Raw genomic sequence first — 288358 nt, 5'->3', positions numbered from 1 at the left:
CACAATAGTTATGTACTGCGCTTGCAAGTTGCTAGTTCTACTGTGACACAACTTTCTGCTGAATCATTTTGTGTTCATCTTAAAGAGCATTGGTTACAGATTATGTCATTCTTTCTTCATATAGATGCTCCTTCCTAACCAACACGGAAGGAGCTGGCTAAAAGGCCCGGCAACGGAGGCTGGAGGTAACTGTCGTCGAAAATCGGCGGCTGATGGCCCAGGAGGAGGGGGACACGCAGTCTACCACAACATCTACTGGGACAGCTGCATCCTCCTCCACGCTCCCTGGGTCAGCCAGTCAGCGCAGCAGGTCTCCAGCGGTACGGAGCCAGGGTACCGCAGCCACCCGCCACCGCCGAGCAGCAAACAAATCAGCTGCCCCCCACCAGCAGTACCAAAAAAAGGTTGCACCGCCTTTCACTTAGGGTTTCCTACCTCGAGCAGGAGCTGTTAAACACCAAAACCCTGCTCGAGACCCTCCGCAAGGAGCATGCCGACCTGGCCCGAAAAGTGAACAGGAGCCAGCAGTAGGAGGAGACTGTCCCTTGCCCCTTTTTTAAAGACTTCTGGGGGTGGGAATTTGGACTTTTCACGGACATTCGTTGGGGTTAGGGATGGGGGGTGGGTTGGGTCTTGCAGGAGATTATTTATGTTAGGGATATAAATATACTTTAAACTTTATCTTAGCATACGTGTTTTTTACTGCTTTTGAGGCTAGTGGGTGGGGGTTGAACAGTAAGTTTGTTTTCCTGAAACGTAAGTGGCATCTTGATTCAAGTTGTGTAAGTAATTACTAATTGCCCAAATGTTTTCAAAACAAAGTACCTCTCACAGAGTAAGTGAATTCAATAGTCCTAGGACTTTACTAGTACTACCGTCAGTCTCTCGTCTCTCCTAATACTCCATTATACTACCTCCCCCCAAACGCTTATCTTATCTGTAATTTGTGTTTGGAAATAGGGCTAGGCACAGGGCTGGCTGCACGGGAAATGGCGATTAAGGTTGGCAATCCTGGGCGGATGAAATGTCATCATTGCGGTGGTACTAGTGGTGTTACACAGTGGCAGTTGCAGCATATGAAAAAAAAGAAAATGAAACCTTGTTTGTCCTTACCGTAGCATTAGAACGGTATGATAGAGAATATAGCAGGTGGCAGTATACTAGAACAGTGCCACAATGTAGCCTAACAAATGGTAAAGTATTGAAAGTACTTCCGTTGAATTTCTTTGACATTGGCTACTACTACAAGAAATAGTACTGAAGGTGAAGGACACAGCAGCGTAATAATTTGCCACGTCTAGGAGGAGGATGTTCTTGATGACCAATGAAGTTGATGGCGCACATGAAAATCTGCTTTCATTTGCCAATAGTGACTCTGTGTCAAGCTGAGTAAGAATATATCCTCGGATTCCTTCACCAGCCTGTTGCTATGACCTTACCCTCCCCAGCAAGTGTGTGGAATTATTGCTGTCATTTAGTCACACTTCAATCAAAACCACACAGCCCTGGCGAAGAGGGTTAGGGTTTGGAAAATGGATGGGAATGGGGGTTTTTGGGAAACTTTTGTTGAGAGAAGACAAAAAAAACACAGCATGGACAAACAATGATTGAAGATAAACAAATCTTTGGGTACAAAGCTATCCATAAATCTTTTAAGTGACATAAAGGAAGTGCATGCACTACTGCATGCATGATTACTGAAAAGTAGTACTTTCGACACCCGTGAATGAAAGAATGCGACAGTACAGGGCTGCAGTAATAATTATGCGTTTTCACTTGCCTATCTCTGCACTCAGAGAAACACTTCGTACATTAAATTAGGTTTGAAAAATAGCAGAAGTAAACCTATACAATGGCTGTAGGGATGAATTTAGAAGCAGAGATCAAAGAAATGCAGAGTGACACTCATAGAAGTTCACAGCAATAACATTACTTAAAAGATAATTAGAAAGAACGGATACTGTATCTGTATGTTGTTGTAGTTGTCCTGTTGAATTTGGTAAGTTGCATGCATCCAACCATTCCTCTTATTAGCGGGACTCCTCCATTCCATCTGACGCTCCGTCCATCAATGTTGGTGACCAGAAGTCACCCTGTCTGCTGCCTGCCTGGCGGATGTTGAATTGCGGCTCGCTAATGTGAAGCCTGACTTCATCCTTTTTTTCCCATTGCACAGGCTGAAACCCGGCCTGTAATTATTGATGGAAAAACAGGAAGTGATATTAGAACACCACTGACAAATAAATATAAGGTATGTACGCTGTGTAGTGCAAAAAGTCACACTTTGAGTTTCCTAATAGACAGTACAATATTTTTGAAAGTGCGTACTCTGTCTGAGTCTCCTTTTGAAGGATAAATAAGTATGGGCGAATTAATTTAGCGGATCTTTCCCCTCAAGTTAGGTGTACTGTAAACTGTGTTTTAGAACAAAATTAGACCTTCCCAGCAGTGCTCCCAGACCCTTCCTAAACCCAGACACAAAAATGTAGAAGACCCCCAATCAGATCTCCAAAAACGAGGCCTAGTAGAAAATGGTGACAAAACGTACTTTGAAAGTAAAGTAGGCCCAAATTCCCCCTTACCCACCATGGATTGTATTCAAACCACTTGCAAGCAAGCAAAAGTATCCATACCCAGCATTGCTCCAAGACTCGCAAACCCCCCCACAAACACTAGGAACCCCCACAAACAGCCCCCCGAAAACGGTAGAGTGAGCGAAATCTCACAAAATGCAAAAACTTTTTCCCCCAGGGATTGTCTCCAAAACACTTTCTTTCGGGTATTAGACCTTCCCAGCAATGGCCCCAGAACTGTCAACCCGGGCGAAAACAAGTTTAACACCCCCAACAAGCCAAAAGGCAAAACCCCGGAAAAGCCACACTTAGAAAACTATGGGCCTACCTGGAATTCAGTCCAAATGCGCTCTGCTGCTAGGCCCCAACTCCCGTTTTCCACCATGGATTTCCTGTAAAACAAATGCAATCAACATTAGACTGTGCCAGCAGTGCTCCCAGACCCCAAAACCCACCCACAGAAACCTGGAAGCCCCCGAAACAGCACCCCAAAGACAGGCAAGTGAGCAAAAACGCAAAAACTTTTTCACCATGGATTTGGTCCAAAACACTTGATTCCGATATTAGATCTTCTGAGCTATGCCCCCAGACCCCTGCCGCCACCCGCAAAAAAGCAGAACAACCCCAAACAGGCAAAAAGCAAAAATGGGCCAACCTTCAATTCAGTCCAAATACGCTGTGCAGCTAGGCCCTAACTCCCCTTTTCCACCATGGATTTCCTGAAAAACAAATGCAATCAACATTAGACTGTGCCAGCAGTGCTCCCAGACCCCAAAACCCACCCCCAACAACCTAAAAGCCCCCCAAACAGCACCCCAAAGACAGGCAAGTGATCAAAAGCGCAAAAACTTTTTCTGCTCCGTTTTTCTCTAAACCACTTTTATCCGGTATTAGACCTTTACAGCAATGCCCCAGACCCATCAACTCACCCGCAAAGAAGTAGAACACCCCCACAAGTGCAGAGTCTTTCTTCATTGGGCGTAATCCAGCCATCTGTTTTGAGGGAAATAGGAGTCTGGAGGAGGAGGATAGAGGAGCACGTTCTTGTGAACTTGTGAACCTGAGGAATGCAGACTGCAGCACCTTCAAATCAATAAGCAAATAAGTGAAGACAGTTCTTCTGATGGGCTTCTTTTTGTGATTAGGTGATTAAAGTTTTTTTTATATAGATTTTGCAAAACAAAGAAAGACAGACACACAGGAATAAAAGTGAATAAGGACGAAAAAGAAAGTTAGTGATTCATTCACTCATTTTCAGGGCTCGGTGTCAGGGAAGAAGAGCTCGTCCTCAAACTCTGTGAATTCAGACGGGAGTAGGTCAGTTAACAGAGAAGAACTTCCCTCATCTAAGTTGGTGTCCTCGTCTTCTTCCTGCGTGCATTCTCGTATTTTGTAATCTGGTGGTATGAGGTGATGATTCATCTTGATCATTGTTAACCTCTCCACATTTTTGGGCGAGAGGCGTGTCCTTTTGGGAATTACAATGCCACCAGCAGCACTGAAAACACGTTCAGAAGACACGCTTGCGAGTGTGCAAGACAAGGAATTTATAGCCAGGTTGGTGATCTCTGGCCACACATCTATTTTCCCATGCCAATACGCCAATGGGTCATCATGAACATAGACCCCTGTTGAGTCATTCAGATAGTCCAACACCATCGACTCAAGGTTCTCCAACGTTCCTCCACTTTGCTTACTTTTTTCTGGGACCTTTTGAGAAGCAAACCCAAGCTGAGTTAGCCGATCCTCTTCTTCACACAATGTTACTGTTGTGTTTGGTGCAGATGATACGGTTGCTGGTGTCGTTAACGGCTGAGAGGGAAAATCACTCACTTCTGCCACAGATGCAGGAGTGGATTTTTTTGACGGATGGCCTGCTGATGCTGATGTACTGCCTTTTCCTTCAATTTCCTGCCATTCTCTTTCAAACCGACTGGCTGACATAGCTAGCCAATGTTTGTACTTTGTAACATCTGCGTCATCAATAGGAAAGAAGACTCTGCCTGCCACTGCCTTTTTGTACCGTGGAACCAGAATAGTAGCAGAAATGTAATACTGTTCTGTGTGGATCTTTTGAAGACGTTCATCGCAAAGTAGGCGCTGTAATAACTTCTCCGCAGCTTTGTTGGAAGACGAAGAAATTATTAAGGAGCTAGAAACTGAAACAAATATCTTCTTCGAGTTAAACGCGTCAGGCACCTCAGAACAAACAACGTGGGATACCTATAAAGCTGTCATAAGGGGTAAACTCTTGAGTTTAGGGGCATATAAAAACAAACAAGTAAAACAAGAGATCTCAAACTTGGAATCAGAGATCAGTTCCTTGGATATCGCTATATCCACAGAACAAGAGGAAGAAAAGAAACGAGATCTTCTAAATAAAAGACAGACACAAAAAGATAAAATTGATCAAATTTTGGAAGAAAGGTTACAGAAAAAATGGGATTCTAGCAAGCTGGCGAAACATGAGTTTGGTGAGGGTTGCAGAAAATGGCTGGCATGGAAGCTTAAATCAGATCTAGCGAAAAACAAAGTGGAAAGCATTATTCCTGAGGATCAAACAATTCCTACTTCTGATGAAAATACTATTAAGCATGAATTCTGGAAATTGTATAAAGATCTATATACGGAAGATATAATTCCTTCGGATCAAATGATAAATTCTTACCTTAAAGAAGCAGCACTTCTCAAACTTACAGAGAATGAAAGAGAAGATCTAGAAAAAGAAGTTCAAGAAGAAGAAGTGGCAGTAGCTATTAAAAGTTTAAAAAAGGGAAAAGCAGCAGGGCCAGACGCCTTACCAAACGAATTATACAAGAAACTGAAAACCTTTGTACTCCCTCATTTAACTAAACTAATTAACCTAATTTTAATACAACAGAAAAATATACCAGACTCCTGGAATGATGCCATAATTACAATTATTCTAAAACCCGGCAAGAACCCTCTTAAATGCGAGTCATATCGCCCAATATCATTATTAAACGCGGACTATAAAATATTTACTAAAATAATGGCAGCTCGACTTGGGAAAATACTATCAAAAATATTACATCAAGATCAAAAAGGTTTCATTAAAGGAAGATATTTACATGAAGTAACACAAGAACTCCTAGTTGCAATAGATATCGCAACAACAGAGAAAATCCCACTTACCATACTTACGGTAGACGGCGAAAAGGCTTTAGATAGAGTCAACTGGGCCTTTCTTGAGAAGGTTATGGTCAATAATAACTTTGGACCCCACTTTATCGGTATGGTAAACCAGATTTATAGAGATCCAAGATCTAAGGTCCTAATCAACGGTAGCTTAACAGAAAATATAAGGATAACCAGAGGAACGAGACAGGGATGTCCGCTTTCTCCTTTATTATTCAACTTATATATTGAACCATTGGCAAATAAGCTAAGAAACAACAACAAAATCACTCCATTTAAATATGGCACATGGGAGAAACAAATCGCTCTTTATGCGGATGACTTAATGATCTTCACGGATGACTATCCAAAAACTAAAGCAAGAATCGAGATAACTTTAAAGACATTCGGGAAAATCTCAGGTTACCTGGTGAATCAAACAAAGACAGAGGTCATGACATGGAATACAACTTTTCAAAGCAATTTTATAAAAAACGAAATAAGGTACTTAGGAATTCTAATCAATCATGATATAAGGAAGATTGCAAACAAAAATCTAAATAAAGTTGTTGGAGATGTAAGAAAACTGCTTGAGACATGGACCTCTCTACCGTTGAGTTTGATTGGGAGATCAAATATAATCAAGATGACCATCTTGCCAAAGTTTACCTTCTTATTTAATACGATACCAATGGAATTTGGAAAGTCGGAATTAGCTCAAGCACAGAGAAACATAACAAGCTTCATATGGGCAGCAAAAGGATCGAGGATTGCATGGAAAAAGATTAGGAGGAGCAAGAAAGATGGTGGGTTGGCAAGCCCAGATTTGGTGGAGTACTGCAGAGCTTTCCAATTCAAAAATATCAAAGTATTACTAAAAAACCACGAATATTACCCCGCCTACTTCAAGGTAACTACAAAATCTGAGGATTATGCGTTGTTTAAGTTTGGACACCCCAAATACTTCAAAAAAATAAAGCTCAGGATATTAAGGGATGCAGCAAAGATGTGGACACAAGTAAGAGGTATCCTAAATATATCGTACTACAGTAAGTGGGCTCCTATCTGGGAATCTCCTGGAACCCCAGAATGTTTAAAAGATACGCTTGCACTGGCATTAAAAAAAGCTGACATCAAATATTGGGGACAAATTTTAAACGGTCCAAACTTAAAAACATGGTCAGAACTACAAGAAATCTCAAACAATACTCTATCTAAATTTAAATATTACCAAATGTTAAGTTGGTCTAGAACTTTGCCCAGTATAAATGGTAATGACAAACTGGAAGATGACATGATTAAAACAGCGCGATTACCTAAGGAAGTAGCAAAGTGGTACTGGGCTCTGATAATGGCCAATGATATTAATGTCAATATGGAAGCTCAAATATGGGGGAAAGACATTGAAACAACTGATTTGGACTTAATTTGCGAAAAATCTGTAGATAAATGCTGGTCCAACTTGAAATCTGCTGCTCTGAAGAGAAATCATCTGTATAGAATCCATAGGGCTTACTGGACACCAAAAAAACTCTCCAAATTTAAAAATGCTGGAATAAAGAAATGTCCCAAATGTGGAGAGGAAAAATCAGACGATATCCACATGTTTAAAAACTGCCCCCAACTGAAAGAGTTTTGGGATCAAGTCGGTAAGACCCTGAGCACTATCCTGTCCAAACATCTAACTGTGAGTACTACACTTATTCTTTTTGGGATATTAGACTCGAGTAATGAAGGGGGGCTCACTAGAGAGCAGGAAAACCTCCTCTTTGTGTTAATAGTTCTTGCAAGGAGAGAAATTTGTATTAAATGGATAGGAGCCTCTAGCCCAACTCATACAGAATGGCTGAACTCGGCAATAAGAATCAACAAACTTGATAAGCTAAGAAATGTAAGCAAAATATTTAAGTTTTGGGATAGTTTTGAAACTTTTGTAAATTCCAAATAAGATTCAAACTTAAGTCCAATGATTAAAGCGATACATTTTCTGGTGGACAAGTATGGTACTTGCCGAGTAGCCAAGTTGGCTAGCTCCCCTCGATCCAAGCCAGAAGCAGTGATATGTAATGAGTAAAGGAAACTCCTCATACCAAATAGAGGTCAAAACTCCCCAGTCAAGAGAGAACGAGGGGCAGTGTCGGAAAAGAATAAAGAGGTAGACACCTTATACTCCACAAACATACAGTAATCGCAAGATGAGGACAAAAAAAAAAAATAACTTCTCCGCCAACTCAAATACTTCTTGCTTTCCATCTTTTTGAAACGTAGAAGACACGCCTTCAGTTGGTGCTCTAGCATGCGCAACAATGGGATAGCTTTTCCCAAATTACAGTCCTCCCTGCTGACTGCACGCGTGAAGACCTCAAAAGGACGAAGCATGTCTGTCAGGCTTTTAACTAGCTGCCATTGCTCCACTTGTATCCTCAGGTCAATCATAGGTATACCCAGTGTAAAGAAATACTGATCGACTACCGCATACTGCTCATACAGACGCTCAAGCATGTAGAAGGTTGAGTTCCAACGTGTTACCACCTCCTGGATGAGTGCTTTCACTGGCACTTTACGTTCATATTGCAGGCATCTCAGCTGCTTCCGGGCCTTACAAGAATGGTTGAAATGTGTGCACATTCTTCGGCAGGTGGTCAGTAACTCGCACACTGGACTTTCTTCACTCAAGAATTTTTTAACAACCAGGTTTATACAGTGCAACAAACACGGCACTCTGAAATAGTTACCCTTATCCATGGCCTTAACTACATTGACGCCATTATCCGTGGAAACATAACCAATCATGCGTTTTCTTGGGGACAGCCATTGAAAGACCTTTGTGTTCAACTCATGCAAAATGTTTTCTCCTGTATGATTTTTCTCCATGGCAAACATGGCTAGTGTTGCATGTTTCCTAGCAGCTTTATAAACTTTGTCCGTGTCAACACCTGTGTTTACCTTTGCTTTAACCCCTGAGAGAGACCCAGTGTGCAGTGATGCACATGTAATCAACGGCTTGGCAACTGGTCCACATGTCTGTTGTCAGATGTATAGTGTGAACAGCACTCTTCTGCAAAGCTGCCCCAATCACCTCCAGCACATCTTCATGTAGTGCTGGAACAGCAACTCTGGCAAAATAGATCCGGCTAGGAACCTTCCATTTAGGGCAGAGCGTTGCCACTAATTCAAGAAAACCCACCCCTTCCACAAAAGAAAAAAGGAGAAGGTCCAGCGCTAGCATTTTAGCCAGCTTAGTGTTATACAGACGCGCCGTTGGGTGGTTGCGTTCAAATGGCGCATCTGAAAACAACATGCTTCTAATGGTGGGCTGGACCATTTTACGGGATGATGATGACTTCTTCGACCCAGTTACACTTGGTGATGATGAACTTTTTCGCATTGGTGTCTCACTCTCTCCCACACTCTTAGTGTGGCTCATATATCTTGCATGGGGTGTGCTGCTGACAGGGGTACTGGGTGTAAGTGAAGAAATGTTTGACGCTTCTTCCTCCTCGTCATCATCAGATGAAGCATCAACGGATACAATTTGTTGACTTGCAATTCAGGCTGCCTTGATCTCCTTTAGGTGCGCATGCCATTTGACAGTGTGCTGTCTCTCAAGATGACCTCTCTGGCCTCCGGTACCATAGTTGGTACCAAGCTTACCACGACTAACTCGAACCTTACAAATGGTACAAATGGCTATGTTTTCCCTTGTTGAGCTAACACTAAAGAAGTCCCAAACTGCGGACTTCAAATGTCTGTGGGGGGCGGAGGAGGCGATACTGGGAATGCTAATGCCAGATGAAGTGGAGGAAGTGTGTTGCCGAAATTTACTACGTTGTGCACTTACAGCACCACTAATTGAGGAAATGGAGGTCGAGGTGGATGGAGGTCCCTTCTGGCGAGAAAATATGGAAGCAGTAGGTGGTGGTGTACTAGTTAACTGCATTGGTGGTGGTCCCATGTCCACGTCGCCAACATCACGCTAAGCAGCATTTCGGGATAGGGTAAAAATGTCTGTTTGCTGCATGCCCGCTGAGCCTGGAGTGACGTTTATGATGACTGCGTCGTCGTCGTGAGAGTCTTCATCAGCGGGAGTATACGCCACTTCTTGTTCAGCGTCATCATCACACTCCATAACTATGAGACTTTCGGGGACCTTCCTTTCACGCTTAGCTACCTTTGTCAGATCATGGTGTGCCTCACTCTCAGACAGCAGTGGTGGTTCCCAATTTTGATCCATATCATCAGAAGGAAGGGGGCTTGAAGAAGATGTAGACACCATCCTTGATCTTTTCCTTGCTGGGGGTCTGGAAGACAATGAATCATCAGGAGGAGTGGCTCCTTCAGATGATACCTCGGCTTGAATTTCTATTTCCTGATGTGCCCCTACTTCGGGAGGAACAACTATTGTGGGCACTTGTGTCGCTACATGCACCTCTGCTTGCGCCTCTCCTTGCGCTGCCTCTCCTTCCACATATACTTGGGCTTGTACTTGCAGCACTTGTGGTTGTTGTTGCGGCTGTGGTTGTTGAACACTCGTCAGATGAGTTACAACAACCTGTGTTGATTGAGGGATGCTGCTACTTTCTTGCGATGAGCCAACATCACTGGTCGATGGTGACTGAACAACTATACTGGCTGCCTCTGCAGCACTCAAGGGCTTGGACCTAAGTTGGCATGGTGGTGGTGGTACTGAGCCCAATGGAGCGGAGGTGCTGCTCCCAGCTTGTTCCCAGCAGACCCCGCTGCTGCTGCAGGCATACTTTTTTTTCCCCAAAAAATGCGGCAGTCAGCACACCAGTCTCCTTGGTAAGTGACGCCACTTGCTTCTTCTGCTCCTTACTGGCAACTTTCTTGCTAGAGGAGCTACGGGCAACTTTTTTTGGGGCCATCTTCTTCAGATGTCAGAACAGCAGGCCGCAGTTGCACAAGTTGCAGAGTTGTCGGTGGCCACACGTGACGTTGTGCTGCACACACCGCAGCAGGACGTGTTCCTGGCACTGATGAGGAACGATGAGGCTGATGATTCGTCTTTCTGCACCTAAAAGCAAATGAAGCCAGAGGAACATCAGTTAAATAAATGTTGCATATGTAGCTCTTCAATTAATAGTGTACAAGTAAGCATTTTTATTATACCCCCCCCCCCCCCCAAAATGGAAAGACCAATAAAATGCACCACTGACAGAGTACACCAGGGCATAATGGATGAAAGCATGGCAAACTGGGTGCAGGCCTATGGCACAACAAAGCACACTGCCTGGCTTCAAAATGGCCCCTAGACCCCCACCCACATGGCCAGGCCCTGCCTGGACCACGCCTCAAAATGGCCCCCACCCACATGGACAAGCCCCAACAACAGCCAAAAAAACGAAAAACACACAAAAATCACCAGAATCCAATGCCATCCATGCCCTCCATGATGTTTACATTCAAGAGAACCCACAGAAAGACTCAGTCCATGCACCACTGAGTACCCCTGGGCAAAAGGCCCCAACAACAGCCAAATAATCGAAAAACACACAAAAATCACCACAATCCAATGCCATCCATGCCCTCCATGATGTTTACATTCAAGAGACCCCACAGAAAGACTCAGTCCATGCACCACTGAGTACCCCTGAGCAAAAGGCCCCAACAACAGCCAAAAAATCGGAAAACACACAATAATCACCACAATCCAATGCCATCCATGCCCTCAATCAACTTACTTGTGAAATTTCTAATCCAAAAGTGATCCAAAGAAAGTCAAAAAGGCCTCAAATCCAAATATCCAGCAGCATCCACAAAAAGTATTCCTTCCAGGTCAAGATCCAAATCAAAGTGACCAGGACATGAACAAAACAATGGGAGGAGCCTGCTGGACAGGAACAGGAAGTTGGAGAGTGTGGGGCACTTCCTTCCTCCCACCCCCCCCCCCCAAATGGACTCCTTGCAAAAAAAAGTGCAGGCAAATGTCAACCTGAGGAGTTATTCTGATAAAAGTTAAAAATCATCATTTTCAGAAGGTTTATGCTGCCTGCTGGTGGATTTCTTGTGCAGAATTTCAAATTATGCAATTTCGCGAGTGCGAGATTGTTGCTGCCCGCCGCATCTACGAGTTCGCAATTGTTTACTCCCGCGATACGTGATGACGAGCCTTTATGACGTACTCGCAATGACAAACTCTCACTGTGCAAGGTGGCGAGCCGCGATAACATAATCGCGGTCGAGAAACTCCGGCGGGATCACGCAGCAAGATCCAAAATGGCGCAGCACACGCAAACATGGAGAAAAACAACTCTTCAAACGCTGAATGACGGTAAGTGAACACCGCACGCCGCAATATTTTATTTCTCAAGCGCGACAAAAGCAAAAAAATCCGCTGCGCGTAAATTTGAGAATTGTCAGCAAATTCACGAGAATTCGCAGATTGCGAATTTGCCGAAAATCCGCAAATTCTGCGAGCGGAACGGATTTTACGCCCATGCTTAGAACAAATTACTATTCCCACTCCATTGAGTGCAATAGTAGGGAAAGAGCTGGATAGCAGAGGGGTCAAAATTACTATTCCCACTCCAGTGAGTGCAACAGTAGGGAAAGCGTTAGATAGCAAAGGGGTACAAATTACTATTCCCACTTCAGTGAGTGCAACAGTAGGGAAAGCGCTGGATCCCAAAACAATAAAGTACAAATCCATCAACATTTTTATTAAATTTAATTTAGAATATTAACATGATTAATATATAAATGTAGATATATTATTAACAAAGATAATAATTTATAAAACACATTATTTAACACTATAACATCCACAACACACACCTATGATTAATTACACAATTAAATTTATTAATTCTAACTAATTAATCAAAATTAATTTATTGTTATTTATTAATTAATCAATAAAATATTAATTACTGAAAACCTTTCACACCTTTTACACATATAAACACCAAAATACACACCTAAAATTAATTACAAAATTACAATTAATAATTTCAAATTAATTAATGGTAATTAATTTAAAAGTATTTAATAATTAATCAATAAAAAAATGTAATTACTTACCACCCTTCACACAATTTACACATATAAACACCACACCTAAAATTAATTAAACAATTAACCTAATCATTTATTAATTGACTAATTGAAATTAATTAACAGCTAATTATTAAACTATTAATAATTAATCAATTAACACATTAATTATTCAATACATTTTATAAAATTAAATTACTTCCCAGCATACTCCCCTATAAACCCACAACCCGCTAAGGAACTAAAAACGCTGATTTAAACTTTCAAAAAAATTGATAACTAGTAAAACTCTAAAACATATAATAAAATGACAAACAATTCTCACTAAAACACAAAAATACATAAAATTATTAATAAATCGATATTTTTATAAACTATTGTTAGACCTGGCATCATTGGCGTGAGTTTCCCTTCCATTTTGACGGATTGCCTCCTTTGTTTTGATATGTTTTTGCTGGTTTTATGCTTTGGGCACCGTGCCACTGCTATTCAGTGCCACAGTGCAAGTGCTCCCTATGTTAAATTAATGTACTGATTGGTTATTCCATGATTGGGTTATTTCCTTTATCTGTCAGCCCCTAGTACAGTGCACCATGTGTGCCCAGGGCTTGTAAATGAAATGCTGCTGGTGGGCTTGCAGGACAGTGTGTCTCAGGCCTGCCATTGTAAGGCCTATGTGCAGTCTAGCCCTGCCATGTCGACTTGGCCAGGTGCACCCACTTGCCAGTCGCTAAATCTTCCCTTTGCCTCATATTAGACACCCCTATGGTAGGCCCAAGGGCAGGGTGCATTGTACGTATAAGGTGGGACATGCTCTGATGTGTGTAGCATGTTCTAATAGTGAATTACAGCCTTTATCGTTTTTCACTTTTGAAGGCTACCTGTTCTCCATAGGCTAGAATGGGCAGTTAGATTATTACCTTTTTATAATCCTAACTGACTCAGGGAACATGGTAGAAATTACTTGAACTCAGAATAATAATATACATCTTTTAGTAAAGTTGGTTTTAATATTCTGTGTTTGAAAATACCACTTTTAGAAAGTAGGTATTTTCTTGCCTAACTGTCCAGGCCTGCCTCTGCTAGGTTGTGTATTCCTTGTATTCCTTGTCTGAGTTTGTGAGTGACAGGGCCGCCGGGTAGTGAATAGAGAGATCTGCATCTAGATGGGAGGGAGGAGTTGCACCTGGGATCTGAAAAGGGCTGGGCCTTCCCTCTACAATGCTGGCTCAACCTCCTGTGGCTTGTCTTATGTCTCTGCCCTGCACTGTGAAAGGAGAGGATGAATCTTGTCAACAAAGTGCTCCAGAGCTGTATCTTTCCTCCCCTGTGCTGTCTCCACCTCCTGTGGGGCGGCTGATGTCTCTGCCCTGCACAGTGTAAGGAAGAAGAGAGTCATGTAAACAAAGTGCTCAGGAACTGTTTGGACTAGGCAGAGGCCTGTCTACTTTCAGGGATTAAAGGATTTTGGGGTCTAAATATTGGGACCCTGATCCCAAGAGATGAGATCACTACTGGAACAAGAAACCTTTTGCCAAGGAGAAGAACGAGTGTGCTGTTTGCTGGGTTGGCCTGCAGTAGTTGCTTCATTGCCAAGGACAGGAGAAGGAACTTTTTAAGGACTTTCATCATCTTCAGAATATTCTCCCAAGGGCTTGAACTGTGCTTGCCTCCTGCTGAAGTCTCAGGGACAAAAGACTTCATCTCCAGCTCCCCTCTGATTTTCCTTGCTGGGAATTCTCAATGTCAGACATTTGCGTGTCGCTGGGAGATGGAAGGGCGACGCACCGAGAAGAAGCGTGTCGCCGCCGCAGCTGAAATCATCGCATCGCCGGAGAAGTGAGCCTTTGCCGCATCTCCCTGGAAGCGTGTGTTCATCGAAGCTGCCTGCTGTCGCATCACCGGATAAGCGTGACGCCATCGTGAGAGTCGCCATCGCATCACTGGAGAAGCATGTCGCAGGGCCTGTCGCGGCTCCAAAGTATAGAGTTGTTGCAAGGCTGCCAGGGCGTCATTGCATCGTCATTGCATCGCCGCATCAAGGGCGGCATCTTCTCGCATCGCAACCGGATCATAACATCGCATCAAGGTGCCATCTTGCGCATTGCAACGGGCCCGCAGGCCGAGAATCTAGGCATCACCTCTGCGCCGGTAAGGATCACGACGCATCCCTTACTCTGCGCAAGCATCGAGGCATGACACATCATCTCCCCTGGATCACAGAACCGACGCAGCTCTCCTTTTGCAATCCTTTTCTTTACTTTGCGATACTCATCCAGGTACTTTGTTGAGAACTTTGTCGCATTTATCAGCAATTTGAAGTACGCAACTTTAATCATCTTTTAAGCAATCTTAAGTGTAGTATTGTGGATTTTTTGTCATTTGTGGCCTTGTGTTAAGTCTATATAAAGAATACTTATTTTTATAAAAAAAACCTGTGTTGTGTCCATCTGTAGTGTTTTCACTGACTTACTGTGTACATTCACAAATGCCTAACACACTGCCTCTAAGATAAGCCTCGGGCCAAGCTACTAAGGGGGTGAGCAGGGGTTATTAAGGAGTGTAATCCCCTTATCATGACTTAGAAGTAAGGGTCCCTATTTGGACAAAGGTGAATACCATTGCCAACTAGAGACCCCCAGATCTATCAACTATATTTTTGTAGACGATCTTTATTACAAAGATATTTATGTAATCGATATTAGCTGTCAGTCAGTCGATATTCTTGTCAACTATATTTTTGTTGTCGATACTTCCTGACGATATTTCTGCGGCAATATTTCTGTCCCATGATATTTGTGTGCCGATCATTCTACTCTGCACCCTAGGATGTTAGTACATTTAAGTTTGTGGGAAAAGATGTGCATTTTAGACACCTATAAATGTAATATTGTATATTCGTTCATAAGAGATCACAGAAGGTGATTTAACTAGCTGATTTCTTGTTAATGAGTTCTTGAAATGCTGCAGTAACTTTACAATATTCATTTGGTAAGTTAGTTAAAGCAGATCTAGATGCTCCTGCCTGCAATGGGCCCTATTCACAAAGGTAAACTTACACTATTGTGCAAGTTTATAATTTTTTGCTATTTACATAGGTAGACTTAGATCAAAATTGTGGCCAATGTGTCTCAAGTAATTTATGTGGGACTCAAGTAATAACGTGTATTGTATCAGACTACTAATAGGTACAGAATTCAGACCCCAAAAATATTATCTATTTAGCTGAAACGAAATGCAGGTATTACTGTTGGAATCATTGCATGCACAATCCCACATAAAAGCTGAGTAACAGAAATCCATATGAACAAGTTTACTTCGAAGGGATTAACATGCTCTGTCACAGGGCCAGAAACATCTTGAATTCTTTTAGAAACTTACAGAAGCTTCATCCTGCTGTTTTGTATGTTATTGACAAGTAAAACAGACTTATGATCCTTTTGAAAACCTATGGAATTACCAGATCTCCAAGTGCTGGTATTTCAATATCTTTCTCATTCCATACTAAAGGCCTCAGTACAAGTGGTAACGATTTGCTAGAAGCAACTGGATAACATATGGTGCAAGAACAGTGTCGGATTGGAGAGTTTCGCACACACTACTCCTGCAGAAAATAAGTTAATATTCTGGTGAGAGACCGGTGAAATACCTGAGAAAAATAAAAGCAGGAATCAGGTGCTGTATTCGTCATTGCCCTGGTAATTTTCAATTTCATAGGGGTCCCTCAAGTATCAAGGTGTGATCCTGAGGTATTCATTCTCCTGGATCTAGTATCCATGGCATTGGTAAATCTGAGGTGGTTGCTAAAACCATACCATTTCACTCTTTGGTGAAGTTGAAATGGGCTTATTCTTTGGAACGGCCGCTTATCTCCAGAGGCTGTCTCCATGCCAGATTGTAACTGAGTGTCTAGTAGTGCTCCAATAAATGGTATCCAGCAGGAAGGGAAAAACTGGAGATCAGAAAAAAAACCTTCCAGCTGGCCAAGAAAAGCAGCAAGGTGAGGACAAGAGAGAAAATTGTAAGTTCATATTTCCACAAGCCATACATTATTTAAAATCAAAAACAACACATTAAATAGGTAAGTATGTTCCTTTCAGAGCAATGTGAGTCCAGTAAATTCTCCTTAACATGGCATCCATGTACATGAAGTACTCACCCCACAGTCCCATCAGAGCTGAGCACATGAGGAGAGAAGAGAGAAGAGATGGCCGTCAAATGCCAGACCTCCCGTTGGGCTGGGGACACTTGGGCGAAGATGGTTGTATGACGTTATAACGCATTCCGTTGCAACACATGCCTTTACCATGCATGCATTACAACGCGAATGCCATTGCCACGCATAACCTTTACCACGAAAATGCCTTTACCATGCATACCTTTACAACGATTTTCGTTGTAAAACCATGCATGATATTGGCATATTCATGGTAAAGGCTCCGATCCCCTACCCCACTTCAGCGCTTGGATTCCGCTGTGTTTCAATAATCTATTTTCTCCACTAGATGGCACATGCTGCATTTATATGCAGTTTACTTTCATGAATGTACTTTTTTACTTCATTTTTCAACATCGCATTGAAAAACCCCACCTTTTTTAATCAGATGTTTTTTGTGGTTGGGGGGAGACCCACCAACCCCCCTTTTTTTCCTTTTTCCTTTAGCACACATGCCTTTAATACGTATCTCGTAGTAAAGGCACGCGTGTTAAAGGCTGTTCGTGGTAACCATGCATGCGTTGTAATGCATGCATGGTTGTGGTAATGCATGGAAACGGCCGTGTTGTAGTGGCCGATTCCTGCACAATACATCCGGAGCAGGTAAGGATACATTCTTAGAATTACTCTTCATTATACAAAGGACCAATTAAAAATCCTAATAGCCTGTCGTCACTGTCTGAAGTTTCTTTCATCAGGAAAACAATAGAACTATACAGAGGCTTTGAATATAAGTGAGGTTATTTACCCTTTACTCAAAGTTTTTTATTAAAGGCTTTAACAATCAGTTTGTGGGGCTAAGTTGTTCAAGGATTGAAGCAATGATAGCTTTCTCACACATGCAAATGCATAAGTTCATCCAACAGGATTGTAAGACTAAGGTCATTTTTGTTACTTCCGATAATCCTAACTAATGTGCCGAAATGCTAAAAATAGTTAAGCATTATCCAAGGAAATCTTTATAATTATGACAAAACAGGTTAATCTCAGTCACGAAAGGCTTATCCTGTGCCATTTAGAAATTTGAAGCTATCACGGATAATATTGTTGAGATAAAAATGGAAATGGACCAGTCAAGAGACTAGAACTGATGTATTCATTTGGTAGTTGTTCACTTTTTTGGAGAGATAGTCCCGAAAAAGCCAGGCCCACAAGTTCTGGACTTACTCTAGAATTACTGTCTGGTGGTTCTTTTTAGAAGCAAGTAAAGGTAGAGGGGAGAAAGTCATTATTAATGCCTCTCAATTCAGCAGTAGTTTCTCTAGACACATAGTTACCACAGACAACTACAGAAGGTTGGTTACTCAGTGTATTACAAAGCCAAAAATAACTTGACATAGAGACACCTCAAAACTAGAGTGTTTAAATTTCCTGGGAATCAGCATAAAGCCAAATCTGCAAATAAAGTTGAGGCGATGCAACATGCACAAAACAATTAACTCAAGAAATAAGATGCAGAGGATCAGAAGGCATGAGTCCAAATTTCCCTGCATGGAGGGTTGATGAAAATAAAGCATCAATAAATCCCTACACTAGCACTAACATGACATCCCTACTTAAGCATCCTCTGGGCTAGGAATATTAGTTGTCAGCACATGGTATCTTCCTAATAAGTCTCTCCACTATCGATGGGTCCAATAGCATAAAGCTCTAGAGAAAGAGCTCATTCTAAGATGCTCTCTCTCCATAGTCAGAGAAGAAAGTGGGCACTTTCCCTACTCTAACATCACATTATTACAGGTATTTTTCCCAAGAGTCCTTGCAGTTCACGCCATCCGTTATGAACATGTTGTCATAGGCAATTTTCCAAGGGATAGCTTTATTCTTAAACTGCAACATGCTGACCTTAATTCTCAGGCCTTCTCTTGTGTGAAAACACAACACATTCCCTTAATGGCTTGAGCTTAAGATGTATCCCATTCTCTCCTCACCCGCCTAATAAAACAAATACATTATTCTAGCTAACAAGGGCGCTTCTTCCACATGCATCACAAAACGTGAGGAAGAACGAAATCCACAGCACACATGAAAATCAAACTGTTAGTTTTAAAGCAAGAGCTTCCAGGGATATTGCATTTCAGGCTGACAAGTTGAGCTAACATAAGAAAATTGCATATGAGCTTAACGAATTGCAAAAGAAATTAAGGCATGTTCAGTTAATATTCCTACCTACATGGAAAATGACACATTAATAAGCACTTTTAATAAATGAATGATTGTCAGTTGCACATCACAATTTCTTCACGTTAATATTTTCTGCTAGTTACATTTACTTTCTACATTAATTCTTCAAGTTACTATTCAATGGACTAAATACATCACGTCTCACGTTGTTACATTTCAAGATCCTAAAACTCCATATCAACATAACAAAGGATTAGATGCAGGTGTGCTCTAGATGTGTGATTATAATGCACCCCTACAAATAAAATGCAGTTTCAACTACATCAGTCTTATGGATATAAGGTCAATGTTTCTCTAGTGTAGCTACTAAGAACTGATAAAGTGAGGCACCCCTCTTTCTTAAAATGTATATTACAGGTTACAGTCTCTCTAGAAGCACTTAAGGGGCCTTGAACCCGGTCAGTTCGACTCTCCAAAGAGAAGTCTGTATGTTTTTGACTCTGCAAGTTTTCAAGACGGTCTTCCCTTCTCTTTTTTTTCAAAGCAGATTATAGGTCATTTAACCCCTCCCCTGCTGATGACGGAACCGCTCCGTCATCAGCTACGGTTGGGCTGTGCTGATGACGGAGCGGTTCCGTCATGGCCCGGCCGCCGCGCCTGCGCGGCGCTGATTTCGCACCTGCGCGGCAGTTGGATTGAGCGGGCGGGTCTTGACGGAACCGCTCCGTCACCAGCACAGCTCAACCGCGGCTGGTGACGGAGCGGTTCTGTCACCAGCCTGCGGCCGCCGAGCGGCTGCCCCGCCCACTTAGCGCTGCGGCAGAATAGCCGCCGCAGCGAAAGGGTTAATTGTCTTCAACCACTCAGAACCATCAATTAAATGTGTGAAGAAAGATGAGAATGGTGCACAAAGAACTCTTGTAAAAAAACTCCGCTCTTTAGCCAAGAGCAACAACAGATTTTCAGGCAACCAGAACAGCATGCATAAAACAACCACATGGGCAAAAATCTTTCTACAAAAATGCATAAAACAGAATTGACAAAGAGGCAGATGATAAATGACAGCCATGATGAGTTTGAACCGTGGTAAAAATGAGGAAAGGGATTATATGAAAACACCGTAGTCGAAAGGAACTAGTATATTTTGTCTCAGAGTTCCCGCTAGGCACCAGATTAATATGAGTGAAACAGAAAATAAATTGAGAAACAATAAAGTCAGCAATATTAAAAAAGCAGACAAAGGGGGAATGTCATTGTTATGACTTACCATAAATGAAGAGATAATGAAGGCCAGAGATGACTCCCAGAGACCATTTATGGTGGTTGATATAAAAATTGTATAACACATGTTTTGAGGAGATAATAAATACACAATAACTGATAAGCAATGAATGTATAGGCAAGAACGAAAGATAGACCAGGGAAAGCAACAGTAGCAGTGGTGGTCCAAGTTGCTGTATTTCAGCACGATATAGTTGGAATTCTGGATCAATATCTCTAAAAAACGAAACTAAAGAAGCAAGCACTGTTATTGCAGAGCCTGCCCCAGAAGGGGTTCTCGAGGGCCGGAGACACCGGAGCCCAGGGGCGTAACACAGGCCCCCGCAGCCCCGGCATTGCGGTGGGGCCCCCACGCTCCAGGGGCCCCTCAGCCGAGCCAGCAAGGACTACACATCTGTCAGGTATATTTGGTGATTATTTTTTTTTTCATTGTTTTTATTGGTGCAGTAATACATCATCTGAAGTCAGCCAGCAATATATTATTGTTATACATCATAACATAGCTTTCACATACATTTTTGCCAAATACTGCGTTTTTCGGTTTTATCTATTAAACTTCACAATATAGAACTTAATACAACCCTTTAACCCCCCCCCCCTCCTCTGCACTCACATAGTATACACATCTCAATATTTTCAGGCAATGTCTGTGTAGGTAAAGACTCATTTCTGCGTGATAACAAGGGTGTCGTGATTGTCAGTCTCCTTTCTATCATAGTGTGTGTGTGTAGCGTATTATATTTTAATTTTTTCTGCATCCTGCTGTGTATGTGGATCAGGGGTGCAATCTGCGTTGTTTATATAACTTTGTTATGGAGGCGGCAGACTCGTGCATATATAGTCAGACACCGTGAAGCATCGCTATGCCTCACTCAGCGTAGGATGTGGCGTGGGTTTCGAACTCCAATAGTAGTGCGTTCCACTCCATGGAGATGTGTGTTTTTCTAAGACCTCTGCGTTCCTCCCTTTGCAGTTCCAGACCTTCTGCCTTCCCCCATCTCAGTACCTCTCCATGCCAGGTCTCGATGTCAGGTGGCCTAGCTGATTTCCATTTCATCGCTATTGTTCTTTTCGCCAGTAGCATAGCTAAATCCGCAAATCTGGTGGCTACGCTCCTTTTCTGTTCTGTGTGGCCCAGCCCTAGTACTCCATACATCAAGGACGTATATGGCCTGCCCGGTGCTACCACCTCCAGAGTCTCCTGGATTAACCCCCAGTAGCGTCCCAGTTTGGGGCAGTCCCAGAACATATGCAAAAGGCCTGCATCATCCAGTCCACATCTAGGGCAGTTATGCGCCGATTCTGGGAACATTGCATGTATTCTGTGTGGAGCCAAGAATGCTCTGTGTACTATCATCAGCTGGATATACTTAAACTTAGGGTTCCGTGCCACTTTCTTGGGGTACTTTAACACTTTTCCCACTCTTTGTCCCTTAGTGCTCTGCCTGTGTCCGTTTCCCACCGGCCCGGAGAGGCTGCAACGAAATCGCTCTACCCACATGTATCCCATTTGTTATCCATTTCGTCAGATGACTTCCCTCTCCCATTAGATATTGCATTGTGAGCAGCGTGTTTGTGGCTGGTTCCGTTCCGTCTCTAGCCCAGTGTGTAGTGATATAGTGTGCTATTTGTGCATGTGTGAGGAACAGTTCTCTCGGGGTATGATGTAAACTGGTGAAATACGGATATGTCAGTAGACTCCCTTCCGAGAAAAAATCTCTTACCTGCAGCACTCCTGCATCGTGCCATTTTTACAGCCTACGTTCCGTGAGTGTACCTGTCCCCAGGGGTATTCCCAATAGTGGAATCGTGGGTGCATATGTGGAAGTTTTGTTTGTATATTTTACAGCTGCCTTCCAGTATTTGAGTGCTAGTCTGAGTAGAGGTGGGGCCGTGTCCGGTATCTTTGCTCTTGGGAGAAGTAATCGGTGTATGCTACCTTTAGCTCTATCAGAATCAGACATGTTAATTTCACGTAGGTTGCGGCCCGCTAGCCAGTAGGCTAGCCATTGTAATTGGCATGCGTACTATATGCAATCAGGTCTGGGATGCCATGCCAACCCCGTCTGTCGGCAGTTGAAGTTTCACTAGACTTATACGACGCCTGCTTGTGCCCCACACTAGTTCCGTCAAGACCGTATTTAAAGCCTTAAAGAAAGAGGCGGGAATCAAAATTGGTATGTTCGTGAAATAATATATTAGTCTGGGCAGCACAACCATTTTTGAGATCGTAACTCTACCAGCCACTGAGAGCGGCAATGTGGTCCAGAAGCAAACTTGTGTCCTTAGGGCATTAATGGCCTTCCCCAGATTACCCTTCAGTATGTCTTGCGGTTGCCTGTAAATCTGAATACCCAGATATTTGAATGTCTCGGGTGCAATCTCGAAGCTGTGTGGCAAAAATTGCAATTGGGCGTCCATAATGGGCTTATGGAAATAGTATCCATAGGATTTATTTTCATTTATCGTGAGGCCTGAGATTCTCCGAAAATCTCTAAATATTTCTGGCAGTGGCGTTAAGGGGTCCGACATATCCATGAGAAACAATAATATGTCGTCCGCATGGGCCGAGATGATATGTTGGGTGTGTAGACTAGTTATTCCTCTATGTATCGCAAAAGTTTCTTTATTAGTAAGGGTTCTAAGGCGATGACAAAGAGTAAGGGCGATAGTGGGCAGCCCTGTCTGGTACCTTTCGCTATTGCAATTTGATCAGAAATACATGGTTCTGACTCGCGCAGTGGGGCCGTTATAGAGTAACCTCACCCATGCTATATATTCCTCAGGAATGCTGAATTTGGTCAGCGTTGCAAACATGTAGTCCCAACGCAGGGAGTCGAAGGCCTGCCTAAGATCCAGGGAGATACACCCCTTGTTTTCTCCACCTCCACCACTCTGTATCATCAGCTGACTCAGGTGATTCTCCCCGGCACAAAACCGTTCTGGTCCGGATGAATTATATCCGCGACGCAGTCGGATAGTCTTGTTGCCAGCACTTTACTGAGGATTTTGTAATCCGTATTCAGTAAGGATAATGGTCTATAATTCTCCAATTGTAGGGTGTCCCTACCTGGCTTCGGCAGGGATGCTATTATTGCCTGTAGCGTCGATCCTGGCAACGCGCCACCCGACAGGGCTTCCTGATACAGCATGTGCAGTCTTGGGGCTAGGGTGTCTATATATGTCAGATAAAATTCAGCTGGCAGACCGTCTGATCCAGGGGCTTTATTTCATGGCAGTGCCTTTATTGCCTGTCTAATTTCCTGTAGTGATATGGGCTTCGAGAGGTCATTTAGTTGTGTCGATGTTATCTGTGGCATTTGGATATCTGAGAAAAAGCTGTCCAGGTTCTGGACATCAAGTGTAATGTAATGTATGTATACTTGTAAAGCGCACTGTTACCTCGTTACGTAGCGTCCTGGCGCTGTATACCGCTGAGGAACCCGTCCTGGCTTTCCCTGTGAGAGGGCACCCCCAGGTGGGGTGTGTGAGCCGTATAGCTCAGTGTAGTAAATTTGGAACGTATTACTTATATCTATTTGGGGTCGTATGGTCCTCCCGCTCTGATCTTTCTCTTCCATGATGGGTCTGCTCTCTGGAGCATTTCATGTTAATCTCGCTAGTAGAGGGCCCGCCCTATCCGCCTGTGTGTGCTGCCTATACGTGTATTCTTTATGATCTCTTACCCTCAGCTCCTCTAACAGCTCCGCATGTTGGATATGCGCCTCTTGTAGTTGAGTGAGGTTACCATCCGTACCCACCGCTTCGTTTTCTAGCAATGCCAGCCCGCACTCTACCTTCTTAAGTTTGTCTATCAGCTCTCGTTTGACACCTACTCTCGTGCCCATCGCTACCCCGCGTATCGTTACTTTGAATGCGTCCCATTCAATCTGTCTGGAACTGACAGTGTTTTCATTATTGGTGAAGTATTGACTGGTGGCGTCTAGTAAAGTGGAGCGGAAGACCGAGTCTTCCAAGAGGCCTGGTGGTAAACGCCATGTTGGTATTGGGGTAGGAAGCCTCCCCCACTGTAATGTTAGCTCCACAGGGTTGTGATCTGACAACGTCTTTCCCATATGTAGCACTGATGTTATGGACCCGGTCAGTGTTCGTGTACAGAAAATACGGTCAATCCTAGTGTGCAGTTTGTGAGGCGGGAAATAAAATGTGTACTCTCTATTTGCCATGTTTAGTATCCTCCAAGAGTCTACCAGGTCCCATCCATCTGCCCAGGACGCTAGTGCCTCCGCTTGTCTCCTACTGTCCGTGGCATGTAGTGGGGGGTGCGACCTATCTAGTGTGATATCCAATACCGCATTGCAGTCTCCTCCTATCACCCAATCTTGGTCCACCTAATCTGATAGTACCCCACTAAGATCCTGAAAAAACCTAGATTGCTCCGAGTTGGGTGCGTAAATACATCCCAATACTATGCATATTCCATCCAGTATCCCTCTCAACATCACAAATCTCCCTTCCTTGTCTATCTTTTGCTCTAGGACCCTGAAAGGGGTACTATTCCTTATCCAGATGGCTGCGCCACGGGAGAATGCCGAGTATTCTGTGGCGATAATTGGCCTTTCCACTTCTGCCGTAGTTTTGTTAAAAAGGGTTCCAAAGACAACCGGTAACCAAAGACCCTTTTATGTTGCCCGGCGGTATCGCCTCTATGACCCACCAATATTAATCAATGAAGAAGCAGGCGCTGGAGACTGGAAGGCAGGAAACGAGGATTTTATTCTCTCCGGAGGAGAACACATCAATTCAGACAGCAAGTATCGTCACGAGGTGCTCTAACCACATCTCTGAGGCCTGGCCTCTTATACTAGGGTTTATGACCTTTATTGCACATAACACATTCTCGCAATACTTTTAGTACTTAATAGAACATCCTCGGAATCTCCCCTTCAGACCCGTTCCCACATACATTTACAGTTGGATTCCCCACCCCGGTCACAACAGGTGATGGTTGTCGCACAGCAGGGCATTCCGCCGATTCACGGAATGCATGGGGTTGATCGGATCTCATGGGGTGGGGGCTTTGATCGGTTCGGGGGTCTTTTGATGGGGAGGGGAAACTTCCTACTGTACGGGGTAATAAACAGTATCCGCAGGGCCAGGTGGCGGCCTGGGAACAAGGAAGACAAACGGGGACACAGGAAAAGGGGGTTTGCATCAAAAGGGTTTGAGGCCATGAAAGGAATGAGGGGAGGTGTCGCGCTGGGAACAGGATGGGATTCCGTGGTGAAGCTGCGCTGAAGAGGGGTTTATGACCCAAGGCATGAGAGAGCGGGGGTTGTCAGCGTGCGGGGGAATGCTTGCGAGGTTAAGAGAGAGAGAGAGACGCGCTGGCTATCAGCGAGGGGCAGGGAGGCCATGGTGCTCAAAATGGCTGCCGCTTACGCGCACGAATGGGCTTGGAAAGGAGCAAGATGGCGCCGATAATGTTGACGTTTTGCAGTCTAATCTTTAACAGTCCTCCCTTTTCAACATATCTTAGCCAACTTGCTTACTCAATGTCAATCTTCATCAAATTCCTAACCTCGGCATCATATATTGCTCTCATACGTTCGTTTTCAAAGTCCACAGTCTTAGGGCAAATACAATTTACACATAATGTACACAGGGGTGGTAGACATTGAATTCCTAAACATAAACCGCATAGTACAACCACAGGAATCAGGATAATGGTGAATAGTCTCCAGCCCCAGTTTTTAACGGTGCTCCAGAACCACCCACCCAGCGACCATTCTTCTTGTTCTTGGTGGACTTCTGAAGAGAGTCTATGAAGATGTTCGATGGCCTTGTACACTGAGGGTGAGTTGTCCGGTATGTACGTACAGCAGCTGGACCCAATAATGCGGCATGCCCCACCACGATCCGCAAGAACCACATCCAGGACAAGGCGGTTCTGAAGGGCCACCAAGCGGACCGCTTGAAGTTCAGCGGTGTTGTTAGCAAGGATACCCGCCGTGATGTTCATTGTTGTCTCAACTGCTTGAGTCAGATGTCGGATGGCACGGCTGTTTGCCATCGGGCCCCAGAGGGGGACAAGTCCTTTCATAGCATCGATGAATTGCGCTCCTGTTGAATCGGCTTGTTCGATGTCCTTGGCTCGTTTTTGTCTGTGATGATTTGCTGGTGCCACATAAGTCGGAGGAAGGATGAAGGAAATGAAACAAGTGCCCCCCCAGCCTTTGGGGAGCCAGGTGTAAGCCTTCGTGCCGCAGACGAAATACGTGTTTGGAGATGCCACAAAGGAAGGTGGGTCGATGGAGTCCAGAGTTCTGGAAAACCGGCAGGCACTGTGGCCTACCAGCTGAGTCCCAAGCCCTTCCATGCACATGTGGCCGGTGACGTTGATGACTGACAGGGCCACAGTCAGAGTGGCAGCCGTTCGTTTTCGCAGGTAGGAGAAGGTGGTTCTGGTTGGATTATTGAACACTTGCATTTCAACTTGTTCTTTAGCAGGGATGTCCAAGTGGACTGTGTTGTTGTTGGTCTGCGGGCAGAAGTGTGTCTTTGTTCTGTTCCGCCAGACCCCGTGGTAGAAATGCGTTACGGTTTTGCTGGAGGTGGCATTGTCTTTAAAGCTTTCTTGCAGAAGCATCAGCCAGGCAAGACAGGAGCCGTGAACTGAGAAAGGTGAAGGGATGAATGGTATCGAGTGTCCAGTGGCGTGGGGTAGCAACCCACAGATCCAACAGTTGGTGGCATTGGTAGCAAGGTTGTGCTGGTGAAGTAGTTGCACGAAGGAGTTATTCCAAAATTCCTTCCGCCTCTCTCTGAGTTGGGGAGAGAGCGAAATCAGATAATGTTCCTTCATGGTGGTAGGCTGGACAGTGGTCAAGAAGGTTTCGTGAGCAGGTGCATTTTCTTCCACAATCCAGAGTGTGGTCATGAGGAGAAAGCAGAAGAGGATTGTGATGAAGAGCGCAATAGTCTTTGGGCTATGGAGTCTGTCTGCTTTTGGGTTTCTGCGGTGGGTATTTCCTGTTACCTTCATCATCTTCTTATTTGGCGCTTCCATCATCTTCTTATCTGGCGCTTCCATCATCTTCAAGGGGCTCGGTAGCGGGCAGAACCACAGACTTTGTTTTGCTTCTCTCCAGGTAACCCTTGGTAGTGTTTAGGTCACCGTTCTGAGATTTAACTCGGTCCGTAGTCTACTTAGCCGAGACTCCCCCCTTTCGACGCAGGAAATACCCTTCTTTTGATGGCACTGTGGGATCAGAGAATTTTGAAAGTTCAAGTGTGTCGGTATCAGGATAGCAGGTTAGTGACGGTCGGTCCTTGTTCAGGAGCTCTTCTTGGCTGTCGATGTTTTCAGTCGAGGTCAGGGTCGAGGAGATCTTCTTACAGTGGTGTGCATGCAGCCAGTTGCGTTTTCCCTCCACCCGTAGTGCTGTTCGGGTGGTGATGAGGACTTGCCAGGGGCCCGTCCACCGGGGTTCCAGACTCTTGGCACGCTGGAAATTCCGGATCAGGACAAAATCCCCAGGCTGAATGGTGTGTCCGGGACCCCTGGAAGTGTCAGGGATGGCATGCAGCACCTGTTGATGGATAACAGACAGCGTTTTAGTCAACTGACATAAGTAATCAGACATTAGGACGTCCGGGACGTCATGAATGGAAGTTGGTTTCGGTGCAGACCAGACATTCATAGGCCGGCCGAAAACAACCTCGTATGGCGTCAAGTGGTGTTTGGTGGGGGTGGAACGCATTGAAAGCAACGCCAGGGGGAGTGCGTCTGGCCATTTCAGTCCTGTGGTAGCTACTATTTTGGCCAATTTTAGTTTCAGTGTGGCGTTATGTCGTTCAACTAGTCCAGCAGATTGGGGGTGGAAGACTGCGTGGAACTTTTGTTTTACACCCAACCCCTTCAAAATGAGTTGGATAACTTCGGCTACGAAGTGGGGGCCATTGTCGCTCCACAAAATTCGACAAAGGCCGTAACGGGGGAAAAACTCCTTTAACAGTACTTTTGCTGTGGCCATAGCAGTGTTGTCACGGGTTGGATATGCTTCCACCCATTTGCTAAATGCGCATACCACCACAAGTACATATTTCAGGCCTTGACATCTGTCTAGTTGGATGTAGTCCATCTGTAGGACTTCAAATGGGTGATTCGGGACCCCGAACCCTCCCCGGGGTACTACAGTTCCTTTCCCGGGATTGTGTTGCAGGCATATCAAACATTGTTGGACCAGGCGTTTGGCGGACTCTGTGATTTTATCATTGTGCCAAACTCTGGAGACAAGTTCAATCATGGGGGCTGATCCTATGTGGGCAGGGGAATGTGCCATAGTCAGTATGGGAATCAGATATGAGTCAGGTAACAACCATTTGTTTGTGTCTTTTGTCCGCCAGCAGCCTTCGTCATCTTTCAATCCCACCCGTGTCCATTCAGTCAGTTCGTGTTGTGTGCTAGCCATTTGAATGTCTCTGATAGTGTCCCTAGCGTCAGACCATTGTTCTGCTTGTGACCTGGTCACGTACATGCGTGTTGTCGTCCTATTTTCAGCTGTCGTTCGGGCAGTGATGTCGGCTAGTGCATTCCCCTGTCCAATAATGTCTGTCACCTTTTTGTGTGCCTGACATTTGATGACTGCAAGCTTTTTGGGGAGAAGGACGGCTTCGATCAAGGCGGAGACTAGATCCCCGTGCAAAATGGGGGTGCCGTGTGAGGTCAAGAATCCCCTCTCCCTCCAAAGGAGCCCAAAATGGTGAACCACCCCAAAGGCATACTGGCTGTCGGTGTAAATGTTTGCTGTGGTTCCTGCTGCTAGAATACAGGCTCGTGTCAGGGCAATCAGTTCCGCTGCCTGGGCAGATCGTTGCGTTATGCGGGCTGTCTCGACTACAGTTCGAGCCGTGGTGACTGCATAGGCAGCTGAAGTGGTGCCATCGGGGAGTTTGATGCAAGAACCGTCCACCCACAGCTCTCCGTCGGGGTCGGGGAAAGCCGTGTCTCTGAGGTCAACCCTACTTCTGGTCTGTTCGTCTGTGAGGGTCACACAGTTGTGTACAGGGTGCGCATTGAGATCGTTTTCTGGTAAGGGCAGCAGGGTTGCTGGGTTCAGTGTGGTGCATCTCTTCAGAGTGATGTGGGGTGCGAGCAGAGTCAGTTCGTATCCTGTCAGTCGTGCACTCGTCAGGTGTTGCGTTTTGGTTTGGTTTAGGAGGGTGTCAACTGCATGGGGTACCAGTACTGTGAGGGAATTCGAGAGCACGATCCCCTCACTCTGTCGGATAGAGATCGCAGCAGCAGCTACGGCTCGAAGGCAAGCAGGCAGGGCTCTGGCTACGGGGTCAAGAGTGGCTGAGAAGTAAGCGCATGGTCGTTGCTTTGAGCCGATGGACTGGGTCAGGACAGATAAAGCGCACCCCTCCCTTTCATGGGTGTAAAGGGAGAAGGGCTTTGTGTAATCGGGGGTACCCAACACAGGGGCCGAGCAGAGGGCATCTCGTAGTTGCATGAAAGAAGCCTGACACTCAGGGGTCCAAGGGAGTGGGAGAGGGATGTCCTTTGCTAACAATGAAAGCAGTGGTTTTACTACAAGGCTAAAGTTGGGCAACCACTGTCGGCAGAAGGAGGTGAGGCCTAGTAGGGAGCGGACCTGTTTCTGGGTCTTAGGGACGGGGGTGTCGAGAATGGTTTGGATCCGGTCAGGAGTCAGTTTCCTTCCGTCTTTGGACAAAAGGTGGCCTAGGTAAGTGACCTGGGGTTGGCAGAATTGCAACTTCTTCTTAGAGACCTTGTGGCCATTTTCTGCAAGGAAATGCAGGAGTTGAATGGTGGCTGTGACAGCTAGTGGAGTGGTGTCGGCTGCCAAGAGGATGTCATCGACATATTGTACTAATACCACTCCATCGGGTAACTGGACTTGATCCAGTTGTCTCTTGAGGGCCTGGCTGTAGATGCTAGGGCTTTCTGTGTAGCCCTGGGGTGCTCGGCAGAACCTATATGAGCGGGCTTTTAGGGTGAAACCGAAGAGATATCGGCTGTCTGGGTGGATGGGGATGGAAAAGAATGCGTTTTTGAGGTCAATGACAGTGAAGGTGGTGGCAGTGGAGGGAATCAAAGTCAGGATGGTGGTAATGTCCGAGACCACAGGGTACTGGGGTACCACCACTTTGTTGATCTCTCGAAGGTCAATGATGAAGCGGTATGCTTTCTCATCTCCTTCTCCCTGTTTCTTAATGATGGGCAAGATTGGGCTGTTGCAAACGTTGCTAACTACTTCCTCTACCACTCCTGCGTCTATCAGTGATTGGATGATTTCTACCAATGCCTTCTCGCCCTCGGGCGATATCCGATATTGTGGAAGTTTTGGGAGTGTTGCATCTGGTCGAACAGTGATGTGCACTGGGTCAATCATCATGCGCCCTACATCCGAATCCGTTTTGGCCCACAGATACGGAGGCAGAGTGTCAAGCAGGGAAGTGTCAGTGTCGGTGATGGAAAACATGTGTCTGGGGGGGCAATGTCTAAGCAGAACAGGATTGTCGTAAAGGAAAACTCGGACTCCATCTTGAGAACATCTAATCGTTGCTCGGAAGTGTTTCAATAAGTCGAGTCCCATAATTGCGTCAGGGCTATTGGAGGAGAGCAAAAACGTGGTGTCAGTGGTGTTGTTTTCTAAGTCAAAGAGGATTGGGGCGGACAAAGGGTTAGTGGAGGGCGTCCCATCGAAACCTGTCGATGTTATTTGTAAGCCAGACAAGGGTGCCCTTGGAATCAGTCGTTTAGATAATGCACTACGTGTTGCGCCAGTGTCTACCAGGAATGGTGACTTTGTACCCAAGACCTTAGCAGTGACATAAGGGCCTTGCTGGTCAACATGGAGCTCGACTGGATCCCTCCCTTGCCCTAGGCAGTCCTATGCAAAGTCATGAACGTCATCGTAGTCAGATTGCTGGCATTGGTTCTGTCGGGGTCGATCAAATGTGTTTGGTCTACTGGATCTATCATTAGTTGCGTTGTTTGGGGGCCCTCGCTGTGGTCCCCTATTTCTTGGTTCGTTTGCTGAATCTCTAGGATCTCTATTTCTGGTGAGTTCCAAAAGAACCGGGCACTGAGATTTCCAGTGGCCCGATCCTTTACAGAAGGCACACTGGTCCTCCCTAATGTCTGTACGTCCAATGTGGGGGGTTGAAGCACGGTCTTTGGGAGGTGCCGTTTTAGGGACGTTCATCTGATGGTTTCCCCGGTATTGGTCTCGTCCCAGAGTCACCCCTTGCAGTTGTGCTATCATCACCCTCTCCTTTAATTCTTTCTTCTTCCTCTCTGTTGTTCTATCGTTTTCGTTTTTCTGATGTTCATAATATTGGGCCATCTGGAGGATAGCCGTAGGTTTGGAGGCTGCCCAACTACTTTCACTGGCCTGCAGTTTCTGCGAGACCTCCGGTGATAAGCCCTTAACGTAATTCTGGACAAACAGATGGTGTCCGGTTGCAGTGGTCAGGTCCTGGCCGCTGTAATCGGAGAACACCGTTTCAAACCGGGAGAAGTATTCCGATACATCCTCCTGAGGTTTCTGGCGACAAGCCGTTACTATCGACCAGTCCACTTTCTTTTCTGGGATCAGGGTTTTTAATTTCTGCACAATTTTATCCGGGAGGTCTAAAATGGCTTTTAAAGGCTTTTGTCCGGGTTCTCGTTGTCTGTCTATGCCATCAAGTTGTGACCAGTTATGTCCAAACAGCTCAGAGTGGTCGACTTTCCGGATTTGCTTCCACACATCAGCTGGTAGACATAACCCGAAAAACAAGTCGATGTCAGCTAGAGTCATAATCGTCGAACCTAGGGCCGTACCCAACTCAGTATAGAAGGCAGTGGGGTTTTTACGTAGGTCAGGCAGAGATTTCCGGAAGGTCAGAATCTCTTGCCGGTCCCATGGTTGGTAGACCCAATTGTATACTACCCTTCCCTTTGCATCTTTGTTGTTTGCGTCATCGTGAGTCCCTTCACCTCGTGGAGGAACCCAGTAAGGGGCAGCCTCTCGTATCGGCATCATAGTGTTAGGTCGTTCAGTTTGTGGGTCGGTTGCTACGGAGGTAGTGGATTCGGTTTTCGGCTTTTGTTCAGTGAGGTGGCGGAAAACCTCAAGCGTACGCGTAAGGAGGTCCGTCACATCACTCTCACTCTCATCCCCGATATCAACCTTCCGGTACAGAGTCGTTAGGCTCTGTGGACCTTTTTCTTGATATCGGTCCTCGTATGCATTTAAGACGTGGTAACACAGTTGTACAGTAAAGTGTCGTCTGTGACTCCCAGTATAAGAATTAAACACATCCATGACGGACTCTTCATCCTCTCTCTTCTCTACCAGTATCTTTGCTATCTTGTCGACCCCTGCTCGTTCATGTTTGCTTAGTCTATATGCTCTAACAGGACCAACCCTTCGGGCTTCTGGGTCGCCCAGCGTTGTTGTTTGCGTAACATCTAATACGAGGAGTTCAGCCGGCACGGAGGCCATGGGGGCTGAAGCCGTGGTGCTACTCCCGCTGGTACCTGGGGATAGTGGGTGCTGGGCTAAGGGTTTGGAAGGGGCATATGGAGGGGGCATGTGGATGATCGGAGGACCTAGCAGCAGATCATCGTTGGTTCGCTGTTTTGGGTGTAAATCAGGGTAGAGCGTGGAGGGAGTTCTAACCAGGCACTGGCTTGATGTTTCTATTTCTAGCTTCTGTTTGGTATCCTCTCTTTCTTTTATCTCTTTCTCTAGTTTCTGGGCTGCTAGGTGGGCTGCTTTCCGCAGCTCTTTTCCCAACCTACTCTCAGTTCTCTTTTTGCGTTGTTCGGCTTCTTTTCGCCACATGCCGAAGCTGTCAAGCATAGTGGACGTCGTCTTGTTTTTACCAAGGGCTGTTTCTAGTGCGATTATTCTATCATTTTCGAAGGATCCTATCAGTGGCCACTGACTTTCTCGATCCTTTTTCGTATATTTATGCCACAGCTGGCTATAGGCTATAGCGACTAATCCATGCTTTGTGAACATGTCCTTATTAGGGGTGCCTTCCAGCGGAGCCGGATGGTTCATCTCTAATAAGCGGTCCGGGCTAAACAGGCTACTGACCAGTGGGGAGAAGACAGGCATGACGGATCACAATGGGATAATAGTCAGCACTACCTATCTTATCACTGCGCGCAAAGACTAGACAGAATATTTCTATTCTACGTTGTTTGCACGTAGTGAATACCTCATGAATCAATTCTGAGCAATCAATGTTAGGTCAAAAAATAAAAAATCAATATGGTCAATGGGGAGAATAAGTAGGCTCGCAAAGGTTCGCGTCACCTACCCTTTCACTATCTGTAAAGAGGGGACCTATTTTTCCCTGTTTGCAGACAGAGAATCTCCAGAAAACAATCGATAACAGTTAATCAATGTTTAGGTCGAAAATAAAAAATCAATATGGTCAATGGGGAGAATAAGTAGGCTCGCAAAGGTTCGCGTCACCTACCCTTTCACTATCTGCAAAGAGGGGACCTATTCTTCCCTGTTTGCAGACAGAGAATCTCCAGAAAACAATCTATAACAGTTAATCAATGGGGGAGAAAGATAGGTCCGACGGGTGTGTACCTATCCTTCGCTGTTTATAAAGGGAGAGCCTGTTGTTTCTCCGTTTGCAGACAGTGAATCTCCAAATAAATTAACAAAAAGTAATACTAGTATTTTCTCAACAATTATCAATCACTTTCAATTATCTATCACTTTCGCAATTCGTCGTGTTTACACGACCTTACCCGGACCGCATGGACAGTTTCTCGTCTTCCGAATCCAGCGCCCGATCGTCCTCTTCTCTTCGTACTTCTCGTGGCACTCCTGATGGTTCCCAGTCAGGACCGTAGATCACTCGAGAGAGGTCTGTTCGGAACCAGTGAAGTTCGGATGATCGGCTGTCAGACGAGGGTCTATCGGACAGGGTACCTTCCGATCGTTGCAGTCGTTCACTCTGTCGTCGGGACCTCTCCCACTGGATCCACGAGTCGCTGATGGGCCCCACGTTTGGGACGCCAATTGTTAAAAAGGGTTCCAAAGACAACCGGTAACCAAAGACCCTTTTATGTTGCCCGGCGGTATCGCCTCTATGACCCACCAATATTAATCAATGAAGAAGCAGGCGCTGGAGACTGGAAGGCAGGAAACGAGGATTTTATTCTCTCCGGAGGAGAACACATCAATTCAGACAGCAAGTATCGTCACGAGGTGCTCTAACCACATCTCTGAGGCCTGGCCTCTTATACTAGGGTTTATGACCTTTATTGCACATAACACATTCTCGCAATACTTTTAGTACTTAATAGAACATCCTCGGAATCTCCCCTTCAGACCCGTTCCCACATACATTTACAGTTGGATTCCCCACCCCGGTCACAACAGGTGATGGTTGTCGCACAGCAGGGCATTCCGCCGATTCACGGAATGCATGGGGTTGATCGGATCTCATGGGGTGGGGGCTTTGATCGGTTCGGGGGTCTTTTGATGGGGAGGGGAAACTTCCTACTGTACGGGGTAATAAACAGTATCCGCAGGGCCAGGTGGCGGCCTGGGAACAAGGAAGACAAACGGGGACACAGGAAAAGGGGGTTTGCATCAAAAGGGTTTGAGGCCATGAAAGGAATGAGGGGAGGTGTCGCGCTGGGAACAGGATGGGATTCCGTGGTGAAGCTGCGCTGAAGAGGGGTTTATGACCCAAGGCATGAGAGAGCGGGGGTTGTCAGCGTGCGGGGGAATGCTTGCGAGGTTAAGAGAGAGAGAGAGACGCGCTGGCTATCAGCGAGGGGCAGGGAGGCCATGGTGCTCAAAATGGCTGCCGCTTACGCGCACGAATGGGCTTGGAAAGGAGCAAGATGGCGCCGATAATGTTGACGTTTTGCAGTCTAATCTTTAACAGTTTAGCTCCCTCGTCCCTGTTCAAGTGGGTTTCTTGTAAGTATGCTATGGACAATTGACGCCTATTCAGTTGTGCCAGAACCCTATGTCTTTTTTGTATAGAGCCCAATCCTCTCACATTCCAGGTGCAGATTTTATAAATATTAGGAGCCGACATGGTACTGAGCTTTCCCCATCCTGTACATCACCCTGGTTCTTAAGATTGTTAACATTGCGATTCTATTACCACTACGACTCTCCAGACACCCACGTGGCCCTCGTGACATCAAGCAACCCATCCTTCGTCATTCCATCACGCTTTTCCCTAGTAACCGTCACATCAGTTCCCCACACTGCACACTCGATAACTGCCACCATGCCGAGGTCTTTCTGGAAGGAGCCCCAAGAAAAGCGTACGGGCGGCGCTGAATATTTATTGAGCGTCGAACTGAGGCCGCCAATACTTTCCACTACTTGCATTTCTTTTGAGCGCTGCAGTTTCAATCATGATCTGAAGTTAGCAGCCCTCCTAATCGAATCCTGACGTTACACATATGTGAAATATTTACCAATTCATCAAAACCCTGCTGTCTTGCAATATATTACAGCTATGCAAGGTAATCAGTCGGTAGTTCATTGCCTTCCCTTCTTAAGTTCTTTTTTTCCTTGTTTCTTCCTGTTTTAATCCATTCCATGAGGCTTTGTTTGGTATTTGTTGAGTCGTGTCCTGCTGCAAGAGAGCTAGCCAGGGAGAGACACGTGGTTGTCTGTGAACGTGTACGTGTGTGACTTGTTTTTTTTAAAAACTTGTTAGTCACTAATGTTGTGGTTGCTCAGGTTCTGCGGCAATAAGCATAGCAGGCCACTCCTAATGACTGTCATATTTGTGGAGAGCACTCCGAAGTGACTCTTGGCGCTATTGACAGTTAACAGATGTTTATTGTTACCCAGCCCAATGATACTCAGTTTATCATTCTCGAAAAGATGACAGCCTGTGTGGACCCAGCATGGATTGAACCTATAAACAAGGGTTCAACTGTAGTTCTTTTTAGCAGATGAAATTATCCACTGAACAACCACAGTCTTTAAGCACAAATTCTTAAATAAATAAATATTTTAAGCAACACATTGAGCGCTGGTATGTAGGCCCTATGATGCAGTGAAAAGAGGTAAATTGTGAAAACATTTAGGGCAATCTGACAGCATAGTTATGCACAGCACAAGCCAGAGGCCCGAACATTTAATATCAGGTGAAATTTCTAGAAAACGATTAATTGACTTAATATGAACGTTAATTAAACCTCTCCAAATCCAAGATCAGTTTTGAAAGCCCAGCGTTCTGAGTTAATACTTTTGACGGTGCAATATCTCATCATGTGTATATTTTCCTAACCAGTTAAGCCGGCATGGGCCTCAATGATCAGGAAGGTTCACTGCTTAGTGACCTGAATGTCTGAAGTTCGGATTCTGGTAAGGGAGTCTCAGAGTTCCATGCCCCGAGGTTTGTAAAATGAGAGCCATAAACTGGGAAAAAATAATATCTATTAGTTACAGCATGCACAAATGGCAGTAGTACACTATGACTATGTACATGCAACCTATTATTATTGTATTTCATTGTAGCAATTATAGATCTCTTTAGACTTGTTAAGGAGCGCTGGACTCTTTTTGAGCTGGGTGTTGGTTTTAGTTTGTCTAAACCGGGCTGTTTTCCACTTATTTGCTTTTTCTTTTGTTGGCACTGGTGTTTTGCCAGACCTAGGACCGACACATTGGGTATTTTTTGGTGACGCTCGTGTTTGGCAAGACCTAGCACCGACACTTTGGGTATTTTTTGTTGATGCTGGTGTTTGGCCAGACCTAGGACCGACACTTTACGTATTTTTTGTTGATACTGGTGTTTGGGCAGACCTATGACCGACACTTTGTTTTGGTATTAGTGCACTTTATGAAACTTATATACAGGTTATTATTATAAATGTATAAGAGCCTTCAAGGACATTAAAAATAGATTAGCAACATGAGAAATAAAGATTGTTATACAATACATTAATATATATTTAAGAAGCGTTATAAAAATGTAAATATAGAGTAACAGATATATTGATTGAGAGGAGACAATATTTCTGTGTAGACATCACTTGATGATTTTACCGCACATTTCATAAACTGTGGATATAAAAACCTACATGGCGGTGTTTTTAATATCAGGTAAATAATACACGATGAAGGGTATACACACCTGCCTTGCAGCAATGACAAATCAGCCAGGCTTGGGTTTGGGTTTGGGCCACCAGACCCCTATTGAAGCTTGTAATGATAATCTATCTGTTCTCAACAAAATTTCATTCTACACTTGTGTTCAAGAGAAATTGACATAGGATTGTTGCATATTGACCGAGGCTCAGTAAGCTAAGATCTTTTTTCACCTAAATTTCATGCAGTGTTCACTATCTAATATGTAAATGGCCTTTGGAATGGCCCTTTTCAAGGGCAATTTTAATTGGCTGGTGAATTATCTGTTACATTCTTCTAAGGCAATTAAAAACTCGGTAGTGCTTCATTAAAATGCCTAGAAAAAGCACGTTACAAATGATTTTAAGTTAAGTCTTGTTTTAAAACCAGCTTCAGCGAGCCCTCCTTTGAGTGCTCTGTAGGTGTCTGCAGTGGATAACCGCAGCCAGGGCTAGGTGTAGATGCCTGATTAACCAAAATCAAGCTGCAGAGATTGCACTGGGACAGAGATCCCCACCGACCAAAGTGAGTACAGGATTGTTGGACAAACACCTTTGTGTAGGGTCACCCCCAATATTTTTGCCTTCACCCCATCTGTTATCTGAACCTGTTTTTGTTGCCTTTTAGGACGCTGTTTACCACTGCCATGCTGTGATAAAGTGTTTGTGCTCTCTCCTCTAAGAAAAGTTAAATTGGCTTACACCCAATTACAACATTTAATTTACTTGTAAGTCCTAGTAAATTGGTACTACATGTAACCAGGGCCTGTATATTAAATTATTTCTAGTGGGCCTGCTGCACTTATTGTGCAACCCACTCAAGTAGCCTGTTTAAACCCCATCTCAGGTCTGCCATTGCAGCCAGTTTGTGCAGTTTTAAACTGCCATTTCAGCCTTACAAAAGAAAGCTTTTTGCCAAAACCTCCCTTTTTATTACATATAAGTAACCCATAGGGTAAGCCCTAAAAACCCATAGGGCTGGGTGCGTTGTATTTAAAAAGTTGGATATGCACTTTGAACTTTTACATGTCTCTCAAGTTTGTTTTTTTCTATTGCAAGGCCTACCCTTCCCATAGGATTACATTGGGACACCTTATTACATTTAATAAGTGATAACGTTTGTTTGAGAGCAGGTAAGAATGTTATGTTTGGAGACTGAGGAATTGTAATTTAAAACTCTCTTTAATGGTAAAGTCAGATTTCAGTCACAATTCTGAAAATGTAACTTTTGGAAAGTTGTCATTTTCTAATCCTAACCATTTGGTGCCTGTTTCCTTGGTCTCATGGCTAATGTAGTTGGCAGTTGGCTTTTGTGTATTCCTCCCAGACAGCCACAGAATAGAGGGTCTGGTTAGGATGGGCCATCCTGACTTGATGAGAGGTGCAGAGCAGTCACCTGTCACACTTGCACTTCACAGACTGGCTTAGCTTGCACACAAAGGAGGACTCTTCACTAGCCAATTGTGCCTGCAGACAGCCTGGAACCAAGGCAGGGAGGCAGGAAATTCCAAGTGCATACAGGTATAAAAAGGGACCACTCCTGGTTCTGTGTATACTACAGAAGAAGGACTGCCTTCTGCTAGGGGACTGCCCTGCTGCTTGAGGGCTGGCCTGCTTCCCGAGAAAGAAGAATTGGGCCTGTACCCTTCATCCCAGGCTGAAGTGACACCAAGGGTCAGCTGACTGCCCTCCTGTTTTGAGCTACCAGGATATAACAAGCTCCAAAGGCTTCACTGCAACGGACTAGCTGACCTGCTACACTGGACCTGCAAGTGGACCTGCCTGGTCTCTGCTGGAGTGAGGTCCTGCCTCCTAGTTACTGGACCCTTGGTGTGGCATCAGTTTAGCTATTCCTAGAAGAAAAGGAGAAATCTTGAAGTTTTGGGCTCTTTGTGACTGTTAATGGGTCAGTTTGTGCCAAGATCTTGACGCCCTTGCCAGCTGCCAAAGTGAAGCTCTGGTGAACCAGACTCTTCGCTCTACAGCGACCGCTGCCTATGCGCGATCTGCACTTAGCGATACAGCATCGACAACCCGCAGTGGCAGCCAAAACAAAGGGAGAGTGACGACCGTCCATAACTCCCAACAGGACCTTCGCACCATAGTGATGACCGACTACGACGCCTGACCTGCTCTTCGCACTCCAGCGACGACCATCCCCGACACTGCCCTTACTCCTCACTGCCTCTTCCACCGCAAACTGGACTCTTTATGCTAGACTTTAGAAGGTAACTTTTTAGCGGGGCTAACGTGGTCCCAGTATCTGGCATGCGCTCTAGCAGGGTCAGCCTGAACTTGGGACTTTCACCCGGTCTTGCACGACCAGATAACCGCAAAAGGCGCTTTTTGCTTTTTGTTTTCAAGCTCAATGCTTAATCTTAAATCTTTAAAATTGCATGTCAGTTCTATTGATTGGGTTTTAGTAATTTTGGTGTCAAATAATATTACATTTTACTCAATTTTCTAAATCGGTGTGGTATTTTTCTTGTGTTCTGTCCACAGTTTACTGTTTTAGCGCTGCATAAATACTTTACACATTTCCTCTACATTAAGCCTGGCTGCTTTTGTGCCAAGCTACCAGAGGGTTAAGCATGGGTTAATTGATTGACTTTTGTGGTTCAACTGGACAAGGATTGAGGCTGTTGCTTTTGTTCTCATCTTTCACCCAATTATGAGAGCTATTTTACTTTCTGCCATTAACTGTCACAACCTTACTTTTTTGCTTATTGATCTTAATGCTTAGTTGCTATATGTGCATTTTATCAAGTGATGTCTCAGACCAAGAGGAATAAGGCCTAACAAAATCAACTCGCCAGCATGCATCAAGGTGAATGGAATGAGATCCCATTAGATCAGTAAATATTCCAGGTAAATCATGTAGGTATAGTGAAAATAGAAGGGGAGCTAATAGATATCTCTATCTTATACAATTCAGAGTGTCTATGTATACAGAGATTCCACTATCTCCGTCCATAACTACTGTACACCACATGGAAGAGTCTACAGCCGTTATTAATTTTAGAAGGGTATCTCGAGGGCGTTGATTTGTCCACATGACCACAAGCTGTTGAGAAGTTGATAAAAGCAGTAAAAACAGGCTTACCCTAGTGGCGTAACACAGGCTCCCGCAGTCCCCTCAGTGCGGGCCCCGAGCTGCAGGAGACCCCCGGGCTGCAGGGGGCCCGGGGGTCTCCTGCAGCTCGAGGCCCGCACTGAGGGGGCTGCGGGAGCCTGTGTTACGCCACTAGGGTAAGCCTGTTTTTACTGCTTTTATCAGGTACTCAGGCCTGAGAGCTCCGGATTAAATCTGGAGAGGGGGCCCCTCCATTGTAACTTGCAGGTGGGCCCCCTCATCTTTCGTTACGCCACTGCCGGAGCCCTGCAAGGAGACAGTTTTAGCCACCTGGAAGCGCCCGAAGCAGAAGGGGCGCTTTCCTCGCGGCAAACTCGCACCAGAGAGGCACCTAGTCACCTGGCCCATGGGGGGGCCAAGTGATGTTTCAAACCACCCAATCATTGTCCAACCCCAGTATCTGCTGGAAAATCGTGTGGGGGATATAAGGTGCTGCTCCTCACACTACAGCTCACTACTACATCATGGAGCTGGGGAGTGGCGCCAAAGGTTTTTAGAGAAGCTGGACAGAAGCTGCAGCTGTTATAGAGGGAGATTGCACCTTCTGTGCTATCTCCGGAGAAACCGTTCCAAATTAATAATTTAGAGCTGTTCCACTTACTGGATCGTCGTGTCTCCCGAGCTCCAGAGTTCCTGTTCCAAATCGGGGGTATCACCGCGTTGTGCTTTGTAAGACTCTCCGAGCTCCATGAGGGATCATTTCGGAGCAGAATGCCTGCGGCAAGGACCTGTAGGGTTGGAATTGCAGCGTCCCAGAGAAGCAGCAAGACTCGCTGGCACCCGTACCATCTGCGCCCTTGGAGCAGTAGCGTGTTCTTGCCACCGGGTCGTGGGGCAACGAGGTAATGCTCATCCTTTGAGTTGGCGGTGTCTGCTGAGCCTGCGGAGTCGGCCGATTGCAAGCCTGCATCAACGACGTGGCTCGCTGGTCTGCAAAGGGAAGTGTCCCCTCCGATGGCAGAAATGAAGTAGGAGGCCTGGCCCGCCTGAGCACCGCTGCCGCCTCCAGCCCCCAACAAGCAGCAGTCGTATCCTAAGCGCTACGTTATTACTGGCAGCCAGGTCATCCCCCTTTTTCTCCTGGTGTGTGGGCAACTTTGGGGGCATAAGGTTTGTAACAAATATTTTGGCGGGATGCGATACAGGAACTTTGATCACATTGCAAATTCTCATGTGCAGCTTGTGAGGGTGACAGTGCAGTCATGAAGTAACACTAAGGGTTAATGCATGTCTAGCCCCTATGTACAGCTAAATGAGAAGGTCACAAGCTCGAATCCCAGCAACGGATATTCAGCGTTACAATTTTTCAAGCTCAAATAATATTCTTTCAGCACTCTGGTGTTTAAAACTCACTTGACTGGCCATTAAAGAGGTCGCTTGACTTTATCATCACAAGTTCCGTTCCTGGCATTGCCTTGGTTGTACTGCAAATCAACTAAGCTCCCTGGTCACTGTGGACATGAGTGTGAACTTTTAGGGAGCGCTATCAAGGCGGTAACACCCCACCATCCAGTTTTTAAGGAGTAAAACAACAAGAATAAGAAAACCACACAGAATGGCGGACCACAACAAGTGGGACCAGCCAGCAGAGCTAGGCAATCTGTTGCGGCAGATCAGGGCAGCATCAGAGGCATATGGTACCAGCTGGCTGCAGGAGTACTTTGAAGAGGAAGCAGAGAGAGGCACCGGGAAGCAACCAGCGGAAGTCCATGGCTCAGCAGTACCCAGGAAGAGACAGAGGGCACCAGCGAAAGCACCAAAGAAGCCGGCAGCCAAGAGAGGGTCCAAGAGGTACGACCTGCCGCCAGTAGCCATACCGGCAGCGGAAGGACCAAGCGGGAACACCAGCACTATGAGTGGTGAGCCTATTGGTGTGATAGTTCAGGAATGCATGAAATCGTTTGCACCTTTACTATTCAATGGCTTTGTTGCACAGGGGATGGGGCGGCAGGCACTCCACCTCAAGGAGGGTGTATCAGGGCTAACATGGCACCTAATAGAACCAGGCTGTTCATGGCAGGAATAACTTCGAGGCCAGCTGGCGGGCCAACTGATCCCAGTACCCCGACACAGGAGACAGAAGGGGGTATGGTGTCCCCCATAGAAGCATGGGGTAGTGCAAACAGAGCGAACGACCAAGGCAATGCGGATCAACCACCTGATGAATACACTAGACCATCACCAGGCCCCCAGCATTGCTGATCACGAGGGCCACCAGGTTAGCGAGCCTTATCCCGTTAGCAGTTAAAGAGAGGATATGGAGAAAAGAGTTCATGGACAATTTCTCCTTGTTAGAGATACAATTGGATGGGCTGGATCTAATGGTGTGTGATTAAAAGGATGAGGATATTAGAGATAGGAGAAAGGAGAGGAAAGAAAGGAATTTCGATATTTGGCTGGATGTCTTCCGTATCATGGCCTGCATTATTGTTGATAAATTCCCTCAGAAGGCAGCAGATCTCTGGCTGTACGAGGCCAATATTCACTGGGCACACAGGCAGTTCCCGGGTATGCATGGTTAGAATATGATAAAGGCTTTAGGTTACAAATGCTGACCCAACCTGAGATGGAATGGAATGAAGAGGACGTGTCCGGTTTTATACATAAAATGATGGTGGCAAAAGAGGTCAAAACATGGGCAGGGAAGGGCGAGCAGTCCTTTCAGGGTTCTTTTTACAAAGGCAAGGGCAGATCATTTCATAGGCCCAAATCATACAACAATTGGAAACCCCCGCCCACCAGCGCGCTAGCTGCCATCTGCTGGAAATTGGAGGCCAATGAGTGCACATGGTGGGCCTCTTGTAAGTTTCAACACATATGCTCCATCTGTGGGGGTTACCCAGCAACGGGGTGCACAGGGAAGAAGGAACAGCGAGGGTACAAAAAAGAGAAGAAGAAGAAGCACTAGTACAGACACAGGTGGTGCGGGTGACTAGGGGACTTGAGCAATTACCGGCTAGCCGCATCCCCAATTAACACACACTAGCTCAGGTGGCTAGCTAACAAATACCATACCAAAGAGTGCGCTAGGATGCTAGTGAAAGGTTTTGAGGAAGGTTTTGTCATACCATGTGAGAGCCCCTTACCCACGGGAAACACCAACAGTTTAAAATCAGTGCTGCAGCACCCAGAGATAGTGAGTCAAAAAATAGACAGATTAATCCCTAGACAGGCAGGGTGAGTAGGCCTGACAAAAGGAGGTAGCAAATGGAAACGGTGCTCACAGCCCAGACTCCGCCGGACAGCAGGGCACAAAAAGCAAGGTAGCGAGTTGGGGCCTAAGTCCGGTGTGATGCTGCTCCCCCACACGCAAATGGGCGTAGAAACCAACAGAACAATGTTTGACCCCAAAAGTGTCAAGAAAGGAGATATGCCTGGAAAACAGCAGTATAACAAACGGCCAGGATGATTTCGGACTCTATGATATGCAAATGAGTTATGACAAGCAAGAGATTTATGACCAACGAATGATGTATGACCAGTAATGCAGAATGATTTATGACCCCAATTTATGACTGTTCATGACACAAATGATTAACAATACACAAATGATTTATGCCACGTTATTCATGATGAGCAGCAAAATGATTTATGACACCCGATTTTATGATGGTTCATGATAATCATTTGTGACCCTGGCCACAAAAGTATGTCTAGGGGGTTGCAAAATGAGTATGTATATAAGCATAATAAAATTGCGGCCAAGAACTGCCAGCTGACTAAATTTGAGGTGAACATTTCAGGTTTGGGCTACTTATGGGTGATAGGGCCGGCTATTCCACAGAGTCCATGGTGAGGTCTGGTCTGGGTATATCTTAATTTATAGCCATCAGCTGCTCCCTCGTGGGCCATTGTATATTGGTATGAAGAAATGTTTACATAGCAGGGTGGATTGGGATTAAAAATCGGCCCCGGCACGATAAAAAAAAGTGGCCCAAATGTTCATATTGCCTTTGCAAAACACTGCTTTGGCGAAGTTTTATTAAAAAAAAAAAACGGGGGGGGGGGGGGATTATAAAAATGCACGGATTTGCTTGCACTGGTGAAACACACCTGAATACAAGTGAGGCCACTTTTGCTCCAGCTCCCTGCCCCCACTCAATAAGCATATGTTAATGGGCCAGCCCCATCGAGAGAAGGAGAGTGACACCTCTACCCTTTGATGAAAGGGAAGCAATTGAGGCCTAACTGCCTCCAGAAAGGCCACTCAGGCACCCACTGGGCCGGCATCCGAACAATGCAGAAACCACCAAATCGCCCTCTAGACTGGTAAAATAAGCAGCCCACAGCTGGAACTGGACACCGGCCCCTCTGGCATTGCCCAAGTGCCCGCATTACCAATCCGACGCTGTTACATAACATTCCTCTCACATTAAAAGTCACTTGCGGAGGAGAGAGTGATATCCGATCTCATGACCATAAAATCATTGGACAGTGTGGATGATGTTAACTTATTTTCCTGTTTAATTAAAGACTATGTGAGGCAAATTATATTAAGTATCTCTAAATAAAGAATTATAACTTCCTTTGTTTCCTGATTGTCTGATGCTTAATGTCACCTCTAACACGGTGACTAAAGAACTTTCCACTATGGAGACCCCAAAAAATATAATAATAAATGAGTTGCTGACCTTTTCACAAGTATCTAGTGAGCTGTTGAAAAAGCTTGTTCAAGATACTAAATCTGGATCACCTTCTGATCCATGTCCCCCTGCAGTTCTCAAGGACATAGCAGGGGAGGTAAGCCCTATTTTAACCAATATTTTTAACAATATGTTTTTGACAGGGACATTTCCAACAACTTGGAAAGATGCAATTATCCTCCCTTTGTTAAAAAAAGCTAATTTGGATAATTCCATTACTAGCAACTATCGCCCTATCGCTAGGCTCCCTTTTCCTGCCAAAGTAGTAGAGAAAATAATGAACAACCAACTTACCCAGTTCATTCAGGATAATGAGTTACTTGATCCCAGCCAATTAGGACTCCGTGCAGGGTACAGTGCCGAGACAGCCCTTATCAAGGCCACCGAGGAGATCAGAGCATTGATGGATAAGGGTGGCGCTGCTGTTCTGATTCTCCTCGATCTATCAGCGTCCTTTGATTCTGTGCACCATGGCACCTTGCTTACGTGCCTTGAATACATAGGGATCAAGGACCAGGCCCTTGCTTTACTATCATCTTTCCTGATGAACAGGAAACAGACAGTGTCCCTTTACCATTATCAGGCTACTCCCTAAGTATTGCCATGTGGGGTTCCTCAGGGCTCGTTGCTCAGTCCCTCGTTGTTCAACGTTTATGTCTCTGACCTTGCTCTATTAATACAGCAGTTTGGTTTTAATTTGATATCTTATGCCGACGATACGCAGATTGTTGTTGTGGCATATAAAAAAACCGTTGTCCCTGGCACTGCAGTTTCAGCATTGCATGAGGGAAATTAGTCTTTGGATGGGAAGACATCGTTTAAAACTTAACTCAGATAAAACCGAACTGGTAATCTTTGGTAATCTCCAACCTAACTCGGATGGACTGTGGTGGCCAGCCGAATTAGGACAGACCCTTGGACCAGTAAAAAAGGCCAAAAACGTTGGAGTGCTGATAGATAAGAATCTCACCTATGCACAACAAACTAATGCAACAGTCTCAGCCTCTTTTTACTTATTGAAGAAACTCAAGAAGGTCTTGCCATACATTCCCGATGACCTTAGGAAAACAATTGAGAATACCTTGGTGCTGTCCAAGTTAGACTACTGTAACAGTTTATACATTGGATTACAGGAGCAATACCTAAGGAAACTTCAGATGGTGCAGAATGCTGCGGCAAGGCTCTTATTGAATATACCAAGGCATCAATCTGTTAAAGAAGAGATCCGGAAGCTCCATTGGCTGCCTGTGGTGCAACGTGTCAAATTCAAGGTACTCTGTCTCACCTATAAAACTCTGCTTGGGAAAGGACAGGTACCTTTGAAACAGCTCTTTTCGTGGTATCACCCAGGCAGACAACTAAGGTCCACAAATGCCAGAATTATGTCGATACATAGAATTCAAACTGCAAGTTGGGGAGGTCGGAGCACTGACTATTGTGCTGCTAAACTATGGAATATACTTCCTGCTGACATAAGAGATGCTAACTCTCTCCTCTCCTTTAGGAAAAAGCTAAAAACTTTGCTGTTTTCAAGATAATCTCCCCCTCGTCTATGTATAAAGGTCTTACTCTCGTTCAGCGCCAAGACACCCAAGGGTATTATATTGGTCCGTTATGCTAATTAACACGTGGACACGTTTTAAGGATTGAAGTTTTAATGTTTCCGAGCGCTAGGATCGCGACTTGCCGCCAGCTAGAATCGCGGCATCTCAAGATGGCCACCGACATTCCCAGCCTGCACCGGGCGCACGCTCTAAACAACTAGACCGCGTCACCACATAGCTCCTCCCTTTGGCATTACACAAACAAAATAGTAAAGTCATACTGTATGGGGATGAAATCGGCATGGACTGCTGTGGCAGTCCAAGGGAATGGGTGCATAACAGTCTTACTTGGTCTCTATGTCGTAGTCCTCAAATCTCTTGGGCGCCTTGATCAGTCTGCCCACCCTGGTACGCATTTTCATCGGGCTTCCTCCTTTCCACATGTCACTGGCTGGTGGGCATGCACTCACCTTCGCCTTTGCTCGCTGCCCACTTTCCCTTCCATATATACCTGGGCACCGAGGTGTGACTTGACAGGCTGATGCCTCACCCTCACACTCTACAGAACGTATGGTTCTTCGTCATTCCGCTTAGTAATGATGGTTTCTTGCATGGTTCCTTCCAAGGGTTGCACCCTTTCAGGTTCATTGCTTCCCTCAGGGGGGTTTGAACCCCAAACTTCCGGGTCTTCCCATTTCATGACTCTGTTGCATCTTGCCATTCTATCCTGCGACCATACTTTACCATTGCTTAGTAAGGCCGACATGGCATACAGCTCCACTACTTGCAATGGAGGGCTGAATTTGCTGTTTCCTTTCTTCTTCATCTCCGCTTGTTTCACTTTCACCCACTCGCCCTCCTCTAGGGTCACTTCCTTGACGTTTCAACGTTTGTTATAATACTCGGTGTACAAGGCCTGTGCACGGTCCATGTCACAGTCGGGGACCATTTGCTTTGGACAACCAGTTGATTCCACGCTAGATTGTCTTCTGTGAAAGGGTCTCTTCCCCTGAGTACTTTGAATGGACCATATCCCGTGTTGGCTGGGGTGATGCGATATGCCCAAGCATCCGCTGAAGTTCCTTCTCCCAGTCTTGTCCCACGCTTATGGCCGCTTGTACAGAGCCCATTATCACCCTCTTGACCCTCTCTGCTAATCCGTTCCCCGCCGGGTGGTAATTTGGGGTGTGTCGACCTCTATTCCATTGCGGTCCATGAATGCGTTCCACTTTGCTGAAATGAACTGAGGCCCATTGTCGCAGGTAATTACCTTGGGAATACCTTCTCTCAAGAACGTGGCAGTGAGGAAGGAAAGCACTGCATCCGAGTCCGCTACTTCACGAATGTCCACTTCCGGCCACTTCGTGTACCTGTCTACCAAGACAATTGCATATTTGGGTACACCGTTGGTGTCTAATATGGGGCCCATGATGTCCACCGAAAGCATTTCCCACGGACTTGAGGGGCAAGCGAACCTTCCCAGAGGTGGACGCAATAGGACTTGTGCTTTGTCTGCCCGGCTGCAACTTTCGCATGTCCTAAAATGTCTTTCTATTTGATTGTCCATTGCTGGCCACCTGCATCGCCCAGGCTTTCGTCTTCATTATTCCGAGGTGTCCTTCGTGGAGGATGGCCAAGAGGTGCGCTACCAGCGGTTGTGGGGGCACCACTTTGTCGCAAATGGACAATTCTTCCCTGACTTCCCAGAATTTCCTCAACTGACTGTAAAGATGCTTCTTGTCTGGCCACCCTTGTGTCACATAGCTCTTCACTGCCTTCAACGTTTCGTCATTGGAGTACACTTCCTCCCATTCTTGGCTGCTGATCACACTTTCATTGTCTTGCGTGAGTGCCACTATGTAATCCTCCCATTCTGAAGGTTCCTGTTCCGCTGCGGGTTCCATTGCAGCTGCTCGGCTCAAAAAATCAGCTACTTTGTTTTTTGCCCCGGGATGTACTCCACTTTGTTGACATAGTCAAGCAGTCTCAGGGTCATCTTTGCTATTCGGGGTGTTGCATGTGCATGCCCGCTCGAGGTCAGGACCCTCACCAGCGGCTTGTGGTCTGTGCGGAGTAGGAACGTCGAACCCCACAAGAATTGCCTGAACCGTTCTATGGCTGAAACTGCTGCCAGCATTTCCTTTTCTATAACGCTAAACTTTTCTTCGTTGGGAGCTAAGGAACTGGAGGCAAAGCTGACGGTGGTGACTTCTCCTTCCTGGGATCTCTACATTAACACCGCTCCCAGCCCCTTGTCGCTGGCATCGGTGGTCAGTACGGATAGGGCTGCTTGGTCAAATCCTTTGAGAGGAATGGCCGCACAGATGTTTTGCTTCAGCCGATCAAATTCTGTTTGCTCCTCATTAGCCCATTTGAAGATGTTCTTTTCTTTCAGGAGTTGCCTCAAATGGTGCGTTTTAGATGCGGAGTGAGGGACAAATTTGCTATAAAACTCTAGGAATGAGTGGACGTCTTCCTTCCTTTTTGGTGTAGGTGCTTCCTTAATGGCTCAATGTATTAGCACTCCTAGGCAATCTTCAATATATAAGTAAAGGTGTATAGACAACTAAACAATTGGTCAGGCAACATTAAAATATTATCTAAATCAATTGACAACTAATAAAAAGTGGAGTAAAAAATCAGAGTAAATTATTTTATTCTTATAAAAAGTTAATTAAAAAATCCTTACTCAAGGATTAGAAACAAGACATACATTAATTAAGTATATATATCACAGAAAAACATTACAATAATAAACATCTATGAAACTATGAATCATAAAATCAAAATGTGGCAGGAAAATTATTCTTTTCGACGTGCGTTTCGGCGTAGTGGAGACGCCTTCTTCAGGAAGCCACGTATATAAAATCTATTTGAACAAAGTTATACAAAAAAAAACCATATTAACAAATTGAATAAAAAACATATCAAATTTCATTTACATTTTTTAAATAAACAATAAATACTTTCTATTCGTATTCTACCTAAATAAATCTATAGACACAACTGGAATAATAGTCTGACCTGTCTAGATTGAACTATACTTGATAAACAGATATTTGTCCGCACTGGTGGGCAGCTAGATATTAAGACACTCAGAAATACTCCAAAATAATCACTGTATGGAAGATTAGACTAGGATAGAAAGAGAGTGTTTAACTATTTATTGACATACGTCTTTAGTTAATTTATATTCAGACAATTCCATTTTAATAAACAGAAAAATCAAGTTTATGTCAAGAGGATCTTATATTTTGAACCGCTAGTTTTCAATTAATATTTTTAAACAACATTCGATGGAAAGAGAAAAACATAAATGATTAAAGCAAATGTTTTGTTATTCGGTTGACAACAGAACGAATTATTTAAGTTCTATGTCTTCCTATTTTTCTCTTAAGCTTTGAATAAAATTTAAGGAGGTAGTGCAGATGTCATAATATATTTACCTTTTATTTTGAATACTGGTGATCGATTTTTTAAGTAACAATCTGTTCTTGATATCAATTTACAAAACAGTCTTGATAGAAGAGTGTTTAAAACTTATCACGGTTCACCTGTAGATTAATATGGGTATGTAAGTCACATTATATAAATCTTTTTCTATGTTTAAACAAGACTCTAAACTCCTAGTATTACCTTTTTTTAGGGTTTTTAGATCATCATCCTAGTCTGTCTCTATATAATTATGACGGGTTAGTTTTGAAGCTAGGATAGTTCTTGAGTTGCAATGATGGCCCAAGGATAAGAACGTATTCTAAATAAGAAAACACATAAAATCTAGCAATATAATGATTGCTTACGCCACCAGACATATCTATATATATTACAATTTTAAGAAGGCTATTTTTAAAACAGGTAGCAAAGGTGTGAGTATACCTGCATAAGCCGCCGTGGGTAGCTCTCTATATTATGCCTAATTTCGAGTTACCATCTTCATTAGTCAAGGAGGGCTTTTAATTTGCGTGAGAAGTTTAAGGAAAACCGATGACGGAAAGTCAGATCTGCATCTGCAGAGGAAGAAATAAGATAGACTATTGGCAAGGGCAGAGTCTGCCTGATATTGTTTCTACAGGGGATATTTAGCTGGATAAATATCCATGCTTGATTTTAAGAAAACGACAAAATTTGTTACCTGTATGGGTCGGTAATGTTCTATTCCGCCGTGAACATGTGCCGTTTGGCGTATTCGGAGGTAATAAACGTTTCAGGAAGATAACGTGCAGACGAAAGTAAATACTTTTTTGTCTGCAAGGTCGAAACAGAAACAGAGCTTGTATAACTATGATATAGAGTTACATACTAGCTATATTCTAGATTCTTTATGCGCATTTGCTTACCTATTTTAATAATGTTTTTCTTCGCGTCCGTTATCGCGTTATGCATATGTGCTGGTAAAAACCGCGAAAGTGACGGCCGTTTAAATTGCACCCTACATTTGACACGTGTGCTACATTATCCATTGGCATGTCTCTTTAAAAATCACCTGATTATTGTGGCCAATAAGAGTGGCCATCCATGCTATCGTCACCGCAAGTGGACACTTTTTTAAGGGGAGGTAATCTGAAAAGTGTTCACGATTATTTAGGGACTGTCTATAAAGTTCAGCTTTTTGTAAAAAAAGGTCGGTTTGTTTAGAAAGAAAAGGGACCAAATAAGAATGACAACTTCATTCTCATAGATAGAAATCGATCTCGGACTATCAAGGAATAGTAGGTTATTTCGAAAACGGAATTATTATAAATCTTAACAATATTATCAAATATCAACAAACTGAACCGAGTTGATATGATGACAATTGGTATTAGTACATTCTGAAGGAGACTGTATGTTTGTATTACTGAATGGCACTATTAATTGAAAAAACATTATTATTTGTTTTACAGTTTTCTTTTATAGGTAGTATGCTGATGGGGTGGATAGATGACATAAAACAGTATTATACAATAGCATTTTCCCAAGGTATATCTGAGTTAAGACCCCTTTTAAAGGTGTCCAAATAAAAAATCCAAAATACCTCTCTTTTCTTTCTAATTTATTGACCTCCATTGATTTCTGCAGTATGTATTTTCTCTAAGACTCTCCACTTCAAATCATCTGGAGAGTGATCTTTCTCTATGAAGTGCTTGACAAGAGGTGCCATCACTTTTTTTGTTCTAATTGCGGATATATGCTCACCTAGTCTAGTTTGGATGGCTCTACCGGTTTCACCCACGTATCCTAAATTGCATGGGCACAATATGAAATATATTAGATTCTGTGTCTTGCAGTTCCACATCCCTGGGCTTGGATCTTTTCACCATTGTGACTCCAACATTCACCTTACAACTAAAGAACATGATTTTCTAAATTCTAATTCAGGAAAGACAGCATGCATTTATGGCCTGCCCAAGGTTCATAAAAGCACTATTGACCCCTCATATAGACCCATCGTATCCACAATAGGAAGTGTAACAGAGCCTCTATCAAAATATGTGGACTCTTATCTACGTCCACATATTCATAAGATACAGTCTTACATCAAGGACACAAGTGAAATGATAAATTTAGTTGAAGATCTTCCTTTCAACCCGTATACAGATATTATGGTCACTTTAGATGTGGAATCTCTCTACAGCAATATTCCATAGAGAGAAGCAATGCAAGCAGTTGAATGGTTCATTGCTGCGTTTGAGATCCCCTGCCCCAAAGATTTTCTTTTAAAGAGCCTACAGATTGTACTGTCAGAAAATATCTTTGAATTTGACGATACATTATATCGTCAGATCAAAGGTGTCAGTATGGGGGCATCTGTTGCCCCTTCAGTGGCCAATATATACATGGCAGCATTCGAGCAGAAATGTATTTACAATGATATGGCTCCATTCTATGAGTCTATTTTCCACTGGTCCAGATATATAGATGACATCTTTTTTATCTGGACCAGTGGGAATGATGACCTCAATGAATTTTTAAAATGGATTAACGCAGCCGATGAGAACCTCAAATTTACAGAACACATCAGTAATGTCCAGATAGAATTTCTGGATATTATCATTAGAAATAACATATGTAAACTAGAGGTTGATTTATTCACAAAAAGTACAGCAAGAAATACCTTATTGCACTTTAGTAGCTTTCATCCACGGAATCAAAAAGAATGTATCCCTTTTTCCCAATTTTTAAGAGTATGTAGGAATTGTACCAACTTAAAAGACTATGATGCCCAAGCTACAATTATGAGAATTTTTTTTTTAGATAAAGGCTACCCCCATCGATTGATACGGGACTCTTATAAGCAAGCCCGTTTTTACGACAGAGACTCCTTACTTAGAAGAACAGCCTGTTCCACAGATGCAAAAAAAGAGAAACAAATTGTCTGTGTTACCAGACATTCAACCGTAGATAAAAAAATCAGACATATAGTAAATACAAATTGGCATATTTTGAACAGCAATCCAAGCGATGATAAAAAACTACAAAAACCAATGTTCGCCCATCGGCGAAATAAAAATTTGAAAGATCGGATCGTTCGATCTAGGTTTTCTAATGCAATTATAGAAAAGATACAAAAATCTATAGACAACACTAAACCTGTTAGAGGCACATATAGATGTTCATCTTGTAAATCATGCAATTCCATACTCGAAGGTGAATGTTGGAGTCACAATGGTGAAAAGATCCAAGCGTTAGGGATGTGGAACTGCAAGACACAGAATCTAATATATTTCATATTGTGCCCTTGCAATTTAGGATACGTGGGTCAAACCGGTAGAGCCATCCAAACTAGACTAGGTGAGCATAGATCCGCAATTAGAACAAAAAAAGTGATGGCACCTCTTGTCAAGCACTTCATAGAGAAAGATCACTCTCCAGATGATTTGAGGTGGAGAGTCTTAGAGAAAATGCATACTGCAGAAATCAATGGAGGTCAAAAAATTAGAAAGAAAAGAGAGGTATTTTGGATTTTTCATTTGGACACCTTTAAAAGGGGTCTTAACTCAGATATACCTTGGGAAAATGCTATTGTATAATACTGTTTTATGTCATCTATTCACCCCATCAGCATACTACCTATAAAAGAAAACTGTAAAACAAACAATAATATTTTTTCAATTAATAGTGCCATTCAGAAATACAAACATACAGTCTTCTTCAGAATGTACTAATACCAATTGTCATCATATGAACTCGGTTCAGTTTGTTGATATTTGATAATATTGTTAAGATTTATAATAATTCCGTTTTCGAAATAACCTACTATTCCTTGATAGTCCGAGATCGATTTCTATCTATGAGAATGAAGTTGTCATTCTTATTTGGTCCCTTTTCTTTCTAAACAAACCGACCTTTTTTTACAAAAAGCTGAACTTTATAGACAGTCCCTAAATAATCGTGAACACTTTTCAGATTACCTCCCCTTAAAAAAGTGTCCACTTGCGGTGACTATAGCATGGATGGCCACTCTTATTGGCCACAATAATCAGGTGATTTTTAAAGAGACACGCCAATGGATAATGTAGCACACGTGTCAAATGTAGGGTGCAATTTAAACGGTCGTCACTTTCGCGGTTTTTACCAGCACATACGCATAACGGGATAACGGACGTGAAGAAAAACATCATTAAAATAGGTAACCAAATGCGCATAATGAATCTAGAATATAGCTAGTATGTAACTCTATATCATAGTTATACGAGCTCTGTTTCTGTTTCGACCTTGCAGACAAAAAAGTATTTACTTTCGTCTGCACGTTATCTTCCTGAAACGCTTATTACCTCCGAATACGCCAAACGGCACATGTTCACGGCGGAATAGAACATTACCGACCCATACAGGTAACGAATTTTGTCATTTTCTTAAAATCGAGCATGGATATTTATCCAGCTAAATATCCCCTGTAGAAACAATATCAGGCAGACTCTGCCCTTGCCAATAGTCTATCTTATTTCTTCCTCTGCAGATGCAGGTCTGACTTTCCGTCATCGGTTTTCCTTAACCTTCTCACGCAAATTAAAAGCCCTCCTTGACTAATGAAGATGGTAACTCGAAATTAGGCATAATATAGAGAGCTACCCATGGCGGCTTATGCAGGTATACTCACACCTTTGCTACCTGTTTTAAAAATAGCCTTCTTAAAATTGTATTATATAGATATGTCTGGTGGCGTAAGCAATCATTACATTGCTAGATTTTATGTGTTTTCTTATTTAGAATACGTTCTTATCCTTGCGCCATCATTGCAACTCAAGAACTATCCTAGCTTCAAAACTTCCCCGTCCTAATTATATAGAGACAGACGAGGATGATGATCTAAAAACCCTAACAAAAGGTAATACTAGGAATTTAGAGTCTTGTTGAAACATAGAAAAAGATTTATATAATGTGACTTACATACCCATATTAATCTTCAGGTGAACCGTGATAAGTTTTAAACACTCTTCTATCAAGACTGTTTTGTAAATTGATATCAAGAACAGATTGTTACTTAAAAAATCGATCACCAGTATTCAGAATAAAAGGTAAATATATTATGATATCTGCACTACCTCCTTACATTTTATTCAAAGCTCAAGAGAAAAATAGTAAGACATAGAACTTAAATAATTCGTTCTGTTGTCAACCGAATAACAAAACATTCTCTTTAATCATTTATGTTTTTCTCTTTCCATCGAATGTTGTTTAAAAATATTAATTGAAAAATAGCGGTTCAAAATATAAGATCTTCTTGACATAAACTTGATTTTTCTGTTTATGTCAATAAATAGTTAAACACTCTCTTTCTATCCTAGTCTAATCTTCCATACAGTGATTATTTCGGAGTATTTCTGAGTGTCTTAATATCTAGCTGCCCACCAGTGTGGACAGATATCTGTTTATCAAGTATAGTTCAATCTAGACAGGTCAGACTATTATTCCAGTTGTGTATATAGATTTATTTAGGTAGAATACGAATAGAAAGTATTTATTTTTTATTTAAAAAAATGTAAATGAAATTTGATATGTTTTTTATTCAATTTGTTAATATGTTTTTTTTTTGTATAACTTTGTTCAAATAGATTTTATATACGTGGCTTCCTGAAGAAGGCGTCTCCACTACGCCAAAACGCGCGTCGAAAAGAATAATTTTCCTGCCACATTTTGATTTTATGATTCATAGTTTCATAGATGTTTATTATTGTAATGTTTTTCTGTGATATATATATATTTAATTAATGTATGTCTCGTTTCTAATCCTTGAGTAAGGATTTTTTAATTAACTTTTTATAAGAATAAAATAATTTTCTCTGATTTTTTACTCCACTTTTTATTAGTTGTCAATTGATTTAGATAATATTTTACTGCTGTCTGACCAATTGTTTAGTTGTCTATACACCTTTACTTATATATTGAAGATTGCCTAGGAGTGCTAATACATTGATTAAATTTTCCCTGTCCTAGGAATCAACCTATAAGTGGTTCAGGGGGTCCTTGTTATTTCTACAATGCTTCCATAATGGCTGTCACATTGGCCTGTTTCGGCTCTATCCCCCTTTCGCTGATCTCGTGGACTAAGTATGCCACTGAACCTACTCCTAACTTGCATTTGTCTCATTCCACAGTGAGACCATTCTGCGCGAGTATGGTCAAAACCGCGTGTAGTCTGGTGTTGTGATCACTTTTTGATTTGCCCATGATGAGGATGTCGTCCTGGAAGTATTGCACACCTTCTACATTTTGGAATAATCCGTGTATGAGCTTTTGGAACACCGCAGCAGCAGATGCTAATCCAAACGGCATCCTTAGGAATTTATAGCATCCGAAAGGTGTGATGAACAATGTCAGATGATTGCACGAGGGGTGCAGGGCGATTTGGTGATATGCTGATGTGAGGTCCACCGTGGAGAACCACTTTACCCCTTTAGTTTTTGCTAGCATCTTGTTTATCCGGGGTAGCGGGAACTTGTCAACTATATTGTTCTGTTGAGTTCCCTCAAATCCATGCAGAAGCGTACCTTCCCATTACGTTTCTGTGCGACTACCAATGGTGCAAGCCATTCAGCGCTTTCGATGGCCTCTATGATTCCATTTTTTTCCAGCCGCTGGAGTTCCTCTTGCACTGCCTCCCTGCTCCTGAATGGAATGTTTCGAACCTTGTGGCTCACTGGTTTCGCTCCCTCCTTTGGACATATCTTGGGTGTGAATTTCGTCATCCGCCCGATAGTTCCTTTGAAGACTTCAGGGTACTCCTTGTTCCACGCCTTTTCTTCATATGCCTGTACCGTGTCCGTCATCAGTACTTGGGTGGTTCCTCCTGGGTTAAGTTGGATGCCCAGGGCTCCTTGGTCCATCCATCCTAGGACTGAAGGTCCTTTCTCCACGACATACAGTTTCCCTTCAGTAGTTCTTCCTCTGAACTCGAACTTGAGGGTGCAATAACCCACCATGGGAATGGGTTCGCCGGTGTATGTGACTGGGTGTATGTCTGTTGGGAGTAGGTCTGTGCTCAACCTGGGTTCAAAGTCTCTCTCCCACACTGTCCGCTGGATGATGGTATACGGGGAGCCCCAATCTGCCACCATGTTGACCTGTACTCCTTCAATTTCCATTTGTAAAGCTGGTTTCCTGGATCCTATGCAGTTTATTCCAAGAACCTGGTTGTCTACGCACAAAACTCCATCCTCTTCATCATCTCCTTCAGTTCCCTCTTCTTCTCTCTCCATCTCCTGAGTGATGTACTTCACTTCCATTCTCCTGAGTTTTTGCCTGCACACTTTTTCGTAGTGCCCCATTATTCCACAGTAGGAGCATTTAGCCCTTAACGCCGGGCGCCCTTTGTCGTTGCTTGCATTTGTTTGGCTACCGCATCTGTAGCAGTTGGTTCTGCCTTCTTGCTGCGCCCTTTGGGTTCTCGTAGGTCTCTGGGGATATTTCTTCTGAAACCTTGTGGTCGGCTGCATGGGCTGCTGGACTACTTCTTGCTTTCTTCTATCTATTAGTCTGCACACTGGAGTTTTGTTGACGCTCTCCCTTTTTGCTGCTTCTGCACACCTCTTTGATAGTTCTGCCTTCTTCACAAGTGCCACGACCTCCTTGAGAGGGGTGTCTCCATTTACCCACAACTTCTCTTGGATCGCTGTATTGGCGGTGTGCATTATGATCTGGTCTCTGATGAGCTCATCTTGCAGTGTATCAAATTTGCATGTCACCGCCAACTTCTGTAGCGCCGGCACGTACCCATCTAACGATTCTTCACTGCTTTGTTTTCCCTGGAAAAAGTTGCATCTGTCTATCACTATGCACACTACTGGGCGGTAGTAAGCGTCTAATTCCTCCAGCGCATGTTGGAACTCATCTGTGTCATTCGGGAGTCTGGTTTTCTTTACTAAGTTGTCGTACACTCTAATGCCTTCCGGGCCTAGGTTGTGTAGAAGTATTCTCTTCCTCCTTGCACTGGAGAATTTGCCTTCTCTCTCATCCTCTAGCACGGATAGGTAGTTCATAAAGTATCGCTTCCAGTCCTCCCATTGCATTGCCGGCTCTCCCCTTTTGGGTAAGAACGGGACTAGGTTGGTGAAGGAGGACGCCTGTGCACACATTCTCCCCTCTTCGAGTTGGGCTGTGACTTGCTGTGGGGCAACTCCTGGGGGACTCCGTGGGGCTTGTCTCTCTTCTGTCCTGCTTGCCTGCGTTTTTACAGGACTCCCTTCCCTATCACGGGATGATCCTTGGAGCTCCAGCGCTGTGCCCTGCCAGGGGTGGGGCTTGGGTGCAGTGACTTCAGCCAGGGCGCCTATGTGTGCTTCTATGTCAGTATACGCTTATCAGCGTCTTGTACTCGCTGTGCGAGGAAGTTTGTGCCTTGGCTGTGGGCTGACACTGTGTGTGCCCTTTGTGGCTTGGTTTCTCTGCTGCAGCCGGGTCTGGCTTGTGGCCGGTGTCTGAACCGGTTGTTCTATCTCTGGGCTTCTGGGCGTCCACGTGGTGCCTCTGGTCCTTTCACTTTCCTTGGCTCTCCTTCGCAGCCCCTGTGTTGCCTATGCTCCCTTTTTGGGTAAAGCCACCGTCGTTGCGCTGTGCTCTGGGGCGCTTTGAGGTGCCCCCCCCAGTCTCGTGTTGAAGCTTGCTCCTCTGCCAAGCTAGGTTCTGTCCTGCTGTGCGGTGGGTACTGGTCGGTTTCCTCCCGTAGAGTGTTTGTGAGATCCCGCACCTCGTCGCCAGTTTATAATGGTTATGTTATGTTATGTTATGTTAGTATGAATTTGTAGAGCGCACGTTATGTTATGTTATGTTATTTAATTTTTATATAGCGCACGGACGCCACAGCGAAGTGGCGTCCCGGCGCTTAGGAAAGTTGATAACACAACACATCAGAGGAGATAAAAAGACTAGGCCTAAATTGTGGAGAAAAGATAAGTTTTAAGTGCCTTCCTGAAAGGGAGCAAGTCAGGGATGGTGCGAAGAGAAGCTGGCAGAGAGTTCCAAAGGGCTGCCGCCAACACTGAGAAAGAACGTCCGCCCATCCTGGATTTTTTGAAACGTGGCACAATGGCAAGATTGGATCCGGCGGAGCGAAGAGCTCTGGCAGGGACATAGTGCTGAATAGTCTGTGCAAGAATAGGAGGGAAGGCTAATTTGAGAATTTTAAAAGTTAAGCAAAGAGCTTTAAACTTAATTCTCTGCCCCACCGGCAACCAATGGAGATCTTGAATAGTCCGACGAGCCGAAACAAACTTCGGGAGGCCAACAAGCATCCTCGCTGCCGCGTTCTGGACTCTCTGAAGGCGAGATAGCTCGGCCTGGTTCAGGCCCAGAAACAGGGAGCTGGCATAGTCCAGCCTGGTAAGAACCAGAGCTTGGACAATAATCTGTCTGGTCTCCGCATCGAAGAACTTAAAAATTGGTCGAAGACCTTGCAGAGTACCGAAGCAGGTGCCAGCCACACGTTTTGTGTGTGAGGTGAAAGAGAGCTTGTTGTCAAACCATACCCCGAGGTTTCTAACCTCAGTCACGGGGGACGGAACGGGGCCAAGATCAGACGGCCACCACTGGTCACCCCATAATCCACTTTCCCTACCAAAGATAATGACCTCAGTCTTAGAGGCATTCAGTTGGAGCCGATTGTTCGCCATCCAGCCTGCCACAGCTTTTAAAGCTGACTGGAAAGTGGGGGCATCCATGTTGGAGTCGCCATTAAGTGCCACCGCCAGCTGCGTGTCATCGGCGTATGACACCAAGGAGAGACCAAAACTATGGGCTACCTCCGCTAATGGCTGAACATATAAGTTAAACAAGGTAGGGCTGAGGGCCGACCCCTGAGGGACACCCTGAAGTATGGGACGAGAAGCAGAAATGAAGGGAGGTGTGGAGACCTTGAAGGCTCGATCCTTAAGAAAGGAACAAAACCACTCGAGTGCCACCTCTCCGACTCCTGCCTCCATCAGACGGTGTAAAAGAATCTGGTGGGACACCGTATCGAAGGCGGCACTGAGATCCAAAAGGATCAGTGCCGCCGTCTGACCCAAGTCCAACAGGTTCCTGATATGCTCCACCACAGCCAGAAGAGCAGTTTCAGTGCTATGACCTGCACGAAACCCATTTTGGGAATTGTCCAATATATTCGCTTCCTGCAGGTGAGATGATAAAATAGCGTTAGCATGTGCTTCTGCTAGTTTGGCTGGCCAGGGGAGAAGGGAGATGGGTCGATAGTGTTCAGGCTTGGTAGGGTCGAGGGCGGGTTTTTTAAGAATTGGAATAACCGTCGCCTGTTTCCAAGCCTTAGGAACACTGCCCGTACTGAAGGACAAATTAATAAGGTCATGCAGAACAGGGTAGCAGCATTCAGCAGATTCCCTGAATTGAAAGGGTCTCATGGGGTCGTCCGGGGAGCCAGATTTGACTTTTGTCGTTAAGGCCGGGGTTTCTTGGCGCTGTGTACCGCTGGGGAACCCGTCCTGGCTTTCCCTGTGAGATGGTCCCTATTGGGCATCCCTAAGGTGAAGCCAGGCATCCCCAGCAGCGAGGGGGCCGTTGTGGAGATTGAGCAAGCTATTGCCCAGAGTTGCAGCGTGGGACCCATGGTTAGAGAGGCACCAAGGCGAGATTTATCAAGCCTGCTGACATTGGTTCCGTACCCTGCCGTGTCGGGAATTGAACCCTGGTCCCGGGCCGATCTCTGCTTCTGGGTCTGTCGCCTCTAACCGGTGAGCCACACTTCTCCAATGGTCCGTTATGCTAATAAACACGCAGACACGTTTTAACCGCTTTAGCGCTGCGCGAATTTTCGCGCTGTGCTGAAGATTTGAAAACGGGCGTGGTCGTGACGGAAAGGTTCCGTCATCAGCACAGCTCAACCGACGCTGATGACGGAACCGTTCCATCATGAGCGTCGAAGGGGCTAAGGATTGAAGTTTTAATGTTTCCGAGCACCGGGAGGGCGACTTGCCGCCTGCTAGAATCGCGGCATCTCAAAATGACCGCCGACGTTCCCAGCCTGCACCGGGCGCACGCTATAAACAGCTAGAGCGCGTCACCACAGGTATTCGTGCGCTTTAAAAGTCTCTTTAACATTAACATTAACCCATTCAATTATCACTCTCACAGTCATTACTTTAAGCTTATGTACCTCAACTGTATGCTTCTCTCTTTTATGTTTTAAATGTCTGTAATGTTTTATATTTCTTGCTTATTTGGAAACCACCAATAAAAACTTTTGAACATGAAAACCGTTTGTCTTCTCAGATTTGCCAAAATATATACAGGTCATTTGACAGTATCATATTTCATCACTTTAGACATTCTGCATCCGTCCGTTGTAAAGTGGAGAAAGAATCAGAAAAACACTACATGAGTTGGCTCGCAATTCTTAAAAGCAAAATCTAGTGCCACATTAGAGCAGAAAACGGACTCATGTTTACGTGTGAGTATGTTTACAAAAAATCATATTCTTTTACGTTTTTGGCGAATATTACAATGTTATATTTTTAAACCGCACAACAGAAAATAAAAGCAAACAATAATAGCGTCATAAAACTGGGTTTCCAAACCTGCTACTTTAAAGGTGGAAATTAATTAATAGAAAATTAATCTATCCAATCGAAAAAGCTTTTGTATTGTAAACATACATTTTTGCCAATCAGAAACGAGCACATATTTTAACCCCGAGAGCTCAAAATTTACCTGTTTCCTGAAGCGGACGTCACACGCTGAATAAGGAAGCCCTGGTGAAATCTCATTGGACTACTGTACCGTGAACTCCTTCTGCGAGTCAGGAAGGAAACTTACTTATTCAACATGCTGTAGCTTGTAACACTGGCTAATATTCGCCAGTATCTATTCTTTTTCGCTCGCATGTTGCCTTTCTTTACGATGCTGGGTGGTTTGGCCACATTCCTCGGCGAAGAACGGTGAAATGCAGTTAAGTCGTTCGTGTGTTTAAACTTCTTAGTATTTGTTGCTTAAAAAGTAACACGGAAGAAAACGCGGAAGATTGTTCTACAATGGATGCTTCACAGCTTACCGAGGATGAAATGGCAGAAGTAAAAAAAGACGTAAGTTTGAACATTTTAATTTAGTCCTGCTTACCAGCGCGTATCAATAAGTTTTGTTTATTCGACAAAATTAAATGTTCCATCACAATACAAAAATCACAAATGTATCATTGCGTTCTTTACATTGTATAATATTTATAAAACAATAATCTGTGTATCCTTACTGATGTCATGATATTTGTAAAAGGGGTGCAACAATTTAAGCACAGTTTATGGGAGAATTTGAAAATAATTAAACCGTATAATGTGAGTAAAGGAAAGATGGTTTGTACCATGAATACTCTGTATTCTCACGAGTAATTGTAAACACAAAAAACCGAGGGGCACTTTCTTCTTGGTCACTTGACAGCCAGGGAAAATGTCACGTACGGGATACCCCTCGTAATACACCCGAAATCTGTCAGTGGCCTGATCAATGTTACTTACTGGTTGCCCTAGTGAGTCTTGTATTTCTAATACCACTTCGGACTCCCGTTTAGATCTCATCAATGTTGCTAGTGTGGCTCCTGGGCGTTCCCCTTCTCCATATGTATGTGCTGTAGCATATTTGCCTAGATGTTTGACCTGTTGGCGATGTCTTGGAATTCCTCTATCTTTACTTTTATTTCGTCAAGCATTCATCAGCTGTGATCTGGTGATTTCTCTCCAGGTCACTTATCTCCCTTTCTAGGCGCAATAAACAATCCCTGAGTGATCTAAAAACGCCATCATGTTTGGATATTATGATGCCTCTAATAAAAGCCTTGAAGGCCTACCACAGTTCTGATATTATTATGGAAGTATTCCTCAATAGTTTGGGCTACTCCGAATGGGAGTGAAGCACCAAGTGAAGGCAGTACGCCTCCGGGTTTGGAGTTCATGATCCAGAATTACTGCTGAGTGATCCAAATAGGTTTGTGGGAGCGGCTCACATCTGTGAACCAGGGAGGCCAAACACCTTGATACCAACCAAAAATCTATACGTGTATAAATGTCATGGAATATGGACCAGCTGCAGACCAATATCTCCGTATGTCCAGAAGACACACTCTATACGCGATCTCTAGGAGCGGCCGCTCCACTGCAGAGGGGCAGCGGGGGGCCACCTCGAATGTTCCGGGTTCAATGCACAATTAAAATCACCCTTCCAAATTTGTGAATTGTCCCTCCACTGAACTAAAAGGGCCCTTAGGGAATTGTAAAACTGCGGATCATCATAGTTTGGGCCATATTCCCCGACCAGTAATACAGCCAAGTCCTTATTTATAACAACGGGCCACCACAAACATACCCCCAGGCTCCACACGCACCTCCTGTAATGACACCAGAGCCACAGGCCATCCAATGCGAGCATGAGAGGTGAAACCTGCATCATGGCAAACGCCCTGCATCCTTCATTGTCAAGACACCATACCCGGGGCTAGATGGGCTTCTTCCATTAAGGCTACATCTGTCTTGTGTCTCTTGAGGTACGCCACCACCCTCCATATTATACTACTATCATTTACGCCTCTGACGTTCCATGTGATACAGCTAATCAATGAGGGGGCAGGTTAGCCAGCCTCTGCTTGGTCTGTCTCCGCAACTGCGCAGCGCCCATTAGAAAACATTGATCATGCCCAGCCATACAGCACATTTCACATTTTCTTATAAGCAACCAAAGATAAACAGGTGGAACAAAAACTCCACCCACACTATGGAATCCCACAACCTGCATAGCATTTATATATCCCTCCCCAACCCTCCTCATCAGCCCACACAAAAAGCACATCTGACTTGCCGGCCAAACCACATTATACCTCGCATGGAATATAGGGTGTGCCCAAGTTATGAACTAATAGCACATTGGTCAATACAAAAGGACAAAATATCTCCTGAAAGCAATAGTGTGGTGCTAGAGAAAGGGGTCTAGGATAGTGACACTCCCTGATAATATAAAAGCACTCTGTGTCACTAGGAGAACCACACTGTATTGGAAATACTGCCACAATATCATTGGAGCGATGTTACCAGTGTCCTGAAAAGGCATCACCAGGAGAGGAATAAGCCCCAAACCTTCCAGCAAAACCAGGCTGCACTGCGCCACTGCTCAATGACTGAACCAAGTCTCTATAACCGACCTCGCGTGGCAAGGGGCAGTCCCTGCACAGTTCTGCTGATCGAGTTCCTAATAATATCGGACATCATGAAAGGTCCATCCATCATGTATTCTAGCATAATGGCCAAAGGCCTCAGTTGGATCTTTGACTGGTCTTTCATGTAATCTAACACGCCTGCTCTGTGAGCCTTGTGGGCTGTGAATGCCAGGTGTGATAGTCTACTGGGTTGCTATATTCATTTAGTACTTATGATTCCGTATTGTCTTCTCTACCAGCAGCCATCTTTGTAGAGCCACGTCCACTACCAGCACCATCCTTCCTCTTGATGAACTGCAGCAGCTATTTAGGATCAGTTAAGTTGAGTGCTTTCCCCTCCAACATCAATCGCAATTTTGCAGGCTAGAGCATACTATATTCCATTTGTAGTTCTCGTAGCTTCCTTCTGGAAGGTATGAATAGACATTTAGCCTCCTGCACATGCGGTGTGAAATGAGGATAGAGGAATAACTCAGTGCACTCATAGCGTAGTGTCTTCAATTCGCTAGCCTTTTGTAGAGCAGTATTGTGATCTCCATAGTTCAATAATCTCACAATTATAGGGCGGGGGGCAGCTCCCGGCACCTACGTTTGTGGATGTGGGGGTCATATGATAGTATAAGTACGACTTAGCAGAGGTACTGGATGGGGGAAATTAGGGTTGGTAGAAATGTATGCAGTTGTTCAGGTAGGTTTGGCCTGTGGTGTGCAGTGCTTTGTACGTATGGGTGAGGAGCGTGACCTTTACATGCTTGTGTATGGGGAGTCAAAGGAGGTCCCTCAGGTGAAGTGTGACGTGGGACCATTGTGAGAAGTTGAGGACAAGTCTGGCCATAGCTTTCTGAACAGTCTGTAGTCTTTTTGTGAGTTGCTTGTTGATCCCTGCATAAAGCGAGTTCTCATAGCCCAGACGCTTGGAAATGAGGACCTGGGTGATAGTTTTTCTGGTGTTGTTTGGAAGCCACTGGTATAGTTTTCTCAGCATTCACAGTGCAATGAACCAGGCTGTAGCGATGAAATTGACATTGGCCTATGTATCCGGTCTGTCATCGATGATGATCCAGAGAGTTCCTGCTTGTCGTCTGGGGATGGTAATGTATCCTAGTGTCATGTGCCACCAGGCTGAGTCCCCTGGCAAGGCATCTTTTCCAAAAATCAACCCTTTGGTCTTGTCGTGCTCAGCTGGAGGAAGCTGGACTTTATCCAGGCGGCCACTTTGGTCTTGCAGGTGCTGGAGTTGTTTCTTTTGCTGGATATTTTGTTGGCATATGTGAGCATGTCGATGTGTGCTCTGATGACGTCGGCCAGTGGGGTCATGTAAATGTTGAAGAGGATCGGGCTGAGCGTAGACCCCTGTCGGACTGCGCAGATGAGTTCTGGGCTTTCGGCGAGTAGGGCGTCATGTTGGCTGTCTGGGTTGTTTTGGTCTGTACTGCAAATCCATTGGATACTGTTCTTGTGTAATCGTCTTATCAGGATGGGGTGGGTGTCTGTGTCGAAGGCCACTGAGAGGTCAGGCAGAGTGAGGGCCGTTATTTCTCGTCTATCCAGAATCATTTAGATGTCATCCGTTGTTGCTGGTGTTGGGTCTCAATCCTAACTGTGTGTCATCAAGGAGCTGGTGATTGGCAATTTAATCAGCAAGGCATCTATTGAGAGAACATGACTAGGTGCAGTTGTTCTTTGTGCATTGCTCCCAGACTGTAAGACTAAGGAAAGCTTGTAGTTGGCAGGATGGGTCACTCCGAGTTAACTGGGGAAGCCCTGCTACCCTCTTGCATAGTTGAGAAGGACTGTACCTGCAACTCTTAACTCAGTTACTCCAGTGTGACTCCAAGGGTTAGTTGGCTGGCTTCCTGATCAGGAGCCCCAGGGATAGGCTTCCCACACCTTGATCCTAGCACCTGGATCCTGCCATATGTGAGTTTTACCCTGCCAAGTGGTGCCACTCCAGTTCTAGACCCTTGGAAGTGGGCCTGAAGGTGCTCTGCCAGCCCATCTGTGAACCCAGCAGAAACAACACTTCTCTTCTTCTACACGGTGCAGCCTGCATTGGAGGTGAACCAATGCATCACCTCTGCTGTGTTGACCTTGTAAAGACTTGGCATTGCAGCCTCATTGGAAACACTGCTTCGCGATGCATCCTAGACGCAGGACATTGCATCAGGAGCCTCCCATTGGTAGCAGCCTCGACAACAATACAGGACTCCACATTGCAAGCTCCGCAACTTCTTTGGATACAGGCAGTGAGCAAAGCAACTTCGACACATGATTTTGCATCACAAGCCACCTCGTCAATGGTCTCCTCTACTACGATACCAGGTCTTGCAGCTCCTCGGAAATGATACTGCGTGCTGCATCTTCTGCCAAGACTTCGGCTCGGCTGTTCATTTCTTCCTCGATGCGGGACCCAGCAACTCTTCGCAACCAGGGTTTAATATTCTCTTGTTCACTGGACCTCACAGGGTCCCTGTAGCCGGCTCCACTCCATCGTGTTTAGCCCACAATTGTGACGTTGTCCTGGTCTAACAAAATGATTCACAAATACACCAGCTGTGGGTGTAGACGATGTGTCAATAAATAGAAATCAAGTCAATGTACTGGATTCTTGTGTTCTAAATCAGCATTTGCACGCAATCTGTGTGTCGTCATGTTGAAAATTTCCGATCGATGAAGAGACCCCAATCTCGTGCATCCGCTACACGTAGGAATGAGGAACCTCATTAGTCCGTCTCGTCTTGTAGAATTACATTATTTTTTAATCTTCGTGCTTAGCTCAGCGTTCTTGCATACTGAGACCCACACCATCACAAACATTGCCGTATTACTTCCACTCGCTGTCCATGATTCCCTGAAACCCTAATTGTAGTGGTTCCACAGTCCCATTGTATATAACTTGGCTGTCAGCCTTCCCCCTCACAGGGTGCCCGGCTGGGTCCCATGTGAGTACCCTTCCTACATTTTCACTTCCTTGTGGTGCACGAATGTCACTCTGACAGCAATTCCTTTTTCTCAGATGTCCCTACATCACTAGGTCCTGAAAAGACCCTTTATTTCTAAGGGGGTCAAAACGCCGCTGACCACCTAAAGCGAACCATTCACCCTTCCCTACTATTAATTTGAGTGGCTGTCTTTATTGTACACTAGCTTACCAGTCGCGCTTTGCTGCGATCTCAGAAGAAAGGAAATTTAAGGAAACTTGTTATGATGACATTCAATTTACATTGTGTCATTTTTATTGAAACATTCATTTTAATATGGAAAACATTTTAAAGTGTTGTTTTAATTCGGTTTATTTTTTCGAGTGCTTGTGGATACACTGTATTTTTTATTGCAAAAGCGAGTCGCACCGGAAACTGTAAACGTTCAGTATTAGAAAGATTATGCGGGCCCTGGGGGTCCGGGGGCCGATATTTAACAATTTTGTGTTTTTTTTGCCAGAAACCTTCGCGGGAGTGTACTTAACTTCCCAAAGTTTTATATGTCGATCGGATGAATGGTGTAGTAATGCATAAAGGACAGACAGACATACTTTTGTTTTTACATATATAGACTAGCTTACCCGTCACACGTTGCTGCGATCTCAGAAGAAAGGAAATTTAAGGAAACTTGTTATGATAACATTTAATTTACATTGTGTCATTTTTATTGAAACTTATTTATTTTAATATGGAAAACATTTTAAAGTGTTTTAATTCTGTTTATTTGAGTGCTTGTGGAGACACAGTATTTTTTGTTTTTCCATCTGGTGCGTACACAAATAAATCAGAAGGTTTTCTGACGCATGAGCTGGCCACATACAGTTGTCCATGTGAGAAGCACGGATTCTCCAAATCTAGTCCACACACTTGCAGCGATTGTCCTTGTGCTTTGTTGATGATCATTGCAAAAGCGAGTCACACCGGAAACTGTAAACGTTCAGTATTGGAAAGATTACGAGGGCCCTGGGGGGCCGGAGGTCGATATTTAACCCCTTCGATGCTGATGATGGCCCCCAGCCGTCATGCATTACGGTGGGCATGTGCTGATGACGGCTGGGGGCCGTCATGAACCCGCCCACTACGGAAAACGCCGCAAAGGCGCAGAATCGCGTCCGCACCCAAGGGGTTAACACTTTTTTTTTGTGCCAGAAACCTTCGCGGGAGTGTACTCAACTTCCCAAAGTTTCATGCCGATCAGATGAATGGTGTAGTAATGCAAAAAGGACAAACAGACATACTTTTGTTTTTATATATATATACTAGCAGCCCGTCCCGACCTTGTCCGGGTGCAACAGGCTTCCCCGACCCCCTCCCGGACATTGTGCAGCAGTTCGGGCCCCCGCCCGTCCCCTTACCTGAGCCGCCGCTCCTCCCGCCTGTCCGCTGCTCGCACCGCCGCTGGCCTGTCCGCTGCTCCTCATGTCACCGCTCCTCCCCCGTGCCATGCCCGTCGCTCCCTTACCTCAGCCGCTGCTCCTCCAGCCTGTCCGCTGCTCGCACCGCCTCTGGACTGTCCGCTGCTCCTCACGTCACCGCTCCTCCCCCGCGCCATGTCCGCCGCTCCTTGTCGCACTCCTGGACGCTGCTCCTCCCTGCGCTCCTGACGTGAGCACGTACGTCGCGGCCAGCGCTACTTCGGAGGGACTACTTTTTTTTTTTTTTTACTGTAAATTTTTTAAATAATGTTTTAAAAAAAAATTATATAGCCTATAACCATCTACACACCCTGAGGATTCCAACGGTGTATCGGGTGTGTGGATTGGCGCTGTGGTTCCCGAGTTTACCCGCCTCAAAGGCTGAAAGTTCTTCCTTTATTATAGTAGTATAGATAGATTACTTTTTGATGGTCGACTTTTTTATTTTTGGAAACCACTTGCCTATGTCACAATTATTGTAGGTTCCATGTTCACTGTGTATACTTTGCACCACTTTTTGAATACAAATTTTATGTTTCATATATAAAAAAAACTGTTGAGACTAAAATCAATTGTGTGGTATATGGTTTTTTCTTCTCCCTCCGACACTTCCATAACCCTTTTTATTGCCATTTGACTGAAGTGTTATTATTATTAATTACATTGTCCACAAAAGCACTCTAGGTGGGCATGAAATTTAGGTTTGTCCTGCTTGGAGTGTTTGGTTCCAAATCCACTGATTGCATTGGAAGCCACATAAAATGTACCCAAATTTGTGGGAGCCTAGCTGACTATAAAATTAGACACTGGCTGCTGGAAAATTGCAGCATAAAATGAGATTAAGTCAAAGTAAGCATCCAAGCTCTGCTTATTGTATCAGACTGAAATTGCACCTAGGTCCCCGGTCGAAGGGGAACAATGACTTCTGATTGGCGCTTTACTTTTTCTCTGAACATTTGCCCTTCAATGAGTGTGGGCCTGATTTATAGCCAGCAGGCTCTCATGGTCTTGTCATGTATTCTAGCATAATGGGACAAAGACCTCAGTTGGATCTTTCACTGGTCTTTCCTGTAATCTAACACTCCTGCTCTGTGAGCCTAGTGGGCTGTGAATTTCAGGTGTGATAGTCTACTGGGTTGCTATATACATTTAGTAAGTATGATTCCGTATTGTGCTGCGAATTGGCATCTCTAAGATGCTGAATCAATGTTTCAATGCGCTGATTGGTGTGGGGATCAGGCAGGTGGACAATGGCACAGTTGGTTTGTGGGCATAAAGGTATACATGAAAAAGGTGGCAGTCACAGCAATTCTTTTCCCTCTCTTACAGTGGAGTCTTATTCACTTGGTGTCAAAACCATATTTGTGTCAGCCACAAGCATCTACCTGCAGCAGGACATTATCCATTTAAAAAATGAGCTGATGCCTACCTGCAGCCAATTTAGTCTTTTTGCTGATATTGACTTGGAGCAATTTCTGACTGCACAGTGTATTTGATATCCTGAAGAACATGCCACCTTTGTGCTATTCAGTCCTTTGCTTTTCCAGTACATGCAGTATCTCTATTTTAGTGGCCGGGTGAACCACAAAGCACTAACGGGTCTGTGCAGGGTGTGCTCCACCTGGCCCCATTATTGACTTCCATTGACTCTGACTCCGACATCTTAGATTATCTTATAAATGTCAAATCTTTGCCAAAGCATGTATTGACTTGTATAACATGACACCATTGCTCTTGTGGAATCCTCTTTAGGGGAGTCCTTACAAATTGATATCAAAGCACTGTTGTACAAAGGAATGGTTAGGATAAAATAACCTCTGTTTGGTCTTTCATTGTGGTGGGCTGAAGTTTTTAGTGTCCCATCTCATCCCACAATAGATATTGTAAGGGATTTAGGGGTTCTGTTTAACAGCAACCTATTGTTTGTTACTCGTGTAAATTGGGTAACAACTACATGCTATCTTAGTCTCTGCACTTTGTATTGGGTATTTCCCTTCTCCCAGTAAATTCATACAAAGCAATACCTCATGCCCTCATTGAATCTAGATTGGATTCTTGTAATTCCATTTACTTGGGTGCCAACAGTATATTGAGCACGATCTCCAAGAAGTGCAAAACACTGAGGCAGACCTTATTCTCATGGTACCCAAAACTGAATCTGTGAAATCTCACCTGATCTCTTTACATTGACTTCCACTGTGAAGCGGAATATCTTTAAAGTGCTATGAAGTTTTTTTTTAATGCCAGTCCTCTATATCTCAAAACAAAGTTTGTTCTCCAGGAGCCCAAAAGATTTTTTAGATCAGCCACGTTTCCTCTCAGTAGTGCCTAAAATTGAACGTTTTACCCAGATTTAATTAAAAAAACGGATGTTTCAATTCCCCTAATCCCAGGTGTTTCCATTACTGGCTAAATCTCTTAGTGCTAGGATACCCTTTGGATGTCAGTTACACTTTTTAAAAATGTATTTTCCTTTATTTTATTCATTCACAGTGGTTGAACATCCCAAGAAAGCTCTGGAGTCCTGACACATTCTGGGTTGCCTGGGCTCTTAAAATCTTGTGTGTTTCTAAGGTTGCCACCGCTACAGGACAGAAAGCACTTAGACAAATATTCCAATTTTAGCTTAATATAATTCTCACTTGCCTCAGTGACCAGCCCCGGATGCACGCTGGTTACATCCTTAGTTTGTGCCAATTGCACTCTGGATTTAGAGTATAACATTTAACCATGCCAGGTGTATCTTATCCCTGGATATATCTTTTAAAAATGTTGTGCCTTTTCTCCTGGTCCTCCGTAAATGATTATTCTACACTAAAAAGTGTTTGAAAATAGACATTTTTCCCAAGAAAAGAGACTTCATCGATCAAGGTTATGCACTGTTGTTCCCTGTTTGGGTTGTGTGCACCTTGTACCCACCTAGCCTACAGTTTTTTGTCAGACTCAGTTTAGTCAAATTGGGGACGTGAGTTTTGAAGTTTATACTGGCCGCCAAAGCTTGAAAGATCAGCTTTTCATTTCAACTCGATTAAGCAACCAAGGTGACTAGGCCAATCACATTTGACTTTCAGTTCCAATGTCAGTTTGTGAAAAAGTTAAAATCTAAACCAACAAGATAGCTGTAATCTTGATTTAATTTTTATTTAGTGTTTTATAGAGCGCAAATGTGACCCGTTAGGGTATTGGAGAGCTTTACAGGGATAACACATTGTATGCAAGTATGAAATAGTCAAAGGAAAAAAAACATGAGTAGGAGTAGAAGGAGGTGAAACGTTTGGGGAATAACGGGATGTATACAATGTTCAAATCATATTGCAGAGAAATCCAGCAAATGCATTTGTGGGAGTACAAGGTCAGTACAAGATGGCTAGCAGCCGTTCAGTCCAAACTCTAGCGGCAACAAAAATAAGCAAAGCCACAGAGCGGGGTGTGCAATGCATGATTTATGGGAGAAACTTGCCCCTTAGGAAGGTTTTGGCTTCCTTTTTAAATATTGACAGAGAGGGAATTTTTCTAATGAAAGGCAGCAACGAGTTCCAGATTCTTGATGTGCCCCAGAGAAAGCACGATTGCAAGTTTTTTCCTTCGGAAGCGGGGTGGCTGGAGCACAAATTCTCTGGCGGACTTGGAGTTTCTGGCTCCTCCAGAAACCATGATTTTCTGAGCTAGATATGCTGGGAATTTTGTGTGGTGCTTTGTGGGTGATACATGCCAGTTTGTATTGGATTCTGGCTTCAAGAGGAAGCCAGTTCAGCTCCATCCGATGCAGTGAGATTTGATCGTATTATTTTGAGCCTTTTAAGCGTCTGGCGGTGGCGTTGAGGCAAGCTCTTAGGGGGGCTGTGTAGATCTTGGGCAGGCATCCGTATTGGATTCTGGAGATAACTAATGGCTGGATTGCCATTTTTAGGTCGAGGCATCAAGGAAAGGTTTTAGTTTTCAGGTAGCTCAGGTGAGAAACCTGGCAGATTTAGTCATTGAGTTGATGTGGTCTTGATTATTCAGGTTGAGGTCCAGGGTTGTTCAGAGAGATTTGGCAGATTCCAATATGGTCGAGGTGCAGTTCTTTGCTGTGATCGACTTGGTCTATTCCCGGATGTCAGTGTTACTTTTAGCGGGGGAAGATTAGAAGGAACTCCGTTTTTGTGCATTTAGTTTGAGCTGGTTGCAGGCGAGCCATTGAACAGTCAGCTTTAGGGCTTCATTCAAAGAGTAGATCTCCTCTAGAGATGAGATTTTGATGCAGATCTGGGTATCATTGGCATACTTGTGGAAGGAGATGTTGGCAGTACATAGTAATTCAGGTAACAGTTCAAGGTAGAGATTGAAGAGGGTTGGGGAAAGAGTTGATCCTTGGGGGACTCCGATTGTTATTGGGGAAGTATAGATAGATTACTGTTGACTAAGAATATCTGGATGCAGTTTTGGAGGAAGGATCTAAACCATTCGAGAACGGTTCCCCTTACTCCCATCCTGAATTTGAGGCGTCCAAGTAGTTTCTCGTGGTTGACTATGTTCAATGCCGAAAATAAATCCATTAGAATTAGGAGACCTGTTTTGCCTTGGCCAAGGGCTTGGAGAGCATCGTCCACAATATGGAGAACAGTAGTTTCCGTGCTGTGCCCAGGCCTGAACCCGATTGGAATTCGTCTACCGTATTAAAGTTGGTGATAATTTGGCTCAGTTGAAGTTGCAGACATTTCTCCAGAGCTTTCGCTAGAAGTGGGATATTGGATATTAGTCTGAAATTGTCTGGAGTAGCAGGATCCAGGGTGGGTTTTTTAAGATGGGGATGACTTGACTGGCTTTTAGAGAGTCAGGTATGGACTCTTGTAGTAGGGAAGCGTTGTTTATTGTTGTCCAAATGGGAATGATAAATTGGGAGGTCGCGGCCACTCAGCTGGAGGGGAGTGGGTCATTGAACTATTTTTTCGGATTTAAGGAGCATAGAATTTTCGAGATGGAATTGTCGTCATATAACTTGAAGTTGGGCCAGTGCGTTTTGGTTCTTGGGTGTTGTCTGGGGAGGGAAGAGAGGAGTGATGGGAACCGGCAGGAAGAGGTCTGATGTTGGTGGCAGAATGAAGTTCTTTTCCTAGGGAGGTTATTTTGGCTGTAAAGGAGGAGGAAAACTCCTCGCAGGTTATTAGGGATTTTGAGGTTTCTTGAGGAAGTTTTAGCCAGTTTGTTAGTGTTAGAACTGGGGGTCTCTAGTTGGCAGAGGTAGGTACCACTTTCCAAATAGGGACCCTTGCTTCAAGTCAGGGTAAGGAGTAGACACTCTTTAGATAACCTCTGCTCACCCCCTTAGTAGCTTGGCACAAGCAGTCAGGCTTATCTAAAAGCAATGTATAAAGTATTTGTACCAACACTCACAGTAACACAGTGAAAACACCACAAACTGACTCCACAACAGTTTAGAAAAATAAAGGTATTTAATCTAAACTACACAAGACCAAAACGACACAAATCCAACATACACAGTTCAAGAATATGGTTGCAAAAGAGTTCTTAAGGTTGTGATAAAATAATCCACAGTTGCGTGAAATGTTCGCAGTTGCGTCCCGTTGCCAACAGTACCTTTTAAAAGCTACAAAGTTCCAAAGAAGAAGCTGGTGCGGTAGAAAACAAGCGATGTGTTGCTCCTGAGACCTTGGGGAGGCGATGCGACAGCCCTGCTGCAGCAGCGGGCGTGTTGCAACGAATCCGGTCTGTATGGGGAGGAAGGCAGACTTGTATGGATTCCGGTGCGTAGGTTCCGTAGGAAGTTTTCTCTCGCAAAGGCACGATGCGATGATCTTTGGAGTTGGGACGATCTCCGGGGCAACGATGCGCAGACCAGCGGTGATCTCTCTCTCGCAGCTCCTCGATGCGATGGCTTCTGCGACGACACTCGCAGCGACGTGATGTGGTCCGCAAGAAAGCGGTGCGGCAATCTCACCCAGCGACGACAGGCTCTGTGACGACACTCGCAGCGATGGTAATCTTCCTGCGCCGGTCTGGTGCGTCCCGCAAACGAAGGATGCGACTGCTCTGGCAGCGGCAACAGGCGCTGCGACTATCTCGGCCTTTGTAGCGGCGGCAATTTCCTCGCACTGTCAGGGATGCGCTCCGCAAGCGAGCAATGTGACAAAACTTGCAGAAAGTCTTTAACAGCTTGCTTTCCAGCTCCCCAACACAGGTACAACGTCTAGAGGCACCACACATGGGCCACACACTCCAGGAAGGACAGAACTCTCTCAGTAGAGTAGAGGGAAGCTGGGGGGGGAAGTCCTTTTGTTCCTGGGATTTCCGAACAGGGAGCCAGCTCTTCTCAGGCCCTTGGAGATTCCTTCAAGGCAGGGGACACAGCACAAAGCAAAGTCCTTCCCCTCTCCTTGGCAGCAAAGCAACAGCAGGTCAGTCCAGCAGAGCAACAGCAGGACAATCTTCCTTCTTCAGTTTCAGCTTTCTCCTTGGCAGAGGCTCCTTCTTGATTCCAGGATGATCTAATTTTCTGTAGTCAGGGGTCCTGTACTTATACCCCTAAAAGTCTTTGTTCCCTTTGTGCAGGAGGGCTCTGAGCCCGGTCTGAACCAGATCTGGGTGTTCCTTGAGCACTTTGTTTTTCCTGGCTTCTCTTTTCCTTTCAGAGTGATGGACAGAGTCGTCAGCCGCCCAGCAGGAGGTGGAGCCAGCATTGTGGAAGGCAGGCACAGCCCTATTCAGGCCCAGGTGCTATTTTCTCCCACCACTCAAGTTGCAAATGCAGTCATTCAGCCTAGGGCTGACTTAGCCAGCCTCCTGGGGAATCCCCAGCCCTCAAACCAGACAGTCAATTCACAAACAGGCCAAGGCACACAGAAGGCTCAGACAAGAGAACAGCAACTTTCTAAAAGTGCTATTCTCAAACACAGGAGTTAAAAAAACTTTTCCTAAAAGATGTGTTATTAAATTCTGAGTTCAGGGATACCAGACTTTTATGTCCTATCCTGCTCTTATGGGAAGATATGCTGGCAGCAACTGTAGCCAGCATGTAATGTAATGTAATGTAAAACTTACTTTTAAAGCGCAGCTAACACCTGGCGGTTTCTTGGCGCTCGAGCGAACAGGGGGGAGACAGTTCACAACACATAGGCATTAGCAGAAGGCATTACGGAACAAATAGGTTTTAAGAAGAGATCTATAACGTACATAGGGAGAAACGAGTCTAATGTTCAGAGGAAGTGAGTTCCAAAAGAAAGGGGCAAGAAAAGAGAATCTTGAACCTCCATGTTTCTTACGTTTAAAAACAGGGACCTTGAGTAGGGCAAGGTGGCAGGAACATAGGGGTGCGGGCAGGAACATAGGGGTGCAATAGTGAAGAAATGAAAGAAGGGCTCAAACCAGCAAGGGACTTAAAAATGATGCAGCCTAGCTTAAATTTGCACCGCTCAGACACGGGAAGCCAGTGAAGGGACTTTAACAAGGGGCTGACATGATGGTGTCTGGGCTGATGGTAAATGAGGCGTGCAGCTTGGTTCTGAATAAGCTGCAGCCTCTTCATCAAATAGGACGGAATGCCTACATAAAGTGAATTGGCATAGTCAATTCTTGAAATGACTAACGCCAGCAGAACTAAAGTAAGTGCTTCAGTGGTCAAAAAACGGGCTATCTTCCGGATCTTCCGGAGCTGAAAAAAAACTAGAAGAGACTACAGCATTAATCTGGGGCTTCATCGTGAGATCGTTACTGATGATAACGCCCAGACTTTTTGCTCAGTCGACTGGATTAGGGGGAGGGCCCAGGCTCGCCGGCCAGAAGGTGGATTTCCATGGGTTGGCGGCACCCCTGACAAGGACCAATTTAGTCTTGTCGGGGTTGAGCTTCAGATAGTTAACCCCCATCCAATCGCTGATGTGGCAGAGGGTGGACTGGAAGGTGTGAATAGACTCCGCCGAACCATCGATGTTAAAAATCAGCTGAATGTCATCCGCGTAATTAAACGCGGTGACATGATTGCCTCGTAGGGACCGGATAAGAGGGGTCAGATATAAATTAAAGAGAAGGGGGGATAAAGAGGAACCCTGCGGGACTCCACAAGTTAGACCTACCCTGTCAGCGGTAAACTGGGAGAGTCGAACCGCCTGCTGTGGATTGGACAAGAAGGAGCAAACCCAGTCCAGAGCGGTGCCCCCGGATGCCAGCCTCCTCGACACGGTCGACCAAAATATTATGGTCGACCGCGTCAAAGGCGGCCGACAGGTCCAGGAGCACCAAAACCTGGCTGATGTTAGAATCCGCTCCTCTCCGCAGTACTTCCATAACTGCGAGTATAACTGACTCCGTAGAATGGGCGGGTCTAAAACCGGCCTGGTGGGGGTCGAGATATTGGGAGTGCTCAAAGAAGGAGCTCAAGGTGTTGGTAACATGAGACTCCAGCACTTTACTAAGGTAGGGGAGGAGGGAGATGGGGCGAAAATTACTCATAATTGTCGGGTCTGCCGTGGTTTTTTTTTTATAATGGGCACAACCTCGACCACCTTAAAGGATCTGGGAACCGAGCCAGAAGACTGTGACAAATTTTTAAGTCTCAAGGGGGGAAGCGGGCAGGCTGTAAAAGCCTCACGCAGAATCAGGAGGACAGCAGTCAGTCGGGGACCCAGAGGAGACCTTACTTAACAAGATTGAAAACTCATCCTCTGAGATAGGGGGAATCTGAGTAAGTTGAGAAAGAGAGAACGAACCCAACGGAAAGAGGGGGGCCGGTGAGAGAGATGCTCTTTTTGATGTAAGCAATCTTATCCACAAAATACTGATTAAGGGAGTCGCAGAGCGCTTGGGAGGGGAGAGGTTTGATGGTAATCCTGTCCGGGTGTGATAACTCCTCCACTATGGAGAAGATGTCTTTCGTTTTAGTCGCGGAGTTAACAATTTTTTGTGAAAAGTAGGAGGACTTAGCAGATAGAATCGCAATTTTGTATTCTTTGAGCAGGGACCTATACCGCAACTTCGTGTCAGCAGCATAACTTCGCCGCCATTGACGCTCAGTCTGCCTAAGCTCAAACTTTAGAGCTTTAAGGTCTTCAGTAAACCACTTTTGTGCGTCATGTGGACGTTTAAGCTTAATGTTTTTGAGCGGGGCTACAACATTACTGGCTGTTACAAGCCAGTTTGTAAGAGCTGAAGCTTGGGTGTCGATAAAATTACAAAAAACAATCTGATGGACAGAATGTAGATCAATGTCTTACATTCACCCCAGTACAAGGATCTGGGCCTAAATCCATCGTTTTTTTGCACTCCACACCACCCTGGGTCTGATAATGGCTTTATGCAAATCAGCTCTGACCCTGTGCCCCATGGGAACAGTCCAGTCCGAACTACAACAGCCATATCTTTCCCAGACCGGAATCAAGCATCCGAGGACCGGACCGGTTTCGAGGTAACACCTCATCAGCCCGGCTAGCTTGACTCCAGTGGTGTGGAGGCTCTGGGACCCACGTCTGAGCTACCCCAGTACACTCGGGGAGAAAATTACAAATGGTTGTCGATAAAGTCAATAGAGTTGGCTACGGGGGGGGGGAGAAATTTTAAGTAGATCAACAAATTCGTCAAAATCCGCCCTATTCCAATTCTGGGCTTGAAAGTTGCTCTGCAGAATTCTGCTGGGACGGGGGGGTAACTGTAAGAGAAAAAGAAATTATAAAATGATCTGACCATAAGCAGGGGGAAATAAGGGGAGCCGAGATCTCCACATTAGATGTCCAGACCTGGTCCAGGACATGACCTTTAATGTGGGTCGGAGTATTTATATGTAGGCAGCAGTTCATACCAGATAAAAGATCCGAAAACATAATGGAGCAAGCACTCTCCTTTTCATCGAAAGGCCAATAATTAAAATCTCCTAAAATTAGTATATTAGAGTTATTAATGATAAGTTCGGAGAGCATCTCACCAAACAGCGTTAAAAAATTAGGCATAGGTTGAGGGGGGCGGTATGCTAACACACAAATCGGGGGTGTGGCTGAGGATTCCAGTCTCGGCACAAGATAATCAACCAAAGGAATACAGACCGTAGTTAGTGAGGAGAATCTGATAGAGGATGTAATAATCGCTGCTACTCCACCACCGGGCCTATCAGAGGCTCGGTCTGCTTGCAAAATATAGTAGCCAGGAGGAATAGCCACAAGAATGTCTGGGGTGTAATCAGCATTGAGCCAGGTCTCAGTCAACAACAATATATCGGGTTTCACGGAGTCTAGGTAATTAAAAATTTCCAACTGGTGTCTAACCAGTGAGCGAGTGTTGAGATAGCTCACTGAGAGTTTTGATAACAGAGGCCCTTTGGTAGGGGAGGGATCTATGCCAGCGAGGGGGGACAGAGGGGAAAAAGCAGCAGGAACTCGCAATGGGGGCGACGAAATCTCAGGGAACGAATCCCTGATGCATAGCAACCCCGATGATTCGAGTTTCAACCGAGTAATGGCTGTAAGAGGCCAGTTAGCATATAGATGAAAAAGATCAGAAGATGAATATCCGAGTGAAGGGACAGGGGGACTAGCCCCTAGCCCCGGTCGGCTGCGGACGGGCGCAGACGGGCTTACCTTGAGCGCACCTTCGGCGCACCATCGTCGCGCTCGTCCGCTGCGCTTCCGGGTAGCCATTGCAATTTGAATCCAAACCCCACCCCCAGCTAGAGCGCAGCGCGCGTCACCGCCGGGAACCAGGTCCTCACCTAAGATGGCGCCTGCCCTCCACAGCAATCGGCACGCCAGCCGTGATGGACCAGGGCAGGGAGGCACACCCTATGCAGGAAAACGAGTCTCAAGTCACCCGCTGTCTGGCCCAAATATAGCATGGTAAGAAAAACAAAGATTTCAGCAATTTTAAAAAGTTGCGCTGCCAGGCGCTATCAGGCTGTTAAAAGAGTAAAAATACGGCGGGAATGGAGAGGGGTAACAGAAGAGCTCCACACAATGCTGATAGCTCGCAGTCTGCCCCCAGCGCTCAGCGGACCTTCAGTAGTGCTGCCACCACTCTTACTAGCACCGCGAAGCATCCCCCATGATAGCCTATAGAGCAAGATAGCCTTGCAGCAGTGAAAAACGAAAATGGCTGTAATTCACTACCAGACCATGTCACCTGCACAAGTACTTGCTCTACCTTTCACATATACTGCACCCTGCCCAGGGGGGTACCTTGGGCCTTCCATAGGGGTGACCAATGTGCACAGAAAGGAAAGGGTTAGGCCTGGTAGTGCGGACACTGACCAGGAGGACATGGCAGTTCACAGACTGCACACAGGCACTGCGGTGGCAGGCCTGAGACACCATTTTTGGGCTACTCATGTGGGTGGCGCAGTCAGTGCTGCAGGCCCACTAGTAGCATTTGACATCACCAGCCCTGGCACACTCAGTGCACTTTACTAGGGACTTCTTGGTGATACAAATATTCCAATCATGTATATCCAATCACAATAACAATTTACACAGGGAGCACTTACACTCTGACACTGATCAGCAGTGGCAGAATGTTCAAAGCATCTAAATCAGCAAAAATGAAGTCCAGCACAGCATCAAAAATACAGGAGGTAGAGGCAAAAAGATAGGAGGAAACCACGCCAAGGATGCCAGGTCTAACAGTTAGATTGGTATTTGACCATTTCAAAGAGCTTGCAAAGTCTGTTCTTAGAATTTTCCAGTTGCGATCTAAAGAACTCTTTTTTTTTATTTTATTTGAGGATGTTCCTGTTGTAAGCATTGTCTGTCGGAGAAGTTTTAGTTGGGAGGCTGAGGGGTGCTGTCTCCAGGTTCTTTCTGTTAGCCGGAGGGTTCTCCTTTCATTGTTGAGGGATCTGTTAAACTAAGGGTTTTGTCCTTAACTCTGGATCTTTTTAGCTTTAGTGGGGCAAGATCATCAATTATTTCAGACATAGGCGAGTTGTAGTGTTCTGTAAGGTCATTGACCTTTGAGAGATTTGGGGCAGAGGAGGTCATTCTCGCAACATGCAGCCAGCTTCTCAAGATCTAGGCTCATTGTGTCCCTGACCCAGAGTTTCGGTTTCACAGGTTGCACTGGCATTGTTTTGTGGGTGCCCGGTAATAAAAAGGTAATAGCATGGTGGTCAGACCAGTTGCATGGATCTATTGAGTTAAGCCTGACAGCCGCTGCCTTAGAAATGATCCAATCCAGTGTGGTGCCTTTCGTGTGAGTTGGTAATGTGCAGGCCCAGGCTTGAGTAAGTGATTGCTAAAGGAAGTGGAGGGTGCACAGCGATAGTTCAATGGAAAATTTAAAGAATAAGTTATTTGGGTTGGGTGCACTCCTTGGACGCGTTTCCGACCAAACGCTGCAGTAATTTCAGGGACTGCTTTCAGAATCCTCCCCTATTTGCTTACACCCGCAGCAACAACCTGAAAGAAATTCTTTCTGAAACATCCAACATTCATACTGAATACAAAGGAACCATACCATGTAAAAACTGCAACAACTGCAATTGTATTATCAAAGGGAACACTATACCACACCCCATGAAAGGCTACCCTATTAAACTTCAAGTCAATGCTACTTGCGACTCAATGAACTTAATTTATGCCATAAAATGTCCGTGTGGCCAACTATACGTAGGCAAAACTGAGAGAAAAGTGAAAACCTGCATGAACGAACACAAATCAAACATTCGCACAAAAAATGAAAAATCTAATGTTGCCACACATTTCAATGAATCACATCACACCATCGCTCAATTACAATTCATTGTGCTGGAAACAATCACCAAAAAAGAGGGAATAGACAATCACAAACTCCTTTTGAAAAGAGAACTCGAATGGATCTATCGTCTTCAGTCTCTTAAACCTTATGGTCTCAACGATCGAATTGAATATAGTTGTTATTTATAAATGTACTATTTTTTGATATACTGTATCTTTGGATTAACTGTATTGGTTGACATCTCGCATTGTTCCACACACCCCTCTTTTTAACCACTCTATGTTACTGTTTGTTCCCTTCTTAAGATGGCCGCCACTGTTATTCACTGGCCCACCCGATTTCCGATCCCTCTTTTATGTTCATGCCCCTCCTTCTTTCATTTGTAACCTCCGGTCCAACCCACTAATCACTCACCTGTTGAGCCACCGTACCTGAGACGTACACCGTTTCTCGTTTGAAGTAAGTACTAACCGCCACCTCGACAAACCCGTTTTATTCACCTTGATTTTTATAACTTGGCATGCCACCACCGCCGCACGTTTGAATTATTCAATCTTTTTACGTTCTTAACTCACGTTTTATTTCTTCCCATATACACGCTAGTACCCGACACCACCATATCATTTCCCTCACCCTTCTATCTCTCACCCCCTTTTCACCCCTGTCAACGCCAACTTCACGTAGACCCTGTTATTCACCCTTATAACGCACAAACCTCAGCTTATTACGTCTTTTCCATTCACATCCCTCTATTATTTTCTCCCTCACACCCTTGCTACATGCTCTCTCATACCCATCTCTTCTTCTTTCAGCACTCCTTGACAAAGGGCGGCTTGCCCGAAATGCATCGGAGCAGTTCGTTAATATGATCGACTTTTGGATTGTACATCTTTGAGACTTTACTTGATATGAAAACAATATCATGAATGAGATATAAAGAAAAACCTTAAGTGGAAATAAATAAACCATTCTCAAATAGTGGAATCATCATTTTTTGAACCACCCCGGAGTGCCTCCCTGGCATGTACCCGCATTTCATGCGAACACCACTTTCCTTGAGTAAGTGATTGGTCAGCAAGGAAGTCTTTGAGGGTGTTAACCTGAGGGTCATTCAGGTCATTCCAGTGCAGATTAAAGTCTCTGAGGAAAATGTAATTGGAGTGTGGGGAAACCTTAGCTGTAATGATTTCCATGAGGTGGTCGATGAAGGTGTAATTCTTACCTGGAAGGTGGTAGAAGATGTGCAGTTTGAACAACTGGGTAGCGTTGTTACATATGGAGAGTGCAAGAAATTCGCAGGAGTCGGTAGGGTCAGCTTGAAGTTCAGTGAAGAGAAGTTCTGAGCAGTAAATGCAAGCAATGCATCTCCCTTTTTCTAATTGCCTGTCAAGCCTTATGATATGATATGAAGGGACCAATAAATCAAGGTAAGGTAACGATGATTAATTGAGCCATGATTCGGTAAGGATTGATACATCCGATTTTTGGCTTGGGATGAGAGCGGCGATGTCGGAGGCATGATTTGCTGCTGATCCGCAGTTAATTAGGAGGCCCGAGAGAGAAGGATCGGTGCATGTTGTGTGAGTTAGGGAGGATAAGGGTACTTGCGCTAAGTTGCTGCTGTTTACTCCTCTGTTATTGAGAGTTGATGGTCTATTAGAGTTGATTGCAATCGTGTGAATTAAGCATTCATCTTTCTTGTCTGGAGGACTGGGGGCGTCCGGATCCTTTAAGTACCTCAGAAGCCACAGAATGTTTGTGATTTCAGATGACCAGCCCTTTTAATAATGTAGCCTTGGTAATGTTGGAAAGGGATAGTGGCTCCAGTAGGTAGGATAGAATGAATGGGAGGAGGAGTGCTGTAAGGAAATTATCTCTATAAAGGGAACATCTGTGTAAAGAAAAAAACTGTTCTCTTAACCCACTCCTGCATTGCTAACAATCGCTGCCAGTAGACCTTGCAGAATGTTCATTGATGATGTCTGCTTGGATTTCGAGACCTCATGTGGCAGTATTCAACAGATAGCCTCTTCAATACCGCAGAAATAGTGTAGTTCTGAGAACTACAGTATAACAGGTGGATGTACCCTCATAGAATAACTAATATTCTTGATCAATGCTTTCATTGCCATGGGAGGTTATGTCAGACCACCTTTTCTACAGCATACCAGGTAATTTATGAACTCAGTTATTTGTGGAATGGGCAAGGTACCCATAGCACCTATTAATAGGCAGGAATTTTTTAGAACTGTTTTAAAAATTAATCCAATAGGAGCGTGACCAGGTGTACGTGAGGAAGACATGAGATAACAGACTTCCTCTAATGCCCCTGTGAAATTAGGCATTATTCTGCTACTGACAATGTATTTTAAGATTTGTGGAGATCTCAATGGGTCTTGGTGTGATGATGGATTTAATGTAAGATATCCTGATACAAGGACAGTCCCCTGTAACGCTCTGTGCATGCAATTTTGGATCCTGGGGTGCCAGGACTGACTTTGTCATCCCCCTAGTGTAGACCTTCTAAACAACGGGGTCGTGTAGCTACTGTGTGCTGCCCCCCTTTCATTTTCTTAAATATACACACTACATTGCATTTGCAGGAGAAATGGAGATCCGGCCTCACATACTGATCTGCCAGTAGCTGAAGCAGCGAGTATCCTGAAATGCAGGGGTCTGTGCGGCCACTCTCTGTGCTGAAAGTGATCAGACTAGTAGCAAAGGATCTGTGCAGAGTTGGGTGCAGGAGGACCACCCAAGCGACACACCCACAGCCCAAGTTGTAGTCACAATCGCATCTCTCCCACTGCAGCCAAGTAAGGGTACTTAAGTAGAATCGCCACTGTGAACATGTCTCTGCTGACTCTTTGGGGGTCCTAAAGCTGAGTCGCTCCACAGGAACAGAAGTGGCATGGTCCGTGAAATAGACACATAGTACACACAGTAGTAGGTCTGGGCGGTGTTCTGTGCTCCATTTGCGGAGTTTTCTGCACTTCACACTCCACGGTGATCGTTTTTTCACTGCTCGCTCTCGCTAATGGTAAGTTGGAAAGCGCAAGCAGCTACACGTGTAAAATTTCTACCCGAGCGGCATTAAGATGAACAGCAGTTTGTGCCGCAATACGCTATTTGCGGAGCTCCGCATAGTTATTGTCACTTCGTGGAGTTTGCAAACTCACCCCAGGCCTACACAGTAGAACTATTTCACATCTTTACACCAATATGATGTAATGAACATGCTGGTCGATACATTGAATTAATTGCATGAGGAGAAAGGAGCTTTTGCTTTTGTTTCTCTCTTTTTTTTTTTTTTTTTTTTTTTTTTTTACTTGGTCCCCCTTTATTTTAATCCTATTTTCCCATAGCGTGCACATCGCCTATCTTCATTGATATTTTCCCGTTTTCAATACGATTAAATGATTTTAGATACACAACATCAGTGTTTCACTAAAGATTCCTGGGTGGATAGGTAGGTTTAAGTTTGTTAGTTAGCACATATGGTAAATGTGGTTGGTAGCTAGGATATTTTACGTATGACAAGGATATAAAGCCTGATATTTAAATTCTTGCACTATTAAAACATTTCTAAACTTCTTCCTTTCAAACTATAATATTGTGAATAACAAGAACAAGTACAAACAGGTAATTGCAGTAAAAGTCCACAGTTTTATGGTTATAGATGAGAGGATTATCTATTTGATGTGGTCTATTGCTTCTTTGTTGTTTACAGTTCACAACATGATTCATAAAAAAAAATCAGTTTTGTAAGGAATAAGGGAAATAATTGTTTAATTATACTCTGGCATATAGGTGCTTAATATGATTAGTTATTACATTATTAATTGTTAATAATTTTAAGAGTCCCCCCTATTAAAAAGATAGAGTTTGTAAAGCTACTGTGTAGCTCTAAAGAATGTTATCAAATCAAGATAGGAGATTGTGACGAAAGTGGTGAATTTGAAAGACACACACAATAAAGTATTGCATAGTAGATGTTGTTAAGAAAGGGCCAGTGTTCTCATTGCTCTTTAATAAAGTTAATGTTCACACACATCTTTACTTTGTGAATGAATACAACTGTAGCACCAACAGCATTTTATCATGCCAGAAAATTAAACAAATGAACGTGCAAGAGTAATTAGTGAACATCACTGTACCTTTATTTTACTTAGCTGTCCAAATAGCAAGAAACAACCCAAAAAAACAATTAAAGTGCCATTGTGGCAGAACGGTAAATACGTAAAAGAACACAAACTGGGTCTTAGTTTCAAGCTACATTTTATCTTGCATTTGCCGGCTAACAAATGGACTACTTCATTCCATCAACAAAATCTCATGGGAAACCCAACCGGGACAACTTACGGATCCTCAAATTTCCTTGGTGGACAACTTATCCAAGCAATAACAAAGCATGTGAAAGTACGAAAGCCAATAGCTGAAGCAGGCTGACCCAAAGCCCACTTTCACGTTATACTTATTTTTGATGTATTGATGAAAAGATAACACAAGACTGCTGGTTTGTCTCCTGTATGACTCAAATAATAATCATAGTTTCTGTTGTTTTCATCCTCTAGGCTTTAGATGTTTTTTACATTGCCAAATGAGTCCACATTACAATGTAGTAAATCTTTATAAATGAGTCGGTGATGTCTCCTTCTTAACAGTTATCAGTATCTTCTGTGTCAGCAGAGGCATAACACAGGCCACTGCACCCTTCAGAGGGCCCCATTCAGTTCAAGGACAGTGACCATATGTGAGATATGGTCATTCTGCAGGGGGGCCCATTGTTTCGAGATGCACAACTATGTGGCAATGCTGTCATGTTTAGCAGCACCAAGTCAATTGATTTGTGGAATGGTTGCAAATGAGCATTTAAGCCTGTTCTTACCGAGTACTCCTAATTGAGCCTTCCATTTCTTTTTGGTTTTGACTGATTACTGCACAGAAATAGAAATTTTGTTTACGGGGGCGTGGCCAGCCACTGGTAATGGCGAAGAAACGTGTGCTCCGCTAAGCCAGACAAAATCTGTTAGCATGCAGCCAATCCAGCGCCGCTGCTGCACCCAAAAGTCAGCAATGGACTCACTGCTTACCCGTGACACAGAGCGACAGGCTAGGGCTATATGAGCTTCCTGCCGGGGCCGAGCCGCAAGCTGTGGCATAAGGGGTGCAGCGGAGCCGGGCCTTTGTGGCCAAATGTCTGAGAGGGGCCAGATACTGCTCCCCTGCCTGGCAACCATTGAGGAGGTGAGCCCAGGAGGGTGTCCCTGAAGAATATAGGGCTGGCCTGAAGACCTGTTTACCCGTTGAAAAGGCCACACGGCTGTGCTTGGGGTGGCAGACTGTGCCTTGAACTTCCTGCGTGCTGCATGGTCGCCTGACATCCAGCAGAAGGCAAGGCCAACCCCACAGCAGCAGTCTGGGTAATTGGGTGGCCTGGACTCTCCAGCTAAGTTGACTAGACTCCTAGGGACTTTGCTGCTGAGAGTCTAGCTGCATATCCGTCATGGTGGCCTCCGCTATTTTGGGTTCTCTGTGCACCCACAGGCTTCTGCTGTTTCAGTACTACCCCCACATTAGCCTTGCGGCAATGGGTGGATGGGAGTCAGGGGAGGAATGACGGGCGAGGGGCCTATGCCTACGTGACTCTGCGATGCTCTTGTGTAAATTGACTGGCCTCACCCTCCCGTCCAAAAATGGGAAAAATACACACATCTACTGCTCAACAGACCAAAATTGATAAATATGCCATCACTGCCAAACCACTGCCAAAGTGGCTACCCTGGCAGAGAGATTACAGTGGTGTCAGTCACACCCTGGAATTAATTTTCCAGGCTATATGTGATCTCCACACCAATAAGGAAAAGAAGATTGCAGGAGTCTGGTGGAAAATCGCAGACTTTCACAGAAGCAAACAAGCATTTACAATGCAACGGTTTCGCCTTTGGAGAAGTTAGAGCTATTGGCATTGTAAATGATAAAATTTGTATTTATGTGTTGGTTTTGAAAACAGATAAATAAATGGCATTGTCATTTACATTGCCAATAGCTTAATCTCTCGCAAATGTGAGAACTATTGTACCCTACGGAGGAGCCCAGCAGACGGCAATTACTACCACCCACACACACACCCAGAGACACCCACACACACACACCCAGAGCCACACACACACACACACCCAGAGCCACACACACACACACCCAGAGCCACACACACACACCCAGAGCCACACACACACACCCAGAGCCACACACACACACACCCAGAGCCAGCCACACACACCCAGAGCCAGCCACACACACCCAGAGCCAGCCACACACACCCAGAGCACGCCACACACACCCAGAGCACCCCACACACACACAACCAGAGCAGTCACATACACACACCCACTGGAGTAGTCACACACACACACACACACACTGGAGCAGTCACACACACACACACACTCTGGAGCAGTCACATAGACACACACACACTCTGGAGCAGTCACATACACACACACCCTGGAGCAGTCACACACACACACACACCCAGGAGCAGTCACACACACACATACTACACACTCTCTGGAGCAGTCACATGCACGCACACACTGGAGCAGTCACACACGCACACACTCGGGATCCCTCATGTGTAGACAGCGGGTGAGATCGTTGGTGTTTTCAAATGTAGAAGAACGGGCAAAATGGAAGACTTTATTAAATGTGAATCTTTCCTAGTACTGATAAGATCTGTGAAATGTGTTTCCCTTTACTTATAATTTCCTGCTAATTTCTTTTGCGATACATAATATCCTCAAACAACGGAGCCTTCAAGGAAGCCTTAATTAATTTCATTCCCAGAACCAACAATAAGCAACATCTGTCTCTGTCTTAGGCAACGAACATTTGGTATGACCATACTGACGTGGCAAGAACATTTCTATGTGGCTTGACCCACACGTAATCTTTGGCATGCCGGGATTAATCACAACAAGAAGAAACATGAACTTAATCTGGTGTGACCGTCGCATCTTCTCTTTACATAACAACTTTGCAACTTGAAAAGCCCCAGCAGAAGTGACACGAAACTATGTCACCTACAGGCACCTTAAGAAATTAAACCTTTCAGCCCTTGAACATATCTCACTGAGTAGGACCCGTTCATGCAGGGCCGTGTCCTCTGACCTACAAACACGAGTGGCACGTGAGCACGAGTTTGCAGAGCGGCGCGCCCGCGTGAGCAGCCATTGGGTCTAATTCTGTCAGTGGCATTCCCAGAAGGAGCGGAACATCAGCATGCGGTGCCGAGAGGCTGAAAATAAACATTACAAACTAAAGCGAGCAGACAGCTTTACCCAAAGCATCAGCTCGCCAGCCCCTCTGGTTATTTATGGCGCAACTGTGTCACCACCACAGAAGAGCACATGTCAGGCCGGAAAGACAGCTCAGGAGATTCATGGCCGGCTGCAGAGAAGTGTGCGAAACTCGCATGTCGAGAGGTTTGAACTGCTGCAACAGACCCTCAGTCGGCCAGCCCCTGAAGTGAATTAAACGAACCTCCGTGAAATATGCGGTTAGTTTTAAAGACACCATCATTGATACCCCATGACTAGTTATAGAAAGTGGGCTGCACTCAAGCACGTTACGAGTAAAGGGACGCTCCAGTGAGACGTGTTCGATTCAAGTGGCTGAACCCTGAATAAAAGGCGCACATCTATGATACAACTTCAAGGGGCTCCATAAACCCCCCAGAACCCAACAGCACGACATGAGATAGCCCAGCCTGACATTAAAAAAGCATAGTATGTCGGAGCATGACCTAACACTACAACATGAAACATAGAGCACGGTATTATAGCACAGCATAGTGTAAATGTACAGGAATGTATTAGCATAGCAGAGTTTAATAACATGTCATAAAAGGATAACTGGACACAGTATAACACAGTAGATAGAGCCCAAACACACATGGAGCACATTACAGAAAAACAGCAGAGTATCAATCCAAGAGCACCCTTCGGGAGGCACACGGATAAATGAAATGATAAAGAAGCAAAATAAAAAAGGTTCAACCTAGCGGGAGGCACACGGACAGCGGGAGGCACACGGACAGCGGGAGGGGGGCGGGCAGGCACACGGACAGCTGGAGGGGGGCGGGAAGGTACACGGACAGCGGGAGGGGGGCGGGAACGGGGACACAAACGATAAATGAAATGATAAAGAAGCAAAATAAAAAAGGTACAACCTAGCGGGAGGCACACGGACAGCGGGAGGGGGGCGGGCAGGCACACGGACAGCGGGAGGGGGGCGAGCAGGCACACGGCCAGCGGGGGGGGGCAGGAACGGGAAGAAAGGCACTCACCATGACTTCCGGCGGCGGAGTGACCAAATAAAACCTCGACGTCGGAAAAAATAAACCCCGCCCACCGCCCGATGACGATGCAAAAAGGGTGGAGAGGGAAAAAATCGCGGGAACGCCCCTGAATCTGGTCCGGCCTTGACGGACAGATCCGGCTTCCAATGGCTAGTCTCCATTTATGGAGCTAGCCAATGGAAGCAGAGGCGGGACTAAGCCCCACACTGTAGGAACATAAGATTTCTCCTGGGCGAAGCTAGTGCTCCGGCCCAGGCGAAACCTAAAAAGTGACTGTCGGCAGACATTGAAGGACTCTGCAGCCCTCTCTCGATTGACATCAAAATATAGGGTATACAAAATGGGTGACAAGGCAAGGAAACTAATGTATTAGCTAGCGCATAGAGAACTAGAGTCTCATATTGTCCCAAATATAATCTCTCTGACAGCACCACACTCATGGATTCAGTCCAGATGTCACGAGAATTTTCTAGGTACTAAAAACATCTTTATGTGGAACCTCCACCACCGCGGCCAAATGCACCCATCGTATTGTGTGAATTATCTCATAACATGATGGCTTTACAATATAGATAGACAGCGACTGGAGGACCCACTGACGGAAGATCAGCTCAGTCTGAAGATCAATACTTCTCAGCAGGGAAAACCCTTGGCCCTAACTGGTATCCACTTGAATTCTTTAAGAAATATGCTTCGCTTTTGGTACCACAGCTGATGGGAATGTACATCAAAGTCTTTGCTTCGGGCGAACTACCATACGATCTGAGGGCGCTATTATCTCGGTGATCCTGAAACCTGGCAAACCACCGGACTAATTTGTATATTACAGGCCCATTGCACTAATTAATTTAGGGACTAAGCTGCTTGCCAAAATCATAGCGGACAGGTTGTTGTCAGTCATATGGATGGTGGTGCACCAAGATAAAACAGGTCCCTGCCACAATGCAGCATTCACCACTGCCTGAGACACCTCCACACTGCAATGGCCATCTCCAAGGGAATGCAGGATTGCAGGGCCCTTGTATCCCTATATTTCAAGAAAGCCTTCGACTTTGTTTGATGTGACCTCATGTTTCGAGTGCTGCAGCGACTGAACTTTGGTCATCGCTCCAGACAATATGTAGTGATACTCTATTCTAAACCATAGGCAAGAGTCAGGGTCCAGAGAGAATTTCCTCTGCATTTGCCATCTCCCAGGGAACTCTGCAGGGATGCCCCCTATCCCCATTGCTGTTTGCTATGGTCATGGAGCCGTTGGCAGAATGGATAAGACTCGAGGCGCAGTTCAGTGGTTTCCAGTTGCCCAGGGTAGTGGAAGATAGGAAAACGCTCTATGCAGATGATGCCCTAGTATATATTCACGTAACCCTGAAACTTCTCTACCCTGCATGATGCAGATGCTCCAAATATAGGCAGACGCCTCTGGCCTTGGTGTAGGGCCAGACTGAACACAAAGCAGCCCTGGAAAATCGATTGGACCGGCACTAGGGGTGGAAGTGGGGGTGAAAGTGCTAGTGTGAAGCTGCTTAACTAAACCAACCCCCAGCACTGCTTCTTTTATTACTGGGGGGGGGGGGGTCAATATTGCAGCACCTCTGCAAAACCAGCCCCCACCCTTCCACCCCCAGGGAAACGCCTGGTGCCAGCTACGGCCAGTCTGCGGCCAGCCCTGCCTCATGATGAATTGGTCAAAATCCACATACCCATAATTGGAGGGCAAGATGACTATGCCTGACCACTACTCTCCACTGGGCGGACCCTTTAAATATTGAGTCATGTATATAACCCTCTCTACACAGGACATGAACATTGCGCCCCTGGACACATGGGAATGCCAGCCTCTAAACATGGCGGTTAGGGGAGTCCTGTTCAAGATGATCTCCCTCTCCTGGTTGTTCTACACAATCACGCCTCAGGGCATTTATGCGCTCTATACATTTTTAAATCAAATCAAAAACTATTTATACGCCCAACCACCCACATTCTTCTCCACCCTACTGCAGTAGCGAAAGTTCTATGGAAAGGGAGCCCACCACGGGTTGCGTTTAGTAGATGCATGCTAGGGCCATGCAATGGGGAGGCTGGTCATCGCTGATGTTCAAATATAGTACTGGGCCAGCCACATCATCGCGATTTAGCGACTGGCATTAGCTGTTGAAATTACCTCAAAACACAATTTGCAAAGTCTTCTGTACTGTACGGGACTGCTCCACCCCCCCCCCCCGCGCCCCCCCGTGAGACTGAGACATCCATAACCTGCTGGCCCCGTGCGCTGCAGTGGATTAAATGGCACAGTGTGCTGAGTGGAGAAATCACTTTATGGTCTGGAACATGGCTACATCACACTGCGACACTGACCGGCTTTTGGGCATGGGATATCATAGGAAATTTCAAGCTGGGCGACGTCTGGGAGGGTGACTCCATGTGTACATTCTAACACCTCAAAGATGTGTACAAAATGCATAAATTACAATTTTGTTACCTCCTGATACGAGACTCCCTCAAGCCGCACCGGGACACTCTGCGGGCTGTCCTGGACTGTAACCCCCTTGAGGCTCATGTCAAGGTGGCTCTCCTAGGCAGGAAACCGATCACAACGATATACATCTTGCTAGTAAACAATACCCCGGATTCCATGATAGCATTAAGGGAGCGATGGGAGGGTGATGTGGGCATCTTGGCGGAGGAGGATTGGGTATAAGCGAGAATGGACCCCAGAGTCTTTACCGTTGCCATGAAACTGAGACTGATTCAACTCAAATACCTACACCGGGTTTATTAATAGCCCATCACGCCTTAGTAGATGAAGGGTGGCTTGGACTCGCACTGTCTGAGATGCAGAAGGGTGATGGGGACTTTCTATCACATCTGTGATACAAAGTTACTGGCATGAGATATTTGATATATTGTCCTTTGTGGTGGAACTCCCAGTGGTATCAGTGCCAATGTGATGCTGCTGGTACTGATGGATGAGTTTGTATGGGGGTCCTGGGTGGAACGGCAGAATATGGACTAGACTCATGGGGGCCACAGGCCTCCTCCTCGCCAAAAAGGGTATGGGCCAATCCATACTGGAAGGCTGAGCAGGCCCCCCCGGTGACGGTTTGGACTAATGACCTGGATTGTTGTGCCAATGCTGAAGGATATGGTACAGATCGAGAGGTTGCCCTCAAAAGCCTAACTAGATATGGGGCACCTGGACAGCCTAGTTCACGGACTATATACATACTTTATTCAAGGATCGCTGTTCCCAATATGCTGATGTTGCAGCAGGGCCAGGAGTAGGGTGATACCATGGATGATACGATTTGTCTACTGTATGTGAACGATTTACTATGTTGTAAACAAAATTAAAAAGAGTTGGGGTGAAAAAAACCCATTTGTTTCCATATCTAAGTTTTAAAAACTGAAAAATACAAAACTTAGAATTTTGTTTCTGTGTAGTCAGTGATGACTGAATTACAGTAAATGGAGTTAAACATGAGCATTTGCAATGCCAACAGGTCTGGCTTTAATGTTCATAAGTATGAAAACATATCAAAACCAGACTTAGTGACTTTGGTGCTCCTTGTTAAATATTATAGCCTTTTGATAGTCATCAAAATGGTACATTGTTGCAGAGAAGTATCATAAGGCATATTGTATGGTACACTGTGGGCCAGTCTCTTCTGTCCATTTCTTTTTTCGGTGTGCATTTTCTATTTGATTCTCTCGATTATTGCTGCTCATTTCTGGCCATCTTTCTCTATTCTTGAATTTCTCAGAACTGATGACAGAGGACTCGTATTGAGATCCATTCTACTTTTACTTGGTTTTGCTGGCACTGCGACAATATGATTCCAGCTTGACCCTCTGGGGATTCCCTGGGACATGATTTATTAGAAAAATAAAAACAAGCATTTGCAATGCAATAGGTCTCGCATTAATTAAGTTTGAGCTATTGGCATTGTGAAAAATTGCAACACCAATTGCAACAAAAGTCTATAAATTGTAAGCCAAAAAAATGTGTATTTATTTTTGTAGCAATGGTGGCATGCTGTGGTTCAGATGAATATGTTTAAAATTAAAGTGCGCCATACTGTGATTGCTACAATAGTTTATTGTGGATGCGTTAACAATTGATGTGTGCATTGATGGCTGGTAATGTGTGCTTGTAGAAATGGGCACTGCCGGCTGGTGGTGTGTGTGCCTGGTGGAGGCGTTCACTGACGGCTGGTGGTATGTGTGCCTGGTGAAAGCGTGTTGTGGTAAATAAAAAACGAATTATTCACGCTGTTCGGAATTTCTATAATTACCCAAGAAAGTGGTAATGCATAAAATGAGGAGCAGAGTCCGTGGTCTTCGAGGTTTGAAGGGTTTTATTCCAGAACTCGAGTTAAGGGAGAGCTCCTTCACCAAGCGGGTTCAGGAGTAGTCTGCTTTACTTGGAACATAACAGCACTTATATACAATATGAGTACAATCAAAAAGAAGGAGTTCCCTCGGACTTGATTCAATCATTCATGATGTAATCATATGGAAGACATAGCATGCTTGTTCTCGTTTAAAGAATAACCTGAATAGACATAGACAAACATATTGCATCGGGGTGATTGTGGTGACAAGTTACAGAGTTGCTAGCGTCTGAGGACAGAGAATCGAGGCATTGTTACAGGGTCATTTTCTGTCGGAAAGGTAAAGAGGACCAGGCATTGTTCGTTCTTTACTTCTTACACAAGGGCGGTGATGTCTCACAATGGTATGTGAGTGCAGCTGGGAAGAGAGAGAATGGGCTGTAGTAAACTATTCTTCTTCGTGGCTGTCTCGTGTGCTTGATTAGGTTTTCCCTTGGTTGTTAACCCAACTCATGGCTGTCCTCGCAAACTGAGAGATCATTGACGAGTGAGAGCTGCTCGTTCGGTGACAGAGTTAGGGAGGGGGGGGGTTTCCGAGTCAACCATCCAACTGACTCCGTTCTGGTCTAAAGGAAAATATCGAACGGGACGGAAACCCGTAGGATACATGGTGGCTGGTCATCATTCTTTGCATGTGCCAGTATTACGAGAAAAAGAAGCAGGCAAGAGGGGGTATAACAGGATTTGCGCTTGAAGTAGGAGAATCGGCTTGCCTGGTCGAAGTCAGGGTGGATAGGGTGCATGATGGGACACCAGGCGGAAAAGGGAGTTTTTTTGTCAAATTCCACGGTGTACTGAAGGCTGGTGATGTGTGCCTGGTTAAAAAAGTGTGCACTACCGGCTAGTGGTGTTTGTGCCCGGTGAAAGCGTGCACTGACGGATGGTGGTGTTTGTGCCCAGTGAAAGCGTGCACTGACGACTTATGGTGTCTGTGCCTGGTGAAAGTGTGCACTGGCGGCTGGTGGTGTGTGCCTGGTGAAAGCGTGCACTTGCAGGTGGTAGTGTTTGTGCCCGGTGAAAGCGTGCACTTATGGCTGGTGGTGTTTGTGCCCGGTGAAAGCGTGCACTGATGACTTATGGTGTCCGTGCCTGTTGAAAGTGTGCACTGACGGCCGGTGGTGTGTATGACTGATGAAAGCGTGTACCGATGGCTAGTGGTGTGTGTGCCTGTTGAAAGTGTGCACTGATGGCTGGTGGTGTGTGTGCATGGTGGAAAAGCGTGCACTGACATGTTTAAAAGTAAAGTGCGCCATACTGCGATTGCTACAATAGTTAATTGTGGATGCGTTAACAATTGATGCGTGCTCTGATCGCTGGTGGTGTGTGTCTGTAGAAAATGTGCACTGATGGCTGGTGGTGTGTGTGCCTGGTGGAAGTGTGCACTGCCGGCTGGTGATGTGTGTGCCTGGCAGAAGCGTGCAAAGACGACTGGTGGTGTGTGTGCCTGGTGAAAGCGTGCACTGATGGCTGATGGTGTGTGCCTGGTGAAAGTGTGCACTGACGGTTGGTGGTGTGTGTGTGTGTGTGTGTGTGTGTGTGCCTGGTGAAAGCGTGCACTGACGTCTGGTGTTGTGTGTGTGTGTGTGGTGGAAGCGTGCACTGATCGCTGGTGGTGTGTGTGTGTGTGGAAGCGTGTACTGAAGGCTGGTGGTGTGTTTGCCTGGTGGAAAAGTGTGCACTGACATTTGTTGGTAGGCGGATATTGTAGACACAAACGATAGCCAATTGAGTCTCGAGGTAGCAGGGATAGTAGGGACCCTCCCTGCCGCCTGCACTAGCTAAACAAGAGGTGGAGTGCAGTCCATCGACCTAAGAAGGATCAAGTGCTCAATTAGCCCCTACAGCATTGCAAACCCTGAGCTTTACGTTGCATGCTGAGCTCTGCAGTATACATTAACCTAGTGGTCTGCATTATTGGATTCAGAAGGATTTAAGTCAGAGTGAAACGGTCTTTAAGTCTTTATGAGACCGCACCCGTCACGCAAACTCTTTCTCTGATCTCAGCAGTGGGCACTGATAACGGTGATGAAAAATAGTATTTCCTGTTACTTGATTTATCTCCGAACTGCCCCCAATACCCACATTCTCCCTGCAAACAATTTAGTTAATTTATGTCGCCGCTCCCCTTTGACTTCAGAGACAAAAACACCTACTGGCAATGGTCACAATTGTAGAGACAGATGGGCCAGGCTTACGCCGCTTTGCAGCAGTGAAAAACAAGCCTCCGTTGTGGAGGCACTCGATCTTATGATAGCACAAAACACAAACACAAGAAAGGCGTGATCTCTATTAATTTCTTCACTTCTTTTGAATGTACAGTTCTGAAGCAGCACTGGTGGCATGAATGCTTGTTTCTCTGATAAGACACCGCCGACTTCCACTGCTATTAACTAGTCACAACTGCTGCAGGGGGCAAAGCAACGCCAGTAGCCTAAGGGATATGATAAACAAACATTTCCAGAAAACGCAGTACTAAGGATGTACATCTTTCCAAAGCGTAAAATAAAACATTCGAAAAATGAAAAATCCGCTGGTAAACAAGCCCATGTTTTTTCCACAGTAAGGGTTGGGAGGTAAGCATAGCAGGAATGAGTGGGAAAGGTAAAGAGATGGGGAAAACGAGCAAACCAGCCAGTGACTGGTGTATACTTAATCGCGCAAACGTCTCGCTCAGTGGCGGCTGGTGACATTTGAAAGTGGTACGGCGTACAAGTTGTGGCTGAGTGCACTATGGTGAGGGAGCGTAGCAAGCGAGCCTGACTTGCCCTACTCTTGGCAGACTCCAGAAATGTCTGATAGATCAAAATCGCATCAGATAACACACCAGGAAGCAACCAGAGACCAGGCAGGCACCCACATTAGAATGAGGAAAAGGGCACACTGGGCCTGTATCCTGTGTCGGGTGGAGCTCCAGGGAGATCGCAACCGCTGTTGCATCAGAGCAACAGTTGGGCACACAGCTCCATGCACGGAATGCAGGGGGCAACACATCGGTGCGCGGTATGACCATAACCGGGCGCAGTTGCCATGAGCCCCCACCACAGGAACCAAAGTCACTAATGGTCACCAGGCAGCAGTGGGTGTTAAGGGCCAAGAGCCCTCCGCGCCATCGGTACCATAGTGCCAGGGGTCGAGGAGGGCGAGGCAGCGCTATCCCGCGTGCGTGTGTGTGTGTGTGTGTGTGTGTGTGTGTGTGTGTGTCCATCTCGGGGTGGGCGGCCGCCCAGTACGGCCGTTGTGCATTCAGGAGAGGGCCGGGGGGGGAGCCAGAGCACCCAACGGGAACCAGCGCCGCCGCAGCTCCAGGGTGGTAAACTGGGGCCCCCTCACTAGCCGCCACTCTCCCCACTGAGACCAGAAATCCATGCCCCAGTGCGGACACACCCACAAGGCCCACCGAGCCCCAAGAGCTCAGCGCAAATATCGGGACCCGGCTACAGACGCAGCGGGGGGAGGAAAGCCCGCAGCAAGGAGCGTGGGGGGGAGTGTAGGGTAGCGACGGGAGCCCGCCGGGGCAAACACTCACCGCACCTGCCGATGTCGATTCTCCTGCTGGGGAAGGCCGCTGGGCCGCGCCAGGTCTTCACGCAGGTCTGTCGTGTGTCGACCCAGGGAGCCTCAGTCGACCGCGACCAGCATAAGGATGGGCCCCACGATCTCCGGGGACTCTGCTGACTCGAGGCTGCTCCTACATAGAGCAAATGAAGGATTAATGCCCCCGGCCGGCGGAGCTTCAGTCAGATGCGGCCATCTTGGTCGCCTCCGTGGCCACGTCCCGAATTTTAATAATCTATTTGACAGCAAAATGACAAAAATCTAATTAGTTATGAATTTTGACATTTTAGGGTAAAAACTCCTAAACTATCATGGTGCCAGCCGTGGACATCTAGTTGTGCGAGACCAGGTAAAAGTGAAAAATATGGCCATGGGCCAGATACAAAAAGTGGATTTGGCCTGGCCGACGCTTACCTTTTGTACTGAAAGTAACGTTCAGTGGGGTCCAAACAAACAACAAAAAGCAGTAAGGATCGACAGTTGCACCACCCTAATATATACACAATAGTCAAAGCAAAATCTTATTTTCCATAGTTGCCCACCTCTTGGGTCCACTGCTGGAGAACCCTAATTATACAAACAAATAGAGAACAGAGAGGCAACAAATAAGGTACAGTACATATGCAAAGTTTTTTCAAAAGAGTGTTCATATGCGTTCACAAAAAGAGTAGTGGTCCTTCAAGATGTTCTTCAAATATTTTTTTGCAGTCTTCATACAATATCTTGACAGCAATGACAGCCAACGCGTTTCGCCCAGACTGGGCTTCCTCAGGGCAAATTATTTTTGGACGCCAAAGGCACAAAAATGTGGTACTCTTTGGTACAGAATTCAAGCTGTCTGCAAGTTATGAAGTCCACAAACTTCCTATTCTCATTACGAATGCCAATGTGCAAAGGGCAGGAAGTGGGCTTAGCAAAGAAATATAGTTTCAGATAAAAAACTCCCTCAAATAGGTTCAGTTCTCCAGAACCTCAATTGTGTATGTGGCATTCTTAACACTCTTATGAAATTTAATTTCAGAACTAGTCGTTCCCAGGATAGATATAGCAATCCTAAAAAGACCAAAACAACCGGTGATCATGTAAATCTCTTCCCTTATAGCCCCGTAAAATGTAATGTGCCATGGCCTCCGCATCTAAAATTTGCCATTACCGATTCTTCTCTACCCATTCTGCCAGTGGCACCCATATCCTCAAGCCTTTCATTCGTGCCTGGATTCCCCCTTCTTGCATAAACAGCCTTTTCCAGATTGTAAATTGCCAGGAAGCAGCAAAGTCACTGCTGAAATCCGGGCTGGTTGGGGTCCCCCCAGGCTGATGCTATACACAGTTGCAAAACCGCCATCCCAATAAACACTAGATCTTTCCCGGCATCACCCAGCTCCTCTTCCACCACACCTAACACAATCAAGCTTGAAGAGAGGGTACATTCTACTCCTAAAGCTTCCTTAAACAATTTGGTGATGTCTAGTTTAAACTTCATGAGTATATTACAGAAAGCAAATATATAAACCAGATGCCTGGTGTAATGCACAGCGAGGACAGTATGTCCCTTTGCCCCTCTCCCATTTAAAAATCTTATGTGGGGTGTAATAGAGAGAGAACCAGGTCTTGTAATATTGTGCTTGTAGCCAGGCTGAGATTTAAATATTCTGCGCCACATTAAATGAATGCTGGAATGTATCCTCTGAGATACCCATTTTCTCTTTCCACTTCACTGACCAATGCTCCAGATCATCTTTCGTCAATGAGTTGAAGAGATTATAGATAACCCATTTTGACAGGTCCCTATTCTCTACGAATCTCTCCACTCTAGCATTTCTGGAGAATCCCATCGGTCCACCTCCTTTCTTGGCTAAAAAAATCCCTTATTTGAAGAAATCCCTCCGATCTATCTCAAACATCTCTTTAAGATCCTCAAAGGAGACAAACCCCTCCAGAGAAAAGAAGGACCCTTGTTTAATCAAACCTGCTTCCCCCCCATCTTTTAGTCATTTGATCCTTAAAAATTCCTGGTAGATTTGGATTATTTGTTAGTAAAAAAATTAAACCTGCCTATACCAATTACTTTTCAGACTGATCTCCACACTTAAAAACCCCCAGTAGTGTCTTAAAGCTATCTTTTTAATAGTGATTATTGTTTAGATATTGCCACAGCCATCCCCAGGCCTCCTTCCCCATTAAGGTTCAAGGGGGGTCTGAACCTCTTCAGTATTCCTTTCAATCAGTTTCTCCTGCAGCAATATCAGGCTATGCAATGGTGTGGTGGCCCAGTAATAAAACCTGAGATTAGGTAAAGCCCATCTCCCCCTCTTTCTCTGGGTTGTGTAAGAAATGTAAAAGCCCTTCTTGGTTTGGCATGTGCCCAAACAAATTGAGAAAATAGATCTTTCAATTTCTTCAACCATTGAGTTGAAAACGCTAGTGGAATTGCCCAGAACAGATATAAAATCTTGGGAAATAATAGCATTTTGACGATATTACATCTCCCCACGATACATAAATGGAGATTGTTTAATCTGAGCAAATCCTGCTTAAATCTGACTAATAGGGGTTCTACATTTATGTTAACTGTGTCATCAACTTTTGCAGATATATTGATCCCTAAATAGGTTGTGTTCTTTACCACTCTGTCGTCATTTATTGTTATGTTACCATTAACCACCACTCGCGTTTTATAGCGATTAAGAGCATAGCCAGAGAGTCTCCCATACCTCTCTGCTGCCTCTTCTACTTCCTGGAGAGCAGTTATAGGGTCAGGGGTCACAAGGGTAATGTCATACGCATATGCCAACACTTTTGTTTCCCAACATTGTGTCTGAATAGACCCAATGTCCCTTTTGTATTCTAACTGCTTATAAAAGGGTCAATATATTGAGAAAACAAATGAGTTGAACTCGGACATCCTTGTCGTGTGCTTTTAGTTATTGCAAAAGAGTCCAATAGTCACCATTCACAAAGACCCTAGCCGTTGGATAGTAATGGAGCATTTTAATGGCCTGCAAAAGGCCCTATTTGATTCCTACCCTTGACAGGGCCACCCATAAACATTGTCAAGAGACCCTGTCAAATGCTTTTTCCCATCCAATAACATTAGAGCCCTTGGGTCCTTAAATGTAGTTGTAGCATCTAAAATTGTGTTAACCCTCCTTATATGGTTAATTGTCCTCCGTCCTGGAATAAATCTATGCTGGCGGTTGGAGAGTACCTTGTAGAAAAGCGGTGCTAGATGGTAGGCCAACATTATTAATAGATCTTACTAGCACCATTAATCCAAGTTATCGGATGATATGAACTAGGATCGATTGCTTTCTTTTTTTAACAAAGATGACTATTTTTGCTAAGGAGCAGGAATTCGGAGGCCTATCCCCCTTAAGCACATGAACAAACAGCTGAGTCATGAACTCTTTAAGTTGCTGCAAGAATTTTTTATACAATTCGGCAGGTATACTGTACATGCCTGTAGCTTTGCCATTAAGAAGGCTATTATTGCATAGTAATATTTCTCTCCATTGTGGGAGATCATCTAGCTGTTGTTCTTCTGAGGAAAATCGCTCTCCCAGGGTTAAGTTTAGATATTCCTTGATCTCTTGACTTCCCCTTCAAATAGTCCTGATATTGATTTTGATAATACAAATGGAATGTGTGTTTAATACTATCTGCATCTGTTATTAACCCCGATTGGGTCCTGAATCTCCCGTATTAGGTTTTGCAATGTTTTTTGCCTAGCTCTCATTGTCAAGTGGTGCCCTATCTGTTCGTTGCATTCATATGCTTTCTCTGCTTAAACAGTAAGTCTATCTGGTGCATTTTCCAGCTAATATTTCCAGGATAGCGGATTTTGCTACTGCCACCTTTGCCTGTGTTTTCTCCAAGTCCCCATCCTGTTATAGAGTTTTAACAAAATCCTCCTCTGCTTGAGCCAGCCAGATTTGTAAATCATATGTTTGCTACCAGCTTTGTTTATTGTGATTCAGCGAGTATCCCTTCTAGGCCAGCTTTCAATGTATCCCATACAATATCTATTTCAGCACTCCCTATATTTTCTTTCAGAAACAGCGAGATCCAGTTCCTCATATGATTACATAACCCATCAACTAAAAAGGCTCGCTCAAAGCTCCAGATTATTTCCTTGAGTTTAAAACCATTTCCCTTAATCTCCACCACTAAGGGGTTGTGGTCTGAAAGTATACATGGGGCTTTCTCTATCATATATTCCTGAAGCAGGCAATAGGAGACTGACATAACATCAAATCTTACATGAACTTTATGCGGTATGGAAAAGAACGTAAGCCAGCCTATGAATTTTTCCAGTTCCAAACATCGCTTAGCCCATGATCCTTACATAGCGCCCTTAATGCCCGAAATGCTTTGGGTTAATTTCCAGTTTGTGTCAGAGCTCAATTTCGTATTGGCAGGTATGTTTATATTAAAGTCTCTACAGAGAATGACAGGGAGGGGGCCAGGCAACAAGTTCACTGTTCAATTGCTGAAAAACTGTTGGATCGTCCAAGATACTGCCATAGATCGAGCAGATAGTAAAGGATTCTCCAGTACTTTTCAGACATTCCGTTACAACCCATCAGCCTAGTTGGTCGGCCAATGTTCGTATGAACTGCAGATTAGTATTACGCGTCAGAATCACCACCCCCTTGTGTCCAAGTGTTCTGGGTCATTCCCCCAAACATATCCAGACCACTTCTTACACCAATATGCTTAGGGAAAAGAGAAGAATAGAAAAGAAAACGGATTAGTAAGGAAGGGGGACCCCCTCTGGAAGTTACTTTCAGGTCAGGGAGTAGAGGGGAGAGCAATATCAAGAACAACAAAAAGAGGGCTCCCTCTTGACCTATAATTACTTATACCATAGGAGTTACCTCTCAAACATAGGGCATACACCAACAATATCTACACAAAATGTAGATTTTTTTCTCATTTTATTTCATTTTTACAGTTAAAAAGTCTTTTTTCCTTTTTTTTTCCTTTTTTTTTATATCCTATTTTTCAGATTCATCAATTATAAAAATATATACATTCTGCACAAGGATACAAGGAAAACATTTTGCAACACAATAAAGTTGTCCTTATTTCTTCAAATTCATGTAGAACACAGAATCAATTAAATGTGCACAACCAGGTAAAGAGCATACATACTCCTAAACATCCATTCCATCACAAAAAGAACAAAAGAAAGGGGTTTCCTATAGCGTTGAAACTAGTCCAATTAATGATCAAAGTCATTTAGATTTCAGAGGAAGAAGAAAGGTCAACTCGTTTCGGTGGCAAAGCCGCATAAAGGACCACCTTCAGCATGACCAAACCGAGACAATACGGTATAGGATCTCTGAACCTGGGGTGCGGATCTGGAACAATATGCACAAAAAGAAATAATTTACTAATATGCCCTATAATACATAGTCTGTTATAATTTACATTAGAGACACCATAATGGACCACTACACACACTCAAAGTTCATCCAACTTGACACCAACGAGTGAAACCTTATATCCCATAAGACACAGTGTGATACCCAATAGCACAAAAGAAAAGAACAGATCATTTCTATATTGCAAATGGTGCTAACGTCGTATAGCACGGTAAGAGCACCTATTCAATAAGTACCTTTCTAAGACACGTACAGGCTTATGAAGATGTTCCTACTGGATTTCACACACTTTAGACCAATCTAATGTAAGGAGAGCATGGAAAATACCTTAACCTTTCTGTGTTTAATCAGAACCTCAACATTTTACTGTTTATAGGGTAAGCATGGTCACTGATGGTTACCTGGAGATTTGTAGAGGTCCACGAGGCCAGATTTATATCTCTTTTTTTTAATAGTGGATAAGGCAGCTGTATGCTGAAACATATAACAATGACAACAGTTGCTGTTCAGCCCTGGTTACATTCTAGCACATACTGAAGCTATTGGCCTGCCAAAGAAAAACCTTTTACCTGAAAGGTATACAAGAGAGCAGAACGCAGCAGAGGACAGCTTCTTGCTATCTCTAAGATTGGCTTATTCTTCATTAAAGGTGTGGAGGGGACGCCACATCTAAAATAAAGTAATTAAAGGTACATAACATATACATCCTTTCAAAATGAAAAAATCATTACCTAAGATACATATAGGCCTACTTACTTTTAAATGTTTTTTATAGTTGTCATATAGATGTCACTTAGTCCTCATAGAGCGGTGTATCTTAGTAATGTAGATGCCTACAACGAGAGCATTTTGTAAAATATATAAGGGGGAACTGATTCTGTTGAGATTGCGGTATCAACATTAAGGCGAGTCCTTCAATCCCTAATGCAGCGTATTTCTGCATGTCAGATATAATTATTTGTGCAAATACATTGCATTTGTTTAAATAGACATGTTACAGGAGTCTTGGAATAAAAAAATGTTTTAACAACCAGTGTTTCCTCGAGTGATGTTTAAAAACTCCCTCTCCTTGACTATCTATTCACTAACCAATGTTGTAAAGCATTTAGGAGCAGCATATTAATTCTCTTCCGTAGTGAGAAGGTGCATGACTTACATCAAATGTGTGCGCTCTGCCAGACCCAAAATTAAATGCACCCACATTTAAATTAGAGTATTCCATCCCCTTTTAAAGCGATACAACGGTCAAAGCCTCCCACAAGGATCCAACATCTATTCTAACAATTATTCGACCTAGATCCCAGCGTTCACGTACGTTTTACATAATGCAAAGGTCCTAGTCCCCAACACAAACCTTCTCCGCCGTCATCCGCAGTTCGCTCCGTGATCAAAGGTAGCAAGCCTCCCTCTTAAATATCCTGCGGAAGTTCAGTAACACGCTGCAGCTGCGGAAACTGCGTGTAATCCATTACCCTGAGTCAAAACGTAGAAAAATAGAAAGCGGACCATCCGGTGCCGCCATCTTGGAGTGTTGTCAGCGAACTAATGAAGCGCTGAAAATCTATTATTAGGGCCTCCATTTACCAAAGCAGTATTAAACAGCAGATATCCATTGGGAAAAAAGAAACAAGCAAGTAGCTAGTACTCAGTGTCAACTTGGATTTGATACGATGAGAAAGCACTAATAATGGAAGACGGACTAACCTGGTGCCTCCATCTTAACCTCTTCGCCGCTAATGACAAGGGTAACTCGTCATGCACTTTTCATTGATTTCAATGGAAATTCAATGAAAAGTAAAATATTGCCTTAGCAGCCAAGTGGTTAAGGTGGTGTCAGCAAAGTAATAAAGTGCTAAAGTCTATTCTTTAGGTCTCTATGAGCCGGCACAATACTCAAACACAATTACCAAGTGAGTAAGCCTCACTCGCCCGGGCCCATCGGTTACAGAAAGTAGGCGAACCGGACATATAATTAGTATCTACAGTATCAATGTACAATTAGATACTATAGCATATTATCAGTTAGTTACACGAGTTGCACTAGTGACGCAATATAGTTGTTACCTAATAGTTTTCAAAACTAAGGGGGTTAGAAAGAGGAGCATTCTATTTATTGATTTCTCAAAGAATTGTTGCTAACTCGTCCTAAAATTAAACAGTAAAGCCATAGGTATTCCACAAGAGAGTAATAGTCACGTATCTGAATAACAACACAGAGCAGATAATGTCATAGCTTGACTGCACAGTACCCAAGTTTCTGCCAAGTGTTTATCAGAAAAATTTTACATGGCCCTTGTGATTTAAGTTGTTACCAAGGATTAGTGATTAATCCACTGGATTTCCTCATTCAACCCCTGCTTTACAGAGTCTAAGAAAAAAATCCAGAAGCACTCACGTCATTTTCCAAGTGACCTTTTTCGTGGAAGTGTCTAACAAGAGGTGCTTCAATGCGATTGTTTCGGATTACAGATTTGTGTTCGCTCAGGCGGACACGGAATTCACGTCCGGTTTCTCCTATATACACCATATTGCAGGGGCAAGAAATGCAGTACATTATATTCTTGCTCCGACTATTGGTTAAATCCTTGAGTACAATCTGTTTATCTTCTTGTACAAAACAATCAGTAACATGGGCAGTATCACATGCGTGGCAGCCGCCACATCTGTGATTTCCTAAAACAGGTGGTAATCCTGTGATGGTACATTGCCTCATCTTGTTGGCACCTTCCATTCTTGTGTGAACCAAAATTTCCAGTAGGTTGCGATTCCTGCGGAATGCTACCAGAGGTGGTTCTAAGTTGGACTCTTCATTTCCTATATTCAATGTCTTCCAATTTCGCTGAATGATATTCTTTTAGTTTAAAATTAAACGGGGAGTGATTCACCACACAGACCACTTGGTCTTTCTTAGCACGTTGGTTACCTTCTAGTAGGGCATCTCTATTATAATACTTAGCCCTCTTGTAGGCATGGCGAACTAGACGATTCGGGTAACCTCTGATTAGCAGCCTAGATTTCAGGGCATCCCCATGTCTGTGAAATTCCGACATAGTACTGCAGTTTCTTCGAATACGAAGAAACTCTCCAAATGGAATTGAATCTTTTTGTATAGAAGGGTGGTAGCTTTGATATTGGAGAATTGTATTTTTAGCTGTAGGTTTTCGGAACAGACTTACCTCCAGAACTGAGTTAGTCCCAGATATACAAATATCCAAGAATTCCACACTTTGTGGGCTACTATTGGCAGTGAAGGTTAAATTGCTGTCGCCTGCATTAAGCCATAGCAGGTATTCTTTTAGGGAATCTTCATCGCCTCTCCAAATCAGAAAAATATCATTGATGAAGCGCCTCCATGTGACAACATTATCGAAAAATGGCGCCACTTCGTTAAAGATATTTCTCCTCTCCCCCATGTAGATATTCGCTACACTGGGGGCACAAGATGCCCCCATGCTGGTACCCTTTATTTGTTGGAAGAGCGCCCCATTGAACTCGAAAAAGTTGTTAAATAAAACAACTTCCAGGCATTCAAGTATGAACATACCAGGTCTGTCACCCGGAGTCCTGGAGAGGAGGTCGGTTACTGACTGTTACACTTGACACTGAGGGATGTTGGTGTATAGTGCCTCAATGTCAAGCGTCACAAGTATCTCAGTCTGAGGATTAAATGCCATACCTTCTAATTTCGAGATGATGTCACCAGTATCGCGAATAAAGGAGGTATAAGTCCGGGTTAGTGGACATAGGAAGGAATCAACAAATTTTGAAAGTGGCTCGGTGCTGGAGCCAATGGTGGAAATTATTGGCCGCATAGGACGGTCAGTTACACATTTATGAGTTTTTGGGAGTCCATATAGAGAGATGGGGTTACAGGACAAGATATATTAAGGAAATTAAACTCCTGTTGATAGATATCACCTCTTTCTAGAGCCTGACTAGTTATATCCTCAATGGTTCCACAGAAGTCATTCTTTCGGATATTTCTACCCATGTTCTGCCTACTTTCCTGACTGCCCCTTGCAGTTTATTTGCAGCCAAACGAGCTCTCTGGTTATCCGTCTTCACTTTATCCTGTAAGCTCTTGATTGATTTCAATATCATTACCGTAGAGGGATAGATCTGCTTCCTTATCTCTGAGACCTCTCCACTAATAGTCATTGTAAGATTTCCTTCAGATCTGTCTGTTGGGTTTGTTGGAGAAGTTAGCTGTGAGGCCGAATAGCCTCATTTCAGATCTCCGATGCTGCCACCGTTGGAGGTCTCAAATATGCCTTTCCTCCTTCCCTTTTTTGTTAGAGATTTCCTTTGTCCTTGCACCTTTAATTAATATTCCGGCCTGGAGCTACTGTACCAGTTGGCCCCTTCTTTCTAACTAGATGCTGATATGTTTGAGGTTTCTGACTCCTCTGTCAGAGAGTAAAAGTTTTCATGCATGTCAAGGGATCTAGCCCGTAATGACAGGCATTTGCTACTTTATTCCTGATGTCCAACTCCCCATGAGGGCTCCTGTTCTTGTTAACTGCCTGACTAGTTTTAGTTAGGTAAATAAGGTCTCGGCCAGGGCCTGTATGGAACTAACCCCCGCACTTAAGGTGAGCTCTGCGTCAGGGTTCGCCATTAGGTTTGGTGCGGTTTCCACCCCGCGGGGTAGGCACGGTGCCAGAAATGGATTGCTTCTCATTTCTCGTCTGACCTTCCGTCGCTTGCAAAGCCACCCCAGTGGGACCAAAGAGTTTGGTAATCAGTGGCTGAGCGTCTTCTACATCACAGGGGTTTTTCTGAGATGCTTTCTTGATAGTTTCTGTTTTGTCCTCTTTTTTTCCCCCCCTACTGATGCTTCCCTCCATTTTATTTTACCGCTGGTGCGAATATCTTGGGGCATTTCTTTCAGTGTGGGGGGGCTCTACTGCTGCCGTTGTTTTTTGTAATTTTCTCCCTCAGTGTACTGGGGTAGCCCAGCTGTGGGTCCCAGAGCCTCCACACCACTGGAGTCAAGCTAGCCGGGCTGATGAGAGGTGTTACCTCGAAACCGGTCCGGTCCTCGGATGCTTGATTCCGGTCTGGGAAAGATATGGCTGTGTAGTTCGGACTGGACTGTTCCCATGGGGCACAGGGTCAGAGCTGATTTGCATAAAGCCAGTATCTAACCCAGGGTGGTGTGGAGTGCAAAAAACGATGGATTTAGGCCCAGATCATTGTACTGGGGTGAATGTAAGACATTGATCTACATTCTGTCCATCAAATTGTTTTTTGTAATTTTCTCCCTCAGTGTACTGGGGTAGCCCAGCCGTGGGTCCCAGAGCCTCCACACCACTGGAGTCAAGCTAGCCGGGCTGATGAGAGGTGTTACCTCGAAACCGGTCCGGTCCTCTGATGCTTGATTCCGGTCTGGGAAAGATATGGCTGTGTAGTTCGGACTGGACTGTTCCCATGGGGCACAGGGTCAGAGCTGATTTGCATAAAGCCAGTATCTAACCCAGGGTGGTGTGGAGTGCAAAAAACGATGGATTTAGGCCCAGATCATTGTACTGGGGTGAATGTAAGACATTGATCTACATTCTGTCCATCAAATTGTTTTTTGTAATTGTTAGAACCGGCTGTCTCTAGTTGGCAGAGGTATACACTTCTGACAAATAGGGACACACCTTTTCTAGTCAGGGCAAGGGGATCACACCCTTTGATAACCCCTGCTCACCCCCTTGGTAGCTTGGCAGAGCAGACAGGCTTATCTCAGAGGCTGTGTGTTAAGCATTTATGACCACATACAGTAATAAAGTGAATACACTACAAATGGACACGACACCGTAGTATTATAAAAATAAGGATTTTTATATAAGGCTTAGCACAAGACCAAATAACGACAAAAATATACACAATCTTAATAAATGCTCTTGGAAGGGAAAATAATAGATCAAAGGTAGTTTCTTCTTAGCACAAAGTCTTTCGTATCAAAAGCAACTTTTCTTCTGGAGAACACAGTTCTTGGCAACAATGTAACCCACACGGGAGTCACACGACGTCGAGGCAAAGTTAATCCAAAGGTTCGGCGTCGACCGCGAGGAGGGCTACGTCGAGCCCGGAGTCACACGGACCCCCAACAACACAGTACCTTGGAAAATGAAGCACACGATGATCAGCGGCGCCGAGCAATCCAGCGTCGCGTCTTCGGTGTCGATCAGGCCTCAGCAGGCGTCGTTGTCGATGATGCAGTTGCAAGAGTGGGCAGCGCTCATGGTGTCGAGAGGGCACGAGGTCGATGCGATCAACAGCGGTGCAGACACGAAGTCCCTTGAAGCTGGAGCCGAACTCACTACTCACTGGCGTTGCTGCTGGCGTCGATCAGGCCCGGCGGCCGGCGTTGAGGAAGCGGGACACTTGAGCCGTCACTCACGGTGTCGAGCTGGATTCGGCGACGTCCGTCGGCGTCGAGATTGCTGGTTCTTTCAGAGGTGCTGGATTCACAGGTCCCAGCAAATAGCACTTGTAGCAGATGAAGTCTTTTAGCCCTGTGACTTCAACAGGAGACTGGCACTCTTCCAGTCCTTGGAGATTTTCTTAGCAAGCGTGAGAGTACACACACAGTTCCTCTCTCCTGGTTCCTTGGCAAAAATAAAGAAGCACTGCAGGATTCCCCCCAGCAAACAGCACACTGGCAGAAGGGGTAGGCAATTCCTTGGATCAGCAGGCTTCTTGTCCTTGGTTTCATGGTTCCTTGTCAGAAGTGATCTGAATTCTTGGTTCAGGGGTCCTTCGCTTATACCCCTTTTCGGCTTTGATCCCTTTGTCCATGCAGGGGAATTTCCCAACATCCTGGGTCTGTTGTGGGTGGAGCCAGGCAGAAGCACCTGGCCTATTCACTGAGCAGGGCTGGGTCCTCAGACGCCCAGCAGGAGGTGGAGCCAGCATTGTCACTGGCAGGAGCAGAGCTATCGGCCTCCTGGTAGGAGGTGGGGCTAGGATCGTCCATGGCAGGCACAGAGCCATCAGTCGCTTGGCAGGAGGTGGAGCCAGCATTGTATCAGGCAGGGCAGGCTATCAGCAACTACTCTCCCCCTACTCTCAACGCAAATGTCCCACTCATCCCACACTGACTAATCCAGACCTCTGGAGCCACCCAGCTCCTGTCACACACACGCAAAACCAGCAGAAACCAGAAAGGGTTAGACAAGAAAATAGACACTTTCTAAAAGTGCTATTTTCAAACCCAGAGTCCAAAAACCATCCACACCAACGGATGCGTAATTAAACCCCGAGTTCAGGGATACCAAACTCGACATTGCACCATGCTCCCCGAGCCAGCTAGGATCATAGCATTAATAAGCCTGGCGGCCCATTCTAACTAATGGAGAGCAGGTTACCTCGCAATAGTGAAAAACGAATATGGCTGTAATTCACTATTAGGACATGCCAACTTGGTCAGGCTTATCCTACCTTATACTTACAATGCACCCTGCCCGCGGGCCTACCATAGGGGTGACTAACATGAAGTCAAGGGAAGGTTTAGGGACTGGCAAGTAGGTGTACTTGCGCAGTCAGCGTGACAGTACTAGACTGTACGTAGGTCTGGCAATGGCAGACCCATAGACATTCTTTTACGAGGCCGCTCCTGTGGGTGGCACAACACGTGCTGCAAGCCCACGAGCGGCATTTGGATTTACAAGCCCCGGCACTCCTGGTGCACTAGACTAGGGACTGACAGTAAACCAAATAAGTCAAACATGGAATTCAATCAATACAGTAATTTAACATAGGGAGCACTTGCACTGTGGCACTGATCAGCAGTGGCACAGTGCCCAAAGCATATACCAGCAAAAACATCGTAAACAGTGGAGGCAAACAGAAAACAATGGAGGAGAGACTCAAGCCAATGATGTCAGGTCCAACAGTAATTTTCTCCCTCAGTGTACTGGGGTAGCCCAGCCGTGGGTCCCAGAGCCACTGGAGTCAAGCTAGCCGGGCTGATGAGAGGTGTTACCTCGAAACCGGTCCGGTCCTCGGATGCTTGATTCCGGTCTGGGAAAGATATGGCTGTGCAGTTCGGACTGGACTGTTCCCATGGGGCACAGGGTCAGAGCTGATTTGCATAAAGCCAGTATCTAACCCAGGGTGGTGTGGAGTGCAAAAAACGATGGATTTAGGCCCAGATCATTGTACTGGGGTGAATGTAAGACATTGACCTACATTCTGTCCATCAAATTGTTTTTTGTAATTGTCTCCCTCAGGTTACTGGGGTAGCCCAGCCGTGGGTCCCAGAGCCTCCACACCACTGGAGTCAAGCTAGCCGGGCTGATGAGAGGTGTTACCTCGAAACCGGTCCGGTCCTCGGATGCTTGATTCCGGTCTGGGAAAGATATGGCTGTGCAGTTCGGACTGGACTGTTCCCATGGTGCACAGGGTCAGAGCTGATTTGCATAAAGCCAGTATCTAACCCAGGGTGGTGTGGAGTGCAAAAAACGATGGATTTAGGCCCAGATCATTGTACTGGGGTGAATGTAAGACATTGATCTACATTCTGTCCATCAAATTGTTTTTTGTTGTTATGGCCGCAGCATGTTGGATGCCCCTTGCTTTCGTGCTGTGTCCTGGCATTCATGATTGTGAGATGTGCTGTCGTGGCAGTGAATATCTGGCCAAAAGTTTCCTTTGCTGGCAGTGCTGATTTCCTTTCCCAGCAGGGGCCGGTGATGCCAGAAGTTCTTAGACCAGGGTGAGTCGGCGCCACAGGCTGAGCAAGAGCGTAGAGATCGGAGCAACACCTGATCGCTGGCTAGCCACCGCAGGCAAAGAGACGTTGCATATTCCTGAATGATTAGCCCAGATGCTGGGAGCTGCCTCGCACCGCTTGTTCCAGAGATTCCCCTCGGGCGGAGCCTATATCGGTGTGCCTCCCCAATCTTGGCCGTCGGGTAACAAAACAGTAGCATCCTAGAGCCGCATCGAGATGGATATTAGTGGCTGGGGTCTGACCGGATGAGCATCTCGAGCAAGGTGTTACTCAGGTGCCATCTTGCCTCCTCTCGGCAGTGCCTTTCTCATTCATGACTCTTTCAGATCATTCAGTCTTGAACTCCTGTCTTCCTTCTGGACGAAATGGCTGCTATATATGTTACAGCTACAGCGTTCTACATCAATTGCTCACCCATCCACTTTACCTCCGAGTTGGAGATGCCTTTTCAAATTTTCTTACCTTTTCAAATGTTCTTACCTTTTTTGTGGCCACCACTTCTAGTATCATACTTTGTGGAGTTTTTAATATATGGCCTTAGCAGTGTGATTGTCTTAAGGGCTGCACTACAATCTTTTTGATTATTCACTTGTGCTACTACTGTCCTACTGGTGCTACACAAGGATCTTGTATTGCCCTTGATGTTGGTTAATTAAGCTCTCCCCTACAGAAGCCAGTATACATTCCTGGCTATAGTTGATGGTCCTGCTTTCCAAAGAACAGTAGCTTGACCTCTGGGCCTATCAAGACGGGGGTGTTGTCAACAGCTGGTCACTTAACAGCGATTAGCCATCTGGGAGGGGTGCTGGAACAATAGGCAGATCAAAGGATATCTTCACACTACCTCATTTGACTTGGAGATGCTAAATGTGACTGAAAGGACCTGCAACCATTGATTCCCATAGCTCTCCTAGACTCTTTGGGTCAAGCTCCATCATAGGGAAAATAGTTCTCAGCCCTAACAGAAGGGGAGACCTAACCGATGTTGGGGAGTGGTCTAGGGAGAACCAGAGACCTTCTGAAAGAAGAAGGGGTTAGCCATTTTGGATCTAACACTTCTGGGACTTTTAGAGTGTAGCAAAAAATAAGTGCGGCATAGAAAGAAGGGAATGTGATGAGAAAGCAGACATGATTGAGTAGGAAAAATTGTTTGGTTACTAGCTAGTTCATAGGATTAGACTGGCATCTCACCAGCATCTCTTCAGAACATTACGGGAACTGGGGAGTCTATATCTGATGAAGGCCCTCTTGGAAGAAAGAAGACTCGAGGACTCCTGCTTTAATTTTGGAACTGGAGCTGCTCCCCAATGCTCCGATAGCAGACCTCCTGTTTGCTTGCTCCAGGCACCCAAAAAGCAGAAGGAGCCTCTGACTACAAGGTCCCTGCTGAACACATAGAAAGGAACCCTTCAGGAGCCCAGGCTAGAGAGAGAACTGGTGCCTGGAAGCATGCCCTGACCACTGTGGGCCACACGTGTAGCCAGGAAGAACTTTTCCGGCAGTTGGAGAAAAGTGGGGCAGCAAGTTATTTTTTATTTTTTTTGGTTTGTTCCTTCAGAGGATCAAGACTAAGTGATGAGGCTTGCCCATGGAGGGAACACCCAAGACACACTAGAACATTAGGTTCTTCCCTTTCTGAGCTTTATGCTGTGCTGAAAACTGGTTTACTTCATGGTAAAGGTATGCAGCCGTTGTGAAGTTCTGCAAGATTCTAGCTTCCGATCTTGCCCTGATTAAGGAGTTTGAGCACCTAAACCCATGGTAAAACTTTGGACAGACGTGAGATGTCAAAGCGATCCCAGTTGCAAAGCAACCTCAGCTGAAATCCAGCTGTGTTCTGCATGGAACTATTGGCATCAAATTCAGCCACTTTAGCTGGAGCTCGATGACCATGTATCTGACATCGATGGACATTCGCCGGCTTCAGCTTTGGACCCTGCCATGCTGTTTGAATCAAATAATAAAGAGTCAGAATTTAAAGACTTTGACTGGGATGATCTGTTTGGTGTTAAACCTCTACTCCTTTGTAGAGTAGCTTGAAATTGCACATGCGTCTGGGTCAACCTTAAGTTTTCTAGAGGTCTTTACTTTTTCAAAGCATATTTAGAATTACAACTTTAAAAAATCGTATCTGTAGTTCCCCTAATCCGATTTTAACTACTTTGATGCATTTTCTAAATTGGTTTGTGAACTTTATTTTGTTTTCTTTAAGATGTACGTTTTTGGTACTGCTCGAATTTAACATGCTTTTTGCTGCTCTTTGTGCCATAGCCATCAGGGGGTGAAACAGTGTTTTCTGAGAATTTTGTTGGGAGCTAACCAGGGTGTGTTTATTAGGCTGGTAAGGATTTGCAGTTCTAAATTAATAATCCACTTTTTGACATTGTCCAACATATAAAATGATGTGGTCCGCACATAACACAGGTAAATAAAAAATTGATTTTAACTTGATAATTGATACAAGAGCTCCTCCTCTTAATTATTAATGACATGATGGTAAAGTCCAGAAAGGGATGATTACAAATTAAACTGGACATGTTTTATTCATCGACTATTAGTAACAGGACATTAAACAACACCATATTCCATCTTTTAAAATTGTTTAGACCAGACGTATGTGACACAGTTTCTCTTCTGGTGTACATTGCAAGGTATGTCCCAGGTCCCAATTGTTTTCACAGTTCAATTCTGGAAATGTTTTCATCTAGTGGAACCTTCCTTCTGCAGGTATACGCTCATGGTATTTGATTTCAGAGAGTAAACTTTGACAGTTTGATTTTAATTAGTCATTTTAATGAAAAAAAGACACAAGTAGTTGATTAAGAAAAGTTGGTTTAAAAACTCCAGAACAGCTGGTGTGTGCCAACACTGGGCATATTGACTCTTAAGTTTCAAAAAATCTTTCAAAAGTTAATATATTGTTACGTACTGCTGTTATCGGGAGTTATAATGTGCTGTATGTCCCAATGCTTTTTCCTAGAATGATCTTTGCAAATATGTCTGTTAATGTTGTGTAAAATTTGTGTAAATGAGATTCTCTTAACCATAAATAAAAGGTTGTGTTCACAATAATACATGCTTTATCAATTTTTGGGGTCTTGTGAGCCTCTACCAATAGTCTTCTGGAGTAGGCATTTTGTGGCAAAAGATACAAGCTGTATCAGTCAGCATTAACTACATTAGTAGCATTTTGCTACTCAGTTTGGTAAAATCTCAACCCAGGTTCTACTATGAGGAACAATCCAAAAGTCTAGTTTTTTGCAATGTGTTTAGAACATCTTCACTCCCTTGAAATCAAAATGGATAATTTGAAGTACATACTGGATACAACAGTCCAAACCTAACCATATTTTCTTTGTCAAACTTTTTCATAGAATAATTCTCTTTAGTTTCAATGAGACTTCTCAGGCTAATTATTGAGTGTTCTCTGCTTGGTTGGTTTGCATGCTTCAAGCCAATGGAAAGAGAAAGCTCCTCGGTGGGGTTGGAGTTAGAACCTCAGGTGGCAGTTTCAGAGAAAACCCCAGTTCACATTATTACTAAAATCCACAACTGTAAATTTAGTTCAAGATTGGACATAATTTTCTCATTCAAAATGTAGACACAATAATTTGCTTTACTCAACATTCCTGCAACATTCAAGACTTAAGGCGAGTGATCAATTATACAGTTTTGTACTGTGGGTGATACAGATCTATTATATATGCAGTGCTGCTGTATTACTTTCCCTTGACAATGCATCTTGCGGGCACTAGCCACTCTTGGGATGCATAGTGTGTACCATATTTCATTTTTAGTGACATGCCATTCAGTCTATATTCTTCACAGTGCAATACCTAGAATTCTTTGTGCATCCCACTGATTACATTTATAGAATTAACTGGCAACAAAATATCTGTGATAGAAACTGGGCTTGCCATGTAATAAATTGGATGCCTGATAATAAGTGAGTACTTGTTTTTCAGAAATAATGTTTGTAACAATGAAGTCAATAACCCGTTAATTTCCAAACCTCTGGCATACCACTCTTTTTTAATCTGTAGTTTATAGCTCTCGCACTGAAGCCCAGTGCAGCTTTCGAACCAGCAATCCTCCCTTCTACAATTTGCTCTCTGTGGCAACTTTTGAATATTACTATAATATTCCATATTAGCTTCTTTCTTTGCAAGAAAATAATTCTATTTGTACAAGCTCTTCCCAATTGTTTAACACATCTGAATTTGTAGAAGTTAACATAGAAATGGTCTTCTATGCCACATAATAATCCTTAAATCTGCATTCTCTTCTAGCCGTCATCTTATCAAAAAAAGACCATTTCTTCTCTTTTCTGACCTTCTGTAAAATGTACTTGTCTCCTCGTGTATTTCAGCTGACATCTAAAGAACCTACCCACACACAAACCAATTAATGTATTAAACCATTTATATGTGACACAAGTCTTCTCTCCTGCCTGTCCACAGGACAGGCCTTCTCAAAAACATGTTAAATTCACCTTCATGTTTTTCACCCTATTGTACGAACATTACACTCCTAGTCATGGTATGCATTGTGAAACTCTTCATTGTATTATCTCTGTGTTTATTTACGTAATGACCCACTGACCCTTGCCCACTGACTCTGCCATTAACGCATTGGCATCTTTTAGGCGTTGTAGCCACAGATTGTGGCTACTACCCCAGTCTAGCTCCTTGGACCCCTGGTCTCAGAAATGACAAAGGTATAATTATAAGTTTTACTTTTCCACCCAGTTCCTTTCATAACAAGTAGCAGCCTGAGGCAGAGCTTGCTACAAACTGTTTGCAATGGGTTACTGTTGTTGTTTTTCTGCATCACCCAAAATGTTACCCTGCAACAAGCTAGGAAGACCTGCCTGCAGGGTGTAACCTTGATCACTCGTTCTGACTTTTAGGTCACAAGCTGTAATCATGTAAGATTCAGTCTATTGTTCAATCCTTACTGTTGCCAGAGAGTACATGACATGGTAATCACCTGAAACTTTGCAGGGGCAAGCATGGTGATAAACAAAATCGTGTTGGTTAAGTTTTTGATTGTCATCTCTCAGAATCATCGTGCATAATTACAGACCAGAGCTGTTGCAAAAGAAACTTTTGCAGATGAAGGCTGCATCACTGAATATCATGGTTGTGCTCCCAAAATATCATGGCAGCATTCTTGTAATTTATAGGGCGGTAACTAAAATTTATATCTTTTTTGATTTAATAGTCATTTTATTAGTTTATCACTGTTGGACTTGTATTGTTTAAATGATATCCCTTTCTGGGGTGCTTTTATAGCCATACGTCGCATAACATTACTTAGGAGGTAACTGAGGGTCATCCATCATGTGGTCTCTCTTGAGATGTTTTCAGGAAGTTTAGTTCAAAGGTATATACTATCACTTCGGCTTCACCTCCCATTTTAGTGAATCAGCATCCAGATCTTTAAACCTAATATGTGCCACCATGGCCTATTGGGTCATACATTTGCAGACTGCATATTAGGTCTCGTATCCAGCGCATGTAACACGTTTTTCAAATCTATTGCTAAAAATATCCATTTGCTCTTCCTCTTCTAGTCACCTGCCTATCACCACAGGCAAAATTCAACGTGACAATGTAATTTCAAAATTATTACTGAAGCCGTGATAGATATCATCAGTTTGACACTAGATTATGTGCTAGCCATTGTCAGCAATAAAATTAGATCTTTGGTGAGAAACTGTGAGGTAGATTGTCAGATTCTGGGAAGGTTCTTTATCAAAGCAACATTCTGAGATCGTCTACAAAAGGGCAGATCACTCTCCTCCTCAAAGCAAACAAAATTGGACCAAGATTTTGGCCAACTTCTGAATAGTCTGCTACCCTCTTTGTTAGGGAAAGCAATATTGAAATGTATCTCTGACCAATTGATTAACTTTTTTCAATGAAAAACCGTCTTTTGGCTGACTAGCGCTCACGCTTTTGTTTTGGCTGTAGTATTGTAATGGCTGCCATGTGAATCATGGATAGTGCGCACCACACATTAAATAAAAAACACTACTGCTTACTTGTTCCCCTCAACTTATGAGTGGCATTTGACGCAGTTGATCATGGTAGGGTACTGCGAACCTTGGAACACCAGATGCTTTTGAGGTTTAGTCATGAGCTTATTATTGTTTTTTTATATAACCAATTCCAATCGGACATGTAAGGTCACACCTCTGATTGGAAATTGATTCTGTGTGTAGTCCCTCAGTGTTGAATTCAGGTGCCGGCTCTGCTTAATCTGTACCTTCAGCCACTTAGGTGGATGGTGAAGGATTATGACTTTTCAGTCATAAATGTGAAGATGATGAGCCAATTCATCTGGAAACATCTTTATTAAACAATATCCTCCCCTGCAATACTGACTCTTGATACTCCAACACTGAATGCAGGGCACCAATCTGATGTTACATCCTCCTTATACCAGAATAATTAGGATGTTTACTTTTGAATAAGCTCAAAGCCAATGGGTTACTCTACTATTGTGCCAACATCTTAATCCCCGGGCTTCTTTATCCTCATGGGAGCGTCGAACGTTCAGCGCCCAGTGCTGAACGTTCAAAGAACGAATGCTGGACCGTCGGCCAACGGTTGTGCGCAGCACTGGCAAGGTAGTGCTCGCGACGACCGTTGGCCGATGGCAGCACTTAAGGGGTTAAAGACCCTACTCTCACAAAAACATAATTGTTCAAGCTGCTAATGTCTTCTTCAATCTCTAAAGAAAATCTAGAATCCGCTATCCTCTACCCACTTGAAATTAGCAGACAATGTCTGAACAGTTAATCAACATCATTTTGAGAGAATGCCTCAGTCATACCTTTCTCTACTCAAGGTTATTCTGTACTCCACAGCAAGAATAATTTCATCCTTGAAAAAGTTTGATCAAATTTCCCCAATTCTTAAGCGGCTTTGTTGGCTTCCTATTGAAACGAGAATAGAAATCCAATGTATGCTACATTACCAGTAAAGCAATACATCTACAAAGCTTTCATACCTGCCATCTCCAACGGTGAATTTAAATACGAAAGTAGAAACTCTCTCCTATCCGAAACCGTGAATCCAAAAGCTCACAGGAACAAAGTCTACCTTTTTATATATGCATCAATAAATGTACAGAACTCACTACTGGCCAATATGTTCTCCCTACCTAAACCTCCTTTTTTCTTTCTTTCTTATATAAGAAGTCCTTAAAGGCTGATCTTTTCAAGCTCCTCCTCAACTATTACTAATCTTATGTCTTGCTTACCAAATTCTGTTAATAAGCTTTATTGTTACACATTTGTAGCACGTTCCTATTCTAGGTAATAGTGTGCACTCGTGCCTCATTTGGTGCAGTGCCACTGCGGAAAAATATTAAATAAATAAGAGGTGACAATAAAATGTCCGAAAATAAGTGCTGCATGTAATGTTATTGCAAATGAGTGAGAAGGGGCAATGGAAAAGAAACCTACAGAAATCCGATGTGCATTCAAGGTATGACAATGGACACCACTTACTTAGGAAGAGGGCAGCAGGAATAGGAACGAAAGCAGTGTGTCTCTCTCAGAGCAGCACATAATCTGTCTGTGTGAATCGAGTTTCGGCAGACATCTATTAATATAGTATCAGGTAGGGCTTTATTTGCTAAAATAGAAGATAGACATCTCGCTCTGCATCACTGCAATGACCACACTGCTGGCTCAACATTGTGCCAAATCATTCCAAACATTGTTTGCCAAGCTGAGGCTTTCTATTTATACACCTGCAAAATATGGTTTAACTCAAGGGCTTCCCCTAAAAAATACCTGAACTCTATGGACTAACTACAATGCAAGTTACTGCAGAATATTATGATCATTAACCAACAGAGCACTGCGGGATAAATGCCTTCTTATGTTATGAAACGCTGACGTGAATTGCAATACTTATTTTTATACCCTTCAGATGTAATTTGTTACTTACGATAAATATGGATTGGAGTTGTGAAATTCTAATCACTTGATGCCCTAGAGTCGCGTTACAAGTTTTCATGTTTATTTTGTCAACTGGACAAGTAGGCCCAAACCCTGCAGCACAAACCGTTTGACTACCACATTATAGAATCTAATAAAACAAGGTTTGTATCCACATGTTTAAGTCTTTCAGACTTGTATTAATGATTCATTAATGCAAAGCCTTTACTATTATGGCCAAGTATGCCCAGGAAATGCCAGTGAACGATAAGCTCAGCATGCATTACAGACTGTGGTTTCCTTACAAAACCTGTACACGTTGTCAAAATAGGAAACCCAAAAGGAAAAAAGGGCAGTGGACCTCAACAAGTTGCCGCACCAACAGGGTTATATCCAGAAGATAAACCGATTTTAACAATGTATATCATATGGGGTGCACTTTCCTGTATAGACAATCCGGCCAAAGGGTGCTCCCCTCTCCTGGGGAAATCGTTATACACAGTACAACCAGGAGTGCACCACATACAAAATATTTTAAAAAGCCATTAGATTTTGGAAAATATGCGCAATGAGTTTTATGTTGCCGAAAACGTTCTTCTTTAATTAATGCTTCATGTAAATACTTTTGAAGCCAGCCAACGTGTTTCGTCCAACAGAGAATGAACTTCTTCAGGGCAAGATTGCAATGAAATAAATAAATGTCATCTAATCCCATGGTCAGGAATGTAACAACTGCTCACTACGAGACAATAATATCCAAGAAACACCATCCCTAAAATTGTCTGCAACTGCAAGTCAAAAGAAGGAGTGTCTTTTCACCCCAAAATGGGTTCGGTAAATGTGGATGCACTAATTTCTAATCCACACTATAGAAAGGGCCTGTACGCCCTATAGAGGGCACTGTCTTGGGTGCCGATTCTAGCAACCTGGAGCAATCTTCCTGGTCTACGGCGTGTGCTAGTTGTGAAATAGAACAATTTGAGACTATTTATAAGGCTCTCAGAATACTCCATGATTATTTGCAAATACATGTATAAGCAAGATTAGTGATTGCGTTCAAAATGCAATTTATAGATATATATTACTCACATTTAAAACTGGTATGTTAAACTACAGTCCAACTTTAAATAAAAATTCATTGAGACATAATTTATTAAAATGCAACTATCAGGAATTTGAAAGAGTTTACATAATTATTCCTGGATACTATACTCCTAGCAAACTTGTAAATTTCATTTTTGACTGAGCAAACGTACATATGTTTGTTTGCTCATGTAAAACGTTGTTGAGCAAATTAATTTCCCACCCCCACCCCTCACCCCCTTTTTTCAGACCCTGGAAAACGTCTTATTCTTGTCCTTGTTTTGAGTAAATATTCAACCATTTCCTCCGAGTTTGGGAAGAGATTGGAAAGGAATTGATGACAGCCCTTACACATGCTAGTTTGTGGTGTGTACAAACTTGCAGGCCTTTCCTGCCATAGAACTACCGCTTCCCACCTACTTATAGCCCTTGCAGGTTGATTTGTGGAAAGGTGGAATACTCGGAGTCTTGCTGGAATACAATCCCTAATATGAGACCTAACCTATTCAGAGTCTATTCTCAGTGGATCATATAATGAGAATTACTGCCATACATAATTTGTCAGCTTCTCTGCATGATACCAAGTGGATTTAAATGTTTTTATATAAAGGACAAGGTGATTTATAAAACATTTTGTCCTATAGGCAAATAGATATTTTATGAAATGTCACATCCCCGTGGAATGAACATTAACTTCCTTTTTCAAATTCTTTTCCTGGTTTTTTCTTGGGTTTTTTTAAGCAGTTTTCTCATTTTGATCATTCTTCTTCCTCTGAATTTGTATGCATATTCATAGCTATGCATTCTATTTTACACTTCATCCTAGGCGCTTTCAAGTGCAGATGCCAAATAACCTTGAGATAACGTGTTGGTGTAGATGTAGAAATGGATTATTCACAGAAAGTTGCCAGGCCCATCACAGATGCTTACTTTAGCAAAAGGTGCACTGCTTTGCCCTTTGCGGTATACCTGAGGCTTCATTCTACTCTATGCAGATGTATCCTTTACCTGAGAGTAAGAAATTGTAGCATAGATAAATCTTGCGTTTAGTCATTGACTTTGTTCCATTAACATCTGTGCAACCTCTATGTGCCCAGAGCCGCAGTCTACAATCAGCCAGCCCACCTAGATACTTCGCAGGATGTGGTGGTGTCTCCTCACCCCCATTAGGCAACATATAGCTAAGCCTGCGATCATAAGTGAACTGGAACTTCAGGACCAGAAGCATAAGTAACCAGGAAAGTGCATTGGCTTTCCTGGATGTCTAACAGGCGTTCGATTCGGTCAGGTGGAAATATTTGTGGCAGGGGCTTTTAAAAATGGGCATGGGCTCAAGAATTGTAGACTGGGTTAAACTGCTTTATACTAAGCCTATGGCGATGGTCCACACAGGACGACGTGTCGGGTGTTATGATGCTACAAAGAGGAATGAGACAGGGATGTCCACTTTCCGCTTTGTTATTCCCCCTCACAATGGAACCATTTGCGTGACACCGCCGGGCAGTGATGCAGGGACATGGTATGACAGTGGGTCACACAGAACATATCGTGTCACGGTATGCGGACGATGCGTTGATGTACCTGGGTCACCCGAAGCAATCTGTCCCAGTATTGCTCAACGCTCTAGAGCGGTTTTCCATGGCCTCTGGCTTGCATATTAATAAACTAAAATCGCAATTCCATGTAATAGGGACGATGGAGAGGGAGTAGAGTCCCAGCCCCCCCAGCTAGGGTTCCTCTAGGAACTGGAAACGGTGCGTAATCTGGGGATACGGTTAGCCAGAGAAAAAATATAATTTTTACAAACACAATATCGGTAGGACACTCGAGGGCCTACAAGGGTGTATACATTTTTGGAATACGCTAAAATTGTCCTTGATGGGGAAAATTGCCTCAATAAAAATGGTGGTACTGCCCAGATGCCTTTATACCATGCAAGGATCCATCTATGAACTACCGCATAGAGTATTCAAGGGGCTAGATGTACTGGATGAAAAGACAATGGGGTAAAGGGGGGGCTGGAAATTCCAGATTTAGAGTTATACTAACTGGCGTCGCAATTACAGTATGCTAAGCTTGGCTGGATACGGATCCCTCTTGGGAGCGGAATTTGTTTGATGGCTTCTGTGGTGGGCAACAGCTGGTAGCACTTCTCTGGCTAACCTGGAAGCAACAAGAGAACTACCCCACAATGATTGGGCTAATTGGCAGAATGTGGGACAGGATGACTAAACAATTTATTAAGGGAAATCACTATACTACGAGGCAGATATTTGGAAACATGCCGCAGTTTGCTAAAATAGAACGGGTAATGTCGACTGAAAAATGGGAGGAGGGGTGTTGTTTGATGTTGTCAGATCTATACCCTGATCTATACCCTTATTAGTTATCAAGATGCAGTAGACCCTTTTGAATTGGGGGGCGGGGCAATTCTTGCAATACTCCAAGATAGCAGCTACACCCAGACAGCTTTGACCGATATTTCCAGAAGCCCCAGAACATACGCATACAATGGTTACCATGACTGCAAAGGGGGAAGGCCCGAAACTGGTTACTCACTTGTACAGGGCACTCAGCAAAGATAAAAAGATTAAACCCTTGAAGGAGGACGAGAGATGGCAAGAGGTTTGTCCGCAAAAGATCACTGAAAAAGTGTGGTGAAAAATCCATGAAAACATCCGCAGAGTGGCAGTCTGTAGTAGATTTAAACTAATACAATACAATATGGTACACATGACCTACCTTTCACCCAGGGGATTACACGCCATAAATGTATCTTGAGACCCGAAATGCCCCCGATGCCAGCATGTACACGCAGACTTTGTGCATATGGTATGGTACTGCCAGCTACTTCAGACGTACTGGGCCGTCGTGAAAACCTGCCTCCTTGGTCTGATCCCCAAGAATCCCAAGTGAAAAACGAGTAGACCATTTCTAATTCTGGGGCTCACGATAGCTATGAGAAGAACTGCGATACACTGGCTGACCCACAGGTGGATAAATGGAGAAAAGATTTAAAAGAATGGGCTTTGGCCGAGGAGGAACATATGAGGAGAACTAGAAGAGCCTGCCACGAATGCTGTAGGTGGATCGCAAAATGGGGAACATCGTAATAGAACTGACAATCTAAGTCAGACATCAGGAAGGGGGGGACAACTAAATCAACACACTGACTTACATTTAATATCGATCTAGTAGGAAGCGGTAAGGGGGGAGTTAATTGGGGTGTTAAAAGGGTAGTCAATATATTTAAGTTACAAACTGAAAATTCATGAGGAAACTATGTAACCAAAATATCCTGTCTTTGGACTGAATAATTAAATCTACAGTATACATGTGAGGTACAAATCTGTATTTGAGTAATGACGATGTTCATTTTCCTTTTGAAAATAGTAAAGAAACTTAATCAAAAGTGACAAAAAGGCCTGCAATTTTCCATAAGGAGGGGGCAGTGTACCGCTCACAAGTTGTGGACTACAGGTAATATAACATCAAATAGGCAGGCTGCCAACCCCGTCCTGCCCGTCAGTCAATTAAGTGACTCTACCACAGCAGCACCCCAATGGCGAGTATAAGTCACAGTGCTGAATAATTATTTCAAATCTACCAACGAGACTGACAGAGTTGTCAAGAAAACCCTTCTCCTACACTATGCTGGTGAGAAGATATTCAAGTTTTCTAAAACTTGCCTAACACTGGTGGCAAGAACAACTGCAGCGAGGCCATTGTTGCCCTGGACACCTTTTAATCCCTAAATGAACCCGGATTTTAAGTGCTTCAAGCTCTGTCAGCCCCATCAATGGGAGGGAGAGCTAATCGATGTCCTCTACGCAAGATTGAGGGACCTATTGATCACCTGCACCAAGGATTACCCTAAAAAAGAGTTGCTTGCACAACTAATACAGGATTCCAGGTTAGTTGCCCTCAAGCGACACATCCTCCAGAAGGCGGGTGTCTGACTGGATGAAATTGTCAGACTCACCAGGTTATGCACTATCAAATGGCGAAGTAAATGGATCTTGCTTTGTCCAAACCATCCACCAAGCTAGTTACCTTGATACACAGCCAATCAAGAGCAAAGTAGTGTCCGCTGTCAGAGAGGGTCACAAGTCCTCATTCCTTGAGCTCTGCGAAAGCAGATTGCCCTTCTAGTGCATTATGCTCTAACGCACAGCCAAGATGAAGGCACAGCTATGAGGAAAGGGGTGGTTCCCAGCCATCTATGCCTAGGTGGACGACATTGTTGCCAAATGCCAGTGGTATCCCTGCCAGACATGTGCCACAATGTAGTGCTAATCAACGCCTAAGACCCAATGGCAGTGGGTTCGTGGCAGCTGCTGCTCGCGCTGGGAACAGTACGGCGGAAAATTGAATTTTTAGCTTTTTTCATTGTTTGCCAAGTTTTTAAAGATTTAATTTTAAAAACTATTCCCTCATTTATTTTTAAACTGCACCTTACCTGCTTTTCTGATCTCCTCACTCGCCCCCTCCCGCTCCCCTAGCCCCGGTCCGGCGCGGCTTGTGCCGATTGCTCCGGAGGGCTGACGGGGTAGCGGGCGCCATCTTGGGTGAGGCTGCAGGATTGTCTGGGCGGCGCTCTAGCCATCGCGTCTCTGGCCCATAAAAATCCGCCCCATGCGAATGCGCAGCGGACGCCTAAGTTCCCAGTGGCAGTGGGTTGGTGGCAGGTGCTACTCGCACTGGGAACAGTACGGCGGAAAATTGAAATTTAAGCTTTTTTCATGGTTTGCCAAGTTTTTAAAGATTTAATTTTAAAAACTAATCCCTTATTTATTTTTAAACTGCACCTTACCTGCTTTTCTGATCTCCTCACTCGCCCCCTCCCGCTCCCCTAGCCCCGGTCCGGCGCGGCTTGTGCCGATTGCTCCGGAGGGCTGACGGGGTAGCGGGCGCCATCTTGGGTGAGGCTGCAGGATTGTCTGGGCGGCGCTCTAGCCATCGCGTCTCTGGCCCATAAAAATCCGCCCCATGCGAACGCGCAGCGGGCGCGCCTAAGGCATGCCCGTCTGCGCCCGTTCGCGGCCGGCCGGGGCTAGGGGCACTCCACTCTGCCCATTTCCGGTCATATACCTCTTCGCAACTCCGAGCGCTCCAGGTACAGTGGTCCCCCACACCTGCCACATGCGCACGATTCAGCAAACTTGGTCTAGCTCGTCTCTATTTCTTAGCAACCCCTCCCACTCCCAGTCCTTCCCTTCCCCCCCCCCCCCCGTCAGCTGGCCCCTATCGAACCCTTTCCCCTTCTCCCCTCAGCCCCTGGCGCCACCCCATCTTTCTGCCTTCCTACTCAATACCAGATCGGCGGTCAAACACCCTTTAGAGCTATTTGACTTCTTAGATTCTGTTAAACCAGATCTACTTTTCTTGACCGAGACGTGGTTCCGCTCTGATTCACTCCCGAGTGTGTTATCTGCCCCCCCCCTATGTTATACTCGGGCCGATCGATCTGACGGTCGAGCAGGTGGTGGAGTCGCTTTGGTTGCCCGAGCAGATCTCCACTTTCAACCTCTTCCTTCTCCTTCCCTACCTACGGCAGAATGCTTGGTCATCCGCTCTACCTTCTCCCAGACCCCACTGACGTGTGTCCTTGTCTATCGTCCCCCGCAGTCCTGTCCCCGCTTTCTGCCAGTCATTTCTGATTTACTGGGAACCTTAGCAATCAACAATTCTTCGGTTCTGCTCCTTGGAGATTTTAACTTTTGGCCCAATGCTTCTACCGAGGATGTAGTTTCTCGTAACTTTACAGAACTCCTTTTGAGCTTGAATTTTGTTTCCCGGGTCCTCTCTCCCACACACATCAGCGGTCATACGTTGGATCAAATCTGGACCCTCAATACCTCGATTCCCGTCCTTTCCGTCCAGCCTTGTCCCTGGTCGGATCACTTTCTCATCACTTTTTCACTGGACCTAAGCTCTTCTTCCACTACTCCTCCCCTCAAACACACTTGGGCGAGGAACTGGAGCAAAGCCGACATCCCTGCCCTTTGTTCTTCTCTCTCTGCTTCTAACCCTATCTTGGCCGATCTCACTCCGTCTAGGCAGCTGGATGCTCTCGGCAGCTGGCTCCTGAAGGCTTGTGATCTGGCTGCCCCTTTGAAGCATGTAACAGTCAAGTGCTCCCACGACGCGAACAAATGGTTCTCTCCTGCCCTTAAGGCAAAAAAACTCGAGACGCGTCAAGCGGAGAGAGCCTGGAGACGCGCCTACTGTCCTCTCTTAAAAACCCGTTACTTGCTTATTTTAAAAGAATAAAAAAAGGACATTCTCCTGGCCAAGACAGCGTACTTCTCTGGGAGGGTTCTTGATGCTGAGAACCATTCCAGGGAGATCTTCTCTATTGTTCGAGAACTGTCCTCATCTGACAGGGCCTCCTCCAAGGTTCCTCCCTCCCAGCTGTTGTGCAACTCTCTCAACGGTTTCTTCGTCGAGAAGGCTGCCCTTATTAAGGCCGGGATTCCACTCCCTTCCCCCACTTTTTGTGATTCCCCAGCCTCCCTCCCCTGTCTCCCGTCTGACTCACTTACCTCCCCTAACCAGAGATTCTTTCCTTTCTCTACTGACTCGCGTCAAATCTGGCTCGCCGGTAGACGTTGCTCCAGCGCATATTCTTCGCAGGCTCTTTACGAGCTGCTATCTCCCCCGCCTCACCTTAACGATTCCCTTCACCAGGGGATCGTCCCAGCCTCTCACAAAACTGCCATTGTTATCCCTCTTTTAAAAAAACCTGGGGCTGACCCCACCTCCCCTTCTAACTACCGCCCCATTTCCCTCCTCCCCTTCCTGGCTAAGGCCCTGGAGGCCCATGTTACTCAGGTCCTAGGTGCCTTCATTGAGGAAATTGGAGGATTTGCTTCCCGGCAGGCCGGCTTTCGCCCTCGGCACTCCACCGAGAAGGTGGTCATTTCTGTGATGGACGACCTCAGGGAGGGGCTGGATACCAACACGCCCCAGGCCCTGGTCCTTCTAGATCTTTCCGCCGCTTTTGACACGGTTGATCACTCCATTCTTCTCACCCGTGTCAGGGCGGCGGGCATCGAGTGCTCAGCTCTAGCCTGGATCAGCTCCTTCCTGAGAGACCGCTCCCAGGCCGTTCACCTGGCCGAATTCATCGCCCCCCCTCACTCAGTCCGGTGTGGTGTTCCCCAGGGTTCCTCTCTTTCCCCGTTATTATTTAACCTATACATCTATCCCCTTATTTTTGCACTTCAAAACATGGAGGTCACCGTATACAATTACGCTGATGACCTCCAACTCATTTTTCACCTGTCACATTCCCCTACCAGTATACTCACCTTCCAGTCGGTCATGCTGTTCATCAGCGACTGGATGAACGGTGACCATCTGAAATTAAATCCGGACAAGACGGAACTTGTTGTTACTGGTAGCACCCCCAGTCCCTGGTCCCCCAGCTTCTGGCCCCCTTCCCTGGGCACTCCCCCACCCCCTCTCTTTCTGTAAAAACTCTGGGGATCTCACTTAACAAGCACCTTACCCCTCACACTCAGATCAATTCTGTTGTTTCTTTCTGTTTCTTTGCCCTGCGCACTATACGCAAAATTTCCTGGTTTTTCTCTGTCCCAGCCCTTAAACTCATCCTGATGGCAATGGTTCTGTCCCGGCTGGACTACGGGAACATTGTATACAATGGAGCTCCCGCCTACGCTTTCCACCGTCTCCAGCTAGTCCAGAATCAGGCCGCCCGCCTGATCCATGGCTTACCCAGATTCCATCATGTTACTCCCCTCCTCCAATCCCTTCATTGGCTCCCTATTAAAGAGCAGGCCCTCTTTAAATTGGGGTGTACTACCTTTCAGGCCTTGGCGGGGACTGCTCCTGATTTCATCTCCTCCGCCATCAGTGCTTATTGCCCCAATAGAGAACTTCGCTCCTCTACTAAATTTCTGCTCTCTGTTCCCCGGTTTAAGAAAAAGAAATCCGGGGGCATGAAATTCAGGGTCCTTGGCCCCACCTTTTGGAACTCTCTCCCCTTCCATACCAGATCCATCCCCTCCTATTCTGATTTCCGCAGAGCACTTAAGACTTTTCTTTTCTCCCGTGCTTTTCCATCTTAGCACCTCGCTTCCCCGATCTCCCACCTCTGGCCAAGCGTCCTCCTAGCGCCATGAAACTGCATGGTATAAGTGCGCTATACAAATTGCTGTAATTTCAAATTAAACAACACCTACTCCAAGTCCCAGTGCTGGAGGTAGCAAAGAGTACTAACTTTTAGCAAACCAGAAGTCACCTGGACAAGATATTTGCAATCTTATGCATCCCTAGACAGCTGATGATGGACAATGGTCCGTCGTTTCAGGGGAGTGAGTTCAAAGAATAAGTGGTAATTCTCAGCATCTCCCATCCAAAGGTCATGCCCATATGGTCTCGTGCCAATGGTGAAGTCAAGAGTCTGATGAGGTCACTAAATAAGGCCAACAGTAAAAGTGTGGAACAGATGAGGATGATATTCATAAACTCCGGGTACCTACAGATGAACATCCCACAGCACTACCCACCGCTCACCAGTAGATGCACTGTTTGGCCGAGTGGTGCAAGTGTACTCCATACTGAACTGCGTACACCGCCTCCACTGGAGATCATTCAGTCAACAGACCAGAACCAAGAACAGCAATTGGGTGAGCCGTGACTGGGTGGTGGTCTTAAACCGAGGCAGTGGAGGGAAGTTTCATCTTCCATTTGAAAGGCATCGCTCCTAGTGACCGAGAAACATGGATTACTGCCACCCGGGAAGACCACCCTGTGACCAGGAACGTATATGCCTTTTGGAGACGGCGAGCTGATCCCAGCGTGAGCAGCTACACCAATTCTTTAGCCACTCCAGAAAAAGAAGTGGTAAACCAGGCAGAGATGTGGTACTCTGGGACCATTGAGGGCCTGGCCATGAAACAGTCGGAACCATTTTTTTTTTCTTATATATGTTTTTTTTTTGTGGCGCAGTGCAGTATCGGGAAAAGCACAACGTTGTAAATCACAACCAAAAAGCAGACCTACAGGCGTTGACAGTGCTTTTTGGCCTCCCTTCCGGGTTCCTCTTTGCTTGACCTTTTCCATTAAGGGACATTTTGCAAAGAGTGACCCGTGCCCAAAGACCTAATGGAGCAGAAGAAATAACGTAAGTAGCTGGTATAACACTGGCCCGTTGGTAACATGTGTTTGTAATCCCATAAAATGTAGCTTTCTTCCAACCGTCAGCATGAGCTTGAGTCACACCTCTACTCTGACGAAACTCACATAACATTGTGATAACATCAACCCCAACAAAAAAGTAAGGTTGGAATGTTTAACTCTATCCATCTGAATTGTTTGTTTTGAGTGATTCATGTATTAATGTACCCACTCTTTGTATAACAATTTGATCAACACTTTATTTTAGAATATTTCACCTGAACTGAACTTTCTATTAAATGCTCAAATTCAAGTTCTTTACACTCACATGATCATAGCAGCCCGTGACCAAAATAGAACTGCATTTTGACAAGTTTCAGTTCCCCTGTTTTACAACCAATTCTCTTGAATGGAGGTGAATGCAAATGACTTCCTTGTATTGGGTGTTGTACTCTAACGTCTGTCAACCCTGGCGTGACAGAGGGAGAGGCAAATGGGGGGAGATGTGATGCTGTCTCTCCTGCTTGAGATCGGTCTCTTGGGGCTTTAGTTGGGGTGCAGCTCTCTAGCTTGTAGCACTTTGATTCGTCCACACAATGCAGAGCAGAGTCAGATAGTGGAAGAATCTGCAGTAGCCCTCCATTATTGGTTGGTATATTTACGTTTTTTGTCGGAGTCTACAAATGGTATCCTTGCTGCTTTAATACGGCCATAGCGGTCCCAGAAAGTAAGATTTGGTGGGTGCCTTGTGCAGCAGCGATTTCACCATCCATTGAGGAAGTGCAACTACTGCGGCTGCATAAGGAAGGCATGTCTGTGAAACACGGACTGAGTAAGGAGAGGCCCTGCACCTGCAGGGGGACACTAGACGACTCTGTGCGCATCAATTACAAGGTATGAGTCTTGTGCGCTATTTCTAATGTCATGACCTGTTTATTCCCACCTTGTTTTTTTTGTAAGATTTTGTAACATTATTAGTTTATGCAAACGTTTCAGTAGTCTATTGTAAACATGTCATACTACTGATCTAATTAATTATTCTGATGTCCGTCATTGACGCGGGTTGACCTGATCTTTTCATATGATTGTTAATTTGAATGATTTTCCCTTTTAGTTATTTTTCTTAAGTTTATTTAATTTACTTAATTTCTCGTAAGTGGTCCATCGCGACCTCCAGCCCTCCACCCCAATTTAAGAAAGAGTTGAAGACGCACCCACTGAAAGCACACCATCACAGTGCTACCGTACTCCTCTGCTCCCAGAGCCCAGCTACCTCTCTTATCACTCGTTGACTGCATGCGCCTTTGAGCCTTAACCGTGCTTCTATGACTGCATTTGGCATATTCAAATACACATACATACAATGAAATATGAAAGTGTCACTACTATTGTGTGAATACAGGAAATTTAACCAGAAACTCAGTTGATCTATACGCTGTGAGTTTTGTGCTGTACTAACTTCAGTCCTTAGACTCAGGTGGTCCTGGATCATGTAGTGTGGTGCAGCATTGGATGCAGACTCACATAATGGTGAGAAAATTGACGTACTGCTTGTGGACCGTGGGCTGTGCCATTCCTAAAGCATGACTCTTTAAAAAAAAAATATATATATATATATATATATATATATATATATATATATATCACCTCCACAACGGTTCCTGCTCGGGATTTGTGCAGCGCTCATGCATGTGCGTTATCCTGCGGCTGAACCACGCCGCTTAATCTCTGCACAACTTTTCCCAAGGGGGAAACAACGGGTCGCACAACCAACTGGAGTTTTAACAGCAATCTCCTTTTATTTTTCAAATAAACATAGGGCAAATAGCGCACTTGATTTACGCGTTTCAGTGTGTCGCCACCTTACTCACGATCATCGGGTTTGCCCCACCCATGTATATTTATAACCATTCTTTTTCAAAGTAATGTCACTTCCTGTCACATGTTATACTAAGGATTCTGGTCCTTGTAGTTTTACAAGTTGTTCGAAACAAAATACCAACTTATTAGTGCACCAAAACAAAATAATTTGAACTCATTATTGCTGAGCATCTTACTAGTCCTTCATTCAACTTGTTAATATAACTATGTCAAAACACCTTCCAATAGGCTGATGTCTATATTGTTGTTCTGCCTCCAAATAGGCACACTTTGCCATCTTGCTTTCAAGTTCATATTCATTGTCCTTTTCTAAGTTACATTGTGCTGTTTATTTACAGGTGCACATATAATTCCTCCGATTGATTCAACCCATTTGGGTGCAGGGTCCTCAGGTTGATGATAAATCTCGATTCTGCTTGCCTTAGTTTTCTTTCTCGATCACCTCCCCGCTCACCTTTGGCGATCGTTTGTATGCCATAAAATCTCAGTTTTTGCCAATCACCCTGGTGTGATTGTTCCATATGTTTTGCTATGGCGTTGGAGCGGTCCTTATGGATAGTTGCACGCATGTGCTGCAATATGCGATTTTTTTAGTTCTACAGTCGTACTCCCCACATATTGCATTGGGCACGGGCACTCTACTACGTAAACAGTGAATGGGGTTTTGCATGTGATGCACTGTCTGATTTGCCATTTCTTCTTATTTGCCAAAGTTATTTCCTTCGTTTGCTTGTCTATTTGGCACATTTTGCAGCCGTGGCATTTCACGAAACCTTTAGTCTTAAGCCAATCGTCCTGTCGTTTTTTCTGGAAATGGCTGTGTATCAGATGGTCCTTTAAGTTTTTTGCACGTCTGTATGTTATGGTTGGGTGAGTGCCAACAATTTCCTTCACTGTGTTGTCCAACTGTAGTAATTTCCAATTTTTTCTTAGAATTTTGGATATTTTTTCACTTTCTTGGGAGGAATCCATAATCAGACGGATTTTGTCTGTTTCTATGTCCTCCTCTGGTCTTTTCCTTTTGAGGCATTCCTCTCTGGTTTTTGTGCTGGTTTTTATCAAACAGTTTTTCACTATTTTGGCTGGGTATTTCCGTTTTATAAATCTTTCCATCGTTTTTTTGCTGTTCTTGTCCCACTCATCTTGTTCACTGCATATCCGCCGGACTCTCAGAAACTCTCCGTACGGGATGCTGTTCAGTAATGTTTTCTGGTGGAAGCTGGTGGCTTCTAATGTCGCATTAGTTGATGTTAGCTTTCTGTGGAGAGTGGTGTGTATCTGCTGGTCCTTGATGTAAATTTCGGTGTCCAGGAATATGATTCTGTCTCTGCTCATGTTGTAAGTGAATTTCAAATTTTTCACACTGTTCATTATTTGAAAATATTCCTGGAATTCTGCTTCGGTACCATCCCAAATGATCAACAAGTCGTCGATAAATCTCTTCCAACTTACAATTTTGTTGACTGATGTTTCATTATTTGAATTCCAAGCTATTTCCTGCTCCCACCATCCCATTGTGAGACATGCGTATGATGGGCTAAAGGAAAATCCCATTGTGGTGCCGTTTCGCTGTTTGATGATTTCTCCTCCGAATGTGAAGATGTTTTGTTCCAAACAAATTGTAATCATTTCCAGTAGCATCCGATTATGACTACTGAATTCCAAGTTTCTCTCCTTTAAGAAAAAATTGCATGCTTTCACACCCATCTCGTTATCAATGTTGGTGTATAACCCAATTACATCCATTGATATCAACCAATAGGATTCTTGCCAAGGTGTGTCCAGTAGTGTTCGTAGTAGGTCACTCGTGTCCTGTATGTAGGAGTTTAGTTTGGCAACATAAGGCTTTAGGAAGTGATCGACATATTCCGCAACCGGTTCCAACAATGATCCCTTGTGATGGATATAAAGAAAAAATTGATGAGAAAATAAGTGCATGGACAACAAAAGGATTAATCGATGAGATGGAGAGAAAATTTCTAACTGTATCACACCCAATAATGGCAACTATTTACTTCTTGCCTAAGATACATAAGGACCAAAAAAATCCCCCGGGAAGACCGATAATATCCGCAAAGGGATCATTGTTGGAACCGGTTGCGGAATATGTCGACATTGATAACGAGATGGGTGTGAAAGCATGCAATTTTTTCTTAAAGGAGAGAAACTTGGAATTCAGTAGTCATAATCGGATGCTACTGGAAATGATTACAATTTGTTTGGAACAAAACATCTTCACATTCGGAGGAGAAATCTTCAAACAGCGAAACGGCACCGCAATGGGATTTTCCTTTAGCCCATCATACGCATGTCTCAAAATGGGATGGTGGGAGCAGGAAATAGCTTGGAATTCAAATAATGAAACATCAGTCAACAAAATTGTAAGTAGGAAGAGATTTATCGACGACTTGTTGATCATTTGGGATGGTATTGAAGCAGAATTCCAGGAATATTTTCAAATAATGAACAACAGTGTGAAAAATTTGAAATTCACTTACAACATGAGCAGAGACAGAATCATATTCCTGGACACCGAAATTTACATCAAGGACCAGCAGATACACACCGTCTAATTATGGATTTCTCCCAAGAAAGTGAAAAAATATCCAAAATTCTAAGAAAAAATTGGAAATTACTACAGTTGGACAACACAGTGAAGGAAATTGTTGGCACTCACCCAACCATAACATACAGACGTGCAAAAAACTTAACGGACCATCTGATACACAGCCATTTCCAGAAAAAACGACAGGACGATTGGCTTAAGACTAAAGGTTTCGTGAAATGCCACGGCTGCAAAATGTGCCAAATAGACAAGCAAACGAAGGAAATAACTTTGGCAAATAAGAAGAAATGGCAAATCAGACAGTGCATCACATGCAAAACCCCATTCACTGTTTACGTAGTAGAGTGCCCGTGCCCAATGCAATATGTGGGGAGTACGACTGTAGAACTAAAAAATCGCATATTGCAGCACATGCGTGCAACTATCCATAAGGACTGCTCCAACGCCATAGCAAAACATATGGAACAATCACACCAGGGTGATTGGCAAAAACTGAGATTTTATGGCATACAAACGATCGCCAAAGGTGAGCGGGGAGGTGATCGAGAAAGAAAACTAAGGCAAGCAGAATCGAGATTTATCATCAACCTGAGGACCCTGCACCCAAATGGGTTGAATCAATCGGAGGAATTATATGTGCACCTGTAAATAAACAGCACAATGTAACTTAGAAAAGGACAATGAATATGAACTTGAAAGCAAGATGGCAAAGTGTGCCTATTTGGAGGCAGAACAACAATATAGACATCAGCCTATTGGAAGGCGTTTTGACATAGTTATATTAACAAGTTGAATGAAGGACTAGTAAGATGCTCAGCAATAATGAGTTCAAATTATTTTGTTTTGGTGCACTAATAAGTTGGTATTTTGTTTCGAACAACTTGTAAAACTACAAGGACCAGAATCCTTAGTATAACATGTGACAGGAAGTGACATTACTTTGAAAAAGAATGGTTATAAATATACATGGGTGGGGCAAACCCGATGATCGTGAGCAAGGTGGCGACACACCGAAACGCGTAGATCAAGTGCGCTATTTGCCCTATGTTTATTTGAAAAATAAAAGGAGATTGCTGTTAAAACTCCAGTTGGTTGTGCGACCCGTTGTTTCCCCCTTGGGAAAAGTTGTGGATATATATATAGATATAGATAGATATAGATATAGATATAGATATAGATATAGATATATATATTTGGTTATGGACACAACTATGACAGTCTGTTAAAATTCTGGTTCTAATCCTAGGCCTTGATCTCACATTTGAACTCTGGGCTCATATTAAATGAAGGGTGCTCTCCCTTTTTGCACTGGGGCTCACTTTTATCAGGGTATACTTGGTACAACCTGAGACAGTGAATATGCTGACCCTACTTGTAAAGTTAAAAGAAATGTTCTCTTTGGATAGAGCCTATGTTCAACAATTCACACCCGTCATGCAACCATACTCATACTTCACACATACCGTACTGACCAATTACTTAGAATGAATTAAGGCAATTATAAGTCAACTAGTTCTTTTTGTCAAAATATTAGCATATTTTAATCAATATAAAACTGTACAGATTTGCATACCACACAGATAATTATTAGCATCATTAAAAAAACACATACATTCATAAACATTATAAACACAGTAATCCTTAATATAAAAACTAACAGGAGAATGTAAAGGAACAACCCACTATGTCTTATAAATGTTAATTTGGGTATATACATATACAGCATAAAGCATGGGTCTGAGTACCCTGTCTATACCTTGCTGCTGACTTTTCCAAATTTAACACCAAATATAATCTGAGCATCGACTCGTTTCAGTGACACATTCACAATAAGACCACCTTCTTCAGGAGGTAGACTTTTTTCTTCTTTAAAAAAAAAAAACGATCCTGTATCAACCTTGTGTCAAACCGTTGCTACTGCACTCAGGTTAGAAATTCTCCAAATCACTACGAGTAAGGGGTGAAGAGGGGGATAGAGTTTCATAGCATCTCTTATTTATCTGAAATTTTCAGATCTTCAATTCAAAAGGTTAACATGGGTAGTTCGATATGCATCCAGTATAGTGAGCCCCTTTAAGATGTTTGAATCTTGACCTCAGCCAAAGTAGTTAAAATATATAGAGCCAGCACCTCACTAGGTCGCACATCTTATTTAAATCGCGGGTCTCCATGTTTCTCGCCAATTTTGCAGCAGGATCGCTTGTTCGTGGCTTTTGATTCCGACGAAACCGCAGCACCTGAAGCTTTTCCTCGACCGGGATTCGTACGTATGAATCCCGGTCGAGTAGCAAAATTGAGTAATTGGCTCGCTAGGCACTGAGAGAGTGCTGTTTTAATTCCTATGTGTTTTCCTCTTACCCGCATTAAAAAAATTTACACTGCAACAGGGAACCTTTGTTCCCATCTGTCACGATCTTACCTGCTTGGTTTTAAGTATTTAGTCCTGTGCTATCGCCTGTAGCTGCTACTCCTAAGATGGCGGCGCTCTAATCCCTCGCTCTACTTCTTTTCAGAGTCACAGGGGGCTCGCCAGACAGGGCGACACTCTTGCTGCCTTGCTCTTTGCTCTTGTTTTTCAAAAAACAACCTGATGCAAGTGCGCAGCGCGAGCGCGCAGCTGGTACGCCAGAGGCAAGCCCATCCGCGCCCTGACGTGCCCAGCGGCTATCAACCATGCCGCAATCGATACAAACCCTGTCAGCCAATTTAGCTACGCCGCGGAAGAGCTTCGGCTACTTAGAGGTGATGTCTCCTCCGCCTGTACTGTGTGTAATCCAGCATAACTCTGGTTTAGATGTTCTGACTGAGATTTTAGGTTGGGGCATAAGTATACCAAATCGGTAACTACCGTATCTAGAGGTAGGGACACCACCACACACAAAACTTTTCCTCCAAAGGCAGGCAAACCCGTACATTTCTGTAGAATGAACTGCCATTCCCTTCTCAAGAACAAAGCTCATATATTTGATTTTTTGATGTCTGAGACTCCTGATGCTCTGTTCCTAACCGAAACCTGGCTCCATGCTAGCTCAGGCCCAGAAATCGCTAGTGCCCTTCCTCCTGGCTATGTAATTTCTAGAAGTGACAGAGGAATTAAGAGAGGAAGTGGGATTGCTGTAATATTTAAAGACACTTACTTCTGCAAACTTGAGCCCCAACCCTTCCCAGATTGCGAAGCCGCCCTATTCAAATTTTCTTGTTTCCCCCCAAATGACTCTATCTGGCCTGCTTATTTACCGACCCCCATAGAATCCTAAGAATTGGTTGTCTACATTCCCTGACTTAGTAGCCCCGCTTGTACTGAAGGCTGCCAATTTTACAATTTTGGGGGACCTTAACTTTCATTTAGAGGACCCCCTAAACACCGGGAGCTCAACTCTTTTAGCGGATCTTAAAGCTCTCAATCTATTGTTACATAATCAGGGACCCACTCATCAGGCGGGTCATTTGTTGGATCCGATTTTGTCCAATCTTGCATGGGACTGTGGTTTGTCGGCGCTTCCCGCTGGGGTGGTCTGACCACTATGCCATTCGATTTTAAATTAGTCACTCCAAGGGATACTTTGCCTGCCTGCAGATACAGCTCAGTCAGTAGGAGGCCCTGGAAAGTTAGACTTAGACGCTTTAATACGTTTTTAATGGCGTATCCTCCGGACATTAATTTACCTTGTTGTTCCCTAAATTCTGCCGTGGCTAATTGGTTAGCTAAGTCCATTGATACATGCCTGCCCCTGGTACCAAAATGTAGTTTTACTCCCCATGGTTTAATAATGAGCTAAAGGTCATGAAATCCAAGTGCAAGCACTTGCAAAGAAGATGGCGTAAGACCTATACCCTCAGCAGTAAGACTGAGGATATAGGCCGCCTTAAATACGTTCCATCTGGCTTGTAAGGCGGCAAAAAGTTTCCTTTGTCTCTAACACCATTACCAACTCATTGAACCGTCCACAGGCTTTATTTTCCATGGTCAAGAAGCTGGCAGGATCAAACATTGCTCCCATGCCACATGTCCTGGTTGAGACCCAATGCAATAATATTGCAAATTACTTCGTTACTAAGGTTGAGACGATATACAGCTCATTAAAGGCCCCCATTCCTGGGAATATAGTGAGTTCCCTGCCTGTTAGGACTTGTGGGAGCCACTACCCCTCTCTAGCCAAGATCTCTACATGGTCTCCCTTTGATGATAGATCTTTCTTTGATTGCCTTGCTAGGATAATATCTGGCGCTCCATTAGATCCTCTTCCTGCTAATATCCTGCAACAGTTATCACTAGATGCCCTTGGAGTTCTCAAAGCACTTCTCAACGCATCGTTATGAGAATCTAGCGTCCCCCTAGATTGGAAGCGTGCAATGGTTGTTCCTTTGCTAAAAAAGCCCGGAGCTGATCCTACGATTATGTCAAATTTCCGTCCAATTTCATTGTTGCCAGTACTTTCCAAAATTTTGGAAAACCATATTAACTGTCAGCTTTCAGCCCATGTGGAAAGCTCAGGCTTTTTACATCCATCCCAATCTGGTTTCAGAACACATTTTTCTACAGAAACCACGTTATTGGGGGTCACTGAGAAACTGCGCTCATGCATGGATAGGGGGGAAGACAACGGCGCTCATTCTACTTGATTTGAGCGCCGCATTCGACAGTGTCACATTCCATCCTTTCAAAGTCCCTCCAGTTGGCAAGGGTTGAAGGCCCTGCTTTAACTTGGTTGTCCTCCTTTCTCAGTGACCGTACATTCCAGGTCTTTTCTTCTCAATCTTCATCTACTGTTCGGTCATCTGCGTACGGAGTTCCCCAGGGGTCTACTCTGAGCCCTGTGCTCTTCAACATCTATGTTAGACCCCTGACGTCTATTGTGGAGGATGCTGGTCTGTCCCTTTACTCCTACGCCAATGACACGCAAATTATTTTTTCTCTGTCCTCCATGAAGGGAGGTTCGGTATCCTCCCTTCAGCTTGGTCTTCGGCGGGTGTCGGAGTGGATGTGTGCTAATTTGTTGAAACTAAACGGAGACAAGACCGAGGTTGTTATTTTAGGCAAACACAAGCATCTCTGGAGCCCCCAACATTGGCCTCAGGAAATTGGTACGCTTCCTCTACCTGTCACCCAAGTTCGTAATCTTGGGTTTATTATTGACAGCAACCGCTAAATGCGGCAACAGGCGGTCAGTGTTGCAGCCACCTGTTTCACCATTCTAAGATGGTTGCGGAAGATCATCTGGATGCTTCCAGACTCCACTAAAAGAACGGTAGTCCAGGCGCTTGTCACCTCTCGCCTGGACTACGGCAACGTTCTGTATTTGGCTGGAAGTCAGAAGGTGTTGAAGAAGCTGCAGGTGGTCCAGAATTCTGCGGCTCGCCTTCTATGCCATATCCCAAGGAAATCTTCCATCTCTCCTTTCCTTCGAGACCTACATTGGCTCTGCATTGACAGCCGTATTAAATTCAAGACCTTATGCTTTGTCTTTAAAATCAAACCAGGGGCGGCTCCATCTTATCTTCAGGAGCTTGTCCATCCACATGTCCCGTCTAGGTCTTTACGCTCAGCCACTCAAGGTAACTTGGTAACTCCTAGTTACAGACCAACCAGAATGGGTGGACGCTCCTTTTCATGTCTGGGTCCTAGACTATGGAATTCTCTTCCCAGTTCCATGAAACACGAATCTTTCTATCTCAGTTCCGGCGAGATCTTAAGACCTGGATTTTTTCTCAGTGACCAGCTTTTCAATTACTCAGTCTGCAGTAGTGGACACGTTTGCGCCGGGAAACCCTGTTCAGGGTAGCTGTGCGCACTATAAATTTAATTTAATAATAATAATACCCAAATTAACATTTTAAAAAACATAGTGGATTGTCCCTTTACATTCTCCTGTTAGTTTTTTTTATCTTTAGGAATACTGTGTTTATAATGTATATGAATTTGTGTTTTTAATGAATCTATTATCTGTGTGGTATGCTAATCTGTACAGTTTTATATTGATTAAATTATGCTAATATTTTGACAAAAATAACTAGTTTACTTATAAGTGCCTTAAGAATTCATTCTAAATAATTGGTCAGTACACTATGTGTGAAGTTTGAGTATTGTTGCAGGACGGGTGTGAACTGTTGAATATAGGCCCTATCCAAAGGTAGCATTTCTTTTAACTTTAGTTACTGGGTGCACTATCCCTTTGGATTTTAAGAACCCCATCTCCTTGATTTCAAAGTCACTGTCCCTACTTGTGCCTGCTCCGGAGGCAGTGCATTAGTGACAAGCAGACCGGTGTTGGTGTTATGAATACAATGCGCTGTCCTACTCTACAGAACATACTTTAGGCTGTGTACTATGTCCATAATTCTGTCTGTATGCTGACCGTAGACTGGGACAGGGTGTCATATTGCAACAGATGCATTGCTCCCAGAGCAGGCATGCTTGCACAGTAAACAGAACATTAGTAACTTATAGACTGAATGTTTGAAGCTTCCAGTCTTCCTATCACTGTGTAGTTGGCAAAGTGGCCTGTCTTTGCACCTCCCTGCATTTGCTTTGCCTCTGCACCCCTTTCTGTAACAAAACTCAGGTGCAGAAGTGCTTCTTTATTTGCATGTGGTCATGCTCCCGTGCAGATGAGAACACCCCCCTCCTGATGGTTCGAGCGCAAAATGAGCACTGGCATGATCCATGCTATAGAAGGGGGCGCACAGCGCAAAATGAGCACTGGCATGATCCATGCTATAGAAGGGGCTGCCCATCTAAAATATCTAAGAGCCCAAGGAGGTACAAGAGGTAGACCAAAAATGCCTATTATGCTCCCATGGCATGTACAGCATTGTGGGTATAGGTCAGTACTGCTGCTATAGTTTCTACTCATTTTTTAAGTTTAAGGTCCAACAGCAAAAAAGCACACTTAATTATTGGCCCAAACTGCAATAATTTTATTCATCCAATATTATGGCATGGTTGCCTATTTATACATTTTGAAGTAACTCCAGGGCGGATTTCATGACACACAAAACTGACCCTTAAGGTTCATTTTTGGATGTATATAGTATGGTCAACTCCCCTTGGTTTGCACGGACCTAAAATGATTACTCGGAGAGTGGCTAATCCAGGTCCGAGTCCATCGCTTTTTTTTTTTAGAAATTGAAGAAGGAAGGACCCATCGTCCAACTGGCGGAATTCGTTCATTTTTCTTTTTTAAAGCAGATGCCTTTCAGTTTATCCCGGCACTTTATTGATAATTCAACACGGTGATGATCAGTAAGAGTGGCAGCGTCCAACATCTGGAATGTCTCCCATCAATCCAAGAGATATTTTTGTTTCGTGTGCTTAAAACAATTCCTATTTATGGACACAAATGGTCTTTGATTGCAGTAAACTTTGGCAGCTAGGGTTACCTTAGAGTTTTAGGGTGGTTCAGTTTTTTGTTTTTTTTTTTTAGATTTTTTTTGTGCTGCACTTTTGTTGATGCATTGTTGTTTACTTATTTCTGCTAGTTTTTTGCGTCCCTTCTTTAATGCCGTTTCTATTTGTGCTTTGCGTATAAAAACGTAATCAGTATAGTATGATTAATTGAATCTTCCATATGATGTGTATTGAAATTCTGTTCATATTTGTATGTTGCACAAAACCATTTAAGTGGAGCATCTGCGTGGCCACGAGGCGCATCTTCTTTATGGCACAATCTCTCAATCCGGGTTTTTTCATTATACTAGAATTTTCAAGCCAGGTTATCAAATTAAACTAGAATTGTACACGCTAGAACCAAGTTGGCGATGTTGTTTTGGACATAACTGAGGGAAAGTAAAACGTGCTTCATCCATTTGTTACATCAAGTTTTCTGTCCTAACTTTAATTGCACTATTATTTAACAGTTTTATATTTTAAGAATGTACCACAGCAGTATATGCATATCCATATTGAAAGCAAGAAAAAACTGGCAACCTGGCCCTGTGAATTATTTTTATAATCAAATGTTTGTTTTGTGAATTTAAATGGAGTGCGAACAGAAGGCACTCACTGCCGTGACCAGATAGTGAAGATGATAATCACTACTGTACAATTGTTAGGTTATCTTGCTGGTGTATGTAAAGAGAGGGTTGTTGGCGACTGTCAAATGTGCGTGCAGACAAACCAGTCTTGCTTGAATCTTCCCGGGGGCCTAAAATTCCTGTCTGGTATCCTATGTTCAAACCTGTATTTCTACAGTGCATTTTACAGTGAATTGTCGGCTTGTCATGAAACAGTAATCCGGACAGGTTAGGGAAACTGCAATATTTACATAGACATTTTTTGTGTTTTGGAGTGTTTGGTTTCATTATGACTCTTTGAGTTTGATGTGAATCACTTTGATTGAGATGCAAATTGGAAAGTTAAGTATTTCACCGTAGCTTACATATTTCAAAAATGAAACTTGAGGTGCATCTTTTGCCAAAAGCTTAGATCTGCAGAAATGTTAGGGTTAAACAGTGCACCATATTTATGGTTATTCAATGCACAATATTTAGGGATTCAAAAGTAGGGATCCCCCGTGTGCCATCTTTACACTAAATTGTATATGTGGAACTTTCAAGATCAAACTACACCTCTTTTGTAAGAAGATGACTCTCTTTGCATGATCTACCCCTAACTTTTGTGTTCTTTTTTTCAACTGAAAGGACACTGTGTCCTGCCTCGGTGCCAGTGCTCTGACCCTTAAAGTGTACATGTCTGATAGGTCTTCCCACAATCAGCATTGGTTAACTTACTAGGGTACAGAGGGCCTGCAGCACTCAGTGACACCACAAGTGTTACAATGGGGAACATGGCTCCCAGTCAGACATTCCAGGCTGGCATAGCAGTTTAAAACTGCTAACTCCACCTCGCCATTTAAATCAATATTAAAGTCCAAACTTCCTGTTAGAAATGGGGTCTCTAGTTGCCAGAGGTAGGTACCTTCGTCCAAATAGGGACCCTTGCTTCTAGTCAGGGTACGGGAGATGCACACTTTAAATAACCCCTGCTAACCCCCTTGGTAGCTTGGCACGAGCAGCTAGGCTTATCCCAAAGATAAAGAGTATTTGTATCAACACTCACAGTAACTCAGTGAAAACACCACAAATGGACACCACACCAGTTTAGAAAAAGAAAATATCTTTATCTAAACAAGACCAAAACGACAAAACTCCAGCATACAGATTCTCAGTAGAATGTCTTTAAAAAGGGTTGTTGCAGAAATAAACTTGTAGATGGTAAATGCAACACTTTTCTCTGAAAGTATCTTAGATGCGTAACGCACAACAAATAAAAGGGTTGCAGCGAAGGCAATGTGTTAACTCCTCCAGCGCTCTTGTTGCCATGCAACAAGATGACGCCTTCATGCGTTGCGACAATCGGGTGCGATGCGCTAAAATGGTGTCTCTGATGCAATGCGACAACGTGGATGCATGCGTGCACGCCGGACGGCCGTGCGGCAAAATCGGTGGTTTCTTGAGCCGCGACAGGCCCTGCGACACACTTCTTCATCCTGGTCCTGCAGGTCATGAGGATTCCATAAGAGACTGGTGGAGACTATGGATCCTGCTGCATGTTCTCCAACGGAGGTGCTCCAGTTCACCTAGCCACAAATTGAAGTCACCTAATCTTTGGAAAACACTTTTCCCTGGATCAATTTGGATGCACTATATTTTGTTTGTAGGCAAGGTTGCAGAAAGTGAAAAATATTGCGTTTAAAATCGAAGTATTGAAAAGGTAGCTGGATTAGATAGCCATATTAAAGCGAGTCTGAATCTTTATATATTTTGGTGTTTTGTAAAGTGACAGAATATTGCCTTGTGTCTACTTTTTTATCACCGATATTGTACATCGTAATTGAGTGCTTTCTGGTGCAATAGACAGATATGGAAGATCCCCCACTTAAATCAAATGAAAGGGAAATGTCCTCAGAAGAGTAATGTCTGAACCCTCTTAAAACCAGCATTTACAAAGCCAATCGTTTTTGCTTTGCCAATGCTGTTTGATTGCCGCTGCGTGCTTTGGCAGTTCTTTTATAACTGTGACGCCATTTGCAAAGCCAATAGCTGTGACCAGATTTCTCATAAGTGTATTTCGTATACTTCTAAGATGGCCACCATGTTGCAATGTGCCACATTGTTCAACACAACGTGGTAGCAGTCTTGATTGGAGGCAGTAAAACGTTTTATACTTTCAAGATGGCCTCCACTTCATGCAATTTAATGTGGTGTGACGCAATATCGTAGCTATATTGAAAGTTCAAACTAGATCCCCACCACGTTGGGTCACTCATTGTGGCAACCATCTTGAAAGTATAAAAATGATTTGCTATACTTTAAAGATGGCCTCTACACTGGGGCATTCAGAAAGCTATTTTATAAAAACGTTGGATTTTTAATGCAAAGTGATGTTATGCAAAGCCATTATCAGTGGTCAGCATGGAGCAAGAGAGGGGTGGCAGGGAGTAACAGGGAAAGCTTGGTGAAGTGAGAGAGTGGCAGAGGAGGAGTGAGATGAAGAGCAGCACTGAGCTGCAGCAGCACTCTGTGTCACACAAAAGGGGGAGGGTCTGAGGAGAGAGATGAGGATTGAGGGAAAGAAAGGAAGCATGATCTAAACCTAGTCTGTGGAAGCAAGAAGCAGGGCAGGCACTCCTTATTGAGTGCTAAATTAACAGGAAATAAAAAACCAGCATTTGCAATGCAATATAATCGGTCTCACATTTGCGAGACTTTGAGCTACTGGCATGGTAAATGACAAACCTTTTATCTATGTGTTGGTTTTGAAAACATATAAATAAAAGGCATTGTTATCTACAATGCCAATAGCTTAAAATTTCGCAAATGCGAGACCTATTGTAATGCATTGAGGGTCACAAACCTGCAGGGGCCATACAGTGAGTTAGGCAAGCCTTGCTTTTTGATGGAGTTCATTTCCATGGCTATAACCAGATAATGCCTATCAACATGCATCCAGTTATTAATAATTACAATATGACCGGTCCAATAATACAAATTGGCATTGGCGACGCCCTAGGCTGCCATCAGATGGGTTCAGTACACAATTGCAATAGGCGATTCTCATTAGTTTACAGCCCTCAGAAATTTTGTGATCGGTGAGTTGTAGTGACTGAAAAAACACTGGGAAATGTTATCTGAAGTTCTGTAAGGAATAGAGCAGCCACGGAAAAGAAATCCCCTGCCCCCGCTAGTGAAGGGGAAAAGGCTCCAAGGTGATCATATGCAGATGTGTCTGTGTATTCATACAAGTCTGTGGTTTATGTTTAATCGAGAGCTGCAGATTATAACTGCAAGATGTTGCCGTGACAGCAGCCAGCTGAAAATCATAGAAGCCTTTGCGCAGGTCACCTTTGGCCTATCTTATGTTTTGAGAGTTGACTCCATATTATTCTTAGAGAGGATCCAGGTTCCTCAGATCACAAATGTCTTTCACTGAAGCAATGCTTCCTTCTTCCGTTGAATTGCTGCTGTGTTACAGGGGAATCCTCTGGTAGCTAGTATTTTAGGTGAACTGCCAGAGCTCCGCATGGAAGAGCCGCACCAAGGCAACACAGCCATTCCCTTGTGTGCCTGAGAATATTGGTCACCGTTATTCCTCGGCACATTTTGTGGAGTGGTGTGGCTCACTGGTTAAAGGCGTCAGACCCGGAAGCAGAGGACGGCCCCGGGACCAGGGTTCAATTCCAGACGCGGCAGGGTCGTGGACCAGTGTCAGCGGACTCGATAATTCTCGCCTCGGTGCCTACTCTAACCAGGGATCACACTCTGCAACTCTGGGCATTAGCTTGCCTCATCTCCACAACGGCCCCCCACATACGCCGGGGATGCCTGGTTTCACCCTGGAGATACCCAGTAGGGTCCATCTCACAGGGAAAGCCAGGACGGGTTCCCCAGCGGTCTACAGCACAGAGATACCCCATGTAGGGTGATTCATGCACTTTACAAGACATCATTACATTACATTTTCATCTCTATACACATTATCAGCTCGTTTGACGCACTATTTTTTCGTCAATTCTAGCATTTTGCCTTTCACACTCTGTTATATTTGTCAACACGTTTGGTATCTTGTCACTATCAGCTCCCTGACTATCTGTACAGCATTTAGCTTTTTTAGACATGCGCGTTTCTCCTCACTATAAGACCATTCTTTCATTTTTTGTTTATAGAATGTCCCCTGACGAAGGGCATGTGTAATGCCCGAAAATCATTGGGATTACTGATCAACTTTTGAATTATGATTATGTGATATCCATTTTCACCTAATGAACTGTTCTGAAGAATGAATGATCATTGATATAAAGTGGTCACTAAAGAACAATTGAATACGGATTGGTTTACGTTTCTTGATTCTCTACCTGAACAATTTGATGCAAGCTTTATTTGTCTTTTTACGCTGTGCAAAGGTGGACAACCCCTATCTAGGGGCTGCACTTCATTTAATATTGGAGGGAAGTCATGTGAGACGTAAAGCTGGTGATGATTGAACGTGGGGAAACCAAGCATGGAGAAAGACAGAAGCCACCTGTTGTCACACTCACTACAAGAAGCCACACCCGTCACTGGGGAATAAAGATGTATTTAAAGTGGATTAGTGAAGATCGGTAACACGTGTCCTGTTAATTTCAGATACAAAATCAAACCTTGTATAAACACAGCACACTCTGCACCCTGTTTTCAGCTGTGACTTTGCCTTTCAAACACAGAACGCCCTAATGGTGTGCCTAAAATATATGACTGTAAATAGTCCAAAGTAGAGGCACAACCTAATTCAATATTTTCAAGCCTAATATCTTCGGAAGATATCACATTATCATGTAGTCATGTTATACATGGTCAACACATAGTTTTCAAAGGATTCAGGTTGACTGAGCCTCGGACATATTGCGGAGAGAGCAAGACCTCTGTTGCCTGGTAGTGCCAATTGTTTGTACGTGGGAAGGTGCTGTGATTCAGAAACACTATATAGTTAACACTTGGTACCTAGACAGCCAAGAAACAACCCAAGTAAATGCGAACCACTGCACTGGACATCCTCACACAACTACTATGAAAAACATATACTTTTATTTTGTGTATCTGATGGGGGACATATAAGATTTCCTTCACTGAATACAACTTGACCCGTTCACTTGGGCAGACATTGGTTAATTTACAAATAAAACTTAGACTTTAGGATGAGCGCACTGTCGGCGGAACAAAAGGGATGTTAGGCCAGACTGTTGCTTAAGTAGGAGCAGCAGCCGGAACTACAGGGGAGCAGGAATTCTTCAATCAAATAGCTAACTTCTCGTTGGAGCCAGCTGGCCGTGTAATGCAGTTAGCAGGGAAAGGCTGTCAGCCCATTAGACCATGGCCAGTGTCACCAGTGGCGTGCCACCTGGTAGGAATTCCACACGCGAGCTGACAGGAGCGCGCGCCTGGCCTCACGAACACAGAGTGCTTGTGGCGCTTATTGTATTGTAAAAAAGAAAGATTGCGGTGTTCCTGAAGCGGGCACTGCACTCCAAATTAAAGTAAACAATAAATGAATAAACGGAGCGCGGTGTCCCTAAAGCGGGTGCCGTTCTCTGAAATAAAGTCAAAATAAATAAATAAAAGGAGCGTTCATATTTGCATTGCGATTTTACTTTAAGTGAAAACGCAATGCAAAAATAAAAAAGCTGCCGCCCTTGCCAAAGGTGACTGAAACAAGCTGTCGCCATTACGCAAATGAAAACAAATAGTGCTTACCCCTTAGTTAATGGAGAATGTATAACGCCGCAAGTAAAAAAATTCAGCCCGGATGGGCTGTCCAAGAAGGAGAAAGGGCGGTAACAAAAAAGCCTCATTCTCAATCACGACCCAGCGTTTAGCATAAACGGTGACACCAGCCAATCAAAATGATGGGCGTGACTTCAACTCCACTAATAAAATATCCTGATTACAAAAAGCCTTGCAGAGGGAGCAGCGCATGCGCGCTACAACGCAGGTCTGCGAGACCTAAAAAGGACTAATGTTCTCTTTTGTCAGCAGTGGAAGGTACAACTGAGGAAATCATTGAAAAGAAAGGCTCCAAGGGCGGGAGAATTACAAGGAGAGGGAGAAAAGTAATTCAGCCATGAACAGGAAACTGAGATACACAAGATAATACATTAATGAGCAATGTGCTAGCCCAAATCCCACTCTTTGTAGTATTGTTTGCAGTGCTGTCTACAACAGACAGCTGAAGTTTTCTGTAGCTAGGCAGCATTTTCTGGACTGTTTATCCCCTTTTGATAGTGGTTTGGTCTCAATGGGATCTGGTCTCAATGGAGCCAGTTCAGACATAAAGACCACTCTTGATAGGGCCATGTTTAGGGCCAGATGTACGACCCTGGTAAATTGTGCCTCGCAATTTGTGCTCGATTGAGAGTCGCAAATTACGAGGCGCAATTTACAATGTACTACAGTGTCTGAGACACTGATTGCGATTCCCAATTGGGTCTCAAAATGCGAGGCTCATTAATAATAATAATGAGTCATTCTCAATCCGCGACCCCATTGGGAATGGCTGGCCTTCCCAGGGATGATGGCCTGCTGGACTCAGCAGACCACCATGTCTGTGACTGCTTTTCAATGGAGCAGGTTTTTTTTTTATGCAGCCCGTTTTCTTTAAAGGAAAGCTGGATGCATAAAAAAAAAAAAAGTGAAACGTTTTTGTTTCATTCTTTAAGGGTAGACATTGGTCCATGGGACCACAGCCTGCCCTTAAAAAATGTTTTCTCCAGCACAATGCATTCCCTTTTGCGAGTGCATTACCACCCTCTTGAAGGGGGTGGTAATTGGCGAACGTTTTGCGACTGCCATTGCGGTCGTAAAACATTCATACATGGTTTTGGCGGTCACTAGTAGGAAGGGAACGCCCCTTCCTAATAGCGACTCGCAATTCCTAAATGGCGACTCGCAAATAAATTGTGGCTCGCTATTTAAGAATTCAACATAGCCCTGTGACATTTTGCATGCACAAACAGGTTGCAAACCCGTTTGCTCACGCATAATAGGGTCGTACATCTGGCCCTTAGTGTGTCTACTGACATAAGAGCTCTGCCATTTGGACTTTTGGGCAGTACTATATTCACAGGCACGCACAATTTCAGAAGAAATTATCGCTCAATATTTTAGAAATTACAGAAAAATGTATCTCTTTTGATTATTGTGTGAAACGATGATTCGCCATGAACAGTGATATGCCCATCCAATATACAGATAGGTGCGACTGTATTGTGTATTGGTAACTGGACGTTTTATCGGTGTCGAGAAAAATTTGACTCTTGCCTACATATAATTCAAACTAATGTCTTTTTGCAGGCATATGATTTGCTATGTTCCCCAAAATGCTGATTTGTAACCAGCATTCAATCCAAATGTTCCTGCTTTAAAATCCCTGTTGGAGAGGTGGGGGGGAGGGGACAGTGGTTATGATTACAATTTGCACCTGATTTGCCTGCTATACTTACAGTTGTGGGCTTGCATAGGGAACATTCGTTGGCTGCCAACACCATTCCCTAAAGGTTTATTTTTTAATTTGTGCAGCTCCTATCCTGCCCCATACTGAGGAATGCTAAGAAGTGATGGGTGGAATGCCTGCATTTATCTCAACCACTGCTAATCACTCAGGCCTCATCCCAGTTGATCATTTTCTTTTTGTTGAAAGTGCGACTTCAGGCAGGAACCAGCCACGCACAAATCGGCCGCAGTCCTGCCCAATAGAGACAGTCCAGTCAAAACTGTTAGGCCATGTCTTCTCTGAAATGAAATGCAAGCATCCCTGGAAGAGTTTGGGCCTATTTGAGCCTATTCAGTAAGATGCAGCTTGAATTCTTTTGAAACAGTGAGCACAAGACCCATGTCTGGCCATAGCTGTCACACTTAAGCCATCGCATTAAGGAATACATAACATTGATGGGTGGAAGGCTTCAATTGTCACGCAACCGCAGCACAACTTCAGCTCTCTTTCTTCATAAACCTGTTTCTCTGTCATGCTGTGCCAGCTCCTTATCTTCATGTTCTAAGCGGGAGTGTGAGCCCTAACAACGATTGAAAAGTAGAAAAAATTAATTGACATTTATTTTTTTCTACTAGGCATTTGAACTTGCGAAAGCCCTTTATTGAAGGAAGCAGAGTTACAGGCACAACTCAACAAACAGAGTGGCTTATGAAGGAGACCCAGATCTCCCTTGCTCCAGTGCTGGATAGGACCGGGTTATGCCCTCGGACACAGTGAACTGAATTAATCACTTCTGCTAATAGCCCTATTGCCCTTACTTGCTAAGACATAGTGGAAATTAACAGCTGTAAATGGCCACAGGTTTGGGCGAGAAAGCATAATTGTGGCGCAAATTCGAATCCAGAGTTTTTCAGACTCTTACTTGTCTGCATACTTCAAATCAACTTAAGAATACCGAACAGCCTAAGCACCAGAAAATAACAAGGGTTTTTGTTTGCATCTTTGAATATATTATTTGTAAAGCATAACATTACCATGCAATAAAGATTTAAGGCTGTGTTCCAGAACCAATTGCAACCATAAGCTGAAATGTTTGTAAAACAGATAGTTACATTGGAAGTTTGCCTGTACGCATTCTGCATGAGAATAAAGTACAAGGTATACTCAAGTGTTTGAGGGTTGTAAAAGAATATAATTGTATGAGGAGAAAGAATTGATGCAGCATAAGCATGCTAACAAATTACTATTTTTTTCTCCTTAATCTACCCTCATTTACTGCTTTAACTGCATTGGGCCCTTTAGGATTAGATCGCCAAATGAAATGCATTTACCACAGATGCAAAGATCTTCTGAGGAATCTTTCTCCACTGAAGGAGTGGTGAAAATTAAGATGTCTAAACTCCACGTTAGGTGTCCAATGAGGACCATTAATTGACAGCCAACTCTCAGATTAGACATCAGATTTAGATACACCGCTCAAGACCAGTCTGTAGATGTAAAGAATAGCAACAGGAAGTCCCAACTTCCTAAAGAAGTTGAGACAAGTAAGGATTATACAAACTAATAGCTCTGCAATAGCTACACAGAATAGGAGAAGTAACCCCTAATGTTCTGTCAAAGTCATTAATCACAGTCGAATGCAAAAATCAACAGGACTCCATATTACACTCAGACAGAAGTTGAATAATTTAGTTATTGAATTGGAAATGCAAGGTTCATCATAACCAACATTTGCTTAAGAAGTTCAGTTAAAAATATAACACCCTTTATAACATTACCAAGCATTTAAGAAGGCATTCAAATCAGCAATAGCCTCAGAGTTACAAGGTCCTAGGATAGTTTGTTGTCTAACGGCTCCGATTCAGAGAGGATGGGAAGGGTATAGGTAGAGTCCTCTAAGGGCGAGTCAGTTAGCATAACTAGAAATAAAGAAATGAGAAGTGGTTCAGCAGAGAAGGCTCAGTCCATATGCTACCAACTGTAGCATAGACCAGGCAGTCCAAAGTTAGAAAAGAGTTAAAAAATAAAATTAAAAAATCAAACTATAGCATCCAGGTGTCTGATGCCCCTCATTTGGGTTTACTTCTTATAAGTTGTTTGGTAGAGTCCAGTGGTGTGGCATCAACCCACCATCGAAAGCCCATCACATGGTTATGGTCACATCGTCACCTAAGACTGGGATGCATTCGGGTCATATAAATCCCATAGCATAATATGATTGAAATATTGAGCTGGCTTCCCATGCTAGTCATGGGAAACAAAACCTTGCGAGTACACACAGGCCTAACATTGGTGGAGAAAAAATACAGAGTTTCAGCTTATGGTCCTAACTAAAATTGTATTCCCACAAGAATATTTCGCTGTGAACTCTGGAAAACGCATTGAAAATATGTCCCGGAACAGTAGTGTACAGGACAAACAAGTTACATTGCACTTGCAAAGGACAATCCATTGTATTAAATCAAGGGAAAGGTCCAACACCAGAGAAAAGGCATCTTGAAAAAGGCTTTTAAGTTAGCATTGCACTTTTAAATGAAATAAACCTTTACCTTTACTTCAAATATAATTAATTACAATCAATTCAAATAAAGCTTCCCAAAATAATAATACACGGAAATAACTAATGTTAGAAATACCCTACTACTACCAATTGTCACATTATTCATATAAATGCAATTTTTTTAATCAATTATAATGTCTCTAATGTCATTCTATAAAATATCAAGGTTGTACTTCGTTGCTTAAACATTGTTACACCTTTTCTAACTGGGCACATTAGCAAAAACTCTGCCACTTTACTTAGCATAAAACTCCATTAAATATATATTAATAAGCTTAAGGACATCATTAGTGCACCTGTATCTGTGTATTAATATCACCTTATATGTATTTTCTTTTTCTCACATTTTAAAGCACACTTGTACGGTACTTATACTAAACTTGGATCTGTTTCATGTATCACTGTATCTATCGTATGCAATATGTATTTTCAACCTTTCGGTTTTCTTGACATATAAATGTCTTGTGTATTATGATTTTTAAAATCTCACTGGATCAGAAGCCCTTCATCAATTTAAATGTAAACTAGTGTAGAAGTTTGTTTTTTACGGTGTTAATACTGCAACATGTGTGCGAACACATCTATATTGTGAGCAGTCAGGGCTGTGAAGGAAGATCGGTCGTTCTCTGGATGAGCATGGTTTACACTTTTACTCCTTTTTAGAGGCGTGAGAGGTATGCAGGATCATTGTTGGAGTGGTACCATACCATGAATGTTTAAAGTGAAAGTAAAACCAACAGCATGTCATTATTCAACTCGCATATTGATACACAACTTTGTAAGGAATAGCTCATATTTATGAATTTGTTGAGCAGGTTACAAATATGTACCTCATATAAGTAGTTGATTTCGATAAATGTAGGTTTTAAAACACATGTTCTTTAATAAGCATCACAAATACCAAATGAAAAGCATTTTTATAAGTTAAAAACACCAAAATCTATTTGAGATCAAACATCATACCATCAAGACAACTTGAGAAGTGTGGCTCAATGGTTGGAGCGGCACACCCTGATGCAGAGGTCTAGCCCGGGACCAGGGTTCAATTCCCCGCCTCGGCGGGTCTTGGGCTCAAAATTCCACGGACCTAATCATTCTCGCCTTGGTGCCAATTCCAATTATGGAGTCCCACTCTGCAACTCTGGGCAATAGCTTGCTTAATCTCCACAACACTATTAGGACCTGTATTCAATAGTCAAAGTACCTAAACCTGAGATTAATCAGTGGCTGTCCTATGTTATTAGTTTATAGAAAAAGTCCAACAGAATCAGAACAAAAAGTGTTACCACACTAACACAATATATACAATAAATGATAAATAAAATGCGAAAAACCAGGATTTTGTGTTGTCTGAAAGTTATTATTTGATTTTCAAGACAGAGAAATATATGTTCGAGGCATATGGGCTGCAGATGGTACATTATGAATAGATCGCCATCTGGTGTTGGGCTCGGATGATTGCACTTTGTTTTTCTCTTGGAGAGTCTTTTGTATCTTGGTGACTCCTCCCTTAGTTGGTAGTGCGCATGGGCATCGGCTCCATCCTTAGATTGTTTTTTTCCGCCATCGGGTTCGGATGAGGATCGAGACGCTCCAGATCAACTTCAGAAAAAAGTGATTTATCGGCGCGTATTCCCTTTCCAATTCGACGGTATTGTTATCGAACGCGTTTCATTTCCATTCCGAAACGTTGAGGATTCACAATCTAAGAGAAAAACTTGGATCTACGTCGAAGAACAGGAGGCCTTTCTCGACGCAGTCAAGCCCGGAGTCCATGGAAAGGACTCCATTCAAAAAATGTCCAACGTGTGGTGCTAAGTTCCCACACAAGGACCTACACGAGGTGTGCAACCTCTGTCTATCGCCTGAACACGAATCCAGGGACTGCGAAGCCTGTGCAGCATTCTCCTCCAAGCTAACGATTAGAAATCGTCGAGCTCGAAGACACGAGGTTTCCAGAATGCAGGCGGAAGAGATCCCGGAGCTGTTCGGAGACGAGCAAATCGAGGAAGAAGAGGACCAGTCGGGGTCGGAAGGGGACCAGTCGGAGGTTGAAGAACTCATCGAGCAACAAACCGTGAGTGACGACGTCCCCTTACCCAAAAACCGACCCCGTGCGGTAACGACCCCGCCCTCGGGCCCGGTCAAACCGCAGAAAAAAGTTTCCGACGCCCCGCCCTCGTGCCCGGCAACGAAACTGAAAGTGAAACCGAAACACTCGGACCCCCACCATGTCGGATCCGAGAAAAGGGCGACATCGACTTCGGCACCGAGGCTACATACAAAGGAAAGCTCGGTATCGAAACATTCCATGCCGAAACATAAATACGATTTATCGTCCAAGATACACTCGATACCCAGAAAGTCGGAATCGAGCAGACATTCGGTGTCGAAAACAACAAGATCTGACGATCGAAAACAAAAGCACCTCTCGGAACCAGGATCTTCGGTAACGATTCAGGAGCAACAGACAGATCCCAAACAAAAGATCTTGTTTATTGATCCACAAACTGGGAAAGTGGTCATGAAGAAGAGAAAGAGTGAACAGTCAGAAGATAAACCTCTTCCTTCGAAAAAGAGAACAATGGAGACAAATATAACTCCTCCTGCTTCTCCTCGACATAAAGTCACACCCTCTTCTCCTATTCCTCACAATAGGCCAAATATTCCTACACCTTCCACACCAAGACCAGCTACACCTCAGTCAGATGTAGACAGTGATCTAGGGGAGGGAGAACCTCAAGGGGATGACGAAACTATCCCAGATGAGGAGGACCCATGGGAAAATTATGATGTAGGGTCGGATGAGGACAACGACCCAGAGCTATATCCCTCAAAGCCTTCACCACCTGATGATAACACAGGTTTTGTGCAGCTCATTAATAGGGCAGCAAAATATCACAAACTAGATATGCATACAGAACCTCAAATAGAGGATTTCTTGTTAGAGACTCTACCTAATGCACAGAGAACATCAGGTACTCTTCCTATGTTGAAGGGTTTTCTTAGTCACACAGAGGAAATATTCGAAAACCCAGTGAGAGCCAGGGTGTTAAACCCAAGAATTGATAAAAAATATAAAGCGGCTCCAAAGGACCCAATATTTATTAAAGGGCATGTACCTCTAGACTCGCTGGTGGTCTCAAACGCTCGTAAAAGAGCAAACTCATTATCTACAGGAGAGGCTCCTCCACCAGATAAAGAGTCAAAGCTAATAGATGCATCAGGCAAAAGAGTAGCATCACAGGCAGCGAATAGCTGGCGTATAGCCAATACACAAGCACTACTCGCACGTTATGACAGGGCACATTATGATGAGTTAGAGAAACTTATCACACATCTCCCAAAAGAACATCAGAAAAAGGCAGATCAATTAATACAGGAAGGTAAAATAATAACCAATACTTCCATTAAGTGCGCATTAGACGCAGCAGACACTGCAGCAAGATCTATTAACACCAGTGTCATGCTAAGAAGGCACGCATGGCTTAGAATCTCAGGATTCAAACAAGAAGTACAAACAGCCCTACTGAACAAACCTTTTGATCAGAAGACACTGTTTGGTTCAAGCACAGACGAGACCTTAGAAAAAATGAAGAAAGATACAGAAACGGCTAAGTCAATGGGAGCATTGCAACAGCCAACACACAGAGGTTCCTTTCGTAGATCCACCTATAGAGGGGGCTCAAAGAATACAGGAACAAATCAGCAATCCACCTCTTTCACACCAACATCACCCAGAGGTAATTCAAGAGGCAGTTACAGAGGTAACAACAACAAGGGTAGAGGCCGCGGAAATAATAACAACCGCAACGCCTCCACACCAAAACAGTGACTTCATAGAACTCCCCCCAGACCACATAACACCGGTCGGGGGACGTCTATCACAGTTCCTACCTGTCTGGGAAAACATCACATCAGACAAGTGGGTGAGACAAATTATCCAACATGGTTATTGCCTAGAACTCACAGCTACCCCACCAAACATCCCCCCCAAACAGCGTCCAATGAGTCAAGATCATCTGACATTGTTAAGAGAAGAAGTTCTAGCACTTCTACAAAAGCATGCAATAGAGAAGGTCCCAAAAGATCAACAAGGAACAGGAGTATACTCTCTATACTTCCTGATCCCCAAAAAGGACGGGTCCCTAAGACCCATATTAGACCTCAGACCTCTCAATGCTTACATAAATTCGGAGCATTTCCACATGGTCACGCTCCAACAAGTACTCCCTTTACTGAAGAAAGGGGACTTTCTTTCTACACTGGATCTAAAAGACGCTTACTTTCATATCCCAATTCACAAAGCCCACAGAAAATACCTAAGGTTTGTGTTGGATGGACAACACTATCAGTTCAAAGTCCTTCCGTTCGGTGTCACAACAGCACCAAGAGTTTTCACAAAATGTCTAGCTGTGGTGGCAGCACACCTAAGAAGACAACAAATACATGTCTTCCCATACTTGGACGATTGGCTAATAAAGGCCAAGTCAAAAGAAGAATGTCTTCACAACACACAGAAGACAATTCAATTGCTGCACCACCTAGGGTTCACAGTGAACTACAAAAAATCGCACCTGCAACCAAACCAGATTCAGCAATACCTGGGGGCTACAGTGGACACAGAAAAGGCAATAGCATACCCCAACCCAGTCAGGATACAAACAATGGTCGGGTTAATACAAAGATTTCAACCACAACACTCACTACCAGCACGAGTGTTTATGCAACTATTAGGCATGATGTCCTCATGCATACTGCTAATACCACATGCCAGACTTCAAATGCGTCCACTACAGGAGTGTCTAGCGACACAGTGGAATCAGGCTCAACGTCAGATTACAGATCTGGTGTTGGTAAACGACCGGACGTACCGCTCTCTGAAGTGGTGGAACACAGAAAACATTTCCAAGGGACGGTCGTTCCTAGAGCCAATTCCACAAGTAATAATAACAGCGGACGCATCGCTCTCAGGATGGGGAGCGCATATGGACAAATACACAGTGCAGGGGAAGTGGAGTGTGCAGCAAAAGAAACTGCACATCAACTACCTGGAACTATTAGCAGTGTTTCTAGCACTAAAAGCTTTCCAAATGCAAATAACAGGCAAGGCAGTCCTGATCAGAACAGACAACATGACTGCAATGTATTATATTCAAAAACAGGGGGGGACACACTCTCTCCAACTATCCAAACTAGCACAGGACATTTGGAGATGGGCCATTCCTCAAAAGATCTATCTGTTAGCAGAACACCTGCCAGGAGTTCAAAATCAGATAGCAGACATCCTAAGCAGACAGTCAGAGCAAGTACACGAATGGGAGCTGCACGACCAAATACTGCAGCCATTCTTCCAAAAATGGGGGCAACCAGAGATAGATCAGTTTGCCAATCATCAAAACGCAAAATGCAAAAACTTCGCATCCAGGTACCCACACCAACGGTCCCAGGGCAATGCACTATGGATAAATTGGTCCAACAAATTTGCTTACGCGTTCCCTCCTCTACCACTAATTCCGTTACTGGTTCGGAAGCTGCAGCAACACTCAATGACAATGATACTAGTGGCACCCTCGTGGGCAAGACAGCCGTGGTTCACCACACTGCTACAACTCTCACAAGTACCACATCAAAAGCTAAGATTATTACCCATGCATCTTACACAGAACCATGGAGAAATAATGCACCCAGATCCCAAACAACTGAACCTAGCGATCTGGCTCCTGAGGTCATAGAGTTTGGATATTTAGATCTACCACCAGAATGTATGGAAATCATTAAACAAGCAAGACGTCCTACCACCAGAGCATGCTACGCAGCAAAATGGAAAAGGTTTGCTATACACTGTAACAGTAAGCAAATCAACCCTCTGGACGCATCCACTAAACAAATCATTTGCTATTTACTACACTTACAGCAATGTAACTTAGCATATACCTCTATAAGAGTTCACCTCGCAGCTATAGCAGCGTACCTACAAAACAGGCAACATCTTTCCCTGTTTAAAGTACCAGCAATTAAAGCTTTCATGGAAGGACTCAAAAGAGTCATTCCACCAAGAAGACCACCTTCCCCAGTCTGGAATCTCAACATAGTACTTACCAGACTAATGGGGCCACCCTTTGAACCTATGCATAGGTGTGAAATACAATTCCTCACATGGAAGGTGGCCTTCCTCATAGCTATCACGTCACTTAGAAGAGTAAGTGAGCTGCAGGCTTTTACAATTCAAGAACCATTTATGCAGTTACACCAAAATAAAGTGGTTCTTAGAACAAACCCAAAATTCTTACCATAAGTCATTTCAGCATTCCACATCAATCAGTCAGTGGAATTACCGGTTTTCTTTCCAAAACCGCAAACAGTAGCAGAAAGAGCCTTACATACATTAGATGTTAGAAGGGCCATACTGTACTATATAGAAAGAACACAAACTTTCAGAAAGACAAAACAGCTATTTGTTGCGTTTTCTCCAACACACAAAGGCAATCCCATCTCTAAGGCGGGCATTGCAAGATGGATTGTAAAATGCATTCAAATATGCTACTTAAAAGCAAAGAGAACATTAACTGTTCCTCCTAGAGCTCACTCTACACGTAAACTAGGAGCATCTATGGCATTTTTGGGAAACATCCCACTAGATGACATATGCAAAGCAGCTACCTGGGTTACACCACACACCTTCACAAAACACTATTGTGTAGATGTGCACACAACACAACAAGCTAGAGTGGGACAAGCAGTATTAAAAACTTTATTTCAAACAGTTGCAACAGACACTGGCGACCACCGCTAGGGAGAGAACTGCTGTATAGTCTATTCATAATGTACCATCTGCAGCCCATATGCCTCGAACGGAATATGCTACTTACCAGTATGCATCTGTTCTTGGCATAGAGGGCTGCAGAGTGGTACATGCCCTCCCAGCCTCCCCGGAAACCTGTGTCTGTTCCAACATTATTCTTATTTAGATACACTTACATGGGCATTCTTGTCTGTATTCTACTACACTACTCCATCTAACCCTACTATGGCAAAACAATCTAAGGATGGAGCCGATGCCCATGCGCACTACCAACTAAGGGAGGAGTCACCAAGATACAAAAGACTCTCCAAGAGAAAAACAAAGTGCAATCATCCGAGCCCAACACCAGATGGCGATCTATTCATAATGTACCACTCTGCAGCCCTCTATGCCAAGAACAGATGCATACTGGTAAGTAGCATATTCCTTATATACAAAAGAGATAGGCATTCATGAAAATTAGGGTACATACATAGATATTATTTAGATATTCAAGGTATTAGTTGTTTCCTCCTTTGACATATCCAAATATTAAGTCCAGACTGCTTAAACACAATAATACATTGATTTCAACTCAAAATCAGAAGAAAATCAACGGATGACATAAGATCAAAAGTGCAGAGTTGGACTAAAGTAGTCGACGTTTCGGTCTTTTTGGGAGTTTTTCATAACACCATCATCAGGACAAAAACAGTTCTATATACAATAGATGACCCTTTTCACTTAGTTAGAAACACGTCAGTATAAAATTCAAGACGGCAGCAGCACTTTCAATTATAGCGTAGATGTGAGGCAAAGAAGTAAGTCTTTTGTGCCAAGATTTCACTCGTATTAAATACAGGAGTGCTGTCTACAATTTCCGACGGAATGTCCAGGGTTGATCAATCTCAAAGCACTTGTATATTTTTTCAATCTCGGCCGTGACCGCGCCAAAAACGTCAAACAAATCCGATTAAGGCTTAATCTGACGTGTCATCCTTTGATTTTCTTCTGATTTTGAGTTGAAATCAATGTATTATTGTGTTTAAGCAGTCTGGACTTAATACTTGGATATGTCAAAGGAGGAAACAACTAATACCTTGAATATCTAAATAATATCTATGTATGTACCCTAATTTTCATGAATGCCTATCTTTTGTATATAAATATATTTCTCTGTCTTGAAAATCAAATAATAACTTTCAGACAACACAAAATCCTGGTTTTTCGCATTTTATTTATCATTTATTGTATATATTGTGTTAGTGTGGTAACACTTCTTGTTCTGATTCTGTTGGACTTTTTTCTATAAACTAATAACATAGGACAGCCACTGATTAATCTCAGGTTTAGGCACTTTGACTATTGAATACAGGTCCTAATAGTGCTGAGAAATAGGAAAACAATAAAACCCCTTGCAGGCCATTTTCCATATAACAAATTTTGCCCGAGCCCGCAAGGGTATATTGGGTTGCTCACCTTCATATCCAGTTTAATCTCCACAACGGCCCCCACAACGCTAAGGATGCCTGACCTCCACCTTGGGGGTGCCCAGGAGTGGACGCCTCACAGGGAAAGCCAGGATGGGTTCCACAGCGGTATTCGTACAAGCGCCTTGAGACCCTTGCGGGTGAGTAGTGCGCTATACAAGAATCAATTTACAATTTACATTTACTTTGAGCTTAAACCTCCTGAACAGTAGCCAAAACAAAAATACATGTCATTTCCACACCTTTCACCTTTTCCCTGCCATCCCTTCACTACATGCTGCTCAAACACCTGTGTTCCTTCTACCAAAGGTCATCTTAGACACATTTGACTCTATTATATACTCTCTTAAATGCAGAGAAACACTCCTACATGTTGAGATCCCAATAGATTAATATGGTGAGTTCAGAGAAAACAAAAAAGAAAAGAAGACCCCTCAAAGTCCCAACATCAGCAATGCAGGACACAGACAATATCTCTTTGGTGACTGACAAATGGGAAAAAGAAAAAATGCTTATTTTCTCTTGATAAATTGTGCCAAGGCAAGCAAGAACCAGAGATTCCGTGTTTCTCTCATTTGGAAGACCTTGCTGCTCAGGGTATGTAAGTCCAAGCATTAGACCAGAGTTTCCCAAACTATGGGTCGCGATTCACTGATTTTTGATGGACAGTCAAAGTCCCCGAAATATATAAAGATACCTTTAAATTATGTGCTTATTGTGTCACCGTTGCTGCCCTTCAAAGACAGAGGTCAATTATCTGGCTATATATTCTGCCCCTTATGTTTTTTTAATATAGAGACTTGTGTTTATGAACTCATCTGACTGCAGTCCAAGAAAGAAAAAGCGAATTATGTGGCAATCCTTCTGGGGCCCATGAAGTGTAAAAAGAAAGCTGGAGGATGTCATCTTTTACTAACCCACAAATAAACGTAAACTCCTGTAAATGAACTGAACAGAACACATTCAGCAGTTAGGAAAGCAAAACGAAGCACTATGTAGTAGGATCAAACAAATCAAGACTCTTTACTTGGTGATGCACAAATAAAAAGTATTCACAGAAACCGAATTTGCACACATCATCATTTGTGTGTAATATAGTTTTATCTACAAAGCTGTGTCAGTGCAAATTTAGTGACCATTCCTTTGGAAAACGTGCTGTGTTTAAATGACATCGCTACCGGATGAGGCTTTATTACATTAAAAAATCACCCGCCTCATGTCAATTATAGGTAGGTGGGTTGCAAGCGTTTGTCATGCTAAATAGTGAGTTATTGTTCTAAAGAGGTCTAGAAGGGAAACATCCTTTACGACGCAACTTTTACCACGCAGTACCTTTACAACGCAGGTTTTTCAAGGTAAGTCATTACAACGACTTGCGCTGGGGGGCGCTCTAGGATAGGTAATAGATTTAATTTACTATCCAACACCTTCCCTACTATCCACGGGGACTGGAGTTGGAATAGTAAATTAAACTATTCACTATCCAGGACCCCCCCAACGCAAGTCGTTGTAACGACTTGCGTTGAAAAACCTGCGTTGTAAAGGCATACGTGGTAAAAGCATGCGTTGTAACAACGTACATCCGGTCTAGAAGCACTGAGCTTAAATAGAAAAAATACTACTATAAGCAGTGACAACCCTGCCAAGGAAGAGCTCTCTTTTTAAACAAAATTTCAGGCCTGCCATCTGACAAGGTGCCACACCATGTGACAGCCGATATCCGCTCCCTTCACACGATGAGGAGTCGATATCGCACTGTGGCAGGAAAACGAGCTGAAAACCACTGCAAACTTTAAATTTCCAGCTCTTTTCATAGGCAGTAAACTACTTTCAGTTAAGGGGGTGGAAACACCCCAAGACATCGGCACCACCTTTACCAAGCTTTTTTTGTTTTCTTTTTGAAGGAGGGGCCTGGGGGCAGGGTGGGTGCAAAAGTGCCTCTTAGGTATTTCTCAGCACGAGGCCCCGACCCCTTCAAAACCCTGGCCCCTCCTCACACTGAGACTTCTGTTCAAGTTGACAGATGTGAAATTAGCAGGCAAAATGCCCTTCAGAGGGTTTCTGGAATTGTATGTTTTTCCCTCGACTGTAAATATGATTTCATCATTTTTATCTCCAGGCTGCCTGGGGAAGCAACAGTTTGTAAGCAATCAATTGTATTTGTAGTTCTGAATACATAATCGCACTATTTAAGTGCTGCTGGAAATTCAAATTGCTTTGAATTGCACAAAATCAATCTAGTTTAGATGGCATAGCAGTGGCATAGCACAGGTCTCTGAGGGTGGCCCTGTTCACTTATGGCCAATGACTATTTGTGAAATATAGGAAACTTGGGGGCCCCACCTCACTTTCTGCAGTGGCGCCCTGAAGTGTTGTGTTACACGACTGTGGCAAGGGGGTTAATCCAGGCAGAAAACAGCGGTGGTGCCCATAAAATCTCGTCAAGTAAGAAAGACAGCCTAGCTCTTAATGCAAGACAAAGTTAAAGGCCAATCCTGGTAAAACGAGAGGATATGATTAACAAACCCGTTCTCCACAGCCTGCAGAGAATTCCCATGCACGTCTCCTTAAATGCCAGCTCCGCATAATTCTGATCTTATGCTCTTCATGTTCTATATTTGCACCGCGGTCTCTTCATGAGTCCCCGCATTTTCTTTTGCAAAGGAGAGTATTCTTATATTCACATTTGCTGATTGCAGAGAAGCCGTATCTTTCTGATGGACCCATTTAATTTGAATCAAATGTGAGCTACAAAGGGGTAAAAAAAAACACTGGATTCAATCTTAATAGGCCTAGTTTTAGTGCTATGTTGGTCTTCTAATTAATATAAATATATTTATCAATAGAACGTGAAATTCATGCCGGTAACATACAGGTCTATCACCACTGCAACACAAAAATTATTAAAGAAATTATGTCAGATGACGTTGGTGTACAGTGGCAGTAGACCACTCTCGCCAGGAGAGAACACTGCATGTCACAATGATTCCAAGTGATATTGGCGAACAGGGGGTCATCATGGGAGATAATAGGATACAAAAAGAAAAGGAAAGACGGAATACTTTGACAATAAATAAGTATGAGGCAGAGGATTGCTCAGCAGTTCAAAAGCATAAATGAGGCCAGACTGGTCTACAGGTAGGACGACTGGAATTATGCAGCAGCTGAGGACCAAATTATGCTGCAGGGTTGAATAAATTATGCGGCAAGGAAAATGCAAATTATGTGGCATAATGCAGCACATCTGTTTCAATTATTACTGCATTGGTATGTTAGTAGTAGACAAATTAACACTGTCGAAGACAACGTTTCAACTCATTAGCACCAGGTTAACACACATCAGAAATAGGCACAAAAAGGGGGTCCCAATTAGGCTTGTCATCAAAGAGGACCCCTAAGTAGGAAAACTCATTCATACTGGAATCTTAGAGTCTCCCACTCTAAATTGAAAGTTTATCTTGCCCGGACACCTCACTTGCATGACATATGATTTGAAATTGTTAACTGCCAGATCCCTGTCTGCCCTAAAACTCGAGAAAGCAGATAAAAGCGTTTGTAGCCCCTTTGCAGGCCTGGATATGAGAACGGCATCGTCGGCATATATCAGGACGGGAATCCCACGCCGTCCTACACTAGGGTAATCAACACCTTTTGCCCTTAATGCGTTATTAAGTTCGTTGATATAAAAGTTAAATAAAAAGGGGCCAATATACAGCCTTGCCGGACTCCCTTTTTAATGTTAAAATCCCTTGTAACACGCAGATTCTGTGCAAACCTGGCTTTAGTGGACTTGTGCATGTCCTCCAAAAAATTAACAATACTGTTCTCCACTCCCATTGACCTCATGGACTGCCAGAGCTTATTCCTATTGACACAATCAAATGCTGATTACAAATTCATGAAGGCAAGGTGAATGGTTCCAGTTTGTGCAACAGTATACTTTCTCAAAATCAGAAATAAATTAAGACATTAAAACATACTGGCTTTAGTGGACTTGTGCATGTCCTCCAAAAAATTAACAATACTGTTCTCCACTCCCATTGACCTCATGGACTGCCAGAGCTTATTCCTATTGACACAATCAAATGCTGATTACAAATTCATGAAGGCAAGGTGAATGGTTCCAGTTTGTGCAACAGTATACTTTCTCAAAATCAGAAATAAATTAAGACATTAAAACATACTGGACGTCCGACAAAATCATGTCCTCTGCCCAAGATGATAATCTCTGAAGAAGGATCCTACCTACCACCTTAACCACTGAGTCTATTAATAAGATGGGTCTGTAACAATGGGTACTAGTTCTGTTGCCTTTTTTAAAAACCGGAACTATAGTAGATGTTGCCCACGACTGAGGACAACCATACTGTGCTACCGCATTAAATACAGCTTCCAGTATCGGCGCCCAGAACGAGGGATCAAACTCAAAGAGATCTGGAGGGATTCCGTCAGGGCCGGGTGCTTTTCCAACAATTAAACCTGTTATACCTTCCATTATTTCACCCCTCTCAAATTTTATTACTACCTCCTGAGTATCCTAAGGCTCCCTGTCGCTATGGCCAGGCAGACAATCGAACATGGTTTCAAAATGTAGTACCCACTCCTCCTCAGTTATGTGGGATTCAAGGCCCCCCCCTTTCCTGCGTAAACAGGGGTCTATTCACAATACTCTAGAACTTCGAGCTATTGCTAAGGGTGCTGGATTCCAGCAGCTCCCTCCACGCTTCATCCTTTAGTGCTCCTTTTCGCATAGCAAGGGCCTCTTTATATTCCCTGCGACAATTTATGACTTCAGATTGAATTCTGGGTTTAGTTGGCAAAGCCTCCTTCAGCCTCTTCACTGCTTTAGAGCAGTGGGAGTAAAACCATCTAGGACCAGACATAGCTTGTCCTCTTGCTGGGGCGGATAAAAGCACAGACACCGTGTATGAAATAGACTTAAAAGCATCTAAGATCTCTGTTGGCGAGGACCGCTCCGTTAGACAGAGACAGTTCATCGACACATGCTATTTTAACTTTGTCATAAAATATTTCTGGGCTTACTTGAGACCATTTTAATCTACGCTTACTGTCAGTTGGCCCTGATTTGGCACATCCCCACCCTTTTCTGCCAGTAGACCTGACAGAGCGTTAGGGGACTATGGTCGCTAATTTCACTCCCAGTAATTTTGAAATTGTTCACTAAAGATTGTAAAGTGGACTAAGTTAAAATAAATTCAATAAAAGACCCCTTACCGTGTCCATTCAATGTGGGCACAGGAAAGTTAGTGCGCGGATCGTTTAAAGACATTGTGGCCACCAGATTATGGGGCCGATTAGGATTGCTGTGAATCCGCCTCCTCCGGGCCGGCGGAAGCCACCGCCGGCCCGGAGGATGCGGATTCACCGCTGCAGTGCCTTCAAAGACCCCCCCGCCGCATTAGGATGGCTGGGGAGTCAGCGGCAGACGGGAAGACCGTCCGCCGCTTTTCCGCCGCCGTCGCCTTCCGACCGTGGCGGAAAAGCTCTAATATGGTGGTGGTGTCTATCAGACACCGCCAGCCATATTAGGATGGGGCAGAAAACATGCTTTTCCGCGGCGGCTTTTCCGCCATGGAAAAGTATGTGGTCCTTTGTATTTGGGGGCCCGTTGCGAGCCCCCAGGGTGTTGGCGGGTGCACATGGGGGGTGCTTTGGCATGCACAGGGTGGCAGGCACCACGCGGTGCCTGCCAAGTTGTGCATGCCAAGGCTACACATGCATATTTTACATTATGGCGGGTGCTGCTCAAAGCAGCACCCGCTGCAATATAAAATTTACGGGATGCGACCGCCAGGGTGGCGGTCACATCCTAATTCGCACGGAGGGACCGCCGCTGCCCCTGCGGACGGTCCCTCCACCTCGGGGGTGGCGGACAGACGCTGGTCCGTCCGCCATCCTTATAGGCCCCCTAATTTGTTAATTATAGCGTTTACCAGACAGGATGTCAAATCTGTTGTTTAGCACCAGTCTATGGTTAATGACAAACTGCCTATCCACAGTTAACAACGGTTGGACCGGAGGAATAGAGTGATGGCTGGGATATGATCTTAATTGGCCACCCCCAACTGATGGTCCCCCCATGCCATCCGCTGTCCTGTCCCTGCTATTAAACGGCCTATAAAAGTAGCCCAAGGGTAGTATCTTAATGGCAAAGCACAATAGGGGGGTAAGACTGTAATCCCTAGAAAGTATCCGACAAGCAGTATAGGGGTTATCAAAAATTATGATAATGCAGTCGCCAGTCCCTTGTTTACGTGAGCCGCCGTTCAAGTTAACCTAGGGACCATAAGTATATTATTAAGTATCCGCGGGCCAACTGTAGTGTTGTGTGAACCAGTGGTTTATTTTGTTGAGGAGCTGATCATCTTCTTCGCTCTTCCCTGATGGGAGAACAGGAACATTCCCCAGGATCACTACATACGGGGTGGATTCCATTGCAAGATCAATGGTAGGAAGGGTTGTCACCTGAGGAGTCTTATCTTCTCGTCTCTTATCTCTCTGCAAGGTAGGGGGCCCTGTTGGTATAGATGACTGCTGACTGGGAACTGCAGGATCTATATTAGCGCTCCTCAGACTAGTGGAATAGTTCTTATCAGGCACCCTACTGATGGAAGATTGCCTGACACTGGAGGCTCTTCCTTCTCTGTCTTGCCCAGCTCTTCCACCTTAAGTAGTTACAGGGACTTTAGGCTTATTAGAAGTTGCTGTTAATTTCCCTGTTCGGGCATGTACCATCAGCTTCTCTAATTTAGACAGCCTATCTTCAACAGAACTTATTTTCTGGATTATGGGTTCTATTAGGGTAGTCATCATAGTTTCTAGCCTACCCCAGAAATCTCCCTCCAGTTTGCTGACGGATGGTGACCCTGCCCTGTTCTGATTCGGAATAGTAGAGTTGGCCTCACTACTAACACCGGCAGAGGGGGGAGCATCCTCAGTTCTCTTAGTTGTACTCGTCACGGTTTTTTTTAGCTTCAAGGCTCCCCGTGTCTTCCTCCCTACAGCAGGTGAGTTATTCCAGTAGTTGGTTTTCATTTTTGCTTTCTGCCCTCTAGTTCTCAGTTTGGGTTTAACTGGGCTGGGTTCCTGCTCTATGGACAAAGAGGAAACTGAAATATTTGGTGTTACAGGATCACTAACTTGACTCAACCGGTCTACCGGCATATCCTGGTTTAAGGTCTGCAGAACTTCGAGAAAAGCAGGAGTAAGAGAGAGCATGTCATGCGAGGTAAGGGGCTCCAATGATAGCCTGCATTCTGTTAATACAATTTCATTATTAAGAACAGATTCCGCCCTCGTTAAGAAGGCGTCCAGAGTTCCTACCACACTTTTCTCTGGAATTAATTTCCGCCTACTCATTTTTAGCAGAATATCCAACTATCAGTGATTATTTAATCCGCTCCCTTGTACTGTGTAAGGTCGCTAGTGAGAATAAGGTGACTAGTGCAATATAAAATCGCGTAGAATAAAAGATAGAAGGGAGTTACATGAATCAATACAAGCCACAATATTAAAATATTCCTCAGGACTATGTTGCAAACTTATACTGTAAATAATTTGTTTTTCAGCTAACTGTTCATCCTGGCAATCAAACACATCAAAAACACTAAGGTACACATATGCTAAAAAAGTACGTTCTAATTATACCAACGATATTGTCCTCACGTTTATGAGTTTGTTTAAATCAATATGGGCAGCAGGTCCTGAAATATCCAGATAGTCAAGCACACCGTGGTCCTATCGCTAACTCAAAGATAATATCAAGTGTGTTCCAGGACTGACTGTACCTGCACTGGGGTCCGTTCGGGCGACAGGGGCCCTCAAGTACTGCCTTCTGTCGCGCTGTACTGGGTAAAAAGTAGCGCGGAGCAGCTTCTACTGGGTCTTATAATCCCGACCTCAGGACACTGTTCCCCTCACGACTTATGCAAATCCTGGTGACTGTGAAGATGAGCGTTGCCCGCACCCGCTGGGTTCCGTTTAGTGGGTACGTCCCTTGCAGTGTGAGCAGGTTTAGAGGGGGGGCCCAGCCCAGCCTCGTTCGGTCTCCGCTGCGGGAGGGCTGCGCTGGATTTCAAGTCCTCGGGCGCCCTGCGATGACGCCTTCCACCGGCGCCACGCTCTGCCTGCTGGGAGATGAAGATTGATGCCCAGAAGCAAAGCAATGCAGGCGAAGGTCGGACTACCGTTCACTTCACGGCGCTGCGGGAACTACAGAGTCCGGGAAAGAGACTGTGGCATAGGTATGGAAGCTGTTCCACTCACGGCGTGTGTGAGCTGTTTTAGCCCGTCCCCAGGCAGCCTTTGTTAAGGGCCTTCCACTGAGTGGCAATATGTCACCGCCTTCTTAGTAAATTTGGACACATCAATGGTAGGAACCTGTTTTTTGGTTAAACTATTCAAGATTATACAGCAGACGAATGATTGATTATATGGCAAATGCAGCAAATTCTTAATTAGGCACAAAACGCTGCAGCTGCAAATTCGCATAAGCCAGTGGCCCTGCTGTTTGGCAGTCTAGCAATGCCAGTAGGGCTAGTCTGGCAGGCCAGTGTATAGGTCATTTTATTGGTTGCTTGGTTGCTTGTGTGCCTGTTTTATGGTCTAATGACCGGTTTTAACTGTTTATTTCACTGAAAAACGCCTGTAACATTCACAAGTGCAAACACCTCAACAGCATGTATTTACAAGTTTAAATGTGCCCCGCTTTCCAAACGCGGGTCATTTTCAACTACCTGATTCGTTAATGTGGGCACTTTTATTTTGGTTCCTGAGGCCTAATAATACCATTAGTGTGTAAACGTAAGGTCTTCTCAGTAAAACCTTAACTCATGTTACGTATGAGTTTTCTAGGTTTAGGTAGTTTATTTTATAAGTTTTATATAGCGCTAGCTAGACCCGGGGGTATCAGAACACTTTACATACACATGGGAGCCAAGTTGCATTGCATAGCATGATGTAGGGATGCATAAAGATATAAATCACACATTATAATTAGGCATACATTACAAAGAAGGATATAAGGGTGCAAGGGAATATAAGCAACACATTACAATTCGACATACAGAGAAAGGTAGGGGGGAAGCTCAGGAGGTTGAAACAGTCCAATATCCACCTGTCCATGATGGACAAGTGAACAGGGAGTCCGCTACGTTATGGAAGACAAGTTGGTTGGCTTGGATGGTAAAGTATTTTTTGAGGAGAAGGATTTTCAGGTCCCTTTTAAAGCTGGGTAAGGAGGGGTTGCATCTGAGGTCAATCAGGAGTGAGTTCCATATCCTGGGGACATTACCAGAAAAGGACTGGGACTGAGTGGTCTTATTTTTCAATTTTGGGGGGAATGAGATGTGTGATACATCTACCTTCAATGGGCAGCCAGTTGAGGGAGTGGAGGGTTGGTGTGATGGGATCAAACCTTTTTACCCCAGTTATGAGTCGGGCTGCCATTTTAAGGACTGACCTTAGTGGGGCTAGGTGAGCTTTTGGCGTCCCTGTTAGGATGGCATTCCTGTAGTCCAGTTTGGATAGGACTAGGGATTGAACAATAATCTTGAAATCGTCCTGGGGTATGAAAGGTTTCATTTTCTTCAGGTGTTTTAGTGAGTAAAGTACACTTTTGGAGAGTTTTTGATGTAGTCCTTCATCGATAAGTTCTGGTCCAGGTAATGTCAAGTGACTTAACCGAGTCGGATAGGGCGAGAGAGCAGCTTAGGACATCCAAGTTTTTGAGCCAGTCTTGGATAGGAAGGTGGTTACTTTTTGTAGTGAACAGTATTAATTCTGTTTTGTCCGGATTCAGCTTTAAATGGTTTGCATTAAACCAGGATTGGGTCTTGGTTAGTGTGACATTGAAGTGTTGGATGTCACTGGGTGATTTGATTTTGTAGCAGAGTTGAGTGTCCTCTGCTTGTTTCAGAATGATTGTAAGGGGTCCCATGAAGAGATTGAAGAGGACTGGTGAGAGGCTCGAGCCTTGAAGGGACCCCAAGTGTGACTTGTGTTGGCTTAAAGAGACAGGAATTAATTTTAATTTGTTTTGAACAGTGATGAAGGTAGGAAGCAAACCATGTTAGTTCTGTGCCATTAATGCCAGAATGGCCTTTAACTTCTCAAGTAAAGCTGGATGATTGTGTCGAAAGCCGCCGATAGGTCAATGAGGAGGAAAAGACAGGCTTTGCCTTCATCTAAGGCTCTGTGGATATCGTCCGAGATATTGAGCATGGCTATTTCAGTGCTACACCCTTTCCTGAATCCTGATTGAAAGATGCAGAGAAGGTTGAAATCATCAATAAGTTTGTTAAGTTGTAGGAGAATGCACTTCTCCAAGGTTTTGGAGATAGGTCTGAGGTTGTTAAGATTGTTCGGGTTGGCCCTTATTTTTTTGAGTATGGGTGTGATTTGTACTAATTGAAGAGAGTCTGGGACACAACCTGGTGTGAGAGAGGAGTTAATGATTTTGGTCCAGAAAGGGGTAATGATGTGGTTGAGTGTTTGTACTATAGTTGCTGGGAGAGGGTTCATAGTGTGGTAGGTAGGCTTTAAGCTCGCAATTGTATTGAAAACCTCACTTTCTGACACAAGTTCGAAGTCCGACCAATTCGCATAATTTTTCAGTTGGCAGCGGACCTGGTTCTCCTTGGTATAATTCAGATCTGCTTGGTCGAGGGTGAGTAAAGGGGGCAGGTTAGGATTGGAGATGTACTGGAGATTTGAATGAAGTATTGCTCAATTTAAATGACTTTGTATGTAAAGAAGCTGGCAATTTCTTCGCATCGATCATTGGTCTCTTTTATTACGTGAGGGGAAGCGCCGTTTGTTTGCCTTTTGACAATGTTGAAGAGTTCTCTAGGTCTATTTATTTATTTATTTATTTATTTATTTTTTCAATTTATAGGGCGCAACAGCTACCCAACTAGGGTTTCCCGGCGCCGAGACACAGCTAGGTAGAAAGTCAGGGGAAGGGTTTTGGCTATTCAGATTATTGTTCAAATAGCCAGGTCTTGACGTGCCTTCTGAACCTGACATAATTTTCCTCCTTTCGGATGAAGGGAGGGAGTGCGTTCCAGAGGGATGGTCCCAGATGAGCAAAAGATCTGCCTCCTATTCTTGCCAATTTAAATCTAGGCACACAGAAATTGGCAGCCGATTGCGAACGAACGTTACGCTTGGGAGTGTAGGGGTGGGCCAGAGCTAAAAGGTATTTAGGTGCAGTACCCGCTTTAATTCTGAACATGTAGTTCAGGGCTTTAAAGCGGATTCTGTTTTCAACCCTGAGCCAGTGGAGTTCCCGACGGTAGCTTGAGACTCCGGAGTTTTTAGGGATTTTGCACAGCAGTCGGACTGCTGCGTTCTGGACCAATTGTAGTCGGCCGACTACCGATTTGTTAGCGCCCAGATACAGAATATTGCCGTAGTCAAGCCACGATATTATGAGGGCATTGACTACGGTCTTTTGAGTGGAAAGGGGCAGCATCCAGAGGATTTTCCTCAACCATTTGACTATGGTGAGGCATAGACCAGTGACTTTGCAGGCCTGTTGATTCATGGAAAGGGAACTGTCCAGGATGACTCCCAGATTGCGAACATGGGTCACAGGGGTAGGAAAAGTGCCCATCTGATCAGGCCAGTGTGAGGGATTCCACAAGTCTCGACGTTTTCCCAAGACCAGAATCTCTGTCTTGTCACCGTTGAGTCTATTCTTGGCCTGGTCTAGTTAGCTGCGGAAGAATGTGGTCTTTTCTCTAAAGATGTGCTTTTTATATTCCGATCGTGCAGACCGCCGTTTGTTTGCCTTTTGACAATGTTGAAGAGTTCTCTAGGTCTATTCTTGGCCTAGTCTAGTTAGCTGCGGAAGAATGTGGCCTTTTCTCTAAAGATGTGCTTTTTTATATTCCGATCATGCCTTGTTGATGGGTTTTTGTCTCCTAGTCCTTTCTGCAAGTCTGAGTTGTTGTCTTTCGGTATTGAGATCCACATTGAATCATGATTTAGATTTGGTAGATCTCAATTGTTTAAGTTTGAGTGGCGCTACTTGATCTAACACCTCCATCATTGTTGAGTTAAAGTGAGCTGTGAGGTCATCGGCTGACCTAGTGGTAGGCTGGGACTATAGATGGGCATGAATCTTGGATTCAAGTTCAAAGATAGGGACTTCATTGATGTTCCTGATCCAGTGCTTGGGTTTGACAGATCGTATTGGTTGTGATCTGATAGGTGAGTCGATATTAAACAATATGAGGTGGTGGTCAGACCAGTCAATGGGAGAGATCACTCTTAGAGACAAGTTCAATTTTGGTGATGATCGCATCCAGAGTTGCTCCTTTGATGTGTGTCGGTTCATTGAAGAGTTGTTTGAGGTTGGTTATTCCAAGCAGGTTGGCTTTTCTTTACAACAAGTTTAATAAGCCTCGCTGCAAAATCTGTTTTTGTATGTGAATAAATAAACATAAATATTGGTTATTAAACATTAGCAAATTGTGCATAGTTGATTTTGCATTATATAGTCACGGTTCGATTTTTTGGAAAACCTCTTTTAGTAAATGCTTAAGGGTCACAACTTTGTGGGTTTTTTGTATTTCTTTTAATAAATATAATAAACATGTGTTTCTAAATAATTTCCAAGCAAAACCGCTGAGATTTATTTCAGCCAAACATACAGGGGTTGCAAGTTTAAAACAATGTAACTCAAATCTCAAACACAGATTATTTTAGAATTCTGTAGATAAATAAAGCGGTAATGTATAAACATGTGTTGTTTGATTCGATCTATAAAATGTCCGAGAGATGGATTGTAAATTGTTTTGGGAATTGGTGGCACTAGGAATAGTAATAAGACTCATACATGAGCATTCATTTATTTTCGCCTAAAACAATTCATTGATCTGAACTGCCATTTAAAAAAATGATGCAAGATCCAACCTCAATTATTTGTGAAATCAAAATGAATTAACACCTTCGCTGCGGCGGCTATTCCGCCGCAGCGCTAAGGGGGCGGGGCGGCTGCGCGGCGAGCCCATGCTGGTGACGGAACCGCTCCGTCACCAGCCTCGGTTGAGCTGTGCTCATGACGGAGCGGTTCTGTCATGGCTTCCCCACTCAATGGAACACCCAGCGCAGGCGCGGAATCCGCGCCGCGCGGTGAGCGGGCCATGACGGAACCGCTCCGTCATCAGCACAGCGCTGCCGCGGCTGATGACGGAGCGGTTCCGTCATCAGCATCAAAGGAGTTAATGCACAATAATTTACTGACAGCCCTGCATTAGGTCAACCCCTCGGCAATTCCATTTTTAATGTATCCTTTTCATATTTATGCATCCCCACAAGAGCCCCTAGGAGTTGTAATTGCCAATTAATGTAGATGGAGTACTCCTTTACATTGTTCCAACGGTTTATTTGGTGCATTCTATGAATAGTTTCCCTTGGGGAGTGATTCCATTGCAGTGCATGGACTATAAAGTTTCCTCTACCGTGAAAACTCAGTAAACAGCTATATTTTGTATTCATGCCAGGAATTGCATTCAACAATGTAGGACCGTTGAGAATGGACTCAACATTGCTTTCAGCATACCCAACCTGGGCCCACCTAACTTGAAGCCAAGAAAAGTCGTTAAGAATGAACTATTGCCTTTCCTCCTGCCTGGCTGCCATGTTCTTAAGGCACAGTACGTTAGATGACATGGCTGAAGTATGACAACATTTGGGAGGTTCTACAGTACACATCAACCAAAGTCCATGCATTGCCATTGGCTCCTTCCCCTCCAATCATGCCTCTAGCTTAAGATAAAGGAGTTTGTGTGTCTATTCAGTTGCTCTCTGGCATAGAAACCAATTGCGGCAGAGAATGATCTATGGTGTACTACGCCCCAGTTACAACAAGGGCAGCAGGGAATTGGAAAAAAGACCGGGTTTTGTTAGGAAAGCAAGATGTCGGCAGGCTAGGCTGCTGCAGCAGCAGCTCGATGTTATGATCCTGTGAGCCCCTTCCTGTGAATAGGAATATTTGCCCCTGTTGTTCTTTGGAAGATGATCCTCGTTACTTTAGATACGTGGCTGACTGTTGAGGTAGTTTATGCTTAAAACCAGGATGATCCCGAGATCTGGGAAGAATTAGAGCTGGAGCTTCCTGCATGGCCAACCCCACTAATATTATGTGGAGATTTTAATATCCACTTTGGGATTTCAAGTGAGGCTGGGCTAAAGTATAAGGGGAGAAAACCCCAGGTCAACCGGGCCATAAATAGCCTCAAATCCAGTCATGGTCTGGTAGATGTGTGGGCAGCTAAGAACAACGTAGATCCAGGCTATACATACTTCTCATGCCCCCATCAAAAATATGTTCGTCTAGTCTACTTTCTGGCTTCAGCTAGTATCCTGGGGGAGGCTGAGATAACAAAGGTGTTGCAAATCTTTTCAGATCACAACCCACGTTTGCTGGAAATATCAGGGCTTGGATAAGTAACTTCGCTCTTGGTCTTTTGATAGGAAATAGTTAGTAGATGAGGATTTTATCAGACATATTAAAAATTGGTCTAGAGAATTTTTTAAAATTAATATAGTGTCTCCCGTACGATTGTGTGGGATACGTATAAAGGGTGTTTAAGGGAGGAAATAATAAGCTTTGTAGGCCAGCAGCGGAAGCTACGGAGGAATCAGATTACCTCCCTCATGAACCGCTGGTTCAGCTAGAGACATAACACACTAATTTGCTATATCCGGGGCAATCAGCCAGATTAACTGCGGTTTAGAACCAGATAATCATTGTTAAAACAGAGCTAAATAGTTTTTTCCAGATTCAATTTGCTCAGGCGTATCAAATACATCGTAGAGAGCTATATGAATATGGGGAAACAACGGGTAGGCTCTTGGCCCTTAGGATTCGACAAAAGGCCTCTCGCAATAATATAACGGAAATAAAAAATTCAGAGGGACAGATGGAAACTACTTCTGCCAAGATTATGGGGGTTTTTGAACAGTTCTATAATAGGTTGTACCAATTGGATCCCAGTGATATTCAACCAGTTACTGAAGGGGAGTATCCACAGTTTAGCAGACTAGATCCTGCAATATACTCGGAGCTGGAAGAAGAGATTACGATGGAAGAAACTGTCAGCCTTAAACTCCCTTTCCTCTGGGAAAGCAGCAGGCCCAAAGAAAATTCCAGTGGAGATATACAAAGTACTCCAAGCCGATTTGGCTGGTCTACTCCATGATCTTTTTTCAGATGTCCAATATGGTGGAATTCATCCCAAATCTTGGCTGGAAACTGACATAATATTTCATACGAAGGGGGAACCATCGACACTGCCTGGCTCATATAGCCCCATTTCATTGATAAATTCGGATGCAAAGGTGTACTCCAAAATTTTAGTGACTCCGCTTCAGAGGGTCATAGCCAAATTGGTTTCTCCATGGCAACATGGCTTTGTACCCGGCAGGGGAACCACGAGCCATATACGACGGGTAATTCCTCTGTTGGATATAGCCGGGGCTAAGGGGGATGGACTGGCTGTGATCCTCTTGGACGTCGAGAAGGCTTTTGATAAGGGGATATGGCAGTACTTATGGGGGGCCTTAGTGGAGAGAGGATTTGGCCCTTAAACAATTACAGCTATGCAGGCGATGTACCATAAACTATATGCCAGTTTACAGGTGATGGGGGAATACATCAGACCCAATAGTGGTGGCAAGGGGTACTAGGTAGGGATGCCAGTGCTCCCAATTCTCTTCGCCATATATCTAGATCCGTTCATTAACCAGTTAATTCAGAATTCTGCGGTCGAACCATTCAAAACAAATGGCAAAGGTACTCTCCTACGCGGATGATATCTCTGTGGTTACGTCAAATCCAGCAACGTTAATATTAGAAATTGAGAGAATGTCGGAGAGATTTTGGAGCAGGTCAGGTTACTGTCTGAACAATGGATAGACGCAGATAATCTGTACAAAACATTGCAATCTACAAGATTAGCGACAGATGGAATCAGCAACATATTTAGGGGTTAGGATAGGGCTTGATTTAGATATACTGTGGGCAAACAATCTTGATCCAGTGTTGGAGGAGGTTACCTCCGAGCTCAGAAAACTGGATAAGCTTCACTTAACGATAGTGGGTAGAGTGAATGTTTTAAAAATGAAGATGTTTCCCAGAATATTATACCTATTCCGCTCTATACCCTTAGAACTTTCTGGTAATACATTCCAGAAAATGAACTCAATCTTTTTAAATTTTATTTGGAACTATCAAAAAACAAGACTTGCTTTGAGAACACTAACCCTTCTGCGGGTCGAGAGGTGGGTGGGCTGCTCCAAACTAACTTTTTTATTATTGGGCAGCTTTTCTGCAACAAATGGGCACTCTGCTGAGAACAGATAGCTCTGTGCGGGAGGATGGTTTACCATCTATAAAACCTCTAGCTATTGGAGAGGAAGCAACAGGACTTTTTCTTAGACAGCTGGAGCCCAGCTATTATAAAAAGGTCTGCTTCAAGTGCTTGAAAGTAGCCAGAATGGTATGGATAAAAGTAAGTAAGATTATTAAAATCCCCAAGTGCCATAGATATACCCCTTATGGGGATCCTCCCTTTTTCCAGCTGAGCTATCTGATGGTATGTCCAGAGAGTGGCACAGGCTGCTATTCATTGGGTCATGAGTTTACTTAGTGATAAATTAGAAGTACTACCCTTCCCAGAATTAGTTTAGAAATTTGGGATTAACAGCAGATCATATTTTAAATATATTCAAATAAGGGGGTGTTTAAAAAAATTCAGCTGTTAGATTTGATAACCTTCGAGCAGTGCCCCTAATGGACAAGCTATACCGGGGGATGGGCCAATTGGGGACTTTTATAAGACAGTAATGGAAACCATACCCGACGATTTAGGTAAAACTGAGACAAGGTGGGCGTCAAAAATAGGGGATGACATCCATTTGGATATGTCATTAGAATTGGGGAAAAATATATTTTTTATGGCAAACCTTAAAGCGCAACACTATAAAACTCAGTTTAACTTGTATTCTACTCCAGCAAAACTTTTCATTTGGTAGAAACGAAAGACTGATCAATGCCCTAGATGTCAGCATAACCCTGCAGATACTATACATTTGTTTTACGCATGCAAGTCCTTGACTCTGTTAAAGGGTATAGAGAAATTCTGGCAAGAATCAATTAACTGTGTGATTGCTATTAGCTCGTGCTGATGCTTTTTGGATATGATAGCCGAATTGGGTTAGCATCAGCACATCAGGATTTTGTGTTAGTTGCAATATTGGTAGCAAGATTATTGATACCTAAAGCTATCGAGGATTCGGAACCCCCTGTGTATATACTGCCTGGCTACATCGCTTATTGAGTATACATGTTCTGGAGATTGCTCTCTATAAGAACAAGGGCCACCGAGCTTGTGTGAAAGGGGGTAAGATCTGGGCACCCTTGAGAAACTGGCTTAAAAGAAGCCACGGGGAACCAGCAAGTAGGACAGAAATCGGATAATCTGTGTTTGTACCCGTAAAAAAAAGGGAAAATAACCTTATTTGATGTTTTTCTTCTGTCATTCGTGAACCTAAAGAGAATACTGTGATATAATGTTTGATTTCAGATGTGTAAATGCCTTATCTTTGTGCTTTATGATCTACCTGACGGCATAAAATAAAAAAAAGAAACCAATTGTGGCAGAGAATGATCAGTGGTGTACTACGCCTCAGTTACAACAAGGGCAGCAGTAAATAGCGGGTGTGTGAAGGACTAACCTTCCTTGATGATCTGAAATAAGTCTCACTTACTTGTGCCTACTACTCCCCTTGATGTATAAGCCCTCAACCAGGACTTTCTAGCCATCTCTATCCTGGGCTTTTCTTTAAATCTGACCCCAGGTTTAACCAATAACTTCTTGGAGTTAGCCTTTAGGCCTCGGGCACAAGTGTTTCTTGGCCTTCCTCTTATCTTTTTCCCATGAGGGTTTCAGGTCAGGGCTTGGCTTGTGGTGTTTGATGCGGCCTTGCGGAGTGTGTGACCTATCTAGCCCCAGCGTCTTTTCATGATTTCTTCATGAAATGTCATGTGGTAGAAAATGTAGGCTTGAGTCTCGGTAGGTGAATTCACTCCAAATGATTGGCGAGAAAAATCAGTTGCTGCCCTGTGAGGTTGGCAACAAAGAGACTTTGGTGTGGACAGCGCCATCCTGGTAGGTTGGCTGGGGAAGAAGTTGTACCCAGCCTGATTACCCTTCAAAGTGCTTTCCCTACAGCACACGCAAAGGAATCTGACACCAAGCCTGCACTGTTTTTTGTCCACACTGACAGTTTGAAGCCCTGACCAGGGAAAGAATGTTCCAGACAAGTGTTTTGGGGTAGGACAGGGAGCCCTCTCCCACAACACCCAAAAAAAGGATAGCACCAGTTATAAATATTGGATCTCCAGATACACTAATCAGAACACTCCTGCACCTGTAAAAGATTCAGAAGGCAGAGTTCCCTGCTGCTTTTAGGACCTGCTGTGTGAAGAAGTAAGACTGTCCCTGCTAGCTTACTCCCTAGCTACCCAGAATGACTCCCAAGGGCCAGTTGGCTGCCTTTCTGTGTGAGCTATAAGGCAACAACAAGCTCAGAGGCTTCCCAACAACTATCCAGTTGACCCGCTGCAACTGGACTGGCCTAAGCCCAGCTTCTGGCATCTGCTGGAGTGAGTCCTAATTCCCAAGAAACCCACCCCAGGTCCTGGTTGGCATCCGAGTGTACTCCCCCTGAAGAAAAGGTGTGAACGGATTTCCGCACTAAAGCATCGACCATCTGCGTTGTTCAACCTGCTCTTCGCACAAAACCCTCCTCCTTGCAGCCTCTTTCAAGGTGAATTGAACTGTGCGTTCCAGACTTAAGAAGGTAACTTTTCCTGTATTTGACCTGTGCTCCGTTGTGGTCGGCCTGCACTTGTGACCCAATCGGCTCACCCAGATGACTGTGAGTGGTGCTTCGTGCTTTTATGTACTATTTTCACTGAAAACGTACAAATTGAATCTATCATTTAATTTATTAAAACTTAGTCTGTTATTCTAAATTTGTTTGGGATTTTTCTCATGTGTTGTTTTCACTTTATTACTGTTTGTGTCGTACAGAATACTTTACACATTGTCCCCTAAGTTAAACCTCACTGCTTTTCAGGCAAGCCACCAGAGGGTTAAACACAGTTTAATTGAGTGACCAGTTCATCCTGACGAAGATTGTGGTTCACCCCGACAAGGATTGTGGTTGTTGCTTGAAGGGGCTTCCACTCCTCTCAACCAATAACCCTATTCCTTACACTTTTCAATACAACATTATGTCTCTGTCCTGTGCTTTTAGAATATATAGTTACATATGAAGTGTAAAGAAAATTAATGGCATGAAATGCCATTGGACAGATTGATCACGTGAGAAGACATTCCAAACGGTAACTTTTCAAATGCTTTGAGTTGCAAGGACCCAAATGACTCCTATTCTGTATTTCTCTAGTGCTTAGGCAAAATGAAAGTCTACTCCGTTTCAGGAAACCGCTTAAAACATACTTTTTTGTGTAACCATGAGGTCCTAGGAGTCTGACATAGCATAGCACTGGGAAGTCTGTTGAGTAGCCATGCGCTTAAGAAATGCCTTGAATTTAACTGAATTCTGTTTCCTCATGCCACTCCCTACATGATGAGGCGTGTCTACTTTGCTGCCGTGGGAAATTTAAAATAAAATATTAACTTCTCTCCTACAGACATGCCTATAACGGACCACCTTTACTCAGAAACCTCCTGAGGCAAATTTCAAGGTAGCCTAAAGCCCAAGATAGAAGTTGCATACCAGTCAGGAAGTGTAGTAGACCTGTACTGGCTCAAGTAGGTGTCTGTGCAGCTCCCCTCTATCAGGGATTACCTGTTGTGAGCTTGCTCACCTTTAAACCTGATCCAGACAGGCTTTGCTAGATGCAGTGACTAGCTGGAGAAAATGTCCTGCACCATCCGCTAAATGTTGATGGAGCAGGGTGGTTGTACCATTCCGGGTAATTCTGGCTTCATTCTATAGACAGAATGGATAGCACACAAAATACTGTCCGGGCTTTAGATGGTGGCTGAGGCAGTCCTCTTGGAACAAAGCTGAGCAAAGTTGAATTAACTTTGAAATAAAACATTTCAATGTTTTTAATTTGGTATGTATTGAGTAACTTATGAGCAAAGCAATTTTCTCAGTGTTTAAATTAACATATATTCCAGTGCATTTCATGTGTGTTCTTACAGTTTTTTTTTCACTGACCTGCTATTTATTGTCTAATAGAAGACTGATTTCACATTATTGAATAACCCATCACAAAGACGCCGGCAGGCTATAATACTTTTTGCCCTGCTGGGCTTCGAGAAGAGTAAGGGCTCAGGCAAGATATGAGGCAAGCAGCACTTACACCCATACTTTGCTGGCAAGCATAAATAATAGTGACAACAATGGTCTTTCATTGCAAGTGATTTCGCGGAGCGGAGCAAAATTTTAATAATATGGTTCAACCTTTTCTTACCATCAAGTCCAAGGTTAAGCTCTGTTCTTGCGCTGTCCTCAAAGTACTGCTTGCTTCAGGTGACTAATCTTTGCTACAATGTTTTGAACCGGGAGCCATTTAATCATAAAAATTTAAATCACAATAACAGTCTAATGTTCAGTCAATGATGAGAGTTTGACATGGAGATTAGTATATATCTTTTTATTCAAATTAGTCAATAAATCGAGTAAGTGTACAGAAATCTCATTAAAAAGAACGGTTGGAACAAATGATCAAATAAGGCGTTAAGCCTGTTCCATAAATGATCAAAATCCCTATAATAAAAAACATGATTAGAATTTGAAGTTAGAACTTCAAGTTCAAAGGAAAAGAGTCAGATAAAGATCATAAATCAAATTGAAGCAGCAGAACTTCACATCATATATTTAATACGAGCAATCAATTGTACAGTTGCCTTATCAATATGTCAAAAGTCAAACCTCAAAGTAAGCGATGAACAGGAGCAGCAGTAGCCACAGCGATCTGCAAGATACAAGGAACAAGTCTCTGGGAAATTGATTGGGAAAAACCGAGCTCGATGAAGTCCACAAAATAATGGCATTGCTTCTAACTAGGAACACGCGCTAATATTAAAGGCAAAAATAATGTTTCAAAATGGGTAACCAGTCTCTCCTCAGATCCAATTGGGTAACAGCATTTGTTCGAGAGCAAGTTCAACTCTTCCTTTCCAACAAAATATCTTACAGCTTGCAAAGTTATATCACACAGTTTGTTACAGACATCTTACGTGTGGGGCTTCTTTATTCATAAATCTCCGTTCCCATCTGCATCAAACACAGTTAAACCTTCTAATTTTGATGTTACATTGCGCAAACAACGAACTGAGCAAAAGAAGAGAAACATCAGCTTCCCAAACACTGTTTAGTAATGCATTTCAGTAATACGAACAAGAAATATTGTTTTAAAATGTGCAGCTATTCTATTCAAACATTGTGAAATATTGTGAGATTGGTGTTTAATTGTTAGAAATAATATGTTGCTTAGTAAAATAATACATTTATTAAAATGTGAACATTCTGCAGTTATGACAAACATTTCTAAGCATGTCACATTAAGGTCAAGTTTCTAAATTGTATTGTACATATTTCAGCAATATCGAGTTCACTTCTAGTTGGATTAAATTGACATTTAAGCATTTCTGTGGCCTATATTAAGTATGGCTGCCTAGTGCAGCTTGTATTTTAAAATGGGTGTCATTATCTCTTTAAATTGCAGATTAATCATTGCACATAATGCTGCTAATTTTTGAACAGTGCATCTAATTAATAAACCTTTCAAAATCTCCCATCTGATGTTTATTTTAACCATCACCCTATCTTGATTTCACATGTGTGTTGTGCTCAAATGGCATGCAGTCATATGATGAGTCTTGCCTTTTCCCTTTTAAATTTTGGAACTTGATATTTGGTAGTCATCATTCATGAAAATATTTAGTTCTAATTATCTTTCAAAACTTTTGTTTCTTTCTCTGCCCTGTCTCTTGTTTAAGTGATGTCTACAGCCTTTGAATAAAGCCAATGAAAATAATAAGCAAATCCCTATGATTTGTATTGGCACAAGTATAAGCTTTCCTCCTACTGCTGTTGTGGTCCAATTTGCAACTGTGCGAACTCCTTTTCCAATTTTTCTTAAATGCTCCTCCAAGTCCCGTTTCAAGTCTGAAATGTTCTTTGCAAATTCCTCTATTTTCTCTACTCTCATCAGGGATGTTCAAACAACAATGGGTTAATTTGAGAATCTTGCAGACTTTGCTTTTTTCTGTGAGTATGATACGTTCAGTGGTACTACTAATAAAGCTCCAGATGTACTGGTTGTCAGCTTGTCGACAACTTTTGGCAGTTTTGTAATCTTTTCATCATTTATGAGGACTCCTAAAGGTGGAATGATATCTCCAGATAGGTCTCCTACTTATTCACCTCCACTTTCTGAACTACGTGTGTGCCTCTGTGCTGGTGTCATTGTTACTGCATCTATACTATACACATGGTACAATTTAGGAAACAATACAGCTAAATAACAAATACCTTCCCAATCAGTAGGCAACTGGAAATGAGCTTCCTGTCCCCAAACAAACAAAACTCTTAGAATTGCTGATTCTTCTTCCTGTAAAACTTTCCATGTTTCTCCCAGTAGTTAAAATGTATGTTCACAACTACCTATACCTACATGTCTTGTTCTTTTGGATTCTTTTCTTTCATAAACACAATTTTTTTCTTTGTGTTACCTGTCTAATCTTAGTTTTGAGTAAACCATTTTCTGTCTAAATTTGTCTTCTTTCTTCCAATCATCACTATGCTTATCTTTGCTTAGTGTTATGTTAGTGTTTCTTTCCTCTACAGCCATAGTGAAAATGTTATCTCGTGGTCTCATTAAGCACGTTAAGGTGGTTTGATAAGCCAGAACACTATCTATAGGTCTATGTGGTCTAAAGTAGTACCAGGTTGTGCTCATTTCCTTTACTTGCGGAGGTTAATTCATGCTTTCAACTAAAGTCTTCAAGAGCGTATTTAATCATGGTAAAAATAGAAATATTCAAAATGTTCTCATCTATATACAAGTGAAAGAAATATGCTACAGTAAATCGCTTATGATAATGGCATCTGGTACATATGTGACTCCTTCAGTTGCGGATGATTGTAGATGAGCGCAGGCATAAGTCTTTTGCTCCCATGGCGTGTGTATATTCCTGTACTAATCTATTGTCAACATTAGTTGTGTAATCTTTCTTTTTGTAGTTTGTAAATGAGGCTTTCAATTGCTCCTCATCATTCATGCATGTATGTGAGTTATGTTTTTAGACTTAATGTTGTTCATGGGTGCTTAGTAAAATCCTAGTAGCACTAATGTAATCCGTATCATTGAAATTATAAATATTGAACATATAATAAGTTTGCTCTTATTTGTAGGGCAAAGCATGTTTATCTAGAAATAGTTTATATACAGCAAGGTTCAAAATTCCAGCACAGATTTAATTGCAAAGTTCGTTTTTGTCAAGTATCCTTATCCAACAGTGCTCACTTTGGTGATATCATGGAGGTTCAAACTGTTCGGATTTCACATCACAAAACTCATCTACTGTGACATTCAGTGCTTTGTCCCCATAGTAAGGCCACTCATGCTCTGAATACCTTCGACAAGGCACTCTTGCTCTTTTTGATCTTCTCAGTTTTGGTTGATCTCCTTCTGTATCACTTTCATCACTTGAGTCTGTCTCGTCATGAATAGTTGATGGAATCTGATCAACAGATATGCTCTTTCTCAGTCTTTCTTGATTAAAGATTAATGGCCATTCAACTCTATGGGTGATTCATCTAGTTTCAATGCTTGTTCCTTCACTCGGATCTTTTACCTGTACTGATGTTGTCTCTGTAATGTTTCCAAGTTGAGGGTCAGTCTCTGCTTCTTCTTTGTTAGAGACTAAATGCCACTTTGTAAAAACACCAGGCACTTCGATTGGTGTCTGCTAATGTTCACCCATTTCTCCTCATTGCTGCTATTGTGATCTATATATCGCTGTTCATTGTGATCTCACAACTGGTGGTGCAGTCACCAATGCTCTTCTTTCAGGTTAAAAGAGCCCAATTTCTTCTTCTGGATTTCTCACTTTGATGGTGTGCACCCACATTTAACAGCAGTGTTGATCACCAGAATTACTCGGAAGGGGCCTTTCTATCTCTACACCAAACAACTCTTCTGAACGTGCTTCTTGATCACAACCCAATCACCAGTATTGAGGTCAGGGCACTGTTTTGTTGTATATCTTTTGCAGTAGCTGCAAGCGGGTGAGAAACATAACATACCACATCAGCAAATCCTTTGCAGTAATCGAGTATCAAATCATCTGTGATGTTCACAAGTGCATGTGCAGGTACAGGAGGCAATGTCCTGGACCGTCCCATGAGAATTTCATAGGTGATAGACTAGTTGTTCTATCAGGGATCACTTAGAATACTCATCAGTGCTAAAGATAAAGCATCTGGCCATTTCAGCTATGTTCAAGCAAAAACGTTAGCTAGTCGAGACTGGATAGTCCCATTCAGTTTTTCAACTATACCTGAAGGCTCATGACAATAGCTGCAATACAATCTTTGTTCATACTGTAATATTGTGGAAATAATCTTCAGGACCTCATTGTTAAAGTGGGTTCCCTCTATCTGTTTCTAGGGAAACGGATATTCCGTACCTGTGTTATCGATTCTCACAATAACAGTTTGCTAAGTGAGACTGTCATTTCTCCTGGTTGGATAGGATTCTAACCACCTCAATAAGAGATATACTATGACCAGGTCATATCTCAGCCCATTGCAAGCAGGAATCTTGATCTACATTCTTTTGAAAGGACCACCTGATCTCCCTGTGTTCTTTTCCCTGCATTCATCTGTTGACATGTCGCACATCAGTGACACACTTTTTCTTCAAACATCCTAAACGCTGATTGTACCAGTTATGTCTAAAGAGTCCCATGGAGTCCCTCCCTGGGTATGTGTATCCATGAAAGTATTGTGTTATTGGAAACAACAAACTACACTTTTCTCCCACTAGCTGACATTCAGATGTCATTTGCATTTTTCTGCCAACCTACTCTGATGTAACTCTACTTCTGAAATATTTTCCTGTACTCTTTTCAATTCATCCCAATTATTTATCACTGTCATCAACATATAAAATGAACTGTCCTCCTCAGACTCACATGTGAAAGTTCCATTTAATATACAGGCCAGTAGGGCACGATATTGTGCAACTGAAGCTGCATACCTATTTCCCATAGCAATGTAGCCATTACCGTTTTGATAAGTTACACATTTAACAACTGAAATCTCTGTAGGCAATTGAAGAACTCCAAACCAGTCTCCCACCTGCACCCCATTCCTATTCGGGGTTCCTGAAGCGGTCATAAAGCCTCTTTGTGACCACTTTTGCACAAAATCAAAGGTACACTGTAAATATAGTACCACTCATTTGAGCAGTTAAACAGCATGCTCAGTGAAGAGCAGTCAATTCTGCAACTTGTGCTGAGGTAGCCTTGTTGCCATGAAGCCTCGATGAGGCCGCTGGCTGAGGTTGTGAAGCTCTGTGGTATGACCATGGTGTCGTACGCAGATGACACCCAGCTAGCGGTCACGATCAGCGGGGACTCTGGGGTGGATGTCCCAAGATTCAGAGAAGGACTCAGGGCGGTGGCTGGTTGGATGACGTCTAACTGTCTCCAACTAAACGCCAAAAAAACGGAGGTGATGATCTTTGGGAAGCAGACGGACCTATGGGGAGATACTTGGTGGCCCTCTGAGCTGGGGCCGACCCCCACTCCGGTTGCGGAGATCAAAAACCTTGGTGTTTGGCTGGACCCTTCCCTCAACTTCGTTGGCCACACCAAAAGGACGGCGGCTTGCACCTTCGGCATCCTGCGCAATCTGCGCCCTGCCCTCAAATACTTCGATGCCGCAACTCGCCAATTGGTGGTGCAAGCAACGGTTTTGGCGCGGTTGGACTATGCCAGCTCCCTTTTTATAGGATTAAACCAGGCTGAGTTAACTCGACTTCAAAGAGTGCAGAACGCTGCGGCCAGAGCGATCGTAGGTCTTCCTAGGTTTTGCTCGGCCGGTCCATCTTTGCGAGCCTTGCATTGGTTACCCGTTAGGCAGCGGATCCACTTTAAAGTTTTGTGCCTTTCCTTCAAAATTCTGAAGGGCCTATCACCTCCCTTACTGCACCAACTTTTGCGCCCTTACATCCCGGGCCGCACTCTGCGCTCGCTAGACCAAGAATTAGCGGTAGCCCCTCGGTTCAAACTCAGTCGGGTGGGGGGCCGCTCTTTTAAGGTGCGGGCAGCCGCACTCTGGAACGCTCTCCCTTTGAAACTCCGGACCTTTGGTGACCTGCTCTCCTTCCGCAAGGCCGCTAAAACTCATTTATTTTCTGAGCTTTGTTAAATCCTTCACTCCCCAATTTCTTAATAATTATTTCTGTTCCCCAGTTGTGTTGTGTTCGCCACCTTGTCGGTGCGCCGGGACGCTCCTTCGCTGGAGCAGCCGTGCGCAATACAAATAGCACTAACATAACATAACATAACATGACATAATTTATTGTACACACAGTGTAAGCTGCTCTCAGGTACCATCATTGTTTCTCAGGCATGAGCCATTCACAAAAATCACAGTCTGGCTTATGCAGGGGTTCATCCTTCGTATCAGATCTAAGCTTTGTGCATGAATCTGTGACATCTAGGTAATCATGTTCAACTTCATCATAACAGTATAATTTATTGGCAGCAAAGTGGAAGGATTCAAAATTTGACATCTCTTCAAAACAACATTTTCTGGTGATAAAATCTGCCGCTCATATTTTGTGAATCTAATATGAGTCATGGATTGGGTCTTGGTTTATGTCAATATCAATTCGACAGAGTTAGGGATCATTACTGCTAAAGGATATCCCATCACTATGCTCTCACTCTTTTCCATACCTGTGCTCACGGCAGCAACAGTTTTAAGATAGCCGGCGAGTCCTGCGGCAAAATCATCATATCAATGTTCCCTCTAATTATTTTTCTTGGTGTGCTGCAATCCAGTGTTGATGAGCAATCTTTTATGAGTGACATGTACAACTGACACACACCACGAGCCATTATGCACGTGAGTGCTATCTCTCCGGTACTGAGATGCAACATATCTGTTACATTTATTTTGAAAGAAATGTGGTTAAGGTAAAATTGGAATCTTTTTATTCCAACTACATTCGCTAGAAAGCTATAGATTGTAGTGATAGTGGTGTAGTAAGATGCATGACTCATGAAATAAACCAACCCTTCATACATGTAGTCCTAGCTCCATGGATTAATGCATTAGCTGCAAGAATGCACTTTTCAAAACGCTGGCCATGGGGTTAAATGCCCTAATTGGCTGCCTCAACTTCTAATCCTTTCAAGGTTAATTTAATCATTACCTATAAGGATGAAAGTAGAGCACTCCCTATCACAGTTGTACTGTTCTGTGAAATTATGCTTTTTAAAATGTTGGTTTTTGACATCTGCATATTTTCTCCTTGCCTCACCATGTGACAGTTCTAAGGTGCTACCAGATAATGGAAACTCTACCGGTTAAGCTGCATCCAAAGTGTCTACCCTTTTAACTTTACATGTTAATCTGCCTGTACCACAAGAAAGCGATCTACCATATCCCAGATGTAAATGCAGTGTTGTAATTCTAATATTTGGTTCTTTACCCATTGTGGATTACTGGGCTGACTGTGGTTCTATACAAACATTGGTACTGAAGCGTGACTCAACCATAGTGTTGAAATACTGGGATCTTGATGCTATTGGTCTGGCAGTCATGCTTTACACTAAAGTCTGACTGTGGTGCTTCGTTTACTGATGCACTTGACTGACTGAGATGTGTTATATACACATGCAATGTAGATAATTGCTATATTGTAGTGCTTCACATGCTGGACAACTATTGAACTGGCTCTGGTGCTTCACATACTGGGAAAGTACAGGCCAGGCTGTGGCGATGTACAGATTGAGCAGGTTATGGAAACTGTCCAAGGTGTGGTGCTTCATCTTTTTGCTTAATACTGGCCTGGTCGCATTAACTCATTGGCCTGCCTAGGGTGCTGTACATTTGTGTCCATTACAGAAATTGACCCTATTATGGTGATGCTTGGTCATTGCGAATTTAGGCATCGTTATGGTGCTTCCAACACTTTGGAATAGTGACGACTTCCGTGCTTATGGTGCTTTATTCCTGGGTGCAATGGGGAAATTGGCATGGCAAAGGACAATGCGGACACTGGCATCATAGCACTGACTGGAACGTGTTGGGTAAATCTTCTGTGTGCTGTCCAATTCATGAAAACCTGCAATCTGCATGTACTGAATGATTGAAACTACCCTCCGCCACAGCCATTAGCAACATTAACAGCTACTTGGTCTTGGCACAGAAGTCCTTCCCAGCTCAATGAGCAGCAATGGCCCGAGTATTAATGATTTTGCCTGATTGGTTACATATTGGACAGAAACAATAATACTTATCTAGCATTCTAAGTTTGGACACATTCTTGGATATTTGAGCACCACTGGTGGCATACACTATTTAAAGGTGTTTTCCCCACAGAGAGCAACCATGAAAAGGGTTTCTCAATGTGCATTATACTGGCAGGAGCTACTGTACTACTCATAATGGCATAATTCCCAACACTATCATTTTGTGTTGTATAAGGCAGGGTTGGTGCAGGTAATACTCCCTTTAAAATATCATCCCCAAAATCACTTTCCGCCTCATTATCTTTTTCCTTTTTATATATTTGTCTTTTTCCTGAGTCTTTGTCTATTTCCCTTCCTCTGCTATTTCTGTAGAAATAGCAGACACTGTCTAGTCTCTTCTACTATGGCTTTCCTCTATCTCTGCTTTTCTTCATCCCACTGAGGATCTGCATAATTATGCATTGCTCTTTTTGTTCTTTTTTCATATTTTTTCCTTTTTTTTAACAGAGTTATATATAGTGTAAACTTGACCCCGTATCGGGTATCAGAGTGCTTTATCTGTTGTGTTAAATGAGGAGATTAGGTGATTTGCCCAGAATAACAGGATGTTCAGCGTCATTGCCGAGACTCGAACCCCGTTCCCCAGATCAGAAGTCGTCCGCCCTAGCAATTGGGCCAACTCCTCTCCCCCTCTTGTGCAACTTTTTCCCACATATTCAAAGCTTCAAATTGAGCGGGTTTTGGGGGGCGGTTTCATTTTGTATTTTTTTTTCAATTTCTCAATAATTCTAGTCTCAAAGCTACCCTATTTTGGAAATTTTAATGGACCTTCCTTCTCAGTAACCTTGCACCATTGACAAAACGATAAACATGTTTATAATCACAATTCATTTCTCATGAATGTGCAGGCGAACCCTCAGGAGGTGCCTCTTCACCTGCCCGTATCGGAATTGTAACATCATCCTTCACAAAACTCTTAAATTCTGTAAAGCATTTCATGATTCTCACAAAATTGTAAAGCAAAACAATCTCAATTTAATATTTTGATTCTGTTACGTAAATGTCAGATTCTTTTACTCTAATCCTGTCAGTTATTTCTCAAAATCCTATGGAAGGAAAAACCCCAATGCGATATTTACACAACCACTGATCTATCTCAGCGCAACACCCTGACGTCATCAAGCACTCACAGCATAAACGTAATCCAATCAACCACTCCCAGTGCGTAACTCTTAACATATGATCTCACTCATTGCAGCAGCTCAACCTCCTATACAATTTCTCTCGTACTTACACAATTCAAACAAAAATCTTTAAAATATATAATAACTCTGATTTGCTCTGCTAAAGAAAGAATAGTAGTTAAACAACCAAAATATTAAGCTTTTTTCATCGTCTGACTTTCACCACACAAACATTTTCCCATTCGCAAGGGAAACTTCGCACAGCGTGAAATCACTTGAATCAATGCAGCATCTCCGTTTGTGCCATCAGTTTCTGCTAATATTAGTCATTATTAAAACAATCACAACAATTCATTAGTGTCCATATCTTAATTTTGTAGGTGATGTTACCTCACACTCTACACCACAGAACCTGCAAACCAGAAATACCATTCGACAATGCCTACTCAAGTGTCTTCTACACTTGTCTCAATATCTGTCTTTCTCAGTATCTATCCCAGGATCTTTGTCTATGTCCAGCCTGGACTCTTCAACTTGTTTACATATAAACACTAAACATATCTATTCATCCATCCAACCATTCACTCTCAACTCAGTAGTACACAAGTAAACACAATTACAATAAAAAATGAATCACCCTGTTAATAATCACACCTTCAAAACGGCCTTCTAAAATCACACTTTGTCAGTTCTTCAAACTCCAAAGATCAGATTCCAGCACTCTGGAATTTATTCTAACTTCAGTAACTATTTTATAGCTCCTTGTTTAAGGCGTATAGCATATCTCTGCCACCACAAAACTGATTTCATGATCAAAATGTAAATAATATGGTTCAACTTTTTCTTTAAAAAAAGATCAGGGTTAAGTCCCGTTCCCTTGCCGGCTTCAAAGTACACTCGCTTCAGGTGACAGATCTTTCCCCCTGTGTTTTGAACCAGGAGCTATTTCATCATCTTAACCACATCAGCGCGGCACAAATTTTCGCGCTGTGCTGAACGTTCTTAAGAACGGGCGTGGTCATGACATAACTGTTCCGTCATGAGCACAGCCCAACCGACGCTCATGACGGAACCGCTCCGTCATGAGCGTCGAAGGGGTTAAATTAAATCGCAATAACTGCTCAAATGTTCAGTCAATGCTGAGAGTTTGAAATAGTTTTGAAGGTTTTATTTCTCATTAGGAGATTAAAGGCTAGATGTATCAAGATGTATCAAGCCATTTTTTTTTCGCAAACGCTGTGAATCGCAAAAAAGCCGCGTTTGCGTCAAAAAATCGGCAAATGCGATGTATCAAAAAATCGCACCGCAAAATTAAGGAATCACAAAATTTGCAATACCCTAATTTTGCGCAAGCATTTAAGGAATCACAAATTGTGATTCCTTAATTGCTATGTATGTAGCATTCAAGCTTTGCAAATTTAGGCTAAGAAATCGCAAAAAAACACCAACTTGTAGTTGGTGGTAAATTGCGAATTCTTTTAAAAAAGTACTTTTTGAAATTTCTAAAGGTGGCATGTGACGCTCATACATGCCCTTAGGGCATGTATGTGCGCCATATGCGCACACATGTCAATTTCAGGGGTGCAGCAGGGTGTCCTTAAGACACCCTTGCACCCTTGAAATTATTCTCAATTTGCGATTCGCAAATTGCGAATCGCAAATTGAGAATAACTGTCCATTCATTCCTATGGGCCTCCTGGCCCATAGAAATGAATGGGAAATTATTTCTTAATTGCGATGAGCAATTTGCTAATCGCAATTAAGGAATTTAAAAAACACGCTAAAAAATAGCGATTTTCTAGATACATACCATTTAGCAATTCTCAAACGCTAAAGTGTATCTTGATACATCTAGGCCGAAGTATCTTTTTATTCAATTTAGTCAATAAATTGAGCAAGCTTTCAGAAATGTCATAAAAAAGAATGGTTTGAATAAATAATCAAATAATGCATTGAGCGTGTTCCATAGGGGACCGAAATCCCTATTCTAAAGAACAGGATCAGAAATTGATGTTAGTAGAACTCATGAAGAGTTCAAGTTCAAGGGAAAAGAGTGAGATGAAGAAAGCATAACGCTAAAAAAATCTAATTGAAGCAGCAGTACGTCCCATGAAGAGTAGTTCATAAAACTCAGCCAAGTCTTAATAATGCAAGCAATTAATCATACAGTTGCAGTAGCAATCTGTCAAAAGGCAAGCTCAAAGTAAACTAAGGGATAAACCGAAGCAGCAGTAGTCACAGCTGTCTGCAAGGGTCAAGGAATACGTCTCTGGGTAAATGATTGAGGAAAAAGCGAGCAGGATGAAATCCGCAAAAAACAACATTGTTTCTAACTAGGAACAAGCACTAATGTAAAAGGCAAAAATAATGTTGCAAAATGTGTAGCAGGTCTTGCCTCCTCGGAATCAATCGGGTAACAGCACTCGTCTGTGAGTGAGTTCAGCTCTTCCTTTCCCACAAAATAATATGTAGCTTGCAAAGTTTTATCCCAAAGTTTGTCACAGACCTCTTCTTTATTCATAAATCTCCAATCCCATAGGCATCGAACACCGTGTAAACTTCTAACTGTATGTTTTATTGTGTACTAACGAAGCAAAAAGTCAGCTTGCAAAATATTGTATAGTAGTAGTGCATTTCATTAATATGAACAAGAAATAGTTAAAATGTGCAAATATTTTATTTAAGCATTATGTAAAAAATGGTGGAACTAGGAAGTTTAATCATAACAAATATGTTGCTTAGTAAAAACATTCATTTTTTTAAACCTGTACATTCTGCAGTTATGACAAACATTTCTAAGTGTCACATTAACGTCAAGTTTCTAAATTGTATTGTGCATATTTCAGCAATATCAGGTTCACTTCTAGTTGGAGAACTTGCATTGAAGCATTTCTGCAGCCTATGTTAGGAACTATGCCAGCCTAGCACACAGCTGCACATTCTCAGGGATGAGTTTCAATACAGGTCATTGACTGGTATCAGGTCATCACCAATGTTGGATACATTGGTCACCTGGTAGATTTTATCCTCTTAAGTATATTGCTTCACCTCCCCCCAATTGATCCTTGACCTCCCACACTCTCCCCTTCTTTTTCTCTTAATTATAGTCCTTATAAACAATAGTCACTGCCTCTAATGAAGGATGAAGTCGAATAATGCCAGGCCGTTCCTACAGATACATTTTTCATAACGTGAAATTAACAAGTTTAATACTTTAAACAAAAAGTATACTGTTCACCATACTGTGCCTATAAGTTCCTTTTCCATTAGCAACCCCATATTGAATCACCCTCCTCCTGTTTTTTTTCTTTCATAGCACTTTGATTCACCTTACCTGGAGATAGCTTTCTAATGATTGCTTAGAATTAGTGTTCCCAATGCTAATCGCTTAATCTTGCAGGATGTTACTCCCATATTGATTTGAATTACGACATTTGATGATTCAGCTGGGTAGATCAATTTTTCATAATCTGCAATGTGGTGCATTTCCCGTAACCATGTTTCTGACAATCTTGGGACTAAGGACATGATAGGGGATTCGGGACTCACATGGCAGCCAGGCTGCTTTAAATACCTGGGGTTAGACTTTGATAGCGATCTAATCTCTACAGTTCGCACTAATGAGAACTCTGTGCTAAACTAAATAAACAAGCTCCTAGAGGGCTGGTCTCCTAAATACTTATCCTGGTGGGGCAGGGCTGAAACCCTGAAGATGATGGAAACCCCTTTAGTCAATTACATAGCATGTATGCTCCCAATGACTTTCTCTGATGACTTTATCCACAGAGTAGAGAAGCTGTTTGGTACGTTTCTGTGGCAAGGGAAGAAGCCAAGGATATCAATAAAAAAGCTACAACTAGCTAAAGATAAAGGCGGCCTGGGTCTCCCGAACTTCAGACACTACCAAACAGCGTTCTTATGTAAACAAGGAGCTTTATGGTTAATCAAAGATTCAGACTATACTCCGCTGTGGTTCGACATTGAAAAATCGATATCGGGCAATATCCCACTCATGGCCCTACTCACCATGGACCTTACACATATACCCCACTCCAAATATATTTTTTTGAACACAAGAAGGGCTCTCCTGAAACTTGACCAAGTAAACCACAAAGGCCTAAAGATCAAAAAATCCACATCAATTGCCCTCTGGTACAACCCATTACTGAAAATCAACGGAGCAACGCTCCATTGGGCTCACTGGTCCGCGAAAGGTATTAACTTAGCAAGTGATCTTTTCGAGGGAACTGACCCCCTGCCATTCTCGTCGGTACACGGCACACATGCCCTCACACAATTAGATTTTTATGACTTCCTGAAGTTAAAAGCAATACTCTCTGCACGCTCCTTGTCCTCATCTGAACCATGGCTGTGGGGCTCTGTTCCACGCATCTATAAAACTGGACATTTCGTTTCAAAGGTCTATAAAATGCTCCTTCCACTTCCTCAGAAAGCTAATAAGAAGAATGAGACGAGATGGGAAGCAGAATCGAACACAACGGGTATGAGCTTTGATTGGGAGATAATACACACTACTGCATTTAGAAACAAAATTTCGCCTATTCTGTCACAGACTAAATTTATGTTAATTAACAGAACGTATTGGACGCCTGAAAGACTCTTTAAGACAAACCTAAGGGATTCCCCAATTTGCTGGAACTGTGAGGCAGGGGTGGGGGACTTGGCACACATGTTATTTAATTGCCCTTTACTGAAGGGCTACTGGAACAGAATATTTGACTGTATTACGCACATCTTTGGTTTCAATCCACCTAGAGAGTTTGCGTATGTTCTACTGGGGATTCAAGAGCCACATCTAGCAAATCCGGTGGATCGTCAACTCCTTGATCTCCTCCTCACCTTGGCATGCAAGGTTATTCTGTGTAAGTGGAAGAACCCTTCGGAGGTGACATTCAAAATGTGGCAAGATTGGCTGTCCTTCCTAAGAGGTGCAGATAACCCTACATTACACTCTTCGCCGTGCCGCATCTCCCATAAAAAACTCTGGAAGGCCCTGGATGCTTCCTCCTTTTCGTTCGATCCCCCTTAGGGCAATGAACTAGGTTCAAGTCATCCTGTTCTAACCAGCAATCCTCCGAGTTAAGACTTGTCCCTAAAACGCGCCAACTGATGGTTTCGCAACTGAGATTGTATTCATGTATATATAATTTGTATGTCACAACATGACCACTGCTGATGTCTCTTTTTGTTTATTTAGGTTTGTCCACGACACTAATGAGTCAATGATTCACCCACCATTTTCCTATTCTTTTCCCTGCTTGTTCAGGTCTCGCATATGATGAATCATTGTAATATCCTTTTTAGCTCTTTGATCCTTATTGTACTGTATTGTCGGTACTTTGTTTTTGTTTCTGATTTGAAATAAAAATGATTTGAAATAAAAAAAAGAAAATCTATTAGTTCTCCACAACTTCAATATAAAAAGCTGAGCTACTGCTATTCATATGGCAAACCACCTCTTTGGGTGTGGTTTCTGGATATATTGAGGTCCAATGGAGTAATACTACAGATCCGGTTAGTGTGCCGGTCATATCTAGATAGCTGTCTTATTTCTCCTCCCAGTATGCCCATAACTGTGAAACTCCCATGGTATGTGCACAATACCACTGTTGATCTGATTTTCAACACTTGTTTCTATGTTGCAAATGGTTTCCCCAGCCCCTCAGGTGCCTGGTGCTACCTATCCCATAACATGTAAAAGTTCAGCTTCAGCCTAGCCTCTTGTATGCTAAAGCCATCCACCCTATATTCTAATTGCAATATTTAGGAGTAACATTTTTTTAGACACCTTGCTACTGGGGCTGAAAGTCTCTTATTTATCAGCAAACACTTAAATGCAGAGCCCCCCTTGTATTTGCCCCAAGTTCTTAAGCATCCCAAGAGGTTGGATTCCTGAAGTGAGATCGGTTGTGGTTCTAGTGATGCGCTGAGACGATGGAAGTGTTGCTGTAACTCCAGAAGTGGGCTGCATAGAGCCTAAAGTCAGTCTGCGCTTCAGCAATTATTTTGAGTGACTTATCTGTGAGTAGTTGATCTATAGATCAAAGCCCTTTTTCGGCCCAGTCTAACTAAAGCAGCTCCTGGGCCCTGATCTGTATCCTTCCATTACCCCATAGTGGTGACTCAGTATGTAATCATCTGTCTTCCCTCATTGTGGCGTGTGCTTTGTGCCAGTTTTATGACATAGCTTGCAGTATGGGATGACTAGCCACAAGGAGTTTATTTGTTATGTGTAGTGAACGGATGCCACCTATACCTCCAAGAGCATGCTTTCTATTTTTACTCAACGCATTTTTTCTAAATTGTTGTTAAGAAATGTATCGGAGCTATCTGGAAAGACAGCCAATAGGATTAAAGCTGTGCAAGTGTAATGTGGTCATTTTCAGATGTGGCTTCTTCCTGTCCCAAACAAAAAGATCTCTCTTCCTACATAATTCTTCCAACATCATTTTGGGGCTTTTGAGGGGCTACATTGCAAAAATGTAATTGAATTGTGGGTATCATTCATTTTCATCACTTGGGTTCTCTCTCGATGATGGATTCAACCCAGATCTGTGACTGGGGGTTAATGTCTGAAAAGTTTCAGCGCTCCGTCCATCATCTCCTTGTGTTTGCTCAATTTTTTAATATCTGCAGGAGCACTCCAGCAATTTCCCCTATTGAATCATATTGGAAAAGTGCTGGTCAATGTGCTTTAGATTTGCTTATAATACAAAGTTCTGCATGATTTTACTTATGGATTTAGTAAACTCTTGCATAATTTGTGTGCCTACATGTCGCGATCAAGCATTTCCAGTCCATTCTGCTTATTACCAGATGGGTAATAAAGGCTGACCTTTTTCCTGTAGTGTAAAGACTGTGCATCATAACACAGTAACCAATGGTGTCTGTAGTGGGATGTATTACCCATTGGAAATATATCATTGTTGGTCTTCAGGAATAACATTTTAGGGGTGGAAGGTGTCTGTCTTCCTAAAATTGATATAAATGTATGAATTGATTAATTCAGATCCTTAGTGATCAATGCATTAAATGGCATGGTGTTATGTGCACTCACAGAAGACTACTCTGTGGTATTTCTATGCATAAAGCAGTTACCATGATCAATTACTAACAGGTAACTATGTGTTCTTTTCTTCATAGGCAATAGATGCAATACGACCAATGCTGTGTGAGAAAATCATAGCGGAGAGGCACTTTGATTACCTGCGTTCAAAGATGATTCTCACCAAATGTGATACTGAAGAAATTAATTGCAGAACAACTAGTAGGCAAAGAGCCGGAGAGATGCTGGATCGCATAGCATTACATCCCAAGGGACTGGATGTATTTATTGAATCTATTCGACGCGAAAAGACACAAAACTTTTTAATAGAAAAAATAACAAATTCTGTGCAGAGAGCCAAAAACGCAAAGCTACTAGCTCACAGAGGTAAAAAAAATTATTCTCCATATTTGAAATTCCAGGTTTTTATGGTAGCCTTTACACTTCAACATATCAAGGAAAAAACTGCAATATGCTTTACTATTTTGTTGAAAAAAGGGAAACACATTAAACTTGTTATCCTAATATGTTACCATCTCAAGATGGAATGGAATATTTATGATTGCAATTGTGGATATGATGAGAGTTTTCATGTATTTATTTTATGCATTTATAAGGCAGGGCTTAACTGGTTGGTTCAAAAGAACTGAAAATACAAGCAGTTAATCAAAAGAAGACTATGAACAATAGTTACCATGCAAGGAGTTGGCTCTGTTACTACACAGTACATATTTAAGAAGAAGTTCCATTTAGAATTTCATTTTGGCTCCAAGTACTAATTTATGAAGAGATCTCATCATATTATAAATTTCAGTATTATTTCAAAGTCAGTTGGATAACATTGGTATACTTTGATAATTACAAATTCTGCCATACTTTCCACCATTGGGATGTTCATTTCTGAACTGCCAACTTCCAGTTTAGAGGTCACTCTGAGGAGATTGAGAGACTACATAGACTAATCTTTTTTTACACACATTTTATTGGATTTGTAGATCCTCTTTAGCATAGATTAAATATGCAACATTTTTCTGGTTGCATTGTAATGTCCAAATACGTTGCAAAGTATTATGATCAGCATATACAACCACAATGGTTTAATCTCTGGTTATTACAAGTAACGTGCAACAAAAAGACAATAACAAAACACCTACTTAAATTGGGTCCAAGTTCCAATTTTGGTATTTGCTGGAAATGTCTACTGGCCTCTGAATCCAGCATTATAGGTTTGCAGCTTAATGGTGTTTATATCAACAGTTGTGTTAACTCTTTTAATTATTTTATCAGGTAGGCTTTTTCTTGTTGGCACGGTCTGCCGTACACCCTATTGAGCAAGAACCAGCTACTTCATAACAGAGAGACCTTTTACAAGTCAAGAAAATTGAGAGTCCTGGATCTAGAGCTGCTCCCTCCTGTATAATCTTATAGATAGTCTAATAATATCCTCCATGCACCGAAGAGGTGCTTGGCCTGACCTCCGGCTGATCTTAATGTGGTGAGTCACAAAAGCAATCTGCGTGCGAGTCACAGCTGCACTCCTGTTCTTCCTCGATCCTGTATGTCAGCTGTCCGGAACCCCCAAGAGCTACAATCACCACTTTGGAAGTCACCTTCATATTCTTTCAGGTCTCATGTGTTATTTCAGCAACATTCTCTAGACCCTATTTGACCCTGAGAAGGACAATCTGCCCCAGGCTCACCAGTAGTCCAATCTCCTTCCAAGGACACTAACAAAGTGTTAGAGGATGCATGGTGGCCTTTCCCTCCGGGGATTAACTCACCTTGAGAACATTTATGGGGGTTGTGCCTTTTTCTTTGTGTCTTGAAAAACTGTGAGTCACATTTAGTGCACCTGAATCTTAGGGGTACCAATAGCTGCGCCTTTTCTTTAAATAGTGGTACAAAACTTTCCATGCAAGACCTATATTAATCATCAATATTGCAAAGCTTCATGTAGTTTTGAGAGTTTATCTCTCTAGCTTATAAAATGCTCAGGCCTATGCTTAATTTGTTTTTTTTTCAAAAAGTGCAGGTGCCCTGTGTTTTTCTTAGGACACTGCCGAATTACCAGATTGCAAAATTTCATCACTGCTTAGTCTTGATTTCACCTCACGCCGCTTTTTCTTCCACTACCCTGCACTTCCTGGCCCTTTATCCTGTTCATGCATGTACTTTGTTATCCATTCTCTTTCCCTTTGTTACACTTTTTCTGATTGTGTGCCCATCAAATGCAGCCTCCAGACACATAAATTAAGCATTGATAGATTGAATTCTGAATTATATAATGAAAAACGAATAACCTAATTGAAGGAATGCTTTGTGTGTTCATCGAGGTGTAATCAAGAAGTAGGAGTAGGTTCATTAGTTACCAAGCAATTGAGGAAGCTGTATCTAAAAAATATATCCTCCAGATGTTACAGAACTTGTGCAGGCACAGTATATTATAATTGTATGTTATTGAAATTTATATTGCGCTTACTACCCCATACGAGGCGTTGAAGCACTTTTTCGGCGAGTAGCACGCTACTTCAGAATCCATAAAGGATTAGTGGTGAATTAATATATTGAAATATGAAAGTAATTTGAGTGGTGGATATGTTAGTCAGTTATTTGAATTGAGAAGGATAGCGGAGGGATAGAAGAGGGAAAAAGGTTTGCATGTTTGCAGTGAATATATATATATTCACTGAAAAAACCATAGGTTTCACACCAGTTATAGTTAGCTGGACATTTTACTCATACAAAACCATTGAAATTCCCCCGTTATAGTTAGTTGTACTCACTATAACTTGCGCACCCGCAATCCACTGCTGATGATGTCACATATTACATCATTCGTGACATGGTCAGTGACATCACTGATGACATCTCAAATGACATCACTGATGACATCACTGATGACATCATCAATGTGACAATCAAATACACCTCATCACACACTAGTATAATCTTTCATCACTCACTGTAAAATAGAAAGTGTCATATTTGAAACTATTGACACACCAATAGACATTTCTAAACACCCACTCAGTTATTCATAGAACTATACACACATTTAATAACTTACCTATAGATTTAGTGTTATATGCAGTGAATAATCAACAGAACACTATCAAATATACTTATACGCCTATTTCAACATTACACACCAGCACACATTGTATTCACTTATAAAGACATCCTTCTGACTTATGCAAACAATTGATTATACTTACATTTACTCACCTACACACTTATACAAACACCACTTAATCTATTTATATAGATAGTAACTCACACTTAGTGTGTTATAAAATCACTATTACATGTATACAGTTATCCATATAGTGACTCATACAATCACTAAGTCTTAGGCACACTTAATTAGATATAACTGTCACATACACTGCCTTTTTTTTCAAGTTTAATGGAGATGTACCATTGAGAGAAATATTTCATCACAACCATAAACATATACACTCACTGAAACAACTGTTATAACATGTAGTCTTAACCTCATATACCTACTGAAGGAACTATTCACACATTTTTTGGCAATCACACCCCCCCCCACAAAAACCACATAGACATTCATTTACCCATACAAATACTCAGTTAAGAAACCAATAACAAATATAGTCTGTAACATAGCAATTAAGACAAAGCAATAAAGACTTTCACTCAATTTAGTAACTACACAATATATATAGTGAGACTCTACAAATTAGTCAAGGAAACAATCAACGACACTGTTACTAAATCTACCATCCACACACTTATATTTATATATCCACTCATTCTTCAATGCAAAGTAGTGTATTTATAATACATATTTGAATATCAAAGCAAACCACATTCACTGGATGATGTCATCAGTGATGTCACTGACCATGTCATGAATGATGTAATATGTGACATCATCAGCAGTGGATTGCGGGTGCGCGAGTAATAGTGAGTACAACTAACTATAACAGGGGAATTTCAATGGTTTTATATGAGTACAATGTCCAGCTAACTATAACTAGTGTGAAACCTATGGTTTTTTCAGTGAATTTCAAAGGTTTTTTAAATGCTAATTCCTAACTATAACGAGTGTGAAACCTATGGGGCCTTATTTACGAGCCCCTTGCACCTCGAACATCACTTTTTGTGACGTTCCGGTGGCGCAGAATACTGAGTGATATTTACCAGGCAGGACTAAACCACTTTTTGTGGCGTAATCCTGCCTGATAAATATCAGTACCTTTAACGCAGTGTCCTGCGTTAAAGGGGCGTGCAATGGGTGTTGCTGGGGGCGTTCCCAGCAGCATCCATGGACTTGAGTAATTTATAGCATCCTCAAAGTCAGTCTTTCAAAAATTCCAAAGTATAGGACATGATAATCCAAATCCAAATGTTTCTCAAGAAAAGTCATAAACCATGTACGTGGGTCATATCTGCCCAAACGCCGATATTCCGAACGATTAAAAATGACTTTTCTTTAGAAACATTTGGATTTGGATTATCATGTCCTATACTTTGGAATTTTTGAAAGACTGACTTTGAGGATGCTATAAATTACTCAAGTCTGCCCGAATTGTGTGAGTAAAATTGATACCTAGTTACTTTGAATAGGAATGTACTTGCGACTAGTCTAACATTTGGAAGATATATCTAGTTATATGACAACAGGATACTGACATAACTTGAAGGAAATAAGAACACCCTGAAGAAGTTCTGTTGTACAGAACGAAACGCGAAGGCTGGCAGTGGTACATAAACTTAAGGATAATAAAAGCATTTAAATATACACCAAGATTCAGCGCTTCAATAAGGACTCTAAGTGATATGATTTGATTAGACTTGTTGTGCAAGTGGTGCTGTGTCAAACTTTAGAATATTCTCCGCTTGATGAACTCCATTCAATCCGGATCACCAACCGACCCATGCCCCCACCACATCTTCAACAAGGCCGACTCCATCATCGGACCCCATCTCCGGGATATCATTAACTGCTCCCTCAACACCGATATCTTCCCAGAAAGCTGGAAACATGCCAAACTCAGTGCTCTACTAAAGAAACCCACAGCAGACCCGACTGAACTTAAGAACTACCGCCCCATCTCGCTCCTCCCTTTCCCTGCCAAGGTCATACAGAAGACCGTCAACAATCAGCTCGCAGCCTTCCTCGAATCTAACGTCTCCCTCGACCCCTCACAGTCTGGCTTCCGAGCCAAACACAGCACCGAGACCGCCCTCATCGCAGCCACAGACTACATCCGTACACTTCTCGACAACGGGGAAACAGCTGCCCTCATCCTCCTGGACCTCTCCGCAGCGTTTGACACGGTCTGTCATAGCACCCTTGTACAACGCCTCAGAAACGTCGGGATACAAGGAAAAGCACTGGACTGGATCATCTCGTTTCTCGCTGGAAGAACCCAGAGAGTCCACCTCCCCCCTTTCAGGTCAGAGGCCACCGATGTCATCTGCGGCGTACCACAAGGATCATCGCTCAGCCCCACCCTCTTCAACGTCTACATGAGCCCCCTCGCATCCATCGCACGCCAGCACAACCTCCACATCATCTCCTACGCCGATGACACCCAGCTAATCCTCTCCCTCACCAAAGACCCAAACACAGCTAAAACTAACCTACACGGAGGGATGAAAGACATTGCCAAGTGGATGAAGAACAACCGCTTAAAACTGAATTCTGACAAGACGGAAGTCCTCATCCTAGGATCATCCCCCTCCGCATGGGACGACTCATGGTGGCCACCGGCCCTGGGCAGCACACCCAAACCAACGGACCATGCTCGCAACCTGGGATTCATTCTAGACTCCTCCCTCTCGATGACCAGACAAGTCAATGCCGTCTCATCATCATGCTTTGACATCTTACGTATGCTCAGAAAGATCTTCCGCTGGATTCCCACAGGAACAAGAAAGACGGTCACCCAAGCACTTGTCACAAGCCGACTGGACTACGGAAACACCCTCTACGCCGGAACCACAGCCAAATTACAGAATAAACTCCAACGCATTCAGAACGCCTCCCCCCGACTCATCCTAGACATACCCCGCCACAATCACATATCCGGTCACCTGAGAGACCTTCACTGGCTCCCAGTCAACAAGAGAATAATGTTCCGTCTCCTCACCCACGCACACAAAGCTCTCCACGACCTGGGACCCAAATACCTCAACCCGCGCCTGGCCTTTTACACCCCCACCCGCCAACTCCGATCGTCCAATCAAGCCCTCGCTGCGATCCATGCATCCGAAGAGCCACCATGGGACCAAGATCCTTCTCTTACTTAGCGTCCAAAACCTGGAACTCTCTCCCCACCCCCCTCCGCCTTACACAGAACCACCTCTCCTTCAGAAAACCACTCAAAACTTGGTTATTTGATAAGTAACGAACACCCCCCCCCCCCCCAAGCGCCTTGAGACCCTCTGGGTGAGTAGTGCACTATACAAATTTTTGACTTGACTTATTTAGCGAATGCGGCTAATGTGGAGTGAATTCGTCACGTTAGCTAGCGAGTTCACTATGTATTTGGAGATTTTGTTTCGAACATGGGTTCCATTTTGTTTAAGTCTCCATTTTGTCTTGCCATCACGAAGGCCGACGAATATGGTTGAACGAATGAAGCAGCCTGGCCTTCACGTATTGATATACATTAACAGGGTCTTTCTTGACTTCGAGGAGAATTGCAAGGATCTGATTCCTTCACCTGAAACTGACCCTGCCGAGTCAAATTCCCTGGTCTGGACGTTGTCTGAGATTTCCAATCATTGTTCAGGACATCGTTAACTTTTAGTCTCCTTACACATGCCTTGCCTTATCTTGCTCGCTATCAGACATTGTTTCCTTTTCTATGTTCTTTATTACATGCATTGTGCTTTTCAATTATGGGTTTGTCCTGCTTGTGGAGATTGGATTTGGGACATTCCCAATGATTAACTTTGGGTTGGGATGTTGCAAACTGAGCTTTTCGTCATGTGATACTTTGTTTGAGAATGTACCTCATTGGTTAACTTTTTGCGCAGTGGGAGTGTATGCTTGTAAATGTGAATATTGTGTATAAAAGGAGATTTCTTGCTCTACGAATTTGAGCAGTCTCCTGAAATACCTCTATGCTGTATTTCTTGGATCACTGTTACTGGCTGCAGCTAATAAACGTCACCCAGTATTCCGTGTCTCTGTAAACCAAGACAGGTGAATCCGAAGACTTTGGGCGTGCCCCTGGCACTGCTGGGTTCTAAAAGCCCAGTTCTTCAGTTGGCGCCCTACGTGGGGCGACTTCAGTGGTACCGGTCCAAGCCCGAAGATCGTGAGGAGCTTCCTGAGGAAATTCTGGAAGAGGGCCCCCACTTAATCGACCCTGGCATGTCGAATATGGACTGAAGGTTTTTGCTGCGAGGCTTCCCCTTTCCGACAGCTACGAAGGACTGCTGCCCTGACTGTCGCCCTGTCTTGGACCCTTTTGTGATGATTTGTAGAGCGAGACGATAGACTGTCTTCTGGTGGCGTGACAAGACATTTTGGTTAAGTATAAGTGGGTTGCTCCCGCGACTTGGTTTTCTTTCTTGGGTTCTTTGATTTGGTTTTTGCAAATGCCAAAGCTGAGGGGCTTGTACATTTGCAAGTATAATGTGTTAGATAACCCCTTGAAGTTTGAAGCTAGATTAGTGAGCAAAGATGCCTGGTCTTAGCAAACTTAGGAATTTGTTTTGTTGTAGTTGCAACAGGGATCCCGATTGGAGGACTCGTGTCCGATACCTCCGGTTGGAACTCCGACTTATGAGCTCTATTCAAAGCATGGTGTGGGTCCCATTACGTATAATGAAGTATGGGTCCGCTATACATGTAAAGATGGTGTCTTAAAATGGCCACATCATGGTAGTTTCGATCAGATGTTCTAGATAATTTGGAAGTTGCGCTATTCAGGAAGAAAGCCCGGCCGGCGATGTTTGACTCTTTCCGCCTCTGGCGTAAGGAAGCCAAACAGCGAGAAATTAAGCAAGCTAAAAGAGATAGGAAAGATAAGAATATGTCGATAATGCAAGCTGCTAGGCAGTTTAAAGAAGATGAAGATCGTGCGATTGAGGTGTCAGATAGACAATGTTGCATGGGCATTGATAAGCGTTACACGGCTTTGCCACCACTTGTCCCAAATGTGACTAAGGACCCTGAAAAGGATCCTTTGATGTTGCATTTGTTGAGTTCTCCACCCCCTTATGTGCAGTGTGCTACGGCACCTCCGCAACCCCCAGTTGTTCAACCTCCTGCTGTTGTTCAGCCACCGGTTCTTCTACAGTTGGTTCTCCCACCTCTGGCGCAGCCTTCTCTAGGGCCGCCATCTTTGCCTCAAACTCCTTTGCCTTCTACTCCTTTGCCTTTAACTTAATTTTCTACTGACCTACGCCTTTGTCGTCTCAGAATACTTTGTCTCCTATCCTTATGTCGACTTTGTCTCCTTCTACTCGACAACGAATGGCTGAAACTGTCACTAGCCTTTTGTCTCCTCTTTTTAGGTCGTTTAATATGACCCCAGTTTCTGTACGGAAACAAACGTGTAGTCAGCTCCCTAGTTCAGAGGAGCGGACTGTGTTAGATCTCCTTGCTTGTAGATGGGTTTTGAATGCTTCCAGGTATGATCTGCAAGCGGTTATCGATGTTTTCCTACAGTGGGAAGCACCAAAACAGAGGTATGTTTTTGAGGTAATGTGTACTTTCCTTCGTGAAGAGTGGGACGATACTAAATTGGGTCCGATTCCATCGGAGTTACTTAATGTTCAGTCCGACTTTGCTAAAGGGACGATAGTGGGTCCCGATGTTGAGGAAGCAGTAGAGATGCTTCTTGTGTTTAGGTGTAGACTTCCTTCTCAGCCGTTGTTTGAACCTGATCCTTCGGTTAGGAGTAAAGTGAAGCAATATCCGATGAGAGAAGTATGGAGAGAGGAAGTTTTGGCTGATGCCGTTAATGGTATTGCTGCTGTACCGGCTCATTTTCAGCGTGTTTGGGTGCATGTTCCTTGAAAGAGAGCTGAAGTTCTGGCTCTTAAGCAGACTCTACCTGACCCCCGTAAAAATCCTGCGGGATATTATAAAGAGTTGTCCCAGACAGTTGATGCCTGTGTGATGAATTTAGCTGATATAGATATGTTGTTGGGGAATGTAGTCCCTCAACCTTTGTGGGCGAAGATCCATCACGAGGATCATGCAGTAGAGTTAGGAGATACGTGGGTTAATATTGTTGCTGCAGATGGTCGTCAAGGTGGAGGGGCTAAATCTGAGCCTTTAGTTACAGTAACTCCCTGGTAAGATTATTACTTTAATGAAGACTTTGATGCCTCCTATGCAAGTGAATTGGGATAAGTTAGCAGCATGTAAGCAGAAGAAAGACGAAAGTGTGTCTGATTTCTTCACTAGGTTTGAAGAGACATTCATCGATCATAGTGGTCAAGATATGAGTACGGAAGGTGGCCAAAGGTTGTTTGTGGATAAGTTTGTCTATAATTTGCTCCCCGAGCTTTGTAAGAAATTGAAGGACTCTGAGAGTTCATCGGCTGTTTCTTCTTCGGCCCAGATATTGCCTACTGCACAATATTACGAGAATAGAGACAAAGATGAGAAGGATAAAGCAGAGAACAAGACTAACTAATTGAAGACTAAGGTTCTTTTACAGCAGGCGTATCCGCCTCGTTTTAATCAGCGTGAGTTTCAGCAACCCCCACAGTTTCAGAGAGTGTTGCAGAAACCAGATTCTTTTTCGCAGCGAATTCCTGTAGGCCCTAATCAGTGCGCTTATTGTAAGGAAGAAGGCCACTTCAAGCATAGTTGCCCGATTTTGTTACAACGTGTGAATGGTGTGTCTGGTGTGAGAGGTCGCGGTGTTCAGCAAGTACCTAGGGCTAGAGGACGTGGTGTGTTCCCCAGAATGGATGTTCCTTTCCCCCACAGAATTCTATGAATTGTTTCGATCAACAGAATGTTGCGTCTGGTCAGTCGGCTCAATATTACGCTGATCATTACTATGTTGAGAGTGAGAATGCTGATATTAATGATAGCTAGGACAGCCATAGACAAAGAGAGGGAGTAGTGTTAGTTCCAGTAGACCAAAGTGGACATTATGTTGAAGTGATTACATCAGGTGTGTCCGAACCTTTTTGGTTGGATACTAGTGCGGCAAAGAGTTCTATCATGTACTCTAAACTCCCTGGCGCACCTTTGTCTGGCTTGACGAATGTTTCGGTAGGATTTTCTGGCGCCCCAGTTCGTAACCCGGTTTCTTGTCCTTTGTCTCTTTCTGTTGGGCCTCATGAATTGGAAGCACCTCTGATTCAAACGACAGGTTGTGGTGAGAATCTGTTGGGTTTGGACTTGTTGAAAAGATTGCATGCGACATTGTATTGTTCTCCTGCGGGAGTACATCTTACATTGGGTAAGATAGTGATTTCTCCGATGTATTTGTCTAAAGATCGGCTTCCACTGGAATTGCGTTCTCTCCCTGATACTCTTTGGGCTACGGGTCCAAATGATGTTGGCCTTTTGCAGATTCCACCACACCTTGTTACCCTTAAGGCGAATGCTAAGTTGCCTCGCATTCCACAATACCGAATCTCTAGTGATGGCGAGAGAGCTCTTTTAGCGATTATCTATGATTTGGTTGAGAAAGATGTGATTGAAGAAACGAGAGGTAATGTGTGTAACAGTCCGGTTTTGCCTGTTCTTAAGCGTACTGACTCTTCTCAGCCACCTGTGCATCGGTTTGTGATCGACCTTCGAGAAGTGAACAAGATTGTTGTTCTGCAGTTTCCTGTTGTCCTGGACATTACTGCTTTATGGACTATGATTCCAGCTTCGGTGCTTGGTTTTCTGTGATAGACCTAAAGAATGCTTTCTTTAGTATTCCTGTTGCTGAAGAGAGTAGAGATATTTTTGGTTTCTCTTTAGGAGGCCGAAGCTTCCGGTTCAAGCGTGCTCCTCAAGGTTATTGTGAGAGTCCATCAATCTATAGTCAAGCTTTAAAGACTCAACTTGATTCATTTGTTTTGCCTTCTGGTGCGACTCTTATTCAGTACGTGGATGATCTGTTGGTTGCTGCTGCTGATGAAGAGATTTGTAAAGAAGCTGCACTTTCTTTGTTACGGCATTTGTCTGACCTCCATCATGAAGTGTCGCTTTCGAAGTTGCATTATTGTCGCCAAGAAGTGACCTACTTAGGTCATCTATTGTCGAAGGAGGGAAGACGATTTACCCCAGAGCGGATACAAGCGATTGCGCAAATGACTGTACCATCCACACAGAGAGAAGTGCGTGCTTTCTTGGGTATCACCTCGTATTGTAGACAGTGGATTCCGAATTTCTCTTTATTGGCGAAACCTCAGTTGGCACTTACTCTTAAGGATACACTGAATCCTCTTCCTTGGTCTGACGGTCAGAAGAGTGTTTCTGAATTGCGCGATGCGTTGTGTACGGCGCCGGTGTTGGGTACCCACGACTACAGTAAGAATTTTACGCTGTACGTGCACGAGAGAGAAGGATGTGCGTTGTCAGTGTTGACACAACAATTTGGAGACCAGCATCGCCCATGTGCTTATTTCTCGGCTACTTTAGATACGGTAGCTAAGGCGTTGCCGAGTTGTTCGAGAGCTGCAGCGGCTGTTTCTATCCAACAGTCTGCTGGTCTGGTATTGGATAATACGTTGATTGTGATGGTCCCACATGCAGTGGATACCTTATTGAATAAGACAAAGACTCAGCACCTTACTAGTGCACGTTTGTCAGGTTATGAGTTGACACTTTTGGCGAGTCATGTGCATATAAAACGATGCAACACGTTGAATCCAGCTACGTTGTTGCCGATTTCTGTTGAGACAGATGTTCAGGAACAGCATGATTGCTTTCTCCGGACAGAGGAAGAAACGAAGGGTAGAATTGATCTGAAAGATACTCCTCTTTCGAATTCTGATGGTACCTTATGGGTAGACGGTTCATGCTTTAAGCTACCGAATGGCGATACGACTGCAGCGTTTGCGGTTACGACTTTGCACACAATTGTTGAAGCTGCACGTATTCCACAGAATTCAGCTCAAGCAGCAGAGTTGATTGGACTGACGAGAGCATGTGTGTTTTCGAAAGGAAAGAGAGTGACTGTATATACCGATAGCCAATATGCGTTTGGTGTTGCTCATAGCTTTGGACGTTTGTGGAGAGAGAGAGGATTTCTTACTTCTCATGGTACGAAGATTCAGCATGGACAGTTGGTGAATGAACATCTTGAGTCAATTACTTTGCCGACACAAATTGCGATTGTGAAATGCAGTGCACATGGGAAGGTTACGGATGACGGGTTCGTGGTAATGCGTTTGCGGATGCAGTAGCGAAAGAAACAGCAAAAGATGTGACGTGTCGAATGTATGTTGCAGGCCCTGCTAGATGGGTTCCGGAAAATGGAATGTGTGAAGACAAAATAAAGTGTGAAATCGATTCAGGCTGAAGCTACTGAGAAAGAATTGAGTGTGTGGAGAGAGACTACGGGAATGTTGGATCAGACTGGTTGTTGGATTGAGTTGTCAGAACACCAGCAATGGTTGTTGCCTGATGCGCATGTGCTTCCAGTGGTTACGATGGCACATGGAATGGCTCACATCAGTGTGAAAGTGATATGCAAGTTGTTGGCTCCAGTATGGCAGAATGCTGGAATTCCAAAATGTGCTGACAATCTGGTGAAAAATTGTATGGTTTGTTTGATGCATAATCCTGGTAAGGGAACTCAAACTCCAGCAGGCCATTTTGCTCCTCCAACATATCCGTTTGAGGTTCTACAGTTGGACTTTATTCATATGGAGAGATGCAACAACCTAAAGTATGTCCATGTGGTTGTTTGCGCCTTTTCAAGATCGATAGACTTATCCACTAAAGGATATTACTGCCTTATCTACAGCTAAGGTTCTATTGAAGGAGTTTTTCCCTAGGTTTGGTTTGCCGAGAATGGTATGGAGTGACAACGGAAGTGAATTTGTGGGTCAGATTATGAAGAAAGTGTGTGCAGGTTTGGGAATAAGGCAGAAATGTCATGCTGCGAATCACCCCCAGTCAGCTGGTTTGGTGGAATGCTACAATGGCACCCTTAAGTTGAAGTTGGCTAAGATACAAGCAAGCTCTGGCCTAGCATGGCTCGATGCTTTGCCGTTGGCACTTTTGTCATCGAGGACGACAGTGCATTCTCGTATGGGACTTAGCCCATACGAGATTGTTTTTGGTCGCCCGGCGAATGTTTGGGGTGTGCCGAGGCCAAAGAAGTATAGTGACATCGGGTACCCTATGTTGGTTGACTATTTACATGATTTGACTGCTAAATTGCGTGTTCTTCACCAACAGGTGTACGATACCTTAACTTCAGCTTCTGTGGATGCAGGTCACTCGATTCAACCTGGGGATTAGGTACTGGTCCGTAATTTCTAGAGGATGAAGAATCTCGAGCCCAGGTGAATCGGCCCATTCCAAGTCCTTTTGGCGACTCGAACGGCCGTCAAAGTTTCCGGGAAGAAAAATTGGGTGCATGCAACCCACTCCAAAAAGCTTCCACTTCCTTTGCCGTATGACCGATGGATTGCTGATGGTATTGCCGATTCAGAAAGCGAGAGAGTTGTGGAGTTTGTCCCCTTTAGTGATGCGCATTTGAAATGGACTCAGTCGGAACGTGAGGATGATGAAGTTTTACAAGAAGCTGTGCCCCGCCGATGAGACTCGACACTACCAATCCAAAGACGCTCTTCCAGGATCAGACTGTGTCTGGTAAAGAACGCTATAATCTGCGAAGCATAAAGGACAAATAAAGATTGCAAGTTTTTTGGTGTTTTGGTGAACTATACTCAATAAGACAAGAGACTTTTTTTGTCTTTTTCTTTTTCGAACCACCATCCGGGTTCAGCTGCAGGGTCACGGTATAAGATCTTAAGGGGTGACCCGTGTATTGACACAAGGTCTGCGGTTCCGGGAGTGTCTAGGACGCCTGGACGCCCTCTTAAGTGAAGAGGGAAAATTGCTGTGAGCAGCACGGTAGAGGATGGAGTCTTCTGGAATGGATAGAGTTGTTGAGAAAATGAATTTTAAAATGAGATTGTGTACATTGGTTCGTAACAAATGTTTTATTATACTGTGTTCTTTTGTGTTTTTAAGTATCACATTAGATTGTGTGGGTTGGATTGTATATGCTACACCATTGATTTCTGCACCCACTATCCAACCTATGCTTTCTTCTACTACTATTTCTTTGCACAAATTCTATACATTGCCTGAACATGAACAGACACAAAGATCGGAATTCGTTAACAACTCATTTATACAGCTGTTGCATCAGCATCAGTTGATAGTCAATACTACAAATTGCTGGGAATGTGGTCTTATGCCTCATACGACAGATAGAGGTATGCCATATCTGGTTTTGCCTTTTTCTCCTAATGGGTCTGTATGGGCTTTGCAGACCATGTTCATCTATGCGAATGAGGTATACCCTATGGGTTCCATTAGAGACAACCCGAGCAATAGTGCTTTGATAAAGGGAATAGTAGATATGATCAGAGATATCGATGCATACAATGTCAAGTCAAGTCAAGTCAAAAATATTTGTATAGCGCGCTACATACCCAGAGGGTCTCAAGGCGCTTGAAGAAGGGTGGGGAATTAATTGTCGAATATCCACGTTTTGAGTTGCTTTCTGAATGCTAGGTGGTTCTGGGTAAGGCGAAGGTGAGTGGGAAGTGAGTTCCAAGTTTTAGCTGCTAGGTAGGAGAAGGATCTACCTCCCATGGTGGTTTTGTTGGTGCGAGGTACAGTGGCAAGGGCTTGGTTGGAGGATCGTAGCTGGTGGGACGGGGTGTAGAAGGATAGTCGTGCGTTGCGGCATTCGGGTCCGGTTTCGTAGAGTGCTTTGTGTGCGTGGGTTAGGAGCCGGAAAGTGATCCTCTTATTGACGGGGAGCCAGTGTAGGTTTTTCAGGTGATCAGAGATGTGTTCTTTGCGCGGAATGTCTAATATGATCCTGGCTGAGGCGTTCTGGATGCGTTGTAGTTTTTTCTGGAGTTTTGCTGTGATGCCGGCGTAGAGGGTGTTTCCGTAGTCCAGTCGGCTCGTGACCAGAGCGTGGGTGACTGTTTTTCTAGTTTCGGTAGGGATCCAGCGAAATGTTTTTTGCGCATGCGAAGGATGTTGAAGCAAGATGAAGAAACGGCGTTGACTTGTCTGTTCATTGAGAGTGAGGAATCCAGGATGACGCCCAGGTTCCGAGCGTGGTCCGTCGGGATGGGTGCTTTTCCAAGGGCCTCTGGCCACCAAGAGTCGTCCCAGGCGGAGGGGGAGGTACCTAAGATGAGGACTTCTGTTTTGTCTGAGTTCAGTTTCAGACGGCTGTGCTTCATCCATTCGGCTACTTCTTTCATTCCTTCGTGTAGGTTGGTTTTGGCCGTGTTAGGGTCTCTGGTGAGTGATAGGATCAATTGAGTGTCGTCGGCGTAGGAGATGATGTTGAGGTTGTGTTGGCGTGCGATGGCCGCGAGGGGGCTCATGTATACGTTGAAGAGGGTGGGGCTGAGTGAAGATCCTTGTGGCACGCCGCAAATGACTTCAGTGGCCTCTGACTTGAATGGTGGAAGGCGGACTCTCTGGGTTCTTCCGGAGAGGAACGAGGTGATCCATTCCAGTGCTTTTCCTTGGATTCCGATGTTTTTGAGGCGCTGTAGAAGGGTACTATGGCAGACTGTTTCGAAAGCTGCGGAGAGGTCGAGGAGGATGAGGGCGACTGTGTCTCCATTGTCCAGTAGAGTTCGAATGTCGTCTGTTGCAGCGATAAGGGCGGTTTCGGTGCTGTGCTTGGCTCGGAAGCCGGACTGTGAGGAGTCGAGTGATTTGTTGATTTCGAGGAATGCGGCGAGCTGGTTGTTGACAGCTTTCTCGATGACTTTGGCCGGGAATGGAAGGAGTGAGATAGGGCGATAGTTTTTGAGTTCGGTGGGGTCAGCTGTGGGTTTCTTCAGGAGGGCGCTGAGTTCGGCGTGTTTCCAGCTTTCCGGGAAGATTGCGGAGTTGAGGGAGCAGTTGATGACGTCTAGGAGGTGCGGTGCAATAATGGAGTCTGCTTTGTTAAAGATGTGGTGAGGGCAAGGGTCTGTGGGGGATCTTGAGTGGATAGAGTTCATCAGACGGATGGTGTCCTCAGTGCAGATTGGCTTCCAGTCATTGAGGAAGTTCAGGGGGGGTGGGGGTCCTGCAGGGGACTGGGTGGGTTGGTCTCCGGGTTGGTTGTCGAAGCTGTTGTAGATGTCTGCAATTTTGTTGTGGAAGAAAGAGGCTAGGGAGTCGCAGAGGGCTTGAGAGGGGGTGATGTCGTTGGAGTTGGCTGAGGGATTGGTAAATTCCTTGACGATGTTGAATAATTCCTTGCTATTGTGGGCGTTGTTATCTAGACGGTCCTTGAAGGCTGCTTTCTTGGCATTTCGGATTAGTTGGTGATGTATGCGGGTGGCGTTTTTGAAGGCGTCCTTGGTGCTGGTGGTTGGGTCTTTTTTCCAGGCCTTCTCGAGGGAGCGACAGAGTTTCTTGGATTTCTTAAGGTCATCGTTGAACCAGGAGGCCTTCTTGCTGCCTAGTTTGATTTGTCGTTTTTTCAGTGGTGCTAGGATGTCGGCGCTGTTGGATAACCATTGGGTGAGGTTGGTGGCTGCTTGGTCTGGGTTTGAGGAGTAGGCGGGGGGCTTTTGAAGAAGCGATGAGATCTGGTCGATGGTGATTTTGTTCCACTTTCTTTGCAGAGTGGGTTGGGGGTGGTTGTTGGATGTGGGCTTGTTGTAGGTGAAGTGAACGCAGCTGTGGTCAGTCCAAAGGAGAGCTGTGGTGTAGTTGAAGGAAACATGCTTGCTGGAGGTGAAGATAGGGTCGAGTGTGTGACCTGCGATGTGGGTGGGGGTATTGACAAGTTGTTTAAGTCCGAGGTTGGTGAGGTTGTCCAGAAGGGTGGTGGTGTTGCGGTCGTTGTTCTTTTCAAGGTGAAAGTTGAGGTCTCCCAAGAGGATGTAGTCCTCGGAGGGAAGCGCGTGTGGAGTGATGAAGTCCGTGATGTCTTCACTAAATTGTGCGCGGGGTCCTGGTGGCCTGTAAAGGAGGGTGCCTCTGAGTGTGGTCTTGGGGTCGATGTGGATCTGGAAGTGAAGGTGTTCAGAATTGGCGAGATTGACGTCTGAGCTGGTTGAGATGCGGATGGATTTCTTATGGACGATAGCGATGCCTCCTCCTGTGTGGCCGGTACGGTCCTTGCGAATGATCTTATAGCCTTCCGGGATGGCAATGGTGATGTCTGGGGCTGAAGAGGCATTCATCCATGTTTCTGTTAGGAAGGCGACGTCCGGAGAGATGGTGTCAAGTAGATTCCAGAGGTCAATGTCGTGTCTGTGGACCGAGCAGGTGTTGAGCAGGATGCATTGTAGGTAGTTGGGGTCGGATATCTGTAGTGAGTTTGTAGATGAGGAGTTGTTCTTGGTGCCGTCGAACTTGCAGGAGTAGCAGGAAAAGGGTCCATGGGTGTGTCCAGGAGCGGCTTGGACGCAGTTGGGGGAACGGCCGGGGTTAAGGGCTAGGAGGGTGGTGGCATCGTAAGTAATGCGGGAGGGGTGGACTTTACGAGGACCAGGGGTTCTGGCGCTGGGCGCGGTCCAGGCGCGGACGGGCGTAGACGGGCTTACCTTTGGCGCACCTTCGGCGTGGCCGTAGCGCGTGGACGCTGCGCGTGGGGGCATTGGCCATAAATGGGTGGTGGAGGGGGCGGAGCGTGGGAGGGTGAGCTGGGAGGCGTTAGCGAAGGGGGAGGGACGGGCTGCAGGAACAACAAAATGGAGGGCTTCCAAACCACAACAAGACGCAATGCGAGGCCAAAGTAAATGCACAACAGCAGATGCGATCAAGCGGAACAGCGGCGCTATGCACACAGGTAGTAAACAATATTAAAATCCTGAGACGAATAACTGCAGAGGCAGCACAATACGCCTAAGACAAAATCTGCAAAGCTGCTATGAACTACGCAAATGCGGAGCGCTACGCTGGGGGCTGGGCGCTTTAACACGAGTGAGTGAAATGCTAATTAGGAGATATTGCCAGTGAATGAAGAGTCAGCGCTACGATACCCCAATGGCGCTTGTAGGTCGGGAGGTGAGCAGGGAGCAACCGCTTCACAGGGAGTTCAGCTGGTCACAGGGGCACCTCAGCCGAGTGCTTCCAAGTGCTTCGTGGGTGGGAGGGTGAGCTGGGAGGCGCTAGCGAAGGGGGAGGGACGGGCTGCAGGAACAACAAAATGGAGGGCTTCCAAACCACAACAAGACGCAATGCGAGGCCAAAGTAAATGCACAACAGCAGATGCGATCAAGCGGAACAGCGGCGCTATGCACACAGGTAGTAAACAATATTAAAATCCTGAGACGAATAACTGCAGAGGCAGCACAATACGCCTAAGACAAAATCTGCAAAGCTGCTATGAACTACGCAAATGCGGAGCGCTATGCTGGGGGCTGGGCGCTTTAACACGAGTGAGAGAAATGCTAATTAGGAGATATTGCCAGTGAATGAAGAGTCAGCGCTACGATACCCCAATGGCGCTTGTAGGTCGGGAGGTGAGCAGGGAGCAACCGCTTCACAGGGAGTTCAATGCTATCCCTAAGGATGAAGCGCAGGCATATATTGGTTGGAATGCCACTGGGTATAGCACTAGTTTGACAGCGAAGGAGAGACGAAAGAGGTCTCCCCCGATTTGGATCGTACTCCATTGAGGCCACTTTTGTTTACGTGGTAATGGTCGAAATCCGAGAGCTCAGTTAGATGAGTGTGTGTGATCAAACCTACGTTTATGCATCCCAGACCTCTCCTCCGTTTGTGCCAGCTAAAGGTACATATTTTGTTTGCCACGACAGAGCCTACACATGGTTGCCATCTGATTTTTCAGGCACATGTTATGTGGCGTTTTTGCTTCCCCCTACATACACGGCTGCTATGGATTACCACAGGACAAGATATGTTAGAGGTGTCTTTGATCAGGAAGATACCGCAGCACAGGAAGTAGGAGATTTCTTCAAGGGTTTCCTACCTTTTTGGGGTCCTATGGCCAATAGCAGACACATACGACAGCTTATGAGAGTGGTTGAGGCCACTATAAATGAAACTGCAGGTGCTCTCAGCAATATTACAGTGGAGCTGCAGGCTGATCGTGTTATGACATTGCAGAATCGTGTTGCGTTAGATGTTATACTTGCAGATAGAGGAGGGGTTTGCAAATTGATCCAATCTAGTTGCTGTATTTATATACCAGATAATGCCCCGTCAGTGTACCAAGCCATTTCCAGATTGCATAAGGTTTCAGAGTCTATTCATGTAGACGAAGGAAACTGGTCGTTGATTGGATGGTTTTGGGAACTGTTGTCCAAATGGGGATGGAAAGTTCTGATTTTCCTTGGTATGGCTCTAGCTATTCTCTTCCCTTGTTGTCTTTGTATTCAGAGTGCTCCTGCCGTTTGTGGTCTTTGTGCTACTACGTGTGTGTGGAGACCTGTCTCGAGAGAAGTAGAAAGTAATAGGATGATGCTCCAACAACACCTTGATGGTCTGATGATCATAGACCGAAATTCAGATTAACGTGAGTTTAGGTTATTGCCTACGTAATGGCAAAAGGAGGGTCTGTGGTTCTGTGAAAACAGGCCTCGTTACGTAAGGTCATGGTTCGTCACGATTTTGGTGATGTCGGACCGTATTTAGCGAATGCGGCTAATGTGGAGTGAATTCGTCACATTAGCTAGCGAGTTCACTATGTATTTGGAGATTTCGTTTCGAACATGGGTTCCATTTTGTTTAAGTATCCATTTTGTCTTGCCATCACGCAGGCCGACGAATATGGTCGAATGAATGAAGCGGCCTGGCCTTCACGTATTGGTATACATTAACAGGGTCTTTCTTGACTTCGAGGTGAATTGCAAGGATCTGATTCCTTCACCTGAAACTGACCCTGCAGAATGTTAGCACGCTAGTTGCTTATTAGATCACTGTAGTAAAGGTACTGCTCACCAGGGAAGTCTGCTGCTGGTATTGAAAGTGCATGTTTCAGTCTGCATGTCAGACTTTTTTAATGAAATAGAAGAGGGTTTGAGAAGTCACTCAAAATGTGCCCTAATGTTTCTTTCTGAAGCAATAATCATACTTTCTATGGCAAAATGAACCCCCTCGTTTTGTTCCTTTTTAAATTAAATGTTTTCAGACTTACCACTTCATTCCAATCAAGATGGCTTCTAGTGTGCCATACTTTTGTCATAAGTAAGACTGTTAGCGCTCTAGTCGTTCTTTAGAACACTCAGGGACATTCTGTCATTGGGCTATACTTGGGCTACATCTGGGTGATATTTGGGCTACATTTGGGCTCTTTTGTCTCTGGTGGCCATCTTAGGAGACTGCATGTCAGAATTTTTTTATGAAATAGAAGAGGATTTGAGAAGACACTCAAAATGTGCCCTAATTTTTCTTTCTGCAGCACTAATCATACTTTCTATGGCAAAATATACCCCCTCATTTTGTTCCTTTTTAAATTAAATGTTTTAAGAGTTACCACTTTATTCCAATCAAGATGGCTTCAGGTGTGCCATACCTTTGTAATAAGTAGGACTGTTAGCGCTCTAGTTGTTCTTTAGAACACTCTGGGAAGCTGCAATAGAACACAAAGGAATCAACTGACAGTCTCTGTCCTCGTTGGATGTACATGTTTTACTGAGAATGTTAGACTTCATTCTCACATGACTGAGAAAGATAATGTGAATTTACAGAAAATATGCTTTCAGTTTAGCTTATAGATCCCCTTCCAAACCACTGTGGGAAAAGCATGACATAATAGTTTTCTTTCAAACATGATTCATGATATCCGAGCAGAGGGCTTTTTCACGTGGTAAAATCACCTTAGAACACACCACAATTCCTAAAATGAGTATGATACCATCAAACAAATGATTTATAATGTAACTAAAGTCCTAAAACCTTCCATTAACTGCAATGCTTTTAATGAGGGGCTATCAGGTATATTGGTCCCAAGATGGCTGCCAACACTTCTTGGATGAAGTGATGACAGCCAATCAGATCTCACGATGAGATGTATGGTTAGTCTCCATATATATATATATATATATATATATATATATATATATATATATATATATATATATATATATATATATATATTTCTTTTGGTTTTTCTCAGGAACTACTGGAGGGATTTACACCATTTAACCAAAAGAGTGATCTGCGCACCAGACCCTACCATTTCCCCAAATTTGGTGTAATTTTGTTCAGCGGTTCGGTCTATAGCCGTGTCTAATCGTCCTATGGAAATTAAATTGGGGAAAACACGTTTTGGGACCCCCCCATTTTTCTCAGCCCCCGCTTAACGAATCTTCCCGAGACTTTCAGGGAAGGAGCGGAGCGGGCCATCTTCTTTTAGAAATTCAAGAATATTCAACAACCGCCGCCAAAGTTATTCCCAATAGAATGTTGCGGATTTCCTATGGAAACTAGGTCCTAACTATCCATACCTCTGTACAATTGATTAGATAGGTATACTAGCCCACATTGTCAAATTATTACAAAAAATGCACCAAGAAACTAGGAATTCCACAAAAATCCAATCGGATTATCATATGATACACACAAAAATCCAATCGGATTATCATATGATAATCCGATTGGATTTTTGTGGAATTCCTAGTTTCTTGGTGCATTTTTTGTAATCATTTGACAATTTGGGCTAGTATACCTATCTAATCAATTGTACAGATTTATTCAAATTTCCTTGGGGCATTCCAGTTGGAGTATGGGCGTGTGATCTGCATATGGATGTATGTTATCCATTACAGGCAACAGATTCTGCCTGTAGCCTTTGAAACGCAGTAACCTGCAGCTGATTAAAATTCAGTGTAGACCTGCTATCATACCCGGAGTTGTGTATCCACTAAATACTATATTTAACGTTATAAAATGTGAAACTGCCTGTTTCATATACAATGTCACAAATTGGAGCTGCAATGCAAAAAAATGTAATTCTAAATTAGTTACTTTTTGAGTACAATAACATAAAAACACGTCCTCCGATGAGAACCGCTCACGTGGCACTCGGGCAGTTTGTTTTAGTGAACGTGTTTTTAGTTGAATATTTTTTACAAAGTAATACAACGAAAAAGATACACAATACAATTGTAGCAATAGACATATAAATGTTTCCAGATATTGTTATGGTGGGCAGTGGCAGTACCGTCCTATGGTATATATCCGTCTCCATTATCATTTTTAGCCACTATCCAAGTTAAAGCCTCATTCACAAAATAAACTAGAAGAATGCCTGGCTATCCTGCTGGAACTCATAACCGAAACAAAAGGGGATGATGGACGGAGCGTTTGAGCAAATCAAACAGTCACCCCCAGTCCACTGATTTGCTTTTAATCCATCACCATACTTTAGCTCACTCAGCCATCCAAGTTCAGACATGGCCATATGCAAATCAGTCTGACCCTGTGCCTCATGGGAACAGTCCAGCCCGAACTGCCAAGCCATGTCTTCCCTGGACCGGAAACAAGTATCCTGGGACCGGTTTTGGATTCATAATCCTCATCAGCCAGGCTATCTTGAATCCAGTGGCCAAGTGAGCAAGGGACTCACGTCTGAGCATACCCTGCCAACTTAGGGCGAACAAAGCGAAACAAAAGGGGATGATGGACGGAGCGTTTGAGCGAATCAAACACTCACCCCAGTCAACTGATCTGGGTTTAATCCATCACCATTTTTCAGCTCACTCAGCCACCCCAGTTCAGACATGGCCATATGCAAATCAGTCTGACCCTGTGCCTCATGGGAACAGTCCAGCCCGAACTGCCAAGCCATGTCTTCCCTGGACCGGAAACAACTATCCTGGGACCAGTTTCGGATTCGTAATCCTCATCAGCCAGGCTATCTTGAATCCAGTGTCTGAACTGGGGTGGTGTGGAGTGCAAAAAAACGATGGATTTAGGCCCAGATCTCTGTACTGGGGTGAATGTATGACATTGTTCTGCATTCTGTCCATCAACTGTTATTTTTGCATCGGAACTCCTAACCAGCAGACGTTTGCTAGGAAGGGCTTTTAGTTGCCGAAAGGGACTTCAATGAAGATCCACAGATATCCATTGTAAAGAAAAACCATCACCCTTATTTGGGGAATTCAAGACTGGAAACTAACCCTAGGGAATGTCAGTAAAGTGGGTCACTGTCCTACTTTTACAAGAGAGGAAGGAAATAGAAGATTCATGAGGAATACACTGCTTTCCAATAACATTTCAGGAATCGCTTAATAGGAAACACAGCCATGTGAAAGAAAAGCAGGAAAAGTGTGTTTCTACGTTAAGCTTCTATATTGAGAACAAAGTGTGCTGTACCCTGCGTATTCAGTCTGAGTCGGAGACCCCTCCATCCACAATGCTGGCGCCAAATTTGTAACAGTCTGCTGGATGGACGCATCCTAACAAAAGTGATTTTGCTTGCTTCGTTAATCCTAGCTTGCACTACCTTGATGGATCACCAAGAATTCCAAAGATGGGTTACTTCCAAAAACTGCTTTTAAATTAGGTTTTAAAAATTGCACATTAGCTGTAACTTTGTACCAATTTCCACACAGCCTTTAAGCTGCGACCCTTTAACAGTAAAATGGCAAGTTAAAGTAGTGAACATAAAGTGCCAAATTTAAGATCATGTTAAACAAAGCAGGGACAGGTTCTGTGGTTACAAATCCTTCACAGGACACAAATGGATCAGTTTGTCTCTCCCGCACAACCAATAGGCTACTGGCCAAACAATACTTCAAGAATAATTATCCAGATAAAATAAAGGCATGGAAAATAATGTGCTGAGGCTCACCTGAAATCTGAGGCTGTTCCTATGTAAGTCATTGTTTTCATAGGTTAAGAACGTTGGCACCGATTCGCAGACCTGCTAAAAGGAATCTACTTCTCCTGTGTAAGGCCTTTGATTTTGGTGTTCTACTCAATATACCAAAAAGGGAGGTTATATCGGGTGCAATTAATTTGCATAATCTAGAGCTAAATAAAAATGCCCATGTTGAAAAGGGATACTTGTGTCAAACCATTAGACAAATGCTTATTATCACATTAAGGCCTTTATTGTTGGCTTTGCTAGTACATAGGAATAAAAGGAGGAAAGGATTGTCTTATGTATCAAATACATATAGGAGATAATTAATCGAATGTAGGAAACAGTGTGATCATGGAGTGCCCTTTTCAGATGCAAAATAGTACTTTATGCACTAGTGGAAGGCAGCATGATACACCAAATAGCCAGAAGCATGACAGGAGAGTAAGACTCTTCTGGGTGGAGACAATGCTCACTCTATTTATATTGTAAAGTATTGCTATGAATATACCTGATAGCTGTGCTTTCAACCCAGCCCTAATAAAGTGCAGCAATTATATGTAAATTAAAACTAATGTAAGCCCTTGATTTATCATAAAATTCTCTTCATTTTGTGGGTACTAGTGAAAGTTCATCCACTGCTCTCACTGATTGTTAATAATTAAATTTGAGACGGGAGCATTGTTTGCAAATAGCAATGCACATTGCTATATTCCATACTGTGCCTTTAACTTAATTTACAGAAATATGTGCAATATGTAAAGCCCACCTATGGTAATTTTACTTAAAGATCTCTCCTCTCTCCCCCAGAATAGTCCAGTTACAGTTTGGATGTGCAAATGCTTACTACATTTACCGTTCCACTCCTTCAGTTGTCATTGATCATTTCTGTCCGAATCACTTTTCTTTGCAGTGATTACTGAAAGGATCTGAAAAATCCAGGGATTAGTTGTCTTCCCACTAATGCAAACAGAAGTGCTGACCATTTGAAAGTCCCCTTGCTACCCTACCTTATGTCATCTAACCATGTATGAGGATAGGGGTGCTACTTGGAAAGAAGATAAGATCAGCCTAGTAGGTTCTTCGCATCTGAAGTATAACCAGTAGCTTTTTTGACTTGACCTCTTCAATTTTTGTAGAATATGCTTAACTGATACTAAAAAGGGTGATATGTCCATGAATTTGATATATTGTGGAATCAGTTCATGGCTGATGTTCCACAATCGACCTGTATATCTGTGAAGAAGTCACTGGGAAAATGGAAAAATGTTGCTGCTGCAAATCAGGTCTATGGGTGTTCTATAGCACATACACATACTACAATACAGGCACAAAGAAAGTACATTTGGACTTTGAAGAAATGTTTGAACTTCGTTCATTCATTTGGTAGCGTGAAATTAGCACACCTTGAAGCTATCTCAAGCTGAAGAAAAAGATGTCTTGGTTGGAGTGAATAACCAGGGTTCCTGAATGAAAAAAAAACTTTTGTATGAAGTCTGGTATAGGGGATGGGTTAGTAGTGTTGTGGAGCATACAGCACTGACTCACATTTAAGTGACCCTCTTGGGGGAAGCTCTTACCTTAGTTTGTGTTCTGTTTTATATGATGTGGAAATTGGGATATACAACAACCACACTAGAGGCCGCATTACACAGGCTCAACGGGGGCGCCACAGGCATATGCTCCTGCTTTATGTGCCCCCGGGGCACTCTTGCATTACAGAAGGGGCCGCAGTTGCCTGTGCCGCACCCTTTTGTTTTACAGATAACACTGGTGCTGTACGCATGCCAGCGCTATCATTAGAGGGTGTTCCCTCATTTGCAATGTGATGTGTCCCCATGCGAATGAGAGAATCACTTTTCTTCAGTGCCTGAGCCATATTACCAATGTGTGCGCAGCGACAAACATGCCTTTAGAAGGTGCACTTCAAAATGGTTGCGCATTTTAAGTGCCTCTTTTAAATAATGCCTTCTGAAGAGATGAATGGGCGGGTCACGTGGACACCACTCAGACATCCCCCTGAAGGCGAGTGCAATAACTCAAGGCAGGTGCAGTAACCCTCTGCACCCCCCTGCAAGGGGATCTCTAATCCCTTTTAAAAGTTCAGGCAGATTAAAAGCTGCTCCGTGTTGCTCCGTGCAGGTGGCAAACGGCTCCTCTTTATCTTGAACGTGCTACCCTGGGGCCAGCACAAGTTTGATGCTGCCCTGAAGGCAACTCATTCTTCCAGATAGGGCACACTTTTCATGTTTGTACCCGGCACACCTGCTTTAAGGTGCACCATGGGGCAAGCATGGGAAGTGCACCTGATCTGTAATAAGGGCCTAGGTAGTTTTTCCACCAAGTTGGTGTAGGTCTCCTACAGATGCTTCATGTTCTCGAAATACAGGGAGGAGATGGGTTTGGTTCTTCTGGAAAAATGTTTGTTTAATCAATCTTGGCAGTTCATGGCACATTTTGATACATTACATGGGGTCCATTACATTGACATATATTCTTACCTTCTTCCCTACAGCTGATCATGATCTAGCTTCTCTTGAGGGTCAGTTGCGAATTCTCACTTGGAATATGAATAGTTTGCTTGACAAAATTTAAAGGCTAGTGCACTTCAAGGCATCCAAACCTCTCAACTGAGAAGTTATATTTCTTTAAAAAATTAATCTTGTAGATAATAATTGTCCCATTTTGTTCTCCCTGACCTTCTCGCAGGTATTCATTCAATGTTTACTAGGTGATCTAGAGGCTTGGATCCCAATTCGCAAGCAAATTGCCCCGACAAGTTACTCTGGTATGGCATGATAATCTGGGGAGATATATGGATGTTGTTGGGCTGCTTCATGGAAAGCCACTGCCTCTACTTAGAATATATCCACCCCACCTCTATCTGTAGCTTTTATGGTAACAGTTGGCCAGGTACTTGTTCAGCTTCCCCGGGTCCCTGGATCCTGGAGGGGCAGGGGTTGAGACCTGAATATAGTGAATGATTGGAGTCCAGACAGATCGGGGCGCTATTTGGACAAGTTTTAGACACCCTGGGGGTGATGGACATTTGGGGATCCTTTCACCCAGAATAGCAAAGGTTTTAAATTGTACTCCAGGGCTCCCGTTTTCCCAACTCTATTACTTCTTGATGTCAGATTTAGAGATATCTAGAATAATTTATATGCTAATACTGGTTTGTGGCCTCTCAGACCACTCACTTGTAGAACTCCAGATATGGCTGGGTCAGAAACAGGCAGGGGCCTTATGGCGCTCGATAGTTGAATGATGCGGAATGTAGAAAACACATAATAGATGTATTAGATGAATAGTTTGAGCTGAACAGGCGCTCCGTAGACTCCCCCAGATGTACATTGGGAGGTAATTAATGCTTAATGCCACAATTAATGTGCAGAAACAATAAGAGGTTGCAGATCTGGATGCTCGACTAATTATTCTTGAATTTCAGTACATAGATTCTCTGTCATGGACTACACTCAGTAAGTACCTGCATAAAGACTTTACTTCAACAAACATTGATGGATTAGGCAAGGGATGCATGGCTTGCAGCTCAAAGCTGAATCTTTCAATGAAGTAAAACATTGCACTCGTTGTGCCACAATACATCTAAGCAAGACTCCATCACACAATTATATGACAGGTGGGGTTTGGTGGTTACTGGCCTACCATTCCATCCTGTACTCCCAGATGACTGTGCCAACCACAAACAAATTACCTGATTTTATTGCTGATCTCCCAATGAGTTTACAAAAGAGAAGAGATGTCTCCTCGAAAGAGATGTCCCTTGTGAAGAGCTGGTTGAAGCCTTGGGCCATCACTCCGGGTCCCAGTGGATTCCCTTGTTTATTTTTCAAACTCTGTGCATCAAATCTAGTCAAACCGCGCCTCAATCTTGTCATTGTCTCTTAAAAGTTGCAGACTCCTGCCCGACGCATCTGGAATTACGAGTTAATGCACCCCAAACACAATGGCAGGTGAGTTCACTATGCCCTGACCATTGCAAATAGATTTGAGGCTATTTCAGATTATGTTTGGCTGATTTTGAAAAGGCCTTTGATTCAGTGGGCTGGAGACCCTTACACACTTTGTTAAGGAGGGTCAACTGTGGCCACTCCTTTCTTAGATATGTCTGATTGTTCTATACAAACCTGTCCGCAAGGTTTAGGGTAGGACACGAGGTGTCCGAAGTGTTCTAGTGCAGTGAGGCACTAGACAAGGTTGTGGTCCAGCTGCTCATCTGTATTGCCATTGAGCCATTAGCAGAAAGGTAGATGCCCGAATGAATGGTAGATTCCCGGATGAAAAGGTATGAATGGACAGGGGTGTCACGGGCAGGGTAGTGCTGTACACTGATGATTTGGTGTTCTTGAGGGAACTGGAGGAGTATGGTCCAATAGTCCTGCAGATCGTCCGTCGATTTAGAGCCATGACAGGACTTCACATAAATGGAAGTAAGCGGACACCACCTACCTATACCCACTTGTTGATCACCTCTAGGACCTTGGTTGGATCCATGATTTACAGCTAGCTAGAGATGATTTCAAATACTTATGGGTCTATGTGACACAGGATGCAAAGATAGCTTGGGACAGGAGCCTTCAAACACATGTAGACAGATTGCTCGGGCATTCCCCCATTTCTGCCTGAAAAGGTTTGCGATCTTTAAAATTGTGGCCTTGCCCTGCTTATTAAAAGAGCTATAAAACTTCCCCCTTGCAATGCCACATATGTTTTATACAAATCAACTCCTTTTAAGGGGTTTTCTCTGGAACCAGAATTTCCCTAGAAAACCCTAGAGAAATGCTCTATGTCCACATATGATGAAGTGGCAGTGGCCAAAATGACATCCTTTTATAGAGCTCCCATCTAGTCATTCTCAATGAGTGGTGGCACAACATGCATGTTGATCCACTTTTCAGATGCAAAGTCAGTGATGCAGGGAGTGCAAATGCTCCACTCACTATATAGTGACACATTAATCTCTATCTCACCCTCCCTCCCTCCTACCACACAGTTGATGATATAATTGTGTAAGAATACAAGGAATTATACAGGATGGAAGCAAAGACAAACAAAAATGCCATTGTGGGTTGAAGGGAGACTTTGCCAAGTTGCTCAGTTACAGGGGTTTAAACTCTGGGATACTATAGGCATCTTCTGGTTGGGGGATGTAATGTCAAGTATAGTGATGAAATCTTTTCTTGATCTGCAAAAGAATATGACTTACTTCAGAGTCCATTCTTCCATTACCTTCAGCTCTACCTTGCACTGACTACATATGCCACTGACCTGGAGGAACACCCAGATACTGATGAAGGCGCTGAAGCATCATGAAATGGCTCAAATTTACCAGACATTAGTTACAAATATCCCAGACTCCTTTGATCATCTGTCTCACGCTTGAGAACATGATCTAGGACCACTCTCTGATGAAGACTGAAGGGAGGCAAAGGCATCCTCACGAGGGTCAGCAGTTGCATCAGAATTTCAATTCATCCAGCTAAAGTATCTGCATCGCACCTACCTGTGCACTCCAGGACAGGCTTGGATACATATGGTCTTCCTCATTTTGCCATAGTAGTCTGTTCTAGAGGAAGACCTTTTTCTTTTAAACAAACATATGAGGTTTAGTAAAGGTTTACCAAGGACCAAACACTTTGCTCCTATGAATATTTAGTACTCAAAGACCAAAAATGCCCTGCGGTACATTAAAAGGCAGATTAAGCTCCTAACTCAAAAGCATTTGTGCACTGAGACATGAAAATAATGAGTGGAACCCATATATACAATTTCATAGAATGAGTTTTTACATGGCCTTGAGTTAAGTGATGTAAATATACTAATGATCCCATCTAAGACAAGTAGTACACTGATAGAAGTCTTTATTTTCCCTTTGACACATTTACACAGCTCTGTTGTTTTCATTTCACACAGATTTGCTATGTCTCTAATGTTATACCTGGGATTCTTAGGGCCGTCATCCCCTGGACTTTGTGACTTTTGCCTTCATGTTTTGCTGAATCTTTCTGTTGGCCTTAGGACTCTGAGCACTTTACCACTGCTAACCAGTGTTAAAGTGCATGTGTTTCTCCCCTAAACATGATGACATTGGTGCATACCTGATTGGCATATCTGTGACACTGGTAAGTGCCTTATAAAGCGGTATACCACATACCCAGGGCCTGTACTACAAATGCTACTAGTGGGCTGCAGCACTGATTGTGCCAGAAGTTGTCTTTCAAACATGTCTCAGCCATGCCACTGCAGTTCCTGTGTGTGCAGTTTACTTGGAATTTAAACCTGCTCCCCAAGCCTTAAACTTCCCTTTTTTACATTTAAGTCACCAGAAGTAGTCTTTCAAACATGTCTCAGCCATGCCACTGCAGTTCCTGTGTGTGCAGTTTACTTGGAATTTAAACCTACTCCCCAAGCCTTAAACTCCCTTTTTTTACATATGTCACCCTTAAGGTTTGCCCAAAGTAACCTTAAGGTTAGGGTTCCATGTACGTAAAAGGTAGGACATGTACTTGTATGCTTTGCATGTCCTGGTAGTAACACACCCCCTATTTCGTTTTTCACCACTGTGAGGCCTACTCCTCTCACATGCCAGCTTTGGGAATTCTTTAGTACACCTTTAAGCTGTATTTCCTGATCAGAGAGTAGCAGCTTTTTAATGTTTCATATGTTTGGAATGGTAATGATAAATCCTCCCTACTTTCAGGAGGTGGTAATTTCTCTGTACTTACTGCTCTTTGTGCCTGACAGCCTGTCTCCAATATAGATCTGGGTTTGGCGATAGCTACACTGTGTGCATCCCCTCTTGACAGCCACAAACACAGGAAGGTGAGGCTCATCTGTATTCTGATGGGTCTTCCAGGGCAGGGAGGAAATGGGAGGAGCTGACACTTACATTTCAATAGTTAGTGCCCTGTCAAGACACAAAATACTGATTTACCCCCCACATCTAGCCTGGCAGACAGAACTGGGTTGAAAGGGATCCATTTGCACTTCAGAAAGTTGCTTCGAAGACACCCCCTACAAAAAAGGCATTTTTGAGTCTAGGTACTCAGTCTTTTACCTCCTGAAATCAGAAACGTCTGGATCTTGAATGGAACCTCTGTCAGAAGGACTTCTGTGCTGCTTAAAGGACTACGCTGGACTGCTTTTCTGTTTCTTGCCCTGCTGCTCACTAAATCTTCTGAAGGAGAGCTGGACTCTGCCATCCCACCACGTAATCTCCAAGAGCTTGCTGGACTGTCTCCTGTTTTTTTGAGCCTCAGTGGCACAAAGACTTTGTGCAATTCTGTTGGTGCTGCTGGACTCTGCCTTCTTTGAATCTTAGCCCTGACTAAGCTGCCTTCTCTAAAATTCTGGGCTTCAGAAGTGAGGTCTGCAGCTGTTTTCTACAAAACTGACGCATTATCACCACTGCGCCTGTCGGGACCGACGTATCTCCCTTCGACGCAGAGGTTGTTCAACAACAGTTGTTTTACAGCCTGCATCGCCCGACAATGACGCTTTTTGTGGCTCAACGACGATGCAGTGCCTTTGTCTTTGTGAAGTTCGACAAGGACGTAGAAACCCGATAGCGTGGTTTAGATGGATGCATCGACCCCTTAGCGCCACCGCTTTCCTCCATCCAAGGTACTCTCTTAGTGGGCCCTGCCTGGGTCCTATACCTGGCCTGCCCTCTATCGCAGTCAGAATGAACTTTGGTTTTGCACAGGTCCCTTGTGACTTCAAGTAACCTTTTGAGTGACAGTGACTTCTAAACACTATTTGTGCATTTGATCTTTAAAAATAATATCTCCAATTATCTTGATTGACTTTTTTGTTATTTTGGCCCGATTTTGCTCAGATAAATATTCTCTATTTTTCTAAAACTGTTTTTTTGTGGTCTATTCATTGTGTTAGTCTGTGTGTGTTGAACACATTTTGTACATTTTGCCTCTTTAGTTAAAGCCTGACTGCTCTGTGCCAAGCTACCAGAGGGTGAGCACAGGTTTTCTTTTAATGTGTATCTAGCTTACCCTGACTAGAGTGTGAGTTCCTGCCTGGCCTGGGTGCATACCTCAGCCAACCAGAAAACCCATTTCTAACATCTGGTCAAAGCCATCTTATTGGAATAACCCATAATGATGCAGCACAATGTTGAGTTGTCGATTACTGAATCCCAGGGGGTGTCCAGTGTAAGTCCATTCGTGCCAGATTAATTCCAGACTTTCCACATTACCAGTTGCTACTCCAATGAGTTCCATTTAGATTCATTGTATTTACGTTTATTGTATGTGGATATCTTGAAGATCTGGAAAGGCTGCACATCTTCTGAACCTATTGTGCACTTGCTTGCTGTAACGAGTAGCCACCCAGCTTCTCATCACTGGTACGATCACATTAAGATTTCACCACCTATCAAAGTAGGAGCTTCAGGAACCATTAGGTAGTGATTCTCCTCAATGAAAACTACACTTGCCAGCTTTCAGAAGAATGGCCTGTTCTCATGTTAGTGTTAATTTGGTCCCTTGTCGTGTACTTTTTACTGCATTATTTTCAAACAGCCAATTTTCTAAATAAAACACAAACACTTTTATTTGAACGTTATACTTTTGTGGCACAGAATACATGCTTATTAAGAGGTCCTTAGAAATTTGTAATATCTTTATACTACGGACTTGTTGTTATTCTGGAATCCCGCTACCCGACTGCATAATTACTTTAATGTTTCCTGTTTACATAAACAATACATGTGATTGGCTGCAGAGAAGGATATTACAACATATTGCATATATTTATGTTCTGGGGAATTAAAGAGAGAGCATATGTATATTTGGTTGTTTCACTATAGAAGCCTTTGGAACTAAATCTTTGTTTTGTTGGCACTTTTGTGTTGAATCCTAGTGAGGTATAGCAGTGAAAATGTTAATTTGATGCATTGGTTAACCAATTCAATCGGAGTATTTCAAGTCTTTAAGAGTTTTGTCTGATATATTTACATGTCTATATTTCCCTTTCATATGTTGATTTTCATTCGATTTCTTCTGACTTTTTGATTCTATGGACCGTTATTGTATGTTTTCATGTCATTGACTCTTCTATTGGTTGCACTTTCTCAAAATAAAGCGCATTGAAGCACATTATTGCTAGGATCGAGTTGCTGTCATATACAGTGCAAAGCACACATGCCAGGATGTGGTTTAACTTTGAAAATTGGCAGAACTGTAATGTGTGATCTTCATGATATTAAGGAATTTTGCTTCGCTCCTATTCTATCGGACGTTCTGTCTTTCATATCAATACATACGCTTATGAAGTGGAAATATAATATTAGCATTGAGAAATGACTTGCCTCAAATTTGCCTTGCACTCTTTCATCAAGATGTTTATAGGTTTCTTATTCTGCATTGTAGATTCATCTTGTAGTTCCTGCAGACCTGCAGCGCACGGAGCGACAAGTCTCAGAGACTGGATGAGCACAGACAGCATCTACTGTGAGAAAGAGAAATTATCGATCGTTCTCCAGCATCCAGAAGGGGAGTCTAGTGTACCACCTTCGAACTGCATCACTGCTTCTCTTCATTCCTTTCCTTTGCCTGTGATGGATCAAGGAAGCATGGTCGACACAGGGGCACCAACTACATCATTCTCCTCTATCCTCCCAAGGCCAGGTGACCCTGGAGCACCTCCACTTCCAGCAGAGCTGCACTCTGAGCCTGAAGAAGTCTGTACCAGCTCCACTGATGCAGAGTTTCATCCCTTAAGATCCCGTTCTCTCTCACCGCCGTAGCCTGTGGCTGTTTCCAAGTGGCCCATGTTGTCTTGAAGCACATCTCTACACAATATCAAAAACTAGTAGTTTTGCCTCCTGGTTGGCAAAGTTGAAAAAATGGTTGCACTGCATCATGGGACATCTCTCCACTTACTAAATGTTCTTTCTTTTATGGGTGCTTATTTCCTTATTGGTTTAGTTCTCATTTGCGGGGTACCAAGATAAAGTATTGGCCTGGTATTGCAGCATTTGTATTCAAGGGGTCTGTAATGCTTGGCAAATAGTGGATTATGGGTTCTCTGGCACATATTCCCAGCACAATGTCATAAGCGCTCAGGGGTTGTACATATCTTTCCTGGACTCCCTTACTGTGTTTTCTTACCAGAGTCACTGAGAGAGAAAAGCGCTGTGATTGAAGGAATTATGATAATTTTGCAATGTTCGTGCTTATAGCCACAACAAACCTCAATTTTAAAGAAAGTGATTTTCATGATGTAGTTTCTGTGTCAAATTTGATTGTTTCGAAGTGGAAAATAGCCATACGCCATTCTTATCTCGTTAAAGATGTGTTGACACAAATATGGACCGCTAACCATGTTCGGCTGTAATTACTGAGCTAAAAATATGTCCACTTTATTCTGCAATGGTAACTGTAAATATATGTACGGTAATGCTTGAGGTTGATTTTGTTTTTTTATGTGTTTTTTTTGCCTGCACTCGTCTTGAAAAGCAGTTTCAGCCGAAAGAACATAAAAGTTCTTCATTAGTCTAGGCAGATTAAAACATTGAAATTTCGAGACCTCCATTATAGGCTCGGGGCTTATAATGGCTGGGGTAAGCCTTCTGCGCCAACATTGCGGTTTCTTTCTTTTTAATTCAGAACATTCTACCCTCGGTTGGTGGAATGTTCTAATAGCCTTTTAGACCTTCTGCTTCTTGCTCTACCAGTTGTCAAAGGCCCTCTTCAATGTTATAGGACCTCTCCTGTGGCTCGGGCCTATAACTTGGGCTCAGGATCTTTAACAACTGCTATAGTTCTTGACAGCGGGCTAAAAGGCGATAATAACAAACTACTGCTAAAATAGAGTTGTGTGACAGTAAAACCCATGATGACAGTCCTCCTCACTGATTTGAATCGACCCTAGGTAACTTTAATGATCATGCCGCTATTTGTTTGACAACCTATGTACAATATGGTGGGTTTTATTAAAGCGGTAGGAAACTGTGGGTACTGTGGAGGCCTTTAGGAAGAGAGTTCTCAATGCTGCACATTTCAGGAGTACTAATGGGACACTAAATGTTGACATACGTTCATTGAATCAATTCATTAAGCTATAAACACTTGCTTTAAATGGCTGTTCTTACATTATGCCTCATCACATGTATTATATAAGCACATCATGCAACCTATAAAAAATTTAGTTTTCCTTTATAATAGTAATGAAAAGTATTAAAGAAAAAGTCCCAGTACTAATTAAAATACTTAATGTCTACATCCCTCAAGTCATCACATCATTAAAATTCTATTTTATGGGATTGAAGGAACACTCCATACCCTCTTGTAGTCTTGTACTTTGTACCTTGCATGTACTAAGCCACTAAGCTGGCATCTTGTGCCAAACTACCACTGGTAATGGCACACCCTGCTCCGCATAACATTAGAAGGTCTTGGCATTCTTGTTTGCATCATTCTGACCTTACAAGAAGAGAGAGGTTCGAGTCCCAGGTTTTGGTATGCCTCTGTTGTAATGGTCTCCCTTACAGGGTAGTAACTTGATTACTTACATGGGCTCAGATACTGAGTTAGGCCAGTAAGGCTTACTCGTGTTGACTTCGTAGGTGTCAGTGGCGCTCTTCAGAAGATTTTAGTTAAACCTGAAAGTATTCATGAAAAAAGGACTACAAAAGCAACTGGCTACGAGTTCATGACAGTGTGTGAGTAGGAAGCTAAGGAGAAGGTCTTTGTTCTACCGGAATAGAGGATGTTCTGGTGAGTGGGACACTTTCAGATTGAATTGCAGAGCATAGATGCGCTTCTCCCTTTTTATCCCCGTTCTGGTAGGTTTCTGAAAACCTGCTCGAATGAGGTCAGACAAAGAGCAATACAGGGGGGCACTATGTGCTCGAGCTGTTGGCCGATGGTCCCTTGGGGAGTCTGATTGTGGAACCCACCCCAACACCAGTATAAAATGACAGGAATGGCCTTGGCTTTCATAATTTGTTTCTCGCAGCTGAGAAGAGGGAGAGTAAATGAGTGAGCTATTTGTCCCACACATAGGAAGTCAGTCCTCTGAATGAGTGAATCTTAGCAGCTATCTGCCTTAGTTCTGATGGCTTCTGAACCCAGGAGACCACCGGCCTACTAACATTGTGTTTCAACTTGAATAATTCTCTGGCTCACATATTGTAAATCATGACTCTAGCCTCCTGCATTAGGGGGTCCCTCACTGATCTTTGAGAGATAGAATTTGGCCATGAGGATAGTGTCATGGGACACTATTTATCCTTAATATTGTGGTGTGAGGCAAACATTGACTGATGTGAGTGAGATGTATGACTGTCTCTACGTAGGTGTGTTGATAACGGCTGGGGTTATCCTCGGAACTCCAAGTAGGGCTCTTTTGACCCCTTCCAGTTGGCAAAAGAAACCAATTCAGTTCAGAAACTCTCCTTACTAGAAAATAGTTTGTAGTCCTGCTGAAGCAACTCGATGTTTATTATGGGGTGCGTTGGTTTCTTTATTCTTAACTCAAATTGGAGACACTGGCTAGTACATATCTTCACTTGTGGGAGTCAGGATGCAGGATTACACCTTGCATTCATGCAGCACTTTGAAAGCCAACTGTCTCGGGCACAGAATAGCCGTTGATTTTTGAACCATATGTTGCTCTACCCAAGGAGAAAGAGACTTATGGCCTTTCCTGTGGCTGGCATTGTCACTGAAGAGCACAAGAGGGTATCACCCATGTCCCTAAAATATGTAGTATAGTGGGCTTCAGTGGTTATCTCAATATGTAAATGATCTTTCCAAGTTTATCTAATGACATTGACAATCCCTGGACATATGTGCCTTATGGTGTTATACCATGTGCAGTGCCCCTGTGGATCGTGATGGTATGCAATTATCATGTAGGGAGACACTTGGGCATAATTCACCAAGGTACCTCAATTACTGCTTCCAGAAATCCTAGAAGAATTCCCAGCAGACATCTGTGAATTTATTTCAAATTTCTCTGCCATGAAAGCTGAGAAATCTGTACTTGCAAGTCCATTTGCATTGTACGTTTGTGCACGTCATTCATAAACTCCTATCGAACCTCTTCACACTCTCGAATTGGTAACTCTTTTTCCAAGACAGGAAAGGGAATGGACCAACTGTGGTGGTGTTGGGGAAGGCCTTTCCCCACAGGGAAAAAAAATTCCCAAGGGAGAAAAACTAAATGAAAAACTATGCATTTGCACTGCGTGCTCCATTGCCCTTGTCTTTATATCTGCAGTGTGTAGATTTCTGCCAGGAGTGGAATGGGAGCTCTTTGACGATATTACAAGGCATTCCCAGTAGAATGTGCCTCGCACAGCTTTCAAGGTGTACTTCTCTGAACGTTTATGAATTTGAAAAAAACCTCATAAAAGTACACTTATGTGGTGGAGCTGTACCTCTCCGTCGGAACTTTTATATTTTTTGTTTACCAGGCACTTCCTGTATTGTCTGCTACCTGCAACATGAAGAGGCTAGATTATGCACAGTTTTTTAAGGGTTTTGTATGCTCATAGATGTACTCGTGGAAAATGGTGCTAGGCAAACCAATAACTCCACATTCTGATAGACTAAAGAATGAAAATGTTAAGAATAGATCAAGAGCCGAAGTAAGTGAATACTCTTGAGTCTTACTGGTCCCTCTATTTTCCAAATAAAGGAAAGTGTTGGTACAACCTTTCCATTCTTGTGGATGTAGTCCATTATAACCTCTAGTGACTGCAGGTTGGAGTGAGAAATCCTTACACTTATCACCAGTATAAAATAGTGCACCTAGAAAAGCAGTGCAGAAAATAAGGTAACTTTACCTGCTCTCTTGCATGTCATGAATGTATGGTTTACCATACAGGTGCCCCCAGTAAAATTAAGGCATGATTTTGCACAAAATCTGGTTCACTCTGTTGTGGCTGCAATGATGGACCTCTTTTGCCTCCTTCAGTAACTCTGCTATGTGCAGCCATCACCCAAGCTCATGATGGATGGTCCTACTGGTTAGAATGGATTTGAAGTACAGTCACACACTTCCAGAAGAAAATCAGTAAGAAACGCAACATGTTGTGATCACCTGCAGCTCCTCTTGAAGCCTGCATAGTCAATGAAATCCAAAACGGATGTTGCCCTTATTGTGGCAAGATCACCTCAGACCTTTTCGTATGGGGAAGAGGTTTCAATCAATGAGAAGGCTGGGTTCTCCTGGCGGCACTGAGCATTTTTTTTTACCAAAGGTTTACAGTTCCTCCTAATCACATATACCACTGGGGATTCAAGACCCACCTAGCCAAAAGGTTCTCGTGTGCTTGAAAGGAGCAGTGGAAGTAGCAAACAGGAAGCTAAATTATTTTCTTACCTGCTGATGCTGATTGCCATTATTGTATGCCATTTTATGCCAGGCAGTACCCCAGTCTCTGTATCCAATTACGTGCTAATCAGCTATGCAAGCCACAAGAATTCTGGAACTGACCCGTGTTCTCTTAAGGGCAGCTTCGGATTTCACCTCACATGTCATTTGCATGGTGACATGGGAATTGTGTACATGGCTTACCAAACATTCTAAGATGGCTCATGCACATTTATCTAGTCTTTAAGGACCATTCTGTCATTACCTCTACGTCCCTCGTCCGCGACCCAGTCATAACAAATGATGTATTCCACACGACAGGAAACAAAACAGGAAACGCTTTCTGACTCCACCCACCCTCCTGTCAGGTGCTATAACACACCTCACCACCAGAAGCAAATCCTGTTTTGTTTCCTGTCGGTTGGACTTCTGATGGGTGACGCTTGGGTGAGTGCCGGGCACTTACCTGCTATGACTGTCCTGTGGTTTCCTCCTTTGCTGGGCCTTGGGGGTGCACGTGGACCTCCGTGGGACTTTGAAAGACGGGCTGCTGGGCTTCCTGTGCTTTCCTCCTGGCGGGGGCCTTGGGTTGCGGGGCTTCTCGGGTCACCGTGGATTTCTTCGTGCTCCTGGATTCCTGGACGTCTATGCTGGTTGGAGCGCTGGATGCGGTGGTTCTGCGTGGCGCCCCGGGGCTTTCTGCCCGATTCACTGTCCCTTGTTTGGCGGTTTGCTCCGGTGGACTGACTGCTGCTGGGACGGGTGCGCTGCTGCCCCGTGTGTCCTGCCTTGCCGGTTCTGTTTGGCTGGGTGCACTCACCTCCGTGGATTCGGGGACGTCCTCCCTTCTGTTTTGGTTGCCCCTGGATTGGGGCGGCCGTTTCTTCAAAGGTTGCCAGGGGCTGGGATGTCGGACGTCAGCAGGAAGCCGTTCCCGGCTTCAGCTCCTCATTTTTGCCTGGGTGGGCTCCGGGTTCCCTGCCTTCCTCTCCTGATTGGCTGGCCGGCTCGGGGCGATGACGTCATCGCCTTCTTCCGGCCTGGGTGACTTTGGTTGTTTCCTTCGATGGCCGCTCCTGGGAGGCTGGTTTTCTGCCCCTCCTTCTCCCTCCTCGATTTCAACGGGGCTGCAGCTGTGGGGTGAGTGTTTTCCTCCTATTTATGGCGGGAATCCAGTGTTCTTTCTCTCCTGTGGCGCTTGTGGAGTTGCTGTGCGTTCCGTGTTGCTTTTGCTCATTTACTGTGTCTCGTGGTGCTGTTTGCAATGGGGAAACACCACAGGAAGAGAAAGCATGTCTCTCCGGTTAGGTCGTCCTCCTCCTCATCCTCCGACAGTAGTGATTCTGCACCTGCTGATCAGAGTGCTGGTCTGGGTGGCTCTAAGCGGCTGAAGCGCCTGATTTTTAGAGACGCTGTCCGGTCTCAAGGCTTCCAGAAAAGGTACTGGGGGTCGCTCTGAGACAGCTGCTCCCCTATATTCGGATATTTCTTCCTCTGCTTCCTCTGATGAGTCCACTTTAGATGCGGTGGATCTGCAGGGCAAGTACATTTCGAGGGACCTGATGCCTGATCTTCTTTGTCATGTTCGGGAGAATATGGGTTTCCCTATGGACTCTGTGCCCAGTACCTCCCAGGACACTGTTCTGCCGCAGTTTCGGAGGCCTGTGTCTTCTTCCATGCCAATCCACCCCTTTGTCATGGATGTCCTCCTTAAGGAGTGGAAGGACCCGGACCATATTTCTTTGCCCAGGTTCCTGTCTAAACTGTATCCCTTACAAGATGTGGAGGTTGCCCTGCCTGATTCGGTGCAGGTGGATTCTGTGGTTGCTTCTCTGGTTGGTAGACCTTCCATGGCGGATGATAATATCCTTAAGGATGGCGTCGATAAAAAGATTGACTCTGCTCTGATGAAATCTTATGCTGGCTCTGAGGTCTGGGGTGTATGGTGCGTATGTTGCGCAGTCCTTGCTGGCTGACTTCAAGACTTTGTTTTCTACTATGCAGGAGGGGGGCACTTGTCCGGAGTTGCTGGAATCTATGGAACGTCAATCGGAGTTCCTTTCGGACATCGCCTTTGACTTGGTCAGGGCTTCTGCTTTGTCTTGTGGTTCCTCTGTTGCTGCCCGTTGGAACTTGCTTCTGCGGGGTTGGAAGAAGGATGCTGTGCAGCGTTCTAAGGCCTTGAGGTTGCTGTTTTCGGGTACTCATCTTTTTGGGGACGCCCTGGAGGACAACCTCCATAAGGTCTTCAAGGAGAAGAAGCATTTGTTGTCATTCCGTCATACTCCTTCTCAAAGGGGGTCCTCCTTCTCGAATGCCCGGTCCTTTCGCCAGCCTTCCAGATGTCAGCAGTCCTCGTTTAAGGGCCAGCATGGTGCTCGTAGGTCCTTTCCTCGGAGGTTCCAGAAGAAGCCCCAGCCGGATGGTGGGTCTGGCGCTCCTCCTTCCTGACTACGCCATTCCGGTGCCCGTTCTCACTGGTGGTCAGCCCGCGGTTGGTGGGAGACTGCGGCTGTTCCTCCATGCTTGGCTGCTGACGACCTCCGACCAGTGGGTGCTGGATGTTCTTTCCCGGGGTTACGGGATAGAGTTCCTGTCTCCTCCTCCTCCCTCGGGTGTGGTGGTGACCTCTTTACCTTCGGACCCATCTCGCCGTCTGGAGTTGCTGGAGGGTGTTCAATTGCTGTTCGACAAGCGGGCGATTGTCCCGGTTCCCCCCCTGGAACGTGGTCTGGGGACTTATTCCGTTGTTTTTGTGGTGCCGAAGATCACGGGGGTTTCCGTGTTGTCATCAATCTTCGGGCCCTGAACTTATTTGTCCAGAAAATCCCATTCAAGATGGAGACTTTGCAGAAGGTGATTCCCCTGATCCAGGAGGGTTGGGTGTTCACCTCGCTGGATCTCCAGGATGCCTACCTGCATGTTCCGATGGCTTTGGGGGATCAGCAGTTCCTGCGCTTCTGCCTGGAGGGTCATCACTGGCAGTTCTGCGTCCTTCCCTTCAGTCTCCGGTCCGCCCCCAAGGTGGCTGCTCCCTTGGTGGCTCATCTCCATCTCCTGGGGGTGTCCGTGTTTCCGTACCTGGACGATTGGCTGCTGCAGGCTCCGTCTCCGGAGGTCATGTCCCGCCACCTTTCCTTGACCATGCGTACGCTCGAGGATCATGGCTTCCTTGTCAATCTGCCAAAGAGTCACCTGGACCCTGCTACTCGGAGGGCCTTCATTGGGGCGGTGTTCGACTCTGTGCTGGGCAAGGTCTTTCTCCCGGAGTCCCGGATTCTGCGTCTTCAGTCTTTGCTGAGGAGGTTGCTTTCCAAGGGTTCGGCTCCTCTCCTGCAGTGGCTGGTGGTTCAGGGCCACATGTCTGCCACTGTGTTCACGGTGCCCTGGGCCAGGGTTCATCTTCGGCCTCTGTTGTGGCATATTCAGCGTCGGGTGCCCTTTCCTGCCCAGGACTTCTCGATTCCTGTGCCTGTGTCTCCAGAGTTGGTGTCTGCTCTCCAGTGGTGGCTGGATTCTTCGAATCTGACGCGGGGCATGTGGTTCCATCCTCCGCCCCCCTTGGTGTTGACGACTGATGCCAGCGCTTCCGGTTGGAGTGCGACTCTGGTCCCTTGGACGGTGCTGGCGTGTTGGCTTCGTTCGGAGTCACGCCGTTCTTCGAATTGGAGGGAGCTGTCTGCTGTGGAGAGGGCTCTTCACCTTTTCATGGATCGTCTTCTGGGGTGCAACGTGTTGGTGAGGTCGGACAGCACTGTGACCGTGGCCTACATCAACCACCAGGGCAGTACCCGCTGCCTTTCCCTGAACTTGGTGGCGTGTGCAATTGCGAGTTGGGCCGAGTGTCATCTGGTGGCCCTCTCTGCTCAGCACATTCGGGGTGTGGACAACGGGGTTGCAGATTCCTTGAGTCGGAGGTTCCCGTCCTCTCTCTCCCTATGTCTGTCCCCTCTGATTTTCTGGTTGCTATGCCTGAGATTCGGGACTCCGGTGCTGGATCTGTTTGCCTCTCGGACCGATGCCCTGCTTCCCCTGCTCTGCTCCAGGACTCCGGAGTCGGGGCTTGGGGAGTGGATGCCTTGTCTGTCCTTTGGCCTCCTTGGTTCCTCTATGCATTCCCCCCCTTTTCTCTGATCCCTGCTTTCTTGCTGAAGGTTCAGCGGGTGGGGGCTAAGGTGGTGGCTGTTCTGCCTTATTGGCCTCGCTTCTCCTGGTTTATTATTATTATTGGGACATTTGTAGAGCGCTGCGATTACGCACACCGGCCTGTCCACGCGCTGAAAGTGGGAATAGGCAGATGACAGGGGACACAAGAAACTGCGCGGGCCATTATTTAGTATAAAGAAATGTTTTTAGTTTTGCTCGGAATCTTGCCTCCTCTGGTTCCAGACGCAAGTCCGCTGGCAGTTTGTTCCAGTTAGTTGCCGCCAGGTATCTGAAGGACCTGCCTCCCATGCGGGCCTTCTTAATTCTTGGAGTCCTCAGTAGGCCGCCCCCTGTGGATCTAAGCGCACGTGTTGGTTTGTACACCTCGATCAAATTAGTCAGAGGGTCGGGTGCCCTGCCATTCAAGATGCGATGACAGGTGCAGAGGGCTTTATACTCCACTCTTCTCCTCACAGGGAGCCAGTGTAGCTGCTGGAGGGCCGCCTTAGAAGGCGCCCTTTTAGGCAATCTGAGAATCAGACGCGCTGCCGCATTCTGCAGCACTTGCAGGCGGGCCATGCTTTTTTCTGGAGCCCCCAGGTACAGCAGGTTCCCATAATCCGACCTAGCTGTCACCAGGGCATGGACCAAGGTTTGACGGGCTTCAAGCGGGAGTAAGTCCAGGACCTTTCTCAGCTTCTTCAGAATCCCGAAACAGACTCCCACCACCCGATTAATCTGGGGGCCAAATGTGAGACCCACGTCAAACCACACCCCCAAATTGCGTGCCTCTAGGCAGGGGGTAGGGGTAGGTCCAAGGCAGGAAGGCCACCATGCCGGCGACCAGGCAGACTGGGCTCTCCCCACCACCAGCACCTCTGTCTTGCTGCCGTTCAGCTTTAAGCAATTGTTCCCTGGTTTCCTGGTTTCCTCTGCTGCTGAGTCTGGCGGTGGGCCCTCCGTGGATCCTGCCCCGCTACCCGTCTCCTCTGAGTTCCCCGTCAACCTCCCTGTTGGTTCCTCTCACCTTGGCGGTCTGGAGGTTGAACGGCTGTCTCTTGGTGTCCGGGGTTTGCCCAACCACCTCATCATTGTGATGCAGGCTTCTCGTCGGAAGTCTACTCTTTCCTCCTATTCCAAGCACTGGGTTTCCTTTTCTTCTTGGTGTGCTTCCCTGGGCCTGTCCCCTGCCTCCTGTGATGTTTCTTCTGTTCTTCAGTTTTTTTGGATGGCTTTCAAAAACATTATGCTTTGTCCACTTTGAAGGGTCAGTGGGCTGCTATCTGGGCCTTTCGGGATCCGGCTTCTCTTCTGCCTTCAGATGGGTTGTTGGTTTCCTGTCTGTTTCGGAGTTTCTCTTCTTTCTGCTCCTTCTGTCCGCTCTCAGGTTCCTCCTTGGGATCTTTTTTTTTGGTTTTGGGGGCCTTGCAGTCCCCTCCCTTTGAGCCTTTGGAGTCCGTGGACTTGAAATTCCTGTCTTTCAAGGTGGCCTTTTTGGTCGCTGTTACTTCTGCTCGGAGGTTGGGCGAGCTTACGGCATTGCGCTGTTCTTCCCCCTTCTTGAGGTTTATGGACGACGTGGTGGTCCTTTCTTTGGACCCCTGGGTTTTTGCCTAAGGTTCGTTCACGTTTCCATTCCTCCCAGGAATTGATTCTTCCTTCTCTCTGTCCTTCTCCTTCCTCGCCTTCTGACATCTTGCTCCATTCTTTGGAGGCTAAGAACCTCAGGGTCTGGATTGATTCCAGCCTGACTTTCATCCCCCATACTAAAAGAGTTGCTGGCACCTGTTTTGGGGTGCTACAGAGCCTTAGACCTATTTTTAAATTTTTCGATGCTCCAACAAGACAACTCATTGTCCAAGCTACAGTACTCTCTAGGTTGGATTACGCCAGTTCGCTTCTTTTGGGCGTTAACCAAGCTGAATTAACACGCTTTCAGCGTGTGCAAAATGCAGCCGCCAGAATGCTAGTAGGCCTGCCCAAATTCTGTTCTGTCAGTCGCACCATCTACGATCTTCATTGGTTGCCTGTCGGACAGAGGATCAAGTTCAAAGCTCTGTGCCTGACCTTTAAGATTCTAAAGGCCTCTTCACCTCCTATCCTTGCACAGGCAATTACCTACTACACCCCTGCTAGAGTACTACGTTCGACGGGTCAATTTCTGGCCTGTGTTCCCCGCTTCAAGAAGGCCAGAGTGGGCGGTCGCTCCTTTGGCGTTCTGGCAGCGAGTCTCTGGAACACACTACCTGTTGACATCCGTGCTATACCTGACATACTGTCTTTCCGAAGAGCTATCAAAACTTTTCTGTTTCCATTACTCTAATCTTGGATCTGTCTAATTTCCTCTTCTGGTTGTGTTATTTTGTCCAATATAGCGCCGGGACGCCACTTTGCTGTGGCAGCTGAGCGCTCTATAAATTTTATAACATAACATAACATAACATGTGAGACATGCTTTGTCTGTTTATATTGCACGTTCTGCTGGGTTTCGGTCTTCTGACTCCCTCTTCGTGACCTTTGGTTTGGCTGGTAGGGGTAAAGCTGCCTCTCGCCTTACTTTGGGTCGGTGGATCAAGGCTGTGATCTCTTTGGCTTACCAAGTCTCTGGTTTGCCTTGCCCGTCCGGTGTTCAGGCGAGGTCTACCAGGGGTGTGTCTGCTACTTGGGCTGCTTTCCATGGAGTTCCCCTTGAGGAGATTTGTAGGGCGGGGACCTGGGCATCCGAGTCCACTTTTATGCGACATTATCGCTTGAATTGTGCTCTGTCTGGCCGCCCTAATTTTGGTTTCGGTGTGTTGCAAGCTGTGGGGGTCCCCCCGGTTTGATTCTGTTTGTTTCTGTTTATTATTAAACTCTGTCTTGCTGCACTCCTTTGTGTCTGTTCTGTTTCTGTTGGTGGTGTGCCAAAGGCCTTTTTGGGGTTGCTTTGGTATGCCTCATTTGTTATAACTGGGTCGAGGATGAGGGACGTAGAGGTAATGCTTTGATTACTGGGGGTAATCTCCATTACTCTTAGTCCTACTCGTCCTCGACCCAGTCATACATCCCGCCCTCCCTTTCCAGCCCTTTGGTGCTTGGTACATCAGGATTTGCTTCTGGTGGTAAGGTGTGTTATAGCACCTGACAAGAGGGTGGGTGGAGTCAGAAAGCGTTTCCTGTTGTGTGGAATACCTCATTTGTTATGACTGGGTCGAGGACGAGTAGGACTAAGAGTAATGGGGATTACCCCCAGTAATTAAAGCAATAGAAGAGATCTTGTGTTATTAAAGCAACTCTCTAGTTAAACCAACCCAACAACATGTGTTTTCGTTTTTAAATAGATGCCTGTAATTAGTAAAGAATATGGAAAATCTCTGGACCAATGATGGTTTTTGTGTTTTAGTTGATAATGATGCTGATACCAATTTCAATATGCATTCATTTTGTGGGGAAATGAGCTTTTAATTTATTAATGCTTTTATTGGAAGGTACATTTCTGCTAACATAACCAGGCAAAACAAAAACATGTTTTACAATTAATTTCATGAGACAAAATTTCAGGTTTCATTTTTTAATATTGCTGTTCATTCATTGTATGACTATATATTTTTCCATATGGATAGTTAGTTGTCCTGTAATTGTGGGGAAAAAATCTAGTAATTAAGTGTATTTTTTCATATTTTGGGGGTGGATCGTGATGTAGATGCCAAAATATGATTTGATATAATAGGTATTGTTTCATTCATTCTGCTGTCCATGCACCAGCAGAGATGGATGTATATGTCTTGTTTCCTAGGATTCAAGTTCATAGAATTTTGTTCTCATAAACGTCTCTGTGCCACTTCTGTACCTGACATATGGACATGCTAATTAGGTAATGGCTTTCATAAACAAAGGTGTTTTCCTACAAAAAGTGGTTTGTCTCCTCATATGTAAACTCATTTGATATTCTAAGCAAAGATAAAAAAAAGTGGATGAACTACTGTTGTGTAAGTTGTATATTACATTCTAATAAAGATTGTATGTGCTCTTGTATAAGGTGTGCATAGATGTGTGAAAATCTATAATTGTTCGTTCACAAGCAGAAAAATAGTAGGTGTGTGTGCGTTAATACCTATTTTAATATCTAGAAGAAACCATTATTACTGTTGAACAGACCATAAATATCCATTAGTGGGAAAAGTCAAATCCTTGTACATATGGCATTGATGAGTGCAGTGGTCACTTATAAACTTGCTGCAAGTTCGTCATAACTGAATAAGCTCTTCTAAAGATTTGTCTGACTAGCACTGACTCTGCTTTTAGGTGAGGGCAATATCCTTAACATCCATTAACCTGATAATTGAATGCATGTCTTCGAAATGGTTCTCAACTTCGTACAATTTAGTCTTGGAAATGTGCCTTCCCATACAAAGCTGTTATGCGGAAACAATGTTGTGCTCATGATACAGAAATAAACAAAGGTGAACTATACAGCCAAAATGTTAACCAACATTTTTACCAGGTTTACCTCTTAAAGAACTTTGGAAAAACTGATTGTCTCATTATTAGGTTTTTATTTTTGTAAAAAACTTGACCTCATTTCTAGTATTTATATCTTCCATTTCCAATGCTATCTTGAGATTGAAGTAACTAATGCAGGTAGTTGTTAAACACCAAATTTTCATGCTCCACGACATAACCGTAGTTTACACTCCATTCCTTAATATCCTGAGAAATTCCTATAAACTGGATAAATCGTGGGAGGCATGTATCACCTGGAGGCGAAAATCAATAGGAGACCTTAGAGAAATTCCGATAAACTGGATAAATCGTGGGAGGCATGTATCACCTGGAGGCGAAAATCAATAGGAGACCTTTTGAGAAGGTCGCCTTCTTGGTTAAATTCAGACCCTTGGCAGAAATCTTGAACTAGGTGTGAATCATATGCATCATACCTGACAAGGACTCAATAGAAAGACTGAAGAGAGATGGAAACAGATAAATACCTTGTGTCAGGTGGGAATTGACCAGTACTATTGCCTCAACATTTTGATGGTCCTAGCTGTATTTGTGTTTGAATATGCCCAGATCGACTTGGCTTCTGAAGGAATTATCAAAGAACTTCTGCCTTGAGGCGTCTAACAATTTTCTTGTGCTCGCTTGGTATGGTCGTAGTGTATGCAGATTTGCTCCCAGATCAGTAGCCCCATTAGGAATGTGTTTATTATTAGAAGATAGCCTTCCATGTGCGCAGACCTTGTAGTGGATATGTTAAACTTGTGGAAGACATTTGTCAAACCAGTTTGCAGATAATTTTAAGAGCACCCTTATTTAGAAACTAATAAGGAGACTGAACTACATTATTGTATCTCATTAACTGGTTTCAGTAGAAGTGCAATAATCAAGATAATAGCCAAGACCAGTGATTGAGGCCCTTAACTGTCCGATCAATAAATAGTCTTTGGATACGGTGCATGTGACCAACTGGGCTTCTAGGTATAATGTTACTGCTGTCCGCATAATCCACAGCAATAAGAACAATGTGGCTTTTGGTGAAATTGAAAGCCATTCTAGAACACTACACATTAGTTTATGACGATAAGATAACATTCTTATGAAAATAGCAGTTAAAGCAGTTAAAATACCATGCTCATTGTTTAAAACAGTCCTACTACTGAACACAGCAATCCAAACACATTGAAGCTCTTCAACCAACACCGAAAACATAGTATTTTACGTAAAAGACATAAGCCTCCTGATGCACGGACATCATCCCAATCAATTAATTGCTTCTACCTATGTTTGTGCCTTCCTGTGAAAAACAATGCATCTCAGATGTAGGAAGCCACTGAGGACTCAATAGGCTCATGATCAGTCCAGTGACAGAGTTGCATCACAAAGTACCAAAGGACTTAAATATTGGTATCACCCATTTACTACAGACTGCAAGTGTCTTAATACAAAGGAGCATCTTTTAAAAAAAAATCTTTCAGAATGAACATGGTCACACACACAAAGAAATGTTGCATAGGATGTACATTCGGAGCAAACAATGTAAAGCCAACAATATATGCTTAAGGAGAGGGTTGTTCTTATATTATTAGGGAACATAGGTGCTCGGATCGGATTTAAGAGTCTAGCCCTTTTTTCTCCTTAAAGTCTGAGACTTGCAAACTCAGTTTCATAACCTTACCCAGTAATACCCACCATGCGGGATTTCTATGCTATCCAGTTCCTGAAGATACATAAACTACCTTTAACAATAGCAAAATCCTGCTTAAAGCCTTGCATAATATGTTTAACAGTTAGTTGCATATCACGTTGTAGACTTTGGGACATATAGTGAGCTAGATCCCTCCAGAATTGCTCTAAATTTATACAGGTACACACAGATATGTACTATGTCTGCTGCATCTCTTATAGCTGCATTCACTGATGTCCCACTTGGCTATCTTTTCTGGTGTATAATAGAGCATACAAATTGTTCTGATTTGTTGCAACTATAAATTGACTGAAGCAACTGAGGAGTACATTATTTTAAATGCATATTTTAAATCCTATATACGCACTGGGACTCTTCTTTAAAACTTCATTTACAAGCTAGGCTACTAAAATTAACCTCTCTATGTCCTGTCATTATTTGGTACATGTTACGGATTGTTAGCTGACGATCCTCTGAGTATATGTAAGGGGTACGGCATCATCACTGATCGTAATACTAGAAGCATTATGCTGGAGATAATCCCCTATTTGTAGATATTTAAAAAAGAAAAACCAGCATGAGGGACGGCATATCCTCGTTGAAGCATATCCAAAGTGCACAGTCTCTGCTGATTCTACAATTGACCATCAATTTTACACCTCTAGATTATCACTGCCTAGCTGCTGCATCCTGAAATATCGACGGTAAACCTGAATTCACCCACATCGGTGTGTGGGAATACAACCACAGAATTTGGAAGGCCAGGCAGGTATCTCCCTAGATTTTACATATGTCAATAATAAGCTTAAACCCTACCCTTTTGAAATAATTGGGATCAAACATCATACATAATAAAAACTTCCATTCATCACTGGCCAACATTTGATATGCAAAGGCACTATAATCCGGATGGTAGTCTGCAAGGAGACCCTGAATAGAATTGCCAGAAGAAGCCCAAAAATATACCTTAAAATCCCACCCCCTTGACTGGTAGAGAACTTCAGATATCGAATGGCCCGTCTAACTCTCTTGTATCCTCATATGAAACTACCCACAGCATCTTCTAGACATTTAACCCCTCCCATGCTTGTGACGGAACCGTTCCGTCACGAGCCTCGGGTGGGCTGTGCTGGTGATGGAACGGTTCCATCACGGCCCGCCCGCCGCGCCTGTGCGGCATGAATTCCGTGCCTGCGCTGGACGTTCTGAAGAGTGGGCGGGCCGTGACGGAACCGTTCCGTCACAAGCCAAGCTCACTCGCGGGCCGTGACGGAGCGGTTCCGTCACGAGCACGGGACCGCCGTGCGGCCCCGCCTCCCCCTTAGCACTGTGGCGGAATAGCCGCCTTAGCGAAGGGGTTAAAGAAAGTATCAGGTACTCATAAAGAGATGGCCCGAAAAAGGTAAAGGAACTTAGAGAGAATATTCTTCTTAACTATATTGCAAAGGCCAATAATACTTATTGGTTGCCCATTCCATAGCCACATCTTAACCATGGACTGGCGCAGCAGTTGTCCGTAATTTAAGGCCAAATATATGATTAACAGAAGAGGAGATCTTGACCCCCAGATACATGGCAAGCTAGACAATCCATGGTTCTTTAACACTGGGTATATAGCTCAGAATTATTTGGGTTTTAGGCAGATTAAGATGATAACCAGAGAAAGCCCCAAATCTGGTTGCCACATTAGCAATTCATTTCACCGCTTCAATTTACTCAGGTGAGTACACTGCAACTTCATCAGCATATGCCTGATTCTAATCTCAAATCCATTTTCAACAATCCGCGCTTAAACAAGGTACCGTAAATAGGATTCACAATAAAGTACAAATAAAAGGGGAGATAATAGGTTTCCCTGATGAGTACTGTGAGACATCTAAAATATTAATGAGCTATGCCCTGCTAATACAACACAGGCCATTAGGTTATGATATAGACTCTTGACCCAGTGTAGATACCAACTGCCAATGCCAATAGCCTGAAAAAGCTTTCTCCACGTCTAATAAGATCATACCGACCCATACCCCCATATGTTTAGCGGCATCAAACAATGCTTTAGCAGCATGAATGTGTTTACTGGTATCCTTGCCTGGAATAAAACCATGAACCTGCGGAGAGACTAAAGGCACCTGGACACCTAGCTTGCCACCTACCTGTGGCCGCCAGTTCCTACTTGTTCCAGAGTTTTTCCCAACCGGGTTTTCCCACTCACGTTCTTCCCACCAACAGAAGCTCCACCCACCCCATGACTTACCTAATACAGGATGTAGTGCAGATGCACACAAAGGGCTTGCCATAGGGAAGCCAGCATACGCCTAGCTATACAACCCCTGGCCCTCCCGCCCCCTCAAAGATACGCCATCGCCGAGCTCTACACCCTCAACGCCACAAAAAACTCTGCCACCGTTACATTGAATGCACTAAAAGAGTAGATGTGCTACCAATTAGACCACCACTGCCATCTGTAAATATTGTTAAACCCTGCCACTGTGCCGACCCACAGTAGGACCTTCCATCAGCACCTACTGTCACTTCACCCGATACTGCACACACCCACACACACACACACACCCCAGTCCGACGAGCCCCACCCCAAATACACCACAGACACCACCTGAACAGAAATAACTATTGGCATGCACCCTTCTCAACGCACGCTCACTATGCAAGCATTCTATTGAATTATGGGACCTCATTGCCATCCTCGCACCGGGCATAGTCTTCCTCACTCAGACCTGGCTCATGCCCACTTCTGCCCCGGACTTTGCCACAGCGATCCCAGACAGATATAAAATCACCCACTAGGACTGCACCAACAAGCCAGGAAGAGGAACAGCCATCATCCACAAAGAGACCATACAGTGTACAACCACCCCATGGAACATCTCAACTTCATGAATGACAGACAACCACAGAGGCACCCTCTCATACTAACCCCAGGCCCGCGCTCCAGCTTCTGCAACATCATCGCATATTTTATTGCGGTTCTAGCCTTTGAGTCCAAGGACTACATCTTCCTTGGCAGCCTAAGTTTCCACATCGATGACCCCATGACAAAAACAATGCACACCCCATCGACAGTATGAGCCGCCTCAGATAAACATAGATAATCCACGACCCTACACACATCACAAGATGCACGCTGGACTCAATTTGCACCTCCAGCAACCATGTCAAATACAGCAATGTCACAGAACTCACGTGGACCGATCACTCCATTCATCACTTTTGAATCTCCAGGCCCTGTACCGCCACCCCCAAGATGACCAGCACCCTACACTGGAGGTGGAACAAAATCGCAGAGACCAGCTAGGCGAACACCCTTAAAACATTAACCCTACTGCCACCAACCTCGAACAGGGAGTGAAAACCGTCAACGCCTCGATCACCAATTTCACAGACTGCATCGTCCCCATCAATATTAACATCCAGAGAAAATCCTCCAAAAAAGCCTGCTGGTACACCCATGAACTCAGAACAGCAAAACAAGACAGTAAACAGTTGGAGAGGAGGTGGTGCACCAGCAGGGACACCTCCTACAAGGCAGCCTCCAAGACCTCCCTCAACCTCTACCACCACCTTCTGAGGGCAGCAAAGAAGAGACATTGCCACAGACATCGATACCAATGGCAACAACACCAAAAACCTTATCAACTCGTTAAGGAATTCTCCAAATTAGCTGCCGGCTAAAACAACATTACACCCTCACAGGAGCTGCATGAAAACCTCACCCACGTCCATGACAAGACAGCAACCATGTGCCGAAACTTTTAACTGACACCTACGGACTTTCTCGACAAATACACCATCACTATAACCGACACGAACCACACACTGACTACCTGGTCATCATCGCCACCCAGTACACCACCTGCACCATGAAATCCATGCACTCGGGAGCTTCCACAGACCCATGTCCGCACTACATCTTCAACCTCGGAAACTAAAGAGCCGGCCAGGAATTCACCACCCTAGTCAACAACTTTATCAGTACCACAACATTTTCTGACACCTGGAAACATGCCAAAGTCAGACCACTACTCAAAAAACCCTCAGACGACCCCAGAAAACTCAAAAACTACAGATTTATCTCCCTGCTCCCATTCTCAGCAAGGGTACTGGCAAATATCATCTACAATCAAGTCATGACACACCTGGAGCAGAACCAGCTACTCTATGCCTCCTCATCTGGCTTCTGCAGCCATAACAGCACCTAAACCACCCGGATTGCAGTCACTATTCACATCTTAACTCTCCTCAGCAGAGGAGAAACAGAAGCTTTGACCCTTGGCCTCTCAGCAGCCTTTGGCACCATATCCCGCCACACACTGATCTAAAGACTCCACTGCATCAGCATCCAAGGGGATGAGCTCAGATGGATACCCTTCTTCCTTACTAGAAGAACCCAGAGGATCCACCTTTCACTTTGGAACCCCAGGAGATCACCTGCAGTGTCGCCCGGGCTCATTCCACACATTTATGACCCCACTAGCCAACATCATCACATCTCACTGTCTCAACATAATTTCGTATGAAGATGAACTAAATTCAGTCTCACTCCAGAACCAGCTTCCATAGATGCATGATAAACATCGCCGACTGGATGAAGAAAACCGCCTGCAGCTGAACACAGACAAGATGGAAGTACTGATCTTTGGCAACAGTAGCAAAACATGGAATGACCCCTGGTCGCTGTCAGACCTAGGACCTGCACCTACTCCCTGCTCCCATGCCAGAAACCTCGTAATCATCATTGACCACAAGCTCACGATGAAATCATAAATCAATGCGGTCTTCTCCACCTGCTTACTCACTACACATTCTATGTAAGATTTCAAGTGGCCACCTCTACACATGAAACGCATAGTGATACAAGCCCTCATCACCAGCTGACTGGACTACGGCAATGTCCTCTACTTAGGAGTCACCACACACCTTCAACAGAGACTTCAGGCCATACAGAACGCTGCAGCCAGACTCTTCCTAAGCTTTCTCCAATTAACCCACTTCAAACCCCCCAACTCCAGAAACTCCACTGTCTCCCCATACAGAAGAGATGGCAATTTAAGGTGCTGACCCACGTACACAAGGCTCTACACAACCAAGGGCCCACCTACTTTAATCACCACCTGAACTTCCACCAACCATCAAGACGACTATGCTCCACCTCCCTTTCACCTGCCCATACTCCCTTTATCAATCAAAGCAAAAGTGGAGAACACTCCTCCTCCCACATCTCAGCAAAGACCTGAAACAGTCTCCCTAAGCACCTCTGGACCATCACCTCACTTCCAGAATTCCTGAATGGCCCTCAAGACTTGGCTGTTCGAATAAGCATCCAGGGCCTGCAAACGCCGGTCTACCCTATCTGGTGAATGGCTGCACTTTATAAATCCTGATTGATTGATTGAAATCATGGATGCCAGTGACCATCCTTGAAGCCAGCACTTTCGCATAGATTTTAGCATCCGAATAAATTAAAGATATTGGCCAATATGACCCCATTTCTTTGGGTGCCTTAGATAGATAACAATGTTGGTATAGTTCCAAAGATCAGGGGTATCGCCCCCCTGGTAGATATCTAAAATAACAGGGAGTAACAGCTATGCCAATGTATCAAGAAATGTTTTGTAGAACTCCTATGGCAAGGCGTCATCTTCCAAGACTTTGCCAGAAGGCAGAGACCGAACAGCCTCTTTTAATTCTTCTAAGGTGATCTCACCTTTAATTAGATCATACTTTGATTAACTCTGATTTTGCTCTGGAGCATCGATCTATAGCATTAATTTTGTGCATTGGGACTGGTTAACTAATTCCCTACAGGAGAAATCAATTCTACCTTGGAAACTATCCAAATACCACTCTAGAGATCTAGCATACGTCTGGAGGGTGCGTCCTTGTCATCCAAATCTATTGAATAAAGAGCATTGGTGATTAATAGGATAGGTAATATTGGCTCCTTAGATTTGAGCCCAAGTTCCTTGAGTACCCAGCATGTTCTGACCTGAAGAGACTCCAACATCCAGATTGGAATCTAAACGTCTTTGACAACTAATACAGGATAGTCCTGAAAATACAGGAACACATTCTAGTCTGGCCCTAAAGAGATTCAATTAAAAATGTCCAAAGGACAACTGTAGAAATTCCAATAAACTGCGTTTTTATACAATCACTTCATGTTTATCACCTGTTGGTTATGGTCACTTCACTGGGGTCACATTGATTCACTGTTCCATGTATGTGTATATAGTACCAATATATGTGCGTTATGTGAATTGTTTTTTATTAAAGACATTGTGTATGAAGAAACAAATATCACCCACTTCGGCTCAAGTGAGTGTTAAAGACCTATTCTTTAGGTTAAATACTACAATGTGTAAATTAATGTAAACAATATTGTCAAAGCACTTTTTCCTGTCAGGCTTAACAAAGTCATTGCAAAAGGTGATATATTTGCAAAAATAATAATTCATTGTTGAAAATGGGTTCCTTGTGCACGATTGTGCTTAAGCTGATCAGAAGTTATCTGCCGCAACTCCATTTCTGAATTGCTAATTAAGTCTTGTGAAAGATAAATCATGTCAGTAATGACCATGGTGAGGGGAGTAATATTTGTATCCTAGTGTAGGCTGGAGCATAGCTCTCCATATGTCCACTAAACCATGCACCCTAATTAAATCTAGGCTGGCCATCAAAGATGTAATCATATGTGGGGTAGCAGTTTTATTGGTTGTGTCCTAGTGATTAGCAAAGAACGCAATTAAAATCGCCAAGAATCAGTAACTCTCCATCCCAGCCAATTAACTCAAACTTTAGCAAATCTATTAATTCTGGTTCATCACGATTTGGCTCATAAACACCTCAAATAGTGATACATTTGCCACAAATATCAATCTGAGAGCTGGCCCACCTGCCATATAGGTCAGATGCAGTATACATCTCTTTGCAATTAAAAGGGCAAAGGCTTAATATAGCAACCGCATGCATTGAAACCTGATGGGCAGAACTGACCATAATGTTGTATCCTAGTTGCTGCAGCATCCCCCTGTCAATATATGCTACATGCGTCTCTATGATGGAGAGATTATCTTTCTCAGTCACTTTTGTGACCATGTGCTGCAGCTCTGAGTTATGCACTTTATCCTCGATATAGTGCGCAGAATTCTCATTCCTGTGAGTCTGAATCACTGAAAAATTGAAGTGAGAAGTCTCATGGGGCTCACTGGGTTTGACAGTCTGCTGTTGAATCACTCAGACTATTCAAGGGCATCTCATAGGGATGTCTTTTTCATGCTTGTCGGGCTGCTTAGGCTAGGCTGAGTTATAGGGTGTGTTGTTAACCCGGTTGTAGAATCTTGTACAGGGACTGCTTCATCACAATTTAAGATACCATTAGTACCAATGAGCCACTGTAAAATGGAGCTGTTCAGAGGTGTCTTCCCTCAGTACTGACTGCCCCCTTTGCCCTAGTAATGCATAAGACAGCAGTGCCCACAGCCTTCTATGCCATACCACAAGCAGAGGGTGTCCTCGTCTTTTTGGGAATTTTGATCGCCCATTCCTGTGATGTGGCTCCCTTCAAATTCAAATTTGCCCCTGCAGAGTCTCTTACCATGGCGAGAACTGGAGGTTGCGCACTGGAAGTAGCTTCTGCTTGAAAGTTAGAAGAGGCCCCTATATCCTCCACAGATATCGGTGTAATCGCCTTGCTTTCTGCACTAAAGAGTCCTTGAAGGGGTAGAGGTTTTTCAGCCTCTGCAATTTTGAAGACGACGGAGAAATCATCAACCAAACAGTTACTGTTTGTTACCAAGCCATTACAGGCAGACTTATTCTCGCAGATAGGTAATACTTCGACCTGTATGTTTCCCTCTATAGCAGTTATATTGTTTTCCAGTGAACAACTACCTTACAACTGTATCAGACTTGCTCCTTGTTTGGGAACTGCATACTCGGGCAGAGGAGGCGAAAGCAGCGCAGAAAGTCTGCCAAAATAGTTTCCACCAATGGCGTCTCTGACCTGCTCCAAGACAGGACAGGTTAAGGCTGTAGATGAAACCACGCAAAACCATAGGGGATGATGGACGGAGTGTTGAACATTGCAAGCACTCACCCTCGTCAACTGATCTGGATTTAATTCATCATCATTCTTTAGCTCACTCCGCCACCCCAGTTCAGACATGGCCATATGCAAATCAGTCTGACCCTGTGACTCATGGGAAAAGTCCAGCCCGAACTGCCAAGCCATGTATTTCCTGGACCGGAAACAAGCATCCTGGGATCGGTTTATGGCTAATCAGTCGTCATCAGCCAGGCTAGCTTGAATCCAGTGGCAAAGTGAGCAAGGGACCCATGTCTGGGCATACCCTGCCAACTTAGGGCGAACAAAGCAAAACCAAAGGGGATGATGGACAGAGTGTTGAACATTGCAAGCACTCGCCCCCAGTCAACTGATCTGGGTTTAATCCATCATCATTCTTTAGCTGACTCCGCTGCCCCAGTTCAGATATGGCCATATGCAAATCAGCCTAACCCTGTGCCTCATGGGAACAGTCCAGCCTGAACTGCCAAGCCATGTCTTTCCTGAACCGGACGCAAGCATCCTGGGACCGGTTACTGGCTCATCAGCTGTCATCAGCCAGGCTATCTTGAATCCAGTGGCAAAGTGAGCAAGGGACCCACGTCTGGGCATACTATGCCAACTGCTCCATCTGGGTATGCAGTTTATGTCTCACTGTCCTGTGAGAGAAGAGCATCCACAGCATGCAGCTGTAGTCCTTGGAGGCACCATCAGAATCGATCGGACGGACCAGGTGAGTATCGATTTTGCTGGCAGCGGTTTGTGCGCCAGCCGGACTTGGCACTTAGGAGCATCTAGCGGGATATCAGGTCTTCAGCAGCAATTCATGTAATTTAATGTAATATATATATTTACGTTTTCCCTCCATCTGCCCACTGCCTGCCATAGGCATCTGCTGCACACCAGCATTCATTGTTTAAGGATTGTCATTACTCATTTTCTCCTGAACCGGTGGACCCCATCCCTAACATATGCACACAGCTGCACACCAGTGCTTATGTTTGCAAGATTATTCCATTTTCCCCATGGCCCCCTACCTGCCATGGGTGTGTTAGTATGGAGACAGTCAATGTTAATTTGAACAATGATATATTCCTATAAAAACGAAATTGCATCTTTATTAATGAATTTGACATTTATGAACTCCACGTCAACCCTGTATCAGAAATACGCAGTTAGGCAGGTTCTGAGACACAGGCCTGAGGTCACTGATTGACAGGTCACAGGTGAGGTGGCACATGTCTGGCAGACAAGCAAATGGCCAGAAAAATTCCACAGATAGGTGCAGCGACATCCCATAAAGTGCACTTGGCTGGAGAGGTACATTATAAAGGCAGATGCCACACCAAGTTACGAACATATTGTCAATCAGGACACACTACACAGTGTGATCACATGCTCACCATATTAACATGTTACCCACTGGCTGTATTGTGTCCACGGAAGGTCGAGACCCACCTGGATTTCCTATCTGATACATTAATGTATGACTCCACAGACAGTGGTTTAACATTCCTTATTAAAGAAGGATCGACTGAACTGTTTAAGACATTCAATAAATTGTGGAGGAACCCATTGTATTTCTAAGTTAATACAGTCCTCAGACCCCATGCCTTTGACTGTTCTACCAGCTGCACTGTTTAATTTAATGAACTGTTCCTCTTTTGTCAAACTTCTCTTGGCTCGTGTTTTTTCAAGGTATCTTTTGTTCAAGCAACAGGTGCACACACACTGGCTTTCCTTTTTTAAGGATTAGTCCATTTCCCTCTGGTTCCCCTTGTCTGCCATAGGCACACACCCGCATTATTTTTTCTAAGAATTATTCTATTTCCCCCTGTACCCCCTTGCCTGCCATAGGCTCACACCAACATTAATTTTTTAAGGATTATTCAATTTTTTTCCCTTGGGCCTCCCTGCCTGCCATAGGTGCACACACCAGCATTCATTTTTTAAGGATTATTCAATTTCCCCTGCACCTCCCTGATTGCCAAACGTGTCTCACTTAGATGTGTTGTGTACTTCCCACTAATCCGTAGGATCTGTGCGTTTGTGGACAACATAAACTTTGGGAGAGACGCTTAGACTGATTCCATGCACCCCCATAGTATATGTTGGCCCAGAGACCAGCTAGCTCACAGTGATACCATAAGCCCCCTTAACCCAAACATGGGAGTGAATGGCTTCAGGCAACCACTGAACATGACCACCCTGACCCCTCAGGGATCGTGGTAACAGATCTAGGACCCCTTTGCCCAGTCACTCGGGCACACTTGTTCTCAGAGGAATATACAGAGAATACACAATGGGACGTTTTCAATATATTTATTGGACCAACGTTATTCTTGTATAGAATACATGTGCTGCAAAAATCAGTAGAAGCATATGAAACTAATTACATGCACCAACATAATAAATAGCGGGCATAGTTTCACCATTTTGCTAATACAGTGTATATATCCAGGCATATAAGCCAAGGTAGTAATCGAGCATACTCCTATTATGCAATCCCTAGTCTGTGTGTCTAGAGTGTATGTAGGTGTATAGCCAAGAACCCCCCCCCCATGGTACAGAATGTAAGACCCAGCCTTGGTCATGAACTGGAGACCCCTTATGGAGATGTTAGACAGCTGCTTGGCAGACCCTCAGCATGCAGGGACCCCTCGACGTCAGCTGAAATGTCTCAGATGCTATCCCCCGGAAATGCTTCTTTATTTATAATAAAAAGCATCCTTGCGATGTATATGTGGATTGGTGTTGTTATGGGTATGCAGATAGCATTGTCGCCCCGTGGAAGAAGATAGAACAATATTTGTATAGTGTGCGTAAAGGCCTTGTACTCGGTATTCAAGGCAGAATGATAATGTTGCGTGAAGCCAGATGTGTAAGCAAAGATGTTTCAAAGAAACAAATCCAACATTGTCACGCACACAAATATGTGCAAAAGGTCACAGTAAAATGTTACTGTGCAGAAAAGAGGAAAATGTAAGAAAATGTGCAGCGTTACAACTAACCCTGGGTGAAGTACTACGTTACGCTTGCGGAGTTTGCGCTACTTCGCACTACACGAATTGCACGTAGCACAGTGCAAATACACGTAGCAGTCAGTTTTGCTTGCTCGCGGTCCTCAACATCAAGTTGGTGACTGCGAGCGTAGAAAATAAACCTCCCAGTGAGATTCGCAACGAGGGGAGGTCAGGTTTCTCATTGTGAGTGGTCGTGTATGTTCGCGACGAGAAACTACCAGTCGGCTTTGAGAAAGCTGCCTCTAGAAAAGAGCGGCAGAAAAGAACCACTTGCACTGTGCAAGATTCGGTTAGCACTGACTGCACAGTGCGGACAAGCATCTGGCACTGTCCAATCAGTGCGAACAGCATTTTGCACAGTGCACCATGCAGTTCGTGTAGCTCATATAGTGCGAAGTGCACTTCGTGTAGCTACAGATAGCGCTACTATGCAAACTATGCCCAGGGTTAGTTACAACGTGGGCCTAACCCGGGCACATAACAGATGCACATAAAGCAAACAGTTACATCTATGTGTTATTATCCTTATTGAAAACTACATGTTATGGTAGTGTGGTTTGACTATGGAATGCATACACTATTGTTGTTAATTATTTAGGATAGTAAGTAACCACACTAAATTATATTGGCTGTACTATGAATAATTGAAACTGCAAAAATGCCATGGTTCACTAAATTATTTTCTTGCTTGTTTATTTTTATGTGCACAAGAGACATCACGCACAGGACTGCCAGACAGAAGGCCTTTACAAAGTGACATGACTACAACATGTGACGTGAGTCCTCCAGTCTCTTCGGCTTGTGCAACTAGGTGCCACTGGCAACTGACAGCTTTAGGATGACCCTAAAGAATGATGCTACCAATAAATTGGCCAATGAGGAGGAGGAGAAGACGCAGATTTCTAGCATTGGCATGCCACCCCACACCTTTTTCAGGAGAAGCGTGCCTGCCTCATCATCCTCTGGGCAGGAAGCTGGGAGCAGCAGTCCTGCATCAACCACACCACCACTCTTCTTGAACCATTGGCTTCCACATTTCCAGGAAGAAAAAGGAAGGGTACCTCACCATCTTCTCCAAACCCCCCTTTTGATGATCTGACATGGATTGGATCCCGGCTGAGTCTGAGACTCACCAGGAGAGACAAGGGAAAAGGAAAGTTCCTGAAAGACATATAATTATGTAAGGGGATGAGGATGACGAACTAGTCTTTGTCTGGGAAGCTGGCTCAGAGGACAACACATTACCCGTCCTATTCAGCCTGCTCCAAGGGATGTGGCAATGGTTCGACCACCAACTTCCATATTTGTAAGACCCTGCTGAGACCTGCATCTATCACTACTTCAGTTGAAATATACACTGTAGAGAGGCAATCGATGACCCACACACCTTTCCCCAGTTCATCTTCAGGCCCTGGCAGTAGCACTCGTCTCCTCCCCAGTTTGGGGGTTCTTTACGATTAGCAAGCAGGAAGATAACATTACAATATGCTCCATTTGCCGCACAAGTGTTCGTCAAGGTATCATAGATGGTTCACACTATGGTATTGAAGGTATTGGGTGGTGCACGTTAAAACTATTGCTTCAGGTGATGTGGTGATAAGAGACCGGAATCAGCGCCGAATACGGTGGGAGGTGAAAGTGATGATGAAGAAGAGGGAGCCAGCTTTACGCAAAGCAGCCCTGTCCCCAGCAGTGTACAAATATCATCCGCCTCAGCATCCTTGGAATGGCACTAGAGTCCGATGGAGACAACACAGCAGACAGTAACTGCCATAAGACGCACATTGAGTCTACCATCTCCTGGTTCCTCTCTCTAGAAATTAACCTGCATCAATGGTACCAGAAAAGAAAACAATCCAGGCTTCTATTATGGGCATTTTTTTAGGCAGGAGGGGTCATACGAATGCAACAACCCACGAGCATGTTTATACAGTGGGCAGCTAGCTAAAATATTTCTGTTGGATCTCCATTTATCTTTTGTGGAAGGTGCTGAATTTTTATAATTTGTGGCGGCCATCTACCACCAATGAAAGGTTCCCAGCATAATGCAGGTCTCTTGTTCCCTCTGGAATAGCTGTTTTTTGAGGTAGTCTCAGGCAGTTTCTAGGTTGGTGTAGGTGGCAGGGGATGCATCCAAGGGAGGTCTGTGATATGTGCATCATGGTCGAAGACTATTCGGTCCAGATAGTCAGCATGCTGTATTAGGGATACCATAAGACACACAGATGAACGGAATGCAGAGCAATTCAAACCCAGGTTGCTTGTTTCAGGACCTGGCTTGGCAGTTCGGGCTGGACTGTTCCCATGAGGGACAGGGTCAAGACTGATTTGCTTATAGCTGGGTCTGAACTGGGGTGTCGAAGTGAGCTAAAGAACGATGATGGATTTAACCCAGATCTGTGATTGGGGGAAGTGCCTGCAAAGTTTCAGCGCGCCGGCTATCATCTCTTTGTGTTTGCTTGTTTCACCCTAAAGTTGGCAGAGTTTGCCCAGATGTGGGTCCCTTGCTCACGTTGCCACTGGATTCAAGCTAGCATGGCTGATATGGGGTTTTACCCCGAAACCGGTCCCAGGATGCTTGTTTCCAGTCCAGGGAAGACCTGCCTTGGCTGTACGGGCTGGATTGTTCCCATGAGAGACAAGGTCAAGACTGATTTGCATATGGCTGGGTCTGGACAGGGGTGGCAAAGTGAGTTAAAGTACGATGAGGGATTCAACCCAGATCTATGACTGTGGGCGAGTGTCTAAAAAGTTTCAGCTCTCCGTCTATCATCTCTTTATGTTTGCTTTGTATTAGGGGTACCAGCGCAGGCGAGCAGAGGAAGCGATCAAGTCTCACTGATAGGTTGTGTGGGGTGGAATGGAAAGAGTAGGGTCGCAATGTGGGGTGATTAGAGCGCCATGCATTTGTGAGCACCCAGTGGTTTATCCATGTGCGGATGCATTCAGCCTTCATGCGGGGAGGGAGTGGGGTGGGGGTTGTGTGATCTGTATATGGTCAGATCTTGCATGCAAGAGAAGTCCCCGCCAAGCATCCATTGTGTTGTCATGCCATGGTTAAGTTTGTTAGAGAGGGTCTCCCAAAAGGCCCCTTGTTCTGTGTTGGGCAAATAAATGCTACTGAGGAGAACGGCACAACCATCCAAGTGCCCCTCATGGAGGGCATAAGGCCCCTCCTTGTCTATTACCCTATTGGTTTCTCGGATGGGGACCCTAGGACGAATCCACACCATGACACCCCTTGCATATACTGAGTATGTTGTGGCGCACACTGTGCCTCTCCAGCACCTGCCTTGGTGGTCAGACTCTTCTGCTGTGACCTGGGTCTCTAGTAGGAAATCTATCTATGTTTGCTGGTGTTTTATGTAGGAGTAGACTGCATAGCGTTTCCTGGCAGTGTGCATGCCACGGACATTTAGGGGGAGAAATCATGTATTAGTGTTGAAGGCCATAGTAAGATAGGTCTGATGTGGATGGTTACTGCAGCTATTCTATTCCACAGATGTTCTGCCCGCGCCCTGAATGTGAGAAGATATCCACCCACCCGGGTGTATGGGCAATTATTGTCCCCATTTTTTTTATATATGCGGCAGAAACCTGCCCAAATGCTATTGTGCTATATCCTCCTTATCAATAGCACTGTAAAGGTTATTGGTATGGTAGTTGTCCAGCGGATAAGAGACTGGAATAGGCAAAATAAAATTCAATCCACGTTTTTATATTGTTTTCATTCCAGATTGGTCACTATGGAGCAATGTTTAAACTTACAGGTGATTTTGGGCAAATGCAAAATTGCTAAGCACTGTCGCTTTTACTCAGCATTCATAGCCCCATATACTGCCCTTGATTCCGTTAATAGGGCCAAGATTTTGCTCAAGTTATTGGAGATGGGTGTTGAGGATACTCATGTACATTTTCTATGTATACTACATGAGAACCTAAATGCCAAAGTTTTGTATGGCCTAGCGGGTGAAGTCTCTGTCATCTCTAGGTCTAGCTCTAGGAGAGTGTTGGGGTGCATCTTCATGCTCCTTTTGTTTGTTACACATTAATAGTTTATGTCCTTATCTGGACGCAGCCACTGACGACGTCCCAAAAATTGCAACCAATTCAGTGACTGCATTACTTTACACTGATAACGATTTTTTCAGGCGCAGCCAGCACAGGTAAGAGCAGTGGGATAGAGTGGGGCGGGGCAGGCACTGCAGCGAACACAATGTAAGTGGTTTTATTTATTTTTTATTTAATTTTACCTATCCCGTCTATTTGTTGGCTAGGACTCAAAAGCATTACGTAGATTAGTTGAATCGTTTTTCTGTTTTATGGGTACTCTTGATTTAATGACTACATTTGGGAAATCTCGTATTATTTTGTGCGGCTCTTGGAAAAGAACCATAGTTCATGGTCAGTCCCTAAGCTGTGTAAATAATTGTTGTTATCTTGGGATCATCTTTAACTCGGGAGGGTCAGAATAACATTTGTCGAATGAAACTAGCAGGGCAGCGAGGGCCGTCATGAACCTCTTACCGTCTGGTTTTGAGGGTTCAGCTTCCCCCTTTTATTATTTATAATTAGCAGTGTGTACCAGCGGCACTGCTTGGAGCAGGGATTTGGGGCTACTGTAACTCTCCTCTGTAGACAGAGGAAAATCTGATCTACAGATGACTGTTCAATCTCCCTTCCACAAGCTCTCATTACATTCTCCATTCAGAGCTGTACTTACCCTATGCCACTGACAGGATTAAGTTTGCCTCATTTACTCCTTTGGGTCAGTATCTAGGCCAACATTGAGGTCGGCTTTAATAGGAAGGTACTATTAGACTGCCTTATGCTCAATAGGGGTCTTTCTATGTCTTGGTTGCACTATGACCAGAGGATTCTCCACAATTTCACTGTTGTGATCTATTCCTCGCTCATTAAGGAGAAGTTCAACATATTTTGCATGAAGCAATGTTTGGATCAGGAACTTAATATTCAGTTAAAACTTACATAGCAAGTCTGGTTTCATAAGCACATGACTATAGGGGTATTTGGGCTCATTCATGGGCTCATGCCTATGGGGATAATTGAACTGACTCACAGACACATGACTATAGGGATATTTGGTCTGACTCATCCGGATTTGGGAATTTTATTTATAACACACTCAAACCACGAGGCAGTGCTAGGCTTAGCCACTGCTTGAAGAGGACTGATCCTCTTCAGTGATCACGCTCACCTGAACATCTCCAAAACCCATCCGAGCTTCTTCTGCTTTGCAGCTCTCCTGTGAATCTGTATGCTGCGAACATCTTCCCCCCTACAAATCCACGACCCAGCGAACTCCATCTCTGCAAAGCCTCACGGCTCTCCTGTGAATCTCCGTCACGGAAGCCATCTTCTCTCCTGCAAACCTAGCGATGCAGAGAACATCATCCCTGCAACACAACACCTAAAAGGAGAAATCGTTGTTAAGTATCATCTTTAAGGTTAGTGCACAAGGGAAAGCTTATTAACTAATTTTCTTTTTATATGATACTGAAAAATCATAAAACAGTACAACTCATGAGATATCGTGGGTATTATTTAATGTGCATACAGAGGTTTTGTAATTAGCGCCCAGTGACATTCGTATTTGTCATCCTTTATTGTGCTGTAGTCTGTGTATCAAAAAGCACACTCTTGCGCACCTTGTTCCTAGTGTTGAACAAAATAGGTGTACCTAGTGTGTGATGTGAAAACATGATCTAGAGAGTGCCGGGGTAACAGTTGATTATCTGAAGTCTGTTAGAAATGGAGATCTGCCGGGCTGACAATCTCTCAGCCCTGAGGCCTGTGAGGTCATCAGCTCGGCAAAGACTGAGCATCCAGGCCTGGTCTCCACCCCCTAATGACGTGGCCGTAATGTTAGCCCCTGGCTTTTCAGATAGAAGCCCTGTAGAGCGAATCCTCCATGTCAATCAGGGAGTGGAGAGAGAGCATTGTCACCCCTCCCTTTCCCTACTCGTCACTGGGTGGGATGGGACCCACCTGGGGATTAGTTGGGAAAGGGTGTGGCAGACTGTCTCCAAGCAGGATGGCTAGAAATGGAGTTGGGGCGCATGACTGGGACACACTGCTTCCAGCGTCTGATGTCGTTTTAGCTCTTTGTCCTGTACGGAGACATAAATCAGATCAATTTCAATGAGCACAGCACTGCAGAATAGTTTGGTGACTCCATTCGGACAGACTCCTCGACATTGCCTGTGACGGAGTGTGAAGGAGTCAGCAGACCAGACACTGTGGCAGTGGCAGTCGCAGTCCAAGGTAAAATCAAGTGTCGGCTGAAAGGCCTAATTCAATCAATTGGTTTGTTAATTGGGCCCCTTTTTTGGTGTGAGACAGTCTAGAGCAGAGCTCTGTGCAGAGACAGGCAAAGTGGGCCTACTGATATGCCAGGGTGTGAAGAGCGTTACCATGCCCAGCAGGGTATGATTCGGATGGAGCACTGCCCTCAGACAAACATACCAGTAATAATGAATGTGCCCTGCTTCCGTCACTTGCGTGCATGTATGAGGCACAATCTTGGGCTCTCATCATTCCGGATTCGAGTCACAGAATGCAAAGCAAAAGGCGTGCACCGGATTGCTTACTCGCACTTGCTTCTCAGCTTACCTACTCTGCGCTTGCCCGAGGCCACGCAGTGGCCATAAAGAGGGCGGGCTCCTAGTCACGGAGGGCTGTCCCGCCCCTGTATGACGAAGCATTCTCCTCTCCCGAGGCAGTCTCCCCTGGTTGGTGGAGGCTGGTATGTGACACACGTCCGGGGCGGCTGGGAGGAGCCTTCAGGGGTACTTTAGTCCTCTGCCTCTGTTGGTAGGCCTCTTTGCCGCTCCGGACGCCTTTGCTCGGTCTCGTCGGGACACTCTTTCGTCGGATACTACGGTGAGCGTTGATACGAGCCTTACCCCCCCCCTCCACCTACTCCCTCCCTTCGGAGGCGTGAGCCATGGCTAGGCGGCCTGCTTAGCGTCGGGCCGCTGTGGAGGGGGGGCTTCCGACGTCCCAGTACTCCTTTGTCCCTTCGGGATGCGGGCGGGTATGGTGAGCCCCACGTTTGGCTCTTCTGGGGGGTTTCACTTAAGCGCAGCCTGTTGCCGCCTCGCCGCCTGCTTCCCACTCCCGGGATGCTTGGGGTGGTGATTTGCTGTTCCCATCTCCCATGCACAGGCAGCCCCCCCCTGGGGCTCACTGTCCGACACGGGCCCCGTTCGCCATCGCTCGCTCGAGCCGGGTTGGGTAATAAGTTTGTACTCGGGAACTGCTGGTGAGCCCATACTTACACCCCCCCCCGGGTTGCCATGTGTGAACCTGGAGCTGTGCACACGCGGGCCACGCGTTAGGGGGGGGTTCTTCGAGTTGCGTGTGAAGCGGCTGGGGGGAAAAGGGTGCAATGGTGCATGCGTGGTATAGGTCCGGGCGAGCGCAAAAGCGTTTGGTTGCAGGTTTCTGTTATGTCTTTTGCAGGAAGCGTCGATCATGCGGGGTATATAATTTCGTTATCCTGTACTGTATTGTATGTCGCCTTTGAAAGTGTCGATCATGCGGGGCGGGTAATATCGATATTTGTTGCCAAATGAAATAAGGTTACGGGGTCGGAGACTGGGCCACGTTGGCCTAAAATGACCTTACGAGTTTAATACATGGCTGCTATTATGCTTGTGATGACCGTGCAACAAAAAATAGTGCTGTTTATTGTACTGCAGTGCCAGACTAATGAATTACAATACGTTTGATTTTATGTGCAAAATTACCTTTATCATGCTGTGTTGCCAGACTTGCTGTTCCTAGCGGGTAGTTCGGTTCTTGCCTTCGGTGGGATCCCACGAGGTTATACGCCGTGTTACATGCGCCTGGTCGAGTTATGACCGATGAACAAATAGCAGCGGGTAGGCTACTTCGGTAGTGGTGTAAGTCTCTTTTCGAAATGACATAGGCTAGGCCTGCGCAGGCGTGTAGGATTGCTTTGGGGTTTTGGTTTTTCCTTTGCATTTATGGTTGCCTGCACACTATCTCCTTCCATGCCCCGCCATTTTCGCGCCTTTTCCCAGCCCCCTTCTTCCCTCACCCCCCCTTCACCAGCTCAGCGATCTCGAAGCTGGGTCAGAGTGCCAGTGGGAGCATGGTGTCCACTTTCGATAATGTAAAGTATTGATTTGTGCAGACGATGGTGTGGCTCCGGCACATGTGAGGCGGTGGGGGAACCCAGTTTTATCACCTGCTGGGCCGTTGCTGAGGGGTGTGGGGGTCGGGGGGGGGGGTTCCTGTGCCACGCGGAGCATGTGGGATGCGGTTTCGGCCGCCATGTTTGTTGGTAGGCCGTTTCCGGCCTGTAGCGGGGGATCTCGCGGACACCATGCCTCTAGGTCCTGACAGGGGTGCTTGTTGTATAACGCTGCTAGGAGATTGGGTGCAGGCGGTTGGTGCGGCGGGGCCCTGCTGTTCGACCGGCGGCCTCGTAGTGTTCTGTGGCACCGGGCTTATGACCGCATCCCGAGTTGGAAATGTCGAGGTTTTCCACGTGGCCTGGGTTTAGCAAGGCACTTGTATGACTCCTCGCCAGTGTTGTGTGCGTCTTGTTGTGACTTGACTTGTCTTGTTATGGAAAGATCTGCATACCTGCATTAATTGTGCTTACGTTCTACGCAGCACGTGCGTTTCCCCTAACCGAATGTTACCATGCTTTGTTTTTCAGGCGACTCTTCTTTCACTCGCTCGTTTTCCGCACCTTCGACACTGTGCGGGCAGGCCCCCCCCCCTTCTAGCACTAGTTGCAAGGTATGTATGAGGGCGATAAGGGGGGCGCGGTGAGGAAGGAGCCTCACTCGGTACTGTTATTAAATGTACTGACTATCGCTTAAAGGCACGGACACGCGTCTGGATTAGCTTCCGCGTTTTCCAGGCGCCCCGGCAGCGGGACGCCAGTATTGCGTATTCCGGTTACCGGTTCCAGCCAGTAGCTGGTGCTGTAATGCGAGGTCTAATTTCTCTTTTATTTCCTCACAGCTTTCGCTCGTTTGCATCAGCAGTCTTGGCGTGCCCCGCATATACCCGGCTTCCTCCTTAGCACTCCGCGTCAATCTCGGTGAGGTATGTACAGCGGGGGTGTTGGGACCGTGGGCCTGAGCGGGTGGGGTGCTGGACAACTTCCAGCCCCCCCCACTTTTTCCCCCTTTTGCAGGTTTTACGTGCTCGTTTCAAGTGCTCGGGGGGCTAATTGAGTTATTTGGAGTCTGGAGTTTGTCAGTGTATGCATGGGCAGTCACACCACTCGGGGCCCGGCATTTACTTTGTCATAGGTGACAGCATGTATTGTAGCCCCCATTATGGCAGGGATACGATTGTCCTTGGCAGGGAAGGTTCTTTGAGCTTTTGTTTTTGAAATGTTTGGTCGTGTTGGCTCATGGTTATCTTTCTTTCAGGATAAGGACAAAAGGCACCATGGAGAGTCAGGGGTCCCCTTCGCTATTCACGCAGACGTCGCAAGTCGAGGACTCGGGTATAGGACCTTCCCAGAACCCCCAGATGAAAGCTTTGTTGGATTTGATCAAGTCAAATGGGTGGCGTGGGCCAGCGAACTTTTGATGGCCAACCTCCCCAATGCCCCCGGGGCGGCCCCGCCCCCCCTGGTAACTGAAATAGACATAGCTGAGGACCCGGCCACTGTGAGGCCTAAGCGCACTAGGAAGCAGACAGTGAAGGACTTCCCAGCGGAACCCCCCCCAAGACCAGGGCGGCTGATCCTGTCAGGAATGTCATTGTGCACGCCCCTGCATCCCCGCCGTGTTGATTCGGGTTTGCCCCCCCTCACCCCCGCGCCCGGTGGTGTCCAGTTCTGAATTTGCCACCCGGGAAGATCTGGGTAAGCTCACGGACACTTTGGCTGTGTTTATGTCCGAGATCAGAGCAGGTTTGCGCGCCGCCCCGGTGCAGTCTTCCAATTTAGTGCATTCCCAGGTGGTGGTGCCGGCAGCCGTGGCCCCCCTTCCCGGCTCTGGGGAAGTGGATGTTGCCAGAGTTTGGGGTGGGCTTTCTGTTTTAGGTGGGGATACCTGTGTAGCGCCTGTCAGCCCCCTGATGGATGTGGCTGCCTTACCGGGAAGCACGCTACAAAGTGTTGTTTCTCCTCCGCCTCCTGCCCCGGTGTTGCCTCTGGCTCCAATGGTACACCTGGATGCCCCGGCGCTCTCAGCGGCCCCGGCACAGTCCCAGGCAGTGGTCCCGACACCTCCTGTACCCCTTGCGGTTCCTGCGCCTTTGGGGGCGGCCTCCCCGGCCACAGTGGTGGCCCCTTCTGCGCCCACAGTGTTGATGACCATGGCGCCGCTTTTATCTGGCAAATGCTCCCTAGCCTGGCAGGTCCCGCAGGCGGCGAAGGAGGGCATCTGGCGCAGAGAATGTATTGACATTTTTTCCCTCTTGATGTTGGGTGCTGATGGGGTGGATGTGAGAAAAATGGGGTCAAAAGATGAGGAGAAGAAAGCACGTTTTCAGTCCTGGCCAGAGAAAACGATCAAGAACTGGCGACAGGCCTTTGCCCTATTGGCAGCAGTAATCACTGAGCGCTTCCCAGACCAGGCGCAGAGTTTATTTCAGTATAGCAGTGTTATAACTAATGAAGCGGAAGCATCGTCTGGCATGGGGTGGTACTTGTACGACTGTGAGTTCCGCAAGAAAATGGCTGTCTGCCCGGAGTTAGATTGGGACCAGGTAGAGGTTAGGCTTTGGATGATGCATATGGGTAAAGGAAAGTCGGAAAGCGGGGGTAAATTGAATGTTCAGGTTAAAAAGGCGGAAAATGACAAATTGTTCACTCAGAAGAAGGGTAATTACAGGCAGTCCTTTCACGGGGGACGAGGTGGTGGGAGTTTCAACAGACAGTTCTCCAAGAGAAACGTCTCTGCTACATGCAGGTTGTTCAATGCAGGTAATTGCACCTGGGGGAAGGTGTGTAGGTTCTCCCACGCCTGCAGCAAATGTGGTGGTTCCCATCCCGAGTCAGCTTGCGATAAACGTAATTCCACCGCCAGCGCAGCCGGTAAGGACAAATAAAACCACCCTGATCACAATCCCACTCATTTTCTCCCTGGCAGCGCCCCTCCCATCTCCCTTGCTCACTGCCTCGCCTGCCCTTCATCACACTGTTTGGCCCAGTAGGGACCCCCCTTCTCTCTATTCAAAAGGCCCGTTCCCTGTCATCATCCCCAGCCTGCTGGCCCTGCTGTGTGTTTACCCCAACGAAAAAGACAGGGATGTCCTGACTTTAGGTTTCCTTGAAGGTTTCAAGATCTCATATCAGGGTCCGAAGGTCAGCAGGGATGCAGAGAATCAGAAATCTGTTAGGGAGCTCCCTGAGGTCGTGGACAAGAAAATCGGTAAGGAAGTAGCCTTGGGGAGGGTGGCGGGCCCGTTCCTGTCCCCCCCCTCCCTGACTTTGTGGTTTCTCCCTTGGGTGTGGTCCCCAAAAAAGAACCTGGGGCCTATAGGCTGATTCATAACCTTTCCTTCCCAGAGGGTAACTCCGTCAACTCCTGGTTACCAGAAGGGGCCTGTTCTGTCTCCTACTGTTCCCTTGATATGGCCATTGACTTAGTGAGGAGAGCGGGTGAGGGGGCCTGGCTAGCTAAAGCGGACATTGAGGCAGCCTTCCGCTTGTTGCCTGTACACCCGGAAAGCCAGCATTTGCTGAGCTTCAAGTGGAAGGGGGGTACTATTTTGACAAATGTATGCCAATGGGTTGCGCTGTCTCTTGCGCCTTTTTTGAGGCATTCAGCACCTTCATGCAATGGGCCCTCACCGCGAAGTATGGCGTAGCGGCTGTGTCTCATTACCTGGATGACTTCCTCTTTATCGGGAGGGAGGGCACTGAGGAATGTCAGGAGGGCTTGGATTGATTCATCGATTTGGCTAGCCACTTGGGGGTGCCATTGGCGCCGGGCAAGACGGAAGGTCCGGCCCAGGTCTTGACCTTCTTGGGTATAGAGATTGACACTCTTGCGGGTGTGTCTCGACTCCCGGCAGAGAAGGTACTGGGTCTGAAACAGGATATCGAAGACTTGTTGGGTAGAGATAAGGCACCACTGGGGGTCATCCAGAGTCTCCTAGGCAAACTAAACTTCGCCGCCAGAGTCATCCCGGTTGGCAGGGTGTTCGCGAGGCGCTTAGCAAGGGCTACTGCCAAGGTCCACAAACGCTACCATTTTGTCAAATTGTCCTCTGGCCTTAAGAAAGATCTGCAAATGTGGGCTGAATTTCTCTCAGATTTTAATGGTATGGTCATTTGGAGGTCCCCATGGCTGGAGAGCCCCGAGTTAAGTATGTTCACTGACGCCTCCGGGCGGGAGGGCTTTGGGGCTATTATGGGAGAGTTGTGGTGCGCGCAAGAATGGCCTAATGCTTGGCGCAAGCGTGGGATTACCTCTAACATTACTGTCTTGGAACTTTTTCCTATTGTGGTGTCATTGCATCTTTGGCCGGACATACTGTCCAACAGGAAGGTCTTGTTCTGGTCAGACAATATGGCAGTGGTGCAGGCAATCAATGGACAAACGGCTAGTTGCCCGATAGTACTGTCCCTACTCCGAGAACTGGCGAGCAGGAGCCTGCGTTGCAATGTGGAATTTAGAGCTAGGCACATTGCGGGGGTCACAAATGTCGTAGCTGACGCTCTTTCCCGTTTTCAGTGGGACCGTTTCCGGGCGGCCTGCCCACAGGCGAGAGAGGAGATGACCCCCTTTGCACCAGGACTTTGGCGCATCTTGGAGTGGAGCAAGAATTGAGAGAGTTAGGGGAGAAATCCTTGGCACCCGGTACAAGGAGGCGCTATGCGAGTCACCGATCCACTTTCCACAAAGCCATTTCGGATTTAGGTTTGCATGCTTTGTCTCTGGAGGACAGAGTCCAGGCATTTGTCGTATGGGCCAAGAAGCAGAAGAAATCTCACTCCTGGGTGTCCGGCCACCTGGCGTCCATTAGTCATGAGGCGAGGTTGAGTGGGGGGAGTAATCCAGCCAAGTCCTTTGTGATTAGGGCCGCTTTGAAGGGTTCTGCCCGGGAGGAACCTAGGATCCCTGATGATAGGTCTCCCATTGACTTTCCGTCATTACAGGCTATGTTATTTGTTGTGCGGGCGGTGGTGCACTCTCAGTATGAGGCGGCCCTATTTTCAGCGGCTTTCACCTTGGCTTTCTTTGGGGCTTTCCGGAGTAGTGAGGTAGTGGCTCGCTCTAAGGCAGACCTTTCTGGGGACGCTCTGGGGGTGGCGGATATCTCTTTTGTGGAGGGTTTGTCCATCACGCTCAGGCGATCCAAGACTGACCAAGCTGGCAAAGGATCGGTCATTAGGCTGTCCTCTCTCGGGGATCCCCGCTTCTGCCCGGTGTCTGCTTTACGGGCTTTTCTGGCAATACGACCTGCGGGCCGGGCTACCTCTTCGTCCATTCTGACTTCAGCCCCTTGACCAAATATCAGATGGATAAAATTATGCTTACCTGCCTGGACAGGGCTGGTTTGTTGACACAGGGAAAGAAGTTTTCAAGTCCTTCTTTCCGCATAGGGGCGGCTACCTCTGCTTTCCGAGCGGGAATGCAGCCAGATAAAGTTTAACTAGTAGGACGCTGGGAATCGTCTTGCTTTAAACGTTACATTAGACCCTGAACGTTTTCCCCATTTATGTACTTGTGTGTATTTTGTTTGCTGTGTTGTGATGTGGCACTTGCCACTTTTCTTGCAATTATGCTTAATAAACACCCTTGAATATATTGCGTCTTTCTTTGACAGGTTCGAGAGTGTGGGTCGTGGGGCACTCCATGGTCGACAGGCTGGGCCGGTGGGCAGCGATCAAGCATTGGACTAGTGACTTTATGAACATGACCTGCGTATGGTTGGGTTTCCCGGGCATGCGCTGGAATAGTTTGCTTTTCCGGCTGAGGGAAGCCCTTGCCGTGTCAGGCCCCCCTCCCCAGCACTTGATAATCCACTTGCGGGTTTGGGCATTGTGGGGCGGGGGGTTCTGGTGGCCCTGATGTGACTATGGGGCCTTGCACCCACCAGTATCCTCTCCTCATCTGCCTTGCTGGAGAGTGCCACTGACTCCAATAACTTGTCCCTTACATAGCATTTCACAGGAATTAATACAGATGTATTACAACTTTAGGGAGGGCGTGGGAGTGCTTTACAAAAGTTCATCTCATTTATCCAGTCCAGAATCCTGCAATTTCACAGCTGGGAGAAGGGGGAGCGGACAGCCACAAATATCACTAACAGTGCTCTTTTACTTTTGACAAAGTCAGAGCTTAATTTGAGCCGGTGGCTGGAGATGGGGCCTGCTACCATTTATTTACGGGACCAGCACATAATTTTCCTCATCAGACTTTGACCCCCAAGGAGGAGAGAAGCAAACATAAGGAAGAGAAAAACGCAAAAAACGTGGCGAAGGGGAAATCAGGAGCCTGAAAGAGTGAGCTCGTGGGCAGGGAGTGGCTGGTGGTGGGTCAAAGTGTCACGAGGTGGAATCGTCACTAAACCGCCTTTGTATTTGATTGACACCCTGACATTAAGTAGTGCTGGCCGTGGGCTGCAGAGCAGAGCCCGGCACGTGTGTGTTTACAAATTAAACACCAGACAGGCCTTGTAATCCGTGTATAGCCACTAAGGTTCTAAATATAAGAGTGGAAAGAGAGTGCAACAGGTTAAAGAGGCTCATACTTTGTTAAGAAATTGTCTGGGGAGATATGCTCTAGCATTACCAAGCTGCAACAAATAATGTCACTTTTGACACCAGACAACCTTAGTAGATTTCAAGGAGCAGTAAATCTAGCCATTTAGGGTGCGAAAAGGCTTGCACACAGGTCCCTTTGTGCTTGTGCAATTCCAGATAATTATTTCTTTGTTCTAGAAAGAGATCTGGCATCCTGCTGAAGATGCTATGAGAAAAGTGTGATGTTAAATGAAAGAAGAACCCCCTATCAATGAAACACAGCAAATGCTAGTAACATGGAGCATGGATACAAATAAAGTGAAATGCCTTAAATGCATATGAGACCGAGCATTTGTATACAACTAACCCAAAAACCATTTGAATTATAATTCTGAATCGTAATATGTCTTAAATTGGATAAAATTATTTTACATTACGAAAATATTAGTGAAAGTGAACATTCCATGTATATGTATCTTAATAGCATAGCATATATTTTGGACACTACTTGCTTCCGATTATTGACAGATGTGAGGCAGTGTAAATACCAGGGTCATTATTCTCCCAAGCTAAAGGCACCTCTCATTGGCCTGCTTCAGTATGATGAATGGCTGGGTAAATTTGTTGTGATTTAACCTGTAACCTGCAAGGATTTTGCACGCAGATTTCAGCAGTGTCCAGAAATTTCCTGCACCATCTCAGCAGCAAATACAGCCGTTTACATGAATGTTCACATGTTAAATATAAGAAACATGTATGAGATACATTGATTTCCTGGGAAAGCTATTCCTTTTTGTGCACCTATATATAAAAATTTTGATAAACAAGATTTGCAGTGGGAATGGCAACTAACCTCCTAAAAAATACCTGAACCCTGCGATGTCCACCCCTCCACCCCGCAGACCAAGTTCAGTCCGACCTCTTACAAACCTCACCAGCCGCCACAGATAACCCAGCAGACTGCGTCGATAAGGGCCAGGTAAAGCAGCGATAGACTCGGATACAGTACCTTTCTTGTTGCGAACAACACGTCAGTGCGAGTCGGTTGGGATAAACGTTGCGGTTGCGTGTGAAGTAGAGCGTTGCAGTTGGCGGTGTCCTCACGATGCGGTGCAGGCATCGGCTTGTTGACTGTAAGACTAGGGCTTGTGTTGAAGGGTGAGACGGTATTCGCGGTGGAGCTTGCAGGTCACGGTGCGGCGACGGAGCCAGACGATGTTCGGGTTGGGCAGCAACGGAGTCAGTGATGTCCTTGCAACATATAGCGAAGTGATGCGGAGTGCAGTGCCCTCAGGACACGGTGCAAGCAACAGCTCGTTGATGCAGTCGGTGAGACCAGGGTTCCATTGCGAAATGAGGCATTGCTCTCGGCTGTGCTTTGAGGACACGGAATCCTGTGACGGACTCGATGACCTAGTCAGTTACCCTTTTCTTCTGCAGAGACGATCAGAGATGGTGCCCACAGACACAGTGAGGTCTTTGCTGTTCCTGAGACCTCTAGAACAGGGTGCCAGCTCAGTTCAAGCACAAGGAGAGATTTTCTTCAAACAGGGGACAAAGCAAGCAGCAAAGTCCTTTCTCCTTTCCTTGGCAGCAGGTAGCCACTGCAGGCCAACTCCAGACAGCAAATAGCACAGGGGCTGTATTCCTCCTCACCTTCTCAGGCATTTCTCCTTGGCAAAGGTTCCTCTAGATTTCCCAGAAGTGAACTAAAAGTCTGGGGTCTGGGCCCCTCTTTTTATACACACAAATAGTTTGTTCTCTGAAGGCAGAGAGTGTCTGTATCCAGCCAAAACGAGTTCTATCCTCACTGGTGCAGCTTCCTGGCAGGAGATGGAGACAGCATTGTTGAAGGCAGACCAGACCCATTCAGGTGAAAGGAAATCTTCTCCCCCTACTCTTAATGCAGCCCAGGTCTATTCTGCCCAGCCCTGACTCATCAAATGTCTGGAGCCATTACCCCTCTCCAGCCCTTGTCATCCAAAAGCCAGACATGCAATACACAAGCCTAGCATAGGCACACTAGATGGTTAGGCAAGAAAGTACCTACTGTCTAAAAGTGGTATTTTCAAACGCAGAATGTAAAAATCACCCTCACTAAAAGATGCATTTCAGGCATACTAAACTTTATTTTTCTACCTTGTTCCCACAGCAAGTTATGTTTATAAGATGTTATAAACAAACTCCCCATTCTGTCCTACAGGAACAGGTAGATTTGCAATAGTGAAAAATAAAATTGGCAGTTTTTCATTATCAGGACATGCCACACACATCAGGTCATGTTCTACCTTTCACATGCAATGCATCCTGCCCACATGGAGACCCTGGGCCTACCTTAGGGGTGACTACTATGTCGAAAAGGGAAGGTTTAGGGACTGGCAAGTGTGTGCACTTACCAAGTCCAGATGGCAGTCCCGACTGCACACAGTCTCTATAATGGCAGGCCAGAGTTACATTTTACAGGCTGCTTTTCTGGGTGGCACAATCAGTGCTGCATCCCACTAGCAGCATTTGATTATCTGAAAGAGACATGTTAGTGATAGATTCCTTACCTTAGAATATCCCCAGGCGTCAGACTGGATCCGGAAACTTTTGCGTAGCAATACCCCTGCGCGCCGGTAGGCGTCGTCTGCGGCTCCGCGTCCGTCGTCTGCGTCGTGAGCGCCGGGATGACGTCGTCGGAGTACTTAGACGGCGCCCATGCGCGCTGACGTCAGTTCTTCTTTTTTCCGCGCCAGCTAGCACAGATCCGGAAGAAGCTCTACCCCCAGTCACTTTTTGACTGAAAATTTTTGATCCTTTTGATCTTCTCTTTAGTCGACTGTCTCGACTATCGGTGCCAGGGATGCCCGGGTTCAAGCCTTGTTCGAAATGAGGCCGACTCATGTCGGTCACGGACCCCCATCGCCGGTGCCTGAAGTGCTTAGGCCTCGACCACGACGATCGATCCTGCTCCGACTGCCGGGCCCTGACGTCGAAGGCTAGGCGGGAGCGGTCCCGCAAGCGTCTCGAGCTGAGGCAGTCGGCCCCGCGCCGCTCCAGGTCCCGGTCCCGGTCCCGGTCCCACGGGAGGTCGAGGGACAGGTCGCGAGGTCGGAGTCATCGACGTTCCGGAAGTGGACACCGATCGTCTGGTTCCAAGTCCTCAGGTAAGAGGCATGAGAGGTCGGAGCGGCACCATCGATCCTCCGACCCGCCCCGACGCTCGCACGATGCGGCCGGGGACTCGGGCGACACCGCCCACGTGGCTCCGCGGGAGTCGCAAGCGTCGCCGCCTGCCCCACACCTTCGGGTCCCTGGGCATGGCGCGTCGCAGGAGGAGGTCGAGAGGTACCTCATGGCCATGAGGGCCCTCCCTCCTCAGTCGGTTCCCGTGGCGCCTTCGGGCCGATCGGTTCCGTCTGGAGGTCCTTCCGGGTCGGGCGCTTTGGCCCCGATGACGTTGGGTGCTTCGGCCCCGGCGCCGCTGGCGACTTCGGTCCCGGCGCCGCACGACCTCGCTGGATCCGGCTTCGGATCCGGGACCTCGCCGGTCGACCTTACGACCTCGCCGGCGCCGTCCCTTCAGGTGTCGTCCCCGGCAGCCGATGTGGTTGCCGCCCCCAATGTTTCCTACGGTTCTACTCAGGAGTCGGAAGGGCGCCGCTGGGCGCCGATTCCGTCGGCCTTTGGAGACTTTTATCTCCACGAGGAGGCCCTGGCTGTTAATCCTGGTCTCCAGGAGCCAGGTGACGAGGAGCAATGGGAGGGGTCCGAGGACCCTCTGGCACGTGATTGCCAGTCGCAGCAGGACTGGACATATGAGCTTGGGGAGGCCAGTGGTATTGACACCTCGCCAGACACTGGATTTACGTCGCCCCCGACTGTGGCTTCGGAGGCGGGTTCTGCTTACAGCGTAGTGTTGACGAAGGCAGCTAAGGCCTTAAACCTTCAGCTCCCCGTCTCGGCCGTGAGGACTAATCTCCTCACTGAGGTCCTCAAACCGCAGTCAGGCTCCGCGGAGCCCCTCCTGCCGTTCAATGAGGCCTTGTGTGACGTTCTTCTGGGCACTTGGTCCAAGCCCGCCACAGGCCCCCCTGTGGACAGGAACGTGGCCAGACGCTACCGCCCGGCACCGGGCGACCCATGCTTTTTGTCCACCCATCCCACCCCCGAGAGTCTGGTCATCCAGGCCTCAAACTCCCAAACCGCATTCCCGTCGGCCCCGCCCGACAGGGAATCCAAGAGATATGAACAGTTCGGGAAGAAGGTTTTCTCGTCTGTGAGCTTAGGGCTGCGGTCTGTGAACACCGCCTGTCTCTTGGGCCGCTACACCCACACCCTGTGGGACACGGTTGCGGAGGTGCTGCCTAGATGCCCGGAGGAGGTCCAGGCTAAACTCAGCCAAGCCCTGGCGGACGGCCGAGATGCAGCACGCTTTTCTATCCAGTGTGGGCTGGATACTACGGACTCACTGGGCAGGGCGATGGCAACGACGGTGGCGGTTCGACGCCACGCCTGGTTGAGGTCCGCCAACTTCTCGGCCGATGTCCAGGCCACCCTCCTGGACATGCCGTTTGATGGCCGTCGCCTCTTCGGCGACAAGGCAGACCATGCGCTGGAACGTTTCAAGGACTCCAGGGCTACGGCCAAGTCCTTGGGCCTTACGGCCTCACGCCAGCAATCGGGTGCCTTTCGCTCCTTTCGTGGCCACGGAAGGGGCGCCCCACCACGTACCGTCAGCCACGCGCCGCAGAATGTTCAGCAACGCGGTGGCGGACGTGGGAACCGCCGTGGCGGTGGTCAGGGCCAACGGCGAGGCCAGTCCACACCTCCCTCAGCAGCCCCTGCCTCAAAACCTTCCTAGGCCGAGTTTTCAGGCCCATGTGATGCCTGTGGGAGGCAGGGTTCGCCATCACCTCTCCCACTGGCATACAGTCACTTCGGACAGGTGGGTGCTGCAGATTGTCCGAAGGGGCTTCTCCCTCCCCTTCGAGTCATCCCCTCCATCCATGCCACCTCAGTACCACCGTGTGTCGGGGGATCACTTGCAACTTCTGCAAGAGGAGGTTTCGGCCCTCTTGGCCAAGAGGGCCATCGAGCGCGTTCCTGGGCCAGAAGTAGGACGTGGTTGCTACTCCCACTACTTTCTGGTACCCAAGAAGGGCAAAGGGGGCCTACGCCCTATCTTGGATCTGCGGAACGTCAACGGCTTCCTCTGGACGGAGAAGTTCAAGATGCTCACTTTGGCTCAGGTCCTGGCTGCCCTGGACCCAGGAGACTGGATGGTAGCATTGGACTTGCAGGACGCCTATTTCCACATCCCCGTCCTGCCGGCCCACCGGCGTTACCTGCGGTTCACGGTAGGCCAAGAGCACTTTCAGTTTACCGTGCTCCCCTTCGGCCTTACCAGCGCCCCACGGGTGTTCACGAAGGTGATGGCGGTGGTCGCAGCCCATCTGCGCAGGCAGGGGGTATCAGTCTTCCCCTACCTCGACGACTGGTTGTTGAAGGCGGGCTCGCCCCAGACAGACGTCAACCACCTCCAGACTACGGCCGACCTCCTGCACTTGCTGGGGTTCTCCATCAATGTGCCAAAGTCACACCTGTGTCCCTCTCAGAAGCTCCTCTTCATCGGAGCGGTTCTCGACTCGGCGCAGTTTCGGGTTTACCCACCCGAGCAGCGGGTTCGGGATATTCAGGCTCTGGTTCCCATCTTCCAGCCGTTATCCCGGGTCTCGGTCAGGTTGACGCTGCGGCTTCTGGGACTGATGGCCTCCTGCATCCTTCTGGTGCGTCACGCCAGGTGGCGGATGCGGGCTCTGCAGTGGGACCTGAAGTTTCAGTGGGCCCAGCATCAGGGCAACCTGTCCGATCATGTCCTGATCTCAGAGGGCACTGCGAGACAACTGCAGTGGTGGCTCACGGACCGCGACTGGGTCAGTGGCAAACCCCTCTCCCTACCCCAACCGGAGCACGTAGTTGTGACGGACGCGTCCCTCCAGGGCTGGGGAGGCCACATGGGAGAGGCGGAGATCAGAGGCCTCTGGTCTCCGGCGGAGTCCCGGCTCCATATCAACCTTCTGGAGCTGCGGGCAATTCGTCTAGCACTGAAGGCATTCCTCCCCTCTGTCCGAGGGAGCGTAGTGCAAGTGTTCACCGACAACACCACCGCCATGTGGTACTGCAACAAGCAAGGCAGGGTGGGGTCGTGGACCCTCTGCCAGGAGGCTCTGCGCCTCTGGCAGTGGCTGGAACATCAGGGCGTGACCCTGGTGGTTCAACACCTGGCAGGCTCTCTGAATGCCAGGGCGGACGAACTCAGCCACCGGTGCATGATGGATCACGAATGGCGTCTGAACTCGGACGTGGCGCAAGGTCTCTTTCAGCAGTGGGGAGAGCCTTGGTTAGATCTATTCGCCACAGAAGAGAACGCGCAATGTCATCAGTTCTGCGCGTTGGAATTTCCAAGGCGGCACTCGCTCGGAGACGCTTTTCGTCGCGAGTGGAGCTGCGGTCTGTTGTACGCCTTTCCGCCTATACCACTTCTGCCCAGAGTGCTGAAGAAGATCAGGTGCGACCGGGCCCAGGTTATCCTTGTGGCTCCGGACTGGGCACGAAGATACTGGTATCCCGAGCTACTCAGCATGTCAGTCGATCCCCCGATTCGTCTGCCTCTTCGGGAGGACCTTCTGTCGCAGCAGCAGGGGACGGTCCTGCACCCAAACCTGTCCAGTCTCCACCTACAAGCTTGGAGATTGAGCGGCGGCAGTTGAGGCCATTTGACTTGCCTCCCGAAGTCTGTGATATCATTCTGGCAGCCAGGCGTCCCTCCACAAAGTCGGTATACGCCTGCCGGTGGAACAGATTTGTGGCATGGTGCACAGCAAAGGCTGTGGATCCTCTCTCGGCACCCCTTTCGGAAGTGCTGCTCTTTCTTCTTTCCCTTGCCCAGCAGGGCTCTGCTCTGGGCACTCTTAAAGGGTACCTTTCTGCTCTATCAGCCTTCTTGAGGCTACCAGATCAGCCTTCTTTGTTCAAGTCCCCTATTGTAAGTAGATTTCTGAAGGGCATCACGCACATGTTCCCTCCTGTTCCCTTCGTGATGCCCCAGTGGGACTTGAATCTTGTCTCACTTATCTGAGGTGTGCTCCCTTTGAGCCATTGCATAACTGTCCTCTTCGTCTCCTTACTCTGAAGACTGCCTTCCTGGTTGCCATCACCTCTGCCAGGAGAATGAGTGAGCTCCAGGCTCTTTCTTCTTCTCCACCTTTCCTGTCTGTTCATCCTGACAAGGTGATGTTACGTACACGACCTTCCTTTCTGCCCAAGGTTGTCACGGCCTTCCACATCGGGCAGTCCATTACCTTGCCCACTTTCTTTCCGCCTCCGCATCCCTCGAAAGAGGAAGAGAGGCTCCACCGTCTGGATCCAAAACGTGCGCTCTCCTACTACCTAGATCGCACACGCCAATTCCAGGTGGATGACCAACTCTTCGTTGGTTACGTGGGCGCAAAGAAGGGTAAGGCTGTGCACAAGAGGACCATCTCTAGGTGGATCATCTTGTGTATCCAAGCATGTTACTCCATGGCGAGGAAGGAGCCCCCGGCTGGATTGCGGGCTCACTCCACTCGGGCCACGGCAACGACAACTGCCCTGGGCCGCGGTGTCCCCCTGCAGGACATCTGTCAGGCAGCCACGTGGGCCTCGCTGCACACGTTCGCAAGACACTACTGCCTGGACGGTCAAGTCCGGAGGGATGGCTTCTTTGGCCGTTCCGTCCTCCAGGACTTTCTGGTGTGATATTGGTTCGCAGACCCGCCACCGGGGTTGGTATTGCTGGGGTATCTATTCTAAGGTAAGGAATCTATCACTAACGTGTCTCTTTCAGATGCACAAGTCACTACTTGTGTAACGATATATCTGTAAGAGACATTAGTTAGTGATAGATTCCTTACCGACCCACCCATCCTCCCCGTTCTGCGAACCGATATCTAGGGTTAAGGTCATCCCCTTTCAGGGCCCTAGTTTCATGGCACCAGTGTTGGTTCTATCATGGCTCTGCGTATCTGGCGCGGAAAAGCTATGTGTCAGAACTGACGTCAGCGCGCATGGGCGCCGTCTAAGTACTCCGACGATGTCATCCCGGCGCTCACGACGCCGACGACGGACGCGGAGCCGCAGACGACGCCTACCGGCGCGCAGGGGTATTGCTACGCAAAAGTTTCCGGATCCAGTCTGACGCCTGGGGATATTCTAAGGTAAGGAATCTATCACTAACTAATGTCTCTTACAGATATATTGTTACACAAGTAGTAACTTGTGCTACAGGCCCTGGGCACACAGAGTGCACTATACTAGGGTCTGACAAGTAAATCAAACATGCCAATCATGGAATCACTAATCCATAACAACAATTTACAAAGGGGGCGCTTGCACTTTGGCACTGAACAGCAATGGCAAAGTGCCCAAGTATCTAGACCAGCAAAACGGAGTCCAACATATAGCAAAAACACAGGCGGCAAAGGCAAAAAAATGCAGGGGAGACCAATTGGTACCAGGTCTAACAAAGTCTATGCAGCATAGATACATTTTTGTGTAATTGACTATTAGTAAACATGTTAAAGGTGGGGGGGGGGGAATATTTCATGACTACTAATTTCCTGAATAACCTCTCTACTTGCATTTGCAGTACAGCTCACCACACACTACATTACGCTAATATCACAACCAGGCTCTCCAGGACTGAGAAAAGATGCACATACAACTCCAAAAGGATGGTGGCTCAGCTCGAAGGCACGCAAGTCTCTAGGTTTGTTCTTTTGTCCCAACCTTCCTTCTCTTCTGGGGTGGCAGTTAATTCGCTGTTACAATTCCCTGATCAGATGGTACCCTAGCAGAGATAGGAGGTCCAGCGTCATCTCTGGACAAAAGGCAGGTGAGTGGCATGACAGAAAGCCAAGCCTCATACGCTGTTCTCCGCTCAGATGAAATGGACTTGCGCAATCAATTCTGCGTTCACAATTGTGTTAGAATTTGCTAAGGCATTAGCCGACTTATGCCACAGTGTCCAGTCCTTACAACATGAAAACCTTTCGCTAAAAAACGAATTGATAAGGCGTCACTCCCTGTCATTCCCCTTGACCACCTGATACAGGGGATGTTCCTAAAGGCGCACGCCTCGTTTTGCAACCTGTTCAGTTTGGAGTGTCTAGGTACCCAGCAAAACTGTCCATACGTTTCTCAAATTGTGAAGAGGGTCACCCAATTCAATTCATAAAGCTTTATTCGGAACATTTAAAAAACATGTCCATAAAAGCACATACAGTTACAGATACAGACATTTCATTAAACATTACACATTTCAATAAAGAAAACACATGATACATATTATCCAGAGGGGGGTGGAATAAATATTTAAAATAATTAAAAACACATACTTTTCCTGGCGCTGATAGCTTTAAGCAAAAATGTAGCAGTAAAAAAGCAAATGTCCGGATGGTACAAATTAAAAAGCAGTCTCATAGCGTCCATAGTTGTTCTCACTCCAAATCTATTTAACATTGGCTTTAGGTAGAATTTCCGTAGTTCCCTATACAATTCGCATGTTAATAAAAAGTGCTTAGTGCTCTGTTCCGTTTTGTTATCACATACACAGGGGCCACTAGGGCGCATTTTAATGTTAGGGCACGCAACAAGATAATGTACTATTCCCATCCTCATTCTAGTTAGTACAAACTGGTGCGAAACTCTGGTTACCTGTGACAAATACGGATGAAATCCAATAAAATCATTCATGCTATTGTACAGTACCAATGTAGATAATTTACCCAATTAATGTCACTTTCACCACACATTCGCATGTTCCGCTGGCTTCACCTGAGTGCTTTTTTGGAGATAGTGCCAAGTTCAATGCATTAATCTAGAGTCAGTGCCAGTTGCAATTTCTGTGCAAACACACAGCATTTCAAATGCAAACCCCTAGAATTGCCTCATTTCTTATCTTGGAGGAACTGCTGCCAGCCGGGCCATCCCACTTATCAAAAATGATTACCCTAATTTGCATGATTTTGGAAAGATTAAGGAGACAATGCGTCATCTCTTTGCTCAACACACCTTCGTTCAATGAGCAATAATGAACTGCCGAACCTGCAACAAGGAAGTCAAGATTTATTTTCATACATTACATCATTCAGTAGATTAGTCACGGAAACTCAGTGGCATAGAGGCCAAAGGGGTGAGCTGAAGTACTCATTGGCCCACATTGTGGATCCCCCATCTGATTGTTCTGAATTTATTAATTTTGTCATGCGCCTAGATTACAGTTTATCTGCGTGAGGAGGTGAAAGACCTTGTGGAGAGCCTAATCTATTAATAAAAAGGATCTAGATCTCAAAAGTCATGACATTTCCAAGCCCATTCAAATCAGGGGACTCCGAGGTCCTTTGACCGCTGAGGGAAAAGAATGCAAAAGAAAACTGAACTTATGCCTCTATTGCGGCAAGGTGGGACATTTGGCTAAAGAATGCACTGCAAAGCCAAAAGAGCCAGGTGGGTGGCATGACAACTGGTAATGCCAGAACAAGCATTTTATCTTGTCCTGGACTATCCGGTTGGGAATGATCCCTTCTGTTCGATTCAGGGCAGACACTGTGGAAGTTTGCTGTGCTTCCAAGTTGATATACATAATTGGGGATCCTGTATTTCAATTTGCCCTTGTGATGGGACCTTTACACAATCATTGTTACATTTTGTATTCATTTGTACATTTTAAAGGTATTACTTTGTTATTCCGTAAACCGATTTTAATTACGAGGTTTGCTGCAGCCTTATTGCACCTGCAGCAACTTGGCAGCCCTGAAATTTGTTTTAGCTTTTGCTCCTTTCTCATATCAGAGGTAAGATGCCTCAAAGCCATAGAGGGACTGTAAACTATTGTCTTGATGAAGAGCTTTATTTTATGAAAGCTTAAAGGTTTCCAATCATGTATTGTCTTAATACTATAAGCATTTTAACTTTTGGTTTTATCTGTTTTGATATTTGGTTTTCTCTTTTATGATTGTTTCAACCAAATAAATAAAGATTGATTGATTGAATAAGGCAATATGCAGCACAAGTATTCTTGTTGCACTAATTTAATGAAAGCACAATAGCACGTTGGGTACTTTGCTACTCTCTACAGGCTGAAGCTGGGGCAGCTGCAATCGACAATTTTCTTAATTTAATTTCAGTGGCCCTGCACTTCTCCGACTGCCTTTTAATTCTACCCTGACTCCAAAGAGGCAGATAAATAATAATAATGATACAACACACAGGTCACATATAAAATACAGTTATAATGTCTGCCATAAGTTGATGGTGGGATAAATGATGCACTGAAGTACAGAGAAAGGAACAGGATCTAGATTTTATTTGGCACGTTCCTCACAGTGTATCTCACCTGCCAAACTCGAAGTCCAGCACTTAATCTCAAATCACTAGCAAAGCCTAGCCCTCTACCACAAATAATTTGCAACAAATACCTTCGCTTGGCAGTAAGGAAACTTAACTTACTCTACTGTAGGGTAAGTTAAAGGGATTAGGCCGACATTCGGCTACAGAATAGTGGCATGTCAGGGATCATCATGTGCTAAGATTTGGGTTAATCAGTCACTCTAGTAGATTAATGTTGAAAAATTTGAACAGACATAAATCTGTTATGGAAGCCATGAAATGTGTATACATAAATCACTTGGCCAAAAAAAGTGGAACATGCCAGGAGTGTTTTTTTCAATTTTCTTTGTAGGCCGGGACAGAACGTAGGAAAGAATAAAGGAGTGAAGTACTACGAAGTGACTGAGTGGTCAATGGGAAACTTACCTTGTTTTCAGTTTGTAATTGTTGACTTGGCCCTTTTTGCAGGGTCATCCCTAAACTTCTTGCCTTTCTCCTAGCCTTTTTTCTGACCTGGTGTTGATGGTTTTAGGATTCTTGGCACTTTAGCACTGCTGTCCAGTGTAAAGTGTGTGTGTTCTCTGTGGTAAAACATGGTAAGATTGGTCTACACCTGTTTGGCATATTTAATTTACCTGTCAGTCCCTTGTAAAGTGGCATGTCATATACCCAGGGCTGGTAAATCAAGTGCTACTGGTGGGCTTGCAGCGCTGATTGCGCCATCCACCAAATTAGCCTTTCAAACCTATCCCAGGCCTCTGCCATTGCAGGGCCTGTGCATGCAGTGTTACTGCTGCTGTGACGTGGCACCTAAAGTGTATATGTAGAACATAACTTGTAGGTTGAGTCTTTAATAAGTGACAGAGAAGTAACAAGAGCGGACTCTCCTCTACAACAGCTACCAGTAACTGACATAGAACAGAAGCCCACATAGTAGAACATAAGAGCAAAGTACATTCTACATAAGAAGCATCTTAATAAAAGATTCTTCAAACACTAGAGCGAGACACTATGTACAACAGTGTGCCATGTCCGTGACCCCCTTTTACTGCATGTCAGTCACCCCTAAGGTAGACCCTGGATATCCCTATGGGCAGGGTGCATTGTAGGTAAAAGGTAGGACGTGTACCTTAAGTGTGTGACATGTCCTGGTAGTGACAAACAGCCATTTTGTTTCTCACTACTGTGAGGCTGCCCTCCCATAGGAATGCATTGGGGATTCTCTGATAAGTGTTTCAGTGGTAATTCCTGAGCAGCGTGGTCAAGTTTGGTATGTTTGGAATAGTGATAATAAATGCTACACAATGGTGTGCGCAGATTTATTATAACTATTTTAGAAATGCCACTTTTAGAAGTGGCCATTTCTATTTGTCTACGTGCCTGATGTGGATTGCATGTCAGGCTTTGGAGTGACAGGGGCCGGTGAGGTGTGTGTGGCTCCAGGAGGGGAAGGGAGTGTCAGCACTAGGCTGAATAGGGCATCTGCATTTGGAGTAGTGGGAGGAGTAGTCCCCTGACCCTGAATGGGATTTTGCCTGCCTTGGTCAATGCTGGCTCCGCCCGCCTGTGGTGTGTCTGATGGCAGAGCCCACATCTCCCAAAGAAAGGTGTGAGCACCATAAACAGAGTGCTCCAGAACCAGTTGGAACTGGTTCCCCTGAGCCCAGTGCTTTACAGACAAAGAGAAATGTGGTATATATATAAATATAAATATAGGGGCTGCAACCCCATGTTGGGTGCGCTGCTCCTGTGCTTACAGGGGGCTTGCTGCTGCAGGGGCAAAGGAGGAACCGCCGTGAGTGCTTGCCTCCGTGCTGGAGAGCCCTGTGTGCTGGCCTCCCTGGCCCCAGCTATACCCCTTGGACTTTAAGCTGGTGTCTGCAGCCGAAGCTGCGACGTGAGTAGAGTGAACCCCAGCGTAGGGATTTCCCCGTGTTTCCAAGCACATCAGGAGCCCACCCCACATCTTTTCCACTCCTCATCTAAAAGAGGGAGCCCACCCCACTTTTATGAAATTGGAATTAGCGGGGGCCCACCGTGAATTGCTGCTCATCTGCCAGGAGCCCACCCTGCATTTCAGTTTATTTTGTAGCGGGAGCCCACCTGGCGTTTTTGCTCGTAATAGCGGGAGCCCACCCCGCATTCGCCTAGAAGGGAGGAGGAAGAGGTGCAGCCGGCCCAGAAGCCAGGAAAGTTGCCTGACTGTGGGCAGGGCCAGGAAGCGTACGCAGCGGACCCAGCGGCCTGTGGAAGAGCGGGGCTCCAGTGCGGAGGAGAGAGCCCCGCATGTGACGGAAGACGGGCTGCTCTGAGGGGAGAGACCAAGGCACATTGCCGTTGTCTGCCCCCGCTGCATTAGAGGAAACTGGAGCCTTGCGAACTCCAGGGCAGAGTCCTGCTGGGTGCAGGTCAAAGCTCCAGACCACGGAGACTGGAGGAGTCCCCAAGCAGCAGCCCCTGTGAATGGGGCCACAGCCTGAGTGTGTTGTTGGTGCCTACGGTGGAACCTACGTCGATTTGGGCCTTCATGGAGTCCTGGTGAGTTGCTGAGCCGCTGGTCATTTAGGCTTGGGAAGTGATTGTGACAAGCAGAACACCCTTGCTGTGTGCTGTGGGCATTTTGGTTACTTTTCACAGCTGCACTGCAATTGCGGGCAGCTGCAATGAAGGAGGCAAGTTTGTTGATTATCTACCCGAGTCCCGGAGCGAAGAGGCACTAGTAGTACCAAGGCCTGATCTTTCTCCTCAGCTGCGCTGCCATAGCGGGCAGCTGCAGCGAAGGGGGCATTTCTTTTTAGATGAAGGAGGGGTGAGTTGCACCCCACGCCCCAGTGCATTACGCACCTTGCTTCGCTGCATTGGCAGCTATGCCCTGATATTTCTGAACATAGGGCATTTGCACCCCAGTGGAAAGCTAGTTGACCTGGGATCATAGGTGTGATGGTGAAAGGGTGCAAGGCCCTAAGGTGATGTATGCACCTTGTAGTAGTGTTACTGTGGTACACTACTGAGTTCCTACCTAATATGTTTATGCACCATGACTGATGCGTAATGTGATCATGCTTATGAGATTATTGCATAATGTGTTTATGCTGGTGAGGCCTAATGCGTAATGTGTTTATGCTAATGAGGTTTGGGTTTAATATGTTTTTGCCTCATGTCATGCTATGATATTTTAGGATGGTGTCTAATGCTAATGTAACTATACTTAGGCCATTATGGTACCAGTAGTTAATGGTTGTGTTTTATATTTACTACCTGCATTCTGATGGTTTTGACCGTGTCCTGATTGTCCTGGTCCTGTATATAATCCCCTGTGAGTATTGCCTAGTGCCAGTTGGCACAGTGTATATTCTGTGATTAGGATTCTAATGTGTTTATGATAATACAAAGGCTATTTTTGATATAACCTGTGTGGAGTTTCTTTTGTGGTGTGCCTACTGTGTTGCTGCTGTTTGTGTGTGCTGTGCAAACGCTTTACACATTGCCTCTGGGATAAGCCAGACTGCTCATGCCAAGCTACCAAAGGGGTGAGCAGGGGTTATCTTCAGCGTGTAACTCCCTTGCCCTGACTAGTGGTGGTTTCTGCCTGGCTTAGGCGCATGCCCTAGCCAACCAGAAATCACATTTCTAACAGTAATGCTTTAATAACTTCGTAAATGCAGCATTAACAGAAGCAGGCGCACATTGCACAGCCGACACTGCAGTGTAGAATTGAACCATGCTGCAGTTAAATCACGGGTGACGAAATGCATTAGGGAGGGAGATGATGAAAAATGATAGGTGGGATATCTGCCTTGCTTAACAAATACAGTGAGTATACTTAACTTGTTAATATGCAAGCAATGTGACTTACCACCAACTATCCCGGCCACTGCTGGGACTCCCCACTCTTCTCTGCTGTTTCTAGCGCACTGGTGCTTCCATTGGCCTTGGCACGGGTGATCTGTGGGAGTAGAAAAAACATTACATATTTTAGTTGCCAGATAAACCTCCCCTTATTACGTTTTTTAACAAAATACAACTGCAATACCTCACTACAGTTCGGTTAGCAGTATCTTCGATCAAAACTATCACTTTGGGTGGCTTGTTGGTTGACACTGTTAGAAAAGCCAGGTAATCAAGCCAACCAAAAACGTTTGTAATGGAAAGACAGAGCTATGATGACTGAGTCATTGAAGCACAATGAAGGGGTGGAATAGTCGATAAAGGACACATGGTCTTGGTTGGCAAATGCAATGTGACCTTCCCTGCTGCACTGTCAAGGTATACTGTATAAATGAATCATAACACAAAATCGGGGGAGGGGGTCCATCATGGTACTCTCTCGTTTTAACTGTTTGAGCATGAACAAGAAAAGGAAAGCCTTCTCAACAAACATGCATGGTGAACAATAGCTTACTTGGGCCTACAATCTTCACAGTAGAGGACCAAAAATCTGTTCTCTTGGTCTTGCAGTACCAGTCCACATGATTTATAAGGGCAGAGGGAAAGCTCACTAACAAAGCAGAAGATAACTACAGATTAGTACAGACAGGAGGTAATCAGCTACAGAAACATGAAATATAGAATGAAAAGGATAATGCAGTGATAACAAGAATTTAACAAACAGCTAGAAGAAGAGTTGAAAAAAAGGAAACAGTATAAAAAAATAAGCAAGGCAAACTTATTCTAATAGTGGGGAGAAGTAAACGTTAGGGAAATAATAATAATAATAAAAGGACATACTGGGGCCTGAGGAACCATTGGGTGCAGCACTGGAGGTGGTAGTTCCACCCACTGTGGCATTGGTGGAGGCAGCCTCTTCACCTGCCTCGGATGATGCCCTCTTACCCTTGAGTGCTGATGTAAGTTTTTTGACTAGCAAACACAGTGGCATTGTACT

At 44.7% G+C, this 288358-nt stretch overlaps 1 protein-coding gene across 4 annotated transcripts; it reads left to right on the top strand.

Moving 5' to 3' along the window:
• The first annotated feature begins 61904 nt into the window (after positions 1–61904).
• Positions 61905–244093, top strand: BCL10 (BCL10 immune signaling adaptor). 4 transcript variants are annotated; one of them, XM_086954078.1, is made up of 4 exons: positions 61905–62288; positions 197729–198017; positions 230980–235352; positions 243312–244093. In XM_086954078.1, exons 1-3 carry the CDS (start codon positions 62238–62240, stop codon positions 231354–231356), a joined length of 717 nt encoding a protein of 238 aa, XP_086810204.1. In that variant the 5' UTR covers positions 61905–62237; the 3' UTR covers positions 231357–235352; positions 243312–244093. The 4 variants fall into 4 exon arrangements, with proteins under 4 accessions (XP_086810204.1, XP_086810201.1, XP_086810198.1 ...); XM_086954075.1 differs by having other exon boundaries at positions 230980–236002; XM_086954072.1 differs by having other exon boundaries at positions 230980–236172; positions 243284–244093.
• The last annotated feature ends 44265 nt before the right edge of the window (positions 244094–288358 follow it).

The sequence above is a fragment of the Lissotriton vulgaris genome, chromosome 1_1, assembly GCF_964263255.1.
Source record: "Lissotriton vulgaris chromosome 1_1, aLisVul1.2, whole genome shotgun sequence".
In the NCBI taxonomy this organism is placed as follows: Eukaryota; Metazoa; Chordata; class Amphibia; order Caudata; family Salamandridae; genus Lissotriton; species Lissotriton vulgaris.
The sequence above is the reverse complement of the archived record's forward strand: the minus strand, read 5'-3'. Positions and strand labels throughout refer to the sequence as shown.

Coding starts and splice junctions, on each gene's coding strand:
- BCL10 (XM_086954069.1), top strand. CDS start 130,879: ATGTCTGTGAAACACGGACTGAGTAAGGAGAGGCCCTGCACCTGCAGG. Junction 130,963..197,728: donor CTGTGCGCATCAATTACAAG/GTATGAGTCTTG, acceptor TTTTCTTCATAG/GCAATAGATGCAATACGACC. Junction 198,018..230,979: donor AAAGCTACTAGCTCACAGAG/GTAAAAAAAATT, acceptor TCTGCATTGTAG/ATTCATCTTGTAGTTCCTGC.